Source organism: Sphaeramia orbicularis, chromosome 17 (assembly GCF_902148855.1).
Source record: "Sphaeramia orbicularis chromosome 17, fSphaOr1.1, whole genome shotgun sequence".
In the NCBI taxonomy this organism is placed as follows: domain Eukaryota; kingdom Metazoa; phylum Chordata; class Actinopteri; order Kurtiformes; family Apogonidae; genus Sphaeramia; species Sphaeramia orbicularis.
In genome coordinates this window covers 31,787,072-32,075,429 of record NC_043973.1, presented here as the reverse complement: position 1 = coordinate 32,075,429, position 288,358 = coordinate 31,787,072, and the positions used below count along the sequence as shown (strand labels likewise).

The 288,358-nt window shown below is 37.6% G+C and overlaps 12 protein-coding genes across 20 annotated transcripts in view; 7 read left to right on the top strand and 5 right to left on the bottom strand.

Moving 5' to 3' along the window:
• Positions 1-26,865, bottom strand: part of phc3 (polyhomeotic homolog 3 (Drosophila)) — a 28,431-nt gene extending 1,566 nt beyond the window's left edge. The window contains exons 1-14 of one of the 3 annotated variants that reach the window (XM_030161461.1): positions 26,695-26,865; positions 24,041-24,249; positions 21,988-22,143; positions 21,807-21,884; positions 19,786-19,947; positions 19,573-19,662; positions 18,370-18,592; positions 12,623-13,278; positions 12,043-12,166; positions 10,399-10,667; positions 8,534-8,693; positions 8,345-8,456; positions 4,229-4,358; positions 1-235 (exon numbers count right to left, since the gene is read on the bottom strand). The exon at positions 1-235 is cut by the window's left edge and continues 105 nt beyond it. In XM_030161461.1, the coding sequence (XP_030017321.1) occupies positions 1-235; positions 4,229-4,358; positions 8,345-8,456; positions 8,534-8,693; positions 10,399-10,667; positions 12,043-12,166; positions 12,623-13,278; positions 18,370-18,592; positions 19,573-19,662; positions 19,786-19,947; positions 21,807-21,884; positions 21,988-22,143; positions 24,041-24,249; positions 26,695-26,740 (2,650 nt within the window). In that variant the 5' untranslated portion in view covers positions 26,741-26,865. The remainder of the gene's footprint in view (positions 236-4,228; positions 4,359-8,344; positions 8,457-8,533; positions 8,694-10,398; positions 10,668-12,042; positions 12,167-12,622; positions 13,279-18,369; positions 18,593-19,572; positions 19,663-19,785; positions 19,948-21,806; positions 21,885-21,987; positions 22,144-24,040; positions 24,250-26,694) is intronic. The other 2 variants (XM_030161463.1, XM_030161462.1) reach the window with 2 other exon arrangements.
• A 2,889-nt stretch (positions 26,866-29,754) lies between these two features.
• Positions 29,755-66,022, top strand: prkci (protein kinase C, iota). Its single transcript, XM_030161261.1, has 18 exons — positions 29,755-30,077; positions 39,932-40,053; positions 44,289-44,378; positions 46,881-46,931; positions 47,594-47,679; positions 48,500-48,637; positions 48,777-48,831; positions 50,310-50,365; positions 51,325-51,501; positions 53,111-53,208; positions 54,357-54,443; positions 54,619-54,754; positions 54,903-54,990; positions 55,816-55,941; positions 58,659-58,738; positions 59,034-59,123; positions 61,186-61,301; positions 64,238-66,022. Exons 1-18 carry the CDS (start codon positions 29,995-29,997, stop codon positions 64,323-64,325), a joined length of 1,767 nt encoding a protein of 588 aa, XP_030017121.1. The 5' UTR covers positions 29,755-29,994; the 3' UTR covers positions 64,326-66,022.
• Positions 66,023-82,213: 16,191 nt separating this feature from the next.
• skila (SKI-like proto-oncogene a) lies at positions 82,214-116,674 on the top strand. 4 transcript variants are annotated; one of them, XM_030161260.1, is made up of 7 exons: positions 82,214-83,494; positions 102,873-102,965; positions 103,703-103,791; positions 105,490-105,632; positions 108,710-109,074; positions 109,841-110,071; positions 112,054-116,674. In XM_030161260.1, exons 1-7 carry the CDS (start codon positions 82,373-82,375, stop codon positions 112,312-112,314), a joined length of 2,304 nt encoding a protein of 767 aa, XP_030017120.1. In that variant the 5' UTR covers positions 82,214-82,372; the 3' UTR covers positions 112,315-116,674. The 4 variants fall into 4 exon arrangements, with proteins under 4 accessions (XP_030017120.1, XP_030017118.1, XP_030017119.1 ...); XM_030161258.1 differs by having other exon boundaries at positions 109,826-110,071; XM_030161259.1 differs by having other exon boundaries at positions 102,870-102,965.
• A 1,816-nt stretch (positions 116,675-118,490) lies between these two features.
• Positions 118,491-124,640, bottom strand: gpr160 (G protein-coupled receptor 160). Its single transcript, XM_030160916.1, has 2 exons — positions 124,528-124,640; positions 118,491-119,670 (listed from the first exon to the last, which is right to left on the bottom strand). Exon 2 carries the CDS (start codon positions 119,603-119,605, stop codon positions 118,697-118,699), a length of 909 nt encoding a protein of 302 aa, XP_030016776.1. The 5' UTR covers positions 119,606-119,670; positions 124,528-124,640; the 3' UTR covers positions 118,491-118,696.
• Positions 124,641-129,497: 4,857 nt separating this feature from the next.
• nadkb (NAD kinase b) lies at positions 129,498-139,887 on the top strand. Of its 2 annotated transcripts, none has more exons than XM_030161151.1 (12): positions 129,498-129,627; positions 130,968-131,296; positions 131,403-131,486; positions 132,101-132,230; positions 132,919-133,027; positions 133,644-133,729; positions 134,000-134,102; positions 134,219-134,397; positions 137,969-138,068; positions 138,246-138,403; positions 138,648-138,730; positions 138,819-139,887. In XM_030161151.1, exons 2-12 carry the CDS (start codon positions 131,004-131,006, stop codon positions 138,976-138,978), a joined length of 1,485 nt encoding a protein of 494 aa, XP_030017011.1. In that variant the 5' UTR covers positions 129,498-129,627; positions 130,968-131,003; the 3' UTR covers positions 138,979-139,887. The 2 variants fall into 2 exon arrangements, with proteins under 2 accessions (XP_030017011.1, XP_030017010.1); XM_030161150.1 differs by having other exon boundaries at positions 129,504-129,627; positions 131,003-131,296.
• A 500-nt stretch (positions 139,888-140,387) lies between these two features.
• sec62 (SEC62 homolog, preprotein translocation factor) lies at positions 140,388-152,304 on the bottom strand. The gene is made up of 8 exons (XM_030161152.1): positions 152,230-152,304; positions 149,893-150,001; positions 148,517-148,622; positions 147,474-147,675; positions 145,843-145,938; positions 145,705-145,765; positions 145,454-145,573; positions 140,388-143,529 (listed from the first exon to the last, which is right to left on the bottom strand). The coding sequence occupies exons 1-8, from the start codon at positions 152,263-152,265 to the stop codon at positions 142,982-142,984; spliced, it is 1,278 nt and encodes a 425-aa protein (XP_030017012.1). The 5' UTR covers positions 152,266-152,304; the 3' UTR covers positions 140,388-142,981.
• Positions 152,305-157,574: 5,270 nt separating this feature from the next.
• On the bottom strand, positions 157,575-169,527 carry samd7 (sterile alpha motif domain containing 7). Its single transcript, XM_030161149.1, has 9 exons — positions 169,199-169,527; positions 164,563-164,695; positions 164,190-164,313; positions 163,157-163,281; positions 162,969-163,050; positions 162,081-162,757; positions 161,200-161,315; positions 161,002-161,112; positions 157,575-158,104 (listed from the first exon to the last, which is right to left on the bottom strand). The coding sequence occupies exons 2-9, from the start codon at positions 164,663-164,665 to the stop codon at positions 157,868-157,870; spliced, it is 1,575 nt and encodes a 524-aa protein (XP_030017009.1). The 5' UTR covers positions 164,666-164,695; positions 169,199-169,527; the 3' UTR covers positions 157,575-157,867.
• Positions 169,528-179,971: 10,444 nt separating this feature from the next.
• On the top strand, positions 179,972-185,620 carry LOC115437806 (apolipoprotein D-like). Of its 2 annotated transcripts, XM_030161154.1 has the most exons (5): positions 179,972-180,502; positions 180,609-180,743; positions 181,527-181,648; positions 184,145-184,233; positions 185,262-185,620. In XM_030161154.1, the coding sequence occupies exons 1-5, from the start codon at positions 180,479-180,481 to the stop codon at positions 185,501-185,503; spliced, it is 612 nt and encodes a 203-aa protein (XP_030017014.1). In that variant the 5' UTR covers positions 179,972-180,478; the 3' UTR covers positions 185,504-185,620. The 2 variants fall into 2 exon arrangements, with proteins under 2 accessions (XP_030017014.1, XP_030017013.1); XM_030161153.1 differs by lacking the exon at positions 179,972-180,502 and having other exon boundaries at positions 180,510-180,743.
• Positions 185,621-188,703: 3,083 nt separating this feature from the next.
• On the bottom strand, positions 188,704-192,672 carry apoda.2 (apolipoprotein Da, duplicate 2). The gene is made up of 5 exons (XM_030161027.1): positions 192,620-192,672; positions 191,285-191,420; positions 189,482-189,603; positions 189,227-189,315; positions 188,704-189,114 (listed from the first exon to the last, which is right to left on the bottom strand). The coding sequence occupies exons 2-5, from the start codon at positions 191,402-191,404 to the stop codon at positions 188,876-188,878; spliced, it is 570 nt and encodes a 189-aa protein (XP_030016887.1). The 5' UTR covers positions 191,405-191,420; positions 192,620-192,672; the 3' UTR covers positions 188,704-188,875.
• Positions 192,673-205,331: 12,659 nt separating this feature from the next.
• On the top strand, positions 205,332-207,369 carry apoda.1 (apolipoprotein Da, duplicate 1). Its single transcript, XM_030161045.1, has 5 exons — positions 205,332-205,463; positions 205,655-205,788; positions 206,205-206,326; positions 206,415-206,500; positions 206,701-207,369. Exons 1-5 carry the CDS (start codon positions 205,352-205,354, stop codon positions 206,934-206,936), a joined length of 690 nt encoding a protein of 229 aa, XP_030016905.1. The 5' UTR covers positions 205,332-205,351; the 3' UTR covers positions 206,937-207,369.
• Positions 207,370-208,445: 1,076 nt separating this feature from the next.
• Positions 208,446-215,669, top strand: LOC115437723 (COP9 signalosome complex subunit 9). Its single transcript, XM_030161046.1, has 3 exons — positions 208,446-208,639; positions 209,530-209,602; positions 215,005-215,669. The coding sequence occupies exons 1-3, from the start codon at positions 208,544-208,546 to the stop codon at positions 215,040-215,042; spliced, it is 207 nt and encodes a 68-aa protein (XP_030016906.1). The 5' UTR covers positions 208,446-208,543; the 3' UTR covers positions 215,043-215,669.
• Positions 215,670-223,732: 8,063 nt separating this feature from the next.
• Positions 223,733-233,531, top strand: and2 (actinodin2). 2 transcript variants are annotated; one of them, XM_030159618.1, is made up of 7 exons: positions 223,733-224,590; positions 225,152-225,286; positions 225,849-225,930; positions 226,621-226,665; positions 230,457-230,620; positions 231,488-232,411; positions 232,632-233,531. In XM_030159618.1, exons 3-7 carry the CDS (start codon positions 225,867-225,869, stop codon positions 233,013-233,015), a joined length of 1,581 nt encoding a protein of 526 aa, XP_030015478.1. In that variant the 5' UTR covers positions 223,733-224,590; positions 225,152-225,286; positions 225,849-225,866; the 3' UTR covers positions 233,016-233,531. The 2 variants fall into 2 exon arrangements, with proteins under 2 accessions (XP_030015478.1, XP_030015477.1); XM_030159617.1 differs by having other exon boundaries at positions 223,733-225,286.
• The last annotated feature ends 54,827 nt before the right edge of the window (positions 233,532-288,358 follow it).

Here is a 288,358-nt window from a genome sequence, read left to right as displayed (position 1 = left end):
GCTCCTGCTCCTGCTCCTCTCTCTCCCTCTCTCGCTTTCTCTCCGCCTGCTTCCGGAGCCGTGTTGTCATGGGAGCAGGGGGCGTGTCTTCCTCCTCCTCCTCTTCCTCCCCCTCCTCCTCCTCTTCTTCCTCCTCCTCCTGCTCTTCCTGCTGCTGCTGCTGCTGCTGTTGGTCCTCCTCTTCCTCTCTCTGTGAATTTTGCCGAGTTTCCTCTGACCCAAACGACCCACGAGTCTGTGAAGCACAAACACCACTAGACTGTTTAGAAAGCAGCTCGGTTGGCTGTTTTTCAGTGTTCCTGAAGATAAAACTGATCTGGATTTTCACACAAATGTGGTAATGTGCCTCATTTTCATCTCAGCAGTTGGTAATAACCTCATAACATTTCTTCAGATGGGGTTTTCCACAGTTTACTACCAAAGCAAAGTTTAAATAATCTAATTTTTTGAGCAACTAAATGTTAACCATAAAGACCCAGAGCAAATTTTCTGGCAGTTCCCAAATTAATTTTTCTCTATTTTCAGCCTTTCTTAGTGATTTATCACCATTTATTCTAGTATCATCCTCTATATTTTGCATTTTTAAGAGAAAATCAGGTCTTTTTCTATATCTAATTCACTGATCATGTAAATCAGTGGTTCCCAACCTTTTTTGGCTCGTGACCCCATTTTAACATGTCAAATTTCTGGCAGCCCCAGGCATTCAGAGCAGAGACATTTTTTTGGCTAAAATTAATTTGTTTATGATCATGTAATAGTTTGCTATAATATGTTGCAAATAAACGTTAATTTTAGACAACATTTAGACTTAATAATATACATTTTTAATAGTAAGTTTTAATTTTTAATTTTTTTTTTTTTTTTCATAAATTATTAGAAATTTCAGGTGACCCCAGACATTCAAAACGGAGAAATTTTATTTGCTAAAATTAATTTGTTTTTGATCATGTAATAGTTTGCTATAATATGTTGCAAACAAACATTAATTTTAAGCAACATTTAGGCTATATAATGTAAATTTTTATTAGTTAGTTTTAATTTTTTATCAATTACTAGAAATCTCAGGTAACCCCATTTGAATTCCAGGCGACCCCACGTGGGGTCCCGACTCCAAGGCTGAAAAACACTGATGTAAATGTTCATAAAAGCTCAAATTAAAGTTGAGGGTGGCTATATCAAAAACAGAGAAAACTGAAAAAAAGTGACTTTTTCAGTAAAATCTATCATTAACTGAACATAAACCCAGTGTCTCCATCCACTGTCACTGATCCAACTCCATGGGTTTTACTGGTGAATCAATGTTGTAGAAGATGATGGTGTTTCCATGGTAACTAAGGAGCCTCTGAACATCCAAATGGGTCATATCTGATGACCATGAAAAGATGAAAAACTGTATTTTACATGTGTTGACAGGATTAGTGGATCAACAGTTATTTAATTTATATCAGTAAATGATGTTGGTCGCTAGTGGATGTTTGGGTCTTTATGGGTTAAAATAACTTATATCAAAAATACTTTAAAAACACTTCTCAACTGGCTCATTGAATGATTACTGCAGTATTTAATACGTAGGCAAGAACAAGTGTTTGAGTCATGAATGTAATGTTTAGTTATAAAAGTTTGCAATATTTACACAATATTAAATGGGTAAGTATATAAAAAACAGGGCCACTGCAGCAGGCTGATAAAGCTTGGAAAAATGAGAATCATGACAAATTACTGGAACAGAACCTGAAAAGCATCATGTTCTCTTGTGTAAAAACCACTGTCTTTTAATTTTTACGTACAATTCATTTTCTACACTTTTATAGTATTTTACATCTATTTTGAAGTCATCTATTTTGAAGTGTCTTTACCAAATTTGGAACCATTATAATATATAAATAGTCTCTCTGACAATAGTAGGTTATTAATACTTATTTAAAGTTTCAGAGAACAGGGAGAGTAGGCTTTTAGGATTTTATAGAGAAAAAAAAGAAAAAAAAAAAGTCTACTATGATATAATATTGTGTCAAAATTTACCTACAACCTGGAACCATGATAGTTGTGAAGATTTTTATTTTAAAAAAATCTGGACTGGCTGATATTTAAACTCAAATACCCAATACCACTGTGCACTTTAAAGTCATTTTGCACCTGCATCATATTTAACACCACCGTCTTACTTTGAACCTAACAGTTTATTTATCCAGGTTTTTAAATACTTCTAATTTATTATGTATAGTGTGTTTGCTCTTGTTCTATTTTTCGACTGTATGTCACACTGCTGCAATGTAATTTTCCCAGTTTGGGATCAATAAAATTCATCCGTGCATCTGGATAAATAGATAAATCCATTTTTTTTCATTTAAGTTCAGGGCCACTAAGGGAAAAGTAATCAATTTAATTTGGTTAGTTCATGGGTATTATTTGAAAATCTAAAAGCTATGTACAGACAGGTGACAAAATGAAATAAAATACAACTTCAATTCTCCTCATAAGATGTTGTTTCAAAAACAGGCTCAGAGCTCATTGGCACTGATTCTGCATGTCTATAAACTCTACTGGAGTGTTCACCACCATAATAACACTAGACCACAGGTGTCAAACATGCGGCCTGGGGGCCAAATCCGGCCCGTCAAAGGGTCCCGTCCGGCCCTTGGGATGAATTTGTGAAATGCAAAAATTACACTGAAGATATTTACAATCCTTTTAGTTCAGGTTCCACATTCAGAAAAATTCAATCTCAAGTGGGCAGGACCAGTAAAATACTTTCATAATAACATAGAAATAATGACAATTCCAAATGTTTTTCTTTGTAAATGTAAATTTTACATGGATTTACACTAAAACAAAGTATAATTTTGCAAAAAATGCGAATAACCTGAACAAATATGAACAACCTGAAATGTCTTAAGAGAAGTTCGTACAATTTTAAAAAATATTCTGTCTGTTATTAAATGTTTTGTGTGTTTGTAGATCCACTGTGATCTGTATGTTATAATATACATGTGTAAATGATAAACTGAGGCAGAATATTGTTAAAATTAACTCTTATTTTTTCAGTTTTCTCATGTTATTTACATCTTTTCATACTGTAAATTTCCTTTTTTCACTCTAAAACACAGAGAAAGGTTTGGAGTTGCCATTATTTATATATTATTCTGTTATTATTTTACTGGTTTGGCCCACTGCAGATCAAATTTAGCTGAACCTGGCCCCTGAACTAAAATGAGTTTGACACCCCAGGTCTGTTGTATCAGCCCATTTTGGAATTTTTCCTTTTAAATTCTCCTGTTAACAAATGGTCGAATTTTTATGAATATTTAACTCTTTCATGCATGAATTATGAGAACCTTAATAAAAACAATTTTCCTGAGTGTTTGTATTCCTCTTTAGGCATGAAAAAAAACAACAACAATGTGATTGAATTTTTTTATCAACCTATTTTTCATGGAGTTACAAAAATGTCCACTCAGCTGGACACCATGCGTTTAATTTTAAAGGCACAGAAACATGCATTTACTGATATACTGTACTGTGTGAAAAGGATTAAATAAAAACATTTCAGTGCTGCTATTTTGATGTTCTCTCACATTTTAACATACTCTAATACTAGTACTAGTACTTACTTCATTGAAATAATATGCAAAACAACAAACAAAAAAAACCTTTTTGTTTAAAAAAGCAAAAAAAGCAAAAAAAAAAAAAAAACAACCAAAAACCTGTTAATTACATGTTAATAACAATTAGCATTTCTTTTTTACACTCAAACATATTACTGTAGATCAGAATTATCTAGAACCACAAAGTTACAGTAATGGTCTGAATGTCAGTGTATGGGATGGTGCATAAGCGTTCACTGTGTTGGCTGATATGGAACTAAAACAACAAAATCAATGATTATACAAGAGAACACCTTTGAACGGCTGTCCACTGGAGTGACCACTATGCATGAAAAGGTTAAAATAACTCACTAGACATTCTCTTATTTTGTGTTTTGACGGCCATGTAATAAAGTGCTATTTTCCAAAATGCTGCATATTTTCAAACTATTCACTGAACCCTTGGATGGTTTATGGATGGGGGCATTTACATCCTAGAGGAGGTTTTCCTGTCATTGATCACCCATCTGTATCTCCTCCAGTGCTTCTTTTAATGCTCCGCTCCCCTGAGATCAGCTCGTCCAGCCATCCCATCAGCACCTCTGTATTTTCTTCTGTGTATCAGGTCAATGATGCTTACTGACCTGTCTCAGAAAGTGCTCTCTGGAGGCTCCGTTGACTCTGCTGGGAGGTCGTCCCCTCCTACCCATTGGCCTGTGACCCCAGCGGCCTGCTTTCACCACCGTGACACGCTTTGTGCAGCTGAGACTGAACCTAAATGAAGACAGTTACGGAATATGGGGAATTATTGATTCCAGCATAGTCATTATTTTTCTGTCTTTACTTTTTAGGGGATTATTTACAGCCACTAAACATTCAGTAGGTCTCCAGAGGACTGACTGAGAACACACATACGGTCATGACAAGCTCACATTTTCAGCGTTACCTTTATCGCACAGGACAGGAACACTACAAACATATGATGATTGTATAGAACACAGGTGTCAAACTCATTTTAGTTCAGTTCCATATTCAGCTAAATTTGATCTGCAGTGGGCCGGACCGGTAAAATAATAACAGAATAACCTATAAATAATGACAACTCCAAATTTTTGTCTTTGTTTTAGTGTAAAAAAAAAACCCATTAAATTATGAAAATACTTGCTTTTATAAACTATCCAGAAAAAAAAAAAAACCTGAAAAAACTGAAATTTAAATTAAAGAAAAAAAACGTAAGAAAATTTAGTGCAATTTTAACAATATTATTCCTCAACTTCTCATTTGTCCATGTGCATTATGGATCAGATCTACCAAGACACTAAACCCTGAGGAACAGGAAGAAAAATTGTTAAAATTGTGCTTAATTTTCTTTAGACATTTCAGTTTGTTCATATTTGTTCAGATTATTCACATTTTATTGGTACAGGATAGTTTGTAAATGTAAATATTTTCATAATTTAATGTTATTTTTTGCACTAAAACAAAGAAAAAACATTTAAGTTGTTAATTGTAGATTTTTTTGTCTTAATTCAAGATTTTTTGCTAAATTTAAGATTTTTTTTTGGCTTTATTGAAGTTTTTTTTTACTTAATTGAAGACTTTATTTGGCTTAATTGAAGATTTTTTTGCTTAATTGAAGATTTTTTTACTTAATTGAAGACTTTTTTTGGCTTAAATGAAGATTTTTTTTTTTACTTAATTGAAGATTTTTTTTTTTTGCTTAATTCAAGATTTTTTCCTTAATTCAAGCTAAATTTTTTTTGCTTAATTCAATTCAAGACTGTGGAATTTTTGCACTTGGCAAAAACATCCCAGGGGCTGAACTGGACCATTTGGCGGGACACATTTCGCCCCCGGGCCGCATGTTTGACACCCCTGTTATAGAATGTACTGCAGGTGACTTTAAATTTGTCTGCTAACAGTATAAGTAGTTGAAATGAGCTCAATCATAAACATGTACAGCAGTAAAGTGTCACACACACAGTGTTGGGGAAGCTACTTTGCAAGCGCTGCTTGTAAAACTACAAGTAGTTCAGTGTAGCAGTCGTTCAAACAAACTACATTTCTACCCCCGGAGAAATGTAGTTTGTAAAACTACGGTTATGAAAAAGTAGTTTTAGCTACTACTTTGTATTTTCAGCATTAAATTGAGAATGTTCATGTGGTGTATATGGAACAAAATATGGCCATGGTTGGGGCGGCACATCACTATCGGGGGTGGCGCTGGGTGGAGGGTTGTCCATGGTGGTGACAACTGCACGACGTTAGTAATGAATGCACATTTTGTGAAGCATTTGAGTGCTGGCAGGGCAAGCCAATCAGAGGCAGCGTTGGCTGTGACGTCATGACATGATCATGCCTTCAAGGAAATTCAGGATGAAAGAAAAAGGGACTGTCCTGCATTCAATGGTGAAACACAATTTATATTACAAAAAATAAATTTTAAAAAAACCTTAATTTTATGTTGTTGCCCAAAATTGTAGTTTGGAAACTGAGTAGTTAAACTACAAAAAATTTCCCAAAAAGTACTTGAACTACTTGACACAGTGCAAAATATGAATGTAGTTTAACTACCAGCAAGTTACAGCAAAATGTAGTTTAACTACGTAGTTCAACTCAATGTAGTTTAACTCTTTCAGTGCCATGGGCCGATTAAATCGGCTTTACGAATACAACCTTTAAAGTGCCACGGGCCGATGAGATCGGCTTTGGAGAACACGCCACATTTGTGTACAAACAAACCATCCACCCCCATTTCTTTCTCACATTTCGATGACGTTCTTTCAAATCTTCTTGCAAATTATGATCAATAATGAATCGGCTGCGTCTGGTGCGTTTTGAATCTAAGTAGCAATCGGTCGGATGTTACAGAGCGGTTTTTGACCAAGAAAGAGCTCGCGTTTCGTTTTCTGCTTGGGAAATTTTATGAATGAATTTATGAATGAAATCATATGCAAATTAGATGGCCATTTTGTAGTAATATCGTAAACACAGCGATCTGTCAAAACAGTCCCATCTGCTAGAAAATGAGTTCTGATGACGATTCAGACTTCGATTATAAAAACGACGCGAAATACTGAAAAACGGCCAAATTCTGTGGCACTTTTAAGGCTTATTAGCCCCTTAACTGTCTGGCACCGAAAGAGTTAAGTCTGCCCAACACTGTACACACATGAATACAGCAGTAAAACAACCCCAAAATATTACAGAATAGTAGTAAAACTCCTTTACTGTACAATGAAGACTTTAATTCTTCATAGTGTGAGCATTTTGCTGATAATACTTCAACTTTAGACAGTTTTTGTTTGTAGTGGGGTATTCTCAGTATGGTGTTAGTGTGTTTACTAAAGTAAGAAACCTGAATACTTCCTCCACCCCTAGAAAGACTTCGATCTAACACTAGTCTTCTAATGTGCCTTTATATATTTAACACACAGTAACATGCACAAGTCCTCAGCCACCTTTAGCCCTGTTGTTTTTGTAGGGATGTAAATCGCTGCCATATTCATTGACTAGTCCCTTTTTTTAAGTAACAAGAAAATACTAGAGATACAGTGCCTTGCAAAACTACTCATCCTTTTCAGATTTTTATTTGTAAACAATCTTGAACACCATGTATAATTTTCCTTACACTTCACAACTATGTGTTACTTTGTGTTAGTCTAACACAGTGTTTATCAACCTTGGGGTCGGGACCCCTCGTGGGGTCACCTGAGATTTCAAGTAACTGATAAAAATTTAAAAAAAACAACTTACTAATGAAAAATCTATGGTGAGTTGACAGAGACAATCCCAATCCAGAAAAGACATGACAAACTGTGAAGCTGAAACTGAAGCACTGTGGTTCTGTTTATCTGTCAAATGTTCATTGTGGTCAGTTTCAGATGCTGCAGCTCTTTCATAATTCATAGTTTGAGTTGTTTGTTCAGTATTAATTTGCAATGACTGTACATATCCTGACCAAGGAAAATAAAATTCTCCCTTTGTGCAGTAATCTACACCTGGCTTTTCTGCTTCCGTCCATAATAATATACATTATATAGACAAAATGTCCTCTAAAATTAATGTTTATTTGCAACATAGTATAGCAAACTATTACATGATCAAAAACAAATTAATTTTAGCAAAAAAAAAAAAAAAAGTCTCCGTTTTGAATGTCTGGGGTCACCAGAAATGTGTGATGTTAAAATGGAGTCACGAGACAAAAAAGGTTGGGAACCACTGGACTAACACAAAAAATCTAAGAGAATACATGTCATTTTGTGGTTGGAATGTAGCAAAATGTGGAAAACATCAAGGAGGGTGAATACTTTTGCAAGCCACTGTATGTGTACAGATAAAAGTCAGTGTTTAATCTAATCTTTATTCATGTGACAAAAAGCTGCACTGACAATATGGAGTCTGACAGGTGTCGCATGAAAGCTGGTGAAAAACAGTAGAAGATTAGTGCAGTAAATCTCATTTTGTCTGAGAAAATGAGTTGAAGACATGTTAAATACAAAGGGAGGTCACTAAATGAGTAGCATTTGGATCTGTAAAAACTGCGAAAACCTAATGCTGACTTTTGCACATTGCAGTTGTGAGCTCATTGGCACTGAATAAAAGATATTCAAATCAAATGTAATTGCGATGCCACTTTTTTATGAACCTGCTCATACCCTATTACATGATACATACAGTACAAAATGAACTCGTTAATGAACCATGTGAAAAACCACCAACATGTTAATCACCTCTTGATGTGTGACTGATTCATTTACCTTCTGACACACAGCATGGAGCAGAAGCGTTTGGAGCGCAGAAAGGTGTGAGCGTAACCTTCACTCCCGCAGAACTCACACTGCAGCACACCTGACACTTTCTCCTCCAGCTCTGCAGTTTTACACAGAGTGGATGTTAGTCACACACACAGATCCACAGATCCAGACACAGCCATGCAGAGACCTCACCATCTGCTGCAGGGCTGTCGTTCTCCATCTCCGAGTCGCTGGAATCTGACTGATCAGCATCCAGCGGACTGTCCTCGGCCGCTGCGTCACCATTGGTCTGGATCTCCTGGGATTCAGGAAGTGAAGCTTGCTGGTTTGCCAACAGGGACGACGGCCCCACCTGAAACCCAGCATGTATTAAAAAATGTGAAATGTAACAATTAACGACAACATTAACCTGTACAGACCCACAACTACTTTTGTCACAACTTCCAAATGGTTTTTCTAATCTTTCCCAAATGATTCATCACCATTTATTAACCCTTTGATGCATGAATTATGAGAACCTTATTCAAGATTTTTTTTTCCCCCTGAGTGTCCCTGATTCATTTCTCGCTCTTTTTACCTCCGCCAAGGAGGTTCTGTTTTTGCCAGCGTTGGTTTGTCTGTCTGTCCGTGTGCAAGATAACTCAAAAAGTTATGGACAGACTTGGATGAAAATTTCAGGAAATGTTGATACTGGCACAAGGAACAAATGATTAAATTTTGGTGGTGATGGGGGGGGCACTGATCTGATCTGCCTTGGCGGAGGTCTGCGCTCTCTGAGTGCTTTTCTAGTTTGCTGTGTGATGTTTTTCTTAATTGTATCATTTTTTGTATGTTTTTACTACATATTACATTATTTATTTTCCTTATATATATATATATATATATATATATATATATATATATATATATATATTCTTTGTTGAAAAATTCATTATTATTGTTGTTGTGTTGACCAACATTCCTTAACTTTCATTGTTTACTAAGATGAGTCCAAATCAATGAGAAAAACTCCAACTAAAAAAACAAAAAAAAAGAACAAAAAAAACCCAGTTTGATTGAAAAAGAGTTTATGTACTGTCTTTTCTGTACTATTATAAATAGAAACTATTTTGATCATTTTGATCCCTTTTATAACCTAACACTCATCATGCAAAAGCTCAAATATTGACCAGTGTTGTGTAGCAGTAGTAGTAGCAGTAGTAGTAGTAGTAGTAGTACTAGTAGCAGTAGTAGTAGTAGCAGTAGTAGTAGTAGTAGTAGTAGCAGCAGTAGTAGTAGTAGTAGTAGTAGTAGGAGGAGTAGTAGTAGTAGTAGTAGTAGTAGCAGTAGTAGCAGCAGTAGTAGCAGTAGTAGCAGCAGTAGTAGTAGTAGTAGTAGTAGCAGTAGTAGTAGTAGTAGTGGTAGTAGTAGTAGTAGTAGCAGTAGTAGTAGTAACAGTAGTAGTAGCAGTAGTAGCAGTAGTAGTAGTGGTAGCAGCAGTAGTAGTAGCAGCAGTAGTAGCAGCAGTAGTAGTAGTAGCAGTAGTAGCAGTAGTAGTAGTGGTAGCAGTAGTAGTAGTAGCAGCAGCAGTAGTAGTAGTAGTAGTAGTAGTAGTAGTAGTAGCAGTAGTAGCAGTAGTAGTAGTGGTAGCAGTAGTAGTAGTAGCAGCAGTAGTAGCAGCAGTAGTAGTAGTAGTAGTAGTAGTAGCAGTAGTAGCAGTAGTAGTAGTGGTAGCAGTAGTAGTAGTAGCAGCAGCAGTAGTAGTAGTAGTAGTAGCAGTAGTAGCAGTAGTAGTAGTAACAGTAGCAGTAGCAGTAGTAGTAGTAGTAGTAGTAGCAGCAGTAGTAGCAGCAGTAGTAGTAGTGGTAGTAGTAGCAGTAGTAGCAGTAGTAGTAGTAGTAGGAAGAGTCCAAAGACTTGTGTATTTCTACTCAAGCAGAATAATTCATGCCAGACTTGGAGTATTAGTACTTTAAAGGCTCTTCAAACGTCTTCTACTGCTGGTGACTACTGTCTAAATAAAAGCATGGATAGAGTAGATTTTGACTCAGACTCTGATCACAGTGTGACCACCGTACCGGGAACGGCTCCAGACCCTCCTGGATAACGAACCCCTCTATGAGGTGGGTGAGGATGTGGCTTCTGAGGATCCTGTCGGGGCTCCCTGGCAGGCTGGTGGGGGTGGAGGGCAGCTGGCTGGGGCCTCTGACTGCAGCAGGTAGGATGGGAGGAGGTAGAGACGGAGGTGGTGGAGGGTTGTTGTTAATGCTGCTACTGGTGCTGAGTTGAGAGGAGTCTTCTGTCACTGGAGACCTGATCACTGAAGGACTGGTGGACGGTATCACTGCTGGATGAGAGGATGAAGAATACAGGGAGTAGAAGGTAAAGAGTTGGAAATGTAGGCATTGGGCTTTTTTCTGCTTTAACACATAAAGACCCAGTACGACTTTTGTGGCAGTTCCTAGGGGAATTTTTCTTTATATTTAACCTTTCTTAAGTGATTTATCACCATTTATTGTAATTTTATCCTCTTTATTTTTATTTTATTCAGAGTAAATTCGATAGTTATTATATCAGAAACAGAGGAAACTGAAGAAAAACTGATTTTTTCCGCAAAATATACCATTAACTCAACATAAAAATCAGTGTGTCCATCCACTGTCATTGATCCAACTCCATGGGTTTTACCAGTGAATCAATGTTGTAGAACTGGGGTGTCAAACTCATTTTAGTTCAGTTCCATATTCAGCTAAATTTGATCTGCAGTGGGCCAGACCAGAAAAATAATAACATAATAACCTATAAATAATGACAACTCCAAATTTTACTTCAGTATTTTAATAATACTTGCTTTTATAAACTATCCAAAAAAACAAAAAAAAAAAAACAAAACCTGAAAAACTGAAATTTAAATTAAAAAAACAAAAGAAAATTTAGTGCAAGTTTAACAATATTATGCCTCAACTTATCATTTCTACATGTGCATTTTGGATCAGATCTACAAAGACACTAAACACTGAGGAACAGGAAGGGAAATAGTTAAAATTGTGCTGAATTTTCTTTAGACATTTCAGGTTGTTCATATTTGCTCAGGCTATTCCAAATTTTAGTGTTACAGGATAGTTTAAAAATGTAAATATTTTCATAATTTAATGTTATTTTTTGCACTAAAACAAAGAAAAAAAGTTGTTAATTCTAGATATTTTTTGGCTTAATTCAAGATTTTTTTACTTAATTGAAGTTTTTTTTGGCTTAATTCAAGATTTTTTTTACTTAATTGAAGATTTTTTTTGGCTTAATTGAAGATTTTTTTACTTAATTGAAGATTTTTTTTTTTTGGCTTAGTTCAAGATTTTTTCCTTAATTCAACCTAATTTGTTTTTGCTTAATTCAATACAAGACTGTGGAATTTTTGCACTTGGCAAAAACATCCCAGGGGCCAAACTGAACCCTTTGGTGGGCTGCATTTGGCCCCTGGGCCGCATGTTTGACACCCCTGTTGTAGAAGATGATGGTGTTTTCACATTCACTATAGAGCCTCTGAACATCCAAATGGGTCATATCTGATGACCATGAAAAGATGACAAACTATATTTTACACCTGTTATTTACATGTATTGATAGGATTAGTGGATCAACAGGTATTAAACATTGTAGATGAGTAGATGCTTTTGGTTGACGGTGAATGTTTGGGTCTTTATGGGTTAATTTTTGTATCCTACCTTCACCATTCTGTTTAGGGGATGTGGTGACAGGTGTTGTGGATCTGTCTTTCTGTGGACTCTGAGAAGTTTCCTCTTTCCTTTCCTCTGAATTCACTCCATTCACTTTGCACGTCTGTCCAGGCTGAAATCCAAATGAAAAAAAGATTAAACAAACACCAAAAGGGAACCTTAAATGAACATTATGGTATCTGGAAAATAGGGACATGTCATACAAATTATCATTGTTTAATTTTATTTAATTCTTTTTTTATTATTATGATTGCTGTATTTTAATATTTTTATTTATTTAATTTTTTTTTTACATAAATGTACACAGTTTCATAAGAATATATGTATGTTATTTATATATATATATATATATATATATATATATATATATATATATATATATATATATATATATATTTATATATCATTTGGTGCAAGTCTACGGGGTGTGAATAAATGTGTGTATGAGTGTTTATGTTGTTTTGATTCATGTTTGTTATGTAAAATTTAAATACCAATAAAAATATTGTGGGGAAAAAAAAAAAAAACACCAAAAACAGCGGCTCAATTCTAATAAACCTTGACTCACTGAAGGAGTTTCTTTGTGTCTGGTTGGATGTATTTTCAGATCAACAGCCACGGTCTGAGGTGGAGGGAGGTTCTGGTAGGGCATCTGGACCAAGGCCTCTGCTACAGGTAGCTCCCGCTCTGTCAGCAGCATCCGGCCTGACTGCACGGCCAAAGCCTGGACCGAGTGCAGGGACAACCTCTGAAGGGAGGCCGGGGGGTTCTGGGGCAGTCGAGGGAGTACAAGCGGTGGAGGGGGAGGGGGTGGATGGTTTTGCACTTGTGGGAATGAGGTCCGTCTCTGTGGGGCCGCCACCAGAGGAGGAGGCTGAGGTTGGACGGTGGCAGCTGGGACCGAGGTGTTGGCCGATGATGAGAATATGCTGGTGACAGACGGAGAAGAGGAGGAAGAGGAGGAGGAGCAAGAAGAGGCCCCTGGGGGGTCGTTTCCTGGTTGGGACTGGGGGCCAGGGGTGGTCAGTCTTCTTACTGATAAAGGGAGAGGGGTGGAGCTGGTTTCTTGGGGTGCTACTCGGAGGGCGATAGGGTGAAGCTGTCTGTGGGGTGGAGTTCCTGCCGTGGCCTGCTGCAGGATGAGCTGGTGTTGTGCAACCCGCTGGCCTGGTGTACCGGAGAGCCGCTGTCCAACCACAGCATGGGGCTGCACTGGAGAGTAGGCTTTAGGAAAACACAGACCCAACATGACAAAGGCATCAAACAAGTATTATGGCATTCATCACAAATGCTTAGCACAAACCAGTCTAGTAGTAGTACACTGTAAGACCAGATGAGTTGAGTTTACATTGTAAAAAAAATCCTGTTGTTTTTACGGAAAAAAACTGGCAGCTGTGGTTTCCAGAACAATACTGTAAAAAACACATCCAACTGTAAACATATTTACAGAGTAACATGTAGATTTAACAGTTTAAACATGTAGATTTCACACTGGATTTAACAGGTAAATGGACTGCACTTATTTAGCACATTTTCTCCACCTTCATGGTGTCCAAAGCTCTTTCCAAATCCACCAGGTCCAACTGGGACCAGTTTAGGGTTCAGTGTCTTCCATGGACACTTGGACATATGGACAGTCGAAGCTAGGATTCGAACCAGCAACCCTTTGATTATTGGACGAGCCGCTCTACAAACTCTACCAACCCATTCATTTACAAATTTAAAATGTTACATTGTTAAATGTTTACTTTTTTATAACTTTTTTATATATATTAAAAAAAGCAAATATGCCGTTATTTCAACATTATGGTCTTTGCAGTTTAAACGGCACCACATTGTATTTCAATTTATAGTTTTATTTTCTAAAAACAATAGAAATACATCATTTCTACATACAAATCTGGTTTTGTTCACATACTCTTCCTGTAAAAACTACAGCTATATTTGATTCAATCATTAACACAAAAATCTTTTCAAATAACCAACTTTGCATTGTATTGTCACTTACAGTTTTTTTACGTTACAATTTTACAGCTTTTTGGTGTTAATTCTAGTCATTTTTACAGTGTACTTAAAAAATTTGAGGAAACCTGTTGCCTTAAAGAATTTAAGTAATGAGTAATGAAAACTTGAGTGTATTAAGCTTAAATGCTTGATTTGAATGAAATTGCTATTTTAAGTACAACACACTAAATGCCAAGTTAATTTAACTTAAAACTTGTTGCAATGTCAATTGCTTTACATAATCCTTAGACTTAATATCATCAGTTCATTGTACTTAATTCCAAGTTGATTTAAATTAAAATCTTTTGCTATATAAATTGCTTTGTATAATTATTCAACTTAATATATTGTAGCATGGATGGAAGTAAGACAGCAAATTAGCTCAGTGTAATTTACCAGTACAGGAAGTGCTTTTAGTTTGGTGAGGTATAAAGATTAAATTGAACAAGAACAATTGTGGATGAACAGGAAAACCATTGTTTGACCTATGGCTCTGACTCATGGTGCAGATCTACAAAAATATAAAAACAAACACAAAAAGGCCAATAAACATTACCATACACACATTAAGTCAAAATTAACACCACAACCCCGCTGAACCCCTGCACATAAAAATAACACATTTTCAACAACATGCCCAATACCCACAATGCAATGCAGGGATAAAAAAGGTGTGGTCATGTCTAAAACTTAGTGATTTAATTCCATTCAACTAAAACTTTTTCGTACTTTCGACTATGTCTACAAATTAGTAGAATATAATAAAACTTAAATCATTTAAGTACATTGTAATTAAAGCATTTTAGTAAATACAAAGTCTGGGCTTACAGTTTAGTAGTGTAGTTTTATTTCGAGCACATAGAATCATCAGATAACACAGAACCATACAACATGGTCAAACAAAAATTTTCTGCGCTCGAAAAGGAGTAGGAAGAAGTATAACTTACTGACTCCCACCCCCTTTTTACAAACTAATACTTAAATTAAATCTGATTCCTTTGCTTTGCTAACACACATTTTCCTCTGTATATTTTTTCAGTAACACAAAACATCCATACAAACCATTCACATACACTTCTTTGGTCACCTCACACACAATCAGATTTGCATAATCAACCATTTTTAATATAAACTATAATATTTATATGCACTTCAAATATTTACTACAAATACAATGATCAATAAATGTGATAATATCTTCTTATCATGATAATTAATTAATTACAATAATATCTTATTCTATGCATACTTCTATGTTATAACTAGATATTCACTTATTCAGATAATGTTCTATATTTTGTTATTATGGTGGATTTATACATCCTTTTAAATGCACAAACTGAAGAAGACATTTTTAAGTTTTGCTCCAGATTATTCCACAGATGTATCCCTCGAACAGAGATACACTGGCTTTTCATGTTTGTTCTACACTTCATTTTCTTGTAGATTTCAGTTTCCCTTCAATTATAATTACTTTGCCTGGGCTCAAACATCTCCTGTGGACTGTAGGGGAGCATATGGTCATGGGCTTTATACATTATAAGTCTAGTCTCCACAATGAAATGCTATTGTTGGCGGATTTCTGTAAACCTCAGAAATATACACTGCCCAGCCAAAAAAAAAGTTGCACATGCAATATTTCACTGCACCACCTTTGGTTTTGATTGCAGGAGACATTCACTGGCTTTAATTAAAATAGTTCCAATCCTTCCATGGGTAAGTACTGCAGTGGTTAACAATGTTTCAGCTGGAACAGATTATTGGACTCTAACTGTAGTAAGTAGCCCAGTGTTTTTCAACCTTGGGGTCGGGACCCCACATGGGGTCACCTGGAGTTCAAATGGGGCCACCTGAAATTTCTAGTAATTGATAAAAATTAAAAAAAAAAAAAAATTACTAACAAAAAAATTACTAACAAAAAATACATGGTGAAAGACATGACAAACTGTGAAGCTGAAACTGCAGCACTGTGGTACTGTTTATCTGTCAAATGTTCATTGTGGTCAGTTTCAGATGCTGCAGCTCTTTCATAATTCATTATTTGTGTTAATGTTTGTTCAGTATTAATTGTCAGCCTTGTAAATCACAGCTGGACTGACTGTACATATCCTGACCAAGGAAAATAAAATTCTCCCTTTGTGCAGTAATCTACACCTGGCTTTACTGCCTCTGTCCATAATAATATACATTATATAGACTAAATGTCATCTAAAATTAATGTTTATTTGCAACATAGTATAGCAAACTATTACATGATCAAAAATAAATTCATTTTAGCAAAAAAAAAAAAAAAAAAAAGGCTCCATTTTGAATGTCTGGGGTCACCAGAAATTTTCGATATTAAAATGGGGTCATGAGCCAAAAAAGGTTGGGAACCACTGAAGTAGCCTCTCGTGTCTTTAATGTCTAAAAGATTGGACACTGCCAGGACTGATCAGGATCATCAGGCCTGTGACAGAATGTTTCAGGGAGAATGAGACATCATTTTCACACATGGGTTAGCCTCCATAAAGTCCAGACTCTAATTTGGGATGTAATAAAGACTTGATGCAGCGGTCCGATTCTCCATCATCAGTAATCAAAAATTAATGCAACTATGGATGGAAAAAATATTATGAATCTAATTGTGACTCTACATAAGCATTATGTGGCAAAAAAGATATCACAAACCCCTGTAACAGAAATACATCTACTTTTCTTTTTATTTGTTTTTGCCTTAGCTGTTTTTTAAGAGGCTGTACTGACTTTTCCTACATTCAAACATCTCCTGGATGTAAGGAGGGAGAAGACTATTGTGTGCCTTACGCAACACTACCACTGTATTAAGGTCAACAAAATGATGTATTTTCAGTAAGTTAAGCTCCGTAAAAATAGAGTTTATTGGTGCATAAAAATCTGCATTAGTAATAATTCTTATTGCCTTTTCTTGAAGTAAAAAGATAGGATGAATATTTGAATAGTAGCTGTTTCCCCATATTTCTGCACCATAATTTAGGTATGGAAGAATGATAGCATTATACATGTCTTAATCTAACCAGAAAAAAACAATGAATAAGATCATAAAATGCTATTATAGAAAACTGTTTGAAAAGTGGTTGAAGTGCCATCTTCAGTCAGGACTGTCTTTTTGGCTCAGAAATGGGCAGAAATATACAATGAGAAAATTTTATTCTGATAACTACTTCTCCGTTGTATTTCATATTTTCCATTTCAGCATATGCAATAGTAAAATAGAAAAAAGTCAAAAACTAAAAAGACGTTTTTGACAAATTCCATCCCTAAATCATCTTAACCCTTTCATGCATGAATTATGAGAACATTAATCAAGATTTTTTTTCTTTATTCCTCTTTGGGCATCAAAAAAACAATGCGATTATATATATATATATATATATATATATATATATATATATATATATATATATATATTTATTTATTTATTTATTTATTTATTTATTTTTATTTATTAATTTTTTTTACATGAAGCTATTTTTCATGGAGTTGCAAAAATGTCCACCAAGTTGGACACCATGTGTTTAATTTTTGAAGCAATGAAACATGTGTTTACTGATATACTGTGTGAAAACTATGAAATAAAAAACATTAAATGGTGCTAATTTGATGTTTTCTCACATTTTAACATACACTACAAATAAAAAGTTATGGATATTTTTAATTTTTGGGCTGTTTTTTTCAGTTGGGATTCTTGCACAATGCTTTTTACTTTTTTGTGTGTGAATTGAATTGAAACACATTTTTTTTAATGACCAGACATAGTTTTATTTATAAATGGCAAAAACGACAAAAAAAAAAGAGAGAAATATCCTTAACTTTTTGTTTGTAGTGTACTGGTCATTACTCGCTTCATGGACATAATATGCCAAAAAAAAAAAAAAAAAAACTTCTGTTGTTAATTACAGTCTAATAACAATACCAAGGACTTGATCTACACTCAAACATGTTAGATCAGGTTTATCAAGAACAGTAAATTTACAGTAATGTTTTCAATGTCAGTGTATGGGATGGTGCATGAGCGTCCACTGTGTTGGCTGATATGAAACTAAAACAACAAAATCCATGAATATATAAGAGAACAGCTGGAGAAAAACTGTCCACTGTAGTGACCACTATGCATGAAAGGGTTAAATCATGTAAAGCCATTCGTGGATACAATTATTCTCTGATAAATGGTATCACTGAGAACATGATTTTTCCTTTTGACACCAGCAATCATGCGTTTGACTCCCTGAGGTTACATTACATCAAAGCCGGAACCATGTGGGCTTCAAACTTTAAACATTTGTGACTCACCTGGAGCTATAACCTGTGTTCCTGAGGCCAGCCGGGGTACGTCCGTCTGTCCGGTCTCTGTGGGGGTTTCCGTCATCTGGTTGGTCTTCAGGGCACAGATCGATGTCTTGGACAGAGATGCAGCTGGAGCCAGGGTGTGGGAATGGCCAGATGGTTTTAAGATGACACTGTGGGCTGTACCCAGAGCTCCAGGCAAATGGGCACGAAGAGCCAAATTCTGCATCTGATACATCCAAAAATATTCATTAATTTATGGTGTAATGTTACCAAAGACAACTTTAATGAAGATCATTTAGACCAGGGGTGTCAAACATGTGGCCCGGGGGCAAAATGCGGCCCCCCAAAGGCTCCAGTTCAGCCCCTGGGATGTTTTTGTCAAGTGCAAAAATTCAACAGTCTTGAATTGAATTAAGCAAAAAAAAAAAAAAAAAAAAAAATTAGCTTGAATTAAGAAAAAAATCTTCAATTAAGCCAAAAAAAAAATAAATCTTCAATTAAGTAAAAAAAAATCTTCAACTAAGCAAAAAAAAATCTAGAATTAACAACTTAATTTTTGTCTTTGTTTTAGTGCAAAAAATAACATTAAATTATGAAAATATTTACATTTAAAAACTATCCAGTAACAATAAAATGTGAATAACCTGAACAAATATGAACAACCTGAAATGTCTAAAGAAAATTAAGCACAATTTGAACTCTTTTCTGCCTGTTCCTCAGTGTTTAGTGTCTTTGTAGATCTGATCCATAATGCACATAGACAAATGAGAAGTTGAGGAATAATATTGTTAAAACTGCACTAAATTTTCTTACGTTTTTTAATTTAAATTTCAGTTTTTTCAAGTTTTTTTTTGTTTGTTTGTTTTTTTTTTTGATAGTTTATAAAAGTAAGTATTTTCATAACTTAATGGGGTTTTTTTTTTTTACACTAAAATAAAGACAAAAATTTGGAGTTGTCATTACTTATAGGTTATTATGTTATTATTTTACTGGTCTGGCCCACTGCAGATCAAATTTAGCTGAATATGGAACTGAACTAAAATGAGTTTGACACCACTCCTCTAGACCATGCAACTTCTCAGTATAAATAATCCTATAAACAAACCTAAAACAAAATCCCATGCTTCAGTTTTACTTGTTTAATGCATTTTAAACATGACATAATAGCCTGAGGTACACAGTAATGGAGCCTGATAGTTAGGGTACCTGAGAGGAGGTAGTCAGAGAGGAACAGGATGTGACAGCAGGGAGGTCTGACTGAACTGCAGCTACTGTGGCTGCCGGAGTTAAAATAAGCTAACAGGGCAAAGGAGAGAGAAGTCAGGTTGGTTTGAAATAAAAACTAAATGCTGTTTAAAAAAGGAGAACAAATGAGTCAAGTTTGTCCAATTTTAAGCATAAACACTGAAATGTGCCAACCATCTGAGTGTGAAGGTACATCTGAGCCTGATTACAGTTGGCAGGTCTATTTCCCAGAAGCATGGCCTGCTGGGATATAGTGGACGCTGCAGCAGTGGAGTTGGACGCTGCCTGTGTCCGGCCGATCAGCTGGGCTGTCACCGGTGATGCTGGTAAAGTGATCTGGATTTAGAGGGGGCAAGATGAAGGAGGTCAAAATTGGAATGTTGAGGTTCATTGCAGATCCAACCAGGCTCAGGTTAGTTTAAAGTTGTTCCATCTGTCCTTTGTCTCACAAATGTTGAGACAATATCATATATTCAGAATTTTAAGGGAATACATGAGTACAATGAGATTAAACAGAGGTTTCCATTTGAATTTATCTGTAAAAGAAAATGTCTATGGAAGTTTCCATCCAGTAGTGTCATACCAGGAGCAGTGTTGAGGCTCCTTCTAAAATGGGAAAAGTTATGGATTACTAGTTACTCTAACTGGCAAATGCATTAAACTTGATAAAATAGCAATAAAATTGATAAGTCATTAAACATAAATGTAAACCAACATGGTACAGTGATGTCAGTGGTAATTTCTGGTATCAAAAGGAAAATATTTTTTTATTTAAGGGTTATTTGCTTATATTTAAACTAGTGCTGGGCAGCGATTAAAATTTTTAATTGCAATTAATCGTGTGGATTTCTGCGATTAATCACAATTAATCGCATAGTTTTTGTTTTGTTTTGTTTTTTTTGGGGGGGGGGGGGGGGTTGCCGGCATCAACAGCATGTATTGCCTTTCAGTGATATTTCGGACTTGAAGTACTCTGGTAATAAAAATAATTCCACATTGCAGTGCTTATAAACAACTGTGTCCTTCTCAACCCCACCATCTGAAGACATTTAAAATGAAAATGTCCATGGAAAAGACTGCTACTTTTCTCCATGTTGATGTCCACACCAGTTTATTTCCGCTTGTGAGTGATTGACAGGAGTCTTAAACCCACTAATAAGTACTAATACTAATAAACCCAATAATATGGGATGTTCAGTTGTTCATAGCAAGCAAAGGGGGTCCTCTAGTGGTCGGAATAAGTGTCACTAACGTATGTTTTGTCCTTTCGGTGTTACCGTAGTCAGATCGGACATAAGAAGGAACTAACTAATATAATAAAGACAAAATAAATCAATTTGTTATGGCTATTAATGACATGCATATTCACAGAGAATGCTTAGATGTAATTATTATAAACTTAAATTGACTGCTAATACAACAATCACATAGTAAATAAGTAAAGGTTAGTTCAAATGCTGGTATATTATACCTAAACACAACCAGTGAATTTACATAAACTTAACATGAGCCTGCAAAAAGAATTAGCAACCCATCTGCGACTGCTAGCATAAACGAATTAGCTTAACCATGTTAATAACACATTGGAATAAACATCCAAAATGACGTCATAAACATGTTTCTAACGGCACGTTTGCATGTGAAATTATTTAGCAAACAACAGAATGATTGATACATACAGGCGTTGAACTGCAGGAGTGAAAAAAAAGTTTGATTCAGCAGTACTCAGAAAGTTCGCTAACTTCTCTCCTCTCAGCCGGCACGTGCACAGAGCACGGCGCTTGGTGCGTGTGGAGCGCCAAAATAAAAGCATGAGTTTCAAAATAAGGGTCCGTATGTGTAAATGAACTAAGACTTGCTTGAAAGGTAGAACAATAATAAAACAGCATTAACGGGAGATTAAAAAAAAAAATAAAAATAAAAAAAAATTGTCGGCGTTATTTAATGAATGCGTTAACGCGGTAATAACGCGTTAACTTGCCCAGCCCTAATTTAAACCTTAACTATTTTTCTTTTCATGTGTCAAAATGTGAATAAATGTATTTTTAGTAGGATAGACATTATATCAAAACTTTAGTCTACTCTCAGCAATGGCCATGTGTCCCACACAAATATTCTCTCTGAGCCATATTTGGTTGTGTTGTCATCTGGTCCCCTATAAGGCAAATAAGAGGAAGACCATGAAGAAGACTCACTGAGTTGTGGGAACCAGCTGGAGGCTGAACCAAACTACCACTGGATGAAGACGGTGTTTGTCTCTGGCAGACTGAAGCCTGAAATACAGCGGAAACACATCACATTATTTACCACACATTATGTTAACATGCACTCACAGCATAAACACACACACACACAAACACACACACACCAGCTGACCTGCTGTATGGTGGCCAGACTTTGCAGATGGGGTGTGTGCTGGTGTTGCTGCAGGGCTGCTGTCTGCAGCATGATGTGCTGCTGCTGAGCTGCGTACATCTGATGCAGGTATTGGGCTGCCATGCTCTGAGGCCTGTGGATGGCCTGCTGGATCACCTATTGGACCACAGGGAAAACACTGATAACACAGATGACCTCCAAAAGCCTGGGAATACCCCCCTCCTATAGTTAATAGAATGAGTAGCTTGACTTCTGTGTTACCTACATCTCAAATTCATCAACTGAAAAGGAGCCTCCAAACAGGACATGTGTACTTTATACATTGACTATTAAACTAATTCAATACTTATTCACTATAACTATTCATGGCCACATTTACTGTCTTTATGTCTCAGCTCACTGGTGTCAAACATGTGCCCCGGGAGCCAAAACCGGCCCGCCAAAGGTTCCAATCCGGCATGCGGGATGAATTTGCAAAGTGCAAGTTAGGGCATTAAACTCAAAAAATAATACCATTAATAACCAATAAATTATGACAACACCAATTTTTTCTCTTTGATTTAGTGCGAAAAACATTAAATTAGGAAAATGTTTACATTTACAAACCATCCTTTGACAATAAAATGTGAATAACCTGAACAAATATGAACAACCTGAAATGTCTAAAGAAAATTAAATGCAATTTTAACAATATTCTGCCTGTTATTAAATGTTTTGTGCCTTTATAGATCTGGCCTATAATACATATGTATAAATGATAAATTGAGGCAGAATATTGATAAGATTGTACTTATATTTCTTAACAAATTTAATTTTTTTCAGGTTATTCACATCCTTTTTGTTTGGATAGTTTGTAAATGTAAATATTGGCATAACTGAATGTCATTTTTTTGCACTAAACCAATTTGGAGTTGTCATTATTTATTGGCTATCATGCTATTTTTTTTACTGGTCCGGCCCACTTCAGACTAAATTGGGCTGAATGTGGCCCCCGGAAGAAAATGAGTTTGACACCCCTGTCTCAGCTGAACAAGGCAGGTAGAGGTCCCAGCAGAGAGGATTGCCTTTTTACAGTATTTCACATTTGTACACAATTGTCCATTCAGAAACTACACACTACTCACACACAGGACTACAGTCAGATCATCTTGCCAAAACGACACATTTTGTTTAAAAATGCTTCAGTACTTGCAAAACGTTAAAAAACACCTAAGCATTCCCATCAAACAACACACATAATATATTCTGTCAATCATAAATACAGAATAATATCTGCCAAAAATGGCAAGTGAGCATATCACAGCATGACTTGTATTCTTTTGTCCAAAGATGATTCTCTAGGATGCCTTTTGGAAAAAATTATGAAAAGTAGATATTTTGTAATGTTTTCATTTTAGTCTCATGTGATCCCTGTTTCTGACATATAACCTACTGCACCAAAACCTATAGAAGACACCATTAAGGTACAGCTCTTGTACTGCATTCTTTCTTCAACAAGGAACCAGTAAAGCTTTTCCCACAGTTTCAGCAGCACCAAAAATGCATTATACTGCTTTTTTTTCTATGTCATTCACTGAATTGTCCGTGTCTTCTTTCCACAATTGGCCATCAGTGTTTGAATGTGGGATCTTTTACAACTGGATAAGAGCAGATGACTGAACAAAGATTTGCACAAAGGAGTTTTACACAGCTGTATTAAAGATTCACAAATATATAGTAATTTCCTATCAGCTGTGAATGCTGCAGATGTTTTCTTTTTGTTTAATGGTGGGTCCTTCTGTGAGATTTATGTAACTGTTCAGAAAATGGGCCTGAAAACTATATAAGACCAATAAAGAATGTCAGCATATTTTTAAGGGAAGATTTCTGCTCTGTTAAGATGAAGATCAAGTGAATCACAGTTTCAATAAGTGCACCTTAGGAATCAAGCAAAACTGCAGCTAACTGTGAGTTGCACAGAGGGTCTGTAGGTGCGGAAGGTCCAGTGCTGTCTATTACCAGGGCTCTGATGAAAGGAGGCGCACGTAGGTCCTGAATGCTGTCTAGCTATTACCTGGACTGCCTTCCTGTCGGGTGGAATGATGCTGAGCGAAGTAGAGGGCGCCTGGGTGCACGTGGTGTTGCTAGAGCTGGTTGTTGCCATGGTGACAGCAGCTGATGTAGTGGAGGTGGTGGCTACATTCCTATTAGTTTCCGCCTGCTTCTCTCCCGGGCTCTGCCGATCCATCTCCAGGGTCACACTCAGATTCAGTGCTGGGAAAACTGGTGGGGATAAGAAAGACTTTAATTAAAAAGAGGTCTTTAAATAAAACGGTTCTGACTTTAGCTCAATCTGCCTCATGAGGTTGTAAGATTTAGCAGTTTTCTCTATAATAAAAGCTCACAATTAGCTGAATCATAGATGTTATGCAATGATGAACAGCTTCTGCAATGTGAATTTAAACCCAAACTGCTAATGCATGATCAAAAATAATTTCAACACTACTACTACTTTTACTACTTTCTTCTATCCAATAAAACCATATATATTTGCATGTAGGTCTTGGAACAAACTTGTTTTAACTGTTCCCTTAATTAATTCTATATTTTAAAGAGGCCTGTCATTGTAATTTTTAACCAAAGTAGAAATTAATTCAACATCTTTCAGGGCAGCATAAAATCATATCCTGATTTTTAACCACATACATGATGAACATGTAATAGTTCGAATTATTATGTTTATGTGAATAATTATGTTTTTTTTAATGTTATCTAAATAGGAGAAAAACACTACCATATTACTCTAAATCAGGGCTGTCAAACTCATTTTAGTTCAGTTCCATACTCAGCTAAATTTGATCTGCAGTGGGCCGGACCAGAGAAATAATAACATAATAATATATTAATTATGACAACTCCAAATTTTTGTCTTTATTTTAGTGTAAAAAAAAACATTAAATTATGAAAATACTTACTTCTATAAACTATCCAAAAAAAAAAAAAAAAACCTGAAAAGAATGAAATTTAAATTAAAAAACGTAAGAAAATTTAGCGCAATTTTAACAATATTATTCCTCAACTTCTCATTTGTCCATGTGCATTATGGATCAGATCTACAAAGACACTAAACACTGAGGAACAGGAAGAAAAATTGTTAAAATTGTGCTTAATTTTCTTTAGACATTTCAGGTTGTTCATATTTGTTCAGGTTATTCACAATTTAGTGTTACAGGATAGTTTGTAAATGAAAATATTTTCATAATTTAATGTTATTTTTTGCACTAAAACAAAGAAAAAACATTTAAGTTGTTAATTCTAGATTTTTTTTTTTTTTTTTGGTTTAATTCAAGATTTTTGTACTTAATTGAAGATTTTTATTTATTTATTTATTTAGCTTAATTGAAGATTTTTTTTTTTTTTTTTTTTACTTAATTGAAGATTTTCTTTTTTGGCTTAATTCAAGATTTTTTTTTTTTACTTAACTGAAGATTTTTTTTGGCTTAATTCAAGATTTTTTGCTAAATTTGAGATTTTTCTTTGCTAAAATTAAGATTTTTTTTTTTACTAAATTGAAGACTTTTTTTTTTTTTTGCTTAATTGAAGATTTTTTTTTTTTTTTGTACTTAATTGAAGAATTTTTTTTGGCTTAATTGAAGATTTTTTTTGGCATAATTGAAGATTTTTTTTTACTTAATTAAAGACTTTTTCTTTTTTTGCTTAATTCAAGATTTTTTTTTTTTTTTTTTTTTTTTGCTTAATTCGAGATTTTTTCCTTAATTCAAGCTAAATTTGTTTTTTTTTTTTTTTTTTTTTTTTTCTTAATTCAATTCAAGACTGGAATTCTTGCACTTTCAAAAACATCCCTGGACCCTTTGGCGGGAGGCATTTGGCCCTCGGGCCGCATGTTTGACACCCCTGCGAGAAATTAAACTTGATATTAGTTATACTGTAAAAAAACAAAACAAAACAAAACATTTAAAACCTTGTGCAACATTAAAATTACTAAGAAAATACATGACTTTTTTTTTTTTTTTTTCAATAAAAATATTAAATTAAATAAAATTGTAAGCCCCTGGGACATACAACTTTATCGTTCTGATTTCTTCCATCTGGAGCATGGCTTGGTTAATAATATATTGTAAAAGCTGCTGTTATGACTTGGTTATTTCACTGCATAACATAAAATATTTCTTGATCACATCTGCTTATCATTTCAGGGAAACCTTAAATGGTGAAAATTCAGTTATAAACGCTTAAATGTGGAGGAAATGATTAAAGTGGATGTGCTGCTCACGTCTGTGTGGAAACAAAGGAGGGTTTTTTTCTATTATACCAAACAGCGACTGTAATATGTGAATAAAATAAATGTAAAAAAAAAAAAAAAAAAAAAAAAAGCACATTGAAAGGTTTTTTTTTAATGATGTATTTCAAAAGGACAAACGTGTATGTGATTCACATCTATAATAGCTCGGATATTGATTGTTTTTTGCTGCAGAGCCGGTTCTGTCCGTTTTACACACAGACCGGTTTTCTTTTTTTTTTTTTTCTTTTTGTTTTTTTGATAAATACAGAACGATCGCAAAACTAACCATATGTTCAACTGCCTGCCTGAAATTAAGGAACCTTCGGATTGTATATGTGGACCACATTTGGCCGTTTGTCATTCCCCATCGGTTCTCTCTGCTCCCCATCCGCTCAGACAGGCTTCATGCATGCACAATCATTCACCTCTTGTCGGCGTTACCTGCCTGGAATGGAAAGACACACGGGTCATCAGGAGCTGACCGTACCCACGCACATTGTCCCGGTCATGATGCTTTATGATGCGTCAATGTACTGTCTAAAATGGAGATTTAAAAAAATGTAGTCGGTATACAGCAGGCTATTTAAAAAAAAAAAGCATTGACACAGCACCGCTTGCAGTGCGGGAGGACCTTCCACAGCTGGGGACTCTGCTGCACACAGTCCACCCACAGTCCCAGGGATGTCTGATGACTTCAAAACACATGTATATCCCTTTGCATTCCTTTATTTTAGGGAGTACGTCTCTGTGCATTGTAATATAACGCTTGACTCTAAGACAGGTCACTGGAGATGGGTTTGAAGCACACAGACAGACACAGCCACAGCAGACTTAAAGAGTCAGGGAAAAAATGATTAGACCATCAAAAGTCATCAAAAACAATGGTGATGCATTCAAGTACTAACTCCTGTGTGTATCATGTGACTAAAACAGACAGAAAAGAAAACATGGAATGTCCAAAAGCACAGTTTTTGTCAGTACAGTGCCATAGATATTGATGGAAGAACTGAAGTGATTTTGGTGATTATTTGATTTGATTTGATTTTAGTGATTTATTCCAAACATGCAATGAAATTTAACATATATGCACTTGCAAAACATACATAATAATGCAAATATCAAGAATCATAACAATCTTAGTCAGAAAAAAAAGCCCAATAATTCCATTTACATGCACGAAAAGGGGGTGGGAAGAAGTACAATTTATCTAATCCCACCCCCTCTCCCTACAATATTATTAATAATATATGTCCCTCTTCCTTTTACAATTCTCTTCTATATTTATATATCTATTCACACACACTCATTCATCCATATACACATATATACATTTATACATTTATACATATACACAACATACAAATACACATATAATCTTTTACCAATGCCTTTCTTAGCTGAACTGGCAAATAAATAAACAAATAATAACTAAGTCAAGGAAGGAAATATATACATAAACAACAGTGAACATATGGTGACAGTTAATAACCCTCTTCCCTATATCTTGTGAAAAACATGTTCTTATAAGTGTTTTTGAATTGTCTCATGTTTGAACATTCCTTGTGCTCCTCCCTCAGTCTATTCCAGACTTTAACACACTTTATCAAGAAAACATGGAAAATGGATAGATATCAGCTCTTAGATTAAACTCTTATGAGCTATTTTTGTTGTTATCATTATATTTGTCCAAACAAATGTACCTTTAGTTGTACCAGGCATTAACCCTTTCATGCACAGTGGTCACTCCAGTGGACAGTTGTTCTCCAGCTGTTCTCTTGTATATTCATGGATTTTGTTGTTTTAGTTCCATATCAGCCAACACAGTGGACCATCCCATACACTGACATTCATATCATTACTGTAACTTTGTTGTTCTCGATTAACCTGATCTGCAGTAACATGTTTGAGTGTAAATCAATTGCTAATTCTTATTAGACTGTAATTTACAAGGTCTTTTTTTTTTTTTTTTTTTTTTTAGCATATTTTTCTTTTTGCATATTATCTCTATGAAGTGAGTAATAACTAGTATTAGAGTATGTTAAATGTGAGAAAACATCAGATTAGCAGCATTAAAAATATTTTTATTTCATAGTTTTCATACTTTATATCAGTAAATACATGTTTCTTTGCTTCAAAAATTAAACCCATGGTGTCTAGCTGAGAGGACATTTTTGCAACTGTGAAAAATAGGTTCATAAAAAAATGTCAATCACTTTTTTTTTTTTTTTCCCCATGCCTAAAGAGGAATAAAAATTTTGATTAAGGTTCTCATAATTCATGCATGAAAGGGTTAACATGAACAAGAAATTGAAGAAAACAAGGTTGGTCTAATAATTTTTTCCACGACTATTTAGCCTACATAAAAAAAACACCTTGTTATTATGTTTTTAATAAGGATATGAAACAGAAAAATCAAGTATGATCACAAAGAAATAACTTCATAAATTGTGATGCTTTAGTTTGTCAATATGTTCTATGTTAACATGGTCTCAGCCTCTTTGAAAGTGACTAATGGTTAATGATAGGCTCATAGATCTCTAAATGAACCTTAAGCAGGTAACAAACAAGTAACAGCAAAGTCAATTATGATTACACAGAAATGACTTCATAAATTATGATACTTTACTTTGTATCGGCTATAAATTCTATATGCTCTTAACAAAGCAGATCTCATCCTCTTTGGAGCTGACTAATGGTTAATGACAGGCTCATATATCTCTAAATGGACCTTAAGCAGGTAACAAATAACAGGCCAATAGCCCAATAAATACTCATTGAATCACAGGAGTCATGTTTGTGCCAAGTTTTTCCAGGACTGGTCACCACACCTAACCACAAGTTTCATCCTGACAGATGAGGATGCATGTGGTGTTCACGTGCTATCGGAAATATTAAGTTAATAGCTGACCCACAATAAATCATACGTCAAATATTATGAGCACAGAAATGAAGAAATAACTAATACCTTTTGGAAATGTCAAAAATTCTACTTGTATGTACTTAGTGGGAAGCTATGACAGTGACTGAAAGCTGCAGGCTATATTATTTTTGATTACTTTATTGTATACTTAAGCTATCATTGTAGTGAAGTATATAGTTAAACAATTTTATGAGTAGTTTTTTTTTAATTCCAAATATTTTTGACTAAACTTAGTTCTTGCACTAGTTATTACCTTGTATTTGTTTCGGGATCAAAGCACTTGATCATATGGTATGTCTGGAGAGATTTTATGAGGAACAGTGAATGCAGCACTTTACCCACATGAAAAGCTTGAGTTGGTACAGTCGGAATGCTGGCAAGATAGATTTATATTTTTGGTTATGCTAACAAACACGAAACAAGTTCATTCACATTTTGGAATTATAAAACAGTGTAAATAAGCATACATTAACAGTAGGAGTTAAATAAATGTGTAGGGTGAATATAAATGTGTGTATGATGCTAAGTTGTGCGCCACTCCAAACATTCCGACAATGGACTCGTCCATCGTTAGGCCTTTGCAGTAGGGAGTTGCTTGGCGGACCTCTTAAGTTTTTCTTTACTTTACATGTAATTTTTGTTCCACTAAAGAAACGTAATTCAATAGTTTTTGGCATCACTCGCCTCGTTGATTACTCTGGGTGTCGACAGACTGTAGAATAAATTCTTCTGGGTGTGGTACATAACTTGAAAGCCAAAGAAGGAAGGAAGGTATCGGTGACTCGGACTGACCGCGGCTGAGCTTATGATGCCGACGTTGCGGGACAGCACCATGTCCCACCCCGGCGAGAATTCCCACCAAGTCCGGGTGAAAGCCTATTATAAAGGGTAAGGAATCACAGTTTCTAACAGCACATAGTCAGTAACGTCATAAAGCCAGATAGGAGCCGGTTTAGACTGAGAAGTACGGCTAATCAGTAGGCTAACGCTAGCTAACTCAGCTAACGGCTTGCTAATGTTGGGTACTCAGGTTTAGGTAAACTTGACAAGGCAACTAGACAGGTGAAACAGTCCAGGCTCTTTGACAGTCTTTAGCCTTTCTCTCGGTGTTATTGACGACATGTCAGCTGGGTTGCGAAGTTGTCAGATTGTGGGAATTTAGTCTAAGTTTGTTGTCGATCTTGCTAAATGCCTGAGCACTGACATAGTTTGAAAGCTTTGGAGCGACCCTGTTATAGCTCAGCTAGCTAAGAGCTGCTAACAGTTTCTGTCACCACAAGATGCTCATTTAACAACAACAGCTGTTTGATAACTAGCACAACTAACCTACTATTCTGTTACTAACTGGCTAAGATTCCTTTCCTACTGGCATTCATAGAAAGTTCTCCGTTTCCGATTAATTTTATGTCCTTTAGGGATGTCTGTTTAATAACAACACCTAGGGCATCTTAGTGAGATCTGTACTATTATAACAACTTTCAGACATGCTGTGTAAGTGTTGAACATGCTGGAACTCTGCAAACAAACAGATATTTTATCTGGTATTGTGGTGTGCTTACTTATTTAATGTAGTATTTTACATAGTACACATTATTTCTGTTCATGTTGCATCGTACTCATGCTTGACCTCAATCTCAACTTTCCTCTGACGTATTTAACCCAACCTTAATCCAATCTCGGCCTGAAACCTATAGTATTGTTTGTTTATTGTTTTTGGATCAGATAATAATGGTGGAAATCCCGACAGGAGTCTTCAGATTGCTTTATTTTGTTTGACCATCACTCCTAAGTTATTGGTACATTAGAGAGAAAAGCAAGTAATGACAAAAGCAGCACCTTGCAAACATGACCTCTTTTGCTTCTTTTCTGAAATTTGGGATAACCAATTTGTTTGCTGACTTACTTTCTGCTTTTTGACTAATCGTTCAAGTGTTCATCTTCTAGTCTGAAACCTAACCTCAGGCCCTTACTCAGGAAAACAGTATTCAGAATGACAGCAACTTGGATATAACACAAGTAATGCATTATATGCAGTAAAATTACTGCAGGTAATTGAGTAGTGATGAATTGAAAAAGGATATACCAATGCTATTAGTTTGTGTCCTATTATATGAGAGTTTGTGATTCCCCTCCACAACAAAGGTAGCTCAGATGTTTTTAGTTTTGCATTTGGATGTGAAGATGGAAACTACTGGAGTTGTTTCCATGACACTCCCTGTCCCGCTGTCTTTGTCAGATGGAGCAGGTGATTGGAGTTAAGCCAAGACTTGAAAAACGTGTAGTGCAAGTCACCTCAGCCAGGCCCTCTGAAGCTCTCACTGACTGTGTGACACACCTCGCAAACACTGCAACTTTTGCCAATTGTTAGGTGTCATCATACAAAACCAAAGCATCTAAAATATGCATGAAGTTACTGTTGAGGAATGTCAGCTATGCGAAAGAGGGAAAGCAATTGGTCTTATCATTGGGCACTAAATTAAACAAATCAAGTGTAAGGCATATGTGGTGAAACCTGTGTGGTGATAATTTGAGGTTAGCCGATGGCCCATATATACAGAGCCCCATCTGATAGATCAGATGTTCACATGTTGTGGTGTGAATGTATGCTGTGTAAAAATGAATTGAAAATACAAATCATCTATGACTCACTGGTATTGCAAAGTCATAAGAATACAACCTCTATAACCTTTACTTCAGCAAAGAAGCTAGCAAACTGTAATCTACCCTTTTCTAAGATTCTTGTCTTTGGTAGATGTTCAGCCTACTCAATGACACATTCTTTTTTTTTTTTTCTATTCACATATCTTTTGTCAGTGCCAGTATCAGCAGACTGGTGTCAGTCTGTAGCTGTCTCATCCTGTCACTGGATTGTCTTCATTTTGTTCTCATGCAGACTGAAGGTCAATAGAGGAGGCTGTAAATGCACTGGCTACATGACTAGAAACAGACTGTTACCCTAATAATATAAAATATTGACAAATAAACTGGAAACCAGAGTAACCAGTACAGTGGCATTGGTGTATCATTGTATTGTTGGCACAGATTCAAAAAAAAATTGTTAATGTTGTGATCTCCTTTGATATTGTTTATCTGTTTATTACCAGTTAAGTTGAATGCTGATTTATTTGCTTTTTATTTTATATATATATATATATATATATATATATATATATATATATATATATATATATATATATATATATATATAATAGCTATCTCACTACATTACACATCTGCCCCTTAGAAAAACATGATGTGTGTAATACATAATAGAGCAGATGATCTGAGAGTGATCCAACTGTGGAGAAGACTAGGTTTGGGCCACCTCCAAAACAAACAAACAAAAAGGGGAAGAAAAGCAAATACAGCCGATGATAGTTACCTCTGTACATGTTAAGTATTTCAGTTGTAGACGTACATAAAGGATGGAATTTTTTCAAATCTTTTGAAAAATAAAATAAGTAGCCTAGGTATTTAATGAAAGGAGGAGTTTATATGTATTTGCAAGTGTGTGTATGTTATTAACTGTAATTTCCCAGTTTGGGATAAATGAAGTACATCTATCTATCTAACAGCATGGCTTTGATAATCCTTGTACTAACATACATATCAGTGTTTCCCATAGAGTTGCATCCTTGGGGGTTCTGGAAAGGATTTGCTTGGTTATGGTGTCATGTGGTGTGGCTGGGGGGGCTACATTGTTAATTTTGTTTATTCTATTATATTAATAAGGTGCTTTTCAGTTGGTATTTTTTATTTATTTATTTAAAAACTTTTCTGTTCTCTCTCTCATTCATATACGTGTGTGTGTGTGTGTATATATATATATATATATATATATATATATATATATATATATATATATATATATATATATATATATATATATGTGTGTGTGTATTTATTTATTTATTATTATTATTATTATTATTATTATTATTATTATTATTATTATTTAGCAGCTGGCTAGCTAGCCATTTTATCCATCATGCTATCTGTTATCTCTCTGACTCTATCTGTTTGTGTCTAATGTATTAATTTTCCAACTTACTATTTACTCAGATCAATCTTGTACTCCCAGGGCCAGTATTTCGCCTCTGTCAGCTAAGCAGGATCAAAACTGGTCATCCAGGGGTGACTTGAATGAGGCTGCATTTAGACGGTAAAAACTCCCACAGAGTCGGGGGCACTGTGTGTATGCACTCTGCTTTGGGTCTGCCTTGAGGCAGGAGGTGCCGTTGAGGGGGCCGGGCGCCCCCTTATACAACTGTAGGGGAAACACAGCATATTATTTTAACATGATTGTCCTTACACTTCTTTAGTAAGCCTTGACTCTTAAGATAGTGTTAATAGGCTGCTAATAGGCTGAACTTTAGCTTGTCCTCTACAAACAAAACTTCTCTATATTTCACTGCCACTGTGTCACTGTGTCATACCTTTAAGCGTATTATTTTTTCAATGCTAACACAAGGCTTTTTCTGTGCAGCTGTAACTTCAGGATTCCTGTGTAAGGCATGTTGTTTGGCAGGAAACTGGGATTACAGTGGCTCGACAGAGCAGTTCAGTCATTTTCCTCTTTTGTAAGGAATTGCTCCTCTTTTTCAAAGACTCTGCTATCTGCATCGCTGCTCCTATGCTCGGCTTTGTTTAAAATATGGGAAGCGTTCCTAGTCTTGCTATTTACTTTTTCTCTGAAAGCCCCTTAAGCATTGAACCACAAAGTCCCGCATTCTCCCTGATGCACACGTCCTGTCATAATGACAGTGACTGATTTTCAGGAGCTGCTAACATGCATGAAATGTACTGTTTGTCATCACGTCATCATACGTGTCGAGGATAATACAGCTCAAGTGCTGGGATGCATGTGTCTATTTGTTGTTACAAGTGACCTCGTCCCCAGGCTCAGCGGGAGCTCAATTGGCTGGTACTGTTGTGTTATAAGGAGTGAGCCCTCCTGCTGTGTGACACCACAGTGTTTCCTGGAGACCATAGCATTCTCCAATTTGGACCAGTGGAACCTTCTTTCACTCTTCTTGAATTTACTGGACTGCGAGCGCTGAGTTGTGGTCCTTTGGATGAGTCCACATATCTCTGGAAGATGAACTTGTTGTTCCCTGAGGCTGCCATCACTTTTTAAAATGTGGTACTTGAGGAACTACTTTATCGAATGTCTTAAAATTTGGCACAAATGTTCACTGAACTCAAGGATGAACTAAACAGATTTTTATGTCCAAAGGTCAGGGTTGCTGTGACCTCATGTTTCTTTGTTTGTTTGTATGAAAGCAGTATCTCAGGAGCATTTCTTCAGATTTGGTACAGATATTCAGTTGGACTCGAAATTAATACATTAAGCATTTATATGGATATTATGAATAGAAAAAAGTAATGAAATGATATAGGGGTATTACATGATGACAGTTCATATCCAAAAGGTTAATGGTCAGCTTTACTCCGTTAACACAGTATCTCAGGAGTGCCTTCAGGGATTTTTGCAATAATATTATTTTATCCCCTGAATTCTGCGGTTGCTACTTATCGGGTAACTCTTACTAAAAACACTGCCACTAATTGCCGGTAACTGAGAGAACTGCATGGAGATACTCTATTATGATACATCTTATGGAACTATTTTAGAGCATCCAGGGTTTCATTTAGGTAACATCAGCTTCTTTGTGGGTATTTATATATTTGCTTCAGAAATGAGTGCGAGCACGTGAGTCTGGTTCTGAGAGCCTGCTCGCTCCGGTTGTGTGAAGGTGTTGTGGGGGGCATAGCCATGCATGGCGGCATTGACAGAGAGATGGATGGTCCTAGGTGCTCCTGTAAGTCCAGAGAGGCACCCTGACCCCGTTTCCTGCTTGAGCGCTCAGCGGTGACGAATGGCTTCATACTGGGAAGATGGGCCTGCTGAGTCCTACTCATGGCCATTAAGACACCAGAGGCACCGGCTACAAGTCCCCTCCGCCTCCTGCTTCTTTAATTTAGCTGTCACGCAGGACGGCGCAGAGCAGAGGAATGCCAGGTTTGCGTGGAATGCCACTTCCTCCCTGTTACTCACTGGTGATGAGCGCCCGAATGCTCACTCCACAGTCTTTCTGTCTTAGTCAGCCCAAGGATCCCTGCAGTGCCTTCTTTTGGTCTGATCAGGTTCATACTGTCTACTAAAAATATAAAGATTTCCTTTCCTTTTTGTCAGACAGATAGAAAAAGTTAATTTTTTACCTTTACATATTTTGGCTATAACCTGTAGCCTTCCTCAGAAGTGTGCCTTCTTTTGGTTCATATGTTTTAACTCCTCTTCAGACAAATGAGTGAATGTCATGGAAGAAAATATCAAGACAGCAGTATTAACTTTTGGCTTGTAGCAGTTATCACATAATGACATTTTACCTGGCTGCGATCATTTTACATAACTGATACAGTCATTTTCATTCACTTATAGAAAAACAGCTGTTTCAAAGTATTTGTAAATTAAATGTCATGTTGGTATCAGTAGGCCTCTTTCTGAGTAGTTTTCCTATTTGAAATTTGATCGGCCCTCTGTTATGCTTTTTACTTAAACAATTTTTAAAGCAGTAATTAGAAAACAGACAGTGTCTGTTGTGTTTACAAGTCTGTTTTTACCGTCAATTTGAGGAGAGTAATACCTGTCCTTGAATGAAGTCCATTTCCTTCTTCGTTGTTCAAAGGTCTCTTCTTTTTTGTCAGATGAAAGGTAATTTTTTCCCCCATCAAGTGTATTTCCTCTCCAAAATCCAGCCCTTGTCTCATCTCTTCCAGATCTCATGATGACCTTTTTGACATGCTAGTATTAAAATTTGATACAGGTAATTGCCCCTCTTTTTGTTTACATCATTGGTGGATGTCAGGGAATTTCCTCAAATGTTTGAATAACCCACTTCTAAAATGTTTACATTTTTACACAAGACCAAAATAATTGTAAGCGACTGATAGACATGTACTCCCATAACTGCCAGATTTTTGACCTTTAAGCGTGTCATCTGGCATTCTCTTTTTTTTAATGAGCATTTGTTGAATTTGTTAGCAATTAATTTATATATTATTAGTAATAGCTAACTTTCATATGTTTAACTTATGTATTGGCTCATTTCTATAAGGTGTGTACCTGTTCTATTATTATAGTGGTGTAAAATGAACACAAAAACACATTTGAAATATTAATTGTAGCTAGTTTTATATTTAATCGTCAATTAAAATATCATCATCCTGACTAATGGTGCTAATTGACTAATTTCACTTAATTCCAGAACACTGAATTCCTTGCCTGCTATCGTGACATTAATATTTTAAGTTCAGTTCAGTTTTACCAACAGTCTGCTTCCTTATTTATTTTATTTTACATTATAGTCTGGTAGTTTCCCATTTCCTGCTGTAGTCAGTTGTTATCTGAGTCTGAGTCACAGAGGATGTTGTTTGTGTTACATGACATGTAGCTAAATTTTAACTACAGCATAGACCTACACTGTTTAAGGAACAACCACAGCTCAGGTCCAGTTACACAGGACACAGTTAAAGTCACCTACTGCCATTTATACGGTGTCTGGATCCAATCACTGTGTGGGGACTGTAGTGTAGTGTGTGTTTTTGTTCTCTATCTCTCCTATTGTGACCAGTAGGGCTTAAGGAGGAAGTAGAGCTGCCATGCTGATCAAATCAGACTGTAGGAGTGTAGGTGCCAAACAGACCCCCCCCACCCCCACCCACCCACAGGCAATGATTAACACCAGCAGGATGGAGGAAGAGAGATGAGAAAATAGAGGCAAGAGGAGGAGTATGTATCATTGTGTGCGCTTTGCATCAGTTCTTTCTTTCCCTTAGTGCTTTATTTAATTTTAATATGCGATGTTCAGTCCAAGCCATACATAGTTAAAATACAGCACACATCCCAATCCAACCCGTAACATCATCAAAGGTCAATAAAGCAACCCTCCCAAAAAAAACGTTACATCAACAGACATTTTTCAACCAAGCGTGCCAGCTATACCATAAACTTGCAGGAAAAAGAAGCAAAAAACCCACATTGTCTTCCAACTTAATTGCCGCACAGAATAATTTTTGCAAAGCAGTCGACCGTCCAAGAATCTGCCACAAAAGTTAGCTACATACTGTCACACAACCTTCTGAAGCTGAACGAGACTTTCCATATTTCTAACATAATGAAATATATTTCATCAGTAATCTGTACAGTGGTCTGTATAAGACAGTTGGCAAGATATTGTATTTAAGTGGATTGTTTTATGTAAAAAAAAAAAAAAAAAAGTCTACGTTTTGTAACAAAGTTCATATTTTCTTAAACAAGGATCTGAGCTGCAAACAGTCTTTAGTGAAGCTCTCAGTAGTTTAATTTTCCGTTGGACAATCTGTGGCACTTTGTTTACTTTCAGTCAGTCCTTTGGAGAAAAAAAAAATCAGCTCATGTTCTAGGGGGGTTAATACTTCCTTGTGCAGGAGGTGCCCTTTCATTAGCCTCAATAACTTGATGCTAAACTTTAACGGCAAGCTTGTATATTAGCAAATAAATCTTAGCTTACATTTGTGTGCATTTGGCAGGGATTGACCCTTTGTTGATCTTGGACATTGTACTCTGCCCTTGGCCTCGATGTCCTTCAAACTAGTGTGTGTGTGAATTGTTTACTCGTCTTGTTGTATTTTATTATTGTGCTATAAAGCTCTCAAGCTGATGAAAAACAGTGTCCATTTTTGACAACAGCATTAAAGTGTGTAAAAGGTCTTGTCCTTGTGAGTCGCCTCTTTCCCAGAAGGACAGCTTTTACACCTTCATCCCTGTTTTCTTCCCTGCTTTCGCCCATATGTTTGCGCTTTTCTCCTTCATTTCGTCCATTCACTCCACTCTCCCATTTTAACCGCACATATCCAGGCGCCGTAGCACAGACCCCTGTCGCCTGTAGGCCTGTAAAAGCTGAGATGCATCCATCTCCATCCCCCATCTTTGGGTTGTAAACACCACTGAGTGGACAATGAGCTTAGAGAGAGTGACATCAATCCTGACGTCGTCATAACACGATGAAGGATAGATAATCTCATCCTCAGCTAAAGATGCGCTCTGACTCCTGACTGTTGAAATGAACAGAACAGTTTTGGTTTCAAAGAGAGCGACCGGGGAGGTTGAACTTGTGTTTCTTGGTTAAGAGCTGTAACTGAAATATTTTTGACTGCTTTCTAGGATCTAGGATGTAGTTCATTGGTGGACGATGAGTCTCAACCACAGCAGCACAAAACAACTACAAACACTTTGGCCTGTGACTCATTCTGTTATCGTGGTGCTCACTCCATCTCCCTGCCTCCTTCACTCTTTTCTCGTTATGTGTTTGTCGTCTTTCTCACACCCACAGTCGTGCAGTACAGATGAATGCACATACAATGTGACAGACTGCGAGACTGTGACTCACACACAGCAGTGTTTGGGAAAAGGACGCTGTCTCACCTCTTTTTCCTCCTTATGAGAAGTCTGCTGTTAACAAGTCTTTTTTTTATTTTGAGTGCATCAGGGAAGGGGCTTAATGTATTTGATGCATACTGGTGATGACGTGCTTAAATGGATGGCCTGTGTATTGATTAGTCCAACAAAAATACCAAGAAGTCCCCCTCTCCAGCTCACAATTCTGAGAATTCGAATTTTATTTAAATCTTAAATGGAATATTTTTTAGGTTTGTTCTGTAGGTCAGTTAAAACATATGTTTAAATCTAGCTATTTTTAAAAAAAATTATAACACATGAGACACAAAACCGCTGAACATTTAACACATTTGTAAGCATCACCTCTGTTGGTGAAGTAGACTTATCCTGTGTTCTGACTGTGGAGCATTTATTTTAACTAAAAATATATTTATATATATATCTATATATATCTATATATCTCAAATAAATCAGAGGTTCTCAAAGTTTTTTTCTTTTCTTTCTTAGTTCAGGACCCCCAAAATCTGTATTATATCTGCTAGGGACCTAAACTTACAAAAATGCAGCATGAATTAGCATGATGTCCACATTCTCTTTTGCTTAAAATCAGTAGCCACTTTAATACAGAGATCCCGGAAAAAAGGTGAGATGGTGATCCTATCTTTTTTCCACCATCAGCCAATTTCCACAGCCTTACCAAAGGCATAAACCGAGATGAGACGGGCCGGACTTTTCCACAGCGGGCTTGGGTTCTGGAATCAAAGGGGAGGTGATGCAGCGCAGCGTATAGTGTGATGTATAACTTGCACATCGGAAATACCCAGAGCATCGCAGTGTTGCTAACCTCAGTCAGTCTGTCGTTCACCATTCCACAAATGTTAGCATGGTTAGAATTGTCTGCCCGAAGTGACAAATATCAGTTGAGTTTGATAGACATATCACCGTTCAATCATTTCAATGAGCCGGTTAAAATGATTGGATGGTGTTTTTTTAGTCCCGTCTGTTCCACAGGTGACTAATTGTTTTAATTTTTGTATTAGAGCATTTAATTAATTGGTTGCAACTGGGGTGTGAAGGGGATTTTAAGCAATGTAGTAAAAAAAAAAAATGCTCCAGGAAAAAAACTCCTACCCTACCTTTAATATTTTAAATGTTTCTATGTGTTTGATGACATTTGTTTATTGAACAGAGTTGTAGTGTGCTGTGGCAGATATACTGTATTTGCAATTTATGCATTGACCCTATTCTACTATGTGACAATAAGATGTAAATGTAACGTTCTGTGTCTTTATCTCCTCCACAGGGACATCATGATCACCCATTTTGAGCCGTCCATTTCATATGAGGGTCTGTACGGGGAGGTGAGAGACATGTGCTCTATGGACAATGACCAGCTCTTCACTATGAAGTGGATCGATGAAGAAGGTGCCTCACCTTTGCTCCACTTTACGTCCCTGTTCTTCACTATCAGCTTCACTTAAGTTAGAGACATGGGTCACAGCTGCAGACACTTATATTTGTTTAAACTCCCCATATCTAATCTTTTTCATTAAAAAGATTAGATTAAGAGTTACATGCCAAACTATATTCTAGAATAAATAAACATACACTATAACTGAGTCACTGGCTGACTTTAAGTGCTTTAAGTTGGTGCCATGTGTTAATATGTACACATGTTCTTGCACATTGTAAGTCTTTTCTTATCAGTGAAGATAAGTGTACAGCCCTCCCCTCAATTTGTTGTTGTCAGCCAGTTAGTCAGGCAGCAGTAATAGTGTCATAGGAAAGATGGAGCTGTCAGATCACTCTGCTCAAGATAAGGTCATGCTGCCCAAACTCATTAGACTCGGATCTTCTGCCACTAGTAGCCACCCACATACCATCAGTGGAGTCATTAGCTTGTTTGAGGATAAAAGCTCCTGATGGTCGTAATGAAGTACTGTGTTAATTGGAAGCTGTCTCGACTTCAGCACCATCCATGGAAACCACATACGTGTGCTATTAATGAATACTGATTGTAGCCAAGGTTCAGACGTTCAGGTCACATGTCACCTGGTTTCACGTGATTAGCTTATTATATATACTGTATGTCAAACATAGTTACTGATCTAAAGGAAAACTTTTGATCATCTTTACTGAAACTTGAATATGATTGTAATTACAAGTGGGCTGAAATAACCAGTTGCTTGTCAAATGACGTCTGGTTCCCATTGTCAGTTTTAACACATAGGCAGTTAAAGATATTTGCCTATCATAAATACCAAGAAGTGTTGAAGTATGTGTTAGGATGGTTGAAAACTGCCATGACTGTGCTAGCAGAACTGAAAACAACACTATTTATTTTTTTTTAGATAGTAATTGGACAGAAACCATTAAGTCAACTAACTTAATATTTAATTAACAATGGATTTTGTTACTGCAGTTTCTAAACACAATGTCAGAGTAGACCATTTTTAACATATTCTCCAATAATCACATGAGAATCAAGTAAATGTTAAGTTTAAGGTTTCTCAAATTTAGCAGCGTCTCAGGCAAGCATCTGAACTGCCTCGATACCAAGTAAGCCCCCTGTTAACATCAGTAACTGCCACAGTCCATGTCCTTGTTCTGCTTTGTGCTATTCTGACAAGACTGAAGCGGACTGATGGCCTTGTTCTTCTCCGCTTGCATCAGCCATAGCGTCTTTCTTGATGGGGATGCGGATTGCATTTTAAGGGGCCACACGCTACTCAAGGACAGTCAGAGAAGATCCTCAGCTCAGTTGACGAGTTCAACATTTTAGATCAAATGTCAAACATGGAGTATTCACTGAAACAGATTGTACCCGAATGTTTGCCATTTTTAAGATTATCGTCTCAGCTAGCAGTGTATGTATTATAGGGTTGTTTTTACAAGCAATAATACATGTGATGGTTTTTAAACTTTACATATTTTACCAAAGAGCACAAAAAGACTTTTTAATTATGTAATATTTATTTCCGTTGTAATTATGGTTGCTAGATTTTGTGAAAAATCATAGTGCCATTATTGTAGATAATACTACAATTATGATAAACAATTCCTGAATATTGTGAATCTGTTTGGTTGGGTAAGGAAAGATTACTGATCATTTTGTCGTCATTGTGTTTTTTCAACCCAAACATGTAAACTGAAGCTAGGTTTAAAAACAAAATGCTTAAAATCTACCAACTTTAATTTTGTGTGTTTGACATAGGCTACCTCCCTGTAGACAATAAGCAGACAGCACAGACAAGGAACAAACTGTCATATTCATGTTATTACTTCATTAAACTGCAGCCCTTTGTAATTATATAATAACACAAGCTGACATTTAGATCGGAATTGAGATCAGATTATTTGTGCAGCTCTCGTAACACTCGTAAGAAAAATCTTTATCCTTATCAAAATTGTTTTTAATGATAGACAAATATTGACTTAAACGTTTTCTAGGAATGTAGTGGCTGTTAAATCAAGGCCAATGTGCAACATGTCTTAAACGAACCATGTTTAGTTAACTTGTTTATTGCTATTTTCGTACTAATTTAAAATTTAGCATTTAGCATTATATTTGGTGACTTGTTGAATGTATGTTAAGATGATTTCAGAAGTCAGTAAAACTTCATAGTGTTCTTTAAGCATAATTGTCCACACACCTTCTAACATAATAAGGAATGAGTTGAAGCTTTGCTCAAAAATAGAGATCTCAGTCAAGTTGCGAATGATTACATCCTTACTATTATATGACTATTTTTCTGTTAGTTTTTCTGTAGTCTTAAATATTGCAGCGTTGGAGAACTGAGATCCAAAATGCTATGTTTAGGAATTTACTGCCTTTCTTGAAATCAATCAGACCTAGGGAAAAAACCTTATCGACTGAAGTTTAGGTGGTAATGGAAAAACATGTGGGGAAACTTGGTGATGAATACATTTTCATGCACTGTATATACTATAGTATATATGTTGTGTAAAATGTGTAAAAGGTTACGCCGTCGCAAATGTAATGTCACTTCCCGAAAACAAAACTGTTCTTAAGTTAAACCACGCAACATCAGTATCGTATGTTATCACTGATGAGGTGTCTGCCGCAGTCCACCCACTGCTTCTATATCAGTTTGTATTACTTAAAACATGCACTGTGTGTCATAGTTTCTGTTCTGAGCCTATTTATATTACCAGTGGTTACTGTTGTGACCAGTCAGGAAGAGTGCCACTAATAGAATCAATGTCTGCCTCTCTGTGTCACACTGACACACAGCTCTTTCTGTTAATGAGAGGGAACTAATTGGATCTGTACCTGAGTGGTATTTAAATTATTGACTCCTATCACAGTGGAAATGGCTCTTTACAAAATTTAAATGAAAGCTTGCCTGTAGTTATCACATATACTCTCACTTACACCCACACACTTTTTTAATTTGTTTTTTTTGCCTTAAAGTTCAGGCATATCACACTGACAGTAGTTTGACAAACATTGTTGTAAATGTCATGTTGCTCTATTGAATGACTCGCCTTTTACACACACAACATGTTGCTGAGAACAGGAAATATCCATAAGCTCTTAATTCCTTCTCATTTGTTGTTTGTCCTTAAACACATTGGCTGCTTTCTGGAGTCACTTTTAACAAATGTCAAACAATTTAGCAACTTTTTCACATGTGGGATGCAACAGATGAGAGGGAGATTACTGTATTTTTTTTATTGTGAGATGTATTTGTCATAACTACAAGATGCAATCTGCATCAGATGTCATGGCTGATGCAAGCAGAGAGAAACATGTATTACAGCCAAACAGAAGCTCATTTGTAATATTCAGTTACATTCAAACAGATGTGTGTAATGTGTCACCTCTCATCTGTTCACTGTGCTGTCCAAGTGCTCTGCAGTTAAAAACAATCATGAATATTTAATGCAGGTTTACCTGGGTTTTTACATGGCCTAGGGTTTGTCCGGGCAAATGATTTAATGTTCATTTCACATTCATCTGTTTTATCCTGAGCGTGTTTGTGAAAGATAGTTAGGAACATACAGTATGTTGTTCCTGTAGTTACATCTTATTCATATCAACATTTTGTGGAAGGTTGTGAAAAACAGATGTGTGGGTCGGTGTCCTCCTACAAGAAAATTGGGCATTGTTCTGGGTTTTTCTTAAGTTTTTGGAACATTAAGAGACACAGATGGTGAAGGTGTAGACATCCTCCCATAAGAAAATTTTAAGAATTTAGAGAACAACGATTTCATCTTTTTTTTTCTTCTTCATAAACTGTAATTGTCGCAATATTTTTGAACAAAACTTGGCAAAAACTAAAGCAGTTAATGAACGTGAACATTGAAGAGGCTTAAAAAATAAGACATTCTCAAGATGTCCACTGGGAATCACCCATATCTATTAAAATGGAGAAAACTCATGTAACTAGTTTTGGGGCTGTCCACACTTTATATTCATTTGTCTATCTAAACCTTATAAAGGTACGGGAAATCTTGCTTAACATGACAGAAATATACATAAAATTGTAGTTAAGCCTTGGTTTTATGGAGCCAGTCTTACTGCAGGATGTAGTGAGACATCTTATGATCTGCATCCTTCACCTGTTTTGTCCCAGTAACCTGGTTTCTGCTGAGAATGTAAATGTGCTGACATCTGGTTTCTCCCCCGCTGTCAGGTGACCCTTGCACCGTGTCGTCTCAGCTGGAACTGGAGGAGGCTCTGCGTCTCTACGAACTCAACAAAGACTCCGAGCTCATTATCCATGGTGAGCTTTCTCACAGTTGGGCAGTATTTATAATGGAGCATAATATTGGTTTAGAGTATTACTCATGTGCTGCGGCTGCTAAGATCTTGATTCGGAGCAGCTGCTTGATAAGTTAAGGGTTCAGGTGTGAGGCCTTTGTGCTGTGCAGCTGGTTGTTGTGGTTTATGATGCACTCCATTAGATAGCCGTATATTTGTGGTTACTGAGCGGCATCAGACCTCCAGGCCATGAATGACCAGCTACAAACTGACCTAATGCTTGTCGTTAGAAACGTTTAATAACAATATTGATACCTTGGTTTCAGTTTCCATTTTAAAAAAAATGACATCACAAGTCTTGATCACCTTTTTTGCATTTTAAATACTCAAAGCAGTTTCACACCATAAAAATAATCTTGTTTACCCCAGTGTAGTTTAACTTTACTGGTCTGTTTCAAGGTTATTATTGTTAACGAAAACTAACAAAATGAAGAAAACTAGAATTGAAAAAACATTTTCGTTAACTGAAATAAATAAAAACTATAATTAAAAGAAAAAAATGACAACTAACTGAAACTGTATTGTGTGCTTACAAAACTAAGTAAAACATATAAAAATTATGGATAAAATTCCCTTCGTTTTCGACTTTGTCAATGTCGGATTGATATGAAAGCGATTTATTTCGCTCTAGCAATTTTAGCTAGTGGCACCATACGGTACTTCACGGTCCGTCACTTCTCGTCACTTGTCGTTTAGTTGTCTTCTTGTCTCCGCTCTACCTGGAAACATGGAGACTAAAGTTAGGAGAAAGCAGAGTCCTGCATGAGATTTATTTGAATACGACAGCGAAGAAGATAAAAGATATGAAAAAACTAAAATCAATACTAAAACTAGGCATTTAGAAAAAAATTTAAACTAATAAAAACTAGCAAACCTGCTCTAAAAACTAATTAAAACTAACTGAATTAGAGAAAAAAGTCAATAAACTTTAATGAAAAATCCAAAACTTTTATAACCTTGGTCTGTTTCAGCTCCTTTAGTTTTATGTTTCAGCTCTGACATTTTACCGCTCACACCAGTTCTATGAGGTAAAACATAAACCTGTTTAGCACAGCTTGTAGTTGTTTGTTAACATATCATTGAAGTTAACTTATAAAAAGCCATGCATCTTCTGCATGCACTAATTCTAAAGATGTTAAGGTATTTGGTATCAAAGAACAGACATAACTTGATTGTATCGTTTGGTGCCATAAAATTTTCAAAGTTCAGTACCCAGCTCAAGATGACACACACTCTTTAACCTGATTTAGTCTTTAGCTGCTACTGTTTGTGTGCAATTATCACACAGGCAAATGTACAGCATATCATGTATTTAAATCTGTTCTCCTACGTTATGGGATACATTGAATAATTATTTGTGAAAATGCCTTATAAATCTCGATGAGAAACTAAATTGATCATTTTAGAATGTGTTTTTAAAAATGAGGTGTTTTGGTTTGTTTGTGTGAAAATGCCCTGATTGTGAATGTGATTTTTTTTTTTTTTTTTTTTTTTTTTGTCCCTGTCTTTGTCTGCAATTTTGTAAGACTCACAGAGATGAAAATTTCTATTTATATTTGGTTTTTCACCATCATTCCCTGCATCCGTCTTTGCTTTTGATGTACATTGTTTGCTTGTAAATTTCTTCCTCAAAGAAAATCTTTTCTTCTCGGTACTGTCTCTTCCGTGCCTTTTCATTCCTGATCTGTTTTGAACACGAACGGACGGATAGACAACAAAGAAGCCTCAGACATATGGTTAACGCTGCACTGACCTGTGAAAACAGCATTACTTCCGCTGTTGATGTCTGTCTGCGAGCCCTTGAGCTCTTTCTAAGCTCCGCCGACTTGACAAATAGTTGTACAACTTCATGAATCCTGAGGTCAGGGCCAACGTAGATAGAAACGGAGCGGGACCACTGGAGGTGGAGTGATATGGAACATTTGATTGACAGGCAGGCTGTGTGAGTATACAAGAATACAGCCTGGGGGGGCACTGGGGAGGGCTGACTGTGCGGTTAATGTAAAGTTTTAATCAAATCAGAGGTGAGGGGTCAAGAGTACACTGGATGCCAGCATGGCGGTGGAGGATGAATGGAGGAGGGGGATGTGGAGGAGAGGATGTGACAGTGCTGCAGGGGGTTGCCAGGTCTGTTCGCTAACGAGCTCGTCGGCTGTAGCCCACGCCTCGCCTCTGACTCACACTGCCCCCAGTCTCACGCTCCGTCTCTGTCTCACTCACATACTCACTCGTGCAATCTCCTGACTTCTTTAAAAGCCTTTTCCCACTTCACAAATGCACCGTCATGAAAACAAGAGTAATTTTAATCAAATGACCCTAGGCGACAGGTGCGCTACAGGTAGTCTCAACTGCTGTTATGATGAGAGGAAGTGAGATGCACGCAGCAACTTACAAACATCCCAAGATGAATTCCATTACCTTCCACAGATGAATGGAACACCTCTCCCCTCTTTTTTCTCCCTAGTGTTCCCATGTGTACCAGAGAAACCTGGCATGCCCTGTCCAGGAGAAGACAGTGAGTTACTCTTTACATCTAAATACTTTTATCTGCTATGGTTCTACAAAAGACTAGGCGTGTTGTCTTTTTTCATACTTCTATAATTCTCTCACCCTGAAGGGTTTTTAAATTGGAAGACATGATAAAACTGTAGACACCTGACAAATCTAGGAAAAATTTGAAAGAAATGCAGATGTGGATTGAGTTTGATGATGACACTGAACTCACTCATTGAATATACAAGAATTCTAGAAGTTTTCTAACACTGAGATTGCCAAGATTTAGTAAGCATTTTATTTTAGAGGTAAAATAATTATTACACTAATTGATTTGAGGTCAACTATTAAATGAATTACGACAAAAAAGAACTAAAGTCAAAATCTTTGCTTTTAGCTTAAGTATAGGTTATTATTATTATTATTTTGGGTTTTTTATCACAGTAATTTGGAGATTTTGTGTTGTCGACTAAAGAGGACATTTGAAGATGTCATCTCGGTCTTTAGAAAACAGCATTTTCTTTTTTTATAGACCAAAGTAATTGAGAAAATTATTATTAGCTGCAGGCTTATTTTATTTAATACCTGATTAGGTTCCCTTAGGATCCCTTTTGCAGTCTTGCACATAAAAACCAGTGAACACACAGATGAGACAAAGCTCATACCTGGTTTTCTTTTTTTTAGAGTCTATATATCGGCGTGGAGCCCGGCGCTGGAGGAAGCTCTACTATGCCAGCGGCCATGCCTTTCAGGCCAAACGCTTTAACAGGGTAAGGCGCTTTTTTTGTACATATTATTTTTGTCAGTCTTTCATGTAATTATTTGTTTGAATAGTATCAATAGTCATCGATAGTAATGATGATAAATCTAAAAACATACACAACACATGCATTTTAAAGCTTGGGAAAGGTGTAGTTAAACAGAATGATACATCTGTTTTTGTGATTTGTGTTTTTTATACACTGAAGGTGACAGAGAGCGGTGAACAGTGGTAGGGATTTCTCAAAGGATTTTATTCTAGACATATAAGATACATGTTTAAGAAGCTGCTAGGTCTGTTTCAATTATCACATAGTCCATAATCACTTAAGCAGGCTGCAATCAATTTGCATAATCATTATGTAACTTAATACTCTTCATATCAGGCAATAGCTGGATGAAACTAATATAAATATATACTATTACTATAACTATATACTATTGAAATTTTGATGGGTGTTCTTTTAATTAAGCCTCCCTTTCCTCTTCCATGGTTTAATGGCCACCAACATTTCATCCCACAGTGATTAATTTCTAAATTGAATCAACTGTATTTCAATGAGCATCTGTTCACTGCAACATCATGGATTTAACTCTGATATTCAGTGCCAAAAATGGATCTTTTTCTTCTTCTTTTTAAGGTGTATGTGTATTATTAGAGACTTACAACTCATCAGAGGCATAAAATTAACAGAAAGAGACAGTTCAATCCTTATATCCCCTTTTTCCTAATGAAAATTAATAATCAGCTAAACTTAAATGACCATCATAGTCCTATAATGCCTTTTTTTTTTTTGATGATATTTTTCCTCCGTCTTCCTCCCTGAGCAGCGAGCCCACTGTGCCATCTGTACGGACCGAATCTGGGGTCTGGGGAGACAAGGCTACAAATGCATCAACTGTAAACTATTGGTGCACAAGAAGTGCCATAAATTGGTGACAGTGGAGTGTGGCAGACCAATGATCCAGGTGAGAGCTGTGACAAATGTCATGATCATTAGGTCGATGTTGTAAAGTGGATCATTAGCATCCATGACTCACACATCCACCATGAGATTGTATTCTGTTTCTGCGCTGTTTATAATTAACGGCAAATGTTGTTGCCCAGGAACCGATCATGCCCGGACCACCATCGAGCCAGTTAGACCAAACCGAACAGCCAGGTAACACACACACATGCAATTGTAAAAGCATTAATGTCAGTGCTTGCAAATGATAATGAGATCTCAAAATTTCTGAAAGGTCATAGCTTACTCTGAATAGGAAATGTACTGAGGATTTTAGAAGCAGAAAGCAAAGAAGAGAAAATATTCTTCTTCCTGTTCATGTTTCATGCAGGCATCTGTTAATTTATGTATTTCAGTGTAAGTTTTTTTTTTTTTTACTCTTTGCACCTGCACCTGCAAACCACCAGCTTTTGTAAACTTTTCATTACACCTTTAACATGAGATATCTTTACTCTTGAGCAGGAAGTTTATAAATGACTCTTTGACAGAAGCTTTTGCACTCAGTTCTGAAAAGATTAGACTGAAATTATCATTTTTTTTGTCATTAAGAACAAAATCCATTCCAAAGTGCAAAGCCAACTGTATTTCAGTGTATTGTGACTAATTTAATTAGCAGGAATCTTAGACAAGACAAACATATTTTTACTCTCTCATCTCAGCCGACCTTAATCAAAGAACAGTTAATGATTTTCAAGCAAAATTATTATTTGATTATGTCATTGAATTAAGTGATTATTATCCATATTTGGGGGGTCTTTTCCATCCACTCAAGCTTCTTATCCTGGTTTTGAAGTGGATGCAGATTTCATCCCATTCAACTGTCTGACAAACAGAAACATATGTAAATTAGAGCTACTTTTGCAGTAATCTAGAATATTAATGACTGTTGACTGTATTGGTTACAATCAGCCATTGAGCCCAATACAGTAAAGTCTAGAGGACGTTCTCATGTCCACATCGAATGATTGTGCACTTGAGATCTGTTATGCAAAGGGATAAGCTTACATAGACCTTTCACTGGATTTCTGAGGAGGCAAATGCAATATAGATTTATCCTTTAAGGACAAACAAGCTGATACTACCAGGGTGACCACCCAGACGACAAGTTGGTCAGCTGCGTTTGGGATTTTACATTCGGCACCAGACTCTAAGTCCAGTCAGGTGTTTGAGAGGCTGACTGGAATGAGAGAGCTTAGGATTGTTGTTGCTATTGTTAGTGAGGCAGTGGAAACTCCTTCCACTACAGACACCCACAGGGCCACCTGGGAGTTTGTGGAATCTAGACACACAAGTTTTGTGATGCAGATATGTTTTTTTAAAAGCCTATTTAAAAAATGCGTCATTATTCAACTCAAATGACCGACATTATAATATGATAATAATGGTAGGATGCCTGTTTGTTCTTTGCTATAATGTTACAGAGGTATGGGTTTAAAATGGGTATATTTTCTTTTTAAAGGCAGCAGAAAGAAATTACTCTGGCACTGCAGAGCTGCGAATGAAACGTGTGACTGTCTCTCACCTACTTTCTCCCCTTCTTTTCTCATCTCTCCTATTTTTTCCTCCGCTGCCTCCCCCTCTCCTTCTGTCTGTCTGTCACTGTCTGTCACTTTCTCTTCTCTTTCCTCCTTCAGGCCCTCACAATAAAGACTCCAGAGAAAGCTTGAATTATGATGGAGAGGAGAAAGAGGTGAGGGAAATCTTTTCAAATGCTGCTGATGTGTCTGTCAACCTGTCATGTCGTCTATATAGACATGTGCAATTAAAGAGATTGCTTTACAGGATTTTTATATGAAGGAGAAAGAAGAAATTCACCTGGGAACGGAGGTGCATTTTGGTCCTCCTTTGTTTTTGTGTACATCTCGGTGACCCTTCTTGCACCTGCTGGGCATGTGTGATACAGAGAGCATGCCGACGTAGGCACCCTTGCAGTGGTATGGGTATTGATTTCCTTTGGTGGAGCTAATAAAGTAACCTTTTATCACAGCTCTTAACACCAGAGGCTGATTAATGGCTAGGGATGTAGTTTGGGGTAAGAGAGGGGAGAGGGGGTGTTGGGTGGAACAGGAGAGCTGGAGATGGATAAAGAATGAACAGAGTTGAACGCAGATAGATGGAGATAAAAGAGAGCAAGCCAAATGATCTTATCTTTCGGCTCGGTGTCTGACTCTGGGGATGGGGGTTGTCTTGTGAAGGGAGGTTAGATGGATTGGTAGTGGAAACGGTTTGCTACAGAGCAGATTACAGGAGAGGAGGGAAGAGAGAGGAAGATAGGTGTGGAAATAGTAAAGGTGTCACGAGTGTTAAAGAGAGACAGGACTTTAATACTGCCAGCTTTTACTCAAATGCAGTCCCTATAATGGAATTTAATAAGGGCAAGATAGTCGTTATAATGATTTCCTTCAAATAAAGAGCTGGGAACAGTTTAAGTTGAAGTTTAATTTACAAATCACCCAAAGGAATCACCCTCATCTACAAAACTGGTTAGCACAGTTTTATGATATCATTGCTTTTGGATCAGTATTTTCCAGTAGGTTAACGATTGAGTTGTGACATGAAAAACTGAGATACCAAGTCAACTTTGTGTTATGAAGATCATGTTTACAGATTTAATTACAGTCTGTTATCCCCCTATTTCCCCCCCACCAGGCACGAAGCAGTCGAGACACTGGGAAATCGCCTTCCAGCCTGGGCCTGTCAGACTTCGATCTTCTCAGGGTGATCGGACGGGGCAGCTACGCCAAGGTGTTGTTGGTGCAACTCAAGAAGACGGAGCGTATCTATGCCATGAAGGTGGTGAAGAAAGAGCTGGTCAACGATGATGAGGTAAACGTGTCATAAATGCTGGTATATCACTGTTGATTTCAGGTTATTTTTGTTCAGCCTCGTGGTTCTCCTGACCATCAGAGTTACGAACATGACTAATGTGTTTTACACAGCATCTAAGCTTTTCCACAGCAGTCTGGAGAGAAAATAAATACATTATGCCAAATAATGTTGGAAATGAACAGATGTAGAGCAGATGTTGTTTTCTATGTTCTTCCTACATCCACAGTTATGCATAATTTTTAGGCAAATAACAAGAAATCATCTTAGCTCCTCAAACCTAGGGAAAACTTAACCTTTTAAGGAGAAAACGCTATATATTATTTTTTCTGTGTTTTTTTTTTATGTTTCAAATGTGTACCCTTTTTATGTGCTCCATCTGTGTTGTTTTCCCAGTGTAGAGGACTTTTTTTTGTAATTATGGAATCACACTGGGAATAACAGCAAAAGAAGGGGAAAAATATCAAACAGGTGATAAACCACACCAATCCTTTTTTTTTTTCTTCAAGATCTCTTTTTCTCTAAACTGAACCCAGGGGGAAATCAGAAAATCTGTCACCTGGAATTTTGTCAGATGTGTCCTGATTTTGCTCACTTAAGTGTTGTTAAAGGGGTTTTCTCTACAGTTCGATAATTGACGTTTTCTCCAATCCTATAATTATTAGGATTAAAGTAAGCTTCTCTTAAATAGTGTAAAACTGGTCAGGATAGTATCGCCTCCAATTCATTTTGACCCATGAAAAACCCCTGCTTTATAAATCATATTCTTTCAGCACTTGTACACCTCCATTAGCAGGTTTTATAGAATTTTTAAAAAAAATTAAAATCAGATATTGTGGAATTTCAGAGGTTTTCCACATAAAAAAATCTTAATACAATGTAAGGTTTCACTGCCCCTTAAGTATGCATTTGCAAACAAAGTGTTGTTGCCAGAGGTTTGGAGAAAATGTACATGAGTGAAGCTGGAGTACCTCTATGTCTGTACAGTAACACAGCACCTCTGTGCCGTGAGGTTAGTTAATAGTGAAACCATCGCTCCTCTGTTACTGCCATTTATAATTCATGCAATTAGTGCAATCGGTGTGAACTGTTACTGAAAGCACCACCAATATTTGTCTCCCGTGATTGAGCACCCATTTCGTCTGAAACACTTCAAGTTACGTTGACAGACCTTTTCTAAGCCATCAGTCTTTCTAAGAAGGTGTAGATAAACCATCATGTCGTCAAAAATTGATCTGGACATACATGTGTAGCAGCACAGCAGCGGCAGCAGGAGTAGTTAGCCTTGATTAGACACACTTAGCATGAGTGAGAAATTGACAAGTGCCTCTCGATCAATGGTGAAGTGTTCTGCTGTCCCTGCCCTGTCAGCGTGAGCAGCATCCGTGTCCAGACATATCATCATCTAGCATCAATAGAGACCTGCTTCTGCTTCTCCTGGCTCAGCCCTTTTCTTCCACCGCCAGTGGAGCACGTGCGCGAGCCTCAAGCTTTGGAGGATGGTCGATGAGGCACTTTGCTTATTCAGCTTTTATAAGTTCAAGGGTACTATGTCAGAATGATCCGTGATTGACATGTGGGTGTGTCTATGTGTGTGTTTCTCTTTCAGGACATTGACTGGGTCCAAACAGAAAAGCACGTTTTTGAGCAGGCCTCTAATCATCCATTCCTGGTCGGCCTCCACTCTTGTTTCCAGACAGAAAGCAGGCAAGTGTGACAAAAAAACGTGGGCATCTGAAAAAATAAAATCTAAAGAGGGACATAATGGCAAAATTCTTATTCCCTCATCTTGTTGGCATGCCATTTTCTTTCGGGGATCTAGCCCTACAAATTGAGCATTTTCAGAAAAAGACTCCCTGTGAATTCATAGAAGAAAAATTCCTCAAATGCTTTGTGAACTGAGACATTGTAACATGGAACATGGCAGCTGGTACAGTGTATGAAGCTCACAAACTTCAATCTATTCACAAATATGGCTGTGAAAAAAAGAAAATTATTTGAAATGTGTTAATTTAATATTATTTGATTAATATAACGAGTATCTCAGGAAAATCTGTAGTTACATTGTTAATAGAACTTCATGTAAACAATGAAATGACAGTACACTTCATTTATGAAGCCTGAAAAATTATCCCGAAGCAAATTTTCGCAGCAGAAAATTCAACGGGCCTGTAGGTATTCATGGGCCTGGGCTGTTTTTAATAATTAATCTTTCTTGTTCTGTTTCTCTAATTTTGACAGATATGTTACTTTAGTAGTTGATAATGACAGCAAGCAGGAAGCTATTATAAACTGTGCAGTTTTATTGGATGTATTCATGTTGTAACATTTTAGCAAGTTCGGTGCCCTTTCTTTTTTTTTTAACCCTTTTTGCTTGTAAAGACGGAGTCGTCTTTTGGAAAATAACAGCAACTTGAACAGAAAAAAAAACAGGCCACAAGAGAGGGAGGATGAGAGAGGAGTGAAGAAAAAAAGATTTAAGGATTTAACAAATAATAATGTTTGGCTGTAATTTTAGTTGCTGATTTTGTTCATGTTGATCCCACTCGTATTTAGAATCACATCTACACTCAGACATGCTTGGATTCATCCAAGAAGGCACCATTTCAAACAAAGAACAAGAAGAAGTAATGAAACTGTTCCACTACTGTTAATGTATAAACCCTCTGATGCTGACAGAGGAATGGGGAGGTGCTCATGGACAGGCACTGTGTGATTTAAGTTATGGGAAGGTAGCGATAATTAAATCAGCTCAGACTGCTGGTCAAAGGCAGGATGGTGTGTCTCTACTGTCAGATGATTTCCATACCCATTCATTCACTCATATTTGTCTCAACTTTTGTCTCTCTCTATAGACTTTTCTTTGTTATTGAATATGTGAATGGTGGCGATTTGATGTTCCACATGCAGAGACAAAGGAAACTCCCAGAAGAACACGCTAGGTAGAGCCTTGCCCTCCTTCATACAAATTTTGCAGATTTAATTTTATGTTTTATACATATATATATATATATATATATATATATATATATATATATATATATATATATATATATATATATATATATATGAGGCAACAGGTGACTATAACCCAAAAGGTCTTAATCTGCCTTTCAGATTTTACTCAGCAGAGATCAGTCTGGCACTCAACTACCTTCATGAGCGGGGAATCATCTATAGAGATCTGAAACTCGACAACGTCCTGTTGGATTCGGAGGGACACATCAAACTCACCGACTACGGCATGTGCAAGGTACGACTTCCAATAAGCGCGTATTCGACATTCAATCTAATATGATACTGTAATGTACTTGGGATAAAAGTGCATGCAGAGCTGCATAAGTGTCGGTTTACAGGGCTCTGAAATGATCTCACGGCTGATGATCATCTTGTGTTTTCAGGAGGGCTTGAGACCAGGCGATACGACGAGCACTTTCTGCGGTACTCCCAATTACATTGCCCCCGAAATACTCAGAGGAGAAGATTATGGTGAGAATTTCAACACGAGCACTCACCTGAAACTCTATCCTTTGTTTTTACTATGATGTACTGTGCAGTAATGATGATAAACTGCTCCCTGTTGTGATTCTGCTAACTGTAACAGTGTAATTCCTTGTTTATCTGCTATATGACTCACTGAAGTTGTGCACATAGAATCCAAAAATGAAAAAAGACAGTGATAAATGTGAAAGAACAACAGAGGAAAAAGCCATTTCTCATTCTGGATTGGGCGAAATAATGAGTTAGTCGAATTGGCTAACATGAACCAAATTTACATGACATTACATTACACACGTTTAGTATTTGTTGGTGCTCAGTTGAAAATCAGTTTCTATATCAGTGATGTAGTTTGGTGTATAAACATAATACAACTTAAAAATAGAGAAAAGAGCTGCCTGGTTACCTAAAGAGGTATCATGGCAACAAGTTCCACTGTTAAAGGAGCTTACAAGTGTTTTATAGGGGGGAGGGGGGACTCATTATCTGAATACTAAACTGTAACATTAGCCCTACACATTATTTTACAGAATGTGTTATGATATTATATGCATTATGATGCCCTAAATAATGTATAATCTATTTAGCTGTTGTTTCCCAACTGACCCCATTTTAAAATCATCAGCCATTAATCTGATGGAACTTTATTTGGTTTAGTTCACTCCACAGCCCTAGTGTATTTCTTACTTTTCCTCAAAAACATTTATAGGGGAACCGTTTGTACACTGTACAGATTTGAATTGTTATCAACATTTTTGGTCCCCCTATGTTACTTTTTGTGTTAGTAATATGAGTGGAATATTGTGTGCATCTCAGGGTTCAGTGTGGACTGGTGGGCGCTTGGCGTGCTCATGTTTGAGATGATGGCAGGTCGGTCACCATTCGACATTGTTGGGAGCTCTGACAATCCGGACCAGAACACAGAAGACTACCTCTTCCAAGGTAACACACACCTATGTGTATATGTAGACGCTATAGAGATTTATATAGATTTTATATAAATTTTTCTATTTAAGTTCTTGTTATCTGGGTCCCTTTGTATTACTATGTGTATTTATGTATTTCTTATGCACTGTTTAAGTGGAGCACCCTAATTTCATCATACCCTGCTGTACCAAGTCCATTCTGATCCTGACTTATAAAAAGCGGTGCTTTCAGATTGAATAGTTCTGGGTGTTCCACTAAGGCTCCCATAGACTGTGAGATTTCGAAATGTTTATTGATAGTTAGACTGTGTGAGATAGATCTGATTAACCTGAATACAACATGCTTGTAGACTGTTTGACAATAACAACTACTGAATCTCATCTATGGGTGCTACTAGAGTTAATCTGATTATCATACGGTTACAAAAGTGGTATTTGTTAGTTCAGCCCTGTGATGAAGTAGACAGGACAAACCTCACCTTTGGCCAATGTCAGCTGGGATAGGCTCCTGCAACCCTGCTGAGGATTAAGTGATCATGGAAAAATGAATGAATAAATGAAATGATATAGCAAAACAAACAAAAAACAGGCATGCAGACCTGATTTGGACTTGGGCAAAGACACTGTTTTGAGATACTGATTTTGCTAATTTGACATAAATAAATCCCATCACATCGTTGTTGTTAAGCAGACTCTGGTTGTAGCAGCAGTCACACTGTGTTATGGTCATTCTGGATTTCTGCAGTGTGGACATAACAGGGTATGCCTAGTCTAATAGATAGGGATGTAACGATTACTGGTATAACTATAAACCATTGTAAAATTGCAGATAGTTAGTATTACCATTTAAATTCAAATTATCATGATAACCGTGTTTGATTACTGCACTTTTAGGGGATAAAACCCTATGTAAAGATCTGCTTTATGTCAAATATTTGAGTATAGTTTTAATTTATTCCAATTTTAATTTTCTATACCTAATTTTTGGAACCAATATTCACTTTTACAGTCTTTGAAAAGGTTCATTAAGCATCTTTGTGTTATTTATGCAATAAATTATATACATTTTTCAAATCGGATTTTATATTTTTTGTGTGTTTTCTGGCATTTCATGTTGATATAGTAGGTTAAAGTGAAAAAAATCATTGACAGATGATATAGATGAAGTTCTGCTGAAAAAACAGATCCCAAACATGGGTATAGTAAACATTTGTTTATATAGTTTATAAAGGCAAAATCAAAAGGACTGAAAAATGGACAAAATAGGCTCAGACCACTAAGGATTAATATTTGAATGTTTCTGCAACAGAAAGTGCATTGTGTCTATTATTTTATTTGTTTTTTTTGTTTGTTTGTTTCTTTTTCAAAAACTTGGTTAAATTCTTTCAGTGTGTGTATAAGCACTTTTTCAACATTTTGAGCACAATTTCAACAATACCGCAATAATAATGATAATCGTGATAATTTTGGTCACAATAACCGTGATATGAAATTTTCATATCGTTACATCCCTACTAATAGATATTAAAAATTTCAAAAGGGTCCTCTGCTCTCAAAGTGGCTAATGCAGGTCCTTTACAGGTAATAGGTTTTTAGTATAAGATGATCCACTTGAGACAACATGTAGCTGAAACTACTAACCTCATACTTTCTTTGCAAATTGGCACCCAAAATTCGACTGTTCTTCCAGGTCACAGCCAGGTACACATTTACCTCCTTACCTTGGATGTGGACGGTTCACTGTACATATAAATACCTCTTATGCAGCTGCGTAATCATTGATTTAGCTTCATTGTTGACAACTAAAGCAGTGCAAATTGACCATATGCTCTGAATTCATTTTCTCCCTCTACGTTAACCTAGTCTGTAGCCTGAGAATATACCCAGATTTATTAGATCCATTGTGGTGTTTATTAGATCCACTGTGGCTAGAAATAAACTTGTTAGAAAGCCGTTGAGATCTCACATTTGAGAGGAGCCTTAAGAACAAATAAATACAGTGCTGTGGAAGCATGTAACGGCTTCACATCAACACCTTTCTAATGACTTATCTGAGCACCATCCATGTACCATCTGTTGCAGGGAAATGTGTGAATACATGTGTGTTTTCTTGTTATTTAAATGTAAATACTGTTTGAAAATGTGTCAGTGTTGCTAGGGGAAGCGTTGGATGGTGAGAGAATACAGGCTTTATTTGACAGGTTAGATCTCAAAACAGTTTTATAACATTATTAAAACGTTGCTGCAACAAGACGATACCCAACAGGATTGTACTCATACGTGCAGTAGAGGAACCACCATTCTATGTTCGTTTCAGCTAGACTGTTTTTTTTCCATGGTCTTGCGCCCGGAGGTTTTACAGCTGCTGATGTAAGCAGAGCGGCATATTTCATCATTGTTTTAGGTCAGCTGATCATTCGCTATTTTTCTTTTTAAAACATCTAAACAACAAAAGGGCCCGAGGCTGATATTGTGGCTCTTTTTTTTTTATTTAAAATTTTTTTATTCCCGCCTCTTCATGTGAATGGCAATACATTCCTGAGCATGTTGACTGTGAGGCCAAGTCTCAGTCGATGGTCCTCTGCTGCTTGATGCAGTTGTCCTTACTGTAATGGAGAAACCTGTGAGCCAAGGTCGACTTGGTACAGCAGGGCCAAAGGGAGCCCACCTGTGTCTTAATGGAAAAATTCTATATCTCCCCCTTGTCTTTCTCTCTCCCCTGTCTCCCTGCAGTAATATTGGAAAAACAGATCCGAATCCCCCGCTCGTTGTCAGTCAAAGCCGCCAGCGTCCTCAAGGGATTCCTCAACAAGGTAACTGGGGGTCAGACAGGCCTAGATCAATCTTAAACAGTATTGGCCCTTGAGGATGACATTATTACGGCCTGTGTTAGACTTGACATCTGTCACTGTGCTCTTTCTTCCCCACTTCATCCCTCCATGTCAATGTACCTTTGACACCTCTTCACCTATCCATAATGTGTTATTCTCCTCTCTCCCTTACCATAATCCTCTTCTGTTTTCTCCGTATTCACTCCTTGTCTCCCCCGTTGTCTACACCCATTATCTCCTGCCATCTCTCACCCTCCTCTCACCCTCGCTGCCACAGGACCCTAAGGAGCGTCTGGGCTGCCACCCTCAGACAGGATTTGCTGACATCATGGGCCATCCGTTCTTCCGAAATGTCGACTGGGACCTTGTGAGTCATTCACTTTATATTTTTCAGACTTTTCTCTCTGTCTCAGCGCTGTCTCTGTTCTCCACATTCATGACGTTTATAGATGCATTCTTTTATCTACCTCGCTCATGATTTGAAAAGGAAGAAATCGGCAGCACTGCACGCTGGCTGCCAAATAGGTCAAAATCAATTCATATTGATTTGAGAAAGAAAAACAGAAAGCTCCTACTAGACAGCAGAAGGTCAAATCTAAGTGCATCTAGGTGTAGATGCACTGTCAGAGATGAGGATTAGGAGGGTTAGGTGGTTGAAAAAACAGGCCGAGGAGTGACAGCTAGACGCTTTCTGAAATGGAGACAGATTCAAGGCTGACAGACACAGGAGCATATAGAGCTGAACTGTTTAGTTTCAGAGAACACTTCCTGCTCATTTGTCTGGCAAGGAGGCAAGCCATGAAGTACATCTAATATGAACGATTGTTTAACCGTTTTCAGAAATATTAATCTGAACCAAGCTTTAGAGATGAGTTTTATTTTTCAGCTTTGCTTTGGAGCCCTAAAATAGGATAATTTTTTGGGTAGTGTTAAGCATCACAGCCAAAAATGTTATCATTATAAATGTTTTCATATTGATATTGAATACACTGATTAAGGAAATATTGATATTTCAAATCAGTAAAACAGGACATCTTACAGCTGTAGCCATGATGTGTCCCAATGTTTTTGTCCATATAGTTTATAAATATCAATATTTCCTTAAAGTTTAATGGGAGATTTTTGAAGATATGAAGAAAGTAGATTGTTAGTTGTGGTAGAAAATTATTATTTACAGTCAGAGCATGAAAAATAATTTAGAAATTTAGAGGTAGAACATTTAAAATCATAGTCATGGATTAAAAAAAAAAAAAAAAAAAAAGCAAAAAAGCAAAATTAGAGAAATTAAGTAAAAACCATGTCTAGGGCATTTTGGAAGCAAAGATAACAATTTGAACAAAATGCAATGATATTTATCATGATATACAATGTTATGACATTTATTGTATATATAAAATTTCATGGCTAAACAATTTGTGCAAAATATCGTATTAGGGTTATTGTTGACAACATTGCATTTTGAAATTTTCATCCCAATGTTATTAAGGAAAATACAAATTACTAATCATTTTCGATTATTTTGAAAATGTCATTTTCCCTGTTGTATGCAGTATCTCTGTGTGCTCAGCACCTAAAACCAAAATATCACTACACACAGAGACACGTATGCTGACATTATAATAGTCATCCAGTGATTTGTGCAGTTTTGTGACATATCAGTGTTTTCCACAATGACTTAACACTATGTAAACATGATTAAAACAGATATTTATACCATCTGTGCCATCCACCATTCATTTGTTTTACTTCAGTACAGACTGGAGAGTTATTTTATCAAAAAAAACAAGAAAATCGACTTGATCATGTGTATTTCCAGATTTTAGCTAATTAAGTTCCACTGCTCCATGTTTTACTGCTGATTAGTGAACAGCAAAACCATGCCAGCAATAATACAACTAAGAGAAAGAATTAAAGTTTTATGCTTATTAATTTTCTGTTCAAACTTCACTCAGGCTTTTTAGTCAGAGTATCCCAAATATCTGCCAGCCCGTGCTTGTGAAACCTAATGTGGAGTGCGTCAGTCAGGCAGACAGAGCAACTCACCAGGGATCACTGTGACCTCTTTTTCCCTGTTTGGTCTGGGATGCAGAGTCGCACCAGTCGGTCAGAATATCTGTCTGGAGGGATCAGCTTACCCCCCCCCCCCCCAAACCTCCCTCTCTCTCACGTGCTCACACTGACCTGAAATTTCGCCCACTGTTGGCCTGCAGGGGGAGCACTTAGTGGTTTACTGGAGGAGTGGAGAGACACACTTACTTCTATAGTGTACTAACTGTAAGAAGAGGAAGCGGGCAGGTGAACATGTACCTGTTAGGTCTTAGGTTGTGTTTAACAGCTAAGACTTTTTTTAGTGATACTAACTTGGGAGAAAACAACAAAAGGAAGAAATGTTGCTGTGCTCCACCTGATGCCCTGTATTGTTGTTTCAGCTGGAGCAAAAGCAGGTGGTTCCTCCTTTTAAGCCCAACATCTCAGGGGAATTCGGACTGGATAACTTCGATGCCCAGTTCACCAACGAGCCCATCCAGCTCACACCTGACGACGAGTGAGTTTCTGTTTCCTTTGGTCTGATTTTAAACATAAAAACATGTTTTTCCATCCATAAACTGAGCTACATGAATTAACTGTGAGGAGACACATGAATGACATTGATAATACACGCCAATAAGTTTTTCATAGCTTGCTCAACATATCCGTTCCTGTTTTAAAATCAGTTTCAGCCTATGAACCTTTATATTGATGTAGAGTCAAAGGTTCTAGACATTCCATGTTGTGATATTTGTGTAAAAAAATCAATACGAACACCCTCTAATCAGGTGTTTGTGACCGACCTGTCCTTGAGTTAAAGTCTGCCAACAGGGAACTGCCATTTTGTTTCGGTTTTCACAGCCACTGGGTTCGTTTGAAAACAACTGCAGTTGAAGTAATTTTACCACTGTCTTGATCGGTTGGTTTATTTGTCAGGTTGGATCTGAGCTAATGCATTGAAACACCAAACATAGATGATCAAAGTGGCGTACTTACATGTATTTCTGATGGTCTTAACCCATAAAGACCCAGTGCTACTTTTGTAGCAGTTCTCTATATTTAAACTTTTTGAAGTGATTTATCACCATTTATTTTTAATATTGTCCTCTGTATTTTGCATTTTTTCAGTGAAAAGCAGGTATTTTCCTTTATATGATTTACTGATCATGTAGATCAGGGCTGTCAAACTCATTTTAGTTCAGTTCCATAGTCAGCTAAATTTGATCTGCAGTGGGCCGGACCAGTAAAATAATAACATAATAACCTATAAATAATGACAACTCCAAATTTTTGTCGTTTTAGTGTAAAAAAAACCCCAAAACATTAAATTATGAAAAAAAAAAGCCTGAAATTCAAATTAAAAAACGTATGAAAATTTAGTGCAATTTTAACAATATTATTCCTCAACTTATCATTTGTCCATGCGCATTATGGATCTGATCTACAAAGACACTAAACACTGAGGAACAGGAATAAAAGAGTTAAAATTGTGCTGAATTTTCTTTAGACATTTCAGGTTGTTCATATTTGTTAAGATTATTCATATTTTAGTGTTACAGGATAGTTTATAAATGTAAATATTTTCATAATTTAATGTTATTTTTTGCACTAAAACAAAGAAAAAAAATAAAGTTTTTAATTCTAGATTTTTTTTGGGCTTAATTGAAGATTTTTTTACTTAATTGAAGATTTTTTTTGGCTTAATTCAAGATTTTTTGCTAAATTTGAGAATTTTTTTGGTTTAATTCAAGATTTTTTTTTACTTAATTGAAGATTTTTTTTTTTTTTTTGGCTTAATTCAAGATTTTTTTTTAAACTTAATTAAAGATTTTTTTATTTTTTATTTTTTTTTGCTTAATTCGAGATTTTTTCCTTAATTCAAGCTAAATTTGTTTTTGCTTAATTCAATTCAAGACTGTGGAATTTTTGCACTTGGCAAAAACATCCCAGGGGCCGCACTGGACCCTTCCAGTGCGGCCCATGTTTGTCACCCCTAATGTAGATGTTCATAAAAGCTCAGATTAAAGTTGAAGGTTATTATATTACAGAGAAAACTGAAGAAAAAGTAACTTTTTCAGCAAAGATATAAATAACTGAACGTAAAAACAAGTGTTTCCATCCACTGTCATTGATCCAACTCTATGGGTTTTACTGCTGAATCAATGTTGTAGAAGATGACGTTGTTTCCATGTTCACTGCAGAGCCTCTGAACATCCAAATGAGTCATATCTGATAACCATGAAACCAAGACGACGAACTGTATTTTACCTCAGTCATTTCAGTGTATTGATAGGTTTCGTGGTTCAGAAGGTGTTAGACATTTTAGATCAGTGGATGATTTTGGTTCCCACTGGCTGTTTTGGTCTTTGGGGCTTAAAGAGACTTCATGGCTTCAGTTCACTGTTGGACAGGACAGCAGGTAGTGAAAATATACTAAATATAGTGTATACTTAAAGGGATATTAATAGTTTTTAGATGGGTCTTCAGGTGTTTACAGCAGTAAAAAAAAACCATTGGAATGTGAGCCTTTCAGAGCCTCATATAGTTTTATATTGTCTTCTTGGGTTTCTGTCATGTGGATGACCCTGAATGAAACAGCCTCTAATCACCCTCCTTTCAGCCTCTTTCCACTTTTGTAACACTTGTCAAAATCAAGTACAAGGTTTGACTCTCTAAAGCAGGGGTGTCAAACTCATGTTAGTTCAGGGCCACATTAAGCCTAATTTAATCTCCAGTGGGCCGGACGAGTAAAATAATAACAGAATAATATAGAAATAATGTCAACTGCAAACTTTCCGCTATGTTTTAGAGCAAAAAAAGTAAAATTATGCCATCAAAAATGTTTACATCTATCAACTATCCTTTAAAATAATGTGAATATCATGAACAAACTGAAATTTCTTAAGAAAACTAAGTGCAATTTTAATAATATTCTGTCTCAGTTTATCATTTACACATGTAAATTACACCTTACAGATCACAGTGGATTAACAAATACACAAAACATTTAATAACAGGCAGAATATTGTTAAAATTACACTTCAGGCACTTCAAAATGTTCATATTTGTTCAGGTTATTCGCATTTTTGTGAAATGATAGTTTGTTTTAGTGTAAATACATTAAAATGACATGAAAATTTTTACATTTACAAAGAGAAAAATTTGGAGTTGTGAGTATTTATAGATTATTCTGATAGTATTTTACTGATCCGACCCACTGGAGATTAAATGTGGAACCTGAACTAAAATGATTCATATCTTAGTATATTTTTTGTATTTCACAAATTCATCCCAGGGGCCAGACTGGACCCTTTGGTGGGCCGGATTTGGTCCCCGGGCCACATGTTTGACCCCTGTGCTCTAAAGGATGAACTTAAATCAGACATATAATTTTAAACATTTTTTTTTCCTCTTTCTTTCTTTTTTTTTTTTTTTTTTTTTTTTTTATTGCAGCGATGTAGTCAAGAAGATTGACCAGTCTGAGTTTGAAGGATTCGAGTACATCAACCCACTCCTGATGTCAGCGGAGGAGTGTGTGTGAGAGACATGTCTGCTCACACACACCACCCACACACAAACAAACACACACACTCATGCACGTGTTATGTGGCGTCTCAGTGTCTTCAGCTGCATGGTTACAAGACAACCTGACGACATCAACCTTCTGTTCGAGGGCCGCACATGCACAGTAGAACGCTTATTTGCCAAAACCAGTCTCACACTCTGCCATTTATAACCACTTGCCCTTAAGCCTACTTTTCTTTCTTAATTATTTTTATATCATGTAAATCTGCACTGATATTGATCTTCTCATCGGGGCCTCTTTATCTGTAGCCATCGAGGCTACAGAGTTCTTCCAAGGTTGCTGTACACAGTCAAGGGGGTGGGAGGGATGAGGCTCGACCCCCGGACACATGAACTGAGCATCATCTCCTTCCAGCTGGTGAGGTGTTTTCCACGCATATTTTATTTGTACATAAATATGAAACTACTATCGAGGAGAAATGTTAGACAAGGCGTTTTAGCTTCAAGCCAGTCAGACAAAAACCGACAATGTAAACATCATAACATCAATTAGCTTTGTCACAAAAACCCCCTCTGTAGAGTAAAGATCATAACACTAGCCTTTTAAAAAAGAAAATCATAAAAACTCTATATTTTCTCATGATTTATTTAACAACATAGCAGTCATTAAAATGTTAAATGTCCAGCCAGGATAACAGAACCAAAAATGTTAAGTCTTTGTGTTTTTTAGATGTTTTTAGCAACATCTGGAAAACAGAAGGTGTCCCCTCTCACTGAAGAGAAGGACGTATAACAGCAGCATTTATCAACACTAGTAATGAGTTAATACTCACAAACTGTGAACACAAGACCTCGCTCTGCGGGAATCGGCTGGAAGAGTAGCACATACTGTAATACCTGACCGCTGGAGCACAGGTTTAGTATTACTGTGCAGACTGTACAAAAAAGAAACACAGGACCAAAAACACATTTTTCAGAAAAATGTCTTGCTGGTACGTATTAGAAGGTACAGTATATATAAGGAAGGATGTGCTGTCCTGAATCATAGAACTTACAGTATATATATATTCATTTTTTGTTTTTTTTTCCAAATTTTTAATACTATGCCTTTCTGAAATGGTCAGTTAACTTTTTGTTTTTTGTATTTTCTCCATTCCATGTATGTATTTTCTTGTAAATCAAATTACTATGTGATTGTTGAAGACAGAGCTCAGATGTAAGTCCAAGGCTGTGACACAGTACAGTTTTTGTCAGGAAATGTGGCTCAAAAAACGATAAAATGTGTCTGCTGCGCTCCATATCAAACCCCATTTGCTTTAAAGCGTAAACATAGTTCTGCAGAGGCGTTGTGGACTGTAAAGACACTAAAGTGATGGTGCATGAACCTGCAGACTCTTCTCCAGTCCAAGCTTCTCTCTACTTTGAAAATGTATTTGGGCCCAAACAGTGACCAGCGGATCAATAAGACCTGTTACATGTTAGTTTGACTTTTGTTACTTTTTTGTGAATCAAATTTGATTTTTTTTTTTTTTTTTATTATCACTACATTGATTCCAAAATGTTTGTGGGTAAACCCGGTTAAAACACTATTTGTTGTACTTGTTGTATTTGGGGGTGAAAACCACCCACAGGACTCTGCTGACCTTTATTATTAGTGTGCAAAGAGAAAACACACATGGTAAAATAAACATTTTATTTCTCTCCTTGGTAATATGTGTCTGTGTCTGAGTGAGTCTGTGGTTGAAAGGAACATCTGACCAATATGTAAACAGCTCCATCCCCTTTGGGAGCTATTTTCATTGCGTGGTAAAATCCTAACCTTAATGCCAATGAAATGTAAGACTATGGAAAAATATGTTATCTGAGTTTTATGGTAACATACTGCACATGGCTGGCCAGTTTCCCTGTTAAATTACACCTTATCAATGAAGAATTACAACACTCTCATCCCTGGATTTTTCATCGCTAGTATTTTGTTAGGATTTATGCAATAACAGGAAGGAGAGGCAATCATAAAATATTGCTCATCGGAGGAAGAGTGGACTTTAATATTCATTCTAAAAAAAAACTCGTGTTATGACTCAGCCAGTCAAGATGGTACCACTGAAAAGAGACAAATAAAAGAACTGGAAATACAATAGGATAAAAAAAAGACAATTAAATGTAGGCTTCTTTATAGTGTTATATGTGACTTATGTTTTTTTTTCTCCTGTCAAAACATGATTAAAAATAGTTTAGTGAAAATATATCATGAAAAACATTAATAATACATTTATTACAAGAAACAAAAAAAGGCTGCTTTTTAAATCTTTGATGAGCACAAAAGTCTCCAAGAGAATAATCCAAATAATGTGATTTTCAGAAACCAAAAACTTCAACAGACTGAATTAGATCTATATCCCAGCCCGTGAAGACAACTATTATTTTAACAGAACTCAATCTGACAGGAGCATCAGCAGAAACTATTTATATTTTTGTCTTTTTTTTCAAGCTGAAACCATATTTGTTCTCTATTACAAAAGTAGACAGCAAATCTATTGTTAACTTAATTTTCCAAACCTTATTGAATTGAATGCACTGTACATTCATGTGAGGAAACAACTTACTTTCATGCTCTCAAAAAGAAGCCTGTGGTTCTAGGCCAGTAACTGAAATTTAATTTGAATGAATGAATGAATAATTTCCTTTTGGTTGCATACAAATACAGAACAAACATGATTTCACAGACATTTTTCTCAATCAGTAACTGAAAAGGGAATAAATGAAAGCCAAAGGTTTATTCATTTTTTTCATTTTATTCATTCATTTCAATCTAAATGATTGGAAAGGAGCAGGATGAAGAAAACTTCTAATACCTGCCCCTTTCTTCAAACATCTGCTTCCATCAGATAGGTTGCCGTTACAGTTATTACAGTGAACTGTTTACATAATAGTCAATGCAAATAAAACAAATCCAACATCCATAAGTTAAATTCTTTCATTACATGCTTTTATAAAGCTTCTCTATTCTCTCCTTATACAACTTCTTAAACTGAAAAATATTTGTACAGGTCTTCTCTTCTGCTGCCAAAGAATTCCACATTCTGACACCCACAACACAAACACACATTTACTTCACATGAGTCCGAACCCTTTGCTGTTTAAAATGAAACCTCCTTCTATGTTCTTCATCCTGATACTTAAACTAATAATCTCTTTGTTCTGATCCTATTCCCATCCCTTGAATTACCTGGAAAACTAACAATGCAAAGAAATGAACATACATAAATCAGTCAAGACTAAATTACAATCAATCAGATTTTGAGATTTAATTTTCTACCAAATATAATCCAATTTAAGGCAATTTCATATGACATCATTTATCTTTGGATCTTATTCATCCTTCTTCAGAGAAAAGAACCAGAGCCACTAGGAAAGTGATTATATGTGCTAAAAACCTCATGCAATCGAGTTTGGCACAAAAAGCACATGGACATTTGTCCAACCCCTTTAGCCCTATCAGCCCGCCCGCGGGCTGGAAAAACTGTATTAATATTCATCTACTATAAAAATATAATAAATCAGGACAATGGATGTTTTTTTCAACTTTTGCTCAAAGTTTAGACCCTAATGTTAATAACAATACATCAAAAGTGTATTTTAGTGCAAACTTTAATGTTCAAACATGATTTTTAATCTTTGTGGGGTGAAATATACACTATTAAAAATCTCTGACACGAACAATTAATTTATGCATATCATCGTCAATCCAGCTGGAAAAAAAACAGGCGAGGATAAAAAAATTCTAATTTCTCTTTTAGTTTGTTTACAGTTTACTCAGGCATAGTAATAGATACAATATTTTAGACGATGGGAATAGATTCTGTGAGGTCTCTAAATGTCCACAGACACCAAGAACATCCATATGAACCTTATTATTCTAAGTATTATAAGTAATTCTTCATTTACTTTGGGTATGTCTTTTTAGGCGTTTTTCCCCTGAAAATATGGTCAGGGTTTAATAGGTTAAAAAGTGCAAATCTGTGGAAAGCGTTCATTCAGATCCTGTTGTGGCATGTCTGTGTGAGCTGAACGGTACCACGAGGCTGTGACTGTTTGACTGCAGAGACCCACCCGACCTCAGCCCCCAGACCCACAACGGCGTTTGGAGAGCAGGGAATTACGATTGAGTCGTTAAGCTTGAGCTTTTCCAGTCCAGCTGCCTGTGTCTCTGCTGGTCATGTGACTCCCAGGTCGGCTTTTAGAAGGGCCTGGGTGTCCCCATGGGGTGAAAAGGTCATTGACACCAGAGCCCTCCCCTCTGCCCTCACACAGTGCTGAGTGTTGAGAGGTGGAGAGAAAAAAAAAAAAAAAAAGGGTCAGGGAAATGATGATGTGTCAAAAATAAAAAAACGGATTGATTTGTGTGCTCAATAACCTGCACAATGGTGGATAGAAAACCATTGTGTGGGGCTTATTTCACATCCTGCTCCGCTAAACCATTGTGTGCTGTCTCAATTGAACCAGATTTTGTGGAAAATTACTCCCCTTGTACGACTGCGTGAGACAAATACAGCACCGCCGCGCACAGGACGAGGATAAATGTCTTTGCATAATTCTATATTCCCCTGACAGTGTGTTTGACATTGTTCCTGTGCCCTCACCGGCGGAGAATGGGGGTACGCCTCCCCAGGCACAGCAGCTCCACATCACCCTATGGAAGACACAGGGAAGACTAACCTTGTATAATTAATGATGTAAAACGGAGGAGGATGTGAAAAAAAACATCCTGTTATAATTGTTCTTATCTTGTTGGGTGTTTTATTCTGTCCCTGAAGGGATTAATTAGCAGAAGAAACATACTTGGTGCTAAACACAGCCTCTTAGTAAAACATATACTGTAATTTAAGGTGCACGCAGCCCTACTTGGCATGGCCTGCATGATATCACACTATATTTACCAGTGCTCTTGACTGGAGCACTAGAAGCATTTCCAACATGAGTGGTTAAATATGCTTCTTTCACCTCCTTTAAGGTAGATATAAGTGCCACTTCTATGATTGTAATAATAGAGCAATTGAAACAGTCTTGAAGAACAGGGTGATAAATGTGGAGTCTTTAAATCAGGGCCGTCAAACTCATTTTAGTTCAGTTCCATACTCAGCTAAATTTGATCTGCAGTGGGCCGGACCAGAAAAATAACAACATAATAATATATAAATAATGACAACTGCAAATTTTTGTCTTTGTTTTAGTGTAAAAAAAACCCCAAAACATTAAATTATGAAAATACTTACTTTTATAAACTATCAAAAACAAAACAAAAAAAAGCCTGAAAAAACTGAAATTTAAATTAAAAAACGTCAGAAAATTTAGTGCAATTTTAACAATATTATTCCTCAACTTCTCATTTGTCCATGTGCATTATGGATCAGATCTACAAAGACACTAAACGCTGAGGAACAGGAAGAAAAATTGTTAAAATTGTGCTGAATTTTCTTTAGATATTTCAGGTTGTTCATATTTGTTCAGGTTATTCACATTTTAGTGTTACAGGATAGTTTGGAAATGTAAATATTTTCATAATTTAATGTTATTTTTTGCACTAAAAAAAGGAAAAAAAATTAAGTTGTTAATTCTAATTTTTTTTTTTTTTTTTTTTGGCTTAATTCAAGATTTTTTTTTAATTTTTTTTACTTAATTGAAGATTTTTTTTGGCTTAATTGAAGATTTTTTTTTTTTTACTTAATTGAAGATTATTTTTGCTTAATTCAAGAATTTTTGCTAAATTTGAGATTTTTTTGGCTTAATTGAAGATTTTTTTTTTTTTTTTTTGCTTAATTTATGATTTTTTTTTACTTAATTGAAGATTTTTTTTTTTTACTTAATTGAAGATTTTTTGCTAAATTTGAGATTTTTTTGGCTCAACTGAAGATTTTTTTTACTTAATTGAAGATTTTTTTTTTTTTTTTTGCTTAATTGAAGATTTTTTACTTAATTAAAGATTTTTTTTTTGCTTAATTGAAGATTTTTTTTACTTAATTGACGAAATTTTTTTTTGGCTTAATTCAAGATTTTTTCCTTAATTTAAGATAATTTTTTTTTTTTTTGCTTAATTCAATTCAAGATTGTGGAATTTTTTTGCACTTGGCAAAAACATCCCAGGGGCCGAACTGGACCCTTTGGCGGGCCACATTTGGCTCCCAGGCTGCATGTTTGACACCCCTGCTTTAAATGCTTCCTTATGACCACCATTTCTATAGTGTGTGCATCATATTTACAGTGAAGGGAACACAAAGGTGAAGTGATGAGGGGATTCTGTTGTAGTAAAATATTAAAAAGCCATCTCCCTATTGCAGTCCTCTAATGCACAGGTGTCAAACATGTGGCCCAGGGGCCAAAACCGGCCCACCAAAGGGTCCAGTCTGGCCCCTGGAATGAATTTGTGAAATGCAAAAATTACACTGAAGATATTAAGGATGTTAAAATCATTTTAGGTCAGTTCAATCTAAAGTGGGTCAGACCAATAAAATACTATCATAATAACCTATAAATAATGAAAACCACAAAATTTCTTTTTTGTTTTAGTGTAAATTAAATAAATTGACACAAAAATGTTTACATTTATAGACAAAAAAAATGTGAATAACCTGAAATGTCTTAATAGAAGTATGTGGAATTGTACCAATATTCTGCCTCTTACTATTTGTAGATCCACTGTAATCTGTAACTTGTGATGCACATGTATAAATAATGAACTAAGACGTAATACTGTTAAAATTGCACTTATTTCTCTTGTTTTGTTTTGTTTTTGTTTTTTTTAGGTTATTTACATCTTTTTTGTTTGGATAGTTTGTAAATGTAAACATGTTCATAATTTAATGTTTTTTTATTGCAATAAAACAAAGAGAAAAACTTGGAGTTGTTATTATTTACAGGTTATTATGTATAAATGATAAACTAAGGTGTAATATTGTTAAAATTGCACTTATTTTTTTCAAGAATTTTCAGGTTGTTCATATTTGTTCATGTTATGTTCAAGTACAGTTCGTAGATGTAAAGATTTTAATTGTGGAATTGTCCTTTTTTTTACTCAAAAATATAGAGAAAACTTTAGTTGATATTATTTATAAGTTCTTATCTTATTATTTGTACTATTTTTCTGGTCTGGCCCACTTTAAACTATATTAGGTTGAATGTGGCCCCTGAACTAACATGAGTTTGACACCCCTGCTCTAATGTGAGAAAATGCTCTCTCTTGCAATGTTAGGGGGAAAAAAAAGCAAAAAGATAAATAAATAAAAGCAAGGGGGGAAAAAAAAATTCTAGGATCCACCCTTTTATTCTGGATTTCTTCCAAAACTGAATGGATTCATCCTTTGCCAGCGTCCTACCATTCCACCAACTTTGATGACAATCTGTGCTGTAGTTTGTTTGTGATCCTGATGACGGATAGACAAACCAACAAACTGAGCACACAAATCCTCAGTATGCACTCGCTATCTACCACATTTCAATCTGTCACCATGTTTTAAACTTCTACTCCCACCTCTTCTTTTTTTTTTCTGAGACACACAGTACAGTAAGGAGAATACAGCACTCACATGCCATGCAGCGTGTACATCTATTTTTAATAAACTCAAATGCGAAATGTAATCACAAAATCCATAGTGGTCTTTCTGACAAAACGTGCATTCGGTTGTTCATCTGATGCAAAGCTGAACCTTAAACCGAAACTATAATGCATACAGTTAAAGCAAATAAGAGACATTAACCCTTTCATGCATGACTTATGAGAACCTTAAGGCAAGATTTTTTTTCTTGAGTGTTTTTATTCCCCCTTAGGCATGAAAAAAACAATGTGATTGATTTTTTTTATGGAGTTACGAAAATGTCCATGTATTTCATTTTTGAAGTAAAGAAACGTGTGTTTAAAACTCAATATCAGAAAGTACAAAAGAGAATTAGAGCCACTGGAAAAAAATACTAAACTAGGGTCCAACATGTGTTTTTTATTATTATTATTATGAGAAAAAAATCAGAATTCTGAAATTAAAGTCAGAATTTAGAGAAAAAAAGTTAGAATTCTGAGTTTAAAGTCAGAATTCTGAGATTAAAATCAGAATTCTGAAAAAAAAAACAAAAAAAACAAAACAGAATTCTGAAATTAAAATCAGAATTCTGAAATTAAAGTCAGAATTCTGAAAAAATGTAAGAATTCTGAGATTAAAGTCAGAATTCTGGGAAAAAAAAAAAAAAAAAAGTCAGAATCTGGAGTTTAAAGTCAGAATTCTGACTTTTTTTCTCCGAATAATAATAAAAATATATATATATTACAACTTTTTTATTTTCCAGTTGCCCTAATCCTCTTCTGTACGAAAGTGATATGAAAACAATGAAATAAAACCATTTTTAATGCTGCTAATCTGATGTTTTCTCACATTTTAACATATTCTTATGCTAGTTATTACTCATTTCATGGAGATAATATGCAAAAAAAAAAAACTTTGTGTCTAACAAAAAACAAGTGGTTTACGCTCCAACATGTTAGTACAGATCTGTTTCATCAAAAACAGTAAAGTTACAGTAATGGTATTAATTGCAGTGGATGGGATGGTGCATGAGTGTCCACTGTGTTGGCTGATATGGAACTAAAACAACAAAACCCATGAATATACAAGAGAACAGCTGGAGAAGAACTGTCCACTGGAGTGACCACTATGCATGAAAGGGTTAAATGTATAAAGTATACAGATATAATCAGTGGGATGGACCTCTAACACCAATATAGACTTGGAAAAACTAAAAGTATGTTTGGCTACCTCTGAATAAAAAGATGAATAAACCCACAACACAAAGAAAGAAGTCACATTCACTGACATTCTTAACAACATCTGAGATACATATTGTACATTTTACTCGACTACATTTGTCTGACAACTTTAGTGACTCCCCAGATTACAGTTTTTCACTTCCGTCTTGTGGAAAAACATGTATTCTCCCAACGTGTTGATTTTTAGTTGAAATATTTCTTTGTGTGTTGGGAAACTTCAGAACCTACTTTATTAGTTGGTCATAATGCAGAAAACAGGCCTGTTTTTCTGACCCTACAAATGTTTGATCATCTTGTACAATATGACACATTCCTGTAGATTTAACTCCCATCAGTACATAAATGAGCTCTGGTACGTTCTACTGATAGGACCTACATCAGGGCTGTCAAACTCATTGTAGTTCAGGGGCCACACTCAAGCCAATTTAACCTCAAGTGGGCCGGACCAAAAAAATAATAGCATAATAACTCATAAATAATGACAACTCCTATTTTTTCTCTTTGTTTTAGTGCAAAAGAAACAAAACAAAAAACTTTAAATTATGAAAATATTTACATTTACAAACTATCCAAACAAAAAAGATGTGAATTACCTGAAAAAACTGGAATGTCTTCAGAAAATTAAGTGCAATTTTAACAATATCATACCTCAACTCATACATGTGCATTATGAATCAGATCTATAAAGGCACTAAACATTTAGTAACAACCAGAACATTGTTAAAATTGGACTTAATTTTCTTGAGACATTTCGGGTTATTCTCATTTTATTGTCAAAGGATCATTTGTTCATGTAAATATTTTCATTATTTAATGTTATTTTTACCTCCGCCAAGGAGGTTATGTTTTTGCCAGGATTTGTTTGTTTGTTTGTTTGTCTGTCTGTCTGTCTGTTTGTCTGTCCGTTAGTGTGCAACATAACTCAAAAAGTTATGGACAGATTTGGATGAAATTTTCAGGGTTTGTTGGAAATGGGATAAGGAAGAAATGATTAAATTTTGGTGGTGATCGGGGGTGGGGGGGCCCACGGGGGGGGGGGGGCACACATCAGCCTTGGCGGAGGTCTGCGCTCTCCGAGTGCTTCTAGGTTGATTATATCTTCAGTGTAATTTTTACACTATCCAAGTTCATCCCACGGGTTGGATTGGACCCTTTGGTGGGCCAGAGTTGGCCCGCAGGCCGCATGTTTGACACCCCTGACTCACATACTTCATTCTTGTAGTGAAGTATTTTCAGAGTGGTATTAATATTCTTAACTCATAAAGACCCAAACATCCACAGATGACCCAGACTACCTACTGATCTAAAATGTTTAATACCTATGGATCCACTAATTCTATCAATTCATGTAAATAATTGGTGTAAAATACAGTTCGTCATCTTTTCATGGTCATCAGATATGACCCATTTGGACGTTCAGAGGCTCTGTAGTTGCCATGGAAACACTGTCATCTTCTACAACATTGATTCACCAGTAAAACCCATGCAGTTGGATCAATGACAGTGGATGGAGACACTTGGTTTATGTTCAGTTAATGATAGATTTTCCTTAAAAAGTCACATTTTCTTCAGTTTTCTCTGTTTGTGATATAATGACCCTCAACTTTAATCTGAGCTTTTATGGATATCTATAATCAGTAAATTAAATCTGAGAACATACCTGATTTATAGAGCTGCAATCGATTAAGGGGTGTCAAACATGCGGCCCGGGGGCCAAATGTGGCCCGCTAAAGGTTCCAATCCGGCCCGCGGGATGAATCTGCAAAGTGTAAAAATTACACTTAAGATATAAACAATCAAGGATGTCGAAGTCGTTTTAGTTCAGGTTCCACATACAGAACAATGTGATCTCAACTAAAATAATAGCATAATAACCTATAAATAATGACTCCAAATTTTCTTAGTTTAATGTGAAAAATATAATATTACATTACATCTATAAATAAGTAAGGATGACTCCAAATTTTTCTTTGTGTTAGTGCAAAAACTTACATTAAATGATAAAAATATTAACATTTACAAACTATCCTTTCACAATACAATGCGAAAAACCTGAAATTTTGAAAGTGAAATTTTTACATTATTCTTCCTGTTATTAAATATTTTGTGCCTTTTGTGGATCCAATCCATAATATGCATGTATAAATGGTAAGTTGAAGTGTAATATTGCTAAAATTGCACTTATTTTTCCTTAAGAATTCTAAGTTTTTTTCAGGTTATTCACATCATTTTTGTTTGAATAGTTTGCAAATGTACATATTTTTATAATTTAATTTTGGTTGCACTAAAACAAAGAGAAAAATTTGGATTCGTCATTATTTACAGGTTATTATGCTATTGTTTTACTGGTCCGGCCCACTGGAGATCAATTTGGGCTGAATGTGGCCCCTGAACTAAAATGAGTGTGACACCCCTGGATTAGGTGCTTGAAACAAATGCAAAAAGTCATGATTCGATTAATCGACTCGAATTGATTGAAGGGAAATATTCTGTTGCAGTTTTCCTGAATTGAAGCTTCTTTGTGCGTCACAATAAGCGTCCATGTGAAACACAACAGTGGAACCAATGTTTAACAGCAGACAAATGAAGGAAACAAAGCTTTGATTCAGGAGAATTGTGGTTAAATGATTTTTTTTGGGATCACTTTGAGTCGATTAATCGGTTGCAGCTCTACTGATTTATACTTAAAGTCCAAAATACACACCACCCACAGTCAGCTCTAGAGACAAATTCCTGATTAATATAATGATGGCAGCCTGTAAAAAAGCCATAACAAGAAAATGGCTGAGCAAAGAACCCCCAACAAAGAAGGAATGGATTAGAATTATTAAAGAAATATACAATATGGAAAAACTAACTTTCTCCTTGAACCATAATTTGGACAAATTTACTAATTATTGGCTAAAATGGACATCTATCCCAGAAGATGTGACGCCCCAACAGGACAGCACCTTGTTTTTCTCATGAGAAATACACATATATGTCAACATCTGTGTGTTTTACTATCAACATGTGTAAATATGCATTCCAGAAAATGTGCACAAATGTTTATGAAAATGATGGATGTAATTATGTCAGCAGGTTTACGGGACATGATCGGATGCAACATGAGAATATATCTGATTCATCTGACTTGGACTGAAACAGGACAATACCCAAACTAACTCAACCCTCTAATTATGATGGGATAACACTGTGACTCATTGACCCACATTTTATCGTTGTACTTTAATTTTTGATACTGCCCTGTCTGTGCTTGTTGACGTCTCTTGTTTTGTATGTCTTTACTTTTTTGTTTTATTATCTGTTTGTTAAAAAAGGTAAAAATTATTAAAAATAAAGTATAAAAAAAAAGTGCAAAATACAGAGCATAATATTAGAATAAATGGTGATAAATCCGTTAAGAAAGGTTAAAAATAGAGAGAAATTCATTTGGGAACTGCCACAAGAGTAGCACTGGGCCTTTATGTGTTAATTCAGTAAAGGATCTGAAAAGCTCCTCCAGTGCTTTTGTTTTCTTTTTTCTATCTCCTGTTCAGACTGCGTCAATTCAGAGAATCAAGTGATAAACTGGTGTCCTTATTTTTACAGACACACTTAGTTAAAGTCCTGTAAATGTAGTCTGTGGCTGCAACATGAGACCAGAAACAACTCTCTGACAAACACCTGACCACAGACAATCTGCTAACTGTCCGACCAGCCAGACTCTGTGTTGAAAGTGTGTTATTACAGACTTCAACAAGAATTATAACACCAAATTACTGATCTATCCTCTGGACAATTCAGGAGATATTTCAATATCCCCCATTGATTTCAGACAGGATGTATGAAAACGACTGTGAAGTGTCTTCCCCCAGGGTCCACTTAGTACTAAGTCCAATAACAGTTAGACAGAGTCTGGGTTAATGGAGAAGCTTATCAATGTGCTGGTCAGTCACACTGTGTCTGAGAACCTCAGCTCCACACCACCACCATCCACGCTGCCTCATCCTTCAGCTTTTTGCTTTACCCCTAATGAACAATCAGTGCTGGCCACATTATTGCACATATGAGATTAATTTACTCCCCGCAGTACACAGAGTGATGTTATTACAGGAAAATCAATGTCCCTCTTGTTGTTCTCTGGGGCTGGACAGGGTGTACGCACATCTGCTCTCATAATACAACTGCTGACCTTGCTGTCACAGACCGAGCCAGAGAGAGGCTGCAGTGAAACGGCCCGACGGTGTTGTTTATCAAAGCTTTATCAAGCCTCTCTGCTCTCACAGACGTGTGACATCAGACCGTGGACCAGTCCGCCATCCAGGGTGTACTCCCAGCTCCGTGAAGCCAGAACACGATAACCTTTAGACATGTACGGGAGATTTCAGCTCAGAACATTGATTATTACACAGCTCTGTACATTCAGACTCCAAGTAAAAGTTACTGGAGAACACAAACCCCTTGAAATGAAATTCTGACTTGCAGTTGACCCCCCCCCCCCCCCACACACACACACACACACACACTTGGATTTTATTAACTCTCATCATCACTAAATGCAGAGCAGACAGCCTGAATGACCCCCTGACCTTTTCAGGAAGATAGGTCCATAAAAAGAGGGGGAGGGGAGCTGAGGAAGGGGAAGCCACCCCCTTTTGCTCAGCTGCAGTCCTGTAATTTCCAAAAGAAATTTGGATGGAAAGCCAGTAAAGTTGATAAGACAACTATAATGTCACCTCTTGCCTGGATGTGTCATCCAAGTCTGTCCAAATACAATGGAATACATTTTAGAGCAAAAACAACAGATTGTGCTTCAGTGTCACAGTGATTTGTTGAAATGTTGTCATCAAAGTGAAAAACACATATCATTTCAAAAATATCCAGAAATTTCTAATATTCTCTATTATTATTATTACTATTGTTATTACTCTTATTATTGTTATTATTATTATTATTATTATTATTATTATTATTATTATTATTATTATTATTATTATTATTGTTAACTCTTTCATGCATAGTGGTCACTACAGTGGACAATTATTCTACAGCTGATCTCTTGTATATTCATGGATTTTGTTTTAGTTTCATATCTGCCAACACATGCATCGTCCCATACACTATAATTGATAACATTACTGGAACTTTGCTGTTCTTGATAAACCTGATCTAACATGTTTGAGTGTAAGTCAATTGCTTGTTACTATTATTAGACTGTAATTAACAACAGAAAGATTTTTTTTTTTGCATTTTATCTCCATGAAGTGAGTAATGACTTGTATTAGAGTTTGTTAAAATGTGAGAAAACATGAGATTAACAGCAATAAAATGTTTTTTTTTTTCATAGTTTTCACACAGTATATCAGTAAATACTTGTTTTCTTTGCTTTCTTTGGTGTCCAGTTTAGTGGATGTTTTTGCAACTCTATGGAAAATAGCTTCATAAAAAAAAAAAAATGCCTAAAGAGGAATAAAAACACTAAGGAAAAAAAAAATCTTGATTAACCCTCCAGTATCTGGGTGCGCCTTTTAGTAGGGATGGGAATCATTAAGAATTTAACGATTCTGATTCCATTATCGATATTGCTTATCAATCCGATTCCTTATCGATTCTCTTATCGATTCTCATTGGGTGAGGGAATAAAAGAGTACAAACAGGTGTGTTTGCATTAACTGTCTTTTATATTTCCATCTCTGCACAGAAAATATAACATTTACAGTATGGACAAATAATAGTAACAGATGACACCAGGCACGGTTTGGGGGGGGGGGGGGGGTGTACAGTGAAAGTGAAACTAAAGACTCTTTACAAATTCCTCTATTGCCGCATTTCTACTACGTGGAACCAGTTCCACTCAGCTCGGCTTGTCTCCCGTTGTTGTGCACCTCATTTCCTTTCCCTTCTTACCTTCGGAAACTTGTATTTGAGGAGTTACGATGTTTGTTGCCCACACCGGAACCGGAACCGGCCCGGCGTTCACTCTGCCACTACATTCACAAGCTCCGCTAAGTAGAGTATCAAATACGTGACATTCCTGTAAATGATTCATATGCTGTGGACAAATGTTTGAGGATATTGGAGGGATTCCACCCTTTTGAAGACATGGAAGCTTTGACAGTGTTCCAGTGGACCTTGTGTCGTCTGTTTAGACCATTTCTGCCTCAACACCATGTTGGCTACGTTCTGAAAAAAAAACAATGCATCATACGTGTGATGTCATCGCGCATGCACAACAAAGGTGGAATCGATAAGCAGAATCGTTAAGCAGGCAGGCAAACGATTCCAAGGAATTGAGCTACTGGGAACTAGTTCTTTTTGAGATTTCCATCCCTACCTTTTAGCACACTTTGCACTTTGTTTTAAAAAACTTCATATTATTTTTCACAATTTAAATAAGTTTAGAATTCAAAAGTTGTTCATTTTTGCATAATCTTTAAAATTCTGGCCACCAACTAATGGGCGGGGGGCCCATCAGGACTTTTTGTGTATGGGCCCAGAATTTGGTGCTACGGCCCTGGCCGGACATACAAATAGAGTTCAGGTGCTTTCAGTGAGGACCACACACACTGAACCTCCATCAGTAGTTTTATCATCATCTTCTGTTTGTGTCTTATCTGCTTCTCTGCTCAGAGCTTCGCCTACTGCTGGAGGAAACAAACCTCCCAGACAGACAGGCAGGCAGACAGACAGACAGACAGACAGACAGAGACACCCCCGCATAGTTTCCGTCAGCCGGGTGACGTCTCCGCCTCTCAGCCCGTGTGCAGTGTGACGTTACGGGGCTGTAGTGGCTCGTCTAGCTGCATCTTGTTGACGGTCCGCCAGGCTTTTCCAGTACTGAGCAGACCTCCGACGAGTGAGGACGACCGAACACAGGATCCAGGCAAGTGTTTACACCGTTACACACACCGAGCCGGACATTTGACTGACATGTTTCTAAAGTGAGCCGTGCCTGTATTTTCCGTTAGTGGACCTCGGTGTGTACAAATGTAAAAATGTTCAACGGGTTAGCTTTGAATCGGGGTTCGAAGCTAACACGGTTGTAGCCCGCTGTATGGCTCTGTATGTGGGGTTAGCCTGCCGTAGTGTTAGCGCGGTCGGTCCCGTCAGTTGGGGCTAGCCTGGCTCTACCGGGACACCCCTTCCGATAGGACGGTATGATTTAATGTCGTTATTGGGAGAGCCAGGTTGAGTTCGTATGTACTCTGGAGGGCTATGTTAGCATACTCCGCTGGTTAGACTGCTTAGTAGCTGATTACACCGGGATCTTCTGGGGGTAGTGAAGCTAGCTAGTAGCGTAATTAGAGCGTTGATAGACAGGAGAGCTAACGGAATTTCTCAGATTCTGTCGCAATGAGACGGTTATTTACTATTTAAAACACTGTTACAGACAAACGTGGGGTATTATTTAAGCCTCCAAGTCTTATTTTAAGTGAGTGGACCGTCGAGTGTGTCGGGTAAAGCTCCACTACCAGGGTGTCTGACATACGGACAAGCCGCGGTAGTCAACCCGTGTCGTGCACTCACTAAATCGGTGAGTGCGTAACGCTTGACCGCGGTGCCTTCCTTTCCCTTCCCTTCCCAGACCAGACTGTAGTGTAGACAGTGAATGTCATTATCAGTGCTGTCTGCATACCAGTGCCGTCGTGGCGAGCCAGCAGAGGAGGCGAGGTACAGTTTGCAGACTGGAGGAGGAGGAGGAGGAGGTGGTGGGGGAGCTGAGGATGGAGCAGAGCCGGAGTATTAACATACGCGGTGTCCTTGCAGCAAAAAGGAGACGAGAAGTGTGTGTGTGTGTTGGTGGGGGGTGACACTTGGAAATATTTCCCTTTTACTATTAAAGGATGCGAGGTTATTTTCTGGGAAATAGAACGAAAAAGCGTTGTTATTTATTGGAAAACAAGGCGGCCATTGAGATTTTCTGACAGAAATAAACCGATGTGGTTGGAGGTTGTATGAGACAACCCGGAGTCCCGTAATGCACCCACCAAAGTCGGGCAGTGTACCTGCATTTACTGGCTGATGGTTTAATTGAGCAGCGTTTTTTTCTTTTTTTTTATCGACCCACGTTGATTTTATTTTTTTTGCTCTTATAACGCCCACAAACACCAACCCGCTTCGGAAAGGAAATCTAGTTTTACAGCACGCCATTTCTGCTGGTGGAAAAAAAAATGTTATGTTAATGTTTGTGCGGAAAAGCGTCAAATTCAATTTATATTCAAGGTTTTGTGATCACTACGATAAGCTGATGATGCCATTTCTATTCTATTCTGTTGAAATACATATTATTTGACTACAGCATATTTGCATATTATCTGAGTGTCTTACTGTCATATTGCAGCAGTAGCCATTATCAAGTACATTACGCTTTAAATTGGGGATACCAGTTAAGTGTTGTTTACCTTATTACGGTCGGCTGAGTAGATCCGCAGTAAAACCGGAGTTAAAAGGGGGGGGAAACACCGCTTTCCACAATGCAGTATGTCAAGCTGTGAAAGGACCGAGAGAAGGGGACGACTGCTGTTAACGCTTTTATCAATTGTTTTTCATGGAGTTGATGGGGTCAGCGTGGGGTAAGCAGACCTAGGGGAAGGCACAATATATTTGGGAAGGGCACTTTCATTTGCAAAGTGAAATGTTTTTGACCATTGTGTATCAGGCTTACATTAACAATGTAATGAAAGAAGGGCAGGGTTACATGGAATTTCACCTGGGTTGTCATGTCTGGTCAACTGGTTTCGCCTGTTAAAATTCTCACTTTGTGCTGGAAAGTTTGTTTCAAATTCTTCAGTGAAAAACCCCAATGCAAATTTACCCCCGGGGTTCAGTTACAAGGTCTGAAAAAGCCTTGTGTTTGTGTGAAGTATGGTAATGGCCATTTGGCTTAGTGGTCCATACAAACAGCCATTGACCTCCTCAGCTCCCCGCTCGGACAGTAGCCATAAAACATTTAAAGTCTTTATGGATATTTCATGCTCCACAACATTTTTTGATGAGCTAATTTTCAGTTTGTTTATACATGAAAGGAGTTGATTGACTGTAGTTTTAAGATAACAACTGAATAACTTTCTTCCCTTCTGCTTCCTAAATTCCTGTTTTTCTGTGCTTAGGGAGCAGATCACAACATAGAGAACTTCAGCCGTCGTCATGCATGTGTCTAACTACCAGAAGATTTGTGTGATTTGAAAAGACTTGAGAAGGACGAAAAGCTCACAGGAATACAAGAACTCAGTCAGCAGACAGAATCGACAGTAACTCCGTGCTAAAACATGGCCAGCACCCAGACCAGTTTGAAAACCCCTTTCAAAGACTTGACCTCATTCAAGGGCAACCTGAAACGGCTGTACAGAGAGAGACTGGAAGATGCTCCCATCAAGAAACGTGTGATGGCAGAGATTAACCTGAAGCGTCGCAGCTTGGATTCCCTCCCCAAAACTCCCAAGGTGAAGAGGGAGCAAATGGAGGAGCTGCGTCATGACTCTGAATTAGATGTAGAGGGTCGGGCTGAACTGCACGTGGTGGGCTCTGCTAAAGCCCTGGACTTGAGCCCTGGCCTCAAACACACACTGGCTCAGTTCACTCTCAGCAGCCAGAGCTCTCTTGGAGGCCCAGCTGCTTTCTCTGCCCGCACTGGCCATGAGCATTCCCCTGCTGGCATGCCCCCCCTGCCCTCCCCTCCTGTTCTGGGAGGGGGCCCTCTGCTGGTTCCCTGTGACAGCTCCACTGAACTCACCCACTCATTGCTGGAAGGTGAATCTATCTCCTGCTTCGTTGTAGGAGGCGAAAAGCGTCTGTGCCTGCCCCAGGTACTCAACTCTGTTCTTCGCGACTTCTCACTTCAGCAGATCAACACAGTGTGCGATGAGCTCTACGTCTATTGTTCACGTTGTGATGCTGAGCAGCTGCACATCCTCAAGGTGCTGGGCATCCTGCCGTTCAACGCACCTTCCTGTGGCCTCATTACGTTGACGGATGCACAACGGTTGTGCAATGCTCTGTTGCGTCCTGGGGCAGCTTTGCCTGCTGACCCCAGTGGTAAGCTGTCGGCCCAGGGCCTGCTGAAGGAGAGTGAAGCCAGCTTCCAGGTGGAGCACCAGTGTCTGGGGAAATGCCAGGGTCTCTTCGTGCCCCAGTTCTATACTCAGCCTGAGGCACCCTGCATCCAGTGTGTTGAGTGCCAGTTGCTCTTTTCCCCACAGAAATTTGTCATGCATTCACACAAGTCACCTGATAAGCGGACCTGCCACTGGGGTTTTGACTCAGCCAAGTGGCCCTGCTACTTGCAACTTGCCAGAAAGTACCAGGGTACGCCTGAGGAGCCCAAGCTCAAGCAGCTCCTGGACGAGGTCAAAGAGAAGTTCCATTACCAGTTAAAACGGTCCCTAGATAAAGTAAGTGCACTTTTTCTTGATACCCATTCTTTTGTGTGTGTTTGCCTATGTGCATTTAGTAATGTATCATCATTCCAGTAAGGAGGCCAGTTGAGCTTGTGGTTTTATTATGCTTGATAATGTTCTCTGAAAATCTCTTAAATTGGTTGTCAGTTGACCTTCTTACCCCAGATTAGATGACCCAGTGGTGGTTTTTGTATGCTTAACAGCTTTGATTATAGACTACTGGTGTTTTCTTAAACCAGCCCTGACCCATTATATGTGAGAGAGGTCTGGAACAGGTGGTGACATCTGCCCGGCCAGGTCTGATCAGACGAGGTTAGGCCAGCTGGCCACTGCGGAAGGGGAAGTGCATCATTTGTCCCCTCAGGTCACCTGCAGGTCACTGGGAATGTTACTCAACAAAAGGCCAATATTGCAGGCTAAGGAGGAGTCTCTAAATTCCTGTATTGGCAGGACATTCTGGCAGTCACTTGAATCTACAATTAAAATACTGCTGTTCTCTCAACATAATTAAAGTTTTTCTTTGCATATTCCTATGTCTGAAGCAAACAAATCTTTATACATTTTGGTTTAAAATTTTGTTGAATCTGATATTGAATCACTTACATTTATTTCAGAAAGCTTGTAAAGATCTCTGAGTTGCTTAGCAACTCAGGTAAGATACAGGTGCTTCTTAAAGTTTAGAAAATATCTACACCACTACCAGATACTTTATGTGGACTGAATACTAGTCTGAGTGACTTTTTTTTTTTTTTTTTTTACTTCTAGAAAAAAGTAAAGTGGCTTCATTGATTTGCTACTTAAAGCCTAGCAAACTTTTTTTTTGCTTTGTATTTTTAGTAAGAAAAAAATTGTGTCAGTGCAGTTAAACACAAGGGCATACATAAACAACATGGTTCTGAAAGGTCAGCATTGAGTGGTGGAAAAGCTCTAGATTGTGCCCCTGCCATTGACTGGTTTATGTCTCATGACCTCCTGCTGACCACAGTGGATTGACCTTTTTTGTAGTGATTTCTGGGTAAAGGAGGGGTTATGTTCTGTGAGTTATATTCGCAAATGTAAAACTCCAAGCGAGGATCTTAAAAAAACAGTATTGCTGAAACATTCTGTAAAAAAAAACAAAACATTTTGTTGTGATGGTAATATCTCAGGCAGCAGGTTATGCAAAACTGTCAAGTAGAGAGGCTGTGGTGTTCAGATGTGCACATCATTGCAAAATAGGGCTTATATTCTGAGCAGTATCTGAAATAGGGAGATGCTTTGCTCCTTCTCTGTCTGGTTAATTTGATGTGTGAATGTACCGGAAATACCGTCTGCTGTCTCGTCTAGCGTCCCAACCACATTCCTGCCCTGCCTCTTTCCCTGCTGTCCTCCTCCTCTTCCTCGGTTTTGGCTCAAGGTATGCGTCTTGGAAGACGTAGACATTCCTTGTCAAAGGCACAAACATTTCAGTACCACAGAGGAAACGCACACTGTGTCAGACATACACAGCCAACAATGCACACAGACCACGGACGCAACACACGAACAAAAGCATATGCTTAAAGTGGATGGAGTGTCCTTCAATTTTTGTTGTGTGCATGCTTATGTGTGAGACATTGCAAGAGTTTGTGTGTAATAAGCTGCTAACTGGAGGCTAGTATGACACATCCTTGTCTCTCTGTCTCACACTCTGCCAGCCTCTCTGGAGCCTGTGTCTCACCACAGTTTCAGGTGTTGTCATCTCTCTATGCGGTGATTTCACAGTCTGTGTTTTTCACCTTTTTTTGTTGTTCATTTTATTTTCAGCCCATAGCGTCAGTGTCTAGAGTTTCCAAATGAATTGAGGATGTTTTATCACACAACTTTGTCTGTGTATATGAGAGATAGAGCCATTATTTACCATGATGGTTATTAGTTCTTATATTAAAATATTAAGATGATTTTTAGATGGATAAATTAAATGAAATTCAAAATCCTATACTGCGTTGGCTTTGAACCCACTCCTAGTCTTCTCTTCATGGTCACTGCTCTTATCCTATTGGTTATATGTAGAACCTTAATGTATATACTGTTGAAATATTATTTAAATGTATATTCTCAATTTGTTTTTTCAGCCTATGTGGTTCCATATATTGGCTATTGGCCCAATAGATCTTGAAAAAACCTCATTGGTCTATACTTACTGTAAACAGAAATGAACACAACAGAGCCAAATTCCTGGAAAGAAAGTGGCCTGTGAGAAGACCCACCCCCCACCTGAGGGGATGTACGAGTGTGTGAAAGGTCAGTGGCCAGAGAACAAGGTGACCTGGCAGTGTCCTGTTTCACATGGACACAGGGGTTCCCTTCCAGGTCCAACCACTCTGTGTTTATGTGTGATGAAAGTGTGTGTTTGACTGAACAGGAAGTAAGGCAGACGGACATGTCTCTCACCCTGAACATCCTCCAGAGTCTCACTGTCCACCCGCCTCCACTGCACTGGCTTTGTGACTCATGCTTTCCACATCCTAGTTGATGTTAGTGGAAGAACAGCCAGGCAGCTTATGGTCACACATACTTTTTTTTAATAAAGATGGCTCTGCATGTTGGTCTAACCCCGACTGCAGACCTTTTTTTCAATGGCCCTTATTTACACACAGCGTCAATGCACACATTTACAAGCTGTTTTAGTTTAACCAGAGAGTCCTGGGACCTCTGGTAGAGAGGAGACACAAACAAGCTAAGCCTTCTGGAAGTTTTTTTTCCCCTCCACCTTTCATAGTGTCTACTAGCACCATATCCTGTTAGGAGTGTTTGGTTTGAGAAAGTGCAGTTAAAAAGTCCAGGACTTGGTCTCTATAAACAAGGTTTGGAGCCCTCGGGCATTGCTAGCCTGTCTACTGATTCCTGCTGTGTAAAGAGTTTCCTTCTAGACAGACGCCAATAACAGACTGCAACAAGCTGAATCCTTATCTCAACAATTACTTAAGTGTGTGACAGACAAATTAGTTCATGTTGTCCATTAGTGACTGACAGACACTTGTAATTTCCACTGAGACATGATCATATGTCATCATTTTTATTGGGTGATTTTTTTTTTTTTTTCGTCTGGCAAAGAAGTAACAGAAATTCCAATTTGATGATCATGAACACCACCTTGTGAAATATCTGTCTGATAGCTGGAGGGACATTTTGTTTATTTGGGCTGCATGTTCACAGTGTGTCATCAGACAAGTACTAGTGAAACTGTATTACAAAACAGCAAAATGGCAAAATCCCCGACAGCAATCATTCAAGATTCAGAGAAACACAAGGGAAGTTTTTACAGCTTAAAATGTGAATAGTTTTACACAGTGTTCACAGTCTTTAATGGTATCTTTTTTGTTGGATTTAGTGGGGAACTTTACTTCATCAGTATGTGAAAGAAAAATAAATCATTATCTATAAATGAGATAATTATGACATGATATTTAGGCATTTCGCAACCCTGTCAAGCGTAACCTCATGGCCCAACATAGGAACATAGCTGTGTGTTACTTATTTGCCTCAGCCTTGTTTTCGGTGTTGTGCTGGCCCCGAGTCAGAAGTGTCAGACGGAGAGAACAGCCTTCCTCTGTGTGTCTCTCCCTAGCCAGGCTGACACAGTGGCTGCGGCACAGACGGCAGACAGCTGCATCTCTCTGGCTTCCTCTATTTGCTATTTGGAAACCAGTGACTTCATTACCGCAGACCAGTGCAGCTGCACTCTGGCTGTCTCCTGGGCTGTCTGCTCTGTCTGTCTGTCTGCTTGTCAGTCATTCTCTTGGGCTGAATCTAATTGGATTTTGGCAGGCATGCTAATCGTTCACTGTGCTGCCTTGGCTGCGTCTTTCTTCATCCTATACTTGTCCCTTTATCTTGACGTCAATCTCCAGTCTGTCGTCTTGCCTTGGGTTTGGATCTGCACACTTTGACGTTTGGTCAAGTCTACACTGTCAATTTCCAAAGCCTGGTTTGCGACCCACAGAGCAGAATGCAAGAGATTTTTACATTTATTTGTGTTGATTAATATATATTTTTTTATTCACAAACAGTGAGAAGCATGTTTTTGACAGTACTGACTGCTCATATTGTTCTTTTAATCATACTTACAACATTAAATCTAATTTGGATTACTAGGACACACTCCTTAATATGATAAATGCTTCCTTAATATAAGTATATAGGATGACAGTATAAATGTCAGGAATTAAAATCCACAAATTCACCTTTCAAAACTTATAAAGTCTATTGTGAATTGGATTGTGATGTTTGTCACTTTTAAAAAGTGACCAAAAAGTTTAGGAACCATTGGTCTATGCTGCCAGTCTTCACTTTCTTGTATCACTTTCCTTAAGCAGACCGTTCTGCAGTTGCCCACATGTGTCTGTAAACAGTCAATACGCCCCAGGCCCCAATCAGTGGACAGTAACAAAATAAGCAGCCAAATGACCCGATAAGTCGATCGTTACATAAGCAATAAGACCACTTGTGTGCGTTTGCAAAGCGGATGAGAGGAAAGCCAGTGGCTATTGATTGGGCCTCCAAGCTTGATGGATGTGGTGAGTTGCTGGGGTGCACGGACAGTAAATGGAGAAAGACCGAGAGGAAACATATGAGGAGACTCAGAAGTAGCAGTCAATGTTGCATAAATTCCTGTCTGTGATCAAAACTGTACTCAAGTCTCCCAAGTTAACCTCACCTCTGCATCTGTTGTCGCCTGCCTTAATTATTTTCTTCTCAATCTCAGACAGGCTGCCAGACAAAATGTGACCTTGGCAAGCAGGGTAAATAGGGTTAGAAAAGATACCAGCCCTGGGGAAGGCAGGAAGAAGGTGAGAAAAGACATTAAGTGTATGGAAAGACGATGATTACAGGATGATGTCACTTTGGTCACATGCTGGTCCCACCCTTCTGTGGATCCATGAATGTTCCCAGCCCTTGGGTTGTTTCAGGGGGCTTAGGCCTCAGCTCTTATTTCTTTGGGTTGAAAATTAACCTCCCAAGTCCTCAGCTGAACCATGCATCTAGCCTGGACCAGCCCTCTTCGTTGACCAATCACACACCGACTAGCTCATAGTTCCATAGCCAGTACTCTCTCCTTTGCCCCCTACTCTACCCTAAAACACCCATACGCATAATTCTACGTCTGTTTGTGCATTTTCCAACGAACAATTATCCACTTATACTGAATACACAGCAGCTTCTTTGAATGTTGGCTGGCAGTAACCATCACTCAATCACGTCTGTATGTAGGTTTGTGTGGGAGAGACTGAGTTCCGTATGCACAACAGGCTGTGTCTCGGCCAGTATTTGCTGCCTGTGTTGTAAATGACTGAATGGGGCCCCATAAGGTAGGAGGGGCTGAGCTGAGGGGCCTCTGGTATGTCACCATCAGGTCAGTGCCAGTATCACAACTCCATAACAGTGCTGCAGCCCACTGGAAGAACGCCAAAGTCATTACTTCACAGTCCTTTTTGTAAATTGATGAGAATTTTCTCTAGCTTTTTGGTTCAGAACAGTAAAAATGTCACAGATAAATTCATCAGCTCCTCCACTTGTCTTGTGAGCTATATAAAAATGGGACACAAACATCGTGCATCCAGTGGTCTGCCACATTAAAATACATCTTTGTTTGGCTGGCTACAGTTTATCACCCAAGTTTGAGTTTTTTATTCACTCCTGGTTTGTGTTTTTTGTCTTACCTCACCACCAGAAGAAGATAATGTGCAGCTATGGGACTGATGTGAGGCCGTAGAGATAGGCCAGTCCAGATACAGTGGAGCCTGTGCCACGTCTGCCAACAGTCTCATAGACTAAACAAACTGGCTAAGCCCCTCCCATTCAAATGTCCTCTGGGCTTTAACAGAGCTGTGGATTGACAGCCTGTTTGCATGTTCACAGACTCAGAACCCCCCACCCCCTCCACCACCACCACCATTAGGCCATCCGACCAGTTTGTTGCTTCTAAGGAAAATGAGAGTGAGGGCAAATGAAAGAGAGGGTAATACAAAGGGCTATGAGTTCAAACAAGTCCGTAAAGAAGAGAAAGCGGCTTGGATCATAAGACGTCCGACTAGCTTGCTTGGGTTGTTTTACATGAGACCCGGAATAATGAGGAGTATTAATTAATCGATGTGTTGATGAGAAGATTAACTGTCCACTGTCTCGTTTCCCTGGGAGACAGTCAGACGAGCAGGTTGTGTGAGTGTTGGGGGCAGGGAGCTGCAGGCGAGGGAGGTATACTGTAAAAAGGGCTGTGGGAGACTGCCAGCCTGTATGTGTGTGTGTTGTGTGCAAGCAAAGAGTGAGTTTGCATTTGAAAGACTCTTCTATGCCGCCTTCCCAGTGGGAATGGTGATTAATGAAGATATAAATGGAGAGACCCAGAGACAAGGCTTTCCATAGGAGCAACATATACACAGCAGACATGCACACTATATAGGCACTTAGACTCCCCTTCTTATATTGTCTCCCACAGCCCCAATCTCCCAGACAGGGAGATAAACACAGGATATCAAAGGCGTGTCATGAGTCCCGCTGGGCCGCCACCCGGCACATCCACAACACATTAAGCCCAGCCACTACACTGATCAATTATGCATGTTGCAAACACAGGGAAACCAAGGGAAATAGTCCGCCTGTACGATTAAAGGAATCCCCATCTCTCCACTTTTCCAGTAATTTATTTGCATGTTTGGTAATGGCTCATCATTTCCATATGGAAGTGATGCTGCTTGCCCTGTTGGATTAGGTGGGAATTAGCACACACACACCACCCGACGAATGTGGGTGGATTTGCACAAACTACCAGCAACGCTGGTTGGTAAATTAAAGTAGTATACATATATACAAACCAGTTGTCCCAGAGTGATTAGTGGCATTCACATTACAGATTGAATCACAAGCCTGTTTACTTAAATTGGACACTTTGAGGAGATGACACAGGGGGTTACTGAGAAATCTTGAGCACAGGATGTTAACTAGTGACAGGTGGTTAAAAAGATCACCCTCAGGGCAAGTAGTCTAGACTCCCAATCCACAGTCTGTTTTAGTTGGTAAGGCAACATAATTGTTAACCATTATTAAAAACAAACATTTAGCAGTGTAGATACATGTTTTAACAAACAAAAACAATGTGGCTGTGAAATTTACAGAGATAACCTAACAGGGGAAGAGGCACAGCACAAAGAGGTTGAGGTCAAAGTCCCAGGTAGCGGTCGGATACTGTTAGATGAATGATGATTACAAATTTTCCTCATATCATGCAGATCTAATATTTACTGAAACACTCAGGTTTGGATATTTTGTTATGTATTATTTTTCACATACTGATAGATAGCCTATGGCTGGTGTGTCACTGAAAAAGGTGAACAATAAAAAAATGGCTTTTGTGGAGTCTTCCAGCCACAGTAGCAGGTGGAGTAAAATTAATTTCCAACCCTGATAGATGTCCACGTACTTTTATCAAACTACCCCACACGTTTAGTAGCAGAACAGCAGGAGTGGCCTGTGTTAGTTTGACCCTCAGCCCACGCACCAGATGAAGGTAGAAACCACAGCACACCGTGAGTCACAAATTTTCCACGCTTGGAAAAGGTCATTTCTAGCCCTGTAAGTCTTTTATTTTGCTGCCTCACCTTTGGTCCACTAACATCAAATGCCCTCCAACAGCTTCTTTTTCACGTCTGCTGCTTGCAGTTTCTATTCCCTGTAAATCCTTATCTCACCAGGGGCTTGACGGATGCAGCTCAAGGCGAGGCTGTAAAGGTAGCAACTGGGAAACAGACTTCATTTGTGAAGTTGAAACAAGTGACGTTTTGGGCTTTGCCCAGTCTTCCATTTTTTTCTGTCTGTGCTTTGCTGAATGTTGATGTGTTTATCTCACTGCTATTCCCACCTGCGGTGACGCTGCTTGTGGGAATATGGGAAAAGGCTGATTCTTACGGCAGACTCTCATATGTACATGTCTCTCTTGCTTCATATCCCTCATGGGTCTATACAAGCTCATCAAGATCCTGTAAATAGAGAACTGTTTCCCCCTAGATCCTCTGCAGCCTCACTGCACCTAAGCAGCAGGTAGTCCTTGAGGTCGTTGACCAACAGATGCAGTTAATTACCGAGATGCTTTTATAAAATCTAGTGTATTTTATTTGAGTATACACTATATGGAAGTCAAATTAAGTGTAGCCTGTGTCAAGATAAGTGCACTTCAGCAGTCTTGCATGCAATCTAATAGTCCTTCTTAAACATCCCCGAGCAACAGGATGGTTTGCGCTTGTGTGTGCAACCCTGGGTGAGCGTGTGGCACACATTCTCGTTCGTTGCGTGTCCAGCTCATTTTCTGGCATCACTGTAGCTTGAATTAAAACGGCGTTGCTGCTGGGAGGACTTGGCCCGTGTACAGCCTTACTGCCCTTGACTTTATCCTTTGAAGACTGGAGCGCTGCCTCGTGGCTTTACAATCTGGCTATATTTTAACCAGTTCCTGTGACAAGTGCACTTTGTTATGCCAGACGTTTTCTTTGTCATCACTATCGAAATATCCTGGCTGAAACACATCCGGATCCCAGACGAATACATATGAACAGTAGTTCTTCAGAAGACTGACTCATTGTAGAGGAAGAGATCTAGCCTCAAGCCAGAAGGATGGTAAATTTTGCTGTGGCTGACAAGGGTGTGTGTTCTGTTAGCTACTTTGGCAGACAACCAAACAGCGGCACTCTTTAATCTGTAAAGTTTATATGGTTTTAATCCAACACTCCAAAACTTTTGCCCTAATTTGTAGGAGGTTAAAGTATTTTTTATAGTAATTGATGGAAACCAAGACTAAAAGTGGCAGGAAGAACATAAGTGAAACTGGAATAAAACTGAAATAAAAAGTCAGGTTTGTTTTCTCTCATTGATAATATGTCAAGTGAATGCGATGGCATAAATAAACAGTGGTTTTGGTTCATTCATCAAACCTTACTTGGCTTTCCTCATCGCTTCAAAACTTAAATTCAGTACACACTGTAAACTTTCCTGGAAATGAAAACTAAAAGAAAACCTTTGATCCTCATAAAACAATCCAAATTCAAAATGCCTAAATGAAAGCAGAAGCCAATGGAAGTTTTAAAACCTCAACAACCCTCCTTGAGTTCTTGGCAGTGATGTGACATGAGCTTTAAAACTTCTTCATATGAGGAAAATTCTTATTAGAGAGATGACACATATACGAAGCATGATGAGATAACGTGGTGATGACAGAGTCTGCAGTCCATGATTAAAGGAAGTCAAAGGGTCAAATACGGGCAGACACGGACACAAACACACCACCAGCCAGCCACTTCCTCCCATCACCGTGCCAACCGTATCCTGCAGCGTGACTCACAATCCTCCGTCGGTGCTGCGGTCTGCTCTCACTCATCAGCGTCACTGTGGAGCCAGGACACAGATTTATCACTGTCCTGGCTCTCTCTCTCACACACACAGTCTGTTTGATCTGTACCCAGGTGTGTTCACTTAAAGCTCTGACTCAAACTCTAATGACATTTACAAAAATCAGCTGCACTTTTCTTGGGTGGCAGTTAAGACCGTCTCAGGTAGTGACCAGGGTCTGTGTGATATTACGGTGTAGAAAGATGTCTGACCTCTTGAAATAATGCTCTGTTGTTTATGTCATGTCACAAATTGCATTCATTTTAAGCCGTTTCTTTTATGTTGAATTAAATGTACTGGCAACAGAGGATACTGCCAGTTACTGTTAAAATTAAGGAAATCTCAGTATCCAGTGTGTTAACTGTGGCTTCACCCACCAGGTTTTGGTGTAGACATCAGTGTAGTTTCTTTGTGCTGATGTTTTGAGTTTTTTTTCATAATAATTTAGATTTTCCGGGTTTTGAAAGTAAATGGAAATCATAAATTTTGCACTCGTGGAGTCATTTTAAAAATAGAAGGATTGCACAGTTATTCTCAAAACCAGAGCTTGTGACAGAGAGAGGGAGAGTCATGCTGGCTGATGAATTTGCATCACCAGAGCTGCATGTATGTATGTGTGTATGTGGGTAAGACAGGCAAGCCCGAGGGGCCAGGACAGCAAAGCTAAGCTGCCCATTCAGAGAGGAGCAGTAGAAGCTTCAAACAAGCTCTTGCATGTAATATGGATGAGACCAGAGCTCCCTGCAGAAAGAGTCAGAGGACAGAGAGTCTGTTTGAGTTTGAACTGTTTCTCTCTTTCGGTGTGTCTGATTTCTACCCTGCAGGGCGATTTTTGGCCAGGTGGAGTGTTGTCTTTGTAGCGCCGTGACTCTGTCGTGGGTCAGACCCTTTACCCGTCTGTCTTCCTCCAGCCTCGTCTCCATCTTTCCCTGTCTTCTTCTCCCCCTCTGGCCCTGTTGCAGACAGAGCCGACCAACCAAGCGTTGACATTTACTGCAGTATTCCAGTGTGGAGCAGCCTCCTGTGCTAAAGAAGAAGTAAACAAACCTCAGATCGATACATAACCACATACTCAGGAAAGTAGGAAAGCTCTCAAGGCAATTTGTGCATTAAAACATTATTTTCTGTCTTAACACTGACGTTTGTTAAACTGTCAAACACATTTTTTCAGATTCTTTCAACTTTAACCTGCAAGTAAAGCATACATTATGATGAAATTGTTTCAGCTCGGTGCTGCAAAGTCCATTTTGCAGAGGGCTTAATGTGAGCAGCAGGCTTCAGCATTTATTTTGAGTGGATTTTGTGGATCCTGTGTAATTTATTGCAGAAGCAAAGGGTCAGGTAGTGTCTCCATTTTGTGTTTTCTCTCTGTCTGTAGTGATAGTGGTGCACTGGTGGCTTTCTGACAGCCTCGCACTGATTTCAGTCTGCTTAGCAACACTCTTCCTCTCTGCAGCTCTCTCACTTCCCTCTGTCTCCAAGCACTCGGAGTTGTCTGAATTGTAAGCCGAGTTGCTCTTTGCAGAAAGCAGTGCCGCTGATTTGTGTTTTTAGGGAGGGTGGGGATTGTGTATGTGTATATGTGTGTCTATAACTGGGGATTTGAACCAATAGACTACCTCCTCACAGCAGAGCACTCCATACTGCACACGCTCTAGAGAGTCGCTGTTTCATTTTTACAGTAGTCGAGATGAAGCTTGAATGATGAGTACAGCCATCCACAGATGAGACAAGGTCCCACTGGCCTCATTCTCAGTCGATGTGTACTCCTGGGAGCTTCAAGTGTGTCTGCTCGTGTCACTGTGCATATTTGTAGATGACCGTTAGCTTGCAGTAAACTACGTCATCCCCCTTGGTCTACTACGCCACTGTCTGATGTATTTTTGATGCGATGTCTGTTTACTTACAAGTCCATCTCTTTGTATCTTCTGTATTTGTATCGGTCTGCTATCCCAGCTAATTCACATAGGTGAGCACCCGACTGATTTTGTAATTATGGCCCTTGGGGGTGGGGTGGGGGGGTGGGGGGTCATGGGGAAAAGAAAGTGGAGCAAACTAAGCTGCTAGAGATGGTGAGCTGCACATGTATATGCAGCTCTCTTACGCATGGGTGATTTTAAAATGCCCTTGACTGACTCAAACACACTCTGATTTCCTTTTGCTTATGTATGCATGTAAACAAAAGGTACGTCACTGGCCATGTTTTCATTCAGGCCCATTATGCTTCTTGTCTGATATAAGTAACATGCCTTGGGCAAAAAGGGGATGAGGAATGGACGTGTTGTAAAAGGCCAAGAACCGTCATACTCCTTGCCATTCCTGTTCTTTTAAAATGAACCAGAAGGATGTATGTAATTATATACTCATTCTGTGCAAGTCTCGTCTGTAACACAGCTACATAGTTACAGCATTAAAATGTATTTTAGTCACGACTAGGGCTACATTTGAAATTCTCCAAGTTGAGCCTTTTTTTCATCTTTTGAGCACTACAGTAACAAATAGACGCTTACAAAAATGTTTTGGGATAACCTCAGCAACTAGAAATGAGCAGGACCATAAAGAAAAGTCGCATGACAGCATGTGTTGATTGTTAACTGAGGGAAGCCGAATGAACAATTTCAGTCACTTGATGAGATGGGGAGCCAAGCCTCTAGTGGGTTTTTGCTTCTGGTGTCAAACACCCAAACCTGCTGGGCTGGTACACTCGTCAAACAGCAACGCATGTGTGCGACAGTGAGCTCAGCAAGGACAGAATCCTCCGATGGAGCTGAGTGGCTCTAACTCTGTGTTCCCTCCAGATGTAATGACACCATAGCATTGCAGATCTTCATTAATTGGCCTGGGATAGCCAGCCTCTGTCAGAGACTAGGGCTGTTTGTGACAGCCCTGCATATGCATCATAGCGCCTTTTTATTGATTTTAAATGCTCAAAAACATGCTCCTATGACTGTTGAATGTAATGTGGTCGCAATCATTACTGAAACTTGTGCCAAAGGATTTTCTATTTTTCATATTTTGGTAGTCTCCTGAGTCACTCACAGTACTAGTCACTACTGTTATAGTGACATAGATTAAATTCATTGTACCTCCTGCCACTGATGCAGTGTAGACTATTTACAATGATATTGAGCTACATAGTAATGTATGACAAATGAGCCATATGGACAAGAAGTGCTCTTGTAAAGGACCTACTGCACTGTGTTGTAGATAGTGTGTGTCTGTGTTGGGGGGGTGAGGGGTGGAGTTACCTTACCCTGTGTGGCCTGCCTAGCATATTCCAGTCAGACAATTTGTCCATTCATGAGCTAACGTTGTTACAACGTTCTTCATGTACTGCTGTGAATATAGACTGGAAGCCGCCACCTGGGATTTGACTGTGAAACATGAGAAAAGGAGAATGGAGGGGGTGAGAGGGGTAGAGAGAGAGAGATGAATAGAGAAATTGATCAAGAGTGCTTAAAGAGACTGCTTTTTATGTGATGGATCATAGAGAAATTCTGTTACCAAATTTAGCTCTTAAGTCTGTGGTAATGCTGCAGTAGGTGGACATTGGTATTTATTAGGGGTATATTCCTGACGTGCTGTTACTTTTCTTACACACTTAAAGGCAGGTCATTTTCCTTCACAGCACTCCTGTTAACTGTTCCTCTATGGGCCCCCATTGGCTCTGGTTATCAAGGCTGTGGTGTATTTGTGTGGATTGTAAAATGGCTGACTGTAGCAACAGTGGGAGGAACTCAACATGTTGGCAGGAAGGAGAAAGGCTGTATGTGTGTGCTTGATGTGGATGTGATGACTGTCTAGACAAAATGTGCCCATGTGGCGCAAAAATGTGCTTGAGGCCAGAAGCCAAAACTGGTCAGGAATAAACCTGCCCTTATCTGCCTTTATTGTGTGTGTGTGTGTGTGTGTGTGTGTTTGTGACTCTGGCATGACTAGTCTGGCTGATGCTTATCAGTGTGCTTGTCTGGCTCTGTTCTTTCTCTTTGTGTTTGGAAAGAGGGAGGAACAGGTGTGTGTGTCTGGGGGAAGGCACAAACAGACAGTCACATGCTGTCTGTTGTCTCGGCTGTCTACCATTCTTTTTTTTTCCCCATTTCCCTCTGTCACCTGTTTGTCTAACCGTCCACCTGTCAGACCTGTCCTCATCTGTGTCCTGTTTAATTACCTCTTTGGCCCAGGAAACCGAAATAAGTCTCTCTGTCAGCACATACAGTAAGAAGTCCTGGCTTTTTTTTTTTTGTTCTTTAAGCACTAACTAAAACATCAACAATATTCACCAAAGTCCATAGTCACAAGAAAATGTCAGTGATGGTTCTAGATTCTACTTCTGATAAAGTACTATTCTGTTTACGTACTGGCCTGATGTAAATGCTTACAGAATAATTTGAGAGCCTGTTCCTCACAAACAGTCATCATGTAAATGCTAAACAAAATCTAGTCACCTCATTTCACAGTTAAGACAAGAGATATCACCCAACCCTAAAAAACAGTGTATTCCTTTAAACACCCCACTTTGCTGCCTTCCCTTGTGGGCTGTTATTGATTCAACTGCTGAAACAAAGTGCAGCTCCATGGATAAATGGCTTATTGGATTAAGATCCTTATAGAAAGGCCTCTAGTGTCTGTGTGTGGGGACCAGGTGGGACCACCAAAGCACCGGACCTTTTTATTTGTAAAGCACATACAAAGCTGAAACCAAAGACAGGCACACAGTTGTATATCAGATCTTCACAGCAAGCAAAACACCATACAAGAATAATTTTTGGGAGAACGTTAGAGAAAAAGGGATGTTAGATCAATTTAAAGAAAAGACAAGAGACTGGATTCATTTCACAGCAAACATACAGGCAGCCAAGATGCATCGATATCTCACTGTGGTAAGCTTCGACCAGGAAGTATATATATCTATGTATCTGTAGCTTGATCTTTGACACAGTTGACGACTGCAGCAGAACAGGATGTGGTCTAGAAACAGACAGGGCGTGACTGACTGTCTCTGAGTCTGCAAATGTACACGTTCTTCCTTTCCTCCCTAGCTGTCTGAGACAGAATGAAAAGGCACCCAAATAAAGGGTGTTTACTTCCTCCTGAGAGAGGGAAAAGGAGAATGAGCCACATTACTCTATCCTCCCCTGCTGCCCATCGCCATCCACTTCCCTCCCCCTCTGAGTGCCAGGCCCATGAATGGCTCAGGGGGTGAGGAGGGGGGAGGTGGAAGAGGGAGGATGGGTGGCACAGTTATGTTTTGTGTACCCCTATGCCTCGGTCCCCTGAGGTGGACTGTGGCGCTAGCCTAGTGTTTTCTTTCGTTTTTCATGTCAGGGCTTCAACAGATGTGAAGACAATCAGGCCCCAACAGTGTTTGGGAGTGTATTGAGGCACAGTGGGCACTTTAAATACGCTTTAATAACAAGCACACACAGGCCTGGCGCTCTGGGATGAAAGGTCAGAACGAGGCTTGCTCACTTTTTATCGTGCCCTAGATAAGATTTGCCATCAGGCTTGTTTATGTGTGTGTGTACATCTGAGTGTGCTGTTTGGTGGTCAGGGTTTTTCAACTTGTCAGATTTTCGAGTCGAGGCACGGACATTGCAGCCTCTTACAAGTTTGTTGCACATGATGTATAGACTGTCATTTGTCATACAGTGTTTTGTAGTGCAAGTTGAACCTTGAGTTGTATGAAGTTTTTTTTTTTTTTTTTTTTTAACTTTTTTCCCCTGATCTAACAGGTTCAGCAATCAGTCCACTACAAGAAAATACCATCTATATATCTGAATACTGAATATTTATTAATCATTTTAATTAAAATTTATAACAACAACAATAATAATTAAAAAAGGATCAACCTTGACAACCCCATTTTTGTTTTTAGTCCAGGTGACCTCTCTCTCTGTGGCCTTGTTTCCTGTCTCCTCTAGCAACCAGCTAATAAAAGAATCATACTGTTCCTAACACCACCATTGTACACTTAACTGTTTTGTTCAATCTAAGCAGTGTCTCAGCTTGAGATTTTCACTTCATAAGATCAACGTGTTCAGCTCACAGTTTTAGTGTTTGCAGTTTGTCTTTTTCAGATCTGTCAATTAAATGTATTTTTACTCCTTAATTTTTCAAAGCAAGGGCTGATTTATTACCACAGAAAATCCATCACTTCTGTATGTTCGTGTGAGTGTGGGGAGGACTTACCGTGTGTGTGTTTTATTATACATGTATGGAGACAGCGTGGGTATTTATAGCCTAGAGTAACTGTGTGTTTGTGTGTATGCACTGAGACAGCAGTCATCTGGAGTGTCCACGTGACTGGAGGAGGGGGAGGAGGAAGAGGAAGAGGAGGAGGGGGAGGAGGACGACGACAGCTTAACCTCGGACCTGTTTGCACCCAGTGTGGCAGTGTGTCAGTCTGTGTGTGCGTGGGGGTGTCTGCCTTCAGCTAAGCTACATATGAAAATGGTGATGTGATCACGTGGAGACAGCAGACTGTTGGGTGCTTGTTGTCTGTATGGATGAGCAGAGACTGGCAAAAGCTGAAAGAGACTTGGTTATGTCCTCTGCAGTCTGCTACAAAGGAACAGGGTAGCTGACACCCTGTCCCTAGTCAGAAATCTACTTTTTATGAATTATGGTGATTGTTGCGCTTTCACACATAATTATGACCGAGAATTTAGTCACTACAGAAAGTATATTCATAGGCTTCAAACTACTTTAGTTTTTTTTAGATTACTGCTTAAAGAGGCTCTTACATGGATATATTCTTTTCTGTGAATTTCAACCCAAAAAGAGAACAAGGACAGAGTATTCCCACAATAAATTAGATGACAGTCCTCTGCAATGAAAGCACAGATGGATCTCACAATAGAAGCACTGCTGAAGTGCATCTACTCTCTGCCTGTATTTCTCTCTACCATACTGTGTATGTACGGACATAGATGTCTGTGTAGAAGAGTGCCACTTGTTATTGGCTGATTTAACAGCACTCAGGCTACACAGACACCAAAGAAAAACACTTTCTGCTCCATTAATGCGTCTGCTTTAGAAATGTCACGTGTGCTAATGGTCTGGGGACTACATTCAGGCTCTGGAAATGGGTCATTGTAAAAGTTCACATAGCTGTGTGTGTCTAGAGCAGACGTTTGATCTAGCGGTATAGTAGTAGTGAGTCGAACTGTGTGTAGCTGCAGCAGCAGGCAGACTGCTGGTGATTAGGAACAACAGGCCAGAGTTCAGCTGAGCGAGTGTGTGGAATGCTAATCCACATTGTCATACGGCAAGCTTCAGTCTGACAAAAGGCCGGAGACATAGGGGGTTACAGGCTGTTTGTGTGTGTGTGAGCAAGCTGGTCCATGTGTTTGTGTGTGGCAGAGGCAACCCAGATAAGAGAGGTGCTTCATTATTGCAGATTAGGACCAAGTAGCAGCATGGTATGTGTGTGTTAATAAAGGTTGGGTGGGGAGCTGGTGGGGGTGGGCAGGGTGGTGAATGGACCAGAGAGGAGGGATGGGACAACAGGGGGGAGAGGAAAACAGTTGTGTTGAAATGTGCAAACGCTTGCACCCGCACACATTCATTAAGACATCGAGAGTGCAGAGCAGCAGAAATAATGAGCAGGGGAGTGTGTGTGTGTGTCTGTGTGGGCGGTGGGCGTTAAGCTGTCAACTGTCAGGTAAGCTGGAATTACAGGGAGAGACACAGGCACCCATTAGTGGTACACACATGTATGAATGCATGTAGTATATATGCCAACACACACACACACACACACACACACACTGTCCTACCTTTTAATGAGCTGTCAGTTGTCTCATCAGCAGAGCATCTGCTGTCTTTCAGGGTCAAGCAGATGAAAGACCCCAGCTTGACCTGGAGTTAATGTCAGTTTGGCCTGATGGTCTCGTCCCGTTCTCTGTGTTTCTTTCATACACACACACACGCACATGGGGGACAGATTTGACAGAATTTGCAATTAGGCGAATGTCATAACCTGCAGTGTACACACACATACTGCATACATGGTGGCTCTTGATATCGGAGGGATTCCAGCCAGCGAGGACCCAGCTCGCCTCCACACCACTGCAGTGGGTTTATTGTTGTTTCTGTCAATTCTCCTCCCTATTTCTCCTTCACTCCCTCCCTCCTTCCCTCAGTGCTGCAGTGCTGCCTTCTAAAGGAAAAAAAAAGAGAAAAAACACCAACCACAAGCACTTATAAACTGACAAACACACACAGACCAACAGAGACACACCTGGTTACACATATGGCTTCAGCTTTTACATTTACATGCTCACGCTCATTCATCCATGGCTTTGTAAATAAGGGACTATACCCAATTTACACATGAATGCACACATGTACACAAATTGAGCTAGTAGCAGTTGCTTTTTGTTGTTTATTTTTTATTATTGCATCATGATGTAACACAAATGGGTGCAGACGTCCATGATCTCAGGGTTACATGTTATACAATAGGATAATAAGCACAGAATACAGATGTACAAGTCCTGACTCACTGACATGTCTTTATACTCAAAGTTGACAAAATCATGGACTTTTACTTGAAGTGATGAGTGTTATATTTGTGTGCATAAAAGTGTAATGTTTACAGGTTGTGTGTCTTACATATTAAAAAGAAAATTTAAAAATTCATAAAATACTAATGCATTTCATGAGATAAGAGTAATATTGACTTAAGCTCCAAAATAAAGCTGGTATTTCACCGGCAGTTAATTTAAAGACCTAATGGGTAATACCTGTCTGTCACAGTCATTTGGCCTCATTGTTCTGAGCCTGTTTGGTTCTGGTAATGACAGTAGTTCTTAGCCAATTCAGCGCAGAGGAAAATCCTTTAGTCCAGTTGATGAAAGGCTGTCTGTTTATTATTCGCTGCTTTGTGTGCATGTGTGTTTTCTGTGGATAAATGTTTATAAATGGCTTTAAAAGGCTAACAAGTCAATTTTTCATGGTTTTTGCAGTGTCTTTGTCTGTTCCATCATTTACTTCCTCCTCTGAGCATTTTCCTCCCCATCGAATCCTGTGCAACTATCACCTTTTTTCTGCATCTCCATCACCTTCTCCTATCTCTGCACTTCCCGTGTCCCTCGCTGTCTGTTGCTGTGGGCTATCTATCAGTTCTTAGTGTGGTATTGGAAAGTTTGGTTCCTCTAGCAAACCTGTCAGTTTGGTGATTGGTGTGTGTGTGTGTGGGTGTGTGTGTGTGTGTGTGTATGTGTATGTGTATGAGGCCTGTCTGCCACAGATAAGCATCAACTCCATCAGCTTGTGGCCTCTTGCTGAGCGTGTCCTGGATTTGCTGAAAAAACACACACAGACACACAACTAGAGGCAGCACAAGCAGTATTTACTGAACACACAGGGCACAAAGCTGACATAATGAATCATAAACATTCAACACACACGTATGTCTTCACATGAAACCTAGTGCTCTGCTGACAACAACCATGTTTCATGTATGCCGATGAATCCCATATCGACAGGCCATGTTGTAGCCATGTTGTCTATCAGCGTGGCTTTTCTGGTGTTTTATTCATGTACCCTCCACAGTGGGCTCATTCACTCTCTGCTGTTAGCTTATCCATTTCCCTGCCGCCTTCGTTTTCTTCCACACTGTATCACGGCTGACCCAGGCCATAGCTCACTCGTACTGTTCACTTTAATGCCATTTGTCTCCATTTTCTATCTCTTGGATGTGATTTGTCTCTATTTCCTATCGTTTAAATGCCATTTGTCTCTATCTTTCCCCTCTGTGACCGCTGTGCCAGTTGTAATTTTTTCCCTTCACTTTCTTCCCCTCTTCCCATGCTCGCTGACAGTATTCGTGTATCATTTTAATTACGCTGAATATTCCAACAAATCTGTTCTCTGTCTGTTTCATTCATGTCTTTCTTTTCTTTTGTTGGTTTAACCTTGTGTGTTTATTATGTATTTAACCGTCTCTCTCTCTCTCTCTCTGTTTCAGAAGGCAGTGGAGGAAGAAGAGAACCAGGTGAAGAAATCCTCAGCAGAGATTTGCTCCCCTGGTGGCAAGTTGACCGATGCCGACCCCGTGAGGAAGGTCAGTTGTGGCTCCCCTCAAACCCTCCCTCTATTCATCTGTCCACCTCTCCATTGCCTGTTACCTCCTCCTCTTGTCTCCCTCCCCCTCCTCTACACACAGGTCAGCTCTCAGGGTCACTACCCCCACACCCACTGACAGACACACCCCCTGTTCACCCATTCATGGCAGCACACTTCTCCTCTTTGACCTGTCAGGAAATACTCACACACATACAGCTGCTCAGAGGGTTTGCACTTCACCCCCCTGGTCCCAGCAGCACACACCCCAAGCCTCAAATGCACATGCAAGGAAGAAGCTCTTAATCATGATTATCTTTCTCCAAAACCTGCACACTCTCTCTCTCTTTCAGTTGATGTATGATGGATGATCCCTTATCCTCATGTATGCATGCATATATTAACTTTATTAGATTATGGCTCCAAGAGCACCATGTGCAGTACATCACATTCTCTTCTCCTCCTGCTGTTTCTCTCCATGTATTTGTGTGTGTGTGTGTGTGTGTGTGTGTGTGTGTGTGTGTGGGGGGGGGGGGGGGCGCATGGACATGCATTTGTTTGTTATTGTGATAATTCATCCATTCAGCTGCAAAATTGGATACAAAAATCAATAAATGTCAAAAGAAGAGCTGCTGCTCTGTGCATCTGTGGCCTCAGCACAATAACTAAAATGATAATATGTAGCCGTGGCAGTGTGTGATATTCATGTGTCGTATGATTTTTTTTTTTTTTTAACAGGGGAAAGCTTCTCCACCTACTCTGGTGTTTAATCGTCTTTTTTCTGACATCAAGGAGGAGCCAGGACACCCCACCCTGGTCCATCCCAGGTACTACACCTTTTCGTCCTCACTGCAAACCACAATACAACATAGCTTTTTAATTAGTTGTGTTTGGAGCTACTCAGTATTGGAGAAAATTGCTGTTGCAGTGTTCTTTTTTCTTTTCTGTGTGTGTGTAAATATGTTTGTGTGTGTGTGTGTGTGTGTGTGTATATATACACACACAGAGTTGTGTTTTTTGCACTTGCCTTTCTTACTGTCTTGAAATACATACAACAGAAGTTAAGTTTTAGTTTGATTCCAGTTTTGTCTGTCCTACATTACATGTACCTCCTCCCTCCTTCCTTTTTTTTTTTTACCCAAAGCCTGCGTTTTCTGGTTCCCTGTTCCCGGTTTCAATCCTCCCTAGAGCACGCCAGCTTGTGTCGGAGCTCTGATAGCTTGCACAGTAATCTGACCCTGATTAAAGTCTGGAATTAGATGGTTTACGGCGCCGTAGCTACATGTGACTGCTTTGACATACTGACTGAGTGGGAGGCTCAGGCCAGACAAATTGGCAGCAATAGAGGTCTGGTCACCTAATAGCACATAAGTGCTCTATTCTTAAACCAGTCTGGACAGTTGCACAGATCAGTTTGTAGCATTTCTTTTTGCATTGTAGTGTTAATAATAATGAATTAACAGGCATAGCACTTATTGTATTTAGGTTACTACAGACATCCATTAGTGGTACACTTTTTCAAGTAAGAGCCAGGCTTACATTATTCAGTCCCATCTTAGAGCTTTCATGTGGAGAAGTTGCTGGTTTCCGTTCAGGCGAGTAGACAGCGCATCACTCCCATCCAGAGGAGAAAAAAACAGGCTTGGTTGGTAGTGATGTAGTTCTGCAGGAAGAGCCCCACTGAGCTGTCATGCTTAACCTAGTTCACAACTCTAGCTCTGTCTGGAGGGGACTGTTGGTGGGGGAAGGGTTTGGAGCTCTTCTCTTCTCTTCTCTTCTCTTCTCTTCTCTTCTCTTCTCTTCTCTTCTCTTCTCTTCTCTTCTCTTCTCTTCTCTTCTCTTCTCTTCTCTTCTCTTCTCTTCTCTTCTCTTCTCTTCTCTTCTCTTCTCTTCTCTTCTCTCGCTGCTCTCTCCTGCTTTTCTCTCTTTCTCCATTTCCCTGTCCTCCCCTCCCTTTCCATCTTGCAGCCAGCAATAGACAGATAGTGTTGGCTCAGTGGCTTCAGTGCATCTCCAGGCACAATCTCTCATTCAGTTGTACCCACTACCTGGACATTTGTGATAAGCCCAAGGTCTGCTCAGGCTGAGATCCTGTAAACACATGATAAGAAATATCCATATTCCACACTGTGCTTTAGCTCTTGGCTTTAAATGGATGCAGCTACTTTAAGCTAAAACACCCACTAATAACTAGTGTTTTATTGCTAGCTATTATTCAGCTCTGTGTACTGTTGTAGATGTCAAGGGTCATTCTTGCTGGAATACATGTTAGATTATGACTTTTATTGCTGCAAGGACAGATGTATGTGAAAGGTGACATTGCTACTGCTTGGACTAACATAATATAGAGCCAATAGGTTTCATATTAAATGAGATGAATTGTTCTCTGAATTGCTTCATTGTAGTTGATATCATTAATTAAATTAATGGATTACTGTTTAATCCATTGTTCTCAAGGGTTAACAGCACTATAGTTATCAACACTTCAGTTCTTAAATGTCTTCTCTTTGTCTGTTTTTCCTCAGTTACTACCTGTACACATACGATAAGATGGTGGCCCCCAACGTATCTCTGCGAAGGGAGGCCGAGATGAGTCCTGAGATGCTGGGAGCGTTGCTCAAGCACCATTACAGTCGCAGAGTGATGGGCCACGATGAGCCACCCATGGGTCAGTAATGAAACACACCTTGATAAAATAAATAAGCTGGAATAGTAAGCAGAGGAAGACACTGAGATGTTAACCATTTGTACCTGCTGTAGTGTATTCATGCAAAGTGAATATGTGATTCTGAACACAAAAACCCTGGAGTAATAAAGTGTGATGTTATCATACTTTTGACCAGTTCACACCAGATTGCTGTTCTTTTTTTTTTTTCCACATTTCTTAAATCGTATTTACCCCCAGAGAGCAGAGATGGTCACAATTGCACTTCCTGTCTTGTCTCTTATTTTAAATGAAACAGTGCATGAAATTGGTACCATTTTTGTTAGATAATTAGCTTTAGAACATTAAGCGCACCTTAGTCATAACTATGTTTGGATGAAAAGGTAGAGCTAGGGAAGACTGAGTGGTGAAACTTGCCAATTTTGCTAATAAATTAAAGCTAATTTAATGAAAACATAGACTGCACTGCTAACTATAGTGTGAAAGATTGTTAAATGTCTCTAATATTATTAACTACTTGCTGATATTTACTGTAATATATATCTGTAATTAGAGTAATATCCAGTTTGCATGAATACAGTAATTAGTATTTTGCTGGTATGTGGTATGTTGATGGACCATATAATGCAATACTGAATTAATTCAAAAATTTTACTAGTGCCTTTTACTTATCCTCTGGGTATTGGGAATAAATAATGGTGTGCAACAAAATCCTTTGACGATCTTGTTAAGTCAAGTCAAAGTTAGGCTTTATTGTCTGTTTTGCCATATGTACAGCATATACAGAAGACTGAAATTGCAAAAAATTGAAAGGCCCATGGTGCAAAAGGTACATAGTAAAAAAATATATATAAAAGATAGAATATGACTATAAACAGCAATGGGTCAACAAGACACTAAATAAAATAAGTGGCATAATCATTACTTTCTGTCAGGAAAAAGTGCTTCAATCGCAGCAGATGAGGAAGCTTTCAGTGACAGCTGTCAATCAACAGCTATCGTCTGTCAATCAATCCATTAGCCCTAAAATTGTATTAACAGGAGAATAAGTTACAAAAGGACCACCAGCACATCAGAGGCTCCAGATTAAGCAAATGATACCACAGTGATTCCTGGAAAATGATGACATGTGTAGTATATCAAGAGTGTAATTGACATTTTCTGATTGGAATTCAATAGGAGCCAGGCATGTAGCAACCTTTAGTAGTATTACACTCTAAAATACCACAACATTAACTTCATTTTCAAGCCGAGGTTTTCCCCCTTGTCTAAATGTTGAGAGACTGTGATAAGAAGAGAAAATTTGAGAGATGAAAAAATGTATCATCAAAATCATGACTGTATATTTTTTTTCTCATCTGGCCACCACTAAACAACACTGATGCTGTGATTTTTAATGTCACTATCAGTCTTATTCTTGTACATACATTAGACAACATGTACACGAGACATAAAAGCGAGGCTGACACATGCCTACTATAAATATCTGACACACATACTGCAGGCATGAGCAATTTACATACATACTGTCTAAGCAGAAGAGACATGTATCATGTTCATATACACACACTGAGTAGACACGTGCTTGCTGTAAACATACAACCTACTGTAAAGCACCGTGCAACACACATACTCATCAGAGCAGCCCCCAGCATTGCACATAATCATGCGCCGACCTTCACATAAAGACTCTGGGGGCACCGCACTATTGATGAATAAGATGGGGGGGAAATGGCAGTGACCTCCTCGCTTTGTATGTGTGTGTTTTCATGTACACATTATTAAAGTGTGTGTGTATTAAGCCAGCATTAATAAGATGTGTACATAGTGAGCTGGGTGAATCACAGAAATGGTTTCCATCTGAAATTATGCCACGTCAGACTGCCAGGCTCTCTCTGTCTCTCTCTCTGTCTCTCTTTCTCTCTCTTTCTCTCTCTCACTCTCTCTTGCTCTCTCCGTAATATCTCTCAGGCATTCTGCTCCCCTTTTCTTCTCCAACCAATCTGTATCACTTCCCTCCATCCTCCCTCTTCTGCTGGCAGCTAACTCCACATCCTCTTTTAGTCCGTCCTCTGTCTGCTTCTGCCCTCCCTCCCTCTTCCATCCATCCTCGTCTTTTTCTTCACTGGCTCCCTTCATCTCCGCCTCCCTCACAGTCTGCTGTCACTTTTTCCCTCCACCTCCTCCCTTTTCTGCATCCTACCCTTCTTTCTTTTTTTCCCTCTTTGAATGTCTTTCTCTTTTAGTCCATCTGTGTGCCTTTCACTCTTTCTGTTGTGGCCCTATCAGTTCTGTTTATTTCCTTTTGATCCAGGACCAAATGAATGTGATGTGTGTACTCTTACTATTATGTGCTCACCCCTGTCTGTGCTGTGCATAGCATGTATATGTGTTAGTGTGTGTATGCACATGCGCAAGCCAGCTTGAGTCTGTAAATGAGTGCACTCTCCGGTGCCAGACATTCTGTGTATAGACCATGCTGTTTCCTGTCACACATGAATACATTAGCCTGGTAAACAATCCACTGTTTCTCATGATCTTCGTGTGTCTTTCTCATTCCCCATTTCTTCTTTTCCTGCTCCCACTGTGAACTTCTACCTTCAAACATGCCGTTGTTACAGCGTTTCCTACATATTCCCCCACCGCAACATCTGTGTACATGTGGGGTTTTTTTTGGTGTGTGTGTGTGTGTGAGTGTGACACTCTCTGCCTGTCTGATCTGTTTCCCATGATGTACACCTTAAAGGCCACAGTTAGGGAACATGCCAGAGTTTTAACAAAGTAGGTGCCCACGCAGCTCCCACACAAGGCCCTTTATTCCTCCCTTTTTTCTCTGTGTCTGAGGGCACACAGAGAGAATTTGTGGGCGAGTGTTTGGTTCCTCGCCTGTTGCCATGCCGTGCTTGTGCTTGCATGTTTGCTCATGCTAAGAAGGAGGTGTGAGCTTTTATGAGGTTGTGCGAGGGTGTTACTAAGCGTAGGCGAGTGTGCATCAGCTCAGCTCGCACTTCCTGTCTTTCAACTCTCCTCCATTTTTAAACTCCTTCCTCTGTGCTCATCCTCCTCTTCCTCCTCCTCAGATCTTCACGCGTCGCCTCCCATCGCGGCTGGCGCCGAGGAGGCCAAATCCCAACATGCTGCTGCTGCCTTGGCCACCGAGCGGGAATGCCAAACCCAGGCAGTTTCCATGGAGACAAGCAGCCCAAGCTGCAAGAAAGCCACCCACACCCCTACCCACACCCCTCCTCCTACTCCTGCATCGTTGTTGTCGCCGGTAACGGAAGTAGAGGCTAAAGACATGGGCTCTGCCACGAGCAGTGCTGCAGTGGTGGTGGGGGGGCTGGAGGACGACAAGGACAGGATTGTTGTGGAGATCATGCAGATGTACAGCAGGCAGCAGGAGAAGCTCAACTCCACCCTGCACAAGCAGCTGCAGCTGGAAATGGTGAGTTGGTGGTGGGAAAGAACAAAGACCAAGATAAATGAGCCTGTGATAAACTAGACCGTACCTGTCCTAGGCTATTAAAAATGTCCTTGATGTAGATGTGGAGGTGATGGTCACCTTCCACTGACCTTTCTATCTACTCCTCCTGCTGTCTCAGACATTCTAAACATTGACTCTGTCCTCATTTTGATACCGGATACAGTAAAAAAAAAAAAAAAAATCACTGACCCACTTGATGTAAACCACACAAACACTGTTTGACTAATACATAACATATTGCATATTTATAAAATTCTCAGGTTTAGTTGTTTTTTAAGTTTAGACATATGGGAACAGAGTTGACCTACATTATTTTGGCATCACACCTCCTGTACATTTCTGTCTCTGCATTAAAACAATCAGAGACGGAGTATTATATTCCATAATAACATAATGCACTACATCTACCACTAGATAATATTGTTACAAAGTTGCATAGTTACAGTATGTTTATATTTGTCTTTTTGCTTTGTATAGATTCACGATCTGTCTTAAAGTGAAGCATTTAAAGTTTACGTACAGTGTTTTATGCAGTTAATTGCCTCAATCTGAAATTGGCTTGTACAAGCAGTTTGATTCTGCTTATACTGGATCTGAGCCCCTTGTGGTTGAAAGCATCTGACCTCCCTGTAAAGGGACTGAAATGTAAAGAGTTTCTCCTACAGGGGTCAGTCAAGTGTCACATTATTTTTTGTTATTTCAATTGACGTAGTCTCTGTGTGTCAAGGAGCTGGAGGCATTGCGTGGGGGTGAGGCGGCACGGCTACGGGAGCTGAGCGCCGAGCAACGGGAGCTTCGCAGTGAGCTGGAGGCAGTGCACAGTGAACAGGCACGACAGCTCAGCCAGGCCCGCCAGGAACAGCTGGAGCTGGAGACCCGTCTGGAACAGCTCCGACAGCAGGCCTGCGCCTGTGAACCTGGGGCACAGCGCCAGCAAGAGGCCCACTACACTGCACAGGTATGGGCTTAGAGTGGGACACAAGCATGTGCAACACTAACACCAGCACATGAAGCAGCTATAGTCAATCACATTGACACAATATGCACATTGGCTTGCATCACTTCACATGGGCCATTTTTATCACAAAGATGTCCGTGCCACGCTCCAGTGGTAATCAAAGTCAGAGAACCAGGAAGCATCAGTGCAGCAGTCTACATGTTAATGATTCTCTGCATTTCTGAAATATTTCAAATCAACTATCATATTCTCAATTCATTACCTGAAACATACAAGGCTTTCCCTTGCCGTCCTTTTTATTTATAAGATATTTACCACTTGCATTGTCACATGGTATAAACTAATACATTTGGTCCAGGTAAACAGGCATAAGGCTGATTGGCGCTCTGTAAATACTAGCAGTATCTTAATGTGGATGTTGATTAAAAAATTCAGGTCACCCTTTTCTGAAAAACAGTCATCATTATCACCCACATATTTCCTTTAGGGATGTGGTTTTTCTACCAAGTCTTGAAGCTGTGTATGTGGTCATAGTCACATCTCTATGATTGAGAATTTCCCATCTAAATTTTTGGTGTAAATGTGTGTATGCCTGCCCTACTTGAGTCATTATGTTGTACAGAATGATAGCACACACACAAAGACATAGGGACACAGAGCTTTTGTTTGGGTTCCTACTGCAGTGATGAGTTCTGTTATGTTGGCTTGAGATCGGGGCTGCACTGCCTCCCCCACCCCCCTGCTAAGTGTTGCTTAGGCTCTGGCTCCTCCTTCCCCGTCCTCTTTGGCATCAAACTCAGCCCGTCTGCCAATAGAGAGGGGGGTGTGCATATGTTTGTGTGGATATACACTAGACATTGTGTGAAGTAACTTTACAGTTCTGCATGCATTTCCAAAGTACCAATAAAACTCCCTTTACTGAAAATATGAACATGTTTAGACATTATTATATTTAGAAATCTGCATGATGATGTCTGTCTGCAGGGTTTGCAGTAAACGAGTCAGTAAAATTATTATTATTATTATTATTATTATTATTATTATTACCTCCGCCAAGGAGGTTATGTTTTTGCCAGGGTTTGTTTGTCTGTCTGTTTGTTTGTCTGTCCGTTAGTGTGCAACATAACTCAAAAAGTTATGGACAGATTTTGATGAAATTTTCAGGGTTTGTTGGAAATGGGATAAGGAAGAAATGATTAAATTTTGGTGGTGATCGGGGGTGGGGGGGCCCACGGGGGGGGCACAGACCAGAAAATTTCATCAAAATCTGTCCATAACTTTTTGAGTTATGTTGCACACTAACGGACAGACAAACAAACAAACAGACAGACAAACAAACCCTGGCAAAAACATAACCTCCTTGGCGTGGGGGGGCCCACGGGGGGGGCCACTGATCAGCCTTGGCGGAGGTCTGCGCTCTCCGAGTGCTTCTAGTTATTATTATTATTATTATTATTATTATTATTATTATTATTATTATTATTATTTATTAACCATAATAAGTTATTAAGGCATGGTAAACTGTTAATAAGTGCATTTCACTGCTCGCAAAAACATGTAATAACCTTAATAAAGCAACAAAAAAGCTTTAATGTCTAACCCTGATAAAATAGCTAAACTACTTGAATTTTTCTGTATTAATTGTAATCAATTGTATAAAACTTATTAGACTTTGTTCTAAGCATTGCATTACCAAGTTTCTTCCAACTGCATTTTGTATTCATTAAACATATTTATGATGCCATTAACTCATGAGGACTTTATTACTTATTAACTAATGCTTATTACATGGATGTTAATGTAAGGCATTGCTTTTGCTCCTTGTTTTTGGACTTCCCTACAAAAGGAATAGGGCTGTTTTGTGTGTCATATTGAATGAAGTGTACATCAGTGTCTTTTGAGTCATTGTTGTACAGTCTGAAGATGTCAGACATACTCATACATTGACCTTGCATCTGTGTGTCATCCTTGTCTCCTCCCAGTTGTCCGAGCTGCGTCAGAGGCTGGAGCGGGCGGAGGCGGACCGGCAGGAGCTGCAGGAGGAGCTGCGCAGGGAGCGGGAGGCGCGGGAAAAGCTGGAGCGCACAATCACCCAGCTCAAGCAGCAGATGGCCCAGTCTAACGTGGTGGGAGGCAGCCCCTCTCCTCCTCTTACCCCTTCTACCGGACCCCCTAACGCCCACTCCCCGCCCTCCTCCTCCTCTTCCTCCATATCAGAGGCCCCTGTGGCTGGCCAGAAGTAACCGCCACCACCCCTATAGGTGCCTCCCTTCCTCCCTTCATTCCTTTCTCCATCACCCGCCAACTTTACAGACACAAACAGATCAGCCACAAACAGAAAGGAGCCTCACATCTCCTCAGGTTGTTTTTTAAGTTGTGCATCTCACCTTTAACCCTTTTATTTCAATGTAGGACTGAAATATTGTTTTTTTGTAATTTAACATCACTTAAAAGAAAACTTTTATGTTGTGTTTTTGTTTTTTGTTTTTTTTTATTAATTTGCTCCCTTCTCTCTTTAAACAGTATTTAAAGATTTTTGGGCATCTATGTTTGATTTTATTTATAGTTTTTACTGAACAAACAGCTGCTTCTCAGACGGGAGTTTGGTCAAGTAGTGACCAATTCAACTATTCCCCCCCCACATTATTGCCCCTATTATTGCTCCTATTTCCTCTTCACCCTCTCTGAATTTTGGAGATAATGACTCGGAGATCTCAGCTCAGACACAGAGACTTTCTTCACAGACGTCACATCATGCTACTACCTGGCACAGCAACTGGCGCTCATGGACGCATTAAAAGGTGCCTGGTTGCGTGCCCGTTTTGTCTTTCTGGACCTTCAGATCCAAAAACTCAAGCACCAGCGACTGCAGGAAACGGCATGGACATTTCACCACAGTTTCTTGTTCCCTATGAAATGCAGTGAAAGAAACGTGTGACACCTGTTGAAGTCTACATGGAGGAGATAGACCTTTACTGTACAAAAAACCTTTTTGCAGATGTCATAAAACCTCATGAAAATATGCCAATAGTGACGCTGAACTTGAAATTAATGTATTGAGTTTGACATGTCTCCCATGGTAGCTAGCTAGCAAATTGTCTGGCCTTGAACTCCTTAGCACAGACTGGTTCCTCTGTTCCTCTCCACTCTGCTGGGCAGCACCTGGACTCTGTTGTAGACCAAACATTCTGATGGTTGATCCACCAGCTGCCCTGTGTCTCCTCTGCTCACCCCAAACCCTCCCACACTCCCCAGGAGAACTCACACCTTCCACCGCTGTAGTCTAGCACCATTGTTGTCTGCTTGGAATCTCCTTAACACTGTGGTTTTTTTCAACCCATTTTTGGGCTAGACAGGAAACACTGTGCTCTTTTCAGGCTTGGCATGAAGAAGCTTACGAGCAGTGTTACGCACTTAATGTGCTCGCCTCCCCAGAATCCCCTGTGAAAGGAATGCGTCTGGACATGGGGGATGGTTGAGCCAGTGTAGCTTTTCTAAGAAGAAGAAAAGGCAGAGTCTCACATGTGCGGTAGCTGTACTGTGTTACCATAATACATAGGACATCCTCGCATGCCCGTACACACTCGAGTGTGTCGGCGCAGTCCGAGCATTCAGGCAGAACAAAGGCCCCAGCCAGCGTTCCCAGCAGATGATCAAAGCTCCAGTCTGTCTCTTGTTTTCTGGGCTTTTTTGTATCATTTGACTTCATTGTTCGCAGACAGTTTTATCCCCATCCTATTTGTCTGAGTGTCATCTTGGTTTAGGAATGTGGGTCGCAGGTGAAAGCAGTTAGTGCAGGGTGGTTTGGGCCTCCGGTCTGGCCCCTGCTTCACGTTATTCTGCCTGACTGAACAAACAGCACCGGGCTGGGCAGGCAGGGAGAGGAAGAGGAGAGGCGAGGATTTGAGGGGAGCGCTCAGGGGACAGGCTGGGTGGCCCGGACGCCAGGGATACAAGAGGGAGCCCTTTTTTTTTTTTGTTTTGTTTTGTTTTGTGCTGTCAGAATGAGGGCAGCTGTTGTTGTCTGGGGGCCTCTGCCTGCCCTCGGGTAAGACTGTACAGGATTTCCATCTCGCAACAACCTCCCTACCCCATTCTCACCCACAAAACCACCATCATTCACTCACTCACTTACTCACTCACTCATCCACCCACCCACCCTCCCACACCTCAATTTCCAGTACCAGATCAGCTGGGGGTGCGCAGTGTTTTGTCGATGACCAGGAGAATGAGCAGACGTCCAGCCAGAGGAAAAGAGGACTTTTATTGTGTCAGTTGCCAGGCAAAAGCGCTTTTTATTGCCACTAAGGAAGATCCCTGTAAGCGAGAGTGTGTGTGTGCGTGTGTGTGTGTAAATAATTGTTTAAAAAGAAGGGGATCGGCCTTAGCTAAACTCTGAGCTTTTTTTTTATGCATCTGCTATAAATGCAAATTGATAGACATTCCACTGTGCTCCATCCTGTTCAATGCAGATTTTCTCACAGCTTCCCTTTACAATAACAGACCAGGCAGAGTACAACTGTGGTTTGTTAATAGTTATAAAAGGAGGTGCAGGTGCAAGCCGTAAAATCAAACCCATGCCGCAAATGTACACTCTACTGTTGTTCCATTTAAACCTTTATTGAAATTATGAAAGAAAATATTTAACGTATTAACTAAAGATTTATATTCACTTTGTAAATACAGTAGTCATTAATATATTAACTGTTCTATACAAATAATCTTCAAAAGGTTATATAAATTGGACCAGAACAAGGCTTCAGGTGGCCTGAATCTATCTTTTTTTTCTGTCTTTCTTTCTTTCTTTAGTAATCATTGCAGATATCGGAACTTGACTTGTGTTGAGTGGATGTGGGGGAGTGAAAAGCATGGTTTACTGAGACATAATGCAGGACAAAGGCAAAATAGGAAAAAAAAAAAAAATGCTTTGTTACACACTTCCCCCTTTCTGAACTGATGATTTTTTTTTTCTTTTTTTTTTTTTTTTTTTTTGTGGATTTCATCTTGATGGACTGTTTCACGTGTAATGTAATGAGCTTTTCCTCTTTGTTAAAATCCCCTTCCTTGAGCAAAATTGAAAACAAAACATTTGTTTAAGAAAATGCATTTTGGAAAAAAAAAAACAAAAAATGATGTTTTTTGCATGTTTTGCTGCCCCTTATGTTTTGTGTCACAGGGCCACTCTATCAATCTGTTTATTGTAAAAAGAAAAAAGTTGTTTCCCCATGTAACGCACAAACTGACGAGTTGGCGCAAATGCATGAACATTGAACATGTGTAAGTTTTATATCATTATTGGTTCAGAGGTTGGCTGAATATAAAGTTGAGATATTAAGAACATAACATGTAGCCTAATATGATCTGGAAATGAGAAAGTGTGTGTGGGTGAGAGTGTGTGCATGTGTGTGTGCGTGTGTGTGTGTGAGTGAATGTGTTGGCCCGCCACACCTAACTTAAGCACAGCAGCCATGAACAGGGAAGGAGAAAAACTTATTCATGTAGCTGTATGGTTATGTTTTCAATTTGAGATCACATATCCTCGTCTGCAATCTGGACGCGTTGACATCACTCAGACTTTAATCAGTATTCATTTTGATTTACTCATTTACTTCTGCAACAGGACGCAAAACAGGTGAAATCTTTCAACAACACATGGGAAAAAAAATAAAACTCCTTTTATTTTCAGTGTAATTTGTGTTGCACACACAAGGGGGCGCTGCTCAGTTGTACACTTTATGAAAAACAGGACTTAACGATAGGAGAAACTGTGCTGGGCTCTCTTTTCTTCTTTTTTTTTTTTTTTTTTTTAAAGCATTTTGCAGTGTTATAAAAACTTGGATATGCTTTGTACAGAAATTTTACAGGTGTGACGTTTGCCCAACTTGCTAAAATAAGGATTTGCCAAGTGAAAGGAGCAGGTGAACACATTTGACTGCAGGATTTACATAACTCATTACTTTCTGATTATGTGAAGAAACCTTGTAAACAAATCCAAAAGAGGTGACCTCTGAACTTTTGCAGGTGGTATGCTTTGTAGTTGGGTGTAAAATTTTCAACCAGTAATTATTCTAAGCCAGTGTGGGAGAAATTAAAAGTAGACGGTATCAGTGATTAACCAGAGGTCGCTGGTTATTAAGAGTAGGTACACCATGTTTTAATACCTTTTAATACCGTATACATTCTGTTAGGAAGATGGATAAAAAATATTCACAGCTTTGCTAAAAAGAAATGTTTATTCCCCTCGATGCTGTTCTGAAACATATAACGCAGTGTCTGTGTATGACCATTGCATAGTACGTTGCCAATACTACAGTGTGATGAGACTTTTGTTCTTGCATGAATCGAGACACTGTTCTCCTACCTCATGTTGTGATATAAAAAGATGTTTTTTAAGCAGAAGACACTGCATCTGTAACTGTTTATCATCATTGATATTTACTAGTAAATTACATACCTGTAAATGCTTTTAGCTAATACCTCAGTTGTATCTAGTGTTTGTTTTTTCTGTTCTTGCCCCTCCCTGATTTCAGATCTTGTAAATAAACCCTGTATAGACAATGAACTTGGATCAAATTCAAGTAAAGTTCTGTAGTGTCAAATGAGTGTCGTTGAGTGCTGTCTTTTGTGGAGTCAAACGATTATTTTTGCTGTAAGCGTTCTTATTTTCATATTGACTCAGGATTTACATATTTGCAAATGGGTTTACGAAGAAGATTGGAGTTTGTGCCGTACAGAAAGGCAGATTTATCATTGTCTTGCAGAGTGAGATGTGATCACACTGGAGCCACACACTAGACTCCATCACCTCAGTTATAAATACATGACAGTGTTCATGTTTCGTGGTGGTTTCTTCAGTGAAGATAGATTCAGCCCATGTTCTCTCCACTGCAGTATCCACTGGATTTCTTCATCTGCTGGAGCAGTGGACCAGGAACTCTAGGATGTACTGTCCTTAGCATTCACACTTTCAGAAAAGTAGAAGAAAAGAGCAGCAGTGATTGGTAGGAAATGTATGTTTGCTTAGTTAGTTCACAGTCTAGGACAACTGGTACCAAGCTCTAGGACATAAATTCATATCTTTTTTTGACTGTCCTCTAAAAAATATACAACACAAGCAAATAAATAAAGATAAACACATTTTTATTTGTTTTTAAAAGCTAGCCATGTCTTCAGCAATAATTAATGCTGAACTAATAAAAAAAATCCCACCAAGACAATAAGATAATACCAATGCTATTAATAAGAAAATTGTTCTACAAAGTTACAATGTACATCTGTACAATAAATAATAATCATTATAACAACTGGTGTAATTATTATTTAATTATAATTAATGTTGCCAGCCTGTCCATTAGCTAACTTTTAAACTTGATTGAGTTGTGTACCTGGTTTTATTATGGAACAAAATGAATAGTCTTTAAAAAAAAAATTAAGAAACATTTATAATAAGACAGTAAAATGCATGTGTATTTATGATTTCTGTCCTTTTAAAGACCTGAGATCCCCTTCAGCAATGAGGGTTAACTAGGCTATTTAAACTTTGCCAGTGGTTTAAGTTGGACACCCCTATCTGAACCATACTTAATTTGCCTGATGATGAAGTTGGGAGCAAGATTATTATCATTAACGAAAACTAACGAAATGACGAAAACTAGAATTGTAAAAACATTTTCGTTAACTGAAATAAATAAAAACTATAATTAAAAGAAAAAAACAATAACTATCTGAAACTGTGTTGTGTGTTTACAAAACTAATTAAAACGTATGAAAATTATGGATAATTCCCTTCGTTTTCGTCTTTGTCAATGTCAGATTGATACAAAATTGATTTATTTCCCTCAAGCAAGTTTAGCTGCTGACACCGTATGATATTTAACGGTCCGTCACTTCTCGTCAGTTGTGGTTTAGAGTTGTCTTCTGGTCTCCACTCTACCTGGAAACATGGAGACTACAGTTGGGAGAAAGCAGCAGAGTCCTGTCTGGGATTTATTTGAATACGACGATGAAGAAGATAAAAGATATAAAAAAAACTAAAACTAAACTAAAACTAAGCATTTAGAAAATAATGAAAACTAGGGCTGTTGCCATTTTTTTCCATATAGGTGGTGCTGGAGAGCCCATTTTGGCACCTATGGGGTTAATTTTTACATTTTATCAAAATTTTCACCAGGCCTGACATCTGTGCCAAATTTGGTGAGTTTTTGAGCATGTTTAGGGGGTTAAAATCCAGTTGAAAGTGGTGTCTGAATAATAATAATAATAATAATAATAATAATAATAATAATAATAATAATAATAATAATATAAAAACGAACAAAAAACAATAGGGCCTTGCTTTCAAGGTAAGGCCTGTCACTGTGTGAGAGGGCCTTATCTTTTGGCTCGGTCCCTAACTAATAAAAAATTAGGAAACCTGCTCTAAAAACGAATGAAAACGAACTAAATTAGAGAAAAAAAAGTCAAAATTAAACTATAATGAAACATTTAAAACTATTAGAACCTTGGTTGGGAGTAAGTTCACAGAACCTGATAACAAAGTGTTTTTAATGCCACAAATTCCAAAACAATGTTAAGAGCAGAGATCAGCCATTCCAAACTTTTTCCATAGTGTGTTTATTGGTCAAATCAGGTTGTGTCATCTGTTGCCAGGCTAAATTTAAACTTCCACTCACAGAAGCTATCTGGTGGAACTGCTGCCAAGCCCTGTGCTAGCTCAAAGGCTGGATGTAGTACACATAGAGTGACTCCAATCAGAAGGCTGTTAAGGAATGAGAGCCAGGCTACGTTCAGACCCAGGTATGCAGGTATTCCCACAGGCAGGAGGATGAGCACCGCTAGAAAAACCAGGAACAAGGCCCATGTGTTCAGAAATATATGCAAAACCTGGAGAACAAAGTGTATCCTGGAGTGAATTCCACTTTGGTTTATAACTTGGTCCTTCAGATTAAGACTGCTGGATAATCGGAGTGTTTGACGTCCACCATGCCAGACTATATAACCCAGAATGAAGAACACCAGCACCATTAGAACATCTTGGATCTGGGATGTATGGGGCATCCAGCACCGGTGCATCTGGTAGTGAGGCACATCATCCAAGACAGGACTGAGATCTGACAACACAAAGACATAGAGAACGGCCAGATACCACAGCAGGCCCGCAACGAATAAATACACAATCCATGTGGTCTGGACAGCGGTTAGGTCCAGCCTCTGAGACACAAGGAAGGCATGATCCAGACCGGCTAGCGCCACCACAGACCAATGCAGCACCCTGTAGATGTGTCCAAGGATTTGAACCAGCAAACATACATGGTAGGTTGTCAGCTGCAGTCCCATGTAGAGGAAGTGTCCATCAGCGTGGACATAAATGGTGGTAACAGCAAGGGTCAGGGCCGTGTCAGCTACAGCCAGGGATAGACTGAAAACCCCCACAAAGCTTCTCCAGATGTGAATCCTCTGGAGAAACACCAGGGCCCAGTTGAGCAGACACTTCCCTCCAAGACCAAACAGGATAGAAGGAATGGAGATGTTCATGGTGTCCAGCCCAGGAGGGTTACTGACCAGATGTGGACCTGCAACTGGGGGCCATTCTGGACAATCTGCAGAGGGCAGAAATATTGATTTGATTTTGATTTATTTGTTTATTTTGAACATCCAAAGAAAAAACAAAACAAAACATTTAAACGGACAGAGTCTATCTTCAGCACATACAAGTCTGAATTTTGCATGGACGAAAAGGAGCAGGAAGAAGTCTAAACTTATTTAATCCTACCCCTCAGTGCTTTTACACCTTTATCATTAACTTGATACAAGAATCAAACAGTACTATTTACCTAATTTTGGCATCGAACCACCACAAATGCATAATGCAGTAACTGAATTACACACAACAATATGTTCATGTCAGTGTAGTTGTACAAACAGTTCAACCATTTTCTTCAGTAATTCCAGCAGATTTATCAGTACAACATCCATAAACAAACAGGCCTCAGTGTCATTATTAAATACTGGACCTCTCAAGAATAATTTTTTTTATATATATATATTTTTTAAACTGAATTATGTTTGATATTTGTTTTATCTCCACACACAATTTGTTCCATAATTTTACTCCACAGATGGTGATACAGAAACTTTTTTTTTTCCTTTTTTTTTTTTTCTTTTATGGGCTCAGCTGGCTGACAGGCAGCTGTCTGTACCGATAAGGCAGCAGCCGACACCAGCTGTACTCCCAGTCATCATTGCCCATTTTTCTGACACCTTTGCTTGTGTATCCTCTTTTATTTGGACATTTTACCAGGGAGTATCTCACACTACGTTTTTTTTTTTTTTTTACTTGTCTTGTCCAGCGTCCTAACAGCAGAATGGTAGTCTGGTTCCTTTTGCTGCTGAACAAATTTGCTTTGTCAAGGGTAACATCATAAAGTATATGAAGCGCACTTTGATATTCTACTGTGTTTATTATGAGTTTTGTTGAACCATATTTCGATGTAGATTTCGGTACAGAAACTTTTTAATGTAGTGCATACTTTATGAATCTTTAAATTTAACTTTCCCCTTAAATCATAGCCTCCCTCTCTTTCACAAAACATTTCTTGAATATTGCCAGGCAGTAAGTTATTTTTTGCTTTAAACATTATTTGAATAGTTTTGAATTCCACAAGGTCAATGAGTTTTAAAGTTTTAGATTGTAAAAATAGTGGATTTGTGTGTTCACAAAAACCAACATTGTGAACGATTCTTATCTCTGTCTTTTTTTTTTTTTTTAATGTATTATTATTTATTATAAATATTAAAATGTGAGTTTCATCAGTGGCTGAGCAGTTCATCTCAGTTTTGTAGGATATCTGTAGCTAAGAGTAATATCTAAATTGCAGGTTTGGATCCATATTATCATTTTCAAAAAATGTATAAAATCAGAACAGGATCTGAAATGACTGATATATCGAAACTGCACTTACATATTGCTTCCAAAGCAGCAACAGCAAAGTCTACTCTATACACTCTTCCTTTTCCTCTCCTGCAATTTGTCATTTTCTGATTGTAGGTCTGACAGAAGAATTTGCTCAATGATAAGATTAGCTGCAAATAAAGATAAACAGACCGCATACAGAGACAGCTTTCATTTTAACTCATTCTTTACACGTCACCATGAGCCTGAATGAATATTACTTAAAAATTTTCAAGTGTAAAGGTTTTGTCTTCAAGCTCAAGCTGATAGACCAGGGCTGTCAAACTCATTTTAGTTCAGTTCCACATTCAGCCCAATTCGATCTTAAGCAGGCCAGACCATTAAAATAATAGCATGAAAACCTATAAATAATGACCACTCTAAGTTTTTTTCTTTATTTTTTGTGCAATAAAAAACATTGAATTATGAAAATATTTACATTAACAAACTCTCTTTTCACAAAAAAGATGTGAATAATCAGAAAAAATTTGAATTTCTTAAGAAAAATAAGACAAATTTTAACAATATTATTCCTCAACTTATCACTTGTACACTTGTACTTGTGCATTATTACACACAATCTTACACAAACATAATATTGTTGAAATTTTGAAGTTTGGAATGTGTAATTAAAATAAGAATGTCTACAATATTATCTGTCAACTTATTAACACGTCTTACAAATTGGATCTACAAATCCACAAAACATTTAGTAACAGACAGAATATTGTTCAAATTGTACTTCATTTTCAGGTTGTTCACATTTTATTGTGAGGGTTATGAGACTATTATTTGACTTTAGATCACACTGGTCTCAAACCAGTTCAACACCACAGACTGTTCAGATCTTCAGTGTCATTTTTGTACTCCATAAAATCATGCTGTGGGCCAGATTGGACCCTTTGGCGGGCCGGTTTTGGCCCACAGGCTGCATGTTTGACACCTGTGTTACAGACGCCGACATCTCTTTGTAGTTTAGTATTTTACTCCAGTGGACCTGATTTCTAAGCTGAGTGGTATTAACACTTTTACCCCTGATGTGTGTGTGGTGAGTGTTCTGAAAGTATGATTTACTTTAAATATTCAAAAAATTTCAACTGTTTGTTAACAGGAAAATTTAACAGGAAAAATTCCAAAATGGGCTGATACAACAGACCTTGTTCTTTCCATAGACATCTGAGCATGCTCAGTGTGCCCCTCATCGCCAGTTTTCCTTGTTTTTTGTTTTTACTGTTTGCAGTGTTGTGGTGATTTTCCTTTTTTTTTTTTTTTTTTTTTTTTTTTTTACAGTGTTTTTTACTGAGTTTTGGAGTTCAACCAGGTGAAAAAAAGCAGCTGGATTGATTAAAAAAAAAAAAAACAGCCCCAAAACAAAAACTACTGGGCCAAAATTCAAATACTTGTCATTGTTCAGTGTGTTCCAGTTCACAGTTCATGTTCAATGTCCTAAATCTCTTATTGATGTACATTCTGAGTGTCTTATTTAGTAAAAACCTGTCAAACTTCAATTCCTCTCTTTGTCTTTTTCCACCTGTTTTGACCCTAAAACACACAGTAAAACAAAACCACTGAAGAAAAGGAACACAAACACATACTCACACCAGCTTTTATGACACTGAAACAGACGCACATTCACAGCTGCACGTTTACCTGGAATAATAACTCAGGGGTTAAAGCAGGGGTGTCAAACATGTGGCCCGGGGGCCAAATGCAGCCCACCGAAGGGTCCAGTTCGGCCCCTGGGATGTTTTTGCCAAGTGCAAAAATTCCACAGTCTTGAATTGAATTAAGCAACAAAAAAAAATTTAGCTTGAATTAAGGAACAAAAATCTTGAATTACGCCAAAAAAAAAAAAAATCTTCAATTAAGCAAAAAAAAAAATTCTCAAATTTAGCAAAAAATCTTCAATTAAGCAAAAAAAAAAAAAAAAACATCATCAATTAAGTAAAAAAAAATCTTCAATTAAGCAAAAAAAAAAAAAAAAAAATCTCAAATTTAGCAAAAAATCTTGAATTAAGCCAAAAAAAAAAAAAATCTTCAATTAAGTAAAAATAAAAATCTTCAATTAAGTTAAAAAAAAAATCTTGAATTAAGAAAAAAAAATCTGGAATCAACAACATTCTTTTTTCTTTGTTTTAGTGCAAAAAATAACATTAAATTATGAAAATATTTACATTTCCAACCTATCCTGTAACACTAAAATGTGAATAACCTGAACAAATATGAACAACCTGAAATGTCTAAAGAAAATTCAGCACAATTTGAACTATTTTTCTTCCTGTTCCTCAGTGTTTAGTGTCTTTGTAGATCTGATCCATAATGCACATGGACAAATGAGAAGTGGAGGAATAACATTGTTAAAATTGCACCAAATTTTCTTACATTTTTAAATCTAAATTTCAGTTTTTTCAGGGTTTTTTTTTTTTTTTTTTTTGATAGTTTATAAAAGTAAGTATTTTCATAATTTAACAGTTTTTTTTTACACTAAAACAAAGACAAAAATTTGGAGTTGTCATTATTTATAGGTTATTATGTTATCATTTTTCTGGTCCGGCCCACTGCAGATCAAATTTAGCTGAATATGGAACTGAACTAAAATGAAATTGACAGCCCTGGGTTAAAGGGTCAATATCTGCAAATGCAAATTAATAGCCAATGTGGATAATAATGAATTACAAACAAAACTTCAACTCCTTACACCTTTTGTAAATGTGACTACATGGAGACACTTTCCCATAGTAACCAGGCTCCTCTTTTCTGAGTTTTCTAGATGTAGCTCTAGTGTGTCAGTTTGTCAGACCATTTTTTTTTTAGGTTAAAGCAGCCAAAACAAAGAAACCAAAAGCAGAACTACACAGAGCATTTGTCAGTTGCCTTTGGACAGTCATCTGGAATTGAAGCAACTATTTTCCTTCTGTCTGCTTATCCAAACTGTCATCTAATACTCATCCTATTTGACTATCACCTCCAGACCACAGAAACATAAGCTGCTGATCTACAGCCTGCTATTTCGGAAATCCCAGGAAATGGAGCAAGACTGTTTACTCAGAAATAAACAGTTGTCATTTATGTTACAGTCCCATAGAGATTATGTTTGGGACTTTGTGTCTCAGGGCTTTGGAGAAACAAAGAATGCATTCCTCTTCATCCGGGAGTTAATATTTTACACATGTGGACAGAGGTATAGTCATGCAAACCTTTTAACTCCGCCTCTGCTGCACAGGTGAAACTACACAGGTGAGGGTGAAACAGGAAACTGAACATGTATTGACACACTCTGCAAACACATTATATGTTGGAAGTGTAGGTCATACAGCGGATTAAATAAGTGTGGGAGGTGCAAATATGCGTTTATCGATTATCTCTTACTCATTATCACCTTTGTGGGTAAAAGTACACAGTTCAATGTCACCAGTTTTGTACTTTTCTTTCAGCTTGTTGGGAAACTTTTGCAACTTTTAGAAGGACACAGCAGACTGAAAAACACACACAAAGACACAATTACCTTTGGGTAAATGACCAGTGTGAATGGAGTCATCTGATGCTGTCACGGTTCATCTCTGCTCTTTAATCGGAGGATCCATCTCCACTGCAGCTCCTCTTTCAGAGCCTTTTTCGTTAATAAGGCGTGGTTTGAAAAAAGGAAGTGGGTGAAGCAATATGGGCTCTGGAACAAGGAAGTTCATAAATCATTTAGACATGACTTTAGCATAAACACCATGCCTGGGTTTTTGAGACAACACACTGTAGGCTGGTGTTGAAACAATCTGACAATAGTTGACTATATAGAGCAGGGGTGTCAAACATGCGGCCCAGGGGCCAAATGCGGCCCACCCAAGGGTCCAGTTCGGCCCCTGGGATGTTTTTGCCAAGTGCAAAAATTCCACAGTCTTGAATTGAATTAAGCAAAAAAAAAATTGGCTTGAATTAAGGAAAAAATATGGAATTAAGCCAAAAAAAAAAAAAATAAAATCTTAAATTAAGTAACAAAAAAATCTTCAACTGAGTAAAAACAAAATGTTCAATTAAGCCAAAAAAATCTCAAATTTAGCAAAAAATCTTGAATTAAGCAAAAAAAAAAAAAAAGAAATCTTCAATTAAATTAAAAATATTTAATTAAGCAAAATAAATCTTAAATTAAGTTTAAAAAAAAAATCTTGAATTAAGCCAAAAAAAAAAAAATCTTCATTTAAGTTAAAAAAAAATCTTGAATTAAGCCAAAAATAAAAATAAAAATCTTGAATTAAGTAAAAAAAAAAAATTTTCAATCAAGTAAAAAAAAAAAAATCTTCAATTAAGCCAAAAAAAATCTTCAATTAAGTAAAAAAAAATCTTCAATTAAGCCAAAAAAAAAAAAATCTCAAATTTAGCAAAAAATCTTGAATTAAGCCAAAAAAAAAATCTTCAATTAAGTAAAAAAAAAATCTTCAATTAAGCAAAAAGATAAAATAAAATAAAATCTTCAATTAAGTAAAAAAAAAAAAAAAAAAAAGCTGAATTAAGAAAAAAATAATAAAAATCTTCAATTAAGTAAAAAAAAAAAACTTCAATTAAGCCAAAAAAAAATCTAGAATTAACAACTTAATTTTTTTTGTCTGTTTTAGTGCAAAAAATAACATTAAATTATGAAAATATTTACATTTACAAACGATCCTGTAACACTAAAATGTGAATAACCTGAACAAATATGAACAACCTGAAATGTCTAAAGAAAATTCAGCACAATTTGAACTATTTTCTTCCTGTTCCTCAGTGTTTAGTGTCTTTGTAGATCAGATCCATAATGCACATGGACAAATGAGAAGTTGAGGAATAATATTGTTAAAATTCCACTAAAGTTTCTAATGTTTTTTAATTTAAATTTCAGTTTTTTCAGGGGTTTTTTTTGTTGATAGTTTATAAAAGTAAGTATTTTCATAATTTAATGGGTTCTTTTTACACTAAAACAAAGACAAAAATTTGGAGTTGTCATTATTTATAGGTTATTCTGTTATTATTTTACTGGTCTGGCCCACTGCAGATCAAATTTAGCTGAATATGGAACTGAACTAAAATGAGTTTGACACCCCTGATGCATGTGGTGTATGATAACATTTCCACTGCGTTGTGGCTCAAGTGCTATATTTTACCACTGAAACAGCACTGATACAGATATACTTTGCTAATCTCCAGGGAGAAGTTCAATATTGATAAATAAACAGAAGAAAGCAAAGAAAAGGTAAACTATTAAAAAAATAACCAAGTGAACTCTTTGCAGAATATTCAGTTTGTCTTTAGTTTAGTCTCTGGTCTGTTTTCTTTTGTTATTCAGTTTTATCTGTATTATTCAGTAGTTCTGAGTCATTATTGTGTGACCTACAAAGCATGGCAATTAGTCCCATTCTACAAAGTAGGCTAACATAGAGACAACAGCGGCTGTTAAGTGCTGTGGAGTATCATAGTACAGATTCAGATGCAGATTCATAAACTTCATTGTTATTCATTATACAACACAAGTGCAAACACAAATTGAAATTTCAGTGCACTGGCTCTGAAATAAAAACAAAAAAAAAAGTAAAAATTTTAATAAAGTATACATTTAACCCTTTCATGCATGAATTATGAGCACCTTAAACAAGATTTTTTTTTTTTTTCTGAGTGTTTTTATTCCTCTTTAGGCATGAAAAAAACAATGTGACTGAAATTTTTTGAAGAACCTATTTTTCGTTGAGTTACAGAAATATCCACTCAGCTGGACACCATGCGTTTAATTTTTGAAGCTAAGAAACATGCATTTATTGACATACAGTGTGAAAACTATGAAATAAAATGCTGCTAATCTGATGTTGTCTCACATTTTAACATACTACAATACTAGTTATTACTCACTCAGATAACATACAAAAAACCCCCCAAAACAACCTGTTAGTTACAGTCTAATAACAATTATAGCATTAGATCACAGGTGTCAAACATGTGGTCCGGGGGCCAAATCTGGCCCACCAAAGGGTCCAGTCTGGCCCTTGGGATGAATTTGTGAAGTGCAAAAATTACACTTAGATATTAACAATCCTTTTAGTTCAGGTTCCACATTCAAAACAATTCAATCTCAAGTGGGTCAAACCAGTCAAATACTATCATAATAACATAGAAATAATGACAACTCCAAATTTTTCTCTTTGTAAATGTAAATATTTTCATGTATTTGCACTAAAACAAAGTGTCATTTCGGAAAAAATGTGAATAATCTGAACAAATATGAACAACCTGAAATGTCTTAAGAGAATTAAGTACAATTTTACCAATATTCTGCCCTATTATTAAATGTTTGGTGTATTTGTAGATCCACTGTGATCTGTACGTTATAATGTACATGCGGAAATGATAAACTGAGGCAGAATATTGTTAAAATTACACTTATTTTTTCAGTTTGTTCATGTTATTAACATCTTTTTAAAGGATAGTTTGTAGATGTGAACCTTTTCATAATATAAATTTACTTTTTTCACTCTATAACAGAAAAGTTTGGAGCTGACATTATTTATATATTATTATGTTATTATTTTACTGGTTCGGCCCACTTCAGGTCTAATTAAGCTGAATGTGGAACTGAACTAAAATGAGTTTGACACCCCTGCAATAGATTTACACGTAAATGTGTTACTGCAGATCAGGTTTATCAAGAACAGGAAAGTTACAGTAATGGCATGAATTGCAGTGGATGGGATGGTGCATAAGCGTCCACTGTGTTGGCTGATATACAAGTAAAACAACAAAATCCAGCTGTAGAATGGCTGTCCACTGTAGTGACCACTATGCATGAAAAGGTTAATATTTAGGCATGTCCGATAATATCAGCCCACCGATATTATTGGCCCGATATTGGCATAAAAATGTAATATCGGTGAATATCGTTACACTGGTCTACAATTTTTTAGAAATGATTTGCTTCAGAGATTAAATGTGCTAAATGTTACGTATTTTAATAAGATTAATTGGAAAATAAATGACAAAAGTGCTGGTTTGCTGATGTTTTCAAGGTATATGATTAAGTGTTATTACACATATATATTGGTTTATGTACATTTATATAATAGTTTTATAAATCTTCCACTAAATAGAACCTGTAAAGTGAATGTATTCTAATGTGCAGACAGTGTTTTGAAGTAGATCTTGTAGCTCTGAGACAAATATTCCTTTTGAGTCAAACCCATTCTCTGGTTAATTCTTGAATTTCACATTTTGACCCAAGGCTGTATCTTGGAAAGTTCAGCCAACCAGCATTTTTGACTTGATTTTTCTTTATCAGTGACTCTCATGTGGTAAAATTTCATTACTTTTATTCTGGAAGCATTTTCCTTGTAGACCAGTGTTATCGGTTTTTTTGCCTATCATTAAAACCGATAAAATAATGCCTCGATTTTGCCGGCATTTACCGACACGTAAATGACGCATTGTTTGTAGCTGAAAGAAATGTGCAGTTTTCAAAATTGTACAGTAGAGTTGCCACACTGTAATAGACTCATGGAGGGAGGGAGAGAAAATAAATAAATGTGGCATTTTTTCCACAACTTAAGTTGAAGCATGTATTCTTTGCACAGACAGTGTTTACATTTTGAAAGCCTTGTTGCATTTGAGAATGCATCCAATGGGGCATCACAATAAAATTAGGCATGATGTGTTAATTCCATGACAGGAGATATGTGATGTTACCTAAAATTAGTTTAATATCTCACATATAGCAGCAACGGTATCGGTAGATATTGGAATCAGAAATTAAGCGTTGGACAATATCGGCATATTGGTTTTTGACACAAAAGCCAATATCGGACATCCCTATTAATATTTATTTCTACATTTAATCAATTCTAAATGTATTTTAATTTCTAAAATTTAATGAAGTAAAATATCAAGGTCAAGGTTCCTTTATTTGTACTTGTAGGTAGATTTGTTTTGCAGTCTAGGTGATTGCTTTGGTATTACAACAGTACATAGACTGAACATGTAAGACAGGTACTTGATCACGCTTACAGACAGGACAAAAAGACAAAAAGTGCTCAGTGTTCCACCATTCATCAGTATAGCAGCATGGATAAGTTAAAGAATAAAATAAATAAATAAGATCAAATAAATAAAAACAAGATGCAATAAAACACAATAAAAACCAGAAAAGATAAGAACAATCCGGGATAAAAACCAGCGTAAGAACCTAGAATTTAAAAATTTGAAGTCACAATAATAATAATAATAAATTGAGCAAAGAAATGGGATAATTAACTAAAATAAGTTAGTAAAGTACAATGATACCAGAAAAAGTGTAGCCCAGTGAATCTACATCTGTAAAATACTGAGTAGTGAGTGTATAGCTTCATGTTGCATTATGGATGCTATTCTCAATATGACCACCAGGGGAAAACATGGCGCTATTACTTGAGCCGAACGCAGCCCTGCGTAAAAGCGCCGCACTACGACACTCCTGAACATCCGCTGCTGTACCAAGGAAGGAGCACTTCCCTTACTCCTGCACCGAGCTGTACTATTTTAGCTTTCAGAGTTTGGCGGCAGCTTCGATAAAACTTCTCCTATGAGCATATTTGTATGAACATGTTTGCCCCTTTGTGACAGAGTAAGGCTCTATTTTGCTCCATTTCCCAGCCTTTTAGTGCGACTAGATAGTAAAGCTAAGATAGTGCTAGCTAACGTTAGCTGTCAACAAACGACTGTTTTTGTGGCGGTGTGTGACAGATGTCCAGATCAGCTATGTCTGACAGATGATGGGCTTCTTCTGACCTGGGGAGCTCCTTATCTAGTCACCGTGTGATGGACAGAGGTTGTTCTAATCAGTCAAGGTCTAAAGGTCGCAGTGTTCTGTTACAAGAAGAAAATAATGAATTTGACCGTATTTATGTAACTTTTTTTGTCCCGGTTTGACTGAATATAACCTTAAATACAAAATTGTAAATCTAACTTTGATCATTCTAGTGTGTCACTGGTTGAGAATGTAACACATTTCGTATTTGTGAAGTAAATGCATGACTTTTTTTTTTTGTGGTTTTAGGGGAAAGAACAATGCTTTACGAGACCACAGCTAACCTATAGATATGATAGAATACAGTGCAGCAAATGTCTGTCTGTCTAAATTCAAAGTATTTAGCAAGATACAAAAAAAAAAAAAAAGCATATTTCTAGAACAGATCTTTTAAGATATTTAGAAACCTCTATTTATCTAGAACTCAGGACCTATCACTAGATTGATTATTAGTAGAATATATGTACTAAAAAATACACATATTCTAGTTATTTATTCTAGGTAGTTATTTATACTTATTAATTCAACTGATTTGTTGCTGTAACATGTAGCCACTGGGTCTTTGTCATCTACAAATGGGTTAAATATAAAGAATTCTCTGGAACTCCTTGCCACCGGATCTCAGAAACATCACTTCACTCCCTCTTTTCAAATCCAAACTCAAAACGCATCTGTTTAGGATGCCTTTCTCTTTGTGAACACAATTGCACTGTCCAATTTTTAACCCACCTTTTATTTTTTACTCTGTTTTATTGCTTGTTTTTATTCTCCTGTTTTACTGTACGGTGTCCTTGAGTGCCAAGAAAGGCGCCTATAAATAAAATGTATATTATTATTATTATTATTAATAATTCTCAAATGACTTGAAATTTTTTTATTGACAATAATAACCTTTCATAAACTAATGAGTTATTATTGAATGTTTTCAGGACTGGCTCCATGCTTACATATTGTCATTGCTGTTAAAGTTGTTTAGTCAACTTAAGGGCCATTTTTCTCTTTGTAAAAGAGTTTCACCTAACTTCAGTGAGTAAATATTTTGTCAGCAACACCTCTGAGTATGAGCAATATGTACAATTCTAGTAAGATTATTCTTTTAGTCAACCTTTTAGACAGTTATAAAATAATCTGATAAATTGTGTCACATTTCTGTTAAGTGTCTTAGGTAGCTGTTTCTGGTTGTCTCTCAGAGAATGGAGAATTCGGAGACTAGTCCAACATCAGCACCCCTGGCAGCACCAGACAGAGGCATGGCACAACCCTCAGACCACCCTGGTCAGCTGTCCGAGTCAGCCAGGTCCTCCAAGCACAGGGAGCACCCGGCCAGGTCACCAAGGAGACGACGGGATACGAAGAGGTCACAGCGACGGGGGGATGGTCATGAACAGCTGCTATGGGAGATTGAGCGGCGCAGGTTACCAGGCCAACACGAGCACTTGAAGCCCTCCAGCTCTGTGACCGACACAGCGGAAAGCTCTCCTAAGAGGTTTGCACTGCAGGTTGACAGCTGGTCAGCCTTGGCACTAGCACCACTCTGCTGCCCCGGACATGAGGTGATAATTTCTTGACTTGCTTCTTTTTCCTCCTCACAGGAGAGCCCACTTTCTTCATGGACCGTACCCAGCCACTCACTTCGGACCCAAAGCTTGTATACTTCCCAACCCAACTTCAGTCATGTAAGCATGTGGGTGATGAGTGAGTGACTTGTGTTTACATACTGACTGTGGCATGAGCTGACAGTATACTGGACATTGGAGGGACATTGACACGGAAAAGCATGTTTAACTCTGAGATAAGATAAAATAAGTCTGATGTGATTGGATGTTGGAATGGGACAGTACGCAGAAGAGGCTACAGATAGCACTCACCTCATCTCTGAGTGGGTTTGGGGTTGATCTGAAATCCAGATTGTCTGACAATGCCTGTCATCTGCCACTCTGAGGAAAAGAAACAGAAATGGTAAAAGAGAAAAAGAAGAACACAGTTATAGTTTCTTAAGTTTGGAATTTGGACCTTACTTTGAGTTGATCATTGACTGCGGCTGTTTGTAAATGAGCAATAATCTGCATTTTACGTAGATAACAGTTATCACGATGGAACTGGAGCTTTTCTAGACCTAGAAAACTCAGTAGTTTGAAACATCATAATCAGTACTTTTCATGAAGTCTGATTTATCTAATTGGTTTTGGTAAATTCGTTATATCTGTGTCTTTGCGTTTATAATGTGTTCTTGGCAGACAATGTTGCATGTTTATGTTTGTGTACTGACTTGTGTGTATGTCTGTCCCAGGCACATCCAGGACCCTGCCAGCCAGCGGCTCACCTGGAATAAACCTCCGGTCAATGTTCTCGTCATCAGGAAAATTAGAGATGAAAGCCTTGTTGAACCTTTTAAAGAGCTTTGCAGGTTTTTAGTCGAGGTACAGCACCACAACCTCTGTGATAATATGTAACGTGAAATAGAGTCTGATGTCTCTTATGCAATAAGAGCTACAGATCTCTCTGTTGAAAAATCATTTTGTTGTCTTCAGAGGAGTTAAATATTTCATTTCATGCACTTTGAGGTAGAAACTCTGCATTTTTAGCTAATTAAAATGTATGACTGTCTTACTCCTATTTAAAGAAATGTTCCTACTTAGTAATTTTCTGCTGTTTTGTATCTAATACTATGAGGCATTTTGCTTGTAGTTATTCTTTCAGCTACATTTGGATCACAGACTGCACATCTGAGGAAGTGACAGGTTTTTCTTAATCAGTCACAGTTTTGTCCTTGGCTGGTAATAAATTAAACCTTTGTTTTTAGCGAAGAACAGAAAGTACACTGAACATTTGTAAGACTGAAGAACAATGGATCTAATGCAAAACTTTCAGGAAGTGGTCCAGACATGTAGGTGAAAGTTACAGTCTGGTGTCTGTATACACTTACCACATCTTTTGGCCACATGTTTTCAACATAAACTGTGCTTTGTGTAACAACACTGCCAGAGTAGGTCAGTTAATTTCAGTCCATAGACACAGCCATCACATTTAACTGAGGGTTTGGCAGAGATCACCAGATTTCTTAATGTTTTGGTCTCTTTCACTGAAGTGTATTTGTTTGTGTATTAGGAGAAGCAGATGATGGTTTATGTGGAGCGCAGAGTGGCAGATGATGCAACACTGTCAAATGATGAGGCCTTTGGCTCCATTCGCAATCAGCTCTGCACCTTCAGAGAGGGTGAGACTCCTCTGCACATCAACCATTCACTTTATAAAAACTTCAAAACTTCTTTATATCAACAGCCAAAGTGAATACAGTGACATTTGTCCGGCAGGACGTATTGGAAATCCCTGCAGTTCATTATCAGATCAGTGAAAAGACACAAAAGGTCAAGACCTCAAATAGAAAAGCTAAACAGTGAGCACTCTGTGGTTCATGCTCCTCAATATTTACATAAATGAAATAGCTGATGAGGACCATTAAAACTTCCTAGTTCCAGTTCAGAATTCTTATTTTAAGGCCAGTATGCAGCTTTTTTTTCTGCTATTCAAATAGTTGTAGTAATGGTTACATCTATTACTCTTCAAAATCCTTCTCATCTCTTCAAAAGCCACTATTCTGCTTCTGTTCTGCTGCCTTTTGGTTTTCTTTAGATGTATTCTTGGCCACATATGGTCATACTCTTTTTAATTATCATTAAAATCCAGGTGGCTACTGGGACATTTTCTCCCTTTTTGACAGAGAAGTCCAAAGCACACTTTGGAATGATGATATTTTGTATTGTTTGATTTTTATTTCTGTGTTAAACTGAAAACAATTATTTTTATATGTCTGTGGTATGATCCCTCTGCAGGTTATGATGATATTTCAGACTGTATTGACCTGATCATCTGTCTTGGTGGAGACGGGACGCTGCTCTATGCCTCCTCTCTCTTTCAGGTAATCACATTTGACTGTTTGATTACTTCTGGTCAGTAATACTAACTTCCAGAGGGCATTTAAGAGTAATGAACCTTTCCCTCCAAATGCTGTGATCTGATATCTTAAAATATGAAATGCACTTTAATGTGTTAGTCGTATCCACTGTTTGCATTTTGGTAAACCGATGACCTCTAGTTCATGACTGTGGTCCTTACTGCAGTCAAAAGACTAAATCTCTATCAAAAGTTTCTGATTTTGTCCTACATGCTTTGTCTCTCTGCTCCATAGGGCAGCGTCCCACCAGTTATGGCTTTCCATCTCGGTTCTCTTGGCTTCCTGACACCCTTCAAGTTTGAGTCGTACAAGACAGAGGTGGCCAAAGTTTTTGAAGGTAAAATAAAATATTATACTTTATAAAGCCCAATGCCAACTTTTTTTCTCTTTTGAAATGTTTTCACAAAAAATGTTCGTGCTCGTGTTTTCTTTTATGTGTGTGTTGGTATGCAGGTAATGCAGCCATCACCCTGCGTAGTCGTTTGAAGGTGAAAGTGGTGAAGGACATGCTTCAGAGGACAGGTCAGCAGTCTTACAGCAGGGAGCAGCCGCCACCGCAGCAGGAACACAACGGACTCCTTCCTCACAGGCACACCAACAGTGAGGCCGGCAAGGTCGCCTTACAGCTACAGGTGAGGGCGGACAAGATCTATCGTGTTGGGCATGTGCAAGCTGTGTTAAAATACTTAATGATCTAAGAAACTGCAGGGTTGACCACCTCATTTAACCTCTGGTTTGTTCTCTTGTCATCAGATGTATTTGTGCTTATTGCGCCGTAGTGGTCATTCACTGATCGTTTTTGATTCTCTACTTTTAAGACAGGAGCTCTGAGTTGCCAGATAACTTTACATTAATCCATTATTTTAATGGAAATGTGATTTTCTCTCTGGGACCTGTAATATGTCGCTGACCTTGAGTAAAGGAAATCTAATCCAGTCTAAACTAGAAAAGCACTTGGAGAGCACAGGCCTCCATCAAGGCAGACCCCCCCCCCCCCCCCCCCCCCATCACCACCAAAATTTAATCATTTGTTCCTTGTGCCAGTATCAACATTTCCTTAAAATTTAATCAAAATCTGTTGATAACTTTTTGAGTTATCTTGCTAACAGACAGACAGACAGACAAACAAACCCTGATGAAAACATAACCAGTATCTGTATCTGTGTTCTGTAAAACAGATACATTGTTTTATACTCAGCCATGCAGGTCAGTTTGAATGTGCTGACTGTTTTGATGAACTTATTCCAGAAGGTAAAATCAGACCTAAATGTATGATTTAAGTGTTTAGAATTGAGCATTTTGACATAATGTCATACATGTGTATACATATGCATCACTAAGGGGAGTAGTGAGTTACTCTGCAGGTCTCTCATGAGTCAAAGAAGGTATAGCATTTCTTCTACACTGGTGAGACAGATTATGAAGCCTATGAAGTCTGATTATGTGATGTTATCTGTGTTAAGTTCACCATTTGTTGATCCACGGTTCAGACTAAATTGTGATAGTTCTGACCTTGTTGGGTTGATTCCAAACAGATCTTTAGTGCAGCTACTGACAACACAGATTGTACAGAAAGTGGATGCGATTTGTGGTTTTAGTCCGGCTGTTTTCAGTCTAAAAACAGAGCTACACTAACAGAGCTATAATGTAAACTACTCAATTCTTTGAACAACTTGGATGATGCAGCATGTTAGCATTATCTAAGACACAGCATGATTTTGACCCACTGAGTTTTTGTTTGAGAAAATTTGATGACGCCATAATACAAAAGTGTGTAAATAATGAACTTCACACTTTATTCTGTGACTGATACAGTCTTTGGAGACATAGTATTATAGTATTGGTGGTTGTGGTAGCTGTGACTGCACTCTAGTTCATAACTTCCCCATACTGTAGATCGGTTGGAATATCTATACTACATTTAATCCTTTTTATTCAAGTTTATTTCCTCTTTTCCAAGATTTCAACACATAAGAGACAACTTAAATTGTAGGGAAAATAAAAACAGAACTCTTCTTCTTAAGGTTTCAGCATGCATCAGTTTTATCGCAGTAAATGCAGAAAATGATTCTGTGGTCTTGTGTCATTTTATGTTAAAGCTGTGTTTTAAATGCTATCTCTATTAGGACTCTACTTTGCTTAATCTTCACACTTTAGTAGATCTGGTCAAAAACACCAGCAGTAATGTTCAAGGACTTGTACTTTCTGATGTTCTGTATTTCCTGGAATGATTTGGTCATGAGGCGGTGATGTGGGTGTGTATGTCAACCCCGGCACGAAGCTGTAAACCTTAAAGCAATGACATAACTTGAAATTCTGAATGTGCCTCTTGGCCTGTGGTCTCCTGAGAAGTCAGATTTCCTTTCATCCCAGGTGTGTTTATACGTGTGTACATGTAGACAATGAACATCAGCTGGGTTGTCATGGTGACAGTCATAATAAAGCTGCTGGGCAAAGATACGGGAGAGAAAATAGGATGTTGTGAAGTTCTTTTGAGCCAGTTGCTATGGAGATTGTGGCGTCAGTGCAGTTAACGCCGAATGGATATTTAATGAGCTCTGACGCTCTCGGTCTGACACACTAACTAAATAACATGCCAGAATGTTATAGTCATACACATACACACAAACACACACATGCGCATAGACACACTTCGAGTGAGTGCAGCAGTTTGTCATTTTTAGTGCAGACCTGGTGTCTTTCCCCGCTCCCCTGGGTTTTTCGTCTCATCGATAAAAGACAGTGACAGATTGTTCTCGTCTCAGAACCTGAAATTGACCCCACATTACATCACGTCTGCTTCGTCCAGCAGGATGTTTGCATTCTGCTCAACTGACGTCAGTACATCTGCCAGTCATCACTCCTCGGTGCTGCAGTGTTCAGTGATGGTCTGTGTGACTGACTGGAGTGTGGAACATAATTTGTATGCTGTTTGTCTGCACACCAGAATTTTTCTCTGCTTTTTGTTTGGAATTGTGCTGCAATGGTGGCTGATTCACTGTCTGTGAAGGCAAGAAGCATAATGAGGACTGCCCAGTCACAGAGAAGAGTAGGAACAGAAATGAGTTAGAATGCAGTCCAGTTAGTCCACACCACTCATTAGGGTCCATTATTTTTCTTTTAATTGTGGTATCATTTTAGTTTCACTTTAATAATTTTATTTTTCAACAATAGCTTTTTTTGTCACAAACTCTTCAATATACTTTAATGAAATTTGAAGGGTATGGGTTAATTTCATTGTAGATAGTGCCACCATGTGGCCATTTTGCAACATTATTATAAATGCAGCTTTGGAAATAATTCCTAGACCATTTGTGACTTTATGTATGATTCAATGTAACATGCCTTTTGATATTTGTTCTTGGAAGATGACTTGTCTCTAGACTGTTTTTAACATCAATTGTTCTTAATGTATATGTTGGCTATTGAGATATAAATTTATGTCTTTTATTTAAATACAGATTATATGTCTATTCAGATTGTGAAGTGAAACTTTCATGTGTCCGCTGTCAGATTTTTGTCTCACATTTAAAATCCTTGTTGGCCTTACAAGTCACATTCCCACTTCAGGTGGGATACATTAGGCAGCAAGTCAGCATTTAGCTGCTAGACTTAAATTGTTTGAAGCAGCAAAATGGGCACCGTGAGGATCTGAGCGACTTTGATGAGGGCTAAATTGTGATAGCATGAGGTCAGAGCATTTGTATCTGCAGGTCTTGTTGAGTTTTGTTGAGATCTTCAAACAAGCCTCTGTGGGAACATAACATTTACCACCTACCTAACACTGTGTAGGTTCCTCTTTTGCAGTGATAACCGTTCTGATCTAATGCGTGGACTCTACTAGACCTCTGAGTATGTGCTGATGGGAGCAGCAGATCATTTGATGTGGTGTGGGCTGTCTTACAGGACAGGATTGGTTTGTCCAACACATTCTACAGATGCTCTATTGGACTGAGATGAGGGTTACCCTCTCATAGACCACTGTTGGTAGAGTACTCTGTTTGATCACAGCAATAGGTACAGCAATTATTTCCAAAGCTGTGTTTTAAAACTTTATGGAACACAACAGGCATAGTTTGGTTTTTTTATTCTCTATTTTGGGAATACTGATGTAATGTATGTGTCATAAATTCAGATATTTGTGCTATAATCAGTGTTGATTTTATTCTATTCTCAGTACTTGGTGTATCTGTGTGTGTGCAGGTGTTGAATGAGGTGGTGGTGGACCGAGGCCCATCCTCTTACCTGTCCAATGTTGACTTGTACCTTGATGGACGACTCATCACTTCAGTGCAGGGGGATGGTAAGTCATTTCTTACATCACAGCTGGTCCAATTTCATGTAAGTGTCGCCTTCGTTTGCAGCTTATTCTTGATACTTCTCCAGTGGTACTTAATGAACAGTTCACTTCCTTCATTTGTGTGTCTGGAGTTGTTTGACAGAGTATGGGGTCATTGTGCTTTACTGCTCTGTCCTCCAGGTGTCATCGTGTCCACACCCACAGGAAGCACCGCATATGCAGCCGCAGCAGGAGCCTCCATGATCCACCCCAACGTACCAGCCATCATGGTCACCCCCATCTGCCCACACTCACTCTCCTTCAGGCCCATTGTGGTCCCTGCTGGAGTAGAGCTCATGGTAAGAACTAAGGAGAATGTTTTTGTGTGTGCACAACAGGATTAGTTGTTTTCCTTCACTGCGGGCTGTATGCTAGGGACATTTTTAACCTTTATTGTCATTGTTATTTTCCATGATTTCTGTTCGTCTTTCACCAAGCTATAGTAGTCAGTTTTTTTGTATTTAGTCTACCTGAGCCAAGGACATTAGCTCACTAAAAATTTGGGAATTTAACTCAAAAGAATGTATCCCTCACCCACATCAGATCACATTGTCCCCTGATGCCAGAAACACTGCCTGGGTGTCATTTGATGGCAGGAAGAGACAAGAAATCCAGCATGGGGACTGGTAAAGTTCATTAACTGTGGCTATCAGTTGTGATTCCTATTTCCTCAGCTGGAGTTACAAAAACCTAACTGTGTTTTCCTTTCCACAGTATTAAGATCACCACATCCTGTTATCCCGTGCCCTCTATTTGCTGCCATGACCTGGTGTATGACTGGTTTGAAAGCCTCGCTCAGTGTTTGCACTGGAACGTACGGAAAAGGCAAGCGAGACTGGCAGATGTGTCAGATTCATCAGACACTGAAAACTGAAGACGCTTCCTTCAGCTGAGTTTAACAACGTTCAGCCAACGCCCTTCAGCAGAACAGTGAGTGAGGAGGAGGGGGACATATGGTCACCATGCAAACATTTTCATTAAAGAAAATTTGGACTGTGATAAAGAGAGCATGCATCTACAGCCAAAACAGTGTTTATTGGTCCTATGAGAGCATGTACAATGAGCATATTGTGTGAACAGTTCTTACACTGAGTCATACACTGTAGCAGCTGAGTCCAGTCCAGTACAATCACACTGTAGTTTATCTGAAGAACGCATGCTTCTCCCCAGGAAACGGAGAAAAAAGCAGCCACTATGTAAGTGAATATGAATAATCTCCTGCAATGTGAAAGATGAAAACAACATAAACCTCTTGTAAACTGCTTCATTTCTTTTTGAACCTAACAACTTACTCATCAGTTAGATAAGCGATGAAATGCTTTAGGATAATGTAGTAGTATTACGTGACGAAATGCGCATTAATCAGAAATGAAATGATAGAAAGGTTGCCATTGAACCTGGGATTGTAAATTTGTACATATGAGACTGGAAGAGAAATGTATTTAATGTCATATTTATGTGATATTTGTATATTTTCAGGATGTATTTAGAAAGACTTGCAAAAGCCACAGCAAACTTGAATTCATTTTCAGTCAACCAAGATTATTTTGCTCTAAAAGTTGATTGTATCATCATATAGTTCCGAAATGCAGAAAGGTCGCCACAGATGTTTTTGTCAGTGAAATATTTTGGATCAATGTTGAATTTTACAGCAGATCGCATGTAGCACTGCAAAACTACGTTGGATTGACAGAGAGACATTCACCAGCTGTCTTATTTTCACAAGCCTTAAGTTAAGTTAAAATAAATTCCAAAAGGCCAAAAATAAAGCCTTAAAACCTCACATCTTTTGTTTTGTCAAATATGTGTGATTACAGTTATTAGATCCAACTAGTCTTTATTCATCTTAATGTAAATCTGCTTGTACAGTTGAAAAAATGACAATTGTGTAAGGACTGTCAACCTACAGGACTGGATGGAGTCAGTGTCAAAATTAAGGATAAAATCAACTGTTGTGTTTTTTCCATGTGTACAACTAGGGGGCTGCCTTTCACTAAGTAGGAGTCCAGAAGATTTGATGTTTTTACTATGCAATATTCTGGATGTGCTATTTGACAGTTATGAATTATCAGTTGGTCACTGCTTAAAACTGGTGATAAACATGACTGCTGCTAATGGAAGTGTTGGAAAAAAAATTACAGCATTCACTAAACATGTTAAAATGTATGACTGCACCGGATTTTTAGTACCTGCTCAAAAATACTTCAACTGAATTGTTAAAAATGAAAATCAAACCAACACCAGACAAGCTGTTTTTCCAGGGAAAGAATCAAAATACTTAAATGCTTTCTATATTTTTATTGCAATGATAAGATACAGATATATTTCCAGACATCCAATTTATTAAATTATACTCTAATATTGCATGAGACAGTCTTGAGAATGATATCGATCCAAATGTGGACAACTATGTGATCAAAAGACACATTTTTTTTGACCAGAGATAAAACATAGATGTTTACAATTTCACTTTATTTCCCCCAGAAATGTGCGGTGAAAAGCAGCAGCATAGAGAGTAATACTACAATATACAACAGACCGATACTGTGCAACAGTCAAGAACAATTGGAGATTTTTTTTTCTCTTTTGTGACATGGATATACCAGTATTTGGAGTACAGAGACTGGTGACTCTGCAGACGACAACAGGACACAGAGATGCACTTTGCCCATTAGGGAGCCAAAAAAAAATATACTCGAAAACAACAAGAGCACGAGAAGGTTTGTAGATCAGAAAAAGTAGAAGATACAGAGAAACAAAAGGCTAAATGCAGTCTAGGTGACTTTATATTTAGGTAAACAAAGGGACATTTTTGTACAGAAAGCAGCGTGGATTAAATGAAAACAGTTTGTGTGAAAGATGGCCACATCAGATTAGGTGGGAAACGGCAGGTTGTTGTCACGGTTACACAAGCCACTGGTTTTATAACCTCAAGTTAATGACTGACCGTTTTCAGTGAGAAAAAATACAGATGTGGCCACATGGCAAAACAAAAATTCTGACTGTTAATTCTATAGAAATTCTTGACACTGTTAAACTGATGATCGTACAAAAAACAAAAATGACAATCTGGGGAATACAAATGAGAACTGCTAATACAATAGAAAAGAAAGAAAAAGATGTTTTTTTTTAATAATTCCTTAGACTAAGTTTGTATATATTTGATATATCAATAGAATTCATATATAAATGATACATTTCTATGTTTAGACTTAAATATAATCCTTGCTATGGCTAAAAAAATGCATCTAAAACATTTCTAGTCAGAAGGTAATGTGAACAAACAGTTTGGACCTCGGTCACTGCAGCAGCACCACCTGCCTGAGTGTCAGAACAGGACCTCAGCTGCCAGTCACAGAGCTCAGACTGGGATCTGTGGTTGTTCTGGTCAGTGGAACTGGATTTAGAGTGGAAGCGCATCCACTATTTCCACACATGACGGCTTGTGTGTGAGTACGCAGGACGCTGTCAGCTCAGGATGCGAGTGTAAAGCGACCACTCTTAATAAATGGTTTCATTGAGACCAAAAACATTTGTTTAGCTACACACTAACAATGTTGTGCTATGCCTTATCTGTTTATTTAGGGTTTTTTTTCCAAAGAGGTGAAAGGAGTTTGATGCAGATACAAAATGAAACGATGAACAAATGTAGCAAAACCCCCTTCGCTCACACTCGCCGCTCCATATTAAATCAGCATGCATAACATTAGTAGTTGTGTTTGGCACTAGTTTGCTTTACTTTAAATCTGGTTCAAATAGACAGTAAATCTGTGAACTCTGTAACTTCTGACTTTAGTTGTACAACAATGCTGCATTCTTTTTTTAAAAAAGAAAATTAAGTACACCAGCTGTGTCCCATTTACTCCTAAAGACGACTTCCACGTTGTTAAATATGAACAAGACTTCAGACTGTAGAGAACTGCACTATGATCATGAGCCAGTCACAAAAACGTGTCAAAATGGTCAAGTACCTTAAAGAGCCACGCTGTAACGCTCTCCAAACTCTCTACCCAGCCACAATACGGTTGACTTTAGGTTTCTTTGAGGAAACTACAGGATTTGGTCCATCCGGCTTATTTGGGGTTTCAGTGACAAAGCAGACATGCTGGTCAGTTTGCTCTCAGTGCTGCCTGAGAAAGCTATCAGACTCGCTGGCATTCAACAGGGTGTCAAGTGTGCTCCTGGCAGAGATGGCTCACCGAGTGTTAAAACGGCAAAAAATCTGGGGGGGACGGGGGGTTCTGTTAAAAAGCCATAAACTACTGTGATTGTACCAACAATGCAGAGACAACAATGAAACCAAAAGGAGGAGGGGGGACACACACACAAGATCCTCATGTACTGGTCAGTTTAGTATGAATCTGTACCTAAGATCTGTATCTGACCCTAAGGACAAGACATCAAACTGAAGACAGGGAACATAAATAAAACATGAAACGATCTGAGTTGAAATGATGGCAAGAAAAGCAACTTGACGACATGAGAAACTACAAAAACAAACAAATAAAACCCCTCGACTGGGGCTGTTCATGTTCTGGTGGGCACAAAACAGCCAAAGGTGTTTTTGTTGACAACTTCCTCAGGCAAACAGGTCCGGTGGCAGTTTTCACTTGTATGAAACATAAATAACGTTGGGGTGAGAGGAGTCCAATCCACCATAAGGCTTCTTTTCTTTTTTTTCTTTTACGTTTTCCCCCATTGTCATAGCCGTTTCCTTTTCACTGTTGTGTCTGTCGGTACTGTTTAGTGGAAGATCTCAACAACAAGAGATGGAGCCTGTGCACGGCCACGGCCGAGACTGGACTGGCAGGTCCTGGGATCACAGGAGGAAGGGAGGAAGGACAGAGGAAAGTACAGAGTGATGGCATTGGAAGAGTTTATGTTTCAACAGTCTGGGGTTTAGTCTCACTCCCACTGCCCTCTTTCCTCTCTTGCGTCTCCTTGTCTTCCTCCTCCCCCTCCTCTTCCTCCTCCGTGTGCTGCTCCAGCTCCTCCCTGGTGATCATCTCAAAGTCGTTTCCGTTGCTGTGCTGCGAGCCTTCGTCTTCCCTTCGGTCGCTGTCTGTGTCTGAGTTCCGTTCTCCGCCCGTTTCCTCCTCCTCTGCTTCTTTACCCTCCTCCGGCCCCGCCTCTTTGCTCTCTTCGTCCTCATCCTCCTCCTCGTCGTCTGCGTCCTTCTTCTCGCTGTCTGATTTCTCGTCACTGTCCGACTTTTGGGCCTTGATGGAGGCGATGCTGTCCCCGGACTTGTCGTCTGCCTTGTCTAAGGCTTTCTTAGAACTGCTTCGTGGACCCTTGTATTCATGCGTGTATAGCGGCCTGAAGGAGTCGATGAAACCCACATCTGCTGTCAGGTTGGGGAGGAACCAGAAGTGGTGGCGTCCACCAGTCACTAACCAGATGATCAGGAAGAGGATGCAGCGGGCTGTGGGGACACGTCAAAACCAGTCAGCTCAGAATGGTCAGAACCAGTCAGAATGTAACTCCAGATAAACCTGATGACTCAAAGTTTTTCTTATGGGTAATGAGGGGTCATGGGTAGACATGAGAGACCCCCCCTTTCTACTAATGTCAGCCTAGTTGCATAAGTTCTGGGCCAGCATTCAATTGGAGGTGGTTGACCTTAGAACTACACCACACCATTAAATCGTTGTAAATGCCACTTATGTTTGTTTCATGTGCCAGTGACAATGTTAGAAAGGTGCATGCCAAACACATTGTTGTCATGCTGTTAGCGGTTTGCCAGTGATCATTACTTACAAAAGCTACTAATTTCTCACATCACTGTAAATGTCAAGCATATCACTGGTTTCAGACAGAGCTGAATGACAGGGCCAAAACATCACATGACAATCTTTTGAGGTAAAATTCCAATTCATGACGTGAATCACAATTTTCTCACCTCTTATAAATTACAGGTATTTTCAACCAAACCATAACATATTTTCCTCTTGTCTCTGGAGCCTTACGCTGTGTGAGGGCTTTTTGTTGTCGTTATCCATATAGAAAATTCTGCCATTTTGGACCAACAATATTACAGTACTGACAATATGTAGATGAGGTAAACACTACACATTTTCTTAACTGTACGTACATTTATGACAGCTGCAGTGTCTCATTCATTACCTAGACACATTTGTCCTACTGGAGATTTAGAATGAATCCATTATGCTTTTACACACCAAGAGAAACCAAAAACGTCTGTTTAAATCAGACTCGGTGCATGTCAGAATACAGAAGGCAGACCTCCAACTCATAGACTTACCCAAACATTTTAGCGTGGACAGATGCTGCAGTATGACGACAAACAGACTTGAAATAAACGCACCAGCCTAGCAACGCTGATACTCTGTAAAATACTGTACTTACACTGATCAACAGGCCATTTAAAATCTGTCTTAACAAGGTAGTAACATTGTGACAGCATTGTTTCTCTTGACAAGTAGATCATATGCAAAATTATGTCTGATCACGATCAAAGATTGTGAGATCATCTAGGCTTATTTTGAGAAATTATACTGTGTTCACAATTATTAGGCAAGTAAGTGATTTAACTGTACCATTATTTCTATGCATATTTCCCAAACTATATAAACTTTAGTGCTTATTGTGTAATCACTCAGGTTATACATGTTATTGGGATGTGTGTTACCTACAGTGATTAACACCCATGTTAAAGTGTATATTATTATTATTATTATTATTACAACAACAGGGTTCCTACAGGTTTCTACAAGTTAAATTTAAGACTTTTTAAGACCTTTTTAAGACTACTTAGAACAGAATTTAATGCCCATTTCACAGACATACTAGCGAAAATTTGTGACTCCTAGAATTTAGGAAAATGTATTTATTTACGCCAGTGCCTTGATTCCCACTGTTCCGAGTCATTTCTCATCAGGATCTGCAAATGTAGAGATAATTGGTTCCTAATTTCAATATAAATTGTCTGGTTGCAATGGGTGGAACTGAGTCAACTAACATTACTTTCTTTGCAGCTCTGAGATTTCCCAGACACATTCAAACACATTAGAATGAACAAGTTTATGGCAACATAATTTAAGACCTACCATATCAAATTTAACACCTTTTAAAGACTTTTTGAGGTATTAAATGAAGATCTGTAAATTCAAGACTTTTAAGACTTTTTAAGACCCAGTGGGAACCCAGAATTATTATCATCATTATTATTATTATGCAGCTGCTTTACTTGAGGTGCACTGGGCCAAAAAAAAGAAAAAGGTGCAGCTCACACTGGAATGTCCAAAATTGTCTTGAAATTGCTAAACTACTGTTAGTTTTGTTTACAAAGCCTGAAGAATTGATGTGTGTGACTGATGTGAACTTACCAACAGCAAGGAGCAATATACTGGCCACAAAGCAGCCGGCTGCAACACTTAGATAGTACACTCCCACGCGCATTTCTGCTGGCCAAAGTGGGAACAGCGTGGCTGCTATCACTGCAATGACTGAGAAACAGAATGCAGACCCACAGAGATGGTGTGAGTACAAAGAAGTCGAATCAGTCTCTAACAGATAACCTTCCATTCATTTCTCATTCAGCACAGTTTCATTTATTATTTCATAATCTTTGTCTCACCGAGGATCAGTCCCATGGCAAACGTCTTGAAATGAACAGGATCATAAATCCACACATATACCTACAGGAAAGAGGTACACTGTTGGTATCCAATGTCACAATCTCTATGATAAACCGTTCGTCTTTATAGAGATTCACCTCATTTCCATCCAGAAACAGCTGATCCTCATGGGGCTCCAGTTTAAACTTCTTCTTTACCTCTTTCTTCTTTTTAGGGGTTCCAGGACTGTCATCCTGTAATATTACAAACAAGATTTCTATTACTATGATAATAGTATTTCCTTGAGTGATAAACTGATGTGTTGGTCACAGAATATGGTCAAAATCTAACAGTAAGTGCCATTCATTTTAAGTCTGTTTCATTGGATTGTATTGATATGCTGATTATTGTGTTTAAAAAAAAATCATAAATAACTTAGAACAGTCTAGGGCACAGGTGTCAAACATGCAGCCCGGGGGCCAAATCCGGCCCGCCAAAGGGTCCAATCTGGCCCCTGGGATGAATTTGTGAATTGCAAAAATTACACTGAAGACATTAACAATCAAGGATGTTAAAATAATTTTAGCTCAGTTCAATCTAAAGTGGGTCAGACCAGTAAAATGCTATCAAAATAACCTATAAATAATGAAAACTGCAAATTTTTCTTTGTTCTAGAGTAAAAAAAAAAGAAGTCAAATTACACAAAAATGTTTACATGTACAGACTAGCCTTTTACAAAAAATATGAATAACCTGAACAAATATGAACAATCTGAAATCTCTTAAGAGATGTATGTGGAATTTCACCAATATTCTGTCTGTTATTAAATGTTTTGTGTATTTGTAGATTCACTGTGATCTGTACGTTATAATGCATATGTATAAATTATAAACTGAGGTGTAATATTGTTGAAATTGCACTATTTTTCTTAAAAATTTTCAGTTTGTTCATATTTGCTCATGTTATGTTCAAGTACAGTTTGTAGAGGTAAACATTTTCATTATGGAAATTTACTTTTTTCACTCAAAAACAGAGAGAAAACTTGGGAGATGACATTGTTTCTAAGTTCTTATCCTGTTATTCATATTATTTTACTGGTCCGGCTCACTTCATGTCATACTAGGCTGTATGTGGCCCCTGAACTAAAATGAGTTTGACACCCCTGGTCTAGGGGCTTGTTCAGACTCCCGATTAAAATCCTTTTTTTTTTGCCATCCAAAATGAAAATGTGAGAAAAGTGAATACAGCATTACATCCAATATGATTAACTGCAAATTACAATGAAGACAGTCTGTCTTTAAGATCTGATTAGAGAATTACGAACAGTTTGCATGCATTCTGAACAAAGCCTAAAGATCCGTCACTGTTTGCACTTTAGCCGGCACAGTTAAGTCAACATTAGCCCATTTCCTGTCGGGTTAAAGGAGTCGATTTGATCAGCTGGGTCAAGGCAACTTTGACTCGCCATTAAGCAAACACTCAAGACTGCAATCAGCCTAGAGGAGCCTGTGCTTGTCATTTATATTGTTTAAAGTACCTTTTTTTTCTGGGGCGGTTACAGCTTTAAACCCTGATTGCATGTTGTAATGAAATCATCATGTTAGATTTTATCAAACACACCAGACATTATGCCCAGATAGGAAAAGTACACATGTAAATAAAAAATGTTAAGTAGCTGTTTTGATTTTGCAAAATAGCAAGAGTTTCATTCTTTCAATAAAAAAAGATGTACTCATTTATTTCTGGTCAGAGCGTCAGGTGTTGTGTCATCCCGCTGGTGGTCACCTACATTCTTGTCTTTCTTGCTTTCCCCAGTTTCAGACTCCTTCTTCTTCTCTTTCTCCTTCTTTCCTTTTTTCTCCTCCTCTTTACTGCTGTCACTCTTGATCTTCTCTTTGTCTTTGTCTTTCTCCTTCTCTTTCTTGGTGTCTTTCTCAAGTTTTTTCTTCATTACTTTGAGAGCTCGATGGAAAAACTGTTTCTTTAGGAGCCTGCGGTGGGAAAAGAAAAAGTGGTATTGTAACACTATGAACACTGATGTGCTTGGAGCTGCAGTCTGACCGTGCATTGCAAGTCTGATGGAGTGACTCGGTCCATGAGGGGAATGTCAAATGAACAAAGGGAACAATCCATAAGTTCATCTGATATAGTGTGAAATGTATGCGTAATGTTTGTCATTGATGTCTGTTTAACTTCTGCTTCTGAGGGACTGATGGCTCATCCTGACCACTGTAATTTCTGGTAAGGTCACTGTTTTTTCCTTTCAGCCTTCACCTAATATCTTTGCCAGTATCACCACTTTAGATACCAATGTTTAGCAGCTGTGAAATATGAATTATACTTCCATTTAGGGGAGTTTAGAAGTTATAACACATAAGCTTAAATTCACTCATAGCATCCTATATTTACATCCTGTTTTTGTTTATATGCCAAGTACATTCTTCCTAATTACACAACACATGTCACAAAAGACCACATTTGTTGTTGAGCAAGCAACAGGTTGTCTGTGTTGTCACTCTGCCACAAAAAGTCAAGAATGTACGACTCCACAATGACCTAATCTGAAACAGTGACCATTGTAACCAACTACAGTATTTTATTATGCAGTCTGATCGCAGCCTAAGATCATTACAGTTTAAATAAGAGTGTACAGATTTGTGTCACATACAGCTTAATCCTTTGCAAAAACTAAAAGCAGCTTTACTCAAATTTACCTTTCCTGTGAGGAAACATTTTACAAGTGTTCAAATGTACAGACATGTTGTTCTGGAAATGAAAATGGGTTTTTCTCCACAGTATTAAAAGCCCTTACAGATTGTGTTATGCGCTAACCTGTTGCAGTAATCCACCACAGATTCCCTGGTGGTGAAAAGCGCCTCCTCTCCTTTCTTTGCCTTGGCCCACTTGGAGTCCAGTAAACAGTCAACTGCCTTAGAAGCTGGTAGGGACACACAGATGACCATTAACAGTGATTAGCGGTGCAAGCCTGTCCCTAGTCTGAGTCTGTATTAAATGAAAAATTGAGCCTCATTACACATATATGTTTTTCTCAGGTTGTAATTAACCTAAAACTGAATGTTAGCACAGATGACAGCAATACACATTAACCAAATCAAACTATGCTATTATTGGGAAAAAAAGATGATGTCTAAAACTTGTAGTGGCTTCAGGTAGCGCTGGTGGGCTAACAATTGTAGAGAGACCAATATTATTATCCAAGGTTGTGTGTTGTTAATGAGGTGGTCTCTCAGTTACATGTAATTCCACCCACTACTACTGAGTAAACAGCACTTCCCAAAACTGACAAATGGATTGTCTATGCACAGACAAGACAAATATAAAAGCTGTGTAGAAGAATCATGTCTGCAAATGAGACTGCAGAGGAAACCTTTGAGAAAGATTCTAATCAGACAACTTTTTTTGTAGCCACATACTGTATATAAATAGTGGACAGAGGAACCATGTTGTCACTTACTGTTTAATGAACTATTGTTTTGAAGCCAGCTATTTGTGTTTGACTGCAGCCATGTTGGCTTTTTTGGAACTGGAAGTGACAATATTTGGACCAAAGGAACAAAGCTGTGGGAGCATGAGAGGTCAGAGCAATCTACGAGGGGTCACAGCTGAGCTAATGTTAAACGCTTACTTACTGATTTGGTAAAATGGTAAAACTCCATCAAGCACTGCGTAACAAAGTCGTTTTATTTCTTGTTAGTACAACCTTTTAGCCTAGACAGTCGAGTTGTCTCTCAGGGAAAAAAAAAAAAGACTGACTTGACTGTCAAAGTCAAGTCAGACATCGCAGGCAAGTGAGCTGTTGTGCACACCTGCCACTTAGCGCTTGACATAGCAGATATCAAAGCCTTGTATTCGACCTGAAGGGTTGTTAACTGAAGGAGAATTTAATGATGAACCACACGATCACTTATTGGAGGTTCCAAATAAAACAAGACCATGGTGAGTAGTGGACATTTAAGAGCCTGGTCTTTTTGGAGCTGCATACAATGGTCATCAGCTGTATTACAATATAAAATACTTCCACATTGGCTTAATTTTGATGCCCTTAAGTCCTTCCCCTTGACTTTAGTCCACCCAATTTATCTGATATAACTAAACCAAATGAAAAATGCTTAAATCAACTATTTTCATCATCCAAACTTAATCCATTTGTTGTTGTTTTGCCCCAAATTACAAAGATGAGCACTAACCAATGAAGTAGTCCACTCGGTGGCCCATCATGTTTGTGGACTTGGTGGGGCAGTTGAAGCGGAGGTACTTGGCCACTGCCTTTTCCTCCTTGGTGGGCTCACTCACCTCCTGCAGAGCAAGGGAAAAACAAACACATAACACACATAGACACCATCACAGTGAGTATTTTCATCTGGGGAAAGCGAGTGTGTATGTTTTTTGGGGTTCATAAACAGATGGGGATTAACAGCTACATACTACTCACATAATACTTGAAATCAGTCACACATTAAAAAGATTTGTTTGACCATCCAAACAAATGGAGTACCTGAGATGGCTCAGGTATCTAATACATTGTTGATGTATGGCTCCACATAATAATAATAATAATAATGATGATAATAATGGATTAGATTTATAAAGCGCTTTTCTATGAATGCATACTCAAAGCACAGAGGATCCATTATTCATTCACTCTCACATTCCCCCTCTGGTGGTGATAAAGTACATTTGTATCCACAGCTGCCCTGGGGCAGACTGACGGAAGCGTGGCTGCCAATCTGCACCTACGGCCCCTCCCACCACCACCACCAAACATTCATACACCAGTGTGAGTAGCAGCACTGGAGGTAAGGAGGGTAAAGTTTCTTGCCCAAGGACACAACAGCACATGGACAGAGCAGGATTCGAACCACCAACCCTTCGGTTATTGGACGACCCGCTCTACCATCTGAGCCATGGCTGCCCCATAACACATATGTTTATTGTTGAATCAGTACAAGGACTCTAGTGAGGCTAAATCTTTTACTGACTGGGTCCTGCTTCATACAACATCTGCACTTCCTGTGAGCCAGTGAGGAGCACTGTACTGCATGCCAACAAATGGGGAACGAGAGCGTCAGCACAATGAGATTCAGTCTTGCTTTATCCTGTCTGACTGGCTCTGGGCAGCAACCTGAGGAAGACGGAGCCCCTCAAACAAGCCTTTGTTTCAAGAGGCAGGTATCAGTCACAGAGTAGTCATATGAGACCCCCACACGGAAAGCCTCCTGTCCCTGTTTATATGATATACCTGGCCAGACCGCATAAGGATTAACTGCTCAGTCGCTCTCTCATTCTGCTGTGCCCACACAGCAAGCAGATCTCTCAGGTCAAAGTTTGTGACTGAAGACTTATTATAAGCTCCTGGACCTCAAAAGCAGCATGCAAACAATTTTGGCTAGTACTGTAATAAATTTAAACCTGCAAGTTAGGTGAACAGCTGATGCAATGGACTAATTTAACTTTTAACAAAGGAAATACCAATTATGTAAACTGTCAATGCTAGGAGAGGACATGCCTCTTTGGTGTGCTCATATGTGAGATAAGAATGCGTGTCATTATGCAACCGAGTCCAACATGGAAGAGATCAGCTCAGTTTAGCTGTACTTTGCTAAGACATGTAGATATGAAGCCCTGCTTTGTAGAGGTCCAAATGCAATAGGTAAATGGGACACGTGGAGCACTTCTTTGTCCTCCCGTCAGTAAACACAGTGAAGATCTCCGGCAGTTTTTTAAACTGTATTTAACTTGCTAGTGCATCCACTGAAGCTGAACTTGTCAACAGTATAAACAGACACTAGATCATGAGTTTTCGCAATTATTAAGATAGAGTTTAAACTTTTATTTCAGTGTGTCTCAATATATTTTCATTACGATATAGCTATAGAACTAACTTAATAGATATGGGTAAAGTTTTAAAACCCAAAACATGAAAAAGTTCAGTGATGTTTCATTTATAACCATTGTGTGAACTGTAGCTAAAACCAATGCTCTTTAAAGCGTGTGGAACCACACTGGATCGCTGCTGCCTGCACAGAAAACAACACAATCATACATCATGTTAACTCATTTCCATTAAAATTTCCGCAATTTGGTGCACGTTATGTAAACACGTCTGCTTAGAGCTGACGCAACTTAGCCAGCAAACCTTTATCGCTTCAACCAGTTTAATCTGAAATTTAAAAAAAAATACAAAAACGGTACGGCTGGACGACCAGCTCAGCAGCAGTATTACAACTCTATCTTCACAGGTCGACCAGGATGTGAGGTATACTGTCTAATAATGCTGAGAACTTGACAGAAAACGTCTTCTTCTGCCCAAATGTTCATATTTGTTGTCGCTAGTCTGCTAATGCTAGCTGCCGTTAGCAATCATCTGTGCTCATCTGCCGCCTGTTAACGGCTCCTTTGACATAATGACATTAACAAACATCCTGCAGCTAGTCATGAGCCAGTGCACTGTTTTAATTTCTTGTCCTTCGACCTGTACAGAAAAAGAACTTCCTAAAAAAACTGCCGGAATTAAATGATGTTACCTGGATCCGTTTCTTATGCCTCCTGCGCTCCGCCATGATCCTCCAACTCAGCTTCTCGGACGTGCACGCGCCTGCGCACGCGTATAGACCTTATAGTATCGCGAGATTTACAAAATCATGCTTGAAAACATGGTTGAAAGAGCGTGTTATTGGTTTTATCGCCCTAGACGTACACTACCATTACTTGGCCTAGTGTTGGGACTTTTGGCTCTTTGAAGGGAGTCGTTCACTGTAAAGAGCCGTTCAAAAGACTGGCTCTTTTATGTTTTTTGCATGATTTTGAAACACCAATGTTTGAATGACTAAATAGGCTACATGTGATGATTGACATTACATTTTAAAGGTGTTTAATTGGCGCGGCAGTAAATATTATCTTGCTGTAAAAAAAAAAATAGTTAGTTCAAATGTGTGGGCTAAATCCATGACATGAGAGGTGACATTAGGAAAATGATGGAATTGGACCAAAAACATCATGGTACATTATGTGGACTAGTCTGTAACCTAAAAATGAAGAAGAAAATAAAACATTTTCTTATGAAATAGCATTTTATTCTCCTCAAAAAAGTACAGTAAATGTGTGTAAACATACGGAAAAAATTGCACAAAACACAACAGTGATTAATCACTGCAATTACTGAAATACCAGAACTATAGCGCAATTCTCAGAACAAGAACAGTATGTGTGTAAACATACAGAAAAAAATGCTCAAACACAAAAGCTATTTAGCATTGCAATTACTTAAATACCTTAACAACTGTAGTGCATTTTCCTTTAGAACAAGAACAATAAATGTGTGTAAATATTCCTGTCCAATGCCTCCCCAGTGACGCTAAATTGACAGGCAGTCAGACACTCCCCTCTTAAAAAAATAAATAAATAAAAATTAAAAAAAATGAACGGCTCTTTACAAAGACTCGGTTCCCATAGTTCATTCCAAAGAGCCGTTCAAAAGATTCGATTCATTCGTGAACATCACATCACTAACTTGTCCTGTTTTAGGAAGGCTATAGTAACTATACACACACAATTCTCTCTCTGCATCTATGTGTGTGCAAGTGGAACACATTGTGCAATATTCCAAATACAAAACATAAATATATTCCAATAATATACAGGGAATACAATTTCAGAAATACAAGACAATTATAAACTAATGCAGATGGAAATGATACAGAAGCACCATGCACTTCTTTAAAGTCAAAATAAATTAGACCACTTAGATAACATTTCATTTGAGGGATTTTTCCTCCCTAATTTGACACAAAAATGAACTTGGACTCTGTTATGACGTCATGGGGCACATTTTTTTTTGGTCATAACTGCATGCAATTGAATGAACTCCTTGTTGGCCCCAAATTTCATGTCATGTGACATAGTCACTAATGCACTGGACATGTAAGTCAAAATTCAGATACAGGATTTTTTTTAGTTTATTTCAGACACAGACATCATACAAAACATGTGGAAGAAAAAAAAAAAGATAAATAATACACATATAAAAAAATCAAATAATAATAAAAAAGAACAACTGTTGTTTTGCTGCCTCTTCTATTTGTTTTATCTTTATGTAAACATGAGCTTTTTTTATCCAATAGATGATGAATGATTAGGCTGAACTTTTAGAGACAACATAGATGAATAGGTGTCCAATTGTGTTTCCATGTGGTGACTGCTGTGCACTTCTGTCAAATGATAAAATAGAGCAATGGCATCAAAAAACACAGGATATGACTTAATATTTTCTTTATCCCAACATTTCAGTAAGTATCCAAGGATAAAAATTATTCTCTTCACTGTCCAAACCAAATCTCAGTCTTCAAAAGGTTCTTTAAAGGCACCATTGTGTTATATGCTGTACCAGCACATTTCTGCAGATTAGTGTATATTACAACCAGTGTTCAACCTTCAGCGAAACAAACCAGCCTGGAGTCAATCATATGGAGCCGGGAAAGCAGCACCTGCAGGGGTGGACAGCTGAGGACATGGGGAAAAAAGCTCATTAGATACATAGATGTACTTTATTTATCCCAAACTGGGAAATTACAGAAAATATTTCAGCTTCAAACTAAAGTTAAGAAAATATTTATTGTATTTCCATCCAAGTGTGGACAGACACTGAGATCCGTTACACCTATGGGGTTAGTTAGTCTCTCTCTCTTTTGGGAAAAACACTCCTCAGCAAAATATTGAGAAGTGAATTTATGCATAAATGTCTTTCTTAGCCATTTTAAAACTATTTCTCTATCTGGTGGTAATAATATAATAATAATAATATAGTATAATGAATAAATAAACTAGATTTTTCAAAAATGTGTAAATTACAACTTTGTTTTGTTATATAAAAACAATATATTGAAATGCAACTTCTTCCAATGTTTTTCAATGTTCTTTTCAGTTTGGACCATAGTAGGCTGACAGTTGCAGATATATGATCCTTCAGCAGACTTACATGTCCCTCACTGAATATTATACAGCAGCATTAAGAGTCCTGTCTGTCTAGACGTGATGCAAATGGGACTTATTACAACCAAATAGTTCAATCAAATGACTTAAACACACCAAAGATAAGGGGACATTTTATTGCTGCCTGATCCTGATGCATATTTATTTTTTTATCAAGTATACACAATCTCACAATCATATTTCTATTTGCACATGAAGCATATATGATATGCATAAGTTAAATTATTACCACACTAGTAAGCATATGCGGTAATAAATTGAGATATGGCGCCTTCATGTGCTTTCTTGTCGAGGAGTGGGTGATGGGTGTGCACACGGGATTAGAACAGGCATTTGAGCAGAGAATTAGGCACATCAAATATCACACAAGCCTTCGAAATGATGCTGTCATAAGTATTTGCTTATTCTTAGTTGCAAAGCTCTGTGGAACCTTAACTGACAGTGAAAGTGGGTGCCAAAGCACGGTGTATATGCAAAGCAGGTGATAGAAGTTTTGCTTTCACCCCTGACCAGAGAAAAAAAAAACACAAAACCTTTTTCTAATTACACTGGTTCAGACCTGAAAGAATGAAGTATCTGAATTGCCTTATATGATCTGGGTCAACGAGTTCTATGTTGTGGAGAATTGATACCCTTTATTCCAGGGGGGTCAAACTCATTTTAGTTCAGGGGCCACATTCAGCTAAATTTGATCTGCAGTGGGCCGAACCAGTAAAATAATAACATAATAATATATAAATAATGTCAACTTCAAACTTTTCTCTATGTTTTAGAGTGAAACAAGTACATTATGAAAATGTTTACATCTACAAAGTATCCTTTCAAAAGATGTGAATAACATGAACAAACTGAAAAAATAAGTGTAATTTAACAATATTGTGCCACAGTTTATCATTTCCACATGTACATTATAACGTACAGATCACAGTGGATCAACAAATACACAAAACATTTAATAATAGGCAGAATATTGTTAAAATTGTACTTATTTCTCTTATGACGTTTCAGGTTATTCACAATTTTTGCAAAATTATACTTTGTTTTAGTGTAAATACAAGAAAATATTTACATTTACAAAGAGAAAAATTTGGAGTTGTCATAATGTATATGTTATTATGATCGTATTTTATTGAATCCTGCCCACTTGAGATTCAATTGTTCTGAATGTGGAATCTGAACTATAAGGATTGTTAATATCTTCAGTGTAATTTTTGAATTTCACAAATTCATCCCAAGGGCCGGATTTGGCCCCCGGGCCGCAAATTTGACACCTGTGCTTAATTCGAAACCAGATGTTGAAGGACATTTCACGTAAACAACAGACCTACATAACGGCATGTCATGTATAGATCTTGGGACATCATTGGCTCATTGTTCTCCGGGCAGACCATTATGTCTGTTTGATGCCAGATTTTTTTTTTTTTTTTAATAAAACCTTTTTACAAAATCAAGCCATTGTCACCAGAGCCTTTTTTACCATCCTCTAATTATCACTTTTTGGTAAATGACAAGAACTCACACTAGCGCTAGTAAATCTTTAATCCATCACACTACTGTTTTTGCAGATGAATCTTTTTAATTTTGATAACTAGGTCAAATGATGTAATGTGTAAACTGTGGACTGAGAAAATCAAGTGCTTTGTTTGACATTACAGAAGTGTGTTTCTGTATTTCAATGGAGACTCACCCTTCAGTCAAACATTTCTAGAGAAACTATACTAACCATGTCTCTGGGATATTTTTATGCACATCATGATGACACTTTACATTAAATAAGAACAGGAAAGCAGCTGAAACCAGCTAAATTAAAAGAAAAAAAAGAAAAGAAAAAAGTTTTTTTTTTTACACTAACAGAAAGAACCAACCTACATGGTGACAAAATAAAGTTATGTTCTATGTTCACACTGCAGATCCTGAAGTTCAATTAAGATTCATTGCTGAAATCTGATATTTTTTAGGTTTGTTCACATTATATTTTAAATGCGGCTGTCATCAGACTCATGTGTGAACAGTCTGTGATCTGAAATGATGCAAATGAGCAGAAGAAGATGTGATGTCACACACAGCACACTGTATTTATGGAAGTAAATATGGATCATGCCTGATTCTGCCTCCTCCAGTGTATCATTGTTATGTCTGTTGCATAAAGAGTTGCATTGCAATGAATAAATCTTACTTATTTACTTACCTACTTGTTTGGTACCATGAAGTAATGGTACTAATGTAGATAATAATGTTCAAAGCGATAATGTGTATGTTGACAGGTGTCTGGATCAACACTTACATTGTACTAATGTTCTAAAAGTGATGTTCTAATGTTCTAAAATACATGTTCCCAGCACCTTACACGTGTTTTTCCTAGTATTTTTTATATTTATTGATTGTATTTATTATTATTATTATTATTATTATTATTATTATTATTTTTATTTTTTTTTGCCACTTACAGGTAAGGAACTAAATATGGTAATTTCATTGACCTTGATTTTCTATATAACACTAAAAAATGTGAAACATTTCACAGAAGTAATAAAATGTTGTTACTTCCTCCAATAACCCACTAAAGTTGAAATTTTGAATTTCACAGTATTTCTATGAGCGTTCTATGAGTCATACTCTGGATTTTTATTTTTATTTTTTTCTTAAACCATCATATATACATATTCCAGGAAGACAATAAGGCAGGCTTTCTATATATAGAAAAAGACTTTATTTACAATCCCTTCAACAAACATACAAAACCAAAAGCCGTTATTTTCATGTAATTATAAAACCTTTCCCATGTAACATTTCCATCATCCTCACAGACTTTAAAACCATAAGAAATTACACTCAACAGAAAAATGAATCCAGCCTGAGTTTAAAGTTGCTCAATGATTGCAAAGCTATAGATGTACAAAGTCTTGAAAAGCAAAGCAAAGAAAAAATATTAATACCACATAATACAAAACACTCACCCTTTTCAACCTGCTGTTACAATTGCATTAAAAATATATACAAACTAAAAATACAGAAAATGATCCATTTTAACAGACACCTTGGCTATAGTCAGCCTGTGTATTAAAAACCCAAGCATTAAATAGTACAAAAGCATCTTATATGTGGTGCTTCATGTAAACAACCACCATGAACTCATGTGTACCCACATCCACGTATCAGTTCTTCAGTCTCTGATCAGGCGGTCTCACTACTGGCAGATGGAGGTGAATTGTTTTCTGTGTCATGGAGGTGTTCTGTGGATTTGAGGACCTCAGGGTCTCTTGGACTTGCTACCATCTCCTCACTGTTGCAGTTGACAGGGGAGCCTATATCTGAAGAGCGATCCCCGGGCTTGTCAGGAGTGGCCTGCAGGGCGGCGGTGGAGAGCGGCAGGTTCATCATATATACCATACTGCCAAGACGCCTAGACACCTGTGGAAGAGGAAAGAATGTTAGCACCACAGAATGTACTCTTTAATTCAGTTACCTGTTTTGTTTATGTATGCATAAACAGGACATATTGATATGACAGGAGGTCAACATATCCTCCTGAGACCCAGCAATGCATTTGGCCTCTGTAGGGGAGAGTGTCACAGCTTTACTGAAAATAGATAGATAGATAGATAGATAGATAGATAGATAGATAGATAGATAGATAGATAGATAGATAGATAGATACAGACAGACAGATAAATAAATAAATAAATAAATAAATAAATAAATAAATAAATAAATAAAAGTCTGTTCTTTGCAAAGGACGTTCCATTAAAAATACCAAAATATGTATCTGAAAAAAAAACAAACTTGCATCACACACTCAAGGCAATTATTCAATGTAAAAATGTGAATGTGAAAAATGTAAAATAAATAAATAAATAAAAATAAATAAATTTCCTGGGTCTCAGGAGGATATAGTTCACAAATTAACATTAAGGTTGCTTTATTCTGTCGTATAAGAGAAAAAAGAGAAGCACACAGTTGCAAACATTAGCTCGACATAAAACAACTGAGCAAATTCATCATAAGCCTTTCACAGTGTTAAATTTATGCGTCTTAATGCATAAATTACAAGCAACACCTCTTGCTTTAATTGCTTACAGGCACACAAACCATTGGTAGTACTTGCAGTTATCTTTAAGCCTCCCCTGCTGTTCTGTCAGTCCTGCACTAGTTTCCCATTAATAAGTTGAACTAACAGAATCATGTATGAATGTTTAGAACAGTTTTGCTGACAGTAAATTTCCCTCCTTTTAGAGTTCATTAGCACATGCTCAGAGTTCAGCTCATAGGAACAGTCAGATGAAATCCTGCAAATCTGCATAGGAGGAACTGCTCAAAAGTGTCGTGGGGAGTGAGAGGTGTGCACACTCCCATAATTTCCTGCTGTTTTAACCAAATGTAAACTTGACTGGTTTGCATAAAAAAGAGTCTATTGTAGCTCTTTAAAAAAGCACATGTGAAATAACACATTGCTGTCTGTATGTATTCAAGTCAATGTATTGTTTGATTGTTGTATTAAGTTAGTGATAAAGGTGTAAAAGCACTTGAGGGGTAGGATTAAATAAGTTTATACTTCTTCCTACCTTTTCGACCATGCAAAAATCAGACTTGCACGTACTTGAAGATAGATTCTGTCCATTTAAATGTTTTGTTTTATTTTGTTTCTTTGCATGTTCTAAATCAGGGGTGTCAAACTCATTTTAGTTCAGGGGCCACATTCAGCTTAATTTGATCTGTAGTGGGCCGAACCAGTAAAATAATAACATAATAATATATAAATAATGTCAACTCCAAACTTCTCTCTATATTTTACAGTGAAAAAAGTCAAATTAAACAATGAAAATGTTTACATCTACAAACTGTCCTTTCAAACTGAAAGAATAAGTGTAATTTTAACAATATTATGCCTCAGTTTATCAGTAACACATGCTCATTATAACTTACAGATCACAGTGGATCTACAAATACACAAAACATCTAGTAACAGGCAGAATATAGTTAAAATTGCACTTATTTTTCTTAAGACATTTCAGGTTCTTCACATTTGTTCAGATTTTTCACTTTTTTTTGTGAAATTATACTTTGTTTTAGTGTAAATACATGAAAATATTTACACTTACAGAGAGAAAAATATGGTGTTGTGAGTATTTATAGCAGGGGTGTTAAACATGCGTCCCAGGGGCCAAATGCCTGGCCAAAGGGTCCAGTTCCGCCCCTGGGATGTTTTTGCTAAGTGCAAAAATTCCACAGTCTTGAATTGAATTAAGCAAAAAAAAAAAAAAAAAATTAGCTTGGATTAAGGAACAGATGTTGAATTAAGCCAAAAAAAAAATCTTTAATTAAGTAAAAAAAAATCTTCAGTTAAGCCAAAAAAAAAAACTTCAATTAAGTAAAAAAATCTTCAATTAAGCCAAAAACAAATCAAATTTAGCAAAAAATTTTGAATTAAGGCAAAAAAAAAAAAAAAAAATCTTCAATTAAGTTAAAAAAAATCTTCAGTGAAGTTAAACAAAATCTTGAATTAAGCAAAAAAAAAAAAAAAATCTAGAATTAACAACCTAATTTTTTTAAAAATTTGTTTTAGTGCAACAAATAACATTAAATTATGAAAATATTTACATTTACAAATTATCCTGTAACACTAAAATGTGAATAACCTGAACAAATATGAACAACCTGAAATGTCTAAAGAAAATTCAGCACAATTTTAATAATTTTTATGCCTGTTACTCAGTGTTTAGTGTCTGTGTAGATCTGATCCATGATGCACATGGACAAATGATAAATTGAGGAATAATATTGTTAAAATTGCACTAAATTTTCTTACGTTTTTTAATTTGAATTTCATTTTTTTCAGGTTCTTTTTTTTTTTTTTTGGATGGTTTATACAAGTAAGTATTTTCATAATTTAATGGGTTTTTTTTTTTTTACACTAAAACAAAGACACAAATTTGGAGTTGTCATTATTTATATGTTATTATGTTATTATTTTTCTGGTCCGGCCCACTTCAGATCAAATTTAGCTGAATATGGAACTGAAATAAAATGAGTTTGACACCCCTGATTTATAGGTTATTATGATAGTATTTTACTGGTCTGACCTACTCAAGATTGAATTGGTCTGAATGTGGAACCTGAACTAAAAGAATTGTTGATTTCTTTATATTTATTTTTGCATTCACACATTCATCCAAAGGGCCGGACTGGACCCTTTGGTGGGCTGAATTTGGACCCCGGGCCGCATGTTTGACACCTGTGTTCTAAATAAATAAATACATAAGTCTGTGTTTATTAATCTCTAAAACCTCAGAGTTTCACTGCTTCTTTACCTGTGAGCGGATCTTCAGAGCCGGTCCGAGCTTCAGCCCCATGGTGTCCAGTAAATGTTCCTCTGAGAGAAGTGGCAGTGTTTCTCCATCAATCATGTGGTCCTTGAATGTCTGCACAGTGAAATCAGCCCAGATTAGCAAAACTACACTGAGGAATAAACAACACAACAGTTAACACAGACAATATAGCACACCAACCTGAGCATACTCTGAGCATGTTGGTATACTGTTAATGAAGTTGTAAACATCGTTCACGCTCCACTTCCTTATGTCTTCAGGCACATCATCACCATTTAGAAAGAGATTAGAAGGACCTGAAGGCAAAATGACAAAAAGAGCAAAATTACAATTGCATTTGGACCTGAAACATACACCTTAAATCAGGGTTGTCAAACTCATTTTAGTTCAGGGGCCACATCCAGCCTAATATGATCTAAAGTGGGCCGGACCAGTAAAATAATATGAATAATAGGATGAGAACGTTTGAGTGAAAAAAGTAAAATTCCGTAATGAAAATGTTTACATCTAGGAATTGTACTCAAACTTAACATGAACTAACATGAACAACCTAAACATTCTTAAGTAAAATAAGTGCAACGTTAACAATATTACACCTTAGTTTATCATTTATACATGTGCATCACAACTTACAGATCACAGTGGATCTACAAATACACAAAACATTGAATAACAGGCAGAATATTATTAAAATTCTACATACTTCTCTTAAGACATTTCAGGTTATTCACATTTTTTTTTTTTTTATAAAAGGCTAGTCTGTAAATGTAAACATTTGTGTAATTTTACTTTTTTCACACTAAAACACAGAGAAAAATTAACAGTTTTGATTATTTATAGGTTATTATGATAGTATTTTACCGGTCTGATCATTTTTAGATTGAACTAACCTAAAATTATTTTAACATCCTTGATTGTTAATATCTTTAGTGAAATTTTTGCATTTCACAGATTCATCCAAGGGGCCAGACTGGACCCTTTGGCAGGCTGGATTTGGCCCCCGGGCCACATGTTTGACACCTGTGCCTTAAATCTTTGCTTTAAATTTTTTTCAGACATACCAGGGGGAAGGAAGCCATTTCCAGGTACTGGGAACATGTAAGGTATGCCTGTGAGTGCCCCACCGCCTGAGGGATACATGAACTTCTCCTGGAAAGCTGAACACTGGCTTGATATATCTTTCTCATTTGCACCGCTGTTGGCCACATCTGCACATCCATCCTGACTATTCACACAGGTTTTACGCAGGCCCGACTCCCCATCTTTGTAATTTTTCCTGCTTCCTGTGGCCAGTTCAGAGTCTATTTTGGCTTGATGATGTGTCTTGCTGGAGGCACACTCGTCTCCAATGTCTCCCTTCACCTCTGCTTCTTTCTCCTCCCCAGATGTGGCTCCTGGGCTCTGCTCTACACTTTTATCTTCAGTCGGGCCCTTCAGGTTAACCACGTGGCTTTCTGCACTTTTGTGAACGGTCGGCCTCCTTCCAGCCCTGCGTCCCCTCTCCCTCTGCAGAGTGCTGATTGGTGGATAGGGGCTCGCTGACATGAGTATGCTGTTGGAGTGCAGTTCATCCAGAGTGGGACGGTGGACAAAGACATCGTGGCTGTCTGGCATGCGCTGGCGACCTCTGAATGCCATTGGGTTGGAAGGATAAGACATGGGGTTCTCAATTCCCATCAGTCCCTTCTGATGGGCATTCTCCAGCTCCTTTTGGTGCAGAATGGCGTTCATTTCCATTCTGGATGAAAGGAGGGAAATATTAGTTATATTTGTGCAACAGTCACAATGGAACCAAAATGTTCTGGCAGAGGGAACTGAATGATGTCATGGAATGCATGAAATGTGAAAATGTTTAGAAGATATTTAGTTTTATTAAACAGAATGTCATGCAGAGCCACATGTAGGTGGAATGTTTTTGTGAGATGCTGTTGATATTCTGCATACACTACCGGGCTATATTTTGCTTGTGAATAAGCTCCTGTCGCCGGGCAACTGTTTCCATGGGCTCGGAGGGCATGAAGCCATAGCCAGCTGAGAAAAAGAAACGTGGTCTGTTAGCACACAATTGGAAAAAAAGAAAGAAAATGCAGACAGGCTGTGAAATCTTTTAGGCGTTGCTGTAAGTATGTCTGCTCACCTGTTCCGGGGAAAGCTCTCCCAGGCAGGACATTAGCATGTGGGGGTAAAGGTGGACCCAGGTGAGGGCCCATGTGCATCTGTCTGGCCTCAGAAGCAACCATCTCTGATGGAGGGACCAGCTCCCTGATAACATTAAAGTATTAAAAATTAGTTGTATACATTTAATGCAGTGTTTTTCAACCTTGGGGTCAGGACCCCACGTGGGGTCACCTGGAATTCAAATGGGGTCACCTGAAATTTCTAGTAATTGCAAATTTTTTTTTTTTTTTTTAAATTACCCAAAAAAATATATGGTGAGTTGATAGAGACAATCCCAATACATAAAAGACATGACAAACTGTGAAGCTGAAACTGCAGCACTGTGGTACTGTTTATCTGTCAAATGTTCATTGTGGTCAGTTTCAGATGCTGCAGCTCTTTCATAATTCATAGTTTGAGTTCTTGTTTGTTCAGTATTAATTGTCAGCCTTGTAAATCCAAGCTGGACTGACTGTACATATCCTGACTAAGGAAAATAAAACTCTCACTTTGTGCAGTAATCTACACCTGGCTTTTCTGCCTCCGTCCATAATAATATATATTATATAGACTAAATGTTGTCTAAAATTAACCTTTATTTGCAACATTGTATAGTAAACTATTACATGATCAAAAACAAATTAATTTTAGCAAAAATTTTAAAAAAGGCTCTATTTTGAATGTCTGGGGTTGCCAGAAATTTGTGATGTTAAATGGGGTCATGAGCTAAAAAAGGTTGGAAACCACTGATTTAATGTATTTTATCAGGTGAGCTTTGTGCACACCTTAATCCCAAAACCCTCTGGGCAGATAATCAGTTCTTTTCAGTCACTACAATGTTGTTGATTATTGATCACAACACAACAAACTCTATGTGACAGAAAACACAGAAAAGTGTATCATATTTTCCTCAGCAGGTCCTTGGTAGCCTGTAAACACCTAACTGACACCTCAGTGGTGATACTGGACAGAGAAATACAGTCAGAGATTTAGGAGTAAATTCAGGAACAGACCTTTCCATAAATCGAGGTTCGAACTGTGTAGGGACCCCCTGTAACCTCTGCTGCCCCTGAGCAAGGATCTGTGGAGCCATGGCCATCTGATTCCTCATTATCATCTCCTGCCTCTGCCTCAGCTCTGTAAGCCAAGAACAAGCACAGCAGGTCACTGGGAAGCCTGTTTATCTGAAACATGCGCTGTTAGTGAAGCAGGAAAACTGGAGGCTTCCACAGAACTAAAGAATACATGGTAGTTAAAATCTCATATTTGCTTTAATCCATTTGTATGTTGAGACTTTTCAAAATGTATATGATGGTGTCAGGGAATGTCCATAAAATCTACTCTCTATGATATGTAATTGTCAGTATGTGTGGCGCTGTTTCTCACCTCCAGCTGACATGCCGTTGACCAGACGGTACCAGTGCTTCTCATCCAAAGCTCCCTGCTCTCCCAGTGCTGTCATTTTCCTCAGCTGCTCCCGTGGGGTCATGACATACAACCTTTGACCTCCACGTGAATGCTGTTAATGTTCAAGGATAAACATTATAAATCCTTAATTATTGAATATATTTTATAAACACTAAAAATCAGTAACTATAGGGTTCTATGCAGTGTATTGTGTACAGTATGTAACTAAAAAACTGTGACTATCTAAACAATTATGTCAACTGCTGTGATGTAATTATTTTAAATAAATTAACACACCTCAAGCCACCTTGTAGAAATAGTGTAATTTTGTATAACTACCACTAGAGTGCAACATTTATCCATGTTAAAGAAACACTCATGAAGATGAACAGAAACTGGTACAACGTGGAATAAATTAAGAATTAACAAATTAAAAAAAAAATGGTATTTTTTCATTTAGTTCAGGGCTGTCAAACTCATTTTAGTTCAGGGGCTGCATTCAGCCCAATTTGATCTCAAGTGGGCTGAACCAGTAAAATAATAACAGTGAAAAAAGTAAAATTCTATTATGATAATGTTTATATCTACAAAGTTTCCTTAAAAATCTGAATAACATCAACAACTTGAAATGTCTTAAGAAAAACAAGTGCAATTTTAACAATATTATACCTCGGTTTATCTGTTTATCATTCACACATGTGCATTACAATCACAGAACATTTAGTAACAGGCAGAATATTGGTCAAATTGCATTTACTTTTCTTAAGACATTTCCATTTGTTCATATTTGTTCAGGTTATTCACATTTTTTGTAAAAGTATAGTTTGGTAATGTAAACATTTTCCAGTAATTTTACTTTTTTTACACCAAAAAAACAAAGAAAGAATTTGGGGTTGTCATTATTTATAGCTTATAATGATAATATTTTACTGGTTCTGACCCACTTTGAAATCCAATTGGACTGTATGTGTTTGTATGTGGAACCTGAATTAAAATGATTTGGACACCACTGATTGTTAATATCTTTAGTGTAATTTTTGCATTTCACAAATTTGTCCCACAGGCTGGATTGGACCCTTTGGTGGGCTGGATTTGGCCCTCGGACTGCATGTTTGACACCTTTGATTTAGCTGATTAGTAAATAGTTATTTTTGTAAAGCAAGTCATCAAATCACCAACTAGGTTTCTAAAGTCTAATTTAATAGTTTAATATATTGAGTGTTCAAATTCTTCCTGTAATATCTGAACTTTAACCTTTGCCTCTAATTTCAACCCCAATCCAATTCATGGGCTCACATAAACCCTTTAGAGTTGAAGGTGATCTATTTTTTTTTTTTTTTTTTTCAGTTTTTGCACCCTTTGGAACACACATTCAGCCCTCTACAGGACACACCTCCCAAATGGCCACATTGTTCTTAGCTGAGCCAGATGCCCCGGCCAATCGACTTAGACACCTCCAATTAGCCTTCTACACCACAGAAATCCCATTACAAATATGATACTGTAAACGACAGTGCAATAATCCAGTCCTGTTAATCCACTACACACTGCGTGTCTGGAGAGATCACATTGAATCTGTGTTTAGAACATTTCACAACCCAGCTCCTTACACAGTGCCCTTAATATGTTTTTAACAAATCACCTACTGTACCACCCATGTGTAAACACTGCACATGTACTTAAGACACTTTATTTCTGCTCTCCCCTCCCCCAGGCAAATGTTTCCATAAGATTTACCCCAAGGCCTTGTGCATTATCCACAGTCCCTGAAGTTCCCTCTGAAGCCCATCTAATCTGAGGGCTGTAATCCCTCTGTTAGTCCTGCAGCAGTCTGCTAGCTGCATCTGCTGACCTCCCTGCAGACCGCCCTGCTGCCCCTGCCAACCCCCAACCCCACCTTCCCAGGCCCCTGCTACCCCCAGGATCCTATTAGCTAAGTCCTGGCTATACAGCACTTTAAAGGGATGTGTTGGAGGTAATCCGCACGTTTAGGGTTTTACCCTCAGCAAACCTTGCCTGTAAGCATCCCGGACAATACACCCTAAGTGCTAAGCCTATTAGCTGCCATTAGCTCTCAGGATGTCCTAAAAACACCTTGGGGATAAATCTGGGGATGCAATCGGTTTATGTGGAGCTATGTGGCGCGGATTCACGCACCCTGCCTCTCTAATATACTGTCATAACAGCTAGCATCAGCAAATGAGAAGAAATGTGTTTCAACATTTATGTGCCTATAATTCCCCAGAGGGTGCTAAGCTCTGAGCCTTGGGGCCTTGTGTAATATATTAAGGCCTCTACATGAACTCCACTGGGAATGAATGATTTACACATGTACACCAACAGAGCTATTTAACATGTAACTAATAAGTCACAGTTATTACAAATGAAACCATATATATATATTTTTTACTAATTTTATTCTCCTAATTATGCAAAAGGAAAAGTAAAGCTAATTAGGTAGGCTTATGTTTTTTTTTTTTGTTTTTTTTTTAACACTGCCTAGCTTCCACAAAGTACCTTTAAACAACATTTAAGCCTCGGCATGTGCAACTACTACTGTTACTAATCAGAAAAAATATAGGACAACAAGGTAAAGTTCAAACAAAAAGTAAAGTATTACTGCCTATCGATAGTAATTTTAAAATGACCCCAGGACACAGCAACAACTTTGACCCATTTGACCTCCTAATATCTTTGAAACATAAAATTAAATGTATAACCTTAAAGAAACAGCTTCCTGACAGCTTCAGCTCTTAGTTAACCTCAAACAGATCAGTCGACAAAACCAGCTCAAAAAAAAAAAAAAAAAAAAGACCTAAAAAGCAGAATATTTAGATCTAACAACTTTGATTTGAGTCAGATTTTTAGGGGAATTGCATCTTCATAGCTTCAGCTCCAGCTAACAGAGCTTATGGACCTGTCTATATCCTGACCCAACTGATATCAGCCCTCACACTTGCACTCATTTCAAATTATATCTCCTTACAGTCATCTTAGAGAAAGAATGAAGACCGTACATTATGTAAATGAGATGCACTGTATGATATACTGTTGGCTTTTTCATTTTTCTGGTTTGAGCAGATAAAGATGCACACTCAATTAATAAATCTTTAACCCTTTATTGGGAAAGTGACTTTTTTTTTTTTTGTGGTAATTTTCACAAACATTAAATATGGGGCCAATCCAGTGCCTCAGTGAGGTGCAGAAGCATGTTGGTTTTTTTAATGCTATACAGTGATTCAGACAGATTTTATAGATATTTTTTGAAGCTGTAAATTGTGAATATGAGTGATTTTTATCAGTTTATGACCTTATAACAGTTGTTTTATTGCATGTGATTACTTTTTAGCAAGTGCTGCTCGGACATTTTATGACTGTTGCCATGGCAAGGATGGAATTTTGAATTTCAGAGTATTTCAATGAGTGACCTATAAAGGGTTAACATCAAGAAACCAAGTAAACATATTGAATCCTAATGGAAATAGTTTCGGAGTTGCAGAAAAAAAGGAATTCCCTTAAAATCAGTCTGTTAGTGAGAAATTCTTTACAAAAGTCACTGCAAACATTCATGAAAGTATGTTTTGTTTTATGAAAGGGAAAGCCTGTTTTGTGTCTGAAGTCATCTTCTAGATATTTTCCAGATCCTCATGGTCATTTTTGGTAACTTCCATATCTTGGGAGTGAAACTGTCATCAAAGGTGAGCCTGAAAAACACTTGTCATATTTTCTTAACAAGCAGAGGCCGCGCCGCAGCTGCTAAATCCGGGGATTGGACTCCATGGATTTGCTGTTGCCTGGTTAATCTCATTACAAGAATGAATTAAAGGGAAAAATTGCTGACGACTTATATGAAGCCCTGAGGAGGTCATATCAGACAAGACAGAAGTATTGTCTAGCCCTCTCTAATCCCTTCACAGAACACACACATGCTAAAGCCATGCATATTGTTTTATTGCATGAAGCAGATTAGACTTTGTGAGACCTGTACGTGGCAAGTTGCAGGTACTATTGATGTTTTAATAACCTCTGGTGTCATGAACCCACATCATAAACTGTTGAAAGAGATTGTGTCCTGCTAGGATTGAATATATAACTACAAAATATTACACAATTACACACACATATATATATATGATCAAATGTGCTGTTTTCATAAGCATTTAGTGTTGCTTTCACTTCAATTTGTGCTATTTACTCCATCTGGGCTAATTATTAGGCTAATTACACTGATTTCAAGGTTGTTCCTCTAATCGCATTGGCCTTTAGATTAATCCGTTGCTCTAGTATCAGCAGCCTTTTATCCTGTTCTATTTGCTAATGTTACGCATGATAGGATTTCCAATTTTTCTTTTGGAATAAAATTGTAGCAAAAATGTTCACAGAAAGAGAGGTTGTTAAGGTTAATGCATGCATTTTATGGTTGTGCCTTTAACTTTCACCTGACTCACATAACAATGCACTTATTATTGTTATATTACTCGAAAATATTCATGCAGAGATTGTGCTTTTACAAGAATAACTTAAGAGTAAATCTGTTTTGCAGCAAATTAAGTTCATCCATAACAAATCAGTCACAGCAGAAGCAACAGAGAACTCAATGTTGGAATGTTCTTACCTGGAATGTTGGAATGTTCTTGCAGAAAGTAGAATTTGGAGGTTGCTTTTCCAAGTTCAGGTCAAAACAGGAGTAATATCAGTCACCCCTTTACAGAGCTCACAGCAGCACCTCTTCCACTACCTTCCAAATGGTTGTCCACGAAGCAGTAAACTGGTGCAAGTGCAGTCTGGTGCCAGCTAACTGCCTTAACTAAAAAAGACCTTTTAAATACCGATTTATTTCATCTCCATTAGCTGGCCTTATCTCCTGCAGTAAGCCATCCCTGTCCTGACATCACTGTGATCTCCCATCCAACTGCACCTTGCAACTGATGTGTAATTACTGAAGCAGCACTCGTCCTAAGCATGGAGTGCTAAACCTCTTTCAACGTTTACCTCACTAATCCCTTGTTAGCACTTTAGGCCATAGTTAAGACACCTAAATGCTTAGCTTCCTTTTCCAGTGGCAAAATGGCCAACCTGCCTCAACTGCTCAGTGGCCTCATGCAGAGAGGATACATGATGCTGGCTGTGGACTTTAAAAACCCTAGAGATCAGGCTTGTTTTTGTTGTTCTTTAGATGTCTAGTTTGGGTGTCAGAGGTACACTTCACCCTAGGGTGCCAAGGACTTGACCCAAACATACTTGGTTGTAATTTGCTAGAAATCCGACTAAATGTTGGCCGGATCATCCTCTCAGACCTTTTAATCTGACAGTTTGTGCTCACCGACCGCTTACAGCAGGGGCCTGCACTTGTCTGAGTTACAGTATGTCCTCTTTCCTGCCTGCTTGGTGCACTTTAATGGTGGTAATGTTGCTAACCACCAGACATGTTGTGCAGTGGGGGCTATGTGGTGCTTTTATCTTACACTCCAGTCTGCAGGAAAGCACAGAAAGAGCTGGACCCAGTGGTCAGTGCCTTTGCTGTGTTGTTTAGAATTGTATACTGACAGTCAATAGAAACTTCGAGGTAGAAATGTCTGCATATTTCTACTTGTAGGGGGGTTGTAATTGTTCATTGTGGATTTATTGATGACTTAGTGCTCGGGTAGTTGAGATAATGAGGAGTTGTCATGTTGTCACGGTTCATTGCACAGGGGTTGGTCTCTTTGTAAAAGTGGACCAAATACACAGTGAGCAATACTCAGTGGGTATCTGCACAATTTGAGGATTGGTTTTGAAGGCCTATATAAAGGCCCAAAAAAGGCCACCATTGTTTGTCCAGTGAACGGCATCATGCCATGTCTATCACCTGAACAATGTCTCCTGGGCACTGGGTATGGTGGAGGCTCCAGTCATATAGCCGGGCCTATTTATGGGCTGTTCCCAACCCACAGTCAGAAACCTGGTTGAACGCCACAACACCACAGGCTCTGTTGATGATAGACCGCATCCAGGGAGAGAGAGAGTGACAATTGCAGACCAGGACCGCTACTTTTGTGACTTGCGTTTGGCTGGTGCCATTTTCTTTTGTTAAGTTTTTTTGTTTTGAAACTGTTCTTGAAACTTTAGATTTTTGTTTCTGTACGCCAATATCCTAAACAAATGATTCATATGAAAAACTTCCAGTTTAGGGTTTCAAAATAAAAATGATGTCGAAAAATATGGTCTCAAAGTTTTCATTGACTGTGAGTGTATATAAAGTCTTCAGCCAGTTTACAGCTGAATTCCCCAGTAGAGTTCCTCAACTTTCTACAGGGCCAGGGTTAAATGGAGGTGATTTATCTACAGAATGCAGTTTTATTTGTGTTCATTTCCTGATTGTATTTTTTCACACTTTATCAGGACACAATTACTTCTCTGATGTCAAAGACCTAGTGTCATTAAGATAAATATTGCATCTATTTTCCCAGTATCTTTATTGTCTGGATGTAACTACATGATCTCACCCCCCCCCCCTTTTTTTTTTTTTTTTTTTTTTTTAATTTTTTATCACAAGGATAATACAATTCAATATAACTTTCCAACAGCTGTGAATGCTCTGCAGATTTGATAATAACATGTTCGTATTTCAACCCTTTTTTCACATTTTTTTCTTTTTACCTTTGAACAGAAAATTGGAGACAAGACATGCTGCTACAAGACTCAGGTACATTAAGGCATAAAATGATGGGTTTGACAATTGGGCGCTGATGGATGCCAGACAACCCCCCGCCACACACACACACACACACACACACGCACACACTCAGGTTGTGAGGTAGTGACAAGGGATTCATTATACCACATCCCCACTCTATCATCAGCAACCTCCATAGGAGTATGTGATACCAGGTGTGCTGATCAAGTGCAGACCACAGAGCTGATATTTATGTTTTGTTGAGGTTGTGCTGAACATCCTGCAGATGTCCTGTTCAACTGTTCAGTCTAAAGCCCATGAGGAGATGCTGGACCTCCTGAGAAGCAAAGGAAAAGAGCTGCTCTAGAAAAACCAGGAGTGGCATGGAGGAAGGCTTCCAAGAGCAAATTGTTCCCCAGGAAGAAGAATTTAAGACCTAAGAAGATGAGCAGGATATATAAGGAGAACAAAGCTCTCATCTCTAACAAAATAGTACATATATAGATGTTAAAAATATAGATATTTACCTAAATGGAGGAAGAGATGCTTAAAAAACGTATAAAATCCATACAAGTAAATTCATTCCATGTCTGTACTCAAACATATCCACTTTCCAGGGAACTTTGAGCCAGAAAGTGGATGTGAGTGCAAACATACTGAACTTTATGTTATATTCATGTAATATAAAGACAATCAAACCATATTTACTTCAAATAAAAAACAAATAAGAAATAAATGATAATAGACTGAAACTAATAGATTATGACTTCAATGTGCAAATCAGTTTTTTACTATCAGTAAAAGAAATGAGAACATTATGTTTATTTTAGTCTGGGATTCAGACCGTTTCATCTTTAAAGCTGTTTTTCATATTATTGCATTTGTTGTGTTTGATAGATACACAAGGGGTCTTTTTTATGTTATTTGAAAATCTTTTTAAGTTGAAGTTGGTTTATGATTCCAAGCTAAATAGATGAGACAGTAACACAAAGAAATATGTAATTTTATGTCTCACCTTTGTGTGCAAGGATGCAAAATTAAAATCATTGATGACTGAGATGGATTCCTGTCAAGTAAATTAAAACAAAAGTGATTATGGTTGTTTTGTTTTGTTTTGTTTTAACCCTTTCATGGTCACTGGTCACTACAGTGGACAGTTCTTCTCCAGCATATCTCTTATATTCATGGATTTTGTTGTTTTAGTTCCATATCAGCCAACACAGTGGACACTTATGCATCATCCCATTCACTGCAATTCATACCATTACTGTAACTTTGCTGTTCTTCATAAACCTGGTCTGCACTAACATGTTTGAGTGTAAAGCAATTGCTAATTGTTATTAGACTGTAATTGACAGTTTTGTTTAGTTTTTTTACAAAATGTTTTGTTTTTTTGCATATTATCTCCATGAAGTGAGTAATAACTAATATTAGTGTATGTTAAAATATGAGAAAACATCAGATTAGCAGCATTAGAAATGTTTTTATTTCATAGTTTTCACACAGTATGTCAGTAAATACACATTTCTTTGCTTCAAAACTTAAATGCATGGCGTCCATCTGAGTGGACATTTTTGCAACTCCATGAAAATAGGTTCATAAAAAAAAATTTTCAATCACATTATTTTGTTCATGTCTAAAGAGGAATAAAAAACAGGACAAAACAAATCTTAAGGTTCGCATAATTCATGCATAAAAGGGTTAAAGAAGACAAAGAAATAAACATCAGAAAAATAAAATAAATAAAAATCCTCAGTGCAGCTACCTGAAAACTGGACTTGAACATGTCATTGAAGAATCTGTACTTCCTACCTCTAAGAATGAAAAACCAGATGGACTCAAACAGTTGTCTCATGTTGCTTCAATATTAGTGACTGAACATGAAACACACTATGAACTGTTTTTTTCAGGAGCTCATCATCTTCAAAGCAGAGGACCATGAGGACTCCAGGAGGTGCAAGCTGAAAACTAAACTCTGAAGGAACAATCACCTCCTTGAAGAGTGAAAGAACAAGGAGCGTCAGATCCAGAAGGAGCTTTAGGAGGAGGGAGTGAAAAAGGAAGTGTTGTTCTGCTGCCCACATCAATACTCTTGTTGTGCTGGCTCCAAAGGAGGAGGAGTTAGCAAGGAATGACCTGTGATGGACAACCCAGTATGAGGCTCTGGAGGAGGAGGACCTCAAATAAAGAAATAAAACAGGAGAAGGCTCAGGAGGAGAAAGACTGGCAGCTCAAGATGAAACTCCACATCTCATATGATCAGATATGCTACCTGCTGCTCCTTTTTCTTAACTGTAAAGAGTTTCAAAGATTTAAACCATTTATTTTAGTTTGGAAGTAAAGTTAGTTAACTGTTTATTGTCTTTTTAGGAGATTGTCTTCAGAGTCAAGTTAAGAAAAAAAAAAAACTAAAAATGAACAGCAGAAGTGTATCCATAGGAGGACATCAAGGCCAAGAACACAGACAACAGAGAGGAGGAGGAAATGACCAGGACAAATGTGGACGCTGGAAAGGAGGAGCAAAAATGGAGCAGTGATAAAAACAATGTGGAGCAAAACAACCAGAGGACGCCAAAGAAGAAAAGGGTAAAAGAGTAAAAGGGTAAAACCAGATTCCCAGACCCCTGCCCTCTTCTCCACTCACCCCTTTCTATCCCTTAGCCCCTGTCCACCCATTATCCCTTCCCACTTCCTCTTCCCATTACTAACCCCTTTTTCCCACTTTCAACCCAATACTTCTTTCCTTTGATAAAAACATACATAAATAACAAAACAGCATGAATAAAAAAAGATTTTAAGATTTTCTGTATGTGTTTCCTGAATGTATGTATGATGTGATTCAGTGAATGATTGAAGGTCCATAGATAATAATAAACAGATTCATGTTTTCTCATATATTGTGCTGCTAGGCAGGAACACTACACATATAATCATGTATAATAGAAAAAGGACTATTTACATTTACAGAATGAAACAAGAAAAACTTTTGATAAATGACTTAAGGATTTAAGGGCACAGAGTATTAAGACATCTAAACCGCTAATTTAGGAATCTCCAGGCTGTAAGCTTTTTATGAGGGATTTCTGTCCTTCTTTGCTGTCAGCATTACAGAGTCACCGCGAGGCGAAGGGATGAAAACAGGTTTAACCTGAAGAAACAGAGGTAACTGTAAAGTTACTGGGTCAGTGTAAACACAAACCATCCATCTTCTAAATCTGGCAACAGTCTGCAATCCGGATCACGCACATTTCCTGTTTTATTCTAAGTCATGAGTGTGGAAGCCTAAGCCCTCTCAGGTTTAAGCTTCCATCTTTTACACCCACTGGTGGAACTCTTGTTTAGGTCTTGATTAACAGTAGATCCCCAATAGTAGATTCTTCAAAATCAAGAATCCCTGAAATAACTGTAAAGCTCAGATAAAACCTACAACAATCAGCAAGTACCTGCAGACAGTACTGGGAAAAGTATTTCTACTTCAGAAATAATACAGAAAATGATCCCTTTACTGTTGTCAGTAAAATGTAACAGGAAAGTAAAAGACATGGTGCATCAACCTGCATTATAACCAATATATTTGATTCAATCTGTTTTTCTTATTTGTATTTTCTATGTATCGCTGTATATGTAATAATACAAAACTTGTTACTAATTTATGACCGAATATGTTACAATTATGATGTTATGTTATAACTCAGTTATGGTAAATAAGGTAATAGGGCCCAAAGGTCAAAGGGTCAAATGTAGGCTTTTTCTTTCATTGTAAATGAACAACATTGATTCACCAGTAAAACCCACTGAGTTGGATCAATGACAGTGGATAGAGACACTTGTTTTATGTTCAATTAATGATATCTTTGCTGACAAAGTCACTTTTTCTTCAGTTTTCTCTGTTTTTGATATAATAACCCTCAAATTTAATATAAGCTTTTATGAACGTCTACATGATCAGTGAATTAAATAGAGGAGAACACCTGATTTTCAGTGGATAAAACACAAAATAAATAAGATAATATACAATAAATGGTGTCAAATCACTTTAGAATGGTTAAATATTGAGAAAAATTCATTTGGGAACTGACACAAAAGCAGCACTGGGTCTTTACAGATTAATCAGGAAAGACTGACTGAGTTTGAAAATGCCTTTTTCAGTACAGATCCAGGCGAAATAGGCAGCTGAACAGTTAACAACATTTCAGACAGAAACCAAACACACAAATACACAAACATCACATGATGTACAAATATAAAATCCACAAATATATGGAAGTTAAATACATCAGTTTAACATGTTGGGGACAGTTTGATGAGTTTTAAAACTGAGCACCAGGTTTCATTGCAGTTTTATGTCCTCTGTAGAGTTGAAATGATCAGTTTCTCCATGACTTAATAAGAGAATCAGTTCTCCAGTCAGAGCACCTCAGATCTGACTGCCTTTCAGCATCATATACTTTCATTAATAGTAACCTGGTTCAAGCTTTTGTTCAACTATCAATCCATACTGAAACAAGTGGTTCTAGGCACAACAAACCCCACCCCTTGCACGTATTGTAGTGTATTTTGGCATGGATCCAGCTGATGTCATCACGTCTGTGCATATGCTGATGTCGGCATATCAATTGCCTCTATAAATTCCCCAGTAGAGTTCCTCAAATTTCTGCAGGGCCAGGGCTAAATGGAGGTGATTTATCTACACAATGCAGTTTTATTTGTACTTTATTTATTTGTGTTCATTTCCTGATTGTATTTTTTCACACTTTATTAGGACACAATTACTTCTCTGATGTCAAAGACTCAGTGCCATTACGATAAATATTGCATCTATGTTGCCTGTATCTTTATTGTCTGGATGTAACTACATGATCTCACCACCCCAACCCCCAACCCCTTTTTTTGGGGAATTTTTTTTATTACAAGGATAATACAATTCAATACTTTCCAACAGCTGTGAATGCTCTGCAGATTTGATAATAACATTTCTTATTTCAACCCTTTTTTCCACATTTTTTCTTTTTACCTTCGAACAGAAAATTGGAGACAAGACATGCTGCCTACAAGACTCAGGTACATTTGACTAATGATGTTGACATTGATGGATGCCAGACAACCCCCCCACACACACACACCACACACACACACACACCACACACACACACACACACACACACACACACACTCAGGTTGTGTGGTAGTGACAAGGGATTCATTATACCACATCCCCACTCTAACATCAGCAACCTCCATAGGAGTATGTGATACCAGGTGTGCTGATCAAGTGCAGACCACAGAGCTGATGTAAGGCCAAGAACACAGACAACAGAGAGGAGGAGGAAATGACCAGGACAAATATGGACGCTGGAAAGGAGGAGCAAAAATGGAGCAGTGATAAGAACAATACGGAGCAAAACAACCGGAGGACGCCAAAGAAGAAAAGGGTAAAAAGGTAAAACAAGGGTAAAACCAGATTCCCAGACCCCTGCCCTCTTCTCCACTCACCCCTTTCTATCCCTTAGCCCCTGTCCACCCATTATCCCTTCCCACTTCCTCTTCCCATTACTAACCCCTTTTTCCCACTTTCAACCCAATACTTCTTTCCCTTGATAAAAAAAAACCCATAAATAACAGAACAGCATGAATAAAAAAGATTTTAAGATTTTCTGCATGTGTTTCCTGAATGTATGTATGATGTGATTCAGTGAATGATTGAAGGTCCATAGATAATAATAAATAGATTCATGTTTTCTCATATATTGTGCTGCTAGGCAGGAACACTACACATATAATCATGTATAATAGAAAAAGGACTAATTACATTTACAGAATGAAACAAGAAAAACTTTTGATAAATGACTTAAGGATTTAAGGGCACAGAGTATTAAGACATCTAAACCGCTAATTTAGGAATCTCCAGGCTGTAAGCTTTTTATGAGGGATTTCTGTCCTTCGTCTTTGCATTATAGAGTCACCACGAGGCGAAGGGATGAAAACAGGTTGAAGTCACTGGGTCAGTGCAAACACAAACCATCCGTCTTCTAAATTTGGCAACAGTCTGGAATCCGGATCACGCACATTTCCTGTTTTATTCTAAGTCATAAGTGTGGAAGCCTAATCCCTTTCAGGTTTAAGCTTCCATCTTTTACACCCACTGGTGGAAATCTTGTTTAGGTCTTGATTAACAGTAGATCCCCAATAGTAGATTCTTCAAAATCAAGAATCCCTGAAATAACTGTAAAGCTCAGATAAAACCTACAACAATCAGCAAGTACCTGCAGACAGTACTGGGAAAAGTATTTCTACTTCAGAAATAATACAGAAAATGATCCCTTTACTGTTGTCAGTAAAATGTAACAGGAAAGTAAAAGAACACATGGTGCATCAACCTGCATTATAACCAATATATTTGATTCAATCCATTTTTCTAATTTGTATTTTCTATTTATCGCTGTATATGTAATAATACAAAACTTGTTACTAATATGTGATCGAATATGTTACGATTATGATGTTAAGTTATGACTCAGTTATGGTAAATAAGGTAATAGGGCTCAAAGGTCAAAGGGTCAAATGTAGGCTTTTTCTTTCATTGTAAATGAACAACATTGACTCACCAGTAAAACCCACTGAGTTGGATCAATGACAGTGGATAGAGACGCTTGTTTTATGTTCAATTAATGATATCTTTGCTGACAAAGTCACTTTTTCTTCAGTTTTCTCTGTTTTTGATATAATAACCCTCAAATTTAATATAAGCTTTTATGAATGTTTACATGATCAGTGAATTAAATAGAGGAGAACACCTGATTTTCAGTGGATAAAACACAAAATAAATAAGATAATATACAATAAATGGTGTCAAAGTTACTGGGTCAGTGCAAACACAAACCATTCGTCTTATACTGTATATGTGACGAGTTTGAAGTAAATTGAAACAAAATTGATGTTTTTATCTAGACATTTGAAATGCTGCCCATTATAATTAAAAGGGAGAAGAAAAAAAGATTTTAAAGATTCATAAAAAAATTTGAACTTTGACCTACTTTTCCCAAAATGTAATCAGATCTATTCTATGTCACTGGTAATCTATAATCAGTTTGGTAGGAATTCAACCTAATTTTGCTGCTAGAGTGTTAACAAACAAACAAACAAACAAACAAACAAACAAACAAACAAACAAACAAACAAACAAACAAACAAACTGTCATGTCAGCTCCCAGACTGTGTCTGGATTTTGTCTGTCTTTTCGGTGTTGTCTGTCATTTCCTGTTTTATTTTGTTAAATTTCCCTCATGTGTCATGTCTGGTGTCTTTACTTCCCTTCCTTTAATTGTTTCACCTGTGTCTGATTACCTGACTCCACCCTGATGTGTTCCACCTGTGTGTAATTGTCTTCCCACCCTCTTGTGTATTTAAACCCTGTGTCTTCCCCTCTGTCTTTGCCAGTTTGTTTGTTACACTCGTGTGCTTACTAACCAGGGTTTCTTGGATCCTGTCTGTCCGCCCGTTGTGACCCGTTTTGTCTACCGGCCACCGATTCGCCTGTTCCTGTTCTGCGCTCGTCTGTTGTGACCTGGTTCGTTTATCCGACTACCGATTCTGCCTATCCCCTGTGTACCTCAGCCTCCAACGTTTACCTGTGTGTTCGACCCATCGCCTGGATTACTGACTGTGAGTTTAGCCTGTCCCTCATGTCCCGTTGCCTCTTGTATTGCCTTCCCGTGTATGACCTGGTCTGTTTTTTGACATCCCTGTTTTTTCCTAGTAGGGTTGCCGTTGGGATTTTTCCGACTCGGTCACACTGGCCGCCCGCTGACCTCGCTCACGGCCCAGACGTCTAGCCCCGAACTCAATGTCTTCACAGATTTATTAATCATTCTGTGTAGTGCTTTTACCATTGTGATTGTGTTCAATAAACACACTCGACTTAACATCTGTCTTTTGGTCTTGCATTTGGGTTCAGCCTTTGTACCAGACCTGTTACAGTACAAACTGGCAAAGACGGAGGGGAAGACACAGGGTTTAAATATACAAGAGGGCGGGAAGACAATTACACACAGGTGGAACACATCAGGGCGGAGACAGGTGATCAGGCACAGGTGAAACAATCAAGGAGGGGAAGTAAAGACACCAGACACGACACATGAGGGAAACTTGACAAAATAAAACAGAAATGACAGACAAAACAAAAGACAGACAAAATCCAGACACAGTCTGGGAGCTGACATGACACAAACAGAACCAAAAACAATACTCCTTGCATCCCCTTCGTGGGGTAAATATGTGCATACAGGTGACATACAGTATGCATCAGATTAAAGGCACATTTAACTTTCTTTTCCTCAGTTTTCAGGCATTGATAAAAGAACAGCACATATTCAGCTAAAGTGAATGCTTTAAATATCTGAGAGATTAAACAAAGTACATGTACAAGGTGTTGAGTAGTTACCAATGACCACATTTCTAAGTCTGTATTATGAGCCAATGTGGATATATGTGAAGTATGTACAGCATTCTAACAGCTTCTATAAACCAAAGAGGTTGTATTTAATGTGACCTCCCTTTGCACTCAGTATGGCTTTAACTCATTTGTTCAGACAATGAGATTTATCACATTCATTTTCTAATGTTTTATACCAGATTTTGTTTAACACATGTCAGATGTTTCTGTTTGTGCTACATTTTTTCTTGGGGTCAGAGGTCACACTGAATAGTAACTTTAACCTTTAGAACCTATTTTTCTTTGTGTGTGTCTTTCAAGCTTGTGCACATATTTCCTATATTTTCTTGTTGCACCTGGAAAAAAAGGGGATGTGAAATAAATACACATACATTTTTTCAACATTGCAAAACAACAAAGCTAGAGGACATCCTGTATACTGACAGTACTGTATATAATCATATCTGGAATTGAATTTTTAGACTCACTTGAAATTGAAAGTAGCCTTTATTTTTGATCAAAAGCTGAGAGACAAGATGTCATTTACTTTCTGTTAGTATATTATGAAGAAAACATGCATGATTTTACTTCTGATTATGAATTTGAGGTCGCTGATGACAGTTAAGGTGACTATTGCACTAAACTCTCATTCATATCTATTCCTGTCAGAGGTCTGTTTAGACACAAATTTCGATCCTGAACAGATGCCAGTTTTCTCACATTTTTCTCCAAATAACCTTGACTGTAAATAAAGAGGAGGGGCTGTGGAGTGTGGTCCCAGGTTTATAAAGACCCTGTCAAAGCTATGAATGCCACTGCACCCGGTGATTCAGGTATGAAAGCAGCAGCTCTGACTCTGACATCGCAGTTCAGGTGTCTTTTTTTCTTGTACATTTCTGATAGATGCTGCATTTGTCACTTTCTTTCTTTCCTCTACAGGTTGTGGAGAACAAAATGAATGCCTTCCAGGTGATCTCTCTGACTCTGCTGTCCGTCCTGGCAGCCAACGCTCAGGTCATCATGCCAGGAAGATGCCCCAGGCCTGCTGTTCAGAAGAACTTCGATGCTGCCAGGGTGATTAGAAACTTTTTTTTTTTTTTACTTTAACACATAATACAGGAAAAAGGCAGCATTTCTCACCATAGAGCTTTATTCTTTATTTATTTATTTAGGATCCCCATTAGCTGTACCATAGCTACAGCTATTCTTCCTGGGGTCCTTACAATAATCTTTACAACTTGTCAATGTGAATAACATACAATATAATCATACAAAACAATTTTCACATACTACATCACATGCAAAAAAAGAGACAAAAACACAGACACAACAGCTCCTTTAGGTCAGCAGTGGTATAGTATATTTAGTACATATATTCAGTTAACCCAGGCATCAATCATTTATGGTCAATAGATGTTTCTTAATTGATTTCTTAAATTTTATTTTACAGTTTTCTTGTGTGATGTGTTCTGGTAGTTTGTTCTTTTCTTGCATAGCTCTGTTTATTACCATTCTTTTCATTGCATTTGTTCTTGATTTGGGTAGCGTAAAATTACCTCTGCTTGTCTGCCTGGTTGCATAGCTATGTCTATCTGAATTAAAACAAACATTTTTGTACAAGATAGGTGTTTTTTTTTTTTTGTTCTAATAACATTTCTAAAGAAAACCAGTAATGAATAAAGTCATCTTTTTTTAACAGAGAGCCATTTCAAGTGCTTATGCAGTGCATTAACATTTGTTCTGTAGCCATACTGCAATGCAGTGCGAGCGGCTCTATTAATTACGTATCAACATTAATTATATCTCAACAATAATCTATTAACAGCTAAAAGTTCATCCTCTCTGTCACCTCTGCAGTATCTTGGTACCTGGTATGATATCCAGAGACTGCCTCACAGCTTCCAGAAGGGCGAGTGCAGCACTGCCACCTACAGCCTGAAGAGCCCTGGAGTGGTCGGTGTCCTCAACAGGGAGCTGCTGTGAGTATCACTCTGGAATGGAGTTGGAACATTGATTTTCCTTTTTAGTGTTAATTTCTCAGCACAACATACACTATCTGACTGGAAAATAATACTTTATGAACATACTGGAACCAAAAATACACAAGACCAGAATGTCCTATTTGAAACAGCATGTTTTCTTCTTTGTTACTCTCAGAAACACAGACCTGCCCATAACACCACTGAAAACATAAATGCACTTTCCACATTAACCCTTTCATGCATAATGGTCACTCCAGTGGACAGTTTTTCTACAGCTGTCCTCTTATATATTCATGGATTTTGTTATTTTACTTTCATATCAGCCAACACAATACACAATACACTGACATTGATAACATTACTGTAACTTGGCTGTTCTTAATAAACCAAATCTAACATGTATGAGTGTAAATCAATTCCTTGTTATCGTTATTAGACTGTAATTAACAACAAAAGTTTTTGTAACACTTTATTAAAAGGTCTAGTTTATAATGCATTAAGCGCACATTCATAAGACATTATAATGCATTTATAATGCATTATAAAAGTCATTACAACAGTTTATGATCATGTAAAACAACTTATACTAAGGTTAATAAAGGCCTAATGTATTATAAATTCAGCTTTCATAATGTTTTATACATCCATACCAAAGTGACAACAGTGTTTGAAGGAAGAATCTCAAATCCTCAGTTACAGAACACATTCTAACCATCATAACTGTAGCCAGTTATAAAGACACAGAGAACTGCTGTGACATGTAGTTTCTGAAACTGAATAATGTCTTTTTATAAACATCAATAATAAGTTACAGGCTGACTTTAAGAGCTTTTTGTAAAGTGACAACAGTGTCTAAGGTTATTAGCAGTTGTATGATATTACAACACAAGTATGATGACGTATGAGCAGTATCTGCTGGCTCTGAGTAAAGTGTAAATCAAAAATTATATATCAAAATGTTCTTAATAACTCTTTTTTGCAAAAAAAAATATTAAAAGAACAGAGACAGTAAATAGAAGTGTTACATGTTGCTTTGTACATAAATAAAAATAACGTGGTAGCTCTAAATCTTTAACTCAAACACATACTTTTTTTTTTTTTTTTTTTTTATTAATAAATATGAAATCTCTAAAATAGATGGATATAGGGCCAGTGACAAAACCTAATAAAATTTCCCACCTAAAAAAGATAAATTCCTTCACACGGCTTTGGTATGGATGTATAAAACATAATGAAAGCTGAATTTATAATACATTATACCTACACTCAAAATACTTTATTAACCTTGGTGTAAGTTGTTGTACATGATCATAAACTGTTGTAATGACTTTAATAATGCATTATAAATGCATTATAATGTCTTTTGAATGTGCGCTTAATGCATTATAAACTAGACCTTCAAGTAAAGTGTTACCAAGTTTTTTTTTGGTTTTTTTTGGCATATTATCTCCATGAAGCGACCAGTATTGGAGTTCACTACAAACAAAAAGTTAGGGATATTTCTTTTTTTTTTTTGTCTTTTTTTTTGTCATTTTTGCCATTTGTAAATAAAACTATGTCTGGTTATTAAAAAATGTGTTTCAATTAAATTCACACAAAAAAGTAAAAAGCATTGTGCAAAAATCCCAACTGAAACAAATAACTCAAAAATTTGAAATATCCATAACTTTTTGTTTGTAGTGTATGTTATAATGTGAGAAAACATCAAATTAGCAGCATTAAATGTTTTTATTTCATAGTTTTCACACAGTATATCAGTAAATACATGTTTCATTGCTTTAAAAATTAAACGCACATTTCTGCAACTCCATGAAAAATAGCTTCATAAAAAAAAAATTAATTATAATCTCATTGTTTTTAAAATGCGAAAAGAGGAATAAAAAAAAAAATCTTGATTAATGTTCTCAAAATTCATGCATGAAAGGGTTAAACCACATAAAACAAACATTACAGCCATACATGTAATGTTTATCATGTCTGTGTGGATGTGAAGGCTGTTTTTGTCATCTAATCATCAGAAATAATGGAAGTTATCATGCCCCAGTGTTTGGTCTTAGTTTTTTCTTGTTTTTTCATCTTTTTTGCAGCCCAGTGTAATCTTTATGGCCAGAAAATTTTGTTAACATACAGGACACAAAAATATGAACAAACAGAATGTCTGTGCAACAAAAGGGCAAATATAGTGGACCATAAGTTTATCTGAACACTGATTTTTTTCCCCCCTCTTTTGCCCTTGTTTTTCGTGTACCATCCCCACCCTTCCAAACTGGAAATATAAACACAGTGTCTTAATCTGAATACATGAGTAAAATCCACTTATGTACAATGACGTCTCAAACCAGACATGCATGATCTTGGACTTTTAACCATTGTTTTTGTCATATATGTGATTTGTCACTTGATTCTGATTAAGATGAAATTCTGGTGGTGTTTTTTTTAATACTCTTTGTCACTGTAGCTAAATGGATTTTTTCTGATATTTTACTGTTGTAGTCCTGATGGCAGCATTAACACCATCAGCGGCTCTGCCTGGGCTAAGGATCCCTCTGAGCCCGCCAAGCTGCTGGTCTCCTTCTTTGAGAGTAAGAGCCACTTATTCACTGCAAACTCTCTGCATGGGACAATTATTGGTAACACTTTATAATAAGTACACATTATGAAGCATTAGTTAAGCATTAACAAACACTGAATCCATTATTTGTAAAGCATATTTCTGACATGAATACTCATTAATATATGGTTTATAAGCACAGTTATGAATGTTTTACCATTACTCATTCATAATCATAATCTCATCATTCAGTCATGCAGTTTGTTTAATAATCCCATGTGCTGTGTCTTTCCTTTGTTAGAATAACTCAGACTTTTGTGAGTCTTTAGGCATTTCCAACCTTTAAATCTCATTTGTAAATGCTTTATATAGCATAGATAGTGCACACTTTAGATGAGCTCACACCATAAACTTAATGAGTAGTAAGTGCTTTATAACTGCCTGAAATAATGAATTCTTGTATTAATAACTGTTTATAGGACATCTATTGGAAAATAAATGTCTGAGTTTGTATAAAATATCCACTAAAATATTCACTAATCAATTTTAGTCCGTCTGAATAGTGTATGTGCGAACATAAATGCACATCATAACTGGTTTGTAAGCGATGCAATACTAAATGTTTAAATGCTGAATCCATAATTTATAAAGTGTGAAAATACAATCATTAAGTATATTGTAGGTGAGCTTATGAATGATGAGTAAAACCATCATAACTTTGCTTATAAACCATATACCAATGAGTATTCATGTCAGAAATATGCTTTGTAAATGATGAATACAGTATTTGTTTATCAATAACTAATGCTATCATTAATGATGAGTAAAACCATTATAACTGTGCTTATAAACCATATATTAATGAGTTTTTGTGTCAGAAATATGCTTTATAAATGATGAATACAGTATTTGTTAATGGTTAACTAATGCTTCATAGTGTGTACTTATTATGAAGTGTTACCCAATTATTCACTAATCCCTCTTTTTAAATGATTAGAATGCATTCTCTTCAGAGTCTTATCCAATGTAATATTAACTGTCGACCCTCTGTCCTGTCAGACTCCCCCCCCGCCCCCTACTGGGTGCTCTCCACAGACTACAACAGCTACTCCCTGGTCTACAGCTGCACTGACCTTGGGGTTTTCCATGTGGACTTTGCTTGGATCATGAGCAGAGAGCCCACCCTCTCTGAGCAGACCCTCACAGAGCTGCGTGGTACCCTGTCCTCCATCGGAGTCAGTGTGGACAAGCTGATCAGCACCGTCCAGGACGAGGCCCACTGCAGCGCCATGTCCCAGTAAACAGCCCGAGTACAGACCAACGACAGCTGTAGTGCTTGTGTTCACACTGTGAATGTGTTCAATCACATTGCATGCAAAATCAATGCAATAAAACCATCCAAACATACCGCACATGCAGATTTTGGTCTGCGTTTGGTGGGTTTTTGTCAGCAAGGTGTATACTATAGTTTTAGGTACAATTACTAAAATACTGCTGTGTAAAATGAACCACTGAACAATAAATTATATGTAAATTATCTTCAGTAACTCCTTGATGCATTTCTCCCATCTTGTATTTAATATATCTTAAGATATATTCAAATATATGGGAATAAATGCCTTGTAATGGATCATTTTCTGCCCCACAGAACCTTGGTTTTTTTTGCAATTGCCTAGACATGAAGAGTGATACTGGTGACACATGAATTGATACCTCAAACCTCTAACTCAGCTATAAAGTGAATTATAAAAAACCTTACCACGCTGTCTGTTTTACACTCAGCTGTAACTTACATGATACTTTAAATAAATAAATAAATAATAAGTACAGCTGTAAACAATTTGTTAAAAGCCAAAAGCTCTACCATTGAAATATCACATGTATTTATCCATCATCTGTAAATGCACATATGAAAACACAGGAAAACAAACCAAAATGTCACAAATCAGGACCAAAACAGATAGAATTATGGGATAGTAGATAGCGTTCAGGCCTGCTGTTAAGTGTGTTCAGCAAATTGAGGCCAATTATGGAGTTAGAGATAAAGGACAGGAGTTCAAAAGTTGGGTTTGTGTAAGAGGATGATGTCTGTTCAGGGACTAGAAGTAATGAAAATAAGCAAATATGTTAGATCATAGTCTGTATTTACAGAATGCTACAAATATCAGTGTCGTACACTTCAGGTAACCAGGTAAGTAGCATATTCTATATTTAGTACTTTAATGAGCACTGCAGCTGGAATGTAGAAGTAACTGTGTTTGTGAAGCAAAATACACTATTTTATAAGGGTTTAAAATGTATTTACTGAAGTGTTTGCCTGTGCAACATGTGTTAGATACTGAGTACATTTGTGTGTGTGTGTGTGTGTGTGTGCGTGCGTGTGTGTGTGTGTGCGTGTGTGTGTGTGTGTGTTTGCATGGCGTTTCGTCAGAAAGGGCTGTAGCCATTGTAGAAAAACTATGAACTTGGCTGTTATCACATCACGTTTGTTCATGGCGCACATTTCTATGTATGCACATATACTGTATTAGACACATTATACACAACCTCTGCACAACTCTTGTGTACAGAGATTCTGACATCTGTTAGTCTATATTAGGGTGGTCCAAAAATTTTTTTTCAGATTCTTTGGATTGGAACCCTGCATTTGGTTCCATATCTGGCCAAATTACTTCAGTCCAAATTTTATGCAAATTAATATTTAGAGGTTGCACAAGACACGTGCAGATTGCTCTATATACTATAGCATAACTAGCCAAATGAATAAGGCACATTAGAATAATTTGTAATTTTATTCTCAAAATCAAACTGCAACTCGCATAAAAATGTTACTTAGAAAGTCCAGCAACCACTTTTGCTTTATTGAAATGACCAAAAATGTTTGTGTTCTTTGACAACTTGTTGCCAGTACTGTTTGTGATCTGCATTTTTTGTTCGGCTACAGTTGAAGTCTGGAATAAGCTCCACCCCTCTGTCAGCAACATCATTGACAACTTTTTTGGAATGCACAGTTTTCTCAGCCTTCTGAAAGTCTGCATCATCAGTCCAGTCTACTGGAGGAATTCTGAGGAATGTGAATGAATGAATGAATGAATAAATTTATTTTGGTTTTACATCAATCATTGTACTCAGTACATCAATTGTAATAAACATAAAACCCAAAAAGGAATAGGTTGGAAGCAAAAACTTATTTTTTTGCCTATCCTTTTCAACTAATACACTGCTCACATCAGCTTAAATGTGTACAGCATCCAGCATTTACACCATATTAACAAATAAAGAAATAAAAAAAGTTAACAACAAAACACATCTACCATCTCAATTCAATATTTCTGAATAATTTAAACTTAAAGTCTTATTATTATTATTATTATTATTATTATTATTATTTTTTTTTTTTTTTTTTTTTTTTTTTTTAGACTTCGCCAAAGGAGTGGATAACTTAAGTGCATCATAAGGTCCATCCCATAATTTCACACCCACAATCCCAATTTATCTAGACTTCACATCAGCCTCCACTCTAATCCACTTACACATATCAAAATCACTGAAATTTGAATTACTCTCTCTTAATTCCAAGAAACCACGCCTGGTCTTTGCGACAAATATTTTTATCCTTCATGTTCCATATACCTATTTAGAAACAATTCTTTAGACCTCTTTTTAAATACATTTATGTTTGTACTTTCCTTTATCTCCTGTTCTAGATTGTTCCACACAGTCGCTCCACAGCTTGTTATGCTCATACTTTTCATTGTTGTTCTTACTTTATGCTTTTTAAAATTTAGCTCTCCCCTTAGATTGTATCCTCCTTCTTTGTTTCTGGCAGATCCAAAGTTTCAAACAAACGCATGGTGCTGGTGGGGACAAAATTACTGATCTCCTTCCCTTCATAATCTGCTTGATTAAGGGCATCCCAACGCTTTAGTGGAACTGAGAGAACCTTCATTTTCCATCAAGTTGTCAACCATCAGCTGCTTCTGCTCTGGTGTCACACTGGAGTCACAGAATGCCAGGACAACCAGTTCTTCACTCCAGTACCACAGATATGGGTGGTCTTACTTCATACATATATTGCTAGCTAAATCACTCAAACCTTGGTTTTGATAGTACTGCTCTTCTCTTACAGGTCAGCTCAGCTATGCTGAAAATGAACAATTCGTCCATTTCCAGGAAACTTCCAGCAACTTGTGCAACCTCTAAAACATCTCCTTTTTCTTCCAAATTTTTCCTAAATCATCTTTTGAATGCCAAAACCTAATGCAGGGTTCTAATTGAGGTTATCTGAAACTGTATTTTTTACCAGGATTGTTAGACCACCCTAGTCTATATGTGTCATGATTCTTTTTCCCTAAATGCATTACCACAATATGGAAACATTCATGCTGTTGTTGACGTTTCTCTATTTGCCAAGACCAGTTCAAAATAGGCCAAAAATCTACTGAGAAAGAAATTAAATGTAAAAATCCATTTCAAACTAGAAATTTACCATTCATTTTCTCTATTTGATAATCTGTAATTAAATCCTGCTCCTAATGTCAGTAACCTTTAGGACAACACTAGCAGTCACAGATGTCAGAACAGGCCACACATTGTCATGAATTCATCTGACATTGTTTATTGCACAGACTTATCACGTATCACAGATGACGTAGGTGTCTCAGTATCTGTGTTTACTCATACATGGGGCTGCAGTAAGTGGTGTCCTGGTTGGTGGCGACCAGCTTGTTTACATCGACTCCAGCAGAGGACAGGATGCTGTGCAGCTCCTCCATGGTCTCCTCAGGCATGGTGGGCTCCCTGCTCATGAGCCAGGACAGCTCCATGCGGAACAGGCCGAAGTCTGTGCAGCCGTAGACCAGAGCGTGACCCTCATAGTCAGTGGACAGCACCCAGTATGGACCAGGGGGGGCTGTCGGACACATGAGAGTCAGGATATGAGTCAGAGCTGCAGGACGATCTGTGTTAGTTACAGACGAACACTAAAGCCTTTTGTGAAGTGAAATGAAGGTTTTTTTTTTTACTTTGGAAGAAGGAGACCTCCAGCTTGGCAGGCTCAGCGGGGTCCTTGACCTTGGCAGAACCAACAATAGAATTAACAGTTCCATCATCCCTGTAAAATACAAATCAAACAGGAAAGTATTACAAATAGCAGTGAATAGTGCTGTGGCCTTGTGTGGACTGATGTGTTTAAAGTGACTGTCAGCAGCACAGCCGCAAGGATCTTTTCACAGAAACCGCAGACTTCAAATTTCCTCCTTCAGACAGAGTTGACTCACAGCAGCTCTGTGTTGAGGACTCCGATGACTCCAGGACTCTTCAGGGTGTAGTGGGCTGTGGCGCACTGGCCTTTCTGGAAAGATGTTGGCAGCTTCTGGATCTCATACCATGTACCAATATACTGCAGAAGAAAAACATCCCATCACACAGCTGAAACACACTTAAACCTCCGAACATCCACCAGGTCCCCATCTACAGTTAAGGACTTATGTGAACTATGAATGACCCTGGTTTTTCTAGTTTACCTGGTTTAGGTTGTACTTCAACCACATCCCAAACAAAGAAACTAAAACATGTGTCTTTCAAATGAACACTGTAAAAACTGATAATTGGATGAATAAATACTATATCCATCCATCCATCCATCCATCCATCCATTATCTTCCGCTTTATCCGGGGCCGGGTCGCGGGGTTAACAGTCTAAGCAGGGATGCCCAGACCTCCCTCTCCCCAGACACCTCCTCCAGCTCTTCCGGGGGGACCCCGAGGCGTTCCCAGGCCAGCCCAGAGACATAGTCTCTCCAACGTGTCCTGGGTCTTCCCCGAGGTCTCCTCCTGGTGGGACATGCCCGGAACACCTCCCCAGGGAGGCGTCCAGGAGGCATCCGAAACAGATGCCTGAGCCACCTCAGCTATACTCTAATACTTTTTTATTATAGTATATAACATTTCCTTAATAAAACAAATACTAATCTGAATTAAATCTATTAAAATCTGAGGATTAAATCTGAGTATATAATAATCTGGAAAATGTTCAAATAAGAAAATGAAATCATTAGACTCTCTTTAAAGTCAATGAGTTTAAATTTGCATGAAATTTTTCATTATATTTTCATTGTCCTACACTTATTACATATATTTTCCAAACTAAAAAGATGTTTCTTAGATGTTTTTTCTAATATCTTGAAAAATAAATGAAATGGTCTAAATGTATTTCAATGAATTTGACTGCATGTTACTTATAGATTTAATACAGATAGAAATATTTGGTGACATACATTTCTGTAAATATTTTAACATTTTAAGCAAATTCAAACCTTTTTGAGAGACAGTTAACTTTTTGAGATACAATATACTTGTAGATCTTTGAAATCCTTAATATTATAAGCCTTTTTGTTGATGTAATTTCTTTAAGATCACATTTTGTGGTGAAGTCATGTTTTAACCCATAAAGACCCACACATCCACCATCTACCAAAATCATCCACTGATATAAACTGTTTAATCCTAATGTTGATCCACTAATTCATGTAAATAACTGGTGTAAAACACAGTTTGTCATCTTTTTATGGTCATCAGATATGACCCATTTGGACGTTCAGAGGCTCCGCAGAACGTGGAAACACCGTCATCTTCTACAACATTTATTCACCAGTAAAACCAGTGGAGTTTGACAAATAACAGTAGATGGAGACACTTGGTTTATGCTCAGTTAATGATAGATTTAACTGAAAAAGTCACTTTTTCTTCAGTTTTCTCTCTTTTTGATATAATAATTCTCAACTTTACTCTGAGTTTTTATGAACATCTACATGATCAGTAAATTTAATCTAGGAAAACACCTGATTTTCACAGAAAAAAACACAAAATACAGAAGACAATATTACAATAAATGTTGATATACCACTTAAGGATGGTTCAATATAGAGAAAAATTTAATAGGGAACTGTCACAAATGTCACACTGGGACAAAAATTCCCCTTATATGAAAAGTCCATGAACTTTCAGTTGAGGTTCCATAAAAACAGTGGACGTTAATAATTCCAAGAACATACATATTTAATAATATTACTTGTGTTTACCCTGGTTGCGTCAAAGTTGGCCTGAACAGGAGGTTTTGGACATCTTCCGAACCTCAACACCTGAGCATTGGCGGCAAGAACTGACAGCAAAGTCAAGGAGATCACCTGGATGGCCTTCATCTTCGATCAGCACCTCCTGCAAACAACAGGAGTTTCAGGTGGTGAGAACAGCACAGTCCATCTTCAGGGACCCTCACCATGTGTTGCATCTGAAGTTTGCCTTAATGCCTTCAGGCCGGCGTTACCACACTCCTCAGAGGAGAACCAACAGCTATTCAAAATCTTTTATTCCTTCAGCTATCACACTTTTAAACTCTGACAGACGCCATTTTAGTCACTTTGTATGATTTTTTGTTGTTGTTGTTGTTTTTTTAAATATTAGCGGAACCGATAGGGTCTTTTAGTCTGCATTGGTATTTATTAATTATTTATTGTTGATTATTTAAATGCATTTATTCGTGGTTGCTTTCAATAGTCCTGTATCTGTGCACCGATTACACTGGTCAACAACAAATTTATTGTTTAAGTTTTTTGAGCTGATTTAGGATAATTTTGGTGTGCTGAATCCAAAAATCACATTAATTTTTCTCAATCAGGTCAACTTTCTGAACTATGCTACATATTGGCTTTTTAACATTTTTGCTTACATTTATGGGCATTTTCACATCATATGATACAAAATTCTTTCATATTTCTTGCAATAAACGAGTTCTGAAGATTTTACTTTTGCCAATTTATGATTAATGGGTTTTTTAATATTACAGGTGAATGAAATGGCTTCGACTAGAAGATCTTGCAAAAATAAGCCTGACGTATGCTGCTACATCTGCAGTGAATACACCATTGTACCTGACAGGAATCCTGTTAGAAAATGATTTTTTTTCTCTTAGAACCTATTTTGGGTGAGAACTATAAAAAAATCAACTGATAAAGTCACAAAAATGTAATCAATTTTGTGAGAAGATCAAATTTTTCAAACTCAAATTAGCAAAAAAAAACCTGACCTGATTGAGAAAAACAGATGTCATTTTTGGATTTAGTGGTGCAAAATGGTCCTAATTCAGTTGAAAAAACCTAGACAACTTGCAAAAAGCATTTTTTTGTAACCCAGTGTTATTAATGTTTGTCACATTGCACTTTGGATGTGGGCTTATGTCTGTGGTAAGCTGCAAATGAATTGCCCGTAAGGGATAAATAACGTTTTCTGAATCTGAATCTAAATCTGAATCTGGACGACATGACTATCCAGACAAGCAGGTTGAGCTCTAAGAATAAAACCCAACAAAGACAGAAATGCATGACAAATGGATGTGTTTGTGTGTGCAGCCTGCTCACCTGTGTGTAAAGTCACCAGAGTGCCAGACAATATACACTTTGAGGTTTTTATACTCACCTCTACCTTCTGTTTACAGCATTGATCACATTCTTAGCTCCTCCTCTGTGTGAGAGCTGGCACCTGGTCATAAGATTACACTGTTTGAGGAGGCCTCTCACTAAATACAGCTTAATGATGAATCGGATCATTGTAGTATTTTCTGACTCCATCCATTTCTGTTCAACTTGGCACACACCCTGTCCAAGTGTGAAAATCACACATAAAAAAGTATTACAGATCAAAGCTCATAAAATAAAAAAAACAACAACAACAAATGAACTGAGAGCTTCTAAAACCAGTGATATCAAAGCAGGAGGTTCATGGCCAAAAGCTCACAGTCTGTGTTTAATTAAGCCAATACATTTTTAATATTATTGGCTGAAGAAGTCTCATTTCCCCTTCCAAGATGTAAATGAGCTTGAAATTTGTATTTTTGCATTTGGATCGCTTACATATTTTTGAATACCATCCCTAAATTGTGATCATAGACATTACAACATCATTTCATATTGTGTTGTAGCCTCCACACATACACTTATATTAACCCTTTCATGCATAGTGGTCACTACAGTGGACAGTTATTCTACATCTGTTCTCTTGTATATTCATGGGTTTTGTTGTTTTAGTTCCATATTCAGCCAACACAGTGAACACATGCACCATCCCATACACTGACATTCAGACCATTACTGTAACTTTGCTGTTCTTGATAAATCTGATCTACAGTTACATGTTTGAGTGTAAATCAATTGCTTGTTATTGTTAATAGACTCTAATATAGACTATAATAACCACTTTTCTTAAACGAAAAGTTTTTTATGCATATTATTTCCATAAAGTGAGTAATAACTAATATTACTGTATGTTAAAATGTGACAAAACATCAGATTAGCAGCATTAAAAAAAAAAATTATTTCACACTTTTCACACAGTATATCAGTAAATACATGTTTCTTTGCTTCAAAAATTAAACGCATGATGTCCAGCTGAGTGGATATTTTTTGCAACTCCATGAAAAATAGGTTCATAACATTTTTTTCGATTGCATTGTTTTTTTTCATGCCTAAAGAGGAATAAAATCACTCAGGAAAAATAACTTGATTAGGGTCAAAAAATGGTATTCAAAATCTCTCTGTAGGGACATTTTAGAGACAATTTGACCCACATTTTTACTTTTAAATTCATTTTTGCTTTAGTTGGACCATAAGGGATCATCCAAAACAAATTCACATTTATTAAGGCTATCAGGTGAGAACGTTCTACCCTGTTACATAAGACAACAGTTAATATTAGTTGCAAAGACATGAAGATATTAACCCTTTCATGCATACAGTCACTACAGTGGACAGCTATTCTATGGCTATTCTCTTGTATATTCATGGGTTTTGTTGTTTTAGTTCCATATCAGCCAACAAAGTGAACACTTCTGCACCATCCCATACACTGACATTCATATAATTACTGTAACTTTGCTGTTTTTGATAAACCTGATCTGCACTAAGATGTTTGAGTGTAAATCAATTGCTTGTTGTTGTTATTAGACTGTAAAAATAATAATGTAAAATAATGTAAAAATAATTTTAAAAAAAACTTTTTTTTTTTTTTTTTTTTGCATATTCTCTCCATGAAGTGAATAATGACTAGTATTAGTGTATATTAAAATGTGACAAAACATCAGATTAGCAGCATTAAAAAAAATTATTTCACACTTTTCACATACATGTTCTTTGCTTCAAAAATTAAATGCATGATGTCCAGCTGAGTGGATATTTTTTGCAACTCCATGAAAAATAGGTTCCTAAAATTTTTTTCAATTGCATTGTTTTTTTCATGCCTAAAGAGGAATAAAAACACTCAGGAAAAATAACTTGATTAGGGTCAAGAAATGGTATTCAAAACTTCTCTGAAGGGACATTTTAGAGACAATTTGACCCACATTTTTATTTTTAAATTCCTTTTTGCTTTAGTTGGACCATAAGGGATCATCCAAAACAAGGAGCGACTTTATATTGAAATAAGTGTTGGAATGGCAATCAATTAAAATTCGCTCTCTGATGGGACAGTACTATGTTTTGACCCATTAAGGTTGTCATAATTCATGCATGAAAGGGTTAAGGTCAGATCATTTTAATATCATGGGAAAAGTAATAATTTTACTAACAACAAACAAAGATAAATTATGCTCCACTGGTGTCTGTTTTCATCTTTGTGTCTTTAGACATAATTGTAGCCTCAGGTGAGTGTTTGCTGCATAGACTAAAGGCCTGTGTTGCATCTCTGTGCTTTAACTATAGTCAGTCACACAAAGGTGTAATGGAAGATTAATTGGAGCACCAGGTTTTCTTGATGCTCTGCTCCCACAGCATCTCTTTCTGCCTCGGTTTAATATGAACACTTCTTCATAGAAAAATTTCAAGGCCTTGGAAATCTATTGTACAGGGTGTGGGCGATTTTCAGAAACAGACGCAGACTGTTGAGTAAAACCACTCAGCATTACACGTGTCATCAGGAGCTGAGGATCTATGAGTCCTTTTAAAAAGAAGTGGTCACATTAATACACCATATTTCTGTGGTTGCCTTAAATAAACTTTTTTTTTCATTTTATTGCAGTTGTTTGTTATGACACCATATAGCAGCAACATGACACATACAAATATTGAGTAAAAAGATTTTTGGGGGTTATTAATCCTTTAATGGATGAATTATGAGAACTTTAATCAAGATGTTTTTTTCTCCTGAGTGTTTTTTTTCTCTTTAGGCATTAAAAAAATAATGCAATTGAAAAAAAAAAAATTATGAATCTATTTTTCATGGATTTGCAAAAATGTCCACTCAGCTGAACACTATACATTTCATTTTTGAAGCAAAGAAACATGTATTTACAAATATACTGTGTGGAAACTATGAAATACTAAATATATAAATATTTTTAATACTGCTAATCTGATGTTTTCTCACATTTTAACATACTATAATACTCATCATTAATCACTTCATGGAGATAATATGAAAAAAAAAATAAAAAAATTTGTTGTTAATTACAATCTAATAAAATAGCAAGCAATTACTTTACACTCGAACATGTTAGTGCAGATCAGGTTTATTAAGAACAGCAAAGTTACAGTAACGGTATGAATTACAGTGTATGGGATGATGCATGAGAGCCCACTGTGTTGGCTGATATGGAACTAAAACAACAAAATCCATGTATATACAAGAGAACAGCTGTACAATAACTGTCCACTGAAGTGACCACTGTGCATGAAAGGGTTAATGACATCGTTACAGCATTTCCTGATGTATACACGTTCATTTTTTCAATATTTTCAGTTCATGTGCGTATTTTGTTGATTTAGTTTTCCGTATACTGTTATATTTCTCCCCTTTATCATATTTTGATAGTGTTGTCTTGTATTGGGTGCTTTTCTTTCTTTCTTTCTTTCTTTCTTTAACCAGCCTTTATATAATCAGGCCAAGACGACACATCAATCTATATATATATATATAGATGTATATATATATATATGTATATATATATATATATATATATAAAATCTAATCTCAAACACAGATACAATAAGGATAAAACAGGTGAAAGCAAGTGTGAGAAAACATGAGACAAAATTCAGCTCAGAACAGCAATTGCTCCTCCTCTGATATAAATTCAACATTCAGAACAATAAAACATTTATTTGTAGGTAATTATAAGACCAGGGAGCAGAATAAGAGTTCTGGGAAATCCATCACATAAAAAATATATTTCAAAAAAGTTATTAAGATGTACAATTACAGTTGGATATAAGTGCGATAAAGTGATGGGCTACTATAACAAATATTTAGTATTGGTCAACATTCTAGATGCTAAACATATGTAGCTATTTGGATTTTAGATCTGTTAAAGTTCTACAAATGCATCTGACTTCATCATTTTAATCACTAACAACTTCACTGTTCACAATAGTTCTTACATAATATAAACAGATTACAATAAATGCATAGAAACCATGTTTTTACTGATGTTTTTAATGATCATTAAATAGTCTTATTAAAGAAACAAATACAAATGTATCAGTTTCCGTACACTTTTATTATGATATCATATATAACCATTATAACCATAACAAGTGGTGCCAGGCACAACAAACTCCGCCCCTCGCATGTATTCACCCATTAAAATAAATGGGAAGATATTTTAAAAATATCAAAAAAAAAAAAAAGTGAACTTTGGCCTACCTTTCCCAAAATGTAACGACATCTATTCTGGGTCACTGGCAATCTATAAACCCAGTTTGGTATGAACTGGACTAATAGCTTTGGTGCTAAATTGTTAACAAACAAAGAATCAAAGAAAGAAACACAGAAACAAACAAACCGAACCACAAAAAATACCCCTGTAATAAAAAAAAACTTAACAACGGACAATGATATATTTTTTAACTGAACCACTTTAAAAGTTCATCAATGTATGTTTTAAATAAGCTCAATTTAATCTTAGTTAAAACCATGTTTGACTGAGCAAATATTATGCTTATTAATTCAACATAGTTTAGTGAAGCTGGTGAACTTTGTCACTGTATTTTTTTCCCTTTGAATTTTTCCAAATAATGTTTTTCACTTTTTTTGTTGAATTTTATTAATTAATTTATTTGAGTATTTCTTTTATTCAAGACAGGAAAGATGGGAAGATAGAGAGGGAAAGACTGTGTGGGACTTTACCATATGAGTAACTACAGTGCCCTTTCATTTTATCTTTTATCTCACTTGATAAATACATTAAAAAAATAATGGATGTAAAGTTCGTTTGTCACTCACAGGTCACTGGCAAAGTCATGAATATGGTGCTTTTATTACTGGAAAAAAAGTACATTTCTCCTAAATGGAGGAAGTCTTTTTCATTTGACAGAGATTAGAAGATCAAGTAGAGACATATATACTAAAATATCAAATGAACAACATTAGCTTTATTCCCTAACGTCATGTATTTAATTTGCTTCTTCAGATACTAGTTATAGTCTGTGAATGAACAGAGGGGTTTTAGGTAAAATAATCCATCATCTCGTTATCATATTGATCTTTGTGGTTCATGTTGTTGCAGAGAATTACTGGAATGTCACCTGAAACATGACCTTTTACACTGAAATGTGCCACGTTCTCAGGTGTGTTTTGACCAAGACATAAAAACAAGACAGCTCCTAACCTCTGTTAAAGCATAACCAGTACATATAGTATCAGCCTGAGCAACATCCACTAAACTGGACATGGTGATAACACTGATCCACGAATCACTTCATTTCTATTAATGAATAAATAGAAAATGAAGAAATCACACCATGTTGAAAAATATTTACCTATCATTATTATTGTTAATTAATGTGTTAAATCAATGATCCTTAAGAATGACATAAACCTGTTTATAATCTATCCGTCTGCAGGGTGTTCTGCTGTTATTTACTATAATCCAGCAGGAGTTTCCAGGACGTTTGGTTATAACAGAATAACAGAATTTCTGGTTGTTCATCATGAATTGTTAACTAAAAAGATTTTCCTGTGAAGGACAAAAATTATTTTGAAAGTTATGTGAAAGAAATTTTGAGGGCCTATTTTTTAGAAGAACATGAAAATTTAATCATAATGAAAACAAGTGACTATTAATTTGAAATTCACATTTATTAAGGCTATCAGGTGAGAATGTTCTGCCCTGTTACATAAGACAACAGTTAATATCAGGTTGACTAACATTTCCTTAGGGGGTCAAATGAGTGTCCATTTTTGTCAAAAAAAAAAAAAAAAAGTTGTCATAAATGCATAGAACTGTGTGTAAATAATGCTAATCCATTTGTGCACAGACTACTGATATTCTTTGACAGTGGAAGCTCTGTTTTCATAAATATTGGATTTGGAATAGCACGTGTATGTGAAAACTTTTGCTGGTGGACGGACTTGACATTACCCATGATGCTCTGGTCAGTACCAGTACTTTATTAGGAATAAACTTATAGACTTACAGTTGCTATTCTCTTCTTCTTCATAAATGTTAGTATTGTGGATCTAAAACAATACCAGCTGACACAAAACACAAAATGTGTCAGTGGATGGGATGTGACATGGTTGTTGTGGATCCCATCATACTGATGCTCTGCAGCCATGTCACCATTTACACTAATGATCCCTGTGCAAAAACTAGGATCATAATTATTTATTGGATAGTTTATCATCAGACTAAAGAGTAAATAACAATATAGAATTGTTATTTCTTTATAAAAATGCTTATTAGTAGAAAACTGTTGATTTAAACAGTGCTGTGTGCCATTCTTCATGCATGTATTGGTGTAACATAAGCAGGATGGATCAGCACCATACTCCAGATTGAACCTGTACAAATAAAACATGTGATATGTAGGAGAGAATCTGGGAAGAAAAACTGGGGAATCTAAAAGAATAGAAGATTTGTTTTTCAGGTAAACTCAGTTCAAATAGAACTTGGCCATTTGTAACATGAAAACATAGAATTAATTGTGCTGAAATTGTTCATTTTTGAGCTGAAAACATAGTTCATATGAGCATCAACATGTTGAACAGAACTGAAATCCTGTAAATGTGCAGAACTGTCATTTACCAACACAAAGTTCCTTTGGGGATTCACTTAGATTGATTTCTTATGCACAAAGACACAAATAAGACCTCTAAGCAAAGTTTAGCCGAGATACAAAGACATGAAGATATCAAAGACAAAAAAAAGAGACAAAATAAACACTTGTTTCCTGTTGGCCTGTGTGAACGTGTGCTGGCATATCACATATTACATCAGTCTGTTGCAGCTCCTCTCCTTACATAATGTAACACTTGTTCTCCTCAGCTGGGTGGTGTGGAAAGGTCACACACACATGACACTTTGGCCTCTGTTGTGTCAGCAGCAGGAAATATTCACAGGCTGTGTTGACCTGTTACAACACATGATGTAGTATTTATGTGCACATATTTCACTTACAACACATGTGCATGTGTGTGCAGGTGTCAGGAGGTCCAAAATAACCTTTGACGCAGTAGCATGTCAGTTTTCACTAAATGCACCTGAATATGAGTGTTTGAAGCCAGAGAAGACATAGCATCCATACTGAGAATTAAGGGAAATGACAAGAAAGTCTTAAAAGATTCACACACACACACCCCCCCCCCCCCCCCCATAGCCATATTAATTTAAATTGATTCACATAAACTCAAAACACATAGTAACTGATACAAATACATTATTACAAATATTAAATTATTTAACTCGTTGTATTGTGACTGCCTCTGCCGCTACTGCCGCCACAATAATACTAGCAAATTAGACTACTGGTATTATTATTATTATATATTCTTGTATTATTACAACAATTATTATTTTCCCCCTCACTCCCCCCTCTCTTTCTCACTTTCATTCACACCCCCCTCTTCCCCTTTTCCCTATCGCCCCTAACCAAGCTATATTGTTTAGTTGCTCTTTACATTCTGGTCTTTTTCATTGTAATATGACGTTGTTGTTGTTGTCTGTCAATACTCTGTCGTTGTTGTTGTCTTTGGTTTGCTTGTTTATTTGAGTTTCCCTTTGCTTATGTGTTGTTGTTGTTTTTCTGTCCACATTGTCTTATTAACTATCACTAATAAAAAAAAAATTTTTTTTAATTAAAAGATTCACTTCTGGGCTTATGATTTGGACATGACACTTTAAACCAGGAAGGATTCAACAGTAACATTTCAGTACTTAGTCTGCATTTTTGTTCCACATTCATTTATGTATTCATTTTTTTTATGTTTTTATAATTACAGGTGTAGACATATAGTACTTACAGATTTATGCCAGGCGTCATTTACACAATACATGAACCAATAACTGCAAAACTTGAATATTTGTGTGCAATATGTACTGTGGCATATGTGCCCATTTTCCATTCTAATGTTGTGTAAACCTAATATTTTCCATGTGTGCTTTTTATGTGCTTATTTTTTCTGTCTGGTGGCCATTCTGTGTGTTAGATAATAGCAGATTTGAGTTGACATGTTAGCACAATGATGACTGTTGGACATTTTAAGTGACTTTTTAGTGAATTTAAGTGACTAATTCCTTATATTAGCTTGAATAATATAAAGCCAAACACATAATCATATGGAAAACAAATACAAAATATGTGCTGCACTGACAGTGAAGCTTTTAACTTAAAGCATGAAGCAATGAGCGATTGATGAATTGTCTCTACATGCATCAGCATATGGACACAAATTGCCCACAAGTGATCAAAGAAAACTTGGCCTTTTTTTTTTTTTGGTTAGCATTCCCATCTGCTTCATCAATATTCCCTCTCCATTAGATATTTTTTTCTGTAAGACAGCAAAATATGCCTTACGGTTTGTTCTTTCCTTGATCATGTGCTGACCAGTCAAACTCAAACCCTTAGTGGTGCAAAAAAAAAAAAAAAAAAACCTTTGCATCTTCTTTAACCAGGCTTTGATGTAACTGGCTCCAGCTAGCAAGTTATTTCTCTCTGAAGCGAATTAGTTGGAAACTGAGCCTTTTGATCTTGTTCTTCTTTAGTGTAACCTTGTTTGTAGCTGGGGGCTTTGTCTGGAAGTGCAGGGTTTAATTGACTGTATTTGGTTGAAGCTGTTTTGAGTGTTGAACAGCTGTGCTTTACTGCATACAGGCGGCGGCAGTGGGTCGTCCACAAACTAGAAGATTTGTGGTTCAGTACCAGGCCACTGTCCACATATCGGAGTGTCTTTGACCAAGACACTGAACCCCAAGTTAGTTTCAGTGGTATGTGAATGAATGTACTTTAAAACAGTGGTGTAGTGGTCCCTGGAGAAGTGGGTATACTCTAAATTTTTGGCTTCTGTTTTTTTTTTTTTTTTTTTTTTTTTTGAAGTCCAGAAAAACGCTGTTTTAGAAACAATGACATGTAAGACTACTCTATTCAGTTTACCCAAAAATCCATCAATAGTATTTGCTCACTATTATAAAATTCTCATGACTTGATCAGGAGCAGTTTGTAGGTTTTACTGGTCACACAAGCAGCTGCAGGAATGGAAACACATGAGGAAAACATAGGTTAATGTTAGCCTTTCATAAAGTTAGCCTTTCATAACGTTAGCCTAGTCGCATGGTTGAACTATTGGTGACAAAATCTCTTCTCCTCAGTGACTCATTTGGAAACCACCTTAAAACTTACCTCAGAAATATGTATTCCATGAAAGTAGATTCTCTCAGTATGTGTCACTCAGGTGAAAGACGTTTATTCTACCTTTCTCATTCATCTTTCAACAAGATGTGCAGTGACCTGTCAATCAGCTGGGGTGGCACTGGCACCTGAGGTGTCCAATCAGGTTGCAGAGATGGCCAGCCATAGTTGCAATATTTTCCTTGGCATGACCCGACCTACTCTGCCTCTGATTGGCTCATCAGTCCTCATGCCTAAAGTTAACCAATCTAATCAGTAAAGGCAGCGAGTACCAGCCAATTAGAGGCAGAGTAGGGCAGGTCATGGCTTCACCATCCTAGGGGAAAAAATGTGCAATTTGGCTCAGATAATACTACTGAATGATGGACATTAGGGGGATTTAAAAGTGGGTATACCCAATGCTGACTGAAAAAGAAGTGGGTATAGTGTACCCTGGACTACACCACTGCTTTAAAAGCTTTCTAAGATCTATATAGGAAGAAAGGGCCATACATACAAGGGCTGTTCAATAAGTTCATGGCCTCACCCAGAAATACTGGTTGTTATAATACAGGATGTTACATTCTTTCGTGATGGGATAGTGATGCTTGAACATCGATGGACCAAGTGCATTGCTGTAAATGGAGATTATGTTGAAAAATAAATATAAATTATCAGTCTGTGTTGTTCTGGGTGAGGCCATGAACTTATTGAACGGCCCTCGTACATCACATTCAAAAATAATTTTCTATAAATACTGTAAATACACTATAAAATATTATATTACAAATATGATATTGCATTGTAAATGCATATTCAATAAAAATAAAGATCTGAAAGTCACTTCCGTTCAATGCAATGTTCAATAAATTGAGTTGAACTTTTTGTGTAATTTTCTGTATTTTGCTGCAGCTGCAATAAATGATGTCTTCATTTTCAACCTGTTCATTAATCTTGCATTATTCAAATGTATTAAATGTATTAGTCATGACTTTTGTGTCAGTGCACTCGGAGTGTGTCGTTGTATCTGTACGTATCGGATAATCTCTCCATCCCTACAACATGTACATCACAGTGGATCTACAAAGACACAAAACATTTAATAACAGGCAGAATATGGTTAAAATTTCATTTATTTCTCTTAAGACATTTCAGGTTGTTCATATTTGTTCAGGTTATCCTCATTTTTTTTGTAAAAGGCTAGTTTGTAAATGTAAACATGTAATTTTATTTTTTTACACTAAAACAAAGACAAAAAAAATGTGGTTTTCATAATTTATAGGTTATTATGATAGTACTTTACTAATCTGACCCATTTGAGATCACATTGGTCTGTATGTGAACTAAAATGATTTTGACATCCTTGATTGTTAATATCTTCAGTGTAATTTTTGCACTTCACAAATTCATCCAACGGGCCAGTTTGGACCCTTTGGTGGTTCGGTTTTTGTTTGACACCTGTGATCTAGAGCAGTGTTTCCCAACCTTTTTGAGCCACGGCACATATTTCACATTAGAAAAATCACAAGGCACACCACCAAACAAAAATGTCACAAAAAGTATAGTTATTGAAATATAATGCAAATCTAGTCCCAGTTTACTTACTCAGTGCGAAACCTGGGCCTGTTTAGTTGAACTCAAAGCTAATATTCTTGCAGGAATTGAAGACAGACACACACAAATCTTCCTTTTTTCGAGGGGGGGGCACATTGGGGGTGTTCTGGCAACATTGTAGCGTCACATTTTGAACAAGAAAGCTGAGAGGGCTGCATCAGTGACCCCTTGGATGGACCCCCCAGCTTATGGATTGAGGTCCACCCTATAATAGTGTGGGAGGCCAATCTCCCCCGCCCCAACCCAATACACAGGGTTCCCAGGTAACTCACCAATCCGCACATCACTAGTGAGGGGGGCTTTAACTACAGAACACACCCCATCAGGGCCGGTTCATTTTCACTTTTATTTTGCAAAGGGAAACAGGAGGCTGTTGTTGTAGAGTGGATCACTGGTGCATGCAGTCGTATGTATCTATATCACGCTTCTCACTTACAGTACCAAGGTCAAGGTTACTCTATTTATACCCGTAGGTAGATTTGTTTTGCAGTCTAGGTGATTGCCTTGGCATTACAACAACACTTACATTAAACATGCAAGACAGGTACTTGATCACGCTTACAGACAGGACAAAAAGACAGGACAAAAAGTGTTCAGTGTTCCACCATTCATCTGTATAGCAGCATGGATAAGTAAAAAAAGAAAATAAATAAGATCCAATGAATAAAAACAAGATGCAATAAAACACCATAAAAACCAGTGAAGATAAAATAGAAACAATCTGGGATAAAAACCAGGATAAGAACATAAAATTAAAAAATTAAAAAATTTGAAGTCACAATAATAATAAATAGGGCAAAGAAATGGAATAAATAACTAAACAAGTTAGTAAAGTGCAATGTCACTATTTCTTATTGAGCTCAGTGACGGCAACAGGAACAAAGCTATTTGTATAACGCTGTGTCCTGCACCTTGGGACTAAGAACCTCCGTCCAGAGGAAAGGAGTTGAAATTCACCTCGTGAAGGATGGGAGTCATTGTTAAGAACTGATGAAGCCATCCTCTGTACCTGTTTAGTGTACGGGGAGGCGGGACAAGACTGGGACTCATCAATCAGGCGACTGGACCAGCTCACAATTTGATTTAGTGAGTTTCTCTCTGCAACTGAGGTCTGACCGAACCACGCCACCAGACAAAAAGATAAAACAGACTCAATAAAGGAACGATAAAACAAAGTTAAAATGGTTCGGTCAATGTGGAAGTGTGCCAGTTTCCTAAGGCAGTGGAGGCGCTGATGGCCCTTTTTACACACAGATCTACAGTTTTCAATAAAAATCAATTTTTCATCAATTATCGTCCCAAGGTATTTGTATGATTGCACTTGCTCTATAGTCTGACCTTTAATTAAAGTGACTCTGTGCCTGTCCTGTTTCAATCAGGTGAAATTGAATAATCTTGAATAATCTTCCACGGAACACCTGATGATTTCTCACGGTTTATGTGCCACAGCACAGTGGTTAGGAAACACTGATCTAGAGGAGCTGCACAGTGAACAGTGATCCAACTCCCAGTACACAAACAGTGTCAGTCAGTGATCAGAAAAATGTGGGCTTCATAATCATGTGACGTACAGTATTTGTCCTTTGTCTAACCAAGTTGGTCATGTTTTCCCCCCTTTAGGTTTTAATACAAACAAAATAATACCTCCCAAATAATTTTTTTCTCCTCCATTTATTTTTAGAGATTACAGTTTTGACTAAGCCACAAAAGGACATCCTTGAATATTTAGTGAAAACACCAAAACACACATTCCTGTCCATCTGAGGCGGGAGGACATCAGATTGTTTTATAGCATTTCTTCTGGCATGTCCCCCATGACTCCAATTTACTAATGGTTTACTTCATGTCTGAAATAAGGTTGACTCTATACAAAGACACCCATTGATGAGGCAGAGTCACAGTACTGGAAAACTTTGGCAGAGCGCAACATCTCTAATTCATATCGTAGCATTTGACCAAGGGAGTGTACACGTATCTGTACAAGCAGGCCACAAAGGTAGGAAAATGTATTATAATATGCTCTGATAAAATCGGTTTCTGTCTGTGTGTAGTTTGAATACTGTGATGCTGTGCTCTTCTATGCATGAAGAAATTATGTTTGTCAAATGCTTTCATAAAACAGTAAGATCATTTAAAATAACTCAATGTTTCATGTCTTTCCAATGTGTGGGTGCTGATATTTTACAGGTAACGAAGGCTGTAACACCATGAAGTCATCTCTAGCTTTGATGGTGTTTATCCTCCCCTTCATATGTGCTCAGGTTCCCCACTGGGGACCTTGTCCTGAACCGGCTGTTCAGCCTGCGTTCAACCTTAAACAGGTGGGAAGCAGATTTATACAGAAAATGTTGGATAACTTTCAGAAAACAGCCTAATACTATTCTGAAATATGGAATATCAATACTAAACGTTTGCCGTTTTTGCTTATTATTTTGCAAAAGTAATTTTTTAGACTGAAAGCTGTGTTTTCAGAATTATTTCCTGAAGTAAATGTGCAAATGCCATAGATTCTAATACTGTAATATTATTATAATATTCAGAATTTTCTGAAATATCAGTGTGACCTCTAGTTTAATTTGACATTTAAATCAGTTCATATCTTTGCTTCTTTTTTGCTTTGTGCTATCTCAACATCGAAGAGTTTTTCGAAGCCATTGCAGCATGTAGATTTATTCATATCCTTCTTTCACAGCTTTTTGGTTTGTCTCTGAATGCTTTTGTATTTCCATCTTTTCAGTTCATGGGGAGATGGTTTGAAATTGCCAAACTGCCGGCTCAGTTTGAGAAAGGACGCTGCATCGAAACCAATTTCACTTTGAAGACAGACAAGTCCATTCGAGTGGTCAGCTCTGAAATACTGTGAGTTCTTTACTGCGGAGTCAAAAGGTGCATTTGCATTGTGTTTCCTTTAATCTGACATGAAATATGACTGTCTGAAATGAACCAGAAAAGGAGAGCTGAGGAAAATTGAAGGAACTGGAGTCACTGAGGATCTGAAGAATCCCGCCAAACTGGGAATAAGTTACTCCTACGGTGAGCAGGACCATATTTAAAGAACTTAATAATTGCTAACATTTGTTGTGTGTTTTATTAATGTTTGATCATTTTTCTTGCATGTACCCTATTGATTACACATTTCTTAATCCTCAGATTAGCTTCTGTTTCTTTTAAGCAGCAGATGAATCTATTCATCACATTTCATTAACCACATGTGCTTCATATTGTGACCACAGTCCTGCCCTATTCCCCTTACTGGATCCTGGCCACTGACTACGTAAACTCGGCCCTGGTGTATTCCTGCACAGACGTTCTGAGGCTCTTCCATGTTGACTTTGCCTGGATCCTGGGCAGGACACGAACCCTGCCAGACTCCACCATTGACAGAGCCAAGGAGATCTTTGCCAACAACAACATAGATGTGACCAGGATGATTGCCAGCAAGCAGCTAGGCTGTGACAAAACCCTCTGAGGGGATAAACAGCAGGGGGATATGCATCACAAGATGGCGCTGTTGTAGAAAGGAGGGGGAAAAATAGAGGATGGCGGTTGTTGAAGATGACTCAGTTAGTTTAAGATGGTAAAGAGTGTCTGTTCCTTTTAAAAAAAAACAAAAACTGCTGAAACGTTTACAACCAAGTATTCTAATGTCTGTACATTATAGAAGTAATCTCATGTAATGGCGTTTCAAGTCTAACATAATAACATATTTTTGTCCACAAAATGTCAGTCTGCTCATCTTTTTAAATGACTGTTATAATACAAGCTGAAAGGAATTAGTCTTCTGTTTGAGAATGTATGATCATGTTGTAATCAATTTATACTTAAGTGAATTATACTGGACATAAAACAAACTGGAAACACAAAGCATCAAATTATTGGTAATGAAAGTCAATGAAACTTAACTTCATGTGATCATCTTTTAATTCTGAAATTGTGTCCTTTTGAAAACTGTACATGAACATCAGTATGTTGAACAGGATGTATTTTATGAACAAACTATTAAGACATTTATGGTTATGTGTGTTTGTACCGTTATTTTAATCCTAAAATATATGAGAGACACAAAAGTTAAATTGTAAACATAATTTTATTGATACATTATTTGATTGTTTTCTTTCAGCTGAAATTGCTGGTACATTAAAGCAGTGTATGACTTTCATCACAATTTTTTATTTATTTTTTTTTTCAAATCTGTAAAACCCCAGTGATAGCCTAATTATCACTAATCCATTAGTCTTTCTGTGCTTATGCACCTGAATCACTTCCCTCATAGTGAACAACGTTGAAGATGACTCCATTATAAACACAGTCTGCTTGTTTACATAACAAACCAAAACATCACTTGGGCCTTTTCGGAAGTGCATTGTGGAAAGGGCAACCAAGCAAAAGTGGTTTCTCGCAGGTTTGTCAAGAAAACGAGTCAGATCACTGCGTAAAACTATACAGTCCACCAGGTTGTTTTACAGAACGAGTATAGTCGGTGGATGGAGATAAAGGTAACATTTGGGTTCAGCACTCACCAAGAGACAACCAAATTGCTGCTGCATGGAATTTCCATTCCCACAATGCACTTCACTGCAAAATTTCCGAAAAGGGACGTCTCAGTTTGTTATGTAAACAAGCGGACTGAGTTTATGATGGAATCATCTTCAAAGTTTTTCACCGTGAGGAAAGTGATTCAGGTGCATGAGCACAGAAAAACTAATAGATTAGTGATAATTAGGCTATCACTGGGGTTTTACAAATTTGAAAAAAAAAAAGTGTGATGAAAGTCATACACTGCTTTAAAGTCTATATTTTGCATTACAATTTTAATGTCTTATAAATGTCATAAATATTTTTTAGAATTATTGCTAATCTAAGTTAAAGGCGTAGATATGCTTTCACATATTTATTTAAAAGTCAATCATTCCTTTAAAAACATCTGAATCTCTCGATGAATCCTGAAGTGGAACTTTTGTAATGAGTTCTTATTTTCCCGTCGGACTCATTACCACGTAGCGCTGTCTCAATTTTGCCCGGCTATCCAGAATTAGCTTTAACATTATCCAGAAGTCTTTGTGGTTTAGTTCATCTATGCCTCTAAAAGATCAGTCAAACTCATCTACCATGAAACCAGCAGTGGATGAGATGTTTCCTGAAGGAGCTGGTCCTTACGTCGACCTGGATGAGGTTAGTTGGAGAACGTGAACTAGCTACCTGGCTAAAGCTAATTAGTAACGTTACGTAATTGCAAACTTGTGAAATACCGTTTGCTGTTGTCACTGTTTTTTGGATCTTTTCATAGCCATTTATTTCATGATATATTTATGGCTCGGATAGATTTTCACGGTGCAAATCCGTCTGTAAATGATAAATAAATGTGTGCGTTTTCTCACGCAGTAAATTAGTGTTTCCTTGACGTGCTGTCCTTAAACAAGTGAAGTTAATCCGAGGCAAGGCAGATTTATTTGTGTAGCACAGTTCATACACAGGGCGATTGACAGTGCTTTACAAAAATGGAAAAGAGGCAGGTTAAAAACACACAATTACAGTTAAAACATAATCAATACAACATAAATAATAATAATTTAAAACAAAGTAAAATTCAATGTCTGTATTTTGCTAGTATGCACAAAGATGGACAAAATCTAATATTCAGTAATAACTTATTGATTCATAACTAATATTACCAAAGCACAACCTTGCTTGATCCTTTTCCTGAAAGTTTATCAAAAAGTCTAACTATAATGTGAAAGACTGGATTAGAAATAAAATGACGCAGCCTCCAGGAGGTGATTTATAAAACAGACCTATTTATTTTATAGTGCAGACCAAAGTACAGTAGGCTACATGCATCAATCAATAACCACATAATACTGAGCATGATTAATTAATATTATAACATTAACACACTGTACTGTAGCTGTACACTTTTTACCTGTAATAGTACTTATTTTGCTAGCTTTGAAGGACACAGGTTTGTCCCTGTATTTAAAGGTACAAATATAATTAAATTCTGCTAACTGTGTTTGCCGGATTTGAAGTGTGTGGGTCTAAACTGCATGTTTGTGCTCCGACAGGCTGGGGGAAGCACAGGACTGCTGATGGACTTGGCTGCGAATGAAAAGGCAGTTCATGCAGACTTTTTCAATGGTAATGATGTGTTCATACACCTACAATGCAACATACCTTTGTCAAATGGGAAAAAACAGTTTATTTATGTATTTATACAATGTATTGACATCTACTGGTGATGGAAAAAATCATTTTGCATAAAAAACTTGTTAACAGGGCACTACATTCCATGTTTATTGGATTTGTTCACTGCCACATCAGCAACTGCACTACAAGGAGGGAAAATGATCACGATTCACCGGAAACATGTCAATACCTGTCTTATAACAGCAGCAGTATCATCACTTTAGGAGAAAGCATGTTCTTTAATCTAAAATAGATTATTGCTTCAGTCCCTTTTTTGGTTGTAAGAGCTGTTGTCTTGAACAAATGAGGTGTGACACTCAGAGGCCAATTAGTTTCTAAAATTTGCCAAGACTGTTTGTGATAGCTTTTTATGTATTTTCATTTAATTTGACTCAGGTCCATAGTTTTGATCCAACACAGCTCTGCATCAGACTGTTGTCTTGATTTTCCAAGAGGTGTTGATACATTTTTATACCATCAGGCTGTTTTGTAATTATTTTTGGATGTTGCAGCGCAAGTATGAATATTTTTCTCTAGTGACAGAAATGGAATTGAACTGAGGAAGAGTCTGTTGTCTTGAAATAGGAAAGACTGAGTCAGGGTCAGGTTGAATCTATTAGCACACAATATCTTTCCACTCCTCGGCGTCACACCGCTGCTGGTTCCACAGCAGGAAATGTCTTTACTGGCCCCAAAACATTCCTTGTACGCCCACCCCCCTTTTTACAAACTGTGTTTATAATGTAGTGTGATCTCTGTCCTGAGGCGCAGCTACATCAAACAGCCACAACTTCTTGCCATATGCGACACAGATTCCTCATAGTCCTCTCTGCAGGACGTCTTTGTATGAGGCTCATTCAGGGTGGCACGCTTTATTCCCTTCTGATAGAGATACGTACCACTTTACTGTCTGGAGGCTGATTGAGAGCAGCTCCTGATCCCATGTCCTACATTCATAATGGGATTTTAAATGTTCATTCATTTTTAGACAATCACTGTCATATCCAGCCTGTTCTTTCATTTTACAAAAGTAAAAGTGTTGTGGCACCACGGTCTGGGTTAATTTGCGTTATTTCACACTGCCAAGAAACATAAAGGCACGAGCAGATCTGTGAATAATGACATCATTGTGCAGAGTTATTGAGGATTAATCCTGTTTTCAAAGACAATTTTCAAAGGTTTTACTTAATAGAGTAATTTAAAACCTGCAATATCTGCTCCCATTCCATTCAATCTGTTAAATATGTAACAAGTACAACGAGTACAAGTTAACATTTACATACAGGGTGCAAAAAATGTGATTGTCCTAAATTGAGACTTTAAGTATCTTTAAAATTGGTAATTAATCTTTAAATCTGACACTCAAAGGTCTTAAAAATTCCACAGACTAAATAAATACTGTTGCTTTATTTGCTTGGGAAATCTTCTAATGAAGAAAAGAGTGTGTCTAATTTGGGATTAGTGCTGATCATTTTGTCCTAATGCAGATGAGAATGAGTGGAGCCTCCAACACTCTTCCATGGGCTGAGAGGCTCAGGTATGAGATGTAGTAACTTTTGAAAGTCAGTAGTAGAGTCAGTGATCATGGAGAAATAGAAATGTAACATTAGCTGGATTGAAACACAGTTCAAGGGGTCATATTTTTGCTAAACCCACTTTTATTAGTCTTTGGTTCATTTATTTGTGTATTTGGGGATCTTAGTAGTTCCAAAAGTTTGAATTTGAACCCTCCAGGTGCTGCAAAGTTATCTTCATATTCATTTTGGCAAAAATCAAGTGGAATTCTACAACCTGTTTCAATACCTGCTTAATTTGTTTTGTATATAACTAGTTACGTGACGACATTTGCACATATAAGGTCCAGATTTCCGATGAACATTCCTCCGAGTACTCCATAATTGTTTGTCAGCAGCAGAGGTTGTAGTCCATACTAAAATATGTCCATACTTTGAGCTGATTACCTAAAATGTTCAGAGCAGCACAGCCAACAACCTGGAGGGGGTGGGGCGTGAGGTGGCTCATTTGCATTTAAAGGGCCAGCGCTCAAAACGACCTTTCTGGTGTCATTACTCAGAAATAGGGCTGAAGATGGACCTGTGGAGTTGAATTAATGAAGAATTCAGACCCAAACATAGCATTTACAGTTTATGTAGATCACAGGGAAATGTTCTAAAATTGACATTTACATTTATGCATTTGGCAGACGCTTTTTTCCAAAGCGACTTACAGGGGAAAACCAATCAAATCAATCAATCAATCACATTTTATTTATATAGCGCCAGATCACAACAAAAGTTATCTCATGACACTTTATATATAGAGTTGGTCAAAACCAGACGCTAAGCCAATTTAGAGAAACCCAACAGAATGTATAATTCCATTTAAAGAAGCAAAATATCACTCCTTTAACACTGTTTCAAGGCTAAAACTATGAAGCCTGTTGTACTGTTAGTTTTATGAATGTTTTATGAAGTTTGATTAAATATGCCTTAAAATGCCTCAAGTCATAAATTGGACTGTGTTAAACCTGCAGATACCCTGTACATAAGGAATTATATTTTAAAGCCTTGGCCAGTGGAATTTGGACAACCCGAAAAATGCTTTTGTTTTGGGTCAGGTTTTAATGTTTTTTTTTTTTTTTCTAGTGTAATTTAAGGCATCACTGGAGCATTACCACAACTGCACTTGCAAATAAAGAATGCCTGAATGCCATTTTCAAAATCTACTTTGCAATGCTTTTTCAGCTGAGCACAGTCTGTTATTTTAACAGTCGTTTATCATCCAGCTCTAGTTTATAGCATATATATCAGCAGTGTTGTTTGTATTGGTAGATGAGTGAGACATTTTTGTCTAGAAATACTGAAATTAGTTGGAGGTGTAGAAAAAGAGCCAACTTTGCATAGTTTGAGATGTAGCAGTTATGGCAGCATATTAATGGTTTTGAAATTAAATATTTGACATTAATTTTTGTTCACTTCAAGGAATGGAGTGAATTTTCCATAACTGGGAAGACAACTGTCACAGAAGTTACAACTTGACAGGAGGAATTTTGCCCCCTGACAGCACCTGTCTTTCATTGTAAATAATGTGTTTTTGTGTGTGTTTGTGAAGGCTTTAATTAGGCTCAAAATATTTGTTTTTCTGGCATGTGCTGTCTGAGATTTCTATGTTTTGTGTGTTTGATGACAACTTTTAAAGCAGCACTTTGTGCATGAGTAATTTTTTGTTTGCATTTCTCTGATGTGTCTAGACTGAATGTGGGCTGTGCAGTAGATAAGTGTTCAAGTGTTTTTATGGTTTTGTGTCAGCTGTAACCCTGTGGCCAGAGGCATTGTGTTTTTGGGTTGTCTGCTTCAGTGAAATATTATTGAGATCACAATATGGTGCAGTTTCCAAATGGCAGGAGTGGTTAATTTTTTGACAATGGTTTACAAGTGGGCGTTGTGATGCTACAGTGGTCTGTAAGTCATGTTCTCCTAATCAAACAGAACATGGTGAAAATGAAATGTAATGTACAAATTCACCCTGAAACATTACATTCAGTCATGAATGCAACAGACATATTTTCTGTCAGATTTTTTAGCTTATTATTCAGCTCTTTTGGTATCCATCCTGTTGAGAACTCAATATCTCATGAATACCATAAAAGTGTTTTTTTTCTTTTTCAAATTTGGTGCAAAGGTTCATTTTAACTTAAGGATGAAGTGACTAGTTTTTGATGGTCAAATGTCACTGTTACGTCAAAAATTACATGTTGAAATAAAGAAGTCAATCCCTAATTATAGAAAAAAATGTAACATAAATGAAGTTATGACATTTATATCCAAAAGGACAAATGTTATGCTCAGTTCCTTGTAATAAAGTGATTAATATCAAGTCTCTGCTGCAGTTTCAACAAACATGGATGGTATTGGCAACTTGACACAAAATGGTAATTCTAGTTTTAACTCAACAAATCGTACACATGAAATATACTTAAAATATATATTAAAACTAGGGCTGCACGATTTTGGCCAAAAATAAAATCCTGATTTTTTTCCTCTAAAAACTCGATTTTCGATTTCGATTTTTGGGTTAAACTACAAAAGACAACAGAAGTCAGCATGTGGTTTTCGTGAGCAGCCCACAATGCAAGGCACTGCTCTGACCTCAAATCTGTGATGGTATCACATGATGGGCCCACAGAAGTTTTTTTTTTTTTTTCATTAAATCTTTATTGAATGAAGCAGGGTATACAAACAATGTATACAACAAGAAAATAACATGACAAGTTTGCCAGGGGGAATACACTATAATACAGTGTCCAATCATAGCAAATACTGATGGTTTTTATAGCCTTTTTGTTTCTAGTTTGTTGTTGTTTATCTAACAGCTTTAAATAAAGTTCAACATCTTTCCAAAAATAAATAATATTTGGTTTTGTGTTACAGAACTTACATTTGTGAATGAAAAATAGCAAGTAAGAGAAATAAATTAATTCTAAAAAAAATTTTTTTTTTTTACTTTTTGGGGTATCTGGGCCCACAGAAGTGATACCAATGTAAGTCAGTGACAGGCATCAGTCCTGTGTGCGTGGACCACGGAATATGAGTGATCCCCATGCAGTTATATTTAAACTGGGGGATCCGTGCGTGAAGCATCGGCTTACATTGGTATCACTACTGCGGGCTCATTAACAGATTTAACGTCCGTGGTCATTGCACAGACTTCTGTGAAAGACCGCTGTCACAGATAGGAGGAGGAGCCTATGGTAGGCTTCCGTAGGTGGCACAAGAGAGATGAAAATTGATGAAAATTTGACGATTTCCCTTTTTTAAAAATCGTCCTAATTTAAAAAATCCGATTTCGATTTAAAATCGATTAATCGCGCAGCCCTAATTAAAACTACTAATGATAATGGGGAAAGCATTGCCAAACATGTAAACAGGCTCTCAGCTTCACTGTAAATTTGCGTTAAAAGGCTGGTATATCAGAGTAACATGTCTCAACTTTAACTTGAGTAGGTTTATAGAAACAACTGCCACATCCTGCTTCTGAACTGCACAATGGGAAACATGTTTGATTCAGAGGTTAAAGTGTACACACTGACAGGCGAAGAGGATGTGGCACATATTCGTATGCATGTCCCTACAGTTCTCATGCTGACCTCTGACCTCACAAACTGACAGACCCACAGGAAGGCAGACTCCCCAGCAAGTGCATTCCCAGATCCTTTTACTTTTATCACCTGCACCCCTTCGACCCCCACCGCCCTAGAAGTCTGCTTTATGAGAAAGTGCCTGAGTTGCACAAAAATGTCGAAAGCAGCCAGCGTTGTGTTACGCAACCAATTTATGTCTGTTGTCTTTACACAGATTTTGAAGACCTGTTTGATGACGATGACATACTGTGACACAGGCCAACGTCCTCAGAGCGATGATGGATCATATTCACGGCACCTCTCACCTTTTTTTTTTCTCCTTTACCTTTTTTTTTTTTTTTTTGCAGACGGCAAACTAGCCATTTACTCTCTAATGACATACAATTTCCTTTCATAGTTGTCCTAGTTCTAGGCTTTTTAAAACATCCTTAAAAAGTTGTCACTGGCTCCAGATGTTGTGAAATACTTAACATCCCAGGGATTCCTTCATATATGGTATGTTGAAATTAGGAGCTTGTATCGTGCTCACGCCTCGGACTTCGTCTAAACTGGATTGCAGGTTTGTGTGCACCGAAAACACCTGTTAGGACTAGTAATTATAGATATGATGAACAGAGCTGCACATGCTGTCACCCTTAAACATACTGCAGATGGCATGTGATAAATGTTCTACTGAAGTCCGCTTAAATTATTTGTGACAGTGTGTGTAAATCATAATAACATACATTCTGTGTGTTTGGTTTGTATATCAGCTGTATCTCCTGTTACGTCATGGTTTTGTATATATGTGTATAGCAGTTATCCAACAACATTTGTATTTTTGTGATGGAATTTACATGTGATGATGCTCAAAATCAATAAATAGCACTTTGTATACTTCTATATATCTTGTTTAATTATTGGCAGATGTGGCCGTTTGATTCATTTAAGTCTTGATCCAATAGAATTAACAAACAGCATAACTTTTTTTTAAAATCCAAAAATAGTAAATTCATTTACTTGTAGTCATCTCTATTGTTTATAAATTTATTTCATTTATGCTTAACCCTCCGGTATCCGGGTGTGCCTTTTAGGCACACTTTGCACTTCGTGTCAAAAAACTTCATATTATTTTTCACAATTTAAGTAAGGTTAGAATTCAAAAGTTGTTCATTTTTGCATGATCTTTAAAATTCTGGCCACCAACTAAAATGTGCACATTGTAAACAAAAGAAAATTACAAGACTAGCATCTGTCTGCGAAGTGTGCCTGAAACGCACTATTTCTTCCATTTGATATGTATGATTAGGGCTGACCTTGATTTACAAAAATAAAATCAAATTAGAGCAGAAAAATAAATCAATATATAATATTTAATAGTTTGATTTATAGGTGTGCATTTTACGCACACTTGGTGACAGATGCTAGTATTTTTGAACATTTGACCTAGCGCCAAAAATAATAATGCAAATTAACCAATGTTGGAGTTAATCATTGACATATGCCAGGATGAAAAAATCAAATAATATGTAATCCACTTTTTATGTAGTATATTGAAAAAAATTAATTTTTTGTGTTTTTTGCATCCAAAAAAAAATGGTTTGTTTCCATTACAAACACGGCGTTTAAAGAGTTAAAAAATGTGACAATTATTGAGTATTTGGTATTTTTATTTACGGCTCAAGTTGATGAAATAGAAAAAAGTGTAAAAGAATTAAAAACAAACTGTATGAAAATTTGTTTGACATTATTCCACAAGAGTGACAAAAAGGCACACTTGGTGCTTAGTAAGGGCCTTACTGGACGGGATACCGGAGGGTTAACTTTGAGTATTTTGAGTTGAAATTGCAAAAAAGAAATAATGGTGCTAAAAAAAATAAAAATACCTGCAGCAAATGAATCACAGGTCCAACTGACATATGGTAGAACTCAAACAAAACAAGAAAATCAGAGATTGCAGACCGTTGCCCTTTTAGTTCATATCCATCATACTGAATAAATCCACTGTGTCACAACATTCAACAGTACATTACATTATTAATCACCTGACTCATACCCCCAGGATTTTTTTTTTCATGTTTCTGTCAGTAGTTTCAGAGTTACTTGTGGTGGAATGGATGTGATTTCTCTGTTACCAGACTATGAGGTCTTACTCTCTCTTAAAAAGGAATGAACAATGAGTTTAAAAAAAAAAAAACCCATCTGAAGACACTATACTTAAAACTAAGGTCAGGAATTACAATCAAATATGTCAGATTTAGAAATAAAATTATGATCTCAGTTCTAGAAATTGATCATTTTGATATATATTGTCATGTACCATGTGGTTTTATGTTTTTTTCCAGACCAATACCTGCCTTCATTTCCAAGAAAATGACAAAAATGTCAAAAAGTGTCCAATCTCCCAGTAGCTAAAAATCTGGATACAGCTCGAGATAATCCTTGAGATAGACTGAGATGTAGTAGAGACCTACATACTTTACCTTGTGTGAAACTGTCAAGTTGAAATATGCAGTAGATTTTTGAGTTATGGATGCAGACAGACCCAATTGCAGTTCCCTCACAGGGGTGATAGGGGATACTGCAATATAATAAACAACGGTGCTAAAAATATGAAAAAGCAATTCAGGTCAGAATAACTTAAGCTGCACGTAAATTATGAAATGAAGACGGATCCATATAGACTGTAGGATTCACAAATCAAAATATCGCTTACATCTACCAAAAAGAGAGAAGGTATATGAGTCTGAAGAACTTGCATCAGACCAACCTGAGGCTGAATGTGATGAATCCAAAACTGCAGTCAGTTAAACACATACAATATGGTCACTTTTGAAAGAGACCCCATAAACAGAAACCAGAACACTGAAGAGACTCAGATGTTTTTCTTTTTCCTTTTCTTTTTTTTTTTTTTTTTTTTGCAATAAAGCACAGTGGGAGTGGGTGCTGTGTGCGTCTGTTGTTATAAGCCTTCAGGTCTTTGTGTGTCGGTAGATTACATCACCAGTGTGAAAGAAAACTGTGTCCCATGGAGAATGTGAAAACTGGACATGTTCCTGCACAGCAACACATGGTTATTATTTTTTTAGTTCCTCAATGAAAGTATCGTGTAGAGCTTAAATATTTATATCCAGACTCCTCACATGCACCACAGTGAATGCTGATCTGAGGGTCAATAATATTTCCAGCATTTTTTAATATTTCAAGAAGAAGCTTTTTTTTTTTTTTTTTTGGTTTTTAAATTAGTCAGCATGACTTGGAGACAGATAAGCTGAAGAGCATAAAATGCATACTGCAGGTTTCCAAAAGCGGGTGGTACAGAATCAGCAAAACAGAAAAGTGTGTTGTCAGCACAGAAATGTCCAACAGTTATGCACAAGACAATAGTATTAATTACCCTCAAACCTCTCGATTGTGCATCAGTGGGGAGTCCACACCAAAGTCCTAAATGACTTTAAGAATAAAAAAAAGAAAAAGTATCTGCAGAGGAGTCAGTGCTGCTTAGTTAAGACCAACAAACATAAGAAAATGATCAGCTGCGTTCATGAGGTTTTATAAAGTCATGACCAGTCTGTAGATAATTTCAAGGAACTATAAGGATTTTTTTCTGTTGAAATTTAACCCTCAAAGACCTAAATGACCAGCTGGTGACCAAAAGCGTCTACTGATCTAAAATGTTTAACAACTTTTGAACTACTGTTCTTATCAATACATGTAAATAACTGATGTAAAATATAGTTTGTCATTTTTTCATAGTCATCAGAAATGACCCATTTGTACGTTCAGAGGTGAGCGTGGAAACACCGTCATCTTCTACAACATTGTTCCACCGGTAAATTGCTGTCGTTCGCATCTGTAAATGTCACTCACTTGCACACTTGTAAAAAGTTACCTACTGCACACTTGCTACTTTATCATTATTATTGCTATTTTTTTGTCACTTTTGTCACTTAAACTTGTTTATATTTTTTATTTTCTGTTGTAATTGATGCATACTGTCTTGTGCTGCTGTACATACTTGAATTTCCCCCTTGGGGGATCAATAAAGTATATCTTATCTTATCTTATCTTATCTTATCTTATCTTATCTTATCTTATCTTATCTTATCTTATCTTATCTTAAAACCCATGACACATAACAGTAGTTGTAGACACTGTTTTTATGTTCAATTAATGATCTATTTTGCTAGAAAAGTAACTTTTTCTTCAGTTTTCTCTTTTCTAATATAATAACCTTTGAATTAACTCTGAGCTTTTATGAACAGCTACATGATTACTAAATTAAATAGACGAAAATATATGATTTTCACTGAAAAATGCAAAACGCTGAGGATAATTATAATAAATAAGCCTTGGGAAAGGTTAAGTGTTAAGAAGAATTAATTTGTACGCCACCAAAAACAGTTCTGGGTCTGCAAGGTCTAGGGTTAACTAAGCAAATAATTCAGATCCTTCTATTTTATAATTACTGCAGCGATTAATATGTTTCAGCTGCAACCTGTTCCTTTTTATTTATCTAACCAGATAAAATCCCATTGAGATCGAGATCTCTTTTATAAGGGTGTCCTGGCCCAGCAATTAAGCACTCCACACCATACCATAATGAAAAACAGGTTCAAAGATCAGTGATAACAAAAAAAAAAAAAAAAAAAAAAAAAAAACAGGCAATAATTTGGTAATAACACACAATAATAATAAGAGTTTGTCAACATTTTTAAAGTACAAAGTAGCTTTCGGTCACCAGCAATTTTTTTTAAATTGCAAGATCTGGTCGAGGTTAGCAACAATTTAAAAACATAGGCACTGTCCAAGGGGTTCTCTCTGTCTAGTCAGTTAAATGGTAAAACATGCTTGTAGTGTAATGAGGTGTGGTATTTTCAGCTCTGACTGAACGGTATTCCAGGCAGAGGGGCCACAAAACTGAAGACCACTTCCCCATTCCAGTTTGAACCCTGGGAACATTCAGATGATGAATATCACATGTCTGTAGGGCAGAGGGGCCAGAGGTGGGTAATCCCAGGTTCATCAAGTCAAAGTCCTGCCATGTATTGGTTCTAACCTGTTCACTGAACCAGCCCATTTTGATGAGCACAGGTAGATGGGGTAATTAGTGGAACCACCAGTGTTAAGTGAAAAGGTTGGAACTGATACATGGCAGGACTTTGACTTAATGAACCTGGGATTACCCACCTCTGATAAGGGCTATTGGTTCTGTGAACAACAGAAGATAAACATGAGGGGAGGCTGAAAAGTTCCTAGCCTGACTAAGAAGGAGTTATTCCACAGCAATGAAACTTGGCATACATTAAATTCAACCTCTCTTGATACTAATTGCATGATTTCCTTCCAGATAAACCCATATTGGATCAATAATTTAGGACTTTGAACAGTAGTACCAGAGACATTTGTGAACCATCCGTGGCACCGTGGTCTTATCAAATGTCTGCAGAAAAAGGGGTGAGCCCCCCAGGGCATTCATGCTGACATGGTTGCTATAGGGCACAGGTGTCAAACATGTGGCCTGGGGGCCAAAACCGGCCCGCAAAAGGTTCCATTCCGGCCCGCTGGATGAAAGTGCAAAAATGAACCTGAACAGTCCAGGTTGTCCAAATCCTTTTGGTTCAGGTTCCACATACAGACCAATGTGATCTACAGTAAAAATAACAACACAATAACCCATAAATAATGACAATGACAAATTTTCTTTGTGAAAAATTATGTCGAAAAAATTTCAGTGAAAACTGTCAAAATATTTACATTTACAAAACTATTCTTTCACAATAAAATGCAAATAAATACATAAATAAAAACAAAGATGAACAACCTGAAATGTGCAGTTTTAACAATATTCTGCCTGTTACTAAATGTTTTGTGCATTTATGGATCCACTGTGATCTATAGTTGTGCTAATAATAAGAGATGGAATATTGTAATAATTGTTCAAATTTTAGTTCCAAACTCCAAAATTGTAACAATATTCTGCCTGTTACCAAATGTTTATGGAACACTGTGTGTAATGTACATGTATAAATAATAAGTCTAGGAATAATATTGTTAAAACTGCACTAATTTTTCAAATGAAATTTCTGTTTTTTCAGGTTATTCACATCTTTTTTGTAAAATGTAAATATTTTCATAATTTAATTGGGGTTTTTTTTTGTACTAAAACAAAAAGAAAAACTTGGATTTGTTATTATTTATAGGTTACTAAGTCATTATTTTACTGGTCTGGCCCACTTGAGATCAAATTGGGCTAAATATGGCCCCTGAACCAAAATGAGTTTGACAGCCCTGCTATAGGGGATGATGCTCCAGCTTTATCAACTGTGCAAAACTGGAAAGAGGAATTCAAGAGGGGGAGGGAGAACGAAGGAGGGATGAAAAGCAAGCATTTTCATGAAATGTCTGTAGTACTACTTTTCAAAGTCCTAAATTATTTATCCAGTTTGGGTTTATCTGGAAGGAAGCCATGCAGTTAGTATCAGGAAAGGTTGAATTTAATGTATGCCAAGTTTCATTGCTGTGCAATAACTCCTTCTTAGTCAGGCTATGAACTTTTCAGCCCCCCCTTGTATGATGGAACCAACCCAAGAAGAGCCTTATAGAGCAGTAACATCTAATGGGTGAACCCTCGGGAGCTCAGTGAAGGTCACCCAGCTTTAGCGTACAGTTCACAGCAGTGAGTGAGACGACTACAGCCAGTGATAACTCTGACTGATGCACTGAGGAGCTTCTCAAACAACCATCAGTTTTAAAGTTGAGCATAAAGAATGGACTGTGTTTCAATGGATAAAGGTCATGTGATCTGATGAGTCCACATTGACCCTGTTTCAGAGTGGATGTAATAATTACCCATCATGCCTAGTGCCTACAGTACAAGTCTATAGGGGTAGTGCTATGATATGGGGCTGCTTCAGTAACATTATGTGTGCATAAACTGAGGTCAGCCGAACCTGAATGTACTGAATGACCAGATGGGATCATCTGTGGATTTTTTGTTCTCTGAAGACACAGACATATTTCAAGATGACAATACCAGGATTCAGTGGGATCAAATAATGAAAGTGGTCTTCAGGGAGTATGAGACACCATTTCCACACATGGATTGGCCACTACAGAGTCCAGACCTGAACCCTGCTGAGACTCTTTGGGATCAGTACATTAGATCCTGGTGAAAAATTAATGCAAATCTGGACAGACCAAGGTTATTATCGTTAACGAAAACTAACGAAATGACGAACACTAGAATTGAAAAAACATTTTCGTTAACTGAAATAAATAAGAACTATAATTAAAAGAAAAATACGGTAACTAACTGAAACTGTATTGTGTGCTTATAAAACTAACTAAAACGTATAAAGATTATGGATAAAATTCCCTTTGTTTTCATCTTTGTCAATGTTGGATTAATACAAAAGCGATTTATTTCACTCTAGCACTTTTAGCTAGCAGCACCATACGACACTTGACGGTCCGTCACTTGTGGTTTCCAGTCGTCTTCTGGTCCCCACTCTACCTGGAAACATGGAGACTAAAGTTGGGAGAAAGCAGCAGAGTCCTGTCTGGAATTATTTGAATACAATGACAGAGAAGAAGGGAAAAGATATTAAAAAAAAAGTAAAACTAAACTAAAACTAAGCATTTAGAAAAAAACTAAAACTAATAAAAACTAGCAAACCTGCTTTAAAAACGAATTAAAAAAAGTCAAAACTAAATAAAACTAAACTATAATGAAAAATCCAAAACCATTATAACCATGGGACAAACATATGACATTTATTATGACACTGCAAAAGCACTGCCTGAATGCATCCTGTAATCAAAGGCAAAGGCAGTCCAACAAAATATTGACTGTTTTGTTTTTTGGTTGGACAATTTATTTTACACAAAAAAATTCTTTAAGAACAAGAAAACATAATTAGTTTTTGTTAGTAACATTTTGCTTGAAGGGCCATAGAGCTGACATACTGTGTATAAACAGTTAATAGTGTATAAAGTGTTCCTCTGGAGTGTTCCATTACATCCTATGGTCCTCATCAGTAGGTGGAATATGATAAATATCAATAAATAGGTGTTCATATTTGATATTTGGTTAATATTAATGTAATTCTTCATTTTGAGACTCAAAAAACTAAATTTCAAACTGATTACTAGAGGTTATTTGGGCACATTTTCCCTGCAGAAATCTTGCCAAAATCTATATTTAGGTTTACTTAATCCCATTTGAGTTTTTCCACAACACACTACACAACTTTTAATAGTAAATAATGAATTATTAATGATTTGCTGATCATTTCTTTGTATGTGACATGCATCTGAAAGCACATCTGAAGGGTATAAATAAAAGCAGTTGACAGACGTAATTTTTTTAAGAGCGTTTTTAATTAGATTTTCTGTCACAAACAGTTTTAGCCTTAATCTTAGTGAAGTTGGCATGATTTGTTTCCATGTGGGGACAGAGACAGGCATCTCTCCTGGTGGCTGTTCTGCTTTAAGCTGCAGAAGACAACCATTTGTCTCGTTCTGTGACAGCCCCGGTTATTCTGAAATGTGTAAATTGCAGGGATTATGGCCAAGGCTGAGTCATCATCAGTCACATTCCTGAGGGGACAAAGTGTGTAACTGTAGAAGAGCAGTGTGTAGGAACTGAGTGACAGAAATGCTCATGGCAGAGAAATTAAATTTACTTTGGTTTTAATTTAATGTAGACAATGGGAAACCAAGCTTGCTGATATGAAATAAAATTTTAAAAAACCTGCTCTTTCATAAACAAAAAACATTAAATATTCCACCCTGTACAGATTCTGGACAACGTAACTGTATTTATAAGCACACTGTGTACATCCGCAGTGTGTTTTATGGGATATATAACTGCAAATTCTGGGCTGCACAGCCAGGCAACGTGGCATATCCAGGCTTCAGGATCATGTACCAAACAAACAGCAGTGCTGGCATGTCGGTCCTAATGGCTCAGCAGCAGCAGCTTCATTAGTGGTCCTCTGGATGAGGCCTGTTTCCCCTATAATGACTCCAGCAACCACTATGTTGTTGGATAAAAACCATGCATGTGCAAAAATAAGATCTTGAGGAGGGAGGAAGTTTACTTTTTTTCCATTGTTAACATTTGTGCATTTTGGAAAATCTGAAAGTACTGTGTAGCCAATGAGATTTAAGCTAAATAACAACACTTATTGTTATCTTCTTTCTCCAAAATCAACCTTTCAACTTTGTATAAAAAGGCAGAGTAATAGCACTTGGACTAAGTTCATTTCAGTTGGACTTTACTGTCCTTAACAAAAAAAAAAAAAAACCCACAGCACAAGCATACAGCACAAGAAAAGTACAATACAGCAAGATAGAAACATCCACAGTTATTATAAAAGACAGATCAATGTTCCTTCTGCCATTGTGCAGGACACAAACTAGGATTTGATGGCAGTGTGATGATAGCGTCCTGAGGATCACTCAGTGGACAGATACATTTGTAAGTCAGGTTTGTGCTGAAAAACAAGTTGCTCTACACCACTTATTTTTGACAAAGTTGGGGAATATCAATACAATGAAAACATTTTACAGCATCTGTGTGGATTTAACATTGCATCACTGAAGTAAAAGGAGTCACGTTTCCTGTCATCCTGGACACTATTACTCACACTTTTGTCAATATACTGATGCAACACAGTGGTTACTTCAGAAATCGTTTCTTCTCTTTTCAGAAACTCTCTACAGAGACACTGCCGTCTCTGATGAAGCACTGATATGAAAACAGAGAACTTCTCATCTGACTGATCTCATTAGATTCCCTCCAGTGGCAGAGAATGGTAGTATCACTTACCTCTATGCTATATCATAAAACCCTGCTTTATGTAATGGTTTTTCATTTTTCTGTAGTGACAGGAAAGCACCATGAATACCAGGAGTGTCTCTTGGTCTACAGTTTGTAATGAAGCTTTTGCCACCTCTGCCTCTGTGATTTGCTGCAGGCTCTTCTTTATAGTTTTGGCTCCTGTAACAGTGACCTCCAGCTGTGTGGATTAAACAGTTTACAGTTTTTAAGTTCACACCCACTGAGCTGTTTATTTAGATCTGAAATCTCAAAATCCACCAGTGGATTGGATATTGTCACCTTGCATCATGACCCCAAATTCCAATCCTGCGAGAAAAGAAACTAGAGCTAAATGGCACCTTGTTAATGTTCTTCTCCACAGTCCTGCTGCTCACCTCTTCTAATTACAGGACCCCTATTGGTTGGATGGATGGCAACGTAGGAGCCAATCCCAGAGCACCTAACAGCACGCTGGAGCTAAACGACATGCCTTTTTGTTTTTAATGATCAAGAAGGGCTCCTTAAAAATGTTTCTCTGCCTGTTTGTCCCATATAGGGAGCAGTGAGTTACAGGCTTTAGACAACAGCTCAAAGAGCCACCGTCCAGCACCCCCTTCCCCCAGCGCTCGATCCAGAGAGCCCTCGGCCCCAGAGGTGATCACAGGTGGCCAGAACTTCAGCACCTTTGCAGGTAAGAACAGACGTGAATGCTCCATCACCTCACGTTCTTTTTAGTCGAGTAAGCTGCAGTGATTCAAGGAAGAGTTGTCAGATTTACAAATGAAAGCGACGCTGTATTAGACAATGTCTCTTTGTGAACAATCTCAACAGCAGTAATTCAAGAGCCAATCTACGCAGTAATGAAGAAGACTATTTCCAGCTTTTAGGCAGTTTGATTATTCCATTCAGACTGTTTATGTGATACTCTGATATTCAGAACTAAGTCTCATATTCTCAGTAATCCCTGAAAAGCTCTATTACAACATGTCCCCAATCCTCTTCCATCGTCTTGGCATCAGCCTGCTAAATAAAAGCCCACTTTTTGTGCAAAGTGCATTGCCTTCTCATGGATTTCCATATCTAACAGTTTGCTGGAAAAGTCAAACAAAAACAGTTCGACACAGGGATCGATCTGAGTCTGGTTGAATTGTTTTACTACAGTATATTGTCCGATGTTTATATTGTATTAACCAACTGAAAAAAACAGCACTGTTATAAAACACAGCAATGAACTCTGTTTTCTTTTCTTTCAGGAGGCACATAAACTGAAAATGGCCCGACCTTCGTTTTTCCTTATCCACACTGGATTTGTTCTAGCACTTGTTTTATTACCAGGTGAGACTTGACTGACAGATTGTTGTTACACTTATGTTGGCACATGACTTGAATTTTCTAATTTAGTTGGTTTAGTAGTTATAAAGATGTATAAAGATGTCATTACTGTTATTGTCTAAATATTAAAATTATATGTAATCTTAGACGTTGAGTATAATCAGAAATTAAAGTAATAAAAAACCCTTTATTTCTTCTCTTGTGGATGCTTTTCCATTTCTGTAAGTTAAAAGGACCACAGGTTTCTACCATAATAAACTACCATGGACGTTTGCTCTTAAACTTCTGAAGGAAACTTGCGGTGCAGCAGAAGACACTCCACATATGGATGTAGATGTACCCCAACGTGTCCCACCCCCCACCTCATCCACTTTTACAGTGGACTGGTAATTGGTTTGTGTGAGGGCCCACTCTTTGTAGTTTTACAGGTTAATTTAAACAGGCCCCCAGTAGCTGCGTCGACTCCACAGGGCTGGTTCAAAGCTTAACTGAGTATAGGTCTTAGTATGGGAGGGGGGGGCATTTAATGTGCAGGATGCTGTCTGTTGTGGGGCGCCAGAGCCCCTCAGCACCTGCCGTGTTCACCCTAGGGCTTATTAGTGGGTCAGCGTTTTCCCTGATGTTAAGGGAAAGCTCAACATCTGGTCCTAGTCAGCTGTTGGTGCTAATGTGGCTGCGGCTTGTGTTTTACAGACTTTCTAGGGGCCGTACCAGTGGAGCAGCACAAGGAGGAGGAAGGTGAGGAAATGTGATGTGGCGTTTAGGACACGTCAAATGTTTTACACGTCAAGTTGGAACTGGACGGTGGATTTTGAAATAGTCAGAAATACTTACATAGAAATATGGTGTTAATCTGCATCATAAACAGCCAGTACTGACAACATACATGCATACTGTTGAACACAGTGACACTATAGAGAACATGACAAACCAGCACAAACATGTTTTTAACCCTTTCATGCACAGTGGTCACTACAGTGGACAGCTGTTCATAGGAGTTCTCTTGTATATTCATGGATTTTGTTGTTTTAGTTCCACATCAGCCAACACAGTGGACACTTATGCATCATCCCATACACCGACATTCAGACCATTACTGTAACTGTGCTGTTCTAGATAAGCCTGATCTGCACTAACATGTTGGAGTGTAAAAAAATTGTGATTGTTTGACAAAAAGTTTTGTTTTGTTTTTTGCATATTATATCCATGCAGGTATGTTAAAATGTGAGAAAACATCAGATTATCAGCATTTATTTCATAGGTTTCTCACAGTATATCAGTAAATACATGTTTCTTTGCTTCTAGCATTAAACGCATGGTGTCCAGCTGAGTGGACATTTTGGTAACTCCGTGAAAAATAGGTTCATAAAGAAATCAATCGCATATATATATATATATATATATATATATATATATATATATATATATATATATATATATATATTTATTTATTTATTTATTTATTTATTTACTTATTTATTTATTTATTTATTATTTTTTCATGTCTAAATGTCTAGAATAAAATTTTGATTAAGGTTCTCATAATTCATGCATGAAAGGGTTAAATAAAAGTACCAATAGCACACCGTGAAAATACTCAACTACAAGTAAAAGGTCTGCATTTAAAAAGTGTATAAGTATGGTCAGCAAAATGAGCTTAAAGGAGTTTAACATAGTGTTGATATGCTAGACCAGGGGTCTCAAACATGTGGCCCGAGGGCCAAATGCGGCCCACCAAAGGTTCCAATGCGGCCCGTGGGATGAATTTGCAACGTGCAAAAATTCCACAGTCAAGGCTGTGGAACTCATTTTAGTTCAGGTTCCACATACAGACCAATATAATCTACAGTCAAATAATAACATAATAACCTATGAGAAATAATGACTCCATATTTTCTTCTCAGTTTGATGTGAAAAAAATATTATATTATGTCTATAAATAATGACAACTTCAAATTTTTGTCTTTGTTTTAGCGCAAAAAAATAACATTAAATTATGAAAATGTTTACATTTACAGACTATCCTGTAACAATAAAATGTGAATAACCTGAACAAATATGAACAACCTGAAATGTCTAAACAAAATTAAGCACAATTTTAACAATTTTCTGCCTGTTACTATTTAGTGTCTTTGTAGTTCGGTTCCATAATGCACACGTATAAATGATAAGTGGAGGAATAATATTGTTAAAATTGCACTTATTTTTCTTAAGAAATTTCAGTTTTTTCAGATTATTCACATCTTTTTGTTTGAATAGTTTATAAAAGTAAGTATTTTCATAATTTAATGGGGTTTTTTGCACTAAAACAAAGACAAAAATTGGGGGTTGTCATTATTTATAGGTTATTATTTTACTGGTCCAGCCCACTGCAGATCAAATTGAGCTGAATGTGGCCCCTGAAAGAAAATAAGGTTGAGACCCCTGTGCTAGACTCTCAAAGTCATGAACCAGAGTGCACCCTTAGTTCCCAAAACCACCAACAGCTCAGTGCTATGTATCCACAGACATTGTATAAAGTATAAAGCTCATTGTTTCCACACATCTGTGTTATCTTATTATCAAGTTTTCTTCTTCAAATCAAAACTCCTTGCCAGTTATTTGGACAGTTGGTCAAATTAACACTGTGTCTTATAATCTTAAGGAAGGTGTTGCATCACCTGATAGTTTACATTAAAGCTCTGTTAGCTTAGCTCTGGTTTGAGACAGAAAACAGACACAGAAAAACCACAAATCACCTCAGTTTGTGTTGTAAACAGCTGGACTAAAGACCTGTTTGGAATAATCCAAACTGTGATTGTCATAGTTTAGTCTGAACCATGCATCAACAGCAAAGTTAGCAAAGATAATAACATTACATAATAACTATATACCTTCATAACGTGTCCAGTGGTGAAAACAATAATCATGCTTCTAGCTTTTATTAATTTATTTAACCTGGTTAGTTAGTTGAGAGCTGATTCTCATTTTCAGTAACAACCTGGACAAATACATACGAACAATCAATCACTCTCACACCTATGGGCAATTTAGATTAACCAATTAATGTCTGTTTTTGGATGGTGGGAGGAAACTGGAATACTCGATTAAAACCCATGCAGACACAGGGAGAACAACACAGAGAGGTTCCTGGTGTTGGAATTGAACTCAGGACCTTCTTGCTATGAAGCAACAGTGCTATCCACTGTACCACTGTGTCCCTTTGTGCTTTGTTAGGCTCTAAAAGTTGTTTCTTGTCAGTTTTGGTCCCATCCCATCACTTTCTGACACTTTAGTCAAAGGCCTTGTGTCATTTGTTTTTCTCACTATGGGAGATCAACAGACTGACTCACTACTCCCTCTACTGGTCACATAAATCCAGACTGTTGGTGTAAATGTGTTGTATTCAGTTCAGAACTCCACAATGCACGTTTGGTATAACTTCGCATTTCTTTATTCTAAACAATCTAATGATACTTTTACAGAATTTGTAATGTTTGAATGTAGAAATTTCTTGATACAGCCCCTTTAAAGTATAAAAATCAAAGTAGTCATTGTACTTTAAAATGTCTCCTGAGGTTTTTGATTAACATTACTGCTGCCATTCATATGTATTTATGCATGTTTTACTGCTTTACATGTTCAAGGTTGAGTTCATTTGTACTACTTTATACACCATTTAGTGGTTTAATCCACAGTAAAGCATCATATTGTATAAACTCTAATGTCGTCCTGTTAGAACTACGTATCTTTTTCTGAATTAAGAAAAACAGACCTGCATCTGATTGAGACAATGCACTTTCAAGCAAATCCAAGAGGGTTAGGAAGTAACAGAATAAAAAGGAAGAAAAACAAATTTATATCCTGAAATGTAATGAGTTACTAAGGTGACAAATATAGTGACGCAAACAGTGTAGTATTTTCTTTTTTTAAGTGTAAAGTTGAATAAAAGTCCACTACTGACAATGCTATCGTGGCCATATCTAAATAAAACAAATGATGCCAGGCACAACAAACCCCGCCCCTCACCCGTATTTCGCCCGTCATAGGTAAATGGGAAGATTCTAAAAAAAATCATAAAAAATTTGAACTTTGACCTACCTTTCCCAAAATGTAATGACATCTATTCCTGGTCGCTGGCAGTCTATAAACCCAATTTGGTATGAATTGAACCAATAGTTTTGCTGCTCAAGTGTTAACAAACAAAACAAACCCAACCAAAAACAACACCCCTTCCCTTCCTTTTGGGGGGGGTGGGGTAATTACGAAATAATATAGTAATCTTTTTCAGGGTTTATAAGTGAGACCATTTTGGGGATGGGTATTTGGAAAGTAGGACACAAAACAACAAGCAAAAGTTTAGAAACTAAATTTTTACCCTCAGATATCATGGAATAAAAAGACCTTTATCACTTCAGTAGTAATTATTCGCAGGCACGTTTTTTTTTCCACACAGTGACCATATACATCTTGGGAAAACACAGACAATTTGCATATTTAGAATTTCTACTCTGACTTCTGTTAAAGTCTCACATCCTCTCTGTCCTCAGTGGCCGCAGTGTCTGATGATGTGAAAGCCGAGGCCATGGAGAACTTGAAGAAGCTGGTCCGCAACAGAAGGAATGTGCCTGTCTTGGCTTTCCCCCAGTTCAAACGGCTTCCTGACTTCTGGGGATGGTACAAGTACTTCATGGACACCCACAACCAAGAAGGAGTGAGTGGAATCTGTTTCATATTAATTATTCAGTTTCATGCAGTCAAGAATAAAAAAAAAATAGTCTTCGTACTTTTAAGACTGAGCCAACATTTTGCATCATTAGTTTGCAAGACAAATCACAGTCAATTTATTCAATTCTTAGTCCAGGATTATATAAAACTATTACTATGCAACTATTGTCTTAATATGCAGAGATTTTCTTCACTTCAGCTCATGTGTTAGAGTGGTTTTTACTGGTCAGGGTTCCTTAGTTTGAGAGTGAGCTCAAGCAGCGTGCATTCTGTCACAGAGGATTTAAATAAAGTATATGGATTTTTAGTTTTCCATCCAGTAATTCTCCATGGCATTATGTTCAAATGGATCAGAGGGGATTTTTTTTTTTTTTTTAAACAACATATTTATTAGCACATTTTTTATATATATACACATATACTTGTAAATCTACACACAATTGTATTAAGCATGTAGGCCTCACTAACAGAGGCACCTGCAACATTACAAGTGTTACAAGCAAAAACAAAACAAAAACAAAACAAAACAAAAAATTACAAATAAACAATACACATACACACATCACAAACATCTCAGCCATAAACATTTGTACATAATTGAATGTCCTGTTACAGTTACAGGTATTTGAACTCATTAACCCTGTTGTAAGGTTTACACAACTGAATATTTATTCCTCCTCATTGTCATTTGCTAAATCAACACTTTTAACAAACATCTTAAAAGGTTCCCATATCTTTTCAAACATATCCTGCCTTCCTTTTCGTATGTACGTCAGTCTCTCCAAAGGAAAAGTTGTCAACATTTGAGAGGTGATGTTTTATTATTTTCCCCTATGTTCACGGTTTCCTTCAGATTGAGGATTTGGATCGCCTGTACATGGCCTACCTGCAGAACAAGCACCGATCAGAGGAGGGGCCGACCTTCGACCACTACCTAAAGCACCTTAGTGAAATCTACAAGACCTGTGCCGATTCTGACGATCCAGATTGCATCGCTGAGTCCACTAGCAAACCAAAGGCAGCGGTGGTGATGCCCGCCCCCATCAAGTCTGCCGCCGTCAGGCTGTGCAATCCTTACATCGACCCCTACTGCCTGTTCCACTACTTCCCCAAGGCGGCCGCCCCCGAGCCCGAGCCAGCTCCAGCTCCAGCTCCAGCCAAGGTTCCAGCTCCCATCCTGACACCCTTTCTGCCCATGCCGCTGAAGAGCCCCACTGGCTTCTACTACTACGCCCCCGTCCTGGAGTCTTTCCTGAGCCCCGAGCAGAAGTCAGAGCTGCTGAGGATCTGCAATGCTGAAGATGTAGAGTGTCTGCAGTACCACCTGAGGGCAGCTTATGGCTACCGCCCAGCTCCTGGCCCTGCTCCATCCTATGCCGCTCTCAAATGTGACCCCCAGGACCCCTACTGCATGCCCCTCCTGGTGCAGAAGGCCCCAACTGGTTTCTACCACCTGCTTTACCCAGGCTGTGACCCAACAGTGGATCCTCTGTGTGTGGGGAACGTCGCTGCTCCGGCTCCACTGTCCACTGAGGAAGCTCCTAAAGAGCAGCACTGCAACCCCCTCTTTGACGCCGGCTGCAACCCCCTGACCGCCACCAAGCTGTCAGGCCTCACCAAGCCCGTGCTGGAGTACCCCCTGAAGGACGCCCCTGCATCTGCAGCCTTTAGAGCCCCTGCTGCTTCTCTGTCCTGCGACCCTCGCTACGATCCATACTGCATACTGGCAGCCGCCGCCGCTCTGCGCCAGCCTCCTCCGCCGATGCCCGAGCACCAGGTCTGAATCTGAAGTCCTGCTATTAGGATTTAATAATTCAGTATTTTGGCTACTTTACTGTAATCTTGCTTGTTGAGTGGTTCTATAAATTGTTTTTACCCTTTGCATTTGATTTATTAAATAATGTAGTGAAATTAAATTGTCGTTGCATAATGCTTGTAATTTTCGATATAGTTTGCTTCTGTTTTGAACAAAAAAACACAATTAATCAATCAATCAGGTCCGCTACAAGCTCGGCGTCCCTGGAAAGACCAAGGAGGGTTACGACTGCTATGTGCACTATGACAAAGACTGCACCCCAGTGGAGCCCAGCTCTGAGGCCAAGGCTGACATCAAGGCTCCAGCCAAACCTTTCTGCCACCCGTTTGACCCCAGCTGTAATAAGTTTTCCCCCCCTCCTTCCTCTGGGGCATCAAAACCTGGAAAGGATGGCATTATCCTGCCTGACCCCAACTGTGACCCCGAGTATGACTACAACTGCCGCTTACGTCGCGTCGAGCCCGCCCCTGCCGATGAGCCCGCCCCTGCTGATGAGCCCACCAAGGAGGCCGCTGCCCCACGTTTTGAAGACTTCCTGAAGGGTGTCATGAACAAGCACAAGTAAACAATACATGACACCACAATCAACAACACCTGCTGCACAATCTAACAGGTGGGCATGGAGCTCAGTCTGTAATCCTTAATGGATCTTATAGACAAAAAACTTACAAAAGTTAAGCAAATTTCATTTCACATTAGTCCAATTTATTGTATTGTTCAAGAGTGGATGACATTTCCTGATGTTTCTTCTGTTAGAAAAGGAGAAAGTAATCAAAGAGGGTCACTTCATTCACCATAAGTATAGAAAAGTATGTGAAACGTAATGGAATGGATTAAATACTTACATGTATTTAAGTTTGTAGAAAATAGTTATATGTATAGATGTGTGATAGTGTTATGTAGGTGTAGTTTGAATTCATGTCAGTGGGCAGGTATTTTTCTCTGTTGTACATTGTCAGTTTCCATTTGAGTTATCATAAGTGTATTTAATGTTGTTTAACTCAGTTATCTGCAACTTTAAACCTCACATTGCTTCACTTGTTTAGTTTTTATGAAGTTCTAAATAAAAAAAAAGAAGATCTGAAAAACGTCTTTTCTTTCTCAAGTGAAAACATTATGAAACCCACTCAACGAAATAGATGCAACAAGATCAGAGCAAGTATTAAATGGACACAGCGGTCAATAACAGTTGGAGAGAACATATAAACATGCCTTGATGTGCCAGCTGGATTTGTGCCAGTTTATACCCTGTCATTTTTACGCTGTTAATATATCAGTATTTAAAGTACAGTCAGGAGCATGAAAATGTAATGCTCAAATTGACTTATTGTTTCAAGATGCATTAGACTAAGTCACAGATGTCAAACATGCGGCCCGGGGGCCAAAACCGGCCCGAAAAAGTTTCCAATCCGGCCCGCGGGATGAATTTGCAAGTACCAAGTTAGGGCATCAAACTCAAAAATAATATAATAACCTATAAATAATGACAACATCAATTTTTCCTGTTTGATTTAGTGCAAAAAACATTAAATTATGAAAATATTTACATGAAGAAACTATCCTTTAACAATAAAATGTGAATAACCTGAACAAATATGAACAACCTGAAATGTCTATAGAAAACTAAGTGTAATTTTAACAATATTTTGCCTGTTACTAAATGTTTTGTGCCTTTGTAGATCTGATCTGTAATGCACATGTAGAAATGATAAATCGAGGCATAATATTGATAAAATTGTACTTTCATTTTTCAGGTTCTTCACATCCTTTTTGTTTGGATAGTTTGTAAATGTAAATATTGCCATAATTGAATGTTATTTTTTGCACTAAAATAATTTGGAGTTTTCATTATTTATAGCCTATCATGCTATTATTTTACTGGTCCGGCCCACTGCAGATTAAATTGTGCTGAATGTGGCCCTCGGAAGAAAATGAGTTTGACACGCCTGGACTAAGTGATCGTTCAGTATTATGGGTTTGGGGGTGGACAGTGATACAAATACAAAAATTTTTAAAAAGAAATATAGGTACATCTGATATTATTCTCATACATTTTACATCTCAAGCTCAGTGTGAGGTGTTTGCAATGCTTAAAACTCTGAACAGTCATATCAGAAAGTGTAATTCCCCAGTTGTCAGCAAATGTCTAATTTCCTCTAATCAAATATAATGAAACCAGTTCAGTAATCAGGAAGCACTTGAGCAATCTGATTAAGAAATCCACATCCTTATTCTTAATTTCACTGTAACAAGTCCCAACCCTTGACCTGATCTTGAGGTAATGTATAATTAAGACCTCAAAAGTTTTAACAAACGTCTGTCCTGTAGGTCACCTCAGTACAACACTAAGAGCCTAACACAGTTATTTTTGCAGCTACTTTAACCCTTTCACGCATTAATTATGGGAACCTTAGTTAAGATTTTTTTTTCTTGAGTGTTTTTATTCCTCCATAGACATGAAAAAAACAATGTGATCAAGTTTTTTTTTCATGGAGTTACAAAAATGTCTATGCATTTAATTTTTGAAGTAAAGAAACGTGTTTAAAACCCAATATCAGAAATTGATATTAAAACGATGAAATAAAATCTGATGTTTTCTCACATTTTAACATATTCTAATGCTAATTATTACTCTTTTCATTGAGATAATATGCAAAAAAAAACAAAAAAAAAACCACTTTTTTTTCTGACAAATAATTGATTTACACTGAAACATATTACTGCAGATCAGGTTTATCAAGAACAGCAAAGTTACTGTAATGGTTTGAATTACAGTGTATGGGATGATCCATAAGGGTCCACTGTGTTGGCTGATATGGAACTAAAACAACAAAACCCATGAATATGCAAGAGAACAGCTGGAGAATAACTGTCCACTGTAGTGACCAGTATGCATGAAAGGGTTTAATACTTTATTTCCCTGTAGTTATTGAAGCAATAAGATCTTATCAGTGATTACAACAGGATATAATACAACACATACAGTGTTTGACTGACGACAGACTGTATTTTCACAATGTGGAGCATCTGTGTTTGAGACATACTGATGACGTGTGTTTTTTTTCTCCTTCCAAACTCGAAAAGGTTATATTTTAGAGATGAACTGCAGCTGTGGGCTACAATGACTGCAGTCTGTTTTTCAATGAGCAACTTTTCACTAGCTCCAGCGCATAACAGTCGCCCTGAGGAGGCGAGCGCTGCGGCAGGGAATGACAGTTTTAAAGGCAGGTAACACACAGCCAGGCCCAGTAATAACTACCTGAACACAACATGCACTCAAGAAGAATCCCATGGAAGTATGTTCCTAATTGTAGCTGCTGTCCTGTAAAGTTTGGACTTGTGCTGAGTTCTCTGCACTGGAATTAAAACTGTCTCAGGTTTTTTCAGGTTCAGTCAAGTTGTATGAGTTGGGGAGATATGACATTAACCCTTTCATGCATGAATTATGAGAACCTTAATCAAGACTTTTTTCTTGAATGTTTTTATTCCTCTTCAGGCATTAACAAAACAATGCGACTGAAAAATGTTTATGAAGCTGGACACCATGCGTTTAATTGTTAAAGCAAAGAAACATGTATTTACTGATAAAGTGTGTGAAAACTATGAAATAAAAACGTTTTTAATGCTGCTAATCCGATGTTTTCTCACATTTAATAGTCATTACTCACTTCATGGCGATAATATGCCAAAGAAATGTTGTTAATTACAATCTAATAATAACAAGCAATTGATCTACACTCAAACATGTTAGTGCAGATCAGGTTTATCAAGAACAACAAAGTTACAGTAAGGTTATCAATTGCAGTGTATGGGATGATGTATAAGCAGGGTTCTTGCTAGCGTCATTGAACATCGGGGCCCCCGACGCTGTCCCTGGGGGACCCCGACACTGAGATTTGACCCGCGACGCTATCTTTCAACCAGCGTAGTGGTGTTTTTTTGTGTGTGTGTGTGATCATCCAGCGTAATGATAACGAGATTTGAATTTGAAAAAATATATTCCTTTGTCTTGGCGCAAAGCACTGCAGACAGGAAATGAGAACAATATAATCAACACCCCTTTGTGTGCCTTGGTATTGTCTGACGCCTGCCCGGCAACATCACTTGCTTTACGCTCATTGGCTAACAATGAGACTTCAATCAATTTATCTTATTTAAACGGACTGATCACCCGTGGAAAATTATATCTAAAATTTAGCCTGTGCGTGCGTGTAGTGTGAGTGCCGCTCCAATTATCCCTAATTTCGTGCAAGTGAATATTTTTCTATGATCATGTCTGCGTAGAAGCGGGAGCAACGCCAAACGCAAGGATAATATCGCATTGTTAGGGTTAGGGTTAGGGTTGTATATTGTCTCTGAGTATCAATTTGTGTTAAGTTCCCATATGGAGTAATTCCCATCAATAATTACAATTCCCAAACTGAAAAAAAAAAACATTTTTTGCTTCTAATCATTGTTGTAACAAAGACAAATCTTGGTTTCATTCCTCAAAATTTGCCCCTCAAAATGCAGGAAATAGTGTTTCAGATAGTTATAAATTTCAAAATTTTCCGGGGGAGGATGCCCCCGGACCCCCCCTGGTGCCCCTACGCTGTGAAAAACTCCTAGTGAGAACCCTGATAAGCATCCAATGTGTTGGCTGATATGGAACTAAAACAACAAAACTAGGGATGAGAATCTTTAAGAATTTAACAATTCTGATTCCATTATCGATATTGCTTATCGATCTGATTCCTTATCGATTCTCATTGGGTGAGGGAATAAAAGAGTACAAACAGGTGTGTTTGCATTAACTGTCTTTTATATTTCCATATCTGCACAGAAAATATAACATATACAGTATGGACAAATAATAATAACAGATGACGCCGGGCACGGTTCGGGGGGGTGTACAGTGAAAGTGAAACTAAAGACTCTTTACTAATTCCTCTATTGCAGCATTTCTACTATGTGGAACTGATTCGACTCAGCTTGGCTTGTCTCCCGTTGTTGTGCACCTCATTTCCTTTCCCTTCTTACCTTTGGAAATTTGTATTTGAGGAGTTATGATGTTTGTTGCCCATACCAGAACCGGAACTGGCGTTCACTCTGCCACTACATTCACAAGCGCCGCTAAGTAGCGTATCAAATATGTGACATTCCTGTAAATGATATCACTTGCTGTGGACAAATGTTTGAACAGATTGGAGGGATTCCACCCTTCTGAAGACATGGAAGCTTTGACAGTATTCCAGTGGACCTGGTGTCGTCTGTTTAGACCGTTTCTGCCTCAACACCATGTTGGCTACGTTCTGACCAAAACAATGCAGTGTACGTGTGATGTCACCGCGCGTGCACAACGAAGGCGGAGTCAATAAGCAGAATCGTTAAGTAGGCAGGCAAACGATTCCAAGGAATTGAGCTACTGGGAACCGGTTCTCGATTCCCATCCCTAAACAAAACCCATGAATATACAAAAGAACAGCTTTGAACATCTGTCCGCTGTAGTGACCATGAAAGGGTTAAAAAAAAAATTATTAGTATTAGTAAAGTTTTAAGTATTTATTCTGTGTTTATGTTGAGGCAAGCAAAATTAAATCTGTCAAAGAACTGAGAATACCCAAGTGAAGTAAGTCCCAGCCTTTACATTTTTAGACCTTCCTCGCTTTATGATAATTTCCACATCTTAAAAGTCTTCAGTAAAGTGACACTAGATGCAAATCCAGTTGAGACACATCTCTGCAGGGAGGTGTATGCACTACTCTAGAGTTGCTGCCTCCACCAGGTGGTGCTGAACTCCCAAAGCTCTAAAGGAAAATGATGAGGCTCTCAGAGCTTTGGTTAATGCAGGTACATTATCTGGATGTACCAGTGTGTCACATCTGTCAGAGGAAATGATTCTTCTTCCATCAGGCTGATTGTCATAGATGCTTTACTTAAAATTCAATCTCTGTTAGACAGTCGGTGTTTGAAGACAAACATTTTAGGAGAAAAACATTAGGAGTCACCAGTGGTCTCACTTAATTAAACCATCTTTGGAGCGTTTGATGTGAGTATGTTAGACTCTCTGCTTCCACAAACAAGAGAAACATCTTTAATCCAAACTATACAAAACAATTCATCATGTTTGATATCTTGAGGTAAGATGTGTAAAAAGCACAAGGTGCTGTAGCTCAAAATTGAATTTCATCAAAGGTCGTCTCATGGGAGCAAAGATCAAACAGTGTGAGGAGGAGAAAAAAAAAAAGTGTTTGGAATCAATTTCACGCCTCCGTGAAGAATAATTGCTGTGGATTTTAAACATTATGATATTAAGATAAGCGCCTTTCAGCTTGTCACAGCAGAACGCATTTAGTCTCTTGCTTTATCACAGCTGACAGTTTTGGGTTAATTATTAAATAACTGATGAATTTATCAGCTGTGAAAAGCTTTTCCCTCCTGCTCCTGTCTAAACCAATAGATAGATAGATAGATAGATAGATAGATAGATAGATAGATAGATAGATAGATAGATAGATAGATAGATAGATAGATAGATAGATAGATAGATAGATACTTTCCCTGTTTGGCTGTAACAAAATGGTCCTGACATCATTTCTGAATTATTTATATCAAAACATTTATATCCATGTGCAACAGACCTACATGTATACATAATACATGAGAAGTCCATGGTCAGCTCTTAGTTTTGGGGAGAGTTTGATTAAATTTAAGAGGAGTCTGTGCTGCCAGCTGGTTGAGACTGGTGCCCTTTAGTTGAATAAAAGCTCTTGTCTCTCCACCAGTGGTCCGACTGAAACTAAAGTAACAATATGAAGAACGGGATTGGATTGGATTGGAATTGTGCTCAGTATTGCTTTTTATATGAGTACGGCAATAAAGTGAAAAGGTACACTATATAGCCATAAATTGACAGGGGATTGTATCTAGCAATCTGCAGGGACCCTTGCACTTGTGCTACAGATGATAATTATGTTTTGTGGACCGTTCTCTGCAGTCCGCATTATTTTGCTGTTTCAGAGAGATGATGGAAAATGCAAATGATTAGCAGTGTGGGGGACTGAAAAGTTGTGGCGGAAAGTGAGTGTGACAGGCAGAGAGAGTGATTCATTCAAAAGGTCAGCTCTGTATAAGCTCTCGCCGTGGTTTTGAATTAATAGTCTATGAACTTATTGACAATGAATGTATTTTCAGCTATAAATGGCGAGAACAGATGTGGATTATGTGCAATTTAGTTTATGAATTTTGTTACTGAGGGAAAAAAAATACCTAAAAGCCCTTTGAAAATGTTCTAGATTGCTTCATTTCTTTATATAACAAAACAAACTTTGCTCACTGTTTTTAACTACATTTGCATATTTATGGTAGGAAGGAGCTTATCCCAGTCAATGTTTTGGAGGGACAGAATTCTTTCTGGAAAATATTTGTGCAAACTTGTTTACATTATCCCACCTTTCCCACATAATGTAGCTGTGTTTGTCCATGTCAAAAACATTTTGTACTTTGTCATGCCACTACTAAAAAGAAATGGAGTGTCAGAAGTTTTTCCACCTCCCAGAGTATCAGTAATTGATGAGACTGGGGTGAAATTCAAGCACAAGGTGCGGCATTTATCAAGATCATGCAGAGACATCAAGACACTGCCTTTTCCTCTATCTGCCACAGATGATTAGCTGGAAGAACCAATCTAAATGAGAAAACACCTACATGAAGCAATAAATACATACATAAAACCATCATGGTAAATACCAAAACAAGAATAAATATTTACAGTCCTGTGCAAAAGTCTTAAGCAACCTTTCTCTTTACTGTTTTTGCAAGGGTGAAATGGGCACAAATACTTATTTCTCATTTTCTTTTCTTCATATACAACAAGGAAATACAGGAAATATGTGCACAGCCTTAAAAGACACATAAAAAGTGAACTAAATGCATTCTAAAGATTAAAGTCAATATTTAGTGTGACTACTGATCCCATGTCAAGAAGCGGCACAAAGAACTAGAAACATCTGACGTGTGTTGGATGAAACCTGGTATAAAACATGGGAAAATAAATGGAATAAATCACATGTTCTGTATAGAGAGGTCACTCCAAAAATGGTGTAGAGAAGCAGTTTTTTTCCACTGAAATTTTAGTTTTTAATGCCGACATACCTCACATATATCCAGATTGTATCTTACTGCAATACAGGGACTGATGAATGCACAAGTGTGGCCAATAGAACGTTGCTAAAACAGGAAACCTAATATTAGCTTTGGGCTTTTGCACAGTACTGCAAATACAAGTTCCTAAAAATACACTAATAACACTGTTACATTAATACAGTTTTTATTAGTGTAATACAGTTTTTATTGTTTTTGGTTCGGTTTGTTTGTTTCTATGTTTGTTTCTTTGTTTGTTAACATCCTAGCAGCAAAACTATTGGTTGAATTCATACCAAATTGGGTTTATAGATTGCCAGTGACCCAGAATAGATCTGATTATATGTTGGGAAAAGTAGGTCAAAGTTTAAATTTTTAATGAATTTTTAAAATCTTTCTTTTTGCCATTTACTTATAATGGGCAAAATTTTAAATGTCTATAAAAATATCAATTTTGATTCAATCTACTTCAAACTTCTCACACATATAGAGGCAATTGATATACTGACATTAACACATGTATAGGCACAATGACATCAGCTGGATCGATGCCAAAATAAGCTACAATACATGCAAGGGGCAGGGTTTGTTGCGCCTGGAACCACTTGTATTATTGTTATTTATACTGTAAATGTATTTCTCTGTTGAAATGCTCAAACAGGCACAGTTGCAAACTAGCTAAATAATATTTATTGTATGTGCAGAATATAAGATGTTCTTTAAGACCACTATTTTTCAGTGCATCGTCCCTGATAAATGAATGATTGAATGAATGACTGACTAAATAAATAAACAAACAAACCCAAAGCCATCTTAAAATGAAACAATTCAGAATTGCTTACATTTCTACTGTTCCAAGGTTATTATTGTCAATGAAAACTAACGAAATGATGAAAACTAGAATTGTAAAAACATTTTCGTTAACTGAAATAAATAAAAACTATAATTAAAAGAAAAAAAAAAAAAAAAAAAACGATAACTAACTGAAACTGTATTGTGTGTTTATAAAACTAACTAAAACATATAAAAATTCTGGATAAAATTTCCTTCGTTTTTTTTTTGTCAATGTTGGATTGATACGAAAGCAATTTATTTCCCTCAAGCAATTTTAGCTGCTGGCACCATATGATATTTAAGGGTCCGCCACTTGTGTTCACTTGTGGTTTCCAGTCGTCTTCTGGTCCCCACTCTACCTGGAAACATGGAGACTAAAGTTGGGAGAAAGCAGCAGAGTCCTGTCTGGGATTTATTTGAATACGACAACAGAGAAGAAGAGAAAAGATATAAAGAAACTAAAACTACACTAAAACTAAGCATTTAGAAAATAATGAAAACGAATAAAAATTAGCAAACCTGCTCTAAAAACTAATTACAACCAACTGAATTAGAGAAAAAAATGTCAAAACTAAATAAAACTAAACTATAATGAAAAATCCAAAACTATTATAACCTTGTACTGTTCCTCCTGTTACCACGGTGAAACATCAAACTGGTGATACACTGGTAAAATAAGCCCGTTGTCCATGCGAGGAGACAACCATCTGTTAAAAATCATCTGTTATTACCTAAACTAGTTAGCTAGCTAAGATAGCCCTGGATTCTATCATCTGTAGACTAAATGTCAAATTGTCAGTAGGAGTGAACATTTATGGGAAGATATATCAAATTGTGAGATGAATTTCAGTCTAGAGATCCCTTGACAAATGTCATCTTTAATTAATGATTTTATATGCATGAAACACAGCAGTAGGTTTGACAAGTAGAGCAGATGGCTACAGAAATAGGTTTTAGGTGTCATCCTACCCACGAATTATAGCTAAGTTTATGAACTATACAGAGGCATTGACATTATTTTCACCAGACTTACCCTTTTAAAGTCAACATTTGCTCTTGAGTTAATATTGAGTGTAAACTTCAGCATCTTTATTAGAATATGTTATAACTTCCAGTTCAGTCAATGGTTGATATTGCTCAAAAAATAATTGAGGGTGTAATAATATTGTATCTCTGCGAATATTGAAACCAAACCTATGCCGTTGATTGTTTATTATTCCATATGATGCATTTTGCTACTATTAAGGCTGTAAGTGCAGAAATCGGAAAAAAAACCCAAAAACAAATACATGTTTATGTTTACGCATTTGGCAGACGCTTTTTTCCAAAGCGACTTACAGGGGAAATAAATAGCTTCCTTCTGCAGTGGAGATTAAATGTAAATAAGTATTATATTATATTATATTATATTATATTATATTATATTATATTATATTATATTATATTATATTATATTCTTTTGCCTCTTCTTAAGTTTAATGAAATAAAACCATTTGGATCATTTGAATAGTAGCTAAACACGTCTTTCTATTTCCATGGTCTTATGGAAAGTTGACTCTTTAGAGGTGCTGAATTTGATTGTCAGTCAACATTGAATAGAAAATCTCTTTTTTCGAGTTAATAAAAAGCTGACTTTTTAGAGATATGTAAAAGTCCCTGGAGATTAGATCCAATTTACAAACTGGTGTGAGATTTAATCGACAACAATGCATCATTATTCTATATAATCATCAAGTGTTTGTAACATTGTTGTCCAGTGACATTCATGTATCTCTAATTTTCAACTTTCTAAGACTTTCCATTTAGCAACATGAAAATATTTTCCAACGATCCCAAAGGGACTTTTTAGGTTTGGTAAATTTAAGAAAAGCAGACCTTTCTCAACATATAAAGGAACATTTCATCCTTAAATCTATCAAATTTTCTAATTCGTATATTCTATATTACAAACATTTGGAGATACATGATTTTAATTGGATAAGAAGGTGATGAAAAATCTTAATCTGAAAAGAAACTAAAATAAATAAATAAATTAAAAACAAGAAAAGAAAAGAAACTAAAGCTGTCAGACAAATGTAGTGTCAAATATGAAGTCCTTTGAACAGTATTTGCCTCTGAGATGTAGTGGAGATGAAATGTAAATGAGCATAACATGCAAACACTCAAGTAAAATAAAAGTATTTTAGATTTGTACTTGAGCAAAAACACTTGGTTACCTTCCAGCACTGGATATATCCATGTGAACCAGTAGCCAAAAAAGCCTATCATTATATTCATCTTCAATGCAGGTGTCAACAAACTATTCTGTTGGAGAAAAAAGCAAATATAAGAACACAGCTTCATCTTATAAACATACTTAAAACACAAGAACATGAATAAAATATGGCATGAACCAAACATCACAGACCATTTTGGTGTTTGTCAACAGTGATGACCTTTTTTATGGGTGGAGAATAACTGGTGGCAGCGACACTTCCATTCATTTATTAAGTTACAGGTGGATGTCGTTGTAACTTTATCCTATCTCAGCACTGTTGCTTTACACAAGATAAACACAAACAAGAGGAAAAAGAGCTGTTTATGCCAGCGAAGCTCCACCACTGGCACCAGTCCACCAAACCCCAGATCACCTTTCTGTACCCTTTGCCATCTTCATCTGTGATGAGGCCAATGATCATAGAGGTGTCAGTGTGTTTGATAGTTGGCTTAGTTGTACATGAAATCTTCAGTGTCGATGGTGAACAGTCATGGAGTCAAAATCTTATTTTGGTGTAAATCTGAATGACAAAAAAAGTCTGTCCATGTCTATAGTTGCATTTCCATCGAACATATGTGCAAAACTTTACCAATATTTACTAAATGTTGAAAAAAACAGGAGAGTGTAATGTCAGTTTTTCTATTAAATCACAAATGCGATGATTTGTTTATTCATTATCGCAAGATGACACAAGAAATCATTCCATAAACATAGTGATGAACGTAAATATCATGTTGATTTACAGATATATTCATTCTTATTATTATATATTACCCCTCTATTCCGTACTAAATTAAAAAATGATTCAGTTTCCTGGTGTGTCCACACACACACTGCGCAATATTTCTTTTAAAACTCTTCTTCTTCACTTGTTGTAACATCTGTCAACATCCAGGTTTTTTTATTCATGTGACTCTAGTTGCGGAATAAAGGTCTTTCCATTGCAGTTTGGCATGATATATCATTTGCGCTACTCCCGATAAACTACCTCTTGCCAGCACAAAAACTTTTAGTCAAAAAACTAGAGTTTTGGTGAAATTGTCATTTTTCCATTAGGTAAATTTTTATGTGCAAGTTATATTTGCGCAATTTGAGGGTCAATGGAAAAGTGACTTATGTCCAAGAGTAATGGAGTCAGGACCATTTCCTGTAGGGTCTTCAAAGAAAGCTTTGATGAGGAAGACCACAATCCAAAGTGGTCTACTTGTTCCTCAGAAACAGGCTATATTCTGCTGACAGCACTGCAGAAAAGACAAGATTGTCACAGTGCTCCTGGTGAAACACAGCTCTGTATAGGAGGGAGATGACAGCATCATCCACACCGTTGCCAGGCTGGTAGGAAGAATGAGTGGCTCCATTGTTACACACTCCAGAGGGCAGAGATTGACAAGGACCACCAGCCTCTGCAGGGATTTGATTAGTGTGATGCTAGTGCTACCGGTCTGAGGATATTCAGGTTTTGGATGTAGCAGCTTCAGTACAAGTATCACATAGGGGTGTTTTCTACATCTGACAGCTGAAGACCACCTGACAGTCGGTCCTGTTAGTGTTTTACTATCATATATGAGGTTGTTTGGATCCATATTACTGCTGCCTTCATTGTGAAATGCTTGTATTTAAATGAATAAGAATTCAAGACCCAATTCACCCCCTAGCCCTCCCCCTTACCCCTACCCCTTGGTTGTTGCACGTGACACTACCCCTTGAAACGGAGCTGCAAGGGTTAGGAGCTGAAACATTTCGCTATGAAATGGGACGACCCTTTGTGACCTGTTACGTCATCAGCAGTCATGGATGCTGCTATTAACAGATGTGACAACTTTGTCCCCGAAAGTATTCCCCATGCCGTCAGCAGCTGTAACCGTCTCTGTTGCATGGGCTTTGGACATCTTTTTGCGGCTATCAACTATAAACTGCAGAAATATGATCTCTAGCACATTTAAACGGCATTAAACGGTCGATGAAATGGTTAAGTTGTTTACAAGGAAAATACGTACATTTGTGTGTTTCTTTCATCACACTGCAGCACTTTTTGGCTGTGTTTACCTCCATCTGACCGATGATTCGAACAGAATTATGGGAAATTTCTCCAACCCCTCCATTCATAGTGTGGTCCTGGAAAATCTCCATTTCGAGGGCTATACAGTCCTCCACCTTAGCCCTTCCCCTCCGTCTAATCGAGAATCAGGACAACACTACCCCTTCACGTGCCAAACGGAGGGGTGGGGGTAAGGGGGAAGGGGGAAGGGGGAAGGGGGAAGGGGGAAGGGGAGGTCCAAGGGGTGAATTGGGATTCAGCCCAAGTATTTCTTTTTGTGTTTACATGTAGGAGCAGATGTTCAAACAGGATGTGGATGGGATAGTCCTTTACATGCTGCTGTTCCCAGTGGAGGAGTCAACATAGTGAACCTTCTGCTAGATGTCTGGGCTGATGTGGGAGTTTGGAACTGGACCCTGAAGACAGAGGCTTGAGGCTGAATTCAAAAGAAGATTTATGTGTCCATGAAAAAAGCAAAGGTGAAGCTGTTGAGGACTGGGGCACTGATAAAAGGGGGGTAAACATGACTAATTCAAAAGACCCAGTATTTGTAGGGGGTCCACAGAGCAGTGAAGGGGGCCAGTGGATATAGAAGTTGTGAAAATTGTGTGTAAGATTCTTTGTATAAGAGAGGTGTAGAAGTCAGGAGGTGAACGTTGAAAGCATGTTGAGTTTCGTTTTCACGGTATCATAAGTGACGATGTTTATGCCCACCCCTCCGTCCGATAGATTGAGAATCTAGTCAATTTCTGTAGGGTTCACAATGATTATGCTTTCATGGGGCCCATAATTGGTAGCAGGGCCCCTAGTTGAGGAGTTGGCAGAAGTGGGGAGGTCTGGAGGCTGTAGCAGAGCAGGGGTAAACTAACGCTGAGATGATTTCGGAAAAAAGTAGGCTGGCGAAGAAGGAGAAGACAAACCAGGCCTCTATATGGAGTATTCTGAGACCGGGGACAGGTGTACTCACCAGTGACCAGCCACTCCTCCTCACACACCTGCAGGGGAAAGAACAGAAAGAGGAGGGGGAAGAGGAGAAACAGCGACAGATACACAAAAACCACAGTCACAAAAATAAACGCCCCACCAACAGTCAATCGTCTTCTGAAATGCTTTATCCTTGAGAGGGTTGAGCAGATGCTGGAGCCTATCTGGAGCTACCTGTGGGTGAAGGCGGGGTTCACCCTGAACGAGTCGCCAGCACATCACATAGCTGACATTTAGAGATGAACAACCAATCACTGTCACATTCACACCTACAGGGAATTTTAGCTTGACGAATTAACCTATTAGTGCATGTCTTTGGATGGTGAGAGGAAAAGAGAACCCACGCAAACATGAGGAGAACATGCAAACTACACACTGGTGTTGGAGACTGTGAGGGAGCTGTAGTGACCCCCCCCCCCCCCCCCACTAATCAGGTGTATGCTATCCACCTCCCTCCTATTTAGTTTAATCATTTAGTATTTGTATTCAACCTTACACCTATTTAGTTTAATTATTCAGTATTTGCATTTAACCCTTTATTAAATTCATCAACCTGAGTTAGTGGTGATCACTTTTTGTGTTGACAGCTAAAATGGTACCTATTTAGTTTGTCCTCACTTAAAGTTTGCTCATTTCATTTTGTTTTCTCTTTTCAGCCTACCAGCCGACAGGCCATAAGCTACTGTCGTCATGCGGCGTCCGGCGGCGTCTGTCGTCCGTTACAAAAATTTCAATCGTCTTCTTCTCCGAAACTACAATTCTGATTGACTTCAAACTTGGTATACAGCTTCTGTATGATGATGTCGACAAAAGTTGGTGAAATTATTTGGATCCGGATCTGATTGTGGATTTGGTGTGGCTTTGAAAAATTTCCCCATTATCAGAGATAGGAAGTGGATGGATGCAATAACTCAGTAAATATAAATGATATCCAGTGTAAATTTCTACAGTCCAGCCCTGATGGGGAGATGACCAAAACATAATGTCCACATGCTGATCAGGATCTTCTTCTGGATCCGGGAACTTACGGAAAATTTAACATGGGCTCTTATGGGGAAAACATTTCAATCGTCTTCTTCTCCGAAACTCCAGTTCTGATTGACTTCAAACTTGGTATACAGCTTCTGTATGATGATGTCAACACAAGGGATTGAATTTATTTTGATCCGGGTCTGATTCTGGATTTGGTGCGACTTTGAAAAATGTTCCCATTATAAGAGATAGGAAGTGGATTGAATCAGTAACTATCAGTGAAATCAAGTTGGAATTTGAATTTTTTACAGATCTGATTGGAATATGACCAAAACATGGGCTATTTCTGTAATATAATAAATACAATAATGATTATAAATGGCATCTGGATACATTTCCCAAAGCTTTTAATTTGGCTGGTAAGCTACAGGGCCATTGGTCCTATTTTTCCTTTTGAGGTCAGCGTGGGGGGGGGGGGCACTCACATGGAAGTGCACCCATGTGAGTGCAGGCCAGGTGTAGAGGATCGGCCTGATCAGACCAGACCATGCAGCCGAAAGGGAGGGGAAGGAAATAATTAAATGTGACACAAGGGGTGTATTTTTAGAGATAATACATTATTTGGAATACAAAAGGTTGATATTTAGATTTATTTTTGTAGATAGGTGTAAGTGAGGTGAATGTTTATTTCAAACTTAAAGCTAGTCTACACTGAGTTCACCTGTAGTTGGGAGGTTAGTGGTGTGAGCCAGACCTATTTAAAGGGGTCTGGAGCCTTGTAAACTGTTTGTCATTTTTCCTGGTGTCTGTGGAGGGGGAACATACTGCCTGTTTGTTGTTGTTTTTTTTTGTTTTTTTTTTTTTGGGTGTGTAAAAAATAAAAGTGAAGTATTTTTCTTACTACTGACAGCTTTTATTTGACTCAGGTGCTACGGCTATCCCGGCTAAAGTAAGAAGACCAGCAAATTCTTACAGAGACAAACCCAGGACCTTCTTGTGTTGGGATTCTACTTACAAACCTGACTCCAATTCCCTATCACCCGCTTTCATTACATTGGTTATTACCTTGACCATACCACAGACCTGAAACAGGATTTAAGAATAACAATGAATCAATCATTTAATGAACATTAATTAAACTTACACAGATCTGTGGTCTCCCAAGGTTACAGAGAATCAGACTCCCTGGCCAACACACATCTGACTCCTGTCCTCAAGAGCCCCGAATTGTCTTTTTCCTGCTTCTTTATACTCTTCTATGGGGTGTTGTCCTCCTACTCCTAACTTCAGCCAATACCTTCTAGGGGTGTAAGACAATATAGGTTCTGCAATACATCGCGATATTTCATTTCACAATACTGTATCAATATTTTTAGGTATTTATTCAAATGCAGATATTTTGGGGTTCATTTTAGTTTTTTTTTTTTTATTTTTCTTTTTTGTTTATATTTTATTTATTATTATTTAACACTCTTTTATTAAATAATGTTAGTTCCTTTGTTGGGATTGCACAAAAATAATGTTATGATGTTAGTTGTGAACTAATAGAATATGAACATTTGAACAGGATCTGAAACTGTTTCAGTTTGAACACAGGAACATTTTGTGATATAGCATTAGATCCTGTTGTGATCAAATAAAAATGTGTTTAGTATTTGTGCAGATTTCTGGTGTAATTCAATTCTTCCAGGACATAATCTTCAAAAAAAGAAACAAAACCAATAAAAAATTGCCTTTTGAACAATATCGTGATATATCGTGATTTTCTTTTTGTTTATATTTTATTTATTATTATTTAATACTCTTTTATTAAATAATGTTAGTTTCTTCATTGGGATTACACAAAAATAATGTTCTGATGTTAGTTCTGAACTAATAGAATATGAACATTTCAACAAGATCTTAAACTGTAATGTCTGTAAAACATAATTTAAGTTTGAACGTGAATTTTTTTTGTGATACAGCATTAGATCCTGTTGTGATCAAATAAAAATGTGTTCAGTATTTGTGTATATTTGTGGTGTAATTCAATTCTTTCAGGAAATAATCTTTGAAAAAAAGAAACAAAACCAATGAAAAAAATTGCCTTTTTTAACAGTATTGTGATATATCGTGATATATCGTATCATGATCCTAGTATTGTGATTTGTACTGTATCGCCAGATTTTTGCCAATACACACCCCTAATACCTTCGCATATCACCCATGCTACACCCCAAGCCTCATAAACTCTTATCTTTGTCCCTAGTCTAACAATGTAACATGGTACTCTTCCCTTATCCATTCTAAACTCACATTCTACCCTCCTAAAAAGCGAGCTAACCCACCTGTGACACTCTGTATTTTTACATTTTACCCTTTGAAACCTGTAACCTTCCATTGTCAATATGTCACACAACTAAGAGCAAATCAGCAAAATACAGGAATCATAGCTATATCCTATTACATTCAAATTACAAAACATAGGTATCATGATTTTAACATATTGCATTTTAATTATATAACGCTTAGATATTTATATGTCTTTCAACTGTATAATTCTAACATTTGCTGTGAGGTGACAGTGTTATCCACTGCACCACCGTGCTTTCCCACCAACAGCAACTTCGTAATTCAATGTTTGTTTATGTTTGTTTATGATAGACAGACAGACAGACTCACCCACCTGCCTGAAAATGCCTATGAAGGGGGTATACTGCGTGTACGTAGAGTCCAAACACAGCTTGTACAATTCTTTTTCTTTTCAGACCACTGGAATTATAAGCTGCCCACTGATGCCAAAAAACTATCAAACACTGCAGCTTTAATGAACAAGTAGAAGCAAACCAATGTTGTACTTTCACCTTGTTGTCCTATCAACATTCATTGTGTTTCAAGTCAGCAGTAGGTCACAGCAAGACCACAAACATGAAGAGAAACCCCACAGAGATCCTCAACTGTCAAACAGCGCTGCTACTGTTCCTGAAATTTGTATTCCTGCACAAACATTCACACACAAGCAATAAATCCAGCCTTTTAATATTTTTACTCAGAAAAAGAAAACCAAAACTTGCAGCTTTGTAGGACTGGAATTGCACCAACACATGAACAGTTTTTTCTTGCCCAGCTAAGACAGTAAAGCCTTTTTTTTTTTTTTTTTAGTAGTTTGATAATTTTGTTGTTTAATCAAATGAACCACTCTTGATGCAGTTTGTCAAGTTCATGTGCCCAGAAACAACGGTTACACAGTGAGACACAACTGAACCTCTGCAGCTTTTGCACTTTGATGCATTCTGTTTTTTTGCATCTTGAAGTAAGGGTCTCTGATTTAAGAGATGAGACAATAATAGAAGAATAATAAGCAGTCACATGTGGTTACTCATCTTCACAAACTCAGCAGGGTGGACTTCATGGAATAAGATACTTTGAATGAACTAGTTTCACCTTTACATCAGTGAATGGGAAGCATATGTTGTTTTTAAAACTAAATCTTTCTGCTATGACTTGAGCAGAAATTGTATTTACACACCACAGAATGTATTACAGTTGTATTTACTTTACACTAAGTGACATATACAGCCTGACTAAAAAAGTCCCACATTCTAATATTTTCTTGAACCACCTTAAACTTTGATTATGGCATGTTTCACCATGGCTTTAATTCCATAAGCTTCTGTATCGTCACAACATTCATTTCTGTCAGAGTTTTAGACACATAACAGTGCTGCACCTAGACCTGACCAACTGAAGCAACCCCAGACCGTAACACTGTCCCCACAGGCTTGTACTGTAGGTACCAGGCATGATGGGTAATCACCTCATCCACATCTTTCCTCAATCCGGACTCATTAGATGAAATGACCTTTTTTTTTCTTTTTTTTTTTTTTTTTAAAGCTCTCTATCAAACAGATGGTTGTTTAAGAAATGAGAATGTGCTCCCTGAACTTGCAACTGAAACACATTAATCATTACAGTAATTATGAAAAAGGAGGATCTGAATTATTTTATTTTTTTGCTTTTTTGGATGGATGTATAATATTTATGTAAAATATTATGTTACTTCATTCAGAATATGCACTTTCATTCTAAAATATCCACACATGGTTATATATCCATAAATCTGGTTGTTTTTAGTTATTCTAACCTGAAATCCAATCCAACTTTATTTGTAAAGCACTTTAAATCAACCACAGTGGACCAAAGTACTGTACAGAAAAATAAATAAAAAACAAAATAACAGAGTAAAATACAAGAATAGATTACAAGACAAAGAACAACCATAAAAATAAAATTAAAAAATTAAAAAGATTAACCCTCCGGTATCCGGGTGTGCCTTTTAGGGACATTTTGCACTTAATGTTAAAAAACTCCATACTATTTTTCACAATTTAAATAAGGTTAGAATTCAAAAGTTGTTTGTTTTTGCATGATCTTTAAAATTCTGTCCACCAACTAAAATGTGCACATTGTAAACACAAGAAAATTACCAGACTAGCATCTGTCTGCCAAGTATGCCTAAAACGCACTATTTCTTCCATTTGATATGTAAGTAAAGTAAAGTAAAGTAAAGTAAATTTTATTTATAGAGCACTTTTCACAGACAGAGTCACAAAGTGCTTTATCAATTCAAATCAGAATCAAATTAAGTTTACAGAGACCCAACAGAATCCTTCAGGGGCAAACACTTGTGATTGGTGACAGTGGCGAGGAAAAACTTCCCTTTAACAGGCAGAAACCTCGAGCAGACCCAGACTCCTGAAGGATGGCTGTCTGCCTTGACCAGTTGGGGTTAAAGAGAGAGAGAGAGAGTAAAGGAGGAGAAAAGAGAGAGCGATAGAGCTATAGAGAGACTGGGGGGGGGGGATGACACATGGAGTACGTTATGATGAATACATAGAGTGTAATCAGTCTGTGGTGGTCCTGGGTCAGGTGGAAGACTAAAAAGCCTTTTTGAACAGGAGGGTTTTGAGGTGTTTCTTAAAGCTCTCTACAGAGTCCATGGACCGTAGGTGTAGAGGCAGGTCATTCCATAGACGTGGTGCCACAGCTTTAAAAGACCTGTCACCACATGTGCTAAAACAGGTCCGTGGAACCATCAGCAGGTGCTGTCCTGAAGACCTCAAGCTACGAGTCGAGCTGTAGGGCTGGATCAGGGAAGCAATGTATGCAGGGGCCTGGCCATGTAGGGCCCGAAAAGTTAGCACAAGAATTTTGAAATGAAGACGATATAGAACAGGGAGCCAGTGGAGAGATTTAAGGATGGGAGTGATGTGGGTTCTCCTGTTTGTGCGGGTCAGGAGCCTTCAGCAGAGTACTGGACAAACTGTAGACGGGCCAGCTCCTTCTTGTTTAAGCATGTAAACAGGCTGTTGCAGTAGTCTAAGCGAGAAGATACGAAAGCGTGAACGATCATCTCGAGCTCATTTGTGGACACCATAGATCTGAGTTTGGAGATGTTGCGTAGGTGGAAGAAACAGTTTTTGACTAGGTGTTTGGAGTAGAATTCTAAAGACATGTCCTGGTCAAAGATGACACCCAGATTCCTCAGTTTTGTCTTTACCGAGGAACTCAGGTCTCCAAGGTGATGTTTGATCCCTGGGATTGCACTATCCGGGGCAATGATGAGGGTCTCAGTTGATGTATGATTAGGGCTGACCTGGATTTACAAAAATTAAATTAAATTAGAGCAGAAAAATAAATCAATATATAATATTTAATAGTTTGATTTATAGGTGTGCATTTTACACACACTTGGTGACAGATGCTAGTATTTTTGAACATTTGACCTAGCGCCAAAAATAAAAATGCAAATTAACCGATGTTGCTGTTAATCACTGACACATGCCAGGATGACAAAATCAAATAATATGTGATCCACTTTTTATGTAGTATATTGAAAAAAAATATTTTTGTGTGTTTTTGCATCCAAAAAAAAGGTTTGTTTACATTACAAACACGGGATTTAAAGGGTTAAAAAGTGTTGAGTATTTGGTTTTTTTATTTACGGCTTAAGTTGATGAAAAAGAAAGAAGTGTAAAAGAATTAAAAACAAAAAATATGATTTTTTTTTTTTTTTTTTTGATCATTACTCCACAAGTGTGCCAAAAAAGGCACACTTGGTGCTTAGTAAGGGCCTTACTGGATGGGATACCGCAGGGTTAAATAAATAAAAATACAGAAGAATAGATAAATCTAAATAAAAGAAAAAAATACAAGAATAGATTAAAACATAAAAAGCTGTACAATTAAAAACAACAACAAATAAGAACAATAAACCAATACCAAATAAAATAACTGAATAAAAATAATACATTCCAACATTTCACGTGGTTTCAAAAGCCAAGGAGAAATGATACATGCTACAGCTTTAAGTCAACAAGTGAATTGTTTTGTTTGTTACCTGGTTTGTTACTCAGTGAATCCATAGTTTTATACAATCCCCTTATGAAAGCATATTTATCCTCGAGCAAGAATACTAATTAATTAGCCTGCGAGTAATGTCATTACAGGTAGTTAGAAAGCACATCATAACTTAAGTCATTAGAGCTTGTTAAAAGGTGGCCCACATACAATGGAGCTGTCTAATAACAAAGCTGTCAGGCGCTGTCAGTTGTATCTGTCCTTCCTGAACTGATGCATGATGACACAGATGCATCCATCTGCTGAAGGTCACCAGATGCGGTTGTTTTTTTTTTTGTCTGTTTGCTTTGCTTCCAAGATCCTTTCAGCTCAGAAATGATGTGGTTTCTCTTTAAGCTGCTCTTGAGCTAATATAAAACAAATTATTGAACTACTAGCAGAATTAAACCCACTTCACTTCTCGACAATACCTTTCCTCCCACGAATCAAATGGTTAGATATCGATGGGTTTCAGCTCATCTGATCAATGTTGGCTGGCCACTTCTTTAATTCATTAACTGCATGGCACATGGTCTTTCAAATGCAATCTAGCTTTGAATAACAGTGAGCTGCCCTGACAGATTTTGCCATCGATCTGTCGCAGCTCAGCGGCTCTGCCTGCACAGATCAGACCCGTGGGTAAACCTGGAGACGCCAGTGAAGGATGAACAGCAATGACGAGGGCTAAGGAGGCGGCATGGGAATGAGGGAAAGCTGTGGTATTTGTTAGATATTTGCACAAAGATATAGTGGACAGGGAGTGTGAGGACCTGAGACAGAGATAAACAAACTCACACAGACAGATGGAGACTTAGAGAGGGACTGACAGGGGAGGAAGAGAAACGGAAAATGATGGAAAGAAATTGACAGATGTACAGACAAACAATCTGGAGGAGTCAGGGGTGAAGGAGTCACAGACAGCCTTGGGTTGGTGGTGGAGAGCGCTGATCAGAGACGCTGAACTCCATCATTGTTATTCAGCTGGCATTCCTCCAGGTCTTGTGGACAATGATTTTAAGCTGACTTGCTACAAACACAGCTCCTCGCTAAGTCTTGGCCTTGGAGACTGCGAGGGAGACTCAGGAGCTGTGGGAGTTTGCTCCGCTGCTTGAGTCAGCACCTGCGAGGTTTGTGCTGACTGCGGCTCAGTGAGGCCTCGGCACCCAGCACCTCTGGAGAGCACACAAATATCATTAACTCCAATCAAACCTATAGTCTATGAATGGCAATGAGGGAAAGAAAAATGTGAGCCGGTGAATAAGCGAACTGAGATTAGCTCCTGTCTGTACAGTCTAGTGATGGGACTGTTGGCTCTTTGAAGGGAGCTGTTCCATCAGGAGCCGTTCACTGAAAAGAATCGTTCAAAAGACTGGCTCTTTTATGTTTTTTGCATTCTTTTGAAACACCAATGTTTTAATGACTAAATAGGCTACATGTGATGATTGACATTACATTTTAAAGGTGTTTAATTGGCGCAGCAGTAAATATTATCTTACCATAAAAAAGAATAGTTAGTTCAAATGTGTGGGCTAAATCTATGACATGAGAGGTGACATTAGGCAAATGATGGAATTGGACCAAAAACATCATGGTACATTATGTGGACTAGTCTGTAGCCTAAAAATGAAGAAGAAAATAAAACATTTTCTAATGAAATAACATTTTATTCTCCCCAAAAACAAGAACAATAAATGTTGCAAGTTGCATGCCTATCTTTTCTTTCTGAAAAGTGCATCCAAATACTCCTCCTTGTTCTTTGGCTCATTAATCACAGGTGCTCACTCACTCACTCTCAAACTTTTCTCCGGTTTCGACCAGTCTTCCAGCTCCGCCTCCTCCAGTCTTCCAGCTCCGCCTCCTCCAGTATGCTCACCTCACACTTCAAACTGTTTTTTTTTTGCTAACTTTTTGCCATGAGACATACGCAGTGCGCAAACACTCTGTTTTCTGCTTGAACAGTCTCCTCCTGCCCAATGCCTCCCCAGTGACGCTAAATTGACAGGCAATCGGGCACTCCCTCCTTAAAATAAATAAATAAATAAATAAAAAGAATGGCTCTTTACAAAGACTCAGTTCCCATCGTTCATGTCAAAGAGCCGTTCAAAAGATTCGGTTCGTTCCTGAACGTCACATCACTAGTACAGTCATTACAGCCTGCACTGGTACACTGTTGCACTGTCTGAGTTTGAGTATGCACAACACATTTTCGATTCTGCACACGCTGCAGCCTGCAGTCTGTTCATCAAAAGATTAAAATGAAAAGCTCACTATGAGAAAAGTGAAGTTTTCAAATATTCACAAGTCTGTATGTAACCAAGAGAATTGGATATATTTTACACTGTTTGGTTGAGGTTCACAACAAATAAAATGTCCAAACAGTATTTGCAGAGCATTACTGTTGTATTTGACGTGATGCTTGTTGAGTGAGCTGCAGTTTAAAACTACACAGAGGATGTAAGTGAGGAGGTATACCTTGGGAGATATGGACGTCACACATTTTTTGGCAGCGTGGCCAGCTTGCTAACAATATATCCTACCTACAGAAAATGTTACGCACTGCTAAGTAATTACAGCTACTTATACTTGTAGCTAAATGTTACTTAACAATGAAAAGACTGAAAATTCTTTGCAGCCAGATGGACTCAGACAGTAGCTGGTAGACTGTACAATGGAAATTTAAAGTTGCTGTGGTAATGTTAGTTAATTACTTGTACAATCAGGAGATGTTAAACCAACTAATTCCATTGCAACATTTAAAGTATTTGTTTGTGTAAAAAATGTAACAGTACACTTGAAGGTTCATTTGTGGATTCATCTATCTCCTAAACCACTTAGGGAAGGCAAGGGGTATTGGTTCTGGTTCGGTTTGTTTTGTTTGTTTGTTTGTTTGTTTGTTTGTTTGTTTCTTTCTTTCTTTCTTTCTTTCTTTCTTTCTTAACACTCTAGAAGCAAAACTATTGGTTGAATTCATATCAAATTGGATTTATAGATTTCTAGTGGCCCAGAATAGATCCAATAACATTTTGGGAACAGTAGGTCAAAGTTCAAAAATTTTTTTCTTTTTTTTTTCCCCCATTTACTTTTAATAGGCGAAATTTCACATGTCTGTAGCAGCAAATCTATTGGTTGAATTCATACCAAATTGGGTTTATAGATTGCCAGTGACCCAGAATAGATGTGGTTACATTTTGGGAAAAATAGATTGAAGTTAAAATTCTTTATGAATTTTTACCTCCGCCAAGGAGGTTATGTTTTTGCCAGGGTTTGTTTGTTTGTTTGTCTGTCTGTTTGTTTGTTTGTTTGTCTGTCCGTTAGTGTGCAACATAACTCAAAAAGTTATGGACAGATTTGGATGAAATTTTCAGGGTTTGTTGGAAATGGGATAAGGAAGAAATGATTAAATTTTGGTGGTGATCGGGGATGGGGGGGGCCCACAGGGGGGGGCCACTGATCAGCCTTGGTGGAGGTCTGCGCTCTCCGAGTGCTTCTAGTTAAAAATCTTTTTTTCTTCTCTCATTTACTTATAATGGGCGAAATTTCAAATGTTTATAAAAACATCAATTTTGCTTCTATTTACTTCAAACTTGCCACATATATAGAGGCAGTTGATATGCTGACATCAGCACAAGCATAGACATGATGACATCAGCTGGATCGATGCCAAAATAAGCGAGGGACGGGGTTTGTTGTGCCTGGAACCACTTGTTGTTATTATTATTATTATTACTTCATCCTTGTAAGGGTCACAGGGCTCCCATGTGCTGTCAGATGACGGGGTACACCCTGGACATGTTGCCAGTCCATTCCAGGGCTGACATATGCAGATGAACAACCATTCATTGTCACATTCACACCAATAGGTGATTTACATTGACCAGTTAAGGTAAAACACAGGAACAACATGCAAACTCCACACAGATGGGGCCCACATTGACCGGTGCTGCAGTCAAACCCACTGTTGTGAGGCAATAGCACTAACCACTGCACCATCAGGCCGCCCACTTGAGGGTTCAGTGTGTAATATCTAGTCATTTACTGGACTTCACTGCATCCAGCTGAACATCCCTTTCATAACCCTCTCTTATGGTGGCTCCTAACAATGTAAAAGGGTCTTTTGAAGCCAGATAGACACAGTGAGATTTCATTTTATCTCAGACTAAAGAAGGCAAAAAGGAGCTGTATCCTTGGTAATGGATATAAAATGGTCATCCCAGGTTGTCCATGGGTGAGGTCCAGATGCAACCACTGATTCTAACAAACTAAAAGCAGGTAGGGACATGTTTCTGACAGTGTCACAAGTTTAGTTTGACCATCTCACGGTGTGTAACTGCTACGGCCTATGTCTGCTTACCTACCTACAACCAATAGCATTAAGTTAGCATGAAATTATGCATTATTCAGTGTGACTGTTCAGTCTACGTAGGTAAGCATGCTTACCTCAACATTCATTCATTCATTTTCTGAACCACTTAACCCATAAAGACCCAAACATCTACTGGCGACCAAAATCATCTACTGATCCTAAATGTTTAATTCCTGGTGATCCATTAATCCTATCTGTAAATAATTGGTGTAAAATGCAGTTTGTCATCTTTTCATGGTCATCAGATATGACCCATTTGGACGTTCAGAGGCTCTGTAGTGAATGTGAAACACTGTCATCTTCTATAACACTGAATCATCAGTAAAGTCTGTGGAGTTTGATAAATAACAGTGCATGGACTCACTTGCTTTATGTTCAGTTAATGCTATATTTTGTTGAAAAAGTCATTTTTTCTTCAGTTTTCACTGTTTCAGACATAATAACAATCAACTTTAATCTGAACTTTTATGAACATTTACATGGTCAACAAATTAAATAAAAGAAAATACCTGATTTTCACCGAAAAAAAAAATGCTAAACACAGAGCATAATACTATAATAATGGTGATAAATTGCTTAAGAAAGGTTGAATAGAGAGAAAAAATAATTTGGGTACTGCCACAAAAGTAGCCCTGGGTCTTTATGGGTTAATCTTCCAGAGCATTGCAGAGGAGCTGGAGCCTATCCCAGCTACCATCAGCCGAAGGCATTCACTCACATTCACACCAGACTGACCAATTAACCTGTGAAGATTGACTGATTCACAGGGTGTAAAATAAATCTGCTTAAATCTCACAGCCGTAGGAGCATTTAGAGTTAGTGTTTGTTTTGTCCATTCTGGGCTTTTTAGTAGTGCAGATATTAATTCAGGTCCACTTTCAGATAGAGTAGTTGAGGGTACTGTATCTTGGTTCTGTGCGTAAAATGACAGTATATAAAAAGTCACACTCATAATCCTGTTTTCATTAGTTTATAATCCCACAAAAATGAGATTTATTATATTTTTCTAACATTACATTGAGGCATTTTTATCTACAGAAGTGTTGTTTATGGGCTCCGCCAGGTTTCTACAGCACAAAAAAGGCTTTCTCCTTGTTTATTTTCCCTTTAATGGCATGTTTCATCCAGCTTTGAGGTGCATTACTGTCACTTATTGTGCTTTAGTATGGACCAGAGATAATATCCCCTGAACAAAAGGCATTATAGAGGAGGTGGAGGGTACTCAGTTTGTGGAAACCAGCAACTTCACTGCTGTATGTCACTGAAAATCACACACTGAAGCTTTAACTAATACTTGATGCCAGCTGCCATAAAATGGAATAAAGGAAATGAAAAAAGAAGACTGTTCTGAGCTCCAGTAGAAGACAATCTCTGCCTCTGTAGAAACAAATGACTCATTCTAAGGAAACTAAAACACATCTATTCGTCCATTCAGGTGAATATACACTAATGAAAACAAAATTATAGATAATGTATTAAATTTCTATAGTTATACCCACTAGTTTGAGGATCAGTGTTCATGTCCCATTTCATGCTGTGTTATTTTGTGTTTGCTCTTTGTTTTTCTTATTCTACCCAGTCATTTTTCAAACCAGCCTGTCCATTGAAAAATTATACCTCCTTTGGCCAAGCGTCAGTGTGTGACAAGATGGGAGAAAGAGTGTGTAGGAGTATTAGATTTACAGTAGTGTGTATTTCCCATAGTTTCTGTCATTGCAAACATCTAATTTCACATTATTCCAAAGTTATCTTGAGAGGAATGCTGCCAAAATTCTTCAGGAGGCCCTGTTGGTAAAATTGTCTCAACGGCGCAAAGACATCAAACCAGTCCTTTAAAATTTCAAAAAAAGTAAAGAAAAATATCAGATGACACCTTTTAAACATTTAGTGGGAATATGGCACACATCTTTTAAGTGTGAAGCCTTTTTTATCCTTTGGTAACAAATGTTTTTTTGTGTTCAAAGGCAGTGATGCTGTCAAAGTGGTTCTCCGCCTCAGGGGTTTATTTATAATTCAGAATTTTTCTACTTTTATAAAAGAATTGAGCTGGACTTCACAACAGTTTTAATGCCACTTTCTAAAATGCATGCACTTAAAGGTCCATGAATTGGACAAAATGCACAGATCAGCTCTTGAAGTTTAATCTCACTTCATTTTGTCAAACTTGATCCTCTTTTCAACCTTGTTTTAAGGACATTCATCTCCTCCTCTTTTTATTTTTTGCACATGAATTCTTTTTAAGAATGCGAGGACTTTGGAGACCTGCAGAGTTCAATGGTATTGACCATGTTATAGACGGAGCACACACTGCTGAGCATTTACTTTGAAGCATCTGTTTTTCAGAAAATTCCTCTCAGTATGACTTCTTCATTTTGGTAACATCTTTAACTGGTGCTCTTGATGTTAGATTGAAGCAGACTTAACAGGTCAGACTCTGACATCTGATTGACCCAAATTATCTCAGAGTGCTATGAAACATGCCACACATTTATGCTGAACACAGGGATGTACCTACACCCTATTCAAAGGGGTGTATCATACCTATCAAAATCTGAAATGTGGCTCAGTCTGCTGTATATTTAGGAAAAACATTGAAAGGTTTGCCATAGGTGTTGCTTTTATAAAGCATATTTACACACACAAAAAAAGCCAAGGAGGTAAGTGATAAAAACATGTTTCTACTGCACCATTATGGGCACAACATGCAAAAAGCAGACGACTAATGTAATGTAGTTCTACGTCCTTGTCTGTAATGTCTGCAGCCTTTTGAAGTTCACAACACATTTACTGAAGGTCAATAGTTTGCTGCAGTGGAGTGGATAAAAAAGGAGAGCAGAGTTGAGATGACATATTCTTTGTCTGCAAACGCAACACACTGCTGTCTTTGTGAGACAAGGACAACTGGCAAAACCATCTGATGTTGCCATCTTCATTTCTGCAGCAGCAGCAGCAGCAGCAGCAGCCTCAAAAGAGCAGATTCCTAGTGTGTTGTTTTATTTCAGTTTGACTCACAGCTGGATGTATTACTAAATGCCCCTGAGGTACATAGCCTACGTACGTATCATGTATCTTTCCTTTTGTTCTTCAGTTATAAAGGGCTCTGCTGTAACACCATTATGCCTCAGTACAACATAAAAAAAATAAATAAAACAAAAAAATTAGGATGGCATGTACAAAACTGGTCATTGCAGATGAAAATATGAGTTTAACTAAACTAACTAACTAAAGGGAAAATCACTGTAGAGCTTGAATGAGGTAGGGGGCATAAATTATTATCATTACTATAGTCACTATAGTGATAGTTCTTGTGTTAAATTATGCCCACACACTGTTTGCATTATGTAAATGAAGATGTCTACAGTCAGCTTATTCAGCCTATCATATCAGATTTCTTGTCATTTGAAATGTCAGGTGGGATAATTCACAAATGTTGACATTTATACACATTTACTAAAGATTAATACTGTGCATCTGTAAATATACTTTAAACCTTAAGTCTAGGTAGGCTAAGTGCTAAGTCGCCTTGCACTGTTCAAAATAAACAAAACACAGATTAAACACACATTAACAGCATGCTGCAAAACACAGCTTTGTTCTGTTAATTTCCCTCTCTAGGATAACTCGTCCATTTCAGTCATAATAAACATTAATGTTATTCATAATCATAGAGAGGTGAAGTCCTTTAGGTTGTGCCCAATGGAACGTTGTGTCCTGGAGTTGATGTAAGAGACAAGTCAGTTTTTAATTAGGCCATAATTTACACAGATGGTGCTTGTTGATGTAAAGGATAATTGTACATCAAGAAATTTGCTGAAATGGCAGACTGCTGAAGATGTCTCTGCATCTCTCAACATCACCTGACTTGTAGGGTTCTTTATGAGCCAGATAAAATGTGCCAGTGGATAGTATGTATGTATATGTGCTGGTGATGGTGATGTGTATCGCATGAAAGAAACTAGATATGACTTCACTATCTTTATCACAAACACTGACTTTCTTGACTTGTAAAATTGTCTTTTTAAATAGATAAACCCAATATGGGTTCATGTATGGCTCTGCTCCTGGGTCCAGAGCTTTTTGACAGACAGACCACAGATGGTGAGGTTAAGAAAGCGTACCTCCTGCCCACGCACCCTCAACATCAGCGCCCCCCAAGGCTGCGTCATGAGTCCTCTGCTCTATTTCCCTATACACACATGACTGCAAAGCCACCCACCCTTCCAACATCATCGTCAAATTCACGGAAGACACATTGATGGTAAGCCTGATCTCCAATGACAGGGAGATGACCTATCTGGAGGAGGTGGATGTACTGTCGTCATGGTGTCGGTAAAACAACCTGGACCTGAACGTCTCCAAGACCAGGGAGATGATTGTGGACTTCAGTAGGGAGAAGCAGAGGAGCCATCACACCCACACCCCTCGTAGGATCTATCTGGACCACCCACATCTCCGTCCTGGTGAAGGAGGCGAGGCAGTGCCTGTACCACCTCAGACGGCTGAGGAAATATAAGATCTCCACAGCACTGAGGAGGACCTTCTACACCTCTACAGTTGACTCTGTGCTCACCAGGAGCATCACCGCCTGGTATGGCAGCTGTACTGCCCAGGACAGGAGAGCTCTGCACAGAGTGATCGGCTGAGCTGAACGTACCACCAGGACAGCACTACCCACCCTGCAGAAGATCTTCACCAGACGGTGCACCACCAGAGCCAGACAGATCCTGAAGGACACCCACCACCCTGGCAATAAACTCTCCCAGTGGCTGCCGTCTGGTCAACGACTCGGTTCCTGCATGGCCAAAACTGAGAGGCTGAGGAAGAGCTTATTCCCCCAGGCCATCAGGATGCTAAACTTTCAACCCCCAACATAATACTCAGCCCCCCCACCTCCCATACACCATTCTCATTCCTCCATATGCACACACACACACACACACACACACACACACACACACACACGCACACATGCACACACACACACACACACACAGGAAAAAAAACTGCTTTTCAACCACACATATTGCACATATTGCAACATATTGCTGCTGTTTACACTGAATATTTCTATGTCCATATGTACATTTTTTTTGCCAGAACATTTGTATTGAGGTTTACAATCATGAAAGCTCCATATGTATATTTTATATTTCATATAATATTTTATATATTTTGTGTATATTTTATTTTCACTTCCTTTCACTGTGAGTGTACCTGTACATCTACATGTGACAAATGAAAACCTTGAATCTTGAATATGTGCAGTTTGTCCAAATTCAAAACAGGTCAAAGATATCTTTCACCCCTGAACGCCAGAGTTTCTGTTTTTTTTTTTTTTTTTCCATAGTTGTGTTCCATGGGGCACAGTTGAAGAGGCAGGACTTTGAGTGACAGCTGAGTCAGAGCCCTCTGCCATGTATGCTTTTATTGACAGCTAGCTCAGCCGCTGAGTCTTACTTTATTAGCTCCTGTTTATTGAACAGAACGTCTTTATCTCAGTGACAGGCATCTCTGCTGTAGTTAAGTTAATGAGTTCAAACAAAATCATTATAAGATCCTGTTATCAAGTTTATGGGTACAATCACTACATTACAATCGCTGATTTGTCAGCTTTATTTAGCTGTGTTAGCCAATGCTAGCATATGTTCATATTGGACATCGTGGTTGGTCAGGTGTCTGTTTGTCTGTGTATGTGTGTCTGCACTATCTGAGAAATCGAGACGTTTTTAACTGGCTAATTTGGTACCTACAGTTCCCATCTCAACATTAAATATCTTTTTTCTTTAAAATTCCCTTTTTTAAAGTCAGGAGGGACTGATTTATTTCACGTTGCTAAGCAGTTGCCAGGGGGAAGCAGCCTTGCACATCAGGAGACAGTGGGTGTGATGGGGGTTGTCCTCTGGTGGTCAAACACAGGAGCTCATTCAGTGCTGACCTCTCGGGCCAAAACAGGAAGTTGATAGGACCAATATTCTGGGAGGTATTAGTCATTTTGGAATACAATAGCCTTACAGTCATGTTGCTATGCCCATGATGGTTGACGGGAAGCGTAGTACTACACTGCATGATGGGAAATGAAGTTAAAAACAGGAACGACGCATTTACTAACTTCAGTCCATAGATATCGGTATAAATATATTAATTGTCATTTGAATTTTAAAGAATGATTTACCAAACAATTTTTATGTCAGTACATATAAAATATAGACTAACATCTTTTCCCAAAGGTCAGCTCTCCCCAGCATAAAAATTAACACATCTAGAACCCCTGGTTCCCCACGGGTCAACGCACTAGTAGTCTAATAGATGAGTTTCATGTGATGTATGCATACATTAAGTCTTGGAGGCAGAAGTCATGCCGAGTTTGTAGTGTGTTAAAGGATGGAGCTGCTAAACTCCTGTGTGCCGTTTATTCCTTAGCTTTAACCAAGTATCAGTTCTGCATACAGACCACTGGGTTCCACTGGTGTCAGTGGTGGTTCTGTTCTGCCCACCGCTGTTTATAGTTATTACTGCGGTTAGCGTAGCTTCTCAGTATCGTTAGCCTGCATGTCTGTTAGCGGTGTGGAAAAAAAGAACTGTCATCATGTGGTATGGTGATGCAGACCCCTTTAACCCTACCAGGAGGGCTTCCCCTGGACTATCACCTATAGATAGAGTGATTGTGGATCTAACTGCTCCCTTTGCCGGCGATGGCAGCCAGAGTTTCCTCAGCTGGAAGTGGCAGTCGGAGCTACGGCAGGTGACACCAGTGAGTTCAGCTGGAGCTGGTGACAATACTCCCCACCTGTCTGTGACAGTCTGCTTTTCTACTATGGGACAGCCTTCCCCATGCGGTCAAGTCAAATTGTGTGGCTGTGAAAGAGAAGATGGGAGGGGCTTTTGGACAGAGACAGTTAATGGACCGTTTTAGAGCTAAAATATCGGCTCGTTCACCAGTTCCAGGGGAGAGTCTGGAGGTGTACAGCTGATGTGAGCCGGCTGGAGCTGGTACTGGTGTTTTTTGCCTTCGAGTTGCACGCACATCACTGTAGTTGTAAACATTGAAACTCATCTATATATAGGAATATACTGTGTCACCTTAAACTATTATAAAGACTGGTTTCCTCATAATAGTTTAAGGTGACACAGTATATTCCTAATCACATGCCTTTTTTCCCTCTGTTTTTTGTACAACAAAATAAATAAAGAGATCATTATTACATTATTTATTATTACATGTTATTCAGGAGTATTAGAGATATGGAGATATGAGTGATTCCTAGTGTCCACTGTAAAAAGCAACACTTTTCTTACACTGAGTTTCCAGCTCTGCTCAGTGCTGCTGGTTGTGGCTCTAAATACACAAAAATATGAAGAATATGGATCTTCTCACGTACTTGTTCTAGAAAGCAAATAAGACCATTTTCAAAAATGTCCAAGTGCTCCTTTTACAATGCAGCGGGAAAAACAACACAAATGGCATGAGAAGCCAAATCAATCTTTGTGGAAACCATGATGACAGCTTTTTAAATATAATCTGTGCTACACTTTCCTTTCTCTCTGACCATTTATTTTTTTTTATCTCTTTCTAGGCTGCTTATTATTTACTTTAAAAAAAATCAATGGACAGTGGCGTCTTGGGGTATAGAGCAAAAAAACCCTGGAAAATTGCAGAACTGATCATTATCACTGTAGTAGGCTTTTTATCTTGGAGTTTATGTGCATTTAATTTGGTCTGTGTCTGGTGCACGAAGTTGACCAGTCTGCAGCTAGGAGGCGGACTTAATGAAACAGCTGCTTGGCAGATGTCAAGGTTAAAACGTGCTTGGAGGAATTCACTTTCTGTTTAACAAGCACAGGAGAACATGCCTTACAGCTGTAACCTATGGAAGCGTTGAGTGTGTTTGGCACGGTGGATGTGTGTTTTTGTATAGATTTTGAACCCTGAAAAGGCACACAACGTCTTACTTCTTCTATGTATGTTCTGTTTCTAGGAAATTGATCAGAAAAAAAAATCCAGGTCTCATGGGAGCAGTGGCAAATACTCAGAGTCATGAAATGAGATGAGCTTATATTGAAGGCAGCTGCCAGCCATGAAGACGATCATTTTCAAGATTCAGCTTAAGATGAAGCTCTGCTGCCTTTTGAAAGTTATAAAGACTAGTGCTCGTCTTTTCACCGATGACATAAAGAAGAGAAGTACCAGCAGGGAAAAAAAGAAAAGGTAGATTTCTTATCTGAAACTGTCAGAGTATTGGAAAAAACATGTTTTCCTGGGTAAGTTGTTGCTTCATTACAAAATGTTGACACACATAAAATACGTTTGCAAACATTAATGATATGTTGTGGGTTTTATTTCAGAAAGCGGTGACGGGGCCATATTCCATGTAATCATATGGAAGTAATATAATATACGTGATGTGGGTGGTGGTTTGGGAGGATGCTGTAAGTGACATTTGGAGATTTATGGCACCACAGAGACAGAGAGGAGGCATCAGATACTTTTTCATCTTTGACAGTAACAACTTCTCAGTAGCACAGCCTTCCCATTATAACCACGTCTACGACTACCACTCAGCTACCTTTACATGCACAAACTAGTCCAGGGTTTTTCAACCATGGGGTCGGGACCCCACATAGGGTCGCCTGGAATTCAAATGGGGTCGCCTGAGATTTCAAGTAATTGATAAAAATAAAAATAGAAACTTACTGATAAAAAATATATGGTGAGCTGAGAGAGACAATCGTAGTCCATAAAAGACATGACAAACTGTGAAGCTGAAACTGAAGCACTGCGGTACTGTTTATCTTTCCAAATGTTCATTGTGGCCGGTTTAAGATGCTGCAGCTCTTTCATAATTCATGGTTTTGAGTTATTAGTCACTTTCCATGTGACCCTCAAATGCACAAGTTATAAAATTTGCCTAATGGAAAATGACAATTTTGCCAAAAGTCTCATTTTTCTATTAAAGTTTTTGCGCTGGCAAGAGGTGGTTTTTGGGCGTAGCACAAATAGTATATCACGCAAAACTGCAATGGAAAGACCTTGTTTGCAACTAGAGTCGGTGAATTTAAAAAACGGATGTTGACGTATGCTACAACAAGCGAAGGAAGAAGAAGGAACATGTTGCAGTATGTGTGCCACACACCAGGAAACCCAATCATTTTTTAATTAGTACGAGATAGAGGGGTTAATATATAATAATAATAATGAATATATCTGAAAATCAACACCATATTTACATTTGTCACCATGTTTATGGAATGACTTCTCATGTCATCTCGCAATAATAAATAAACAAATCATTGCAATTGTGATTTAATGGAAAAACCAACATTACGCACTTCTGTTTTCTCGACATTTAGTAAATATCAGTAAAGTTTTGTGCACATGTCCAATGGAAAAGCGACTATTGTTTGTTCAGTATTAATTGTCAGCCTTGTAAATACAAGCTGGGACTGACTGTACATATCCTGACCAAGGAAAATAAAATTCTCACTTTGTGCAGTAATCTACACCTGAATTTTCTTCTACCTGTCCATAATAATATACATTATATAGACTGAATGTCATGTAAAATTAACATTTATTTGCAACATAGTATAGTAAACTATTACATGATCAAAACTAATTAAATTTATTTAAAAAAAAAAAAAAAAAAGTCTCCATTTTGAGTGTCTGGGGTCGCCAGAAATTTGTGATGTAAAAAGGGGTCAAAAGTAGCCAAAAAAGGTTGGGAACCACAGAACTAGTCCTTTGGAGGAGAATGAGAACTGCAGCCTGTGAATTTTAGTTTGCATCCCATCATGTTTTTAATGTGGGATGGTTTGTCTTATTTGCTCATTCTGTTCTTGCACAGGTACTTATTTAAACACAGGCCCAGTTTCTGAAAGTGAAACAAGGCTGTGTCTTTTGTTATGGAGAAGCAGGAGTGGACATGATTGTGCAAAATTACCCACCTGATGCTAACACTGAACAGCAAAGCATAAGGGAATTGTTTGGCCACTTTTAGTATTTAATAATCAACTGCAGGAACAATCAGAAAAGGAAACAAAGCAGCTGTAGAAATGTGTTCCTCTGGAGTACACTACGCATACAATAAAACTGCCAGCAAATCATTTTCTGTTCTTATCCCCAGTCGGCTGTGGTCCTTTTGCTACTATTAGTAACGATGATTTATTGATACATTTGCACAAATACCCCTCAATCACAGTCTCTATTGTGTAACCCGTAGGGAAAGGGATTCGGTCACACTCTTTCCCACCTCTTCACACGACTATACCGTGACTTCAGGTTAGCTCCAGGTCAGTGCCAGCAGAACCTGTTCAATAATTCAGAGGTTGGACCGAAGGGCCGGGACCCACATGTCACACATGATGAGAAAGCACATGACACTACCACCCAGCCAGGCGCTCACAGCTCATCATGAGCCGCCGACAGGTAATGAACCTAAACGACCTGACATGAGCAGAGAGAGATAAATGTTGCGAGACTGGAGCGCATGTACAAAAGATATCTGGCACCTTTATTCTTCCTCAATGATTATATATTGTCCGTTTATTTAATCTCTCCTGCTCTGGCCTCTCTTCACTGGCTACCAGTCAAGTACATAATTAAACTTTAAGATTGGTGTATTTGTTCTTAAAGCACTAGATGGACTGGGAACAGATTATACAGATGCACTGCTAACCCCCCCATGGTCTGCATGTAGACCTCTAAGATCTGCTGTCCAGCCATTGCTGTCCAATTTAACACCCAAAGGTAACTGAGCGTTCTCTGTCGTCAGCCATAAATTATAGGGTAGTTTGCCAACAACTAATTTTTTTTTCTTTTTTTAATTAGTGATAGTTAGCAAGACAATGTGGACAGAAAAACAATAACACATAAACAAAGACAAACTCAAACAAATAAACAAACAAACCAAAAACAACAACAATGACAGAGTATTGACAAACAACAACGACAACGTCATATTACAATGAAAAAGATCATAAATGTAAATAGCAACTAAACACTATAGCTTGGTTAGACGTGATAGGGAAAAGGGGAAGAGGAGGGTGTGAATGAAAGTGAGAAAGAGAGAGGGGGGAGTGAGGGGGAAAATAATAATTGTTGTAATAATACAAAAATATATAATAATAATACCAGTAGCCTAATTTGCTAGTATTATTGTGACGGCAGTAGTGACGGAGGCAGTCACAATACAACGAGTTAAATAATTTAAAATTTGTAATAATGTATTTGTGTCAGTTACTATCTGTTTTGAGTTTATATGAATCAATTTAAATTAATATAGCTATGGGGGGGTGGAGCCCAGCACACAGAGCCCAAGGAGGGGAGGACACCATCAACCCCCCACACAACCCCCAGCACCCCCAGCAGCACAGCCACAGCCCAAGGACGAGACCAGCCATGACCAATCAAAGGGTATTCCTCTTACCCCGTTTTTTTTTTTTTTTTTTTATTTAATTCTATTTTGCTTATTGTATTTTGTTTGTTCACAGTCAAATTGCTGCTAGTGTTTGATTTTATCTAATGTATGCCCTTATTAACTTACAGACCCTCTCTTATTCGTGTCTGTCTTTCATCTGTGTCTCTGTACAGCTCTTTGGACAACAGTTGTTGTGTTTTGCATGCGCTGAATAAACACAGTAAATTGACTTGGCTTGGCTAGACTTATTCAGCTGCTGTTTGCTGTTTTGCATCTGCAGAGACGAGTCGTCAGCATCATGCCAATCCCCGCTGACGAAATTCACTGAAGCCAAAGCGTGGTTACAACGAGCTCGCACAAGTATGCACTGAAAGGTTTTGACAACTTCTGAGCATTTTAAATCCCCACAGGAAGCTTAATAATCACCTCTTGGGCTTAAACTAAGAGAGGGGGGAAATGAGCGTGAGCATCAGACTTCTCCATCAGCTGAATTAATCAGGAGGCTGAGAGTACTCTTCAGAGTGCAGGCTAGCATCACTCCGAATGACTTGGAGTTGAAGCACAGCGCGCCCCTAATTGAACTTTAAACACTTGAGAAAGACATAGAGAGAGTCGACAAAAATAACAGTGTACCCATTACTCTTTACATAGACGAGCCAAAGTTCAGAGGGAAGTCTAGGTGGGATTCAAAGAGACAAGTTCCCACTGGGGTTAAAGGAGCAAACAAAGATTTCCAGCAGAATGTGAGTCATGATGAATCCTCAGTGTTTGCAGTCTACATTTCTGTTTTTAGAGCAGACACAATATTTGGAGTCTTTTCTTACTGAATGGGCATTTTTGCAGAATGCGTACCCACTGCGAACCGGTAAAACCTCGCTTTGTGCAATAGGCATATATTCCCAAGTGTGCTATAATATATCTTGGAGTTTGCACAGCAGGCAAGTCAGTGTGTTCACATTTGCAATTCATAGCAGCTCCCCCACACGTCTGCTCAGTCTCTGGAGTAATAGACTCCTGTCATTGATGAGTCCCTGGGGTTTACAGAGTGAATCCTCTCTCACGTCTGTATCGATTGGCCTGAGAGTCCTACCTGATTTACATTGACAACGCCATTGGGGTCCGAATGAAAGTAAGCATGTTTTCCAAATTGGAAACACAAGGGACGAGTTGCTCTGCAAACAGACAGCTGGGAAGGTAAACACTGACATTTGGATTGAATGTTGCAGAGGAAGGCTGACTTGGCTACTTTTCTGTTTCATCCCCTTAAAAAAAAAAAAAAGCCCCTTCTGTTGTTTTAATTTATTTTACTCTGCTAAATTAAAAAGCAAAGGCTCGACATAATGAGGAGAAACCGGTGGTCAGGTACATAACTTCTAATCAGTAATTGTTGCTTTGTGAGAACATTTTAGAATTCAACATTTTGAAAATGATTCAGCAAAATGTTTAATTTTCTATTTTGTGCAGTTATTTTGATGCTTTGATTACATACCAAACAAAAACAGATTCCAGGGACTGTGATTATGTGGTTATCAAAGAAATGAGAAAAATGCAAATGAAAATGGATTGAGCCACTCCAAGCTAAAGCACCTCGAATTCAGAAGTTTTCACGTCTTGTGTTACTGATTTTCTTAAAAGAAAAATAAAAAAAGGAAAAGCTCAAGTTTAAGATACAGGGGAAAAAAATCCCCAAAATATCTTTCAGCTTATTGTAATTTAAGGAGTCTGAGAGGACATGAAACTCCTGCATCTATTCCTTTGTTCCCTTTGTGATTTCATTCTGTGGAAAATGTACTTGGCGATGCAGGTTTCTGTCTAATCAGAGGCTTTTCATACGGGCAGGGGGCTTAAATATGTGATTGACAGCTGTAATTATTGATTACTGCTCAGATTCTGTCAGATGCAACTTGGATACGATTCTGCTGCTCATTCTCTCAACATAGACTCATTAAAAAAAGAAGAATTTTTTGTCCTTAGTGACATGAAACAGACTCAGGTCTTCTATACTTATATTTGGATTCGGACCAAGAGGAGGTATTTTCTAATTCTGGCATTTATTCCCTGCGATTCCCCAGCTCCTGCATATTTAATAACACAGGACCTTGCTTAAATCTCTTCACCTAATACTTTTTTTATTTCTGAATTTTGAAGTTTAGCTCATGCAACTAAATTTAATCATTAGCATGTGTATTCTAATCCTCACAATTCACTTACTTTTCACTGGAATGTGTTGAAATTTGTATCGAATGCAGATAATGTACATTGATAATTAAAGAGTAATGAAGCATTTTTAATTGTTTTACATATCGAGAGTGAATCTTAAGACTTTCCTTTTTAAATATGCGATCTAAAATCTAATCTGCTGTGAAGATGTGAAAGCTGTGAAGGCGTAACATCCAATCACGTTTTTGCAGGTGCATCTCATAGTCATTATAACCTGACACCACTAGTTACACTGCTGATACGCTCATGTCACACATACTCATACTCTGCTCCTACGCTCATCATCCAGCCCTCCTCTCTATTTGCTATTTTCAGGATTGTTAACATATACTGACAGCTTGTGAGTGTCTTTTGTTCCTACTTGTGTTTACTCATTTTTTGGGCGACTTGGGGCATGTTACCGCCTTAAAAGACCTTTATGTGTTAAGTAAACAAAATCTATTTACACATCCAGCAGACACAGAGAAACATTAGCATTTGTTTTAGAGCTGTTTTGGGGGCGTCACATGAATGTTCAATATTCACTCTCATTTTCACTCTGGTTTGCTCTCCACCAACTCCTCAGGGAAATATGTGTCTCTTTAGCCATTAAATGTTCCACTATGTTCACCAGCCAGCTGCTAAATTTGCTGAGTGGGTAGTGCACAGTGTTGTTTGAAGCTTTTTAGCCCAAAAGAGTTTCCTGATATGGCAGGAAACATAGCTAATGAGAGGACTGACAGTGACCATAGTAAATAAGCAAAATAAACTGAAAGAAGCAAAAACCTAAACTGAGGGTTAGGGCGTCTCAAAAATCACTTTTCTCTTCAGATCATGGTGTTATTTAAACCAGTTAATCTCCAACATGATAATAGCCCCACCAAAAAATTTCAGCAAAATCCGTCAACATTTGACCCCCCCCACCACAAAGTATGAAGGGCACGTCAAAAAACACTCATTTTAACCCAGAAAATCACATATAATGAGGTCTTAAGTGTCCACAAATGATGTTTTCTGGTACTTTACAGCGTCCCTGTAATATCAACTTCATAGGTTATTGTAACAGGTGATATATAAGTGAAAATAAGGTGATTTTAAGATAAAATAACTCAATTATAGGCTAAAAACTTGAAATAGAAAGAAGTTCAGAACAGTAAATCTAGTTGAACACTATTTTCTTAACCCCCTTTTCAGCAAAATACAGGTTTTAGTTAAAGACAAATATAGCTGAACACTTAAAATAACAAGGCTAAATACAAGATCTAAGGTTGCATAAATCAAAGACTTTAATGATGACATGGTTCTGATAATCTGGACATACTTTTATACATGTGCATTTCACAGTTTATTCAGATATTACTCATTCTATAGTTTCTCTTCCATTTCATTCTTGAAAAACTCTGGTAGCTTGTTTCTGTGGGAACCAGACACTAAGATGATGTTCCCTCTATGGGCACCATCCATGGCTGCATTGGCATCATCTTGGATATCCTTAACACCTCTTTCTGCAGCATCGTTAACAACAGATAGCTCCAAGACATTCATTTATTCATTTTCTAAACCCACTTTATCCTCACTAGGGTCATGGGGGTCGCTTGGAGCCTATTCCAGCTACATAGGGGCAAAGGCGGGGTACACCCTGGACATGTCTCCAGTTCATCGCTGGGCTGAACATATAGAGACAATCACGGTCACATTCACACCTATGGGCAATTTAGATCAACCAATTAACTTATCAGTGCATGTGTTTGGATGGTGGGAGGAGCCAGAGTACCAGAGAGAACCCACGCAGACACGGGGAGAACATGCAAACTCCACACAGTGTGAGTGCTATCCACTGCACCACCATGTCGCCTGAGACAATAGCCTTCATTTCTCTGTACTGCAGTTGACTTGCCATGGCTGCTTTGGTTTCTATTGGTACTTCTTTATCAAAGAGACTTAGTACCACAAGAGACTCAGTCAGGTACCACATGTGACACAGTATGGATGTCTGTACTTTAGACACTTTAGTATCCATTGAGCATGGTAATGAATTTAAAAACAGCATTTTTTGGCGTTTTTTGACATTTTTTTGATGGGCCCTTCATACTCTGTGGTGTGTGTGTGGGGGTCAAATGTTGATGGATTTTGCTGAATCTTTTTTTTTTTGGGGGGGGGGGGGGTATTATCATGTTTGAGATTAACTGGTTTAAATAACACAGTGATCTGAGAGAAAAATGATTTTTGAGATGCCCTAGGGAAAGTGTACGCTCCATGAATACTTTAATTATGGCCGACTCCTGTAAATGCTCAGTTGATCCACATGTGAATATACATAAAAATATTTATTTATTACAGCTCAATGATGCAAAATTCATACAGTGTAATAATGTCAGTAGGGACTATTCGCCATTAATTTTAGATAACATTTTTTCCATAAATAATGTACTTCAAGGATAACTATTGGTCGTACACTCACCCAGAATAAAAACATGATGAGGTGAATCACTAGGTTTGCCAGGTTATTTCACAGGATGATGCTAAGACTCACAACATATGGGTGACCATATTGAAAAGCCAAATGAACAGATGGGCCAAAGCCCACATAGTAATAAGGTGTCAGTGCTCATTTAAGAGTCAGAGTCAAAGACTGCACATCTCATTTGGAAAAATTCAGTATTGCTTTTTAATTTGAATGAGGTTTCAAGGATACTGGATGATAGATGAAGAGAAAGAGTAAATTTAAGCCATTAATGCTGTAGTGCTTTGTAGTTTTTTGCTGTCATTGGGAAAAGTTCCATAATTACCTTTAGGCATATTGTAATTCAAGAGGTCTGATAAGAGTTGCATATTTATATGTAGTCTTTTGATTTGATTTGAGAGCAGAGAGCTGCAGAGAAAAACTGTATTGTCAGATTCTGGCCTTTTTTTCCCTCAATGCTTTCAGCTCCTAGCTTTAAATAAATATTCTATATTTTGAGATTTGTCAGGACTAGTATCATAAAGCCAATCTTTCTTCAAGAGGCTTTAAAACTCACTATATATTGCTCTATTCTTAAACCTTTCAATTCAGGAAGTTCAGCAGAGGAGGTCCCTCCTAAATCAAGGACAGATACGGTATAGAAGGGTAGATATAATATCAAATAGGTCTGGTGAGAAATAGATCTAATATTCATTTCCTCTTATTTGTGAATGAAATTATTTGAAATGTAGCCCAGATGTAATGCCAGGATTTAATATCTCTCTATTAGGGAAATGTTTAGTAGAGGATCACAGGGAATCAGTTTATGTGAAACCACCACAGACACACATAGGTGTTGAACATACTCAAACCTACTGCATTAAAGCCAAAACGCAGACCTGAATTCATATTTGACAGGGGGCAGATGAGGTAGTGAAGCTGATGTAATTATGTTGTTGATGCGGGCTTTGCATCATATGAGAACTGACAGAGGCAGCGGCTCAAGGAAATATGAGCCTAAAGAATGTCAAGGGTTTAGTTTCACAGAGGAAGACGACAGATCTCAGGAAATGTCAGCGTGTAAACACATTAAAAGGTTACGCTTCATCTGTCATATCACATGCATGCTTTCAGGTGCACAGGAAAACGCTGGATCTGCATAACCACATGAACATACTCTCACTGACTGTCTGACAGACATATGTGCAAAAAAAAAAAAATCAACATGCCGTGGAACACACACAGGTATAAACACTGTTACACCAACCCGTCCACCCACACAAACACCCATACTCTAACTGCAGCTGTAAATGACCTTTTGTCTAATCATTATTTTTGAGTAAGCTGCACAAATGGTGTTTTCATGAATCACACAGATGCTCAAATTACTTTTCTTTGCATAGTAATTTCTGTGAAAAATGGCACTGTATGCAAAAAATGGCTGAAAAATGGAATATGAACAAAACACAGGAAAAAAAAAAAAAAAAGCAAAAGTGGAAAAAAAGCATGAGAGGACAAGCACTCAAAATTTCCTCAGCGCTATAATTTTAGGCACAGTTAAAGTGCTGTATTTTTTTAAGGGACCTTGAATAATACTGCCACATTATACTGGGACAAAGCTTATTTGTGCTACATATCTTCCACTCAGCCACCCGCTTTCACTTCTACATACCCTAAATTGTATTTAATAGCTCCAATCAGTTTGGATTTGGTGAATCCCTGCTGCTAATGCACTACGTGTGTTTGAAAAGGGGATATTGGAGGCGAATCATCAGTCAGTTTGCCATTAATGTTGCATTACATGTTCTCTTCTGTGCCATAATTACAGCTCTTGCTCTGCTGGAGAGTGGAGACTGATTATTCGACCTGAGCCTTGGAATAAATTCAACCTATCAGGTGTTTCAAGGAAGAGACTCGGCCCTCAACCCACTCACATCCTGTGTGGGGTCCCACCGCCCTCCCACAGATGCATGGCATGGCTATGTGTTAGGTGGTGTCAGCCAAAGTATAAGCTAAGAAGAGCTGCATGCCAGATACTGTTGGACTCTCCACACAGAGCTCTGGATGGCAGCCAGAGAATTACCATGTGTATTGAGTGGAGGAATGTGGATAGAGATGAATAGATACAGCAGTCCTTGGTCACACAGTGCAGAAATGGCATCTGCTCTGAGACAAGCGAGTGACACTGAACACAGAGGAGGGCTATTACTCATTTTAGCTTCTCAGGATTTACTATTCACTCTGATGTCTTTCTCTAGAAATAACAGACAATTTGAGGCCAAAATCATCTGCATTATTGTTTTATACCCGAAGAAGTTAGATTAGGTTATTTATAGCAAAAAGAGTAAAATTCTTTTAATTAACCCTTTCATGCATGAATTATGAGAACCTTAATCAAGATTTTTTTATTGTGAGTGTTTTTATTCCTCTTTAGGCATGAAAAAAAAAACAAAAACAACAGAACAATACGATGGATTTTTTTATGAATCTATTTAACCCTCCGGTATTCAGTCCAGCAAAGCCCTTACTAAGCACCAAGTGTGCCTTTTTCACACACTTGTGGAATAATGTCCAAAAACTTTTCATACAGTTTGTTTTTAATTCCTTTACACTTTTTTTTTTTTTTACTTTTCATCAACTTGAGCCGTAAATAAAAATACCAAATACTCAATAACTGTCACATTTTTTAACCCTTTAAATGCTGTGTTTGTAATGTAAACAAACCATTTTTATGGATGCAAAAAACAGACCAAAAAAATAATTTTTTTCAATATACTACATAAAAAGTGGATCACATATTATTTGATTTTTTCATCCTGGCATATGTCAATGATTAACTCCAACATTGGTTAATTTGCATTATTATTTTTGGCGCTAGGTCAAATGTTCAAAAATACTAGCATCTGCCACCAAGTGTGCGTAAAATGCACACCTATAAATCAAACTATTAAATATTACATATTGATTTATTTTTCTGCTCTAATTTGATTTTATTTTTGTAAATCAAGGTCAGCCCTAATCATACAGATCAAATGGAAGAAATAGTGCATTTTAGGCACACTTGGCAGACAGATGCTAGTCTGGTCATTTTCTTTTGTTTACAATGTGCACATTTTAGTTGGTGGCCAGAATTTCAAAGATCATGCAAAAATGAAGAACTTTTGAATTCTAACCTTATTTAAACTGTGAAAAATAATATGAAATTTTTTAAAATGAAGTGCAAAGTGTGCCTAAAAGGCGCACCCAGATACCGGAGGGTTAATCATGGAGTTACAAAAATGTCCACTCAACTGGACACCATGCGTTTAATTTTAGAAGCAAAGAAACATGTATTTACTGATATACTACATGAAAGCTATGAAATAAAAACATTTTAACCTCCTAAGACCCAGGAAATGTCACCAAAGTACAAGTTTTTTTTGTTTTGTATTAAATAAGTGCCTATATTGGAAACATCATAATGCAACAGTTTTTTCAGATACAGTTTTTTAAAATTTTTATGTAATGTCCTTTGTGGTGGACAGTTTTCTTTTCTTTTTTTTTGGATAAAGTTGTGAAACTCTTGTCCACAAATGTGGACAGAAAACCCATAGCTGAGTCTCAGGAGGTTAATGCTGCTAATCTGATGTTTTCTCACATTTTAACATACCTGCATGGAGATAATATGCAAAAAAACAAACAACTTTTTGTTTAGAAAAAACAAAACAAAACTGTTTATTACAGTCTAGTAACAATTAGCAATTTCTTTAATACTCAAACATGTTACTGCAGATCAGGTTTATCTAGAGCAGCAAAGTTACAGTAATGGTATGAATTGCAGCGTATGGGATGATGCACAAAACAACAAATCCATAAATATACAAGAAAACACCTTTGATCAGCTGTCCACTGTAGTGACCACTATGCATGAAAGGGTTAAATGTAAAACTTAAGTTTAAAGTTAAGAGTTGCTGTGAAAACCCCTGTACTTTAATTCATTTTTCTGTATTCAGTCTGCTAGAGTAGTGTGTCCTTGAGTCCATAAAATACATCCAGTTGTCATTTAATCCCTTTTCATATGATAAATAGCAGAAGAAATAGATGAAGTTGATCTGTAAAGTTACAATAGTTAAACAAATGAAAAGAAAAACAAACAAAAAAAGGTTTGGCTCTAGCTAATGTTAGTGCCTGCTACATCTGCAAAACAGATCTTTATGGATTCTCCTGATATAGAATATGGGGTTTTTATCAGGTGTTGTACATCTTCACAATTTACAAAAAGAAGGAAAAAAAAAGCAATGGTTTATATCACAAACTGAAGAGTTGCTGTAAATGGACCATGAGCTTAAACTGCATTTCATTTAATCATTCATTTTCCAAAACTGCTTAATCATCTGGAGAGCTGCAAGAGGACTGAAGCCCGTCCAGCTACCATCAGCTGAAGGCGGGGTACACCAGGGACATGTCACCAGTTCATCACAGGGCTGACTTAAAGAGATGAACAACCATTAACTGTCATTTTGACACCTACAGGCATTTAGAGTGACCGATTAACCTATTAAGGTGCACGTCTTTGAATGGTGGGTGGAAGGCGGAGTACCTGGAGAGAACGTATAAACTCCACATAGAAAAGCCCCAGTTGGCCAGTGCTGGGTTTGAATCCAGGACTTTTCTTGCTGAAGTGTCCTAGCCCAATGCAAAATTACACAAATCATTGTATTTGAGTTAAATAAATGTCTTGAGCCCCTTGAGAAGCCTCACTGATGACTCACTAAAGAGTAAAAGAGTAAATAATTATACTGGCCCTGCCATTGATTTTTTAAATCTGGAAAACCTTTAAAGGCACTGTGACATCAAAATAAAGAAAAGGATAAAAGCTAAAGGGATAAAAGCAAAAAGGTGAAGCTCAGGTGCACTCAGCTCAGAATGGCCGAGGTGCACACACAGCTGCCGATATACACTGATGTAGCCACTGAACAAAAATTAGGTTTCACCTCTTTAGGTTTCAAATGAGTTACTATTACAGTAGTGCAGAGTAGAGAGAGATTAGAGCGAAAATATGAAACTGAGGTGGTTTTTGAGAACCTCTTTTTTTCCATAATGGCAGAAAAGCAGCCCTGTTGTAATGGACAAAGGGTTTCAGTTCATAAGTTCTTTGGTACGACAGCAGAAACTATGCTAACATGTCACTACAACAGCTATCAATAAACTATACCTAAACAGAAATCTACCTGCCAACCAAGTAAAAAATAGGACCAATGGCCCTGTAGCTTACCAGCCACATTAAATCTTTGGGAAATGTATCCAGATGCCATTTATTATCACCCAGTTCTGTGTATTTATGATATTACAGAAATAGCGATGAGGATTGAGCGATGATGTCACCAGGAATCCTCTGCTGATCACGTGAATGAGGTTATTTCTAAACAAATAACATGTGCGAAGGATTACACCACACATGCCCGAAGGAAGTACAGTCGGCAATTGGTTGTTGACAATAACGTGACTGGATTTCTTTACCTGAATGATGTTATTCGTAAACAATCAAACACATGCTTCTGTAACACGTAGACATGTAAGAATTTGGATACCTCAAAAGAACAAATTCGAATCCAGTTTAATGGTGCCAAGCAAATCAGCATATGGCTACCATGTTTTGGTCATATTCCAATCAGATCTGTAAAAAATCGAAATTGCAACTTGATATCATTGATACTGATTTATTGGATCAATCCACTTCCTATCTCTTATAATGGGAACATTTTTCAAAGTGGCACCAAATCCAGAATCAGATCTGGATGGAAATAATTTGAATCCCTTGTGTTGACATCATCATACAGAAGCTGTATACCAAGTTTGAAGTCAATCAGAACTGGAGTTTCGGAGAAGAAGACAATTGAAATTTTTTCCCCATAAGAGCCCAAGTTAAATTTTCCATAAGTTCCTGGATCCAGAAGAAGATCCTGATCAGCATGTGGACATTATGTCTTGGTCATCTCCCCATCAGGAAATTTACACTGGATATCATTTATATTTACTGAGTTACTGCATCCATCCACTTCCTATCTCTAATAATGGGGAAATTTTTCAAAGTCGCACCAAATCCAGAATCAGATCCAGATCCAAATAATTTCACTAACTTTAGTTGACATCATCATTAAGAAGCTGTATACCAAGTTTGAAGTCAATCAGAATTGTAGTTTCGGAAAAGAAGATGATTGAAAGTTTTGTAACGGACGACAGACGCCACCGCCGCCGGACGTCACATGATGACAATAGTTTACAGCCTGTCAGCCGTTAGGCTAAAAAGGAAGGAATGCTTTATTATTACCTCCGCCAAGGAGGTTATGTTTTTGCCAGGGTTTGTTTGTTTGTCTGTCCGTTAGTGTGCAACATAACTCAAAAAGTTATGGACAGATTTTGATGAAATTTTCAGGGTTTTTTGGAAATGGGATAAGGAAGAAATGATTAAATTTTGGTGGTGATCGGGGGTGGGGGGGCCCACGGGGGGGGCGACTGATCAGCCTTGGCGGAGGTCTGCGCTCTCCGAGTGCTTCTAGTTTGCATAAGTGCCTTTGAGAGTTAATTATTCAGTAAGTGTTCATGCAGATTTCAAGTATGTTAAAGTAAACACTAATCACTCATCATGGTATTATTAGCATAACATTTAGCAAATGCGATAAATGTTGTTGCTATTTGGTGAAATGTGACCGGATTATTCCCAGTTTGCCAGATGACATTTTTATCCAGACATTGATTTTCAAATAATCCCTGTTATCACTCTGAATGGCTCAGAATTGAACATATTATCTAATACTGATCTAAAACCATTCGCTTTTCTTGGTTCTTGTCATCACTCAGCATTTTATAATTTGCACTAGAGCTTCTGTAGGCTACTTAGTAACATTTAAATATTTTAGATTCAGTGACACTTAACACTGATCCATTTTAGCAGCCATTAACATTTACAGGTAAATGCACTTATGAGTGGATAATCATTAGATGTGTACACATTTGTCAATAAAACTTTTCAAACATGGATGATGTACAAATAGGTCAATGACACTGCTGTAGTTTTAAAACAAAATGACAAATATACAGACCATATATCACAATGAGATAACATTTCAAAAGTGATCCAGTCAAATATATAAACGTAACATACAAACATATCAAACTGTGTGTGTATGTAAAGACTAACTTTCATGTTAAGAGTTTTATTTCATTTTATTAAATGACTTAATGATAACTCGACTAGGGATGCACCGATACCACTTTTTTCTAAACAGAGTACAAGTACAAATACTTACATCTGATTACTTGCCAATACCAAGTACCAATATGAGTACTTAATAATCCCATTACAGTTGTTAGTTCCTTTTGAAAATGTGGTTTATTGTCATTGTCATTAGTCTGAGTGGAACAAAGTGCTGCTACTGACATTTACTGTGTTGGAATGAGCGTTTCTTAATCAATCCACCAGAGGGCGCCACTCTTATATAACCATACTGGACAAATACCACAAAGAAGAGTAACGTTTTTTGGAGAAGAAGAAGAATAAAGTCAGTAATAACAAACATGGGTATGACAGAGGAGGTAATACTAATGTGGATGCAAATGTTGATATTGATGAGGGTAGTTGTCATAAATATGTCAGTAGTTTTTTCTTTAACTTGCACAGTCGCTCTTTGAAAAGTTACACTACCTCCACGGTTCCCAGTGGTACTGCTCCAAATTCTCCATCTGGGTACACATCTGCGAGCTCCCGGAAAATGGATAGAATTACGTATGGAATCTATGCAGATGATGGACAGTACGCTCCGTCCATATCCGTCTGTGTCTTTAACGTTACTTTTGTCACCGTTGTTTATTTTGAAAAATCTCCACACTGCTGACATTACTCCTCCGCCATGTACCTGCTGACTGTCAACGTCACGCCACCGTAAGTGGTATCGGTGTGGTTGTATCGGAGCACTTTTATGAGTACGAGTAGAAGAACACGCGCTCAGTATCAGACCGATACTGGTTACTGGTATTGGCATCGGTGCATCCCTAAACTCGACTGTTTGGGGTAGAGGCTAACAACACAGCAAGGTTATCATTAATGGAAACTAACAAAATGACAAAAACTAGAATTGAAAAAACATTTTCGTTAACTGAAATAAATAAAAACTATAATTAACAGAAAAAAAAGATAACTAACTGAAACTGTATTGTGTGTTTACAAAACTAACTAAAACATATAAAAATGATGGATAAAATTCCCTTTGTTTTCGTCTTTGTCAATGTTGGATTGGTACGACAGCGATTTATTTCGCTCTAGCAATTTTAGCTAGTGGCACCATATGGCACTTCAGGGTCCGTCACTTGTCGTCACTTGTCGTCTTCTGGTCCCCACTCTACCTGGAAACATGGAGACTAAAGTTGGGAGAAAGCAGCAGAGTCCTGTCTGGGATTTATTTGAATACGACGGCGAAGAAGAGAAAAGATACGACAAAACAAAAACTAAATTAAAACTAAGCATTTAGAAAAAAATGAAAGCTAATAAAAACTAGCAAACCTGCTCTAAAAACTAATTAAAACTAACTGAACTAGAGAAAAAAAAGTCAAAACTAAATAAAACTAAACTATAATGAAAAATCCCAAACTATTAGAACCTTGCCACACACTATAACATCTTGGTGACTCAAGCAGTAGTTGTTAACACCAATAAACAACAGTCATTGCATATAAACAGCATCTCAAAAACATGTTTGATAAATGTTGTTCTGGTCATGTTTGCCAAATTCTATCGAGCAAGTCATCCTTAAAAGAAAAACAAAGAGGCCTTGGTATGGAGTGGTCTGCCCTTGCATCCGTCTGTCTCTGCTTATCAGTCCCTTGAGAAGTCATTGATCCGTACAGACCTTTTGCTCATATGCCCGGCAGACGCTGCGGCAACAACAAAGACTTATATCCCTCCCTGACAGCACGACCACTCGTGTTTCCGTCAAGAAGGGTAGGAACCCTGGAGCTGTCAACCTTACAGAGCAGGATCAAACAAAACATGATGACGAGCAGCCTGGAGTCTGAAATTTCCTGGACCTTCACCTTTTTATGTCCTAGAGTTACCTTAATGTTTTGGAGAACACTGTCAGTATTTCCTCTCAGCTCTGGGCTGTTGCTGAACTTATTGGCTGACATTAACTGAAGCTTAAACTCTGTTAGAGACCTGCCCAGGGTGTTGACCTCCTCGCCGATGATCAATACTTTAATAAGGCTCAGTAGGAACTTGATTAATCCTCTAAGTAGTTTTTAATGAGAGCGCGCTGTTGGAATTGTTAAATTGATGAGCAGTGGAAACCTTTCTCAGCTGATCAGTACATGATAAGGCCTTCAGCAGTGAAGATAATGAGCAAAGGGACAAATCTGCATAAATGACCAGCCCTGTCTCATAGAAATTACATTTACACAGATCCAGTTGGCAGAAATCGTATCTAGTTTTACGGTAAACACATTATTTAGGAAACATAGCTCTGGCAGAATTACACTTTCATATGAAAACTTTCCTGGTGAGTTACTACAAAGGTTTATGAACTACAATTAAAATGTGCACAGATTCACCTGTTTCATTTACTTTCTATCAACATGTCGTCACATCTCTTGTTTAGTATCTGTCTTTTTCAATCCCAAAGAAATATTGGTGACAGAATAAAAAAAAAAAAAAGAACTTAATTGAACGCAACAGCTCCAAACTTGTGGGGATTTATAAGAGGCTGTTTGTGACAGACTTGTTACAGACTTGAATGTACAAACAGCTAAACTGAAATGTGATTTTCCACCTTCATTTGATTAATCAGTCATATGGAAAGGTAACATTTAAATAACTAGAAAAACACTCGGAGAGCACAGACCTCCGCCAAGGCAGATCACACCCCATCACCACCAAAATTTTATCATTTGTTCCTTGTGGCAGTATCAACGTTTCCTGAAATTGTATTTAATCAAAAATCCTTCCATAACTTTTTGAGTTATCTTGCTAACAGACAAACAGATCCTTGGCGGAGGTATTTATTAACTGAAAGGTGGAAATATTTTACAGAGCAAAAATATTTACTGTTTTTCATCATTATCTGGGCTTAGCCTTGACACCCAGATTGTAAACACTTCACTTACTCTAATTTTATGGTGACGGTAAACCTGCAGAATGTCTAGAACTGTTGACAGCTAATTTTCAATTATGCATCTGACATTTCAGCAATTTAGCACACCTCTCACTTACCAAATGAAGTATGAGTTCCAAACATTTTCTTGATATCTACACTCACAAACTTCATATTAAACCATAAACGCCACTGCTATGTCGTATAAGAATTTAAAAGGTGAAATATGGTCATTTGGGATACGTTTCCTTAAGTTACAAAGAAAACAAAAACTTCCTTAAATGTTGTTTGTTTTGTTCTCTCTCCCCATACTCAACTTCAGACTCAAAACTCACCTCACCCACCATATGTTTTACGCTGCATTTCACATTTTGTGTCTATGTATTGTAATTACTCTTTTATCAATTTGTTTACTTATTTGTATTTTATGCATTGTCTGTTTTATTCTCTGCTGTGCAGTGTCCTTGGGTGTCCTGAAAGGCGCTTATAAATAAAATGTATTTTTATTATTATGATTGTTTGTTATGACTCTTACTGTATGAATGTATTACTTAAGAAACTTTGGACCATCAAACACTGAGAGTCTCATTTCGATGGAAGTTCAGATAAAATGAGATATAAAATGATTCTTTACACATCAGCAGCCAATCACCAAAACTACAACTGTCCTTTATAGGAAACAATTATTTCAATTGGTCTGAAATAAAGAGAATAGAGAGAACAAACAGAAATCCTGCAGGAAGACAGGTTTTGCCTTTTCTCTGCATCTTCTGACTCTGGACTGTTGTTGCTGATAGGGATTGATTTAAACATCTAAATCATAATTATAAGTGACAAAAAACATAAAAAAAAAAGAAAATGTTGCACAAATGTAGTAATTGTTGGTTTTGTCATCTAAAAGCTGGTTTCACTTTAGAAAAATATCCCTTTTAAAATAATTGTCTGTCCCATTTTACCCAAATGCATTACATCATCATCAGTCAGAACAGTTTTTTTTTTTTTTTTTTTTTTAACAAAAAGTGAAGGACATTGTTATAATGCAACATTCTACAAATGTTTTGGTGTTATAGTCTTTAAATTTAGATGCAGTATTCTTACCAGACAAAGAAAATCAACTTTCGACATGCCTCATACTGAAGGTTAAGGTTAGTTAACTCACTTTATTATCTTTGTACAGACATTCAGTCTCTGCATTTTACCCATTTGCAGCTACTAAACAATAACATGTTTTGTGACTGGCTGCTAATTTTCAAAGAGCTCATGAGGCAAAGCCTTATTTATCCTATTTTACCACCTCACACTGTTCTTTGAGCAAAATGCTTCTGAGGGTGAATTTTTTAGTGAAACAATAAAAGGAAAAACTAAGTCAAAAAGGCTAGTTGGCTATAGTTTTCAAGACAGCAGGTATGACAATACTGAGTCATTACTTGAGCTACATGACCGTCTGGTGAGGTATAGTGTGGGATATTACTAATGTAATGTTAATGCTTTAACTCTGTCAAAAAACAGTAAAAGACAAACAAAAAAATAAAAAATAAATGTGTGTACTGTGTTGTCAGCTTTATATTGATTCTTTAAGTCACTCTTGATTATTATGCCCTTTTTTTTGGCTTGAGCACCTGCCCCCCAAAATGTCTGTGCACGTGCCTGCATAAAGACATGAACCATAATAGTCTCCACATTAAAACACATTCACTTTTCAGATTCCTTCTAGTATAACAGGGGTGTCAAACTCATTTTAGTTCTGGGGCCAGATTCAGCCAAATTTGATCTGAAGTTGGCCGAACCAGTAAAATGATAACATAATCATATATTAATAATCTCAACTCCAAACTTTTCTCTATATTTTAGAGTGAAAAAAGTTAATTTACATTATGAACAGGTTTACATCTACAAACTATCCTTTCAAAAGATGTGAATAACATGAACAAACTGAAAAAATAAGTGTAATTTTAACAATATTCTGCCTCAGTTTATCATTTCCACATATACATTATAACTTACAGATCACAGTGGATCTACAAACACACAAAACATTTAGTAACAGACAGAATCTTGTTAAAAGTGTACTTACTTCTCTTAAGACATTTCAGGTTGTTCATATTTGTTCAGGTTATTCACATTTTTTGCAAAATTATACTTTGTTTCAGTGTAAATACATGAACATATTTACATTTACTAAGAAACATTTGAAGTTGACATTATTTCTATGTTCTTATGATAGTATTTTACCGATTTGACCCACTTGAGATTGAATTGTTCTGAATGTGGAACCTGAACTAAAAGGATTGTTAATATCTTAGTGTAATTTTTGCATTTCACAAATTCATCCCAAGGGCCGGACTGGACCCTTTGGCGGGCTGGATTTGGCCCCCGAGCCGCATGTTTGACACCTGTGTAGTATAAGATTTATGAATATATAACATACATGTACAGTAAATAAATCTATATATACGTGCAATAACACTTTACCACATCTCTTGAAAATAGTGGTCAAACACTTTTGTCATTTTTTTTCTGGTTTATCTTATCGAAGTGTACAAGATTTAAGAAATTCCACCTCTGAAGCAGATCATTTCTACTTCAGTTATAGTGTTTTGATACTTTTTAAATCTCTTTAACCCTTTCATGCATAGTGATCACTACAGTGGACATCTATTCTACAGCTATTCTCTTGTATATTAATGGGTTTTGTTGTTTCTATTTGCATATCAGCCAACACAGTGGATGCTTATGCACCATCCCATACACTGCAATTCATACCATTACTGTAACTTTTCTGTTCTTGATAAAACCTCATCTGCACTAACATGTTTGAGTTTAAATCAATTGCGAGATGTTTTTAGACTGTAGTTAACAGTTTTCTTAAAACAAAAAGGTTTTTTTTTGGATATTATCTCCATGAAGTGAGTAATAACTAGTATTAAAGTATGCTAAAATGTGAGAAAACTTCAGGTTAACAGCATTAACATTTTTTTTTTTTTTTTTCAGTTTTCGCACAGTATATCACTTTGTTGCATTCAAAATACATGTTTCTTCGCTTCAAAATTAACCCTTTCATGCATGAATTATGAGAACCTTAATCAAGATTTTTTTTTTTTCTTGAGTGATTTTATTCCTCTGTAGGCATTTAAAAAACAGTGCAATTGATTTTTTTTTTTCATGGCGTTGCAAAAATGTCCATTAAGCTGGACACCATGCATTTAATTTTTGAAGCAAAGAAACATATATTTACTGATATACTGTGTGAAAACTATGAAATAAAACCATTTTAATGCTGCTAATCTAATATTTTCTCCCATTTTAATATACTCTAATACTTGTCATTACTCATTTCATGCAGATAATATGCAAAAAAAAAGAAGAAAAAAAAACTTTTTGTTGTTAATTACAGTCTAATAACAATAACAAGCAACTGATTTACACTCAAAAATGTAAGACGATGTTTATCAAGAACAGCAAAGTTACAGTTATGTTATCAATTGCATTGTATGGGATGATGCATAAGTGTCCACTGTGTTGGCTGATATGGAACTAAAACAATAAAATCCATGAATATACAAGAGAACAGCTGGAGAAGAACTGTCCGCTGGAGTGACCACTGTGCATGAAAGGGTTAAACTCATGGTGTCCATCTGAATGGACATTTTTGTAACTCCATAAAAAATAAGCCCACCAGAAAAAAAATAAATCACATTGTTATTTTTTTCATGCCTAAAGAGCTATAAAAACACTCAGGGGGAAAAATCTTCACTAAGGTTTTCATAATTCATGCATCAAAGGG

Bases quoted from the DNA above. Each gene is read 5' to 3' on its own strand.
- prkci (XM_030161261.1), top strand. From the start codon at position 29,995: ATGATGCCGACGTTGCGGGACAGCACCATGTCCCACCCCGGCGAGAAT. The intron at 48,832-50,309 runs GTAACACACACA...TTCCTCCTTCAG, and splicing joins AGACCAAACCGAACAGCCAG to GCCCTCACAATAAAGACTCC. The intron at 55,942-58,658 runs GTAACACACACC...GTCTCCCTGCAG, and splicing joins AGAAGACTACCTCTTCCAAG to TAATATTGGAAAAACAGATC.
- LOC115437723 (XM_030161046.1), top strand. From the start codon at position 208,544: ATGCCTCTAAAAGATCAGTCAAACTCATCTACCATGAAACCAGCAGTG. The intron at 208,640-209,529 runs GTTAGTTGGAGA...GTGCTCCGACAG, and splicing joins CTTACGTCGACCTGGATGAG to GCTGGGGGAAGCACAGGACT. The intron at 209,603-215,004 runs GTAATGATGTGT...GTCTTTACACAG, and splicing joins TCATGCAGACTTTTTCAATG to ATTTTGAAGACCTGTTTGAT.
- nadkb (XM_030161151.1), top strand. From the start codon at position 131,004: ATGGAGAATTCGGAGACTAGTCCAACATCAGCACCCCTGGCAGCACCA. The intron at 131,487-132,100 runs GTAAGCATGTGG...TGTCTGTCCCAG, and splicing joins CCCAACCCAACTTCAGTCAT to GCACATCCAGGACCCTGCCA. The intron at 138,069-138,245 runs GTAAGTCATTTC...TCTGTCCTCCAG, and splicing joins CACTTCAGTGCAGGGGGATG to GTGTCATCGTGTCCACACCC.
- gpr160 (XM_030160916.1), bottom strand. From the start codon at position 119,605: ATGAACATCTCCATTCCTTCTATCCTGTTTGGTCTTGGAGGGAAGTGT.
- apoda.1 (XM_030161045.1), top strand. From the start codon at position 205,352: ATGAGGCAGAGTCACAGTACTGGAAAACTTTGGCAGAGCGCAACATCT. The intron at 205,789-206,204 runs GTGGGAAGCAGA...CCATCTTTTCAG, and splicing joins CTGCGTTCAACCTTAAACAG to TTCATGGGGAGATGGTTTGA. The intron at 206,327-206,414 runs GTGAGTTCTTTA...GAAATGAACCAG, and splicing joins GTGGTCAGCTCTGAAATACT to AAAAGGAGAGCTGAGGAAAA.
- LOC115437806 (XM_030161153.1), top strand. From the start codon at position 180,573: ATGCTGCATTTGTCACTTTCTTTCTTTCCTCTACAGGTTGTGGAGAAC. The intron at 180,744-181,526 runs GTGATTAGAAAC...TCACCTCTGCAG, and splicing joins AGAACTTCGATGCTGCCAGG to TATCTTGGTACCTGGTATGA. The intron at 184,234-185,261 runs GTAAGAGCCACT...CTGTCCTGTCAG, and splicing joins GCTGGTCTCCTTCTTTGAGA to ACTCCCCCCCCGCCCCCTAC.
- and2 (XM_030159618.1), top strand. From the start codon at position 225,867: ATGGCCCGACCTTCGTTTTTCCTTATCCACACTGGATTTGTTCTAGCA. The intron at 225,931-226,620 runs GTGAGACTTGAC...TGTGTTTTACAG, and splicing joins AGCACTTGTTTTATTACCAG to ACTTTCTAGGGGCCGTACCA. The intron at 226,666-230,456 runs GTGAGGAAATGT...CTCTGTCCTCAG, and splicing joins GCAGCACAAGGAGGAGGAAG to TGGCCGCAGTGTCTGATGAT.
- apoda.2 (XM_030161027.1), bottom strand. From the start codon at position 191,404: ATGAAGGCCATCCAGGTGATCTCCTTGACTTTGCTGTCAGTTCTTGCC. The intron at 189,604-191,284 runs GTAAACACAAGT...TTTCTTCTGCAG, and splicing joins CCAACTTTGACGCAACCAGG to TATATTGGTACATGGTATGA. The intron at 189,115-189,226 runs GTAAAAAAAAAA...TGTGTCCGACAG, and splicing joins GGAGGTCTCCTTCTTCCAAA to CCCCCCCTGGTCCATACTGG.
- skila (XM_030161257.1), top strand. From the start codon at position 82,373: ATGGCCAGCACCCAGACCAGTTTGAAAACCCCTTTCAAAGACTTGACC. The intron at 83,495-102,869 runs GTAAGTGCACTT...TCTCTGTTTCAG, and splicing joins TAAAACGGTCCCTAGATAAA to AAGGCAGTGGAGGAAGAAGA. The intron at 105,633-108,709 runs GTCAGTAATGAA...CCTCCTCCTCAG, and splicing joins CCACGATGAGCCACCCATGG to ATCTTCACGCGTCGCCTCCC.
- samd7 (XM_030161149.1), bottom strand. From the start codon at position 164,665: ATGACCCCACGGGAGCAGCTGAGGAAAATGACAGCACTGGGAGAGCAG. The intron at 163,282-164,189 runs GTCTGTTCCTGA...TAATGTTATCAG, and splicing joins GAACCTCGATTTATGGAAAG to GGAGCTGGTCCCTCCATCAG. The intron at 161,316-162,080 runs GTATGTCTGAAA...TTTTGCCTTCAG, and splicing joins AAATGGCTTCCTTCCCCCTG to GTCCTTCTAATCTCTTTCTA.
- sec62 (XM_030161152.1), bottom strand. From the start codon at position 152,265: ATGGCGGAGCGCAGGAGGCATAAGAAACGGATCCAG. The intron at 150,002-152,229 runs GTAACATCATTT...CTTGCTCTGCAG, and splicing joins GGCATAAGAAACGGATCCAG to GAGGTGAGTGAGCCCACCAA. The intron at 143,530-145,453 runs GTAAGTTCACAT...GTGTCCCCACAG, and splicing joins TATATTGCTCCTTGCTGTTG to CCCGCTGCATCCTCTTCCTG.